This window comes from Magnolia sinica, chromosome 14 (genome assembly GCF_029962835.1).
Source record: "Magnolia sinica isolate HGM2019 chromosome 14, MsV1, whole genome shotgun sequence".
Lineage (NCBI taxonomy): Eukaryota > Viridiplantae > Streptophyta > Magnoliopsida > Magnoliales > Magnoliaceae > Magnolia > Magnolia sinica.
Genome location: NC_080586.1, coordinates 48,189,108 through 48,477,465, shown reverse-complemented (window position 1 = coordinate 48,477,465; position 288,358 = coordinate 48,189,108). Strand labels below are relative to the sequence as shown.

At 41.8% G+C, this 288,358-nt stretch overlaps 1 protein-coding gene and 1 long non-coding RNA gene across 3 annotated transcripts; one reads left to right on the top strand and one right to left on the bottom strand.

Annotated features, from left to right (window-relative positions):
• Positions 1 to 81,693: 81,693 nt before the first annotated feature.
• On the bottom strand, positions 81,694 to 83,510 carry LOC131225456 (uncharacterized). 2 transcript variants are annotated; one of them, XR_009161359.1, is made up of 5 exons: positions 82,810 to 83,510; positions 82,631 to 82,732; positions 82,437 to 82,514; positions 82,159 to 82,218; positions 81,694 to 82,091 (listed from the first exon to the last, which is right to left on the bottom strand). It is a non-coding gene; the product is annotated as an uncharacterized LOC131225456 (long non-coding RNA). The 2 variants fall into 2 exon arrangements; XR_009161358.1 differs by having other exon boundaries at positions 82,639 to 82,732.
• A 61,221-nt stretch (positions 83,511 to 144,731) lies between these two features.
• On the top strand, positions 144,732 to 146,823 carry LOC131224960 (uncharacterized). The gene is made up of 6 exons (XM_058220396.1): positions 144,732 to 144,806; positions 144,942 to 145,091; positions 145,240 to 145,512; positions 145,620 to 145,989; positions 146,089 to 146,378; positions 146,509 to 146,823. The coding sequence occupies exons 1-6, from the start codon at positions 144,732 to 144,734 to the stop codon at positions 146,821 to 146,823; spliced, it is 1,473 nt and encodes a 490-aa protein (XP_058076379.1).
• Positions 146,824 to 288,358: the final 141,535 nt, after the last annotated feature.

Genomic DNA, 288,358 nt, shown 5'->3' with positions numbered 1-288,358 from the left:
GTTCAACGGTCATTGTCACTCGATCAGGGCCATAAGTATACCAATGGGTGCAGGAAAATTTTCCTGATTCGAGGGTATAGTTTGGTCTGAATCTGACTGTCTGAAACCTTAAATTTGGCCTGCAAGCAAACGGCTCAATTCACTTAAGTTTGAGTTCATTTTCTAAAGATATTCGGGTTTCTCACACACTTCGCTCCAGGTTCAAGTTGTATGTTTTTGGATATTATTTGGACTCGATTCCCGCGTTGGTTGTCAAGCCCAGTAAGATGGTCATAACCGTATAGTTTCGCAGTTATCAGACTTTTGACGCGCGGTTCAGGTCCGATACAGAGTTTCAATGTGCTCCCGAGAGCAACTGGGTTTTGAGACTGATCCTAGGTTTCTAGGTAATGTTGGGTGAGCGATTCTAATGGTTTTAGGTCTTGCAGTTCATATAGAAAATGGTTCGAGCTAATTCTCCGATTAATTTAGTTTAGTACTTAATTAATTTTCGTCTAATTTCCATAGTATGCGGTCTTTAGTGATTTCTGCCTGAGGTGGTACTCGGGTCTTTGTACGGATTTTTTTGAGACATTACAGCAACTCATGGAGGAGTTACGTGGGTACTCTTTGAGGCAACACTATATTGAATTTTCTTAAGTCCTTAGGCCATTCCAGGTGTTTCAAAGTGATCTAGGCACTCTTTTACCATGTCAATGAGGGACGAAGTGTACGGAAAGCCTGCACAACTCATCTCCCCTAAAGACATGACTAATATGAGCCAGAATGCTGCCGAAATTTATATTTGAGCCTATTCAATACTTGTACTTTTGTATTTTCTAGAAATTCTATCTCAGATTCAAAGGATCAAAAGGATGTAATGAACTCAGAATGAATAAATTCAATGATTATTCTTTTAGTTCTTTCTTTTTGTCATTATTGAGTGAGATAATTCTCCAAATCAAACGCTTTTCGTTTCTAGTCGAAACAAAATGGCGACTCCGCTGGGGATTTTCTATCTTACTTAATATTGACTTAAGAATAACTTAGAGAATTTCATCATTGTTTGGTGTCCTATAAGGCGCCAAAATGGCGACTCTCAGCGGGAATGTCCTTCCCCTCATCTCCGGAATAAAATATATTTGTGAATAAATGCTAATTAAGTTCTATTGTTGATCTCTGATAGATACAAGAGCAACAAATTGATAATGAGTGTATAGATCATTCAAGAAAACACTGGTAAAAGAATAAAAGGATAGGAGAAATGGATGATGGCCATTCGTTGAGATGGACAGGCAAAGCCGCAGTAGTCACATTATGCTTGGGTGAAAAGATAAAAAGTCCCCAAAAACAGAACACCAAAGTAACAAGAAGAGAAACATCTGAAGAATGCTATGATATTATTAGAGAAAAAGGAAAAAATAAGGTTGAAAAAGTAACATATGATGTGGTGAGTCATCTGAAAGGCATACCAGCTCGACTGAGTGTGTACGACACGTTACGACTGTTAGAAGATTCCCGATACGGCCTAATTCAAGCTCTATTTGATAACAATGTTAGAAAGGCATTGCTCATAGAGATGAAACACGAAGAACGAAATAATTGCATGCCATTCATTTTCTTCTCCAATGATGATCTAGTTTGCGGCGAAGAACATAACAGACCGTTGATGGTTGTAGGCCATATCGGTGGTAAGCAAATAAAATGAATAATGTTGGATAATGGGTCCATGGTGAACTTGCTACCATTAAAATTGCTAAACAAATTGGGATATTGTTGTTCTCATTTGCACCCTGGTGGGATGATGATACAAGGGTTTAATCAAGATGGACAGTGGGCGCTCGGCAAAATTACATTAACATTGGAGGTTGGGGAGCTAACGATAGATGTTGTTTGTCACGTGATCAACGGGGTAACAATGTATAATCTCCTCTTGGGAAGACCTTGGATGCATCAATACGGCATTATACCATCGACCCTCCATCAAAGCTTTAAATATTGTAAGGATGGGATTCAATATAAGGTGATGGCAGACACAAAGCCGTATATGGAAGCAAAGCCTTTCTTCGCCGATGTCGACTATTATGACAGGTTCACTACAGGAAATAGAAAGGAGAACAATGAGAATAAAACAGCAAGAGGTGAAATGAGCACAATGTAAAACGGAGTCGTCAAAATAGAGTTGTCTGAGAAAGAGAATGTGAAGCAGAAACTTTATTTTGTGCCAAGACACCTGAGACGACCATGGTAGCCTCCGCAGACATTATTATCGCCTAAGCAATTCGAAATTCTGCAGTCAAATTACACGATGCCGCTACCACACGCGAAAAGGAAGAAACCATTCCCAGTTATGCCTAAGAGGTTCTATGTTAAATCTAGTCTGAAACACCCTGAACCCATTGAATTTTATGCAATCTCAGAGATAGAGATAGAAGAGAAGATAGATAATAAGATAAACATCACAAAGTTGATATCTGAAGATCTAGAAAGATACATCTCTGCTAGCAGAAAGATAATGAAGAATATGGGTTTCGATTATGAGGAGCCAACTGGGTTGAATAGTGGAAAAGGTATCTTGACCCCGATTACAGTCAATGAAGAAAAACAAGAGAAGTTCTGTGGATTGGGAGGAGAATCTTCGGTAAATATGATTACCGTAGAATCAGTAGAAGAGACGGAAGCTGAAATGATCAAGCATCCTGAGGTGGCTCTGAAGTAGATAGAAGACGGGGGCAGCCAAAGATCGATAGCTTGCGAGAAATAAATCTAGGGACAAAAGAAGAACCCTGGAATACATTTATAAGTGCCAGTCTCCCTGAACAAGAGGCTAACTGGTAATTAAACTGTTGAAAGAAAACAAAAATGTGTTTGCTTAGACATATGCAGAAATGCCAGGCCTGGAACCATCAGTGGCGATGCACCAATTAAACATTTCTAAATACAAGAGACCGATTAAACAAGCGCAGAGACGATTCCACCCAGATCTGATTCCCTTAATTGAAGAAGAAGTGAATAAGCTAATTAAAGTTGGGTTTATTAGAGAAGTCAAGTATCCTAAGTGGATATCAAACATTGTCCCAGTAAAGAAGAAAAGCAGACAAATTAGAGTATGCGTTGACTTTAGAGACTTAAATGAAGCATGTCCGAAAGATGATTTCCCACTACCAATTACTAAGCTGTTAATTGACAGTACGACTAAGTTGGCTGTTATGTCCTTTATGGATAGTTATGCCGGGTATAACCAAATAAGAATGGCCTTGGAAGATGAGGAAGCTACGACATTCAGAACGTCGCTGAAAATTTACTGTTATAAGGTTACGCCGTTTGGTCTCAAGAATGCCGGCACAATATATCAGAGGGCAATACAGAATATATAAATATTCCAAGACATGATGCACAAGCATGTTGAATGTTACGTGGATGATTTACTGGTCAGGACAAATGACCATGAGGAACATTGTGAATGTTTTAGTATTTCGTCGACTCAGAAAGAAGCAACTGAGGATGAATCCGTCTAAATGCGTGTTCGGTGTTTCATTGGGAAAGTTCCTCGGTTTTGTTGTTAGGCACAGGGAAATTGAAGTCAATCCGGGAAAGATTAAAGCTATTTAAGAAATGTCGCCTCCAAAAACACTAAAAGAGTTAAAGAGTTAGCAAGAAAAGTTGGGCATATATTCGTCACTTTATCTCTAATCTTGCAGGAAGATGTTAGCCATTTTCCCATCTAATGAAGAAAGGGGCGAAATTTGTATAGGCCCAATCGTGTCAAAACGCATTTGATTCGATCAAAGAATTGCTGAAACAACCCCCAGTACTAGCGGCACCTGTGAAAGGTAGACCCCTCATCCTTTATATTTCTACAGCAGAAAATTCATTGGGAGCCTTGTTAGCGCAAACAAATGAGCAAGGGAAGGAGATTGCGCTATATTATCTGAGCAGAACTCTGATAGGAGCTGAATGTAACTATTTGCCCATCGAGAAAGTGTGCTTAGCTCTAATCTTCGCAGTACAGAAATTAAGGCATTACTATCTCTCCCATGATATAATCTTGATCTCATGAGCAGATCCCTGAAGTTCTTGATGATAAGGCTAATGCTATCATGGAGACTGGCTAAATTGATGCTCTTATTGTTAGAATACATGATCACTTATGAACCAGCGAAAGCAGTAAAGGGACAAGCAGTGACGGATTTCTTAGTAGCTCACCCTGTTCCGGATAATGAAATGATCTGTGATGACTTTCCGGACGAGCGGGTAATGATGACAGAATTGCCTGGTTTGTGGCAAATGTACTTCGACGATGCTTCTAGAACTTTAGGAACAGGTGCTGGAGTGATATTTATCAGTCCGCAAGGCAACTTGCTACCATATTCCTTTACATTAGGCGCGACATGCACTAATAACGAAGTCGAATATCAAGCTCTCATTATAGGGATGGAAATAGCCTAGGAAATGAAGATAAAAGCGCTATGAATTTTTGGCGATTCTAAGCTAGTGATAAACTAGCTTATTATTGAATTAGAAATGAGGAAGCAAGAGCTCCTTCCGTATTATCGTTAAGCGCAACAATTGTTGGAGCAATTTCAGGATGTTGAAATCAGGCATATACCAAGATCAGAGAATGTAAGGGCAGATGCCTTAGCTAGCTTGGCTGCAGCTTTAACTTATCCTAATCGGACCCCTCTTCAAGTAACAATCGAAGAAAGAAGGTTTTTGCTGCCTGTTGAAGATGCTGAAGTTTCTGAAGCATTACTCGTGTCATGTTTGGAGATTTAAATTGATGATTGGCGTCAACCTTTTGTGGATTATCTCAAATATGATATTTTGCTGGAGGATCCGGCGCAAAAGCTGCAAATAAAGCAAAGAGCAAAGAAATTTATTATGTGTAATGAAGAGCTTTACAAAAAGTCTTATAATGAGGTGTTGTTGAGATGCTTAGATACGAAAGAGGCGAATCAGATATTACGAGAAGCACATTCAGGGGAATGCCAGGCTCATCAAGCCGGTAGAAATTTGTTCCATCGAGTACATTGAATGAGTTATTATTGGCCTACAATGTTCAAAGATGTGATTGATTACGCACGACAGTGTCATGAATGTCAGATACATGGCGATGCCATATATATACCTCCTGAAGACTTACATCAATCAGTGGCTTCTTGGCCCTTCGCAGCCTGGGGGTTGATGTCATTGGTCTTATAAATCCATCGTCATCTAGAGGAAAATAGTACATTTTAGCAGCCGCAGATTATTTTTCAAAGTGGATTGAAGCTATCGTGCTAAGAAATGTCAAAGAGAAAGATGTCGTGAGTTTCATACGGTATGCAATAATATACCGCTATGGTAATCCGAAGAAGATAATCACTGATAACGGGACTCCATTTAAGAACAGAGGAATGGAGAAATTATGCCAAAAGTTCAATATCCAGCATTCATTCTCGACACCCTACTATCCACTGACTAATGGGTTGGCTGAAGCATTCAATAAGACAATTATGAAGATATTAAAGAAAACAATTGCAAGAAATAAGCGCGATTGGGATGAGAAGTTGCAAGAACCCCTATGGGCCTATCAAACTACTTATCGTACTGCTATGAAAGCAATGCCATATTCTTTGGTTTATAAAGTTGAAGTTGTTATCCCCATTGAAACGCAAGTTGCGTCGCTCAGAATAGTAGTACATCAGTCGATTACTGATGATGAAAATGCCAAGATCAGGTTGATAGAATTGAATTTTCTAGATGAAAAGCGATTAGCAGCCCAGCAGCGATTACAATTATATCAAGCAAGAATCTTTGCTGCTTTTGACAGAAAGGTCAATCATCGCTCCTTCAAAAGAGGCGATATGGTATTGATGTTAAAAAGATCGATAGTAGTCACTCATAAGACTGGGGGCAAGTTCGACCCTAAATGGGATGCTCATACATCATATCAGAAGTATACTCCAATGGGGCCTATCGAGTGATAGATCAAGATGAGAGAGGCATAAGTACACCAGTCAATGCCCGTTTCATAAAAACATATCATCCCTAAATGTATACGTAGTTTTGATTCAAAAGATTCGCAACATAATTCTTCTCAATCAAAAGGGGGCAGATGTTGAAGGTCAAATATTGCATATTATCCCCCATTTATTACTTGGTTTTATGAACATGATAATGGTTAATGTTCTATTTTAATCATGTTTGTGTTACAAGGTGAATTTAAGAGCTTGGATTGAAAAGGGTGTTAAAAGCATGGATTTTGTAAGACCCCATCCATTCCGTACCATTTTATATGCTTATGTGCACGATGATCGACGCCCTTAGCCAGACCTGGATTGGCTGTTCATAGTACCCAATTGACTAGAACCTCAAGACCTTGAAACCTATTTCATATCGACTGCCCCATCGCCACGATCGTGGAGGTACAACCCATGCATCTTTACGACTCTCCGTTAGTGAGATATACCGTGAAGAATCGTTGGTGTATCATGTGCGCATGTCACCATATACTCTATTTCACACATGTGCACAACACATGTCATGCACACATGTACAACCACACATGGGTCGGAGAATCTCTACCCATGTGTGTGATATCACCCTCCCATGCCATCCCTCTCTCATGTGCTCCCCAAAGTCAACTTCTCTCCATACCATACCCTATGCATGACATCATCACACCATGTCATCCCATGCCCCTTTAATCCACCATTAATTCTTAATCATGCATAAATTCCCATAATCCTAGCCTAAGCTAACTTAATCACATTAGCCTAACCTAACCAAATTTTTATCCATTTCTCTACAAATACCCCTCCATCCCTTAGCATTTTCACCATTTCCTACAATAAAGAGAGAGAGAGAGAGAGAGAGAGAGAGAGAGAGGAGTGATCTTGGTGGGCCATCAATTCCATCACTCCCATCCCTTCCATCCATCTAGTCCATTAAGGTGAGTACACCCCTTCCACTCTTATGGTTTGTTTTCTTTTTTATTAATTAGATGATTAATAATGGTGATGATTTGATGATAATGATGTGATTAATGGTGTGGATGTATAGGAGAATACATATAAAAAGATGATTAATAGTTGTGATGATATGATGATAATGATGTGATTAATGGTGTGGATGCATAGGAGGATTCATAAATAATAATAATAATAATAATAATTTGTTATAGACTTTATGTGGGACCTATTGATAGTGGGCCCCACCAGAACCTTTGTATGCCATCCAAACAGTCCAGTGTGGCCCATTGGGCTGGCCACACACACACACACACCCATGCACACATGTGCACACCACACCATCAAAATAATAATAATAAAAATAAATAAATAAATAAATAAAATAAAAGAGGGAGGGATGTTGTTGCTGCCAGCGTCCAGAGGACACTGCAGTAAGCAGCGTCCTAGCTGCTTCAACCAGGTAGGGGCTGTGGGACCATAGCAAGTCCCTCCCCATGACGTATGTATTTAATCCACACCGTCCATTCAATTTTCCAGCTCATTTTAGCCCTTGAGTCGAAAAATGAAGCCAATCCAAATCTCTGGTAGGATACACCATCAAAAAGGTTATTTTAATAGTGATAAACTATTAAGGCCCGCTGTAATGTTTCTGTGGGTGAAAATATGTTGAATATTGGGCTCATTGGATCTGTCATGAGCCAGAGAATGCAACAGATGGACTGGATTATCTTAATGTGGGCCCCACCTATGAAAAACCAGATATATATATATATATATGCCTAGATGCCACTTGATGTCTACATCCAGAGGAAGCTGCAGCAAGCAGCGTCCTGCTGCTGGATGCTGGAGGGATGGTGGGTCCCACCACTGGTCCCACCTTGATGTATGTCGACCATCTACACCGTGTATTTGATGGGTCCCCTTTAGATTATGGGACATCCCAAAAATCAACCGTACATGGAACTCAGGTGGCCCACACCATCTAAAAACCTATGAAGCCGGATAAATTAGCAAGAATTGTGGCTCTGATCATGAGCTATGTCTTATATCCAAACTGTCCATCCATTTGGCGAACTCGTCTTAAGGTTTGAGAAGAAAAATAAGATCTAATTATGAAGTGGTCCACACTACAAAAAGCAGTGGGGGATTGAATGTCTGCCATTAAAACTCTTTTTAGGTTATAGAAGTTTTGGACCAATATTAAATTTGTTTTTCCTCTTAATTCAGGTCTTTGTGACCTTATGAACAGATTGGATGGAAAATAAACATTATGCTGGGCCTTGTAAATTGTTTAAAGGTGAAATCATTATCTCCACTACTATTTGTGGTGCAGTCCAGATAATCTTTGGATATGATTCTTTTTTTTAGATAATGTTATAATAAATACATCATTTTGGGACCCATGTAACTTTGATCTCCTTGAACAGTTCATACAACTCGGAGATTGAGCATATAAAAACACTTGTTGGGGTTCACTTGAAATTTTGATACATCTGAAACTTGGTTTGACCCCTTAACCAAGTAGGACACACATAATGGATGGGATGGATTTGTGAACCACGCCTCGATGACCCAACAAATGATTATGAATGTTTTAAGGGGGATAAGTAGGTGCTTCTTTTGATACCCATGTAAGGCCCACCAGACCATGGGGCCCACTATGATGTATAGGTACATCCAAACCATTTGTCTATTTTAGCGACACAAGAAACAGTGTTGTTGTAATGTCCGCCATTAAAACCTCCTAGAAATTTACCGTAATATGTGTGTTAGATCCACACCATCTATCGGCTTTTGCAGACCTTATAGATGTGGCCTTGCCACATTAGTGGGACCCACCCACTTGGACAAGCCCAAAATGCCCATAGTTGAAACCTTCAATGATCCACGATGATGTTTAGGAGATATCCAACCTGTCCATTTGTGTTGCATAGATGCTGACCCTCTACCGTTACCAACCTTCTTACGGTCACTTTAATGTTTATTTGTCACCCAAAACTGAGTGGGCCCACCATGTGGGACCCACTATAAAGTTTATTTGCCATCGAAGTTTGTTGGGGGCTATTGTGTGCCCAACTATTATGTTTATATACCATCCAAACCATACAAAAGTCATCCCTATTAGATAAACTGAAAACATGAAGATATCGCTTGAGCTGAAATTCCCTGGCCCACTTAAACCAATGAACTGGTGATTTTGTGTGGCCCACTTACCTATGTGGCCTTGTGATCTTGTATGGCCCACTCGCCTATACAAAAATGGTGATTTTTGGCTTCTAATCTTATGTTCGTAAGATGTGTGAATGATCGCTTAATCCAATGTAAGGGTGCGATATATGTGTTTGGCCCCTAAATCATGTGGGCATGTGACGTATGTATGGCCACCTAATCAAATGCAATTGTGAAGTATACGTGGTCGTCTAATCGTATGATTGTGAAATCCACACAAGGCCAACCAACTACATGAAATCAAGTGGCATTAGTGACCACCCAATGATATGACCACGTGCTTATGGGCATAGCCATAGTCACCTAAACCATGAACAATCGGGTTGTACGTGTAGATTTTCTTAGTCATGAGAATTATGAAATAGGTTGGATTATACAACTTGATAATGGAGTGGCCCTCAATTTGGTGTCATGCGACATAAATACAACCCTTACATTATGCTTATAGGAGGCAGATGCGGGGACCACTAAACTATATCTGATGTGATAGAGGCTAGTTTTTGACCTCTTGATCACGTGACATCGAATCTAAGTCATTCTCTATATGAAGTATTGGGCGGTCATAGTTTAAGAGTTAGTGTAACGTACTGTAACCGAGTATGGTGGGTATGCCTGTGATTGTGCCTTGGATGCTTTGAGATGCGGCCACTTAGACCATGATACTAATTATATGTCCACTCAACCAAGTGAAATTATGGCATCGACAACCTGACCATGCAGGAGTGTAATAAAGTGGTTGCCCATAAATGTATGAGTTGTGGTGTAGTAAAAATAAGTAACAATGTGACCTTAAATCCTTTTTTATGGCAAGTAGAGTGACATTTGTGTAGCCACTCAACCATATGGACTTCTGATAATGGATTGGCCATAAGACCATGTGGGCATATGAGAATTATGTGATTACTCAGACTCGTAGACTATGCTGATGGTGTAACCTCTTGGGTATGTGAACTTAGTACGTGTGTCAGATTGATTATGGACTCTACCTTGATGTAAGTATTGCATGTTTCACCATTTATCTATTAGGCAAGCTAATTCTAGAACATGATTCCAAAATGACCTAGATCTAATTCCTAAATAAGTCAAACAATATGAAATAATGTTAATTGAATGTATAACTTTCGAACACTTATGAACCCACTCAATGTACGTATTTTATCCGCACTATTCAATTGTTTTGCCAACCTAATAGTTCGATCATGGGGCCTGTTGACTTGTGCCTTGTGCATCTGAATTGTTCCTTCTTGTACTATCTTAATGTATGTGAGTTACCTATACTATCTACTTATTGGGACCCACCGTAATGTTTGTGTGTGGACCCATCTACTTGTAGTACTACTTGGAAGTAGGACCCACTACGTTGTATGAGACAAACTCACATCTTCCAACTGTGACTAACTATTATGTGTATATTATATACCCAAGTCATTCAACTTAAGGCTCATTGTAACATCTTGGAAAAATCTGTACAAAGACCCGAGTACCATCTCAGGCAAAAAGCACTAAGGACCGAATCCTATAGAAATTAGATGAAAATTAATTAAGTGCTAAACTGAATTAATCGCTATATTAGCTTGAACAGTTTTCTATACGATTTGTAAGGCCCAAAACCAATAGAATCACTGACGCTACATTGTCTGAAAAAACTTAAGATTAATCTCAAAAACCAGTTGCTCTCGGGAGCACCTTGAAACTCCGTATCGGACCTGGAACGCATGTTGAAAGTTTGATGACCACGAGACTATACGATTATGACTGCCTTACAGGGCTTGACAACCGTTTCGGAGATCAAAGCCTAATAGTATCCAGAAACGCACAACTTGAGACTGGAGCGAAGTGTGTGAGAAACGCGAATGTCTTTAGAAAATGAACTCAGATTTAAGTGATTTGGGTCATTCACTTCCATGCCAAGTTTAAGGTTCCAGACCATCAGAATCTGACCCAAATACACCCTTGGATCAAGGAAATTTCCCTACACAGGTCAGTGTACTTGTGGCCCTGATCGAGTGACGACGACCACTGAACTGAAATTGGTCCTCCACGGTCGATCTGTAAATCTGATCAGACCAAAAACTTAACCTGACATAGATCCATTTTCAGGGGACTTTCTCTGGACCGTATGTAGAAAAGGGGCTTTCAAATGAGCTCCATTGGCCCAAAACAACCAACATTTGGCTAAAACCTAAGTATACCATGGCCCTGGGGCCATTGAGATCAGTTCTAGGCCTATATAAGGACCTAAACCCACCCCTCTCTCATTCCATACGAATTTCAAACCCTAGGAGAGAGAAGAGAGGAAAAAGAGAAGGAAAGAGTGAGGAGAAGAGAGAGAGAGAGAGAGATTGTTGCAAGGATTCATTCCTGCCACTCCACGTGCTGAATCACCTCATCCGTATCGCTATACCGGCGATTCCGATTCCGTTCTTGGGTAAGAAACCCTAACCCTAATTTGTTTTAGGGATCCAAATAGTGTAAGTGATGAAATAGCTAACCTATTTCATGTTATAAGTTGCCATTGTGCCGTAGACAAAGACTTAGTGTACAAACTGAGTTCGATATGTGTTTACCGGTGAAAGGTGTGGACTATAAATGTTTAGGTTATGGTTTTCAAGGCCTTCAATGTCAGTTAATGATTTATGACTGACTAGATTGTTGTTACATGCACTTAGATGTGATGTTTTCCGCATATTACACATATATATGAACTATGTTGAATATAATGCATTCCATGTATTTGTTGAAATGTTTGAATGAAATTATTGTCATGATTTGTATTTTCTATGACTATAAATCTTAAAAACATGTTTGTTGTATGTATAACAACTCCTTTGTGAAAGGATTTGCTGTAATATACGCTATAACTAAATTAGGGTATCTACGTAGTAATGTATAGGCTACGTGTTTGATAAAATGCCTAAATGAGTATTTGTTTGTTGAATTACAATTATTAAGGGTGTTGAGATGGGATCCTCAATTGCCTTATCTACGTGTATGAATTCCTTCATGTAACCTATCTTACTACTACGTGCTTTATGAATGAATGCCTACATATGTCAACATGCACTCTATGTGTTCGTTAAAATGTTTATATGAGATTTACATTTAGATTGGTTGTCACATACTGTTTTTGATTATCATATGTGAATGCTATGGTTTGGAGTGTGATTGGGGCTACGATGTAGTCCAGGCAATTCGTAATGGTTTACGATTGGTGGCCGAACTATTTTAGCCACATAAGACACGTTCAATGGATCTGAGTCGTGCGCTATTTATCGACAGTAGTTAGGCCATGCGAAGTGCTTACACACTCCATGTCGATTAGTTTAACGTGCGCTCGCACTAATCGAGCTTGTCAAGTAACCCGATTAGCCTAATGTATGTTCACCATGTATGAATGCTATTGCTTGAATCTAAGGTACCAAACTTATCAGTGAAAAGCCCATTTAACCTTGGTACCTCGATCCGCTAAGACTCATGAGCCGGGCATGGTGGTATGGGACATCGTGATTGAGCTGTCGGCCTATGCTGGGGTGACGAACCTCCCCGTAGTGACCAATGAGCAACTCAAACTCGTGAGCCGAATACGGTGGTATGGGACACTGTATTCAAGCTGTCGGCATCCTTTCTCGTAGTGACCTCGAATATAACCGAAGGCCTACGCTGAGGTGATGAGCCTCTTTATAGTGACCTGAACTTGTCTGTTCACTGCTTTTAAATCAGGGGTGACATTGCCCTATAACTTGCCTAATGTATGTGATTAACTAGGATTAACGACCCTAGATGGATCATCGTTTGGGTCAATGATGCAAAGGGGAGGTACCTTAGCTTCCCAAACCTGCTGTATGAATGAGTCTAATTAAGAACTTAGCTAATCACGCCCATGCACCGCATTTGCATGTGCCTTTAGCGTTGGAGTTGAGTACAGAGGAAGGGGTGTATGCCACGATCGTGAGATGATGTCGTAGAGGGAGTGTAGGCGAGGGCATACATCATTAACTCATATCATCCTTGTATTAACCAGAGTACCTAGGAGCACTTGTTGTATTGCTTTATCATTATTGCTTGACTGAATTGATAACATGTTAACCTTTGTCTTATAGCTCCACTGAGTTGATCACTCACTCCCACTCTGGGATGGTGTTTTAAAACACCAACTAGACTCTGGTTTAGTTGCAGATGATGGCAATGCTTATGAGGTGGAGCCTGATTTTTATGATGATGAGGAGTTCTCCTACATGCAACTCTCTAGCAGGTCTATGTAGATCTAGAGTTGCGCCATTGAGGCTACAGGGATCTAGACTAGATGACATCCCACTTTATCATTGTGTAAATTTTTAGAGTTATGCATGTAATTGCTTAACCTGGTGACTTTCATACTTTGGGAACGTACAATTACTTAATGCTTTATATATCTATCACAGTCTTCCGCTTGCGAAATTTACCTGTCTCTGAAGTATGATATGCTGATTTGGTATAATCTCATTCATGTTTAATGCACTAATATAGACAATATTTAATCATCATTATCTATGTTGCATAAGTGATGCATTGGAACTCTGGAGTTGGGCTCCTGCTCGACCCCCAGTTTTCAGGGCATTACAAGTTAGTGTAAGAGCATGATTTGGATTAAACTAGACCTGGGTTATGGTCACACGACGTACACTGACGTATTCTGACTTAAGAGGGTGTGATTAAACATAGAAACAGTCATAGGATGCCCAATTTCACCAATCGAAGAAAGTGACCGAAGTTAACCGTTGAAACCGGGCCCGTAGGCCTCTGTAATCATGCAAGATGGCCTCAAATCCTTTCCCAAACCGTCAATCAACAAGTTTAGACGAGGATTTGATGCATTTTACACTCAAAGAACCTGAAAAGTGTGAATATACGCGTGGGTTATGCACACATCCGGTGTCCTCGCTGACTAGGGATGACATCCCCGAATCGGGGATGCATCCCCAATTTTGGACAGCGGGCCTGTCGGGCCGTGCCGGGCCGGTTGGGCCGACGAGTGTAAATGGTTGTGGGGCCCACGAAATCGTGTGGGACCCCTTCTATTACCCCTTTATGCTTCATTTCCCTCATTCTCACCCCTTTAAGCTTTTCAAATCTCTCAAAACCTACCATCTTCTTCATTTTCTTCACCTCCTACTCTCTTTCCATCATCCTCTTCAAAAAAAAAACCTATCTTCCACACTCCCATTTTCCCTACTCCCTACACATTTGGGCACAAGTTCATAGCTTTGTGTCTCATCATTCAAAAACCTCTAAATCCGCCTTTATCATAAGGCTATTTGGTTCCCATGGCTCTTTTGGAGCTTGTGGCTACCATTTTCTCTCTCTCCACATTTCTTTCCGTCATGGGAAAGAAGAGGGCTCCCATGGATGAAGCTGGGCCTAGCAGCCCAACCTGTCCAAGGAAGAGATCAGGCGCAGAGCCAAGTACGAGCGCCGCATAAGAGCTGAGGACGAAGCGGGAGCTCGATCCCAGGTTCCCATTGAGAGAGCTCTACAGCCTGGCATTGCACATGGTAGATTTCAGGGCCGTAGGGTTCTCTTCGAAGCGCATGTGGATGAGAAGTTGTTTGGGCTTTATCTACTGATGGACCACCTGTTAGACGCCAGATGGGGGCCCATATTTAAAGGCAAGTCACGTGCGACTGTGGACACTGTCCGAGCCTTCTACGCCAATATATGAGACCCATCGCAGGAGCCTCTGCAGTTCAAGGTTTCCGTGGCAAGGCGGGAAGCAGTAGTCGATGTCGGTTTGATAGCGCGGGTCATGGGGAAACAGCGTGGCGAGGTGTATGCTGATGAGAAGTATTTCAGGAGTGTGCGTGAAAGAGATCACCACACGCGATACCTTTGTGGCCGCTTGGTCCACTAGAACCGTGACAACTACCTCCCAGCGATCAAGATGACCCCTGATTTCTGCCTACTCCACCATATATTCACATAAAATGTGCATCTCAGGTGGAGTAACCACACTGAGTGCATGCGCTTGATGGTAAACTTCTTGTACCATGTTGGGCAGGGAGATAACTTGTGCCTGCCTACCTTCATCCTACATGAGATAGTCCTGACCGCACATTTTACTATGATGGCTACTACACTTTTCTTTGGCCGACTCATATGTAAGCTTGCTCATGAGTTCGGCTACGGACTTAGCCCTGGTGAGTTGGTGCCGATTCACTTTATAAATGACACCACACTCGCCAACATGAAGATTGGGTCACGACCGCAATGTGATGGGTCTGAGGATGAGGAAGGCAATGAAGAAGATGAGGGGAGTGAGGAAGAGGAAATTGATGGAAAAGAGGAAGAAAATGAGAAGAGCAGGAAGAGGCAGAAGAAGAGGCCCAAGACACAGATGAGGGCTCTCCTCCTACTACACAAGAGCGTGTCAGTGACCAGGCTACTATAGAAGCCTGCTTAGCTCAGATCGAGGAGGGTCAAGTCACCCTGAGACAGGAGCTCACAGAGACCCGAGCTAAGGTTGAAGAGAATCAGGCCTTCGTGAAGCGGAAGTTTAGCAAGGTGTCTCACACCTTGAAGGCTATCCTGTGCTGCATACAGGATAAGGGTGCACCACCACCATTGCCAGATTCATACGACTAGTCATACATGCAGTCGCCTTTTAGTTTGCTTGGTTGCTTGTTTCATGTTTCTATGTATAGCCTTGATAGGCTTAGTACTTTAATAGAGTGGTTAGTATGTTTTAGTGTTTGAAACCTTGATTAGATTAGTTCACATGCGTTTCCTGTCATGATTCATGTAAAGCTATATCTCATGTATTGTGACAAATTTTGTTAAATGGAATGCAAGCAGGTCCTTTTGTTATGGAATGCATAGAATACTTGAAGAATTAAGTGTTGTATGCTAAATCTCACACGGGTTGCACCCTATGTTGTATATAGGCAATGCCACCTAAGGCCACACGGAGTATGGCACGTCTTACACTGGGCGAATCATTTGACGGGGCACCTCCCCTAAGAAATAGCCACACGGACCCCAGCTTGGGCCCGACTCATGAGACTATGTTGGATTCACAACCGGCCATTGGCCCCACTAATGGGCAGGCACCTATGGCACCACCAGTTCCTGAGCAGAACTGCGCGTCTACCTCGACACTGCATGTGCCTTAGTCGACTCCTCCTCCTGATAGGTTGGAGCAAATGATGCTCGTAATGCAGCAGTACCAACAGGTTTTTACCACCATCGCAGGGGCCCTTGCCCAGAGCATGGGTGTGGTTCCACCTGCACCACTTGTGCACCCTGTTGGAAACGTGGGTGCTAGCGGCCTATTTGAGCGCTTTCAGTGCTTCCGACCTCCTACTTTTGTGGGTACTCACAGACCTGAGGAGTCCGAGTATTAGCTTGACCGCATCTCTAAGATGCTGAAGCCGCTGCACTGCATTGAGACAGAGCAAGTGGAGTTGGTCACCTATATGTATAAGAAGGAGGCTAGCCTCTGGTGAGATAGTGTCCTTCGAACTATTGCTGTTGGTTACATCTGGATGTGGGAGGCCTTTGAGACACTCTTCCATGAGAAGTATTTCCCCCTCACATACCGCCATGAGAAAGAGGGAGAGTTCCTTCACCTCCGAAAGGGAGGGATGACCGTTGCTGAATAGAGAATAGATTCACGGAGCTGGCTAGGTACACTCCATTGATATTAGCTGATGAGCCGATGCAAATGCGGTGATTTTCTAAGGGTCTGCGACCCGAGATACGCTCAAAGATGTGTTGCGCTAGCATACCCCACTATACTGAGCTAGTGAGCATGTCTCTAAGAGCAGAGCAGGATGGGGATATCCTATCCTGCACACGCGTACCTATGGTCCCTAGGCCACGACCAGATTTTTTGAGCAGGCCGTTCCTTGGCAAGAGGCCCCGTGTAAACTCGCCTCCCAGACTTACAGCTCCACCAGCCCCGACGAGGTGATCAGACTTGTGGTGCATTTACTGCAAGAGGTCGGGCCATTCAAACACGTATTGTTTCACCAAGATGAGGGACAATGGCTTCTCACCACCTCAGAGGATCGACCACCAGCTTCCTCAAGCTATTGTAGCCCCACCTCTTCGGTTAGCACCAGCACATCCGTCTTTTCAGCCGCCTGCACCTTGATTTAGGCCGCTTTAGCGACCTATGGTACCGCAGCTGAATTGTTCTCAACAGGTTCGTATGCACTTACTTCCAACTGAGGCATCCGAGACAGCAGTTACAGCACCGATGGCTTTTGAAGTCACCGCGCATGTTTAAGGTACAACAGTTTTCTTATTGATGGACACCAGGTCCACTATCTCTATAGTATCATGCGCTGTAGTTAAGCGACTAGGGTTAGAAACTAGTCCTATGGTTGGGTTGAGACTCCTTACCGCCACAAGGACTTTGTCAGACTCTACCAAGATGTGTAGGGGTTATTCAATAGACCTAGGGAGCAGAATAGTGCTTGTTGACCTGATGGTAGCTCTATTATGTCACTATGATGTCATTCTCGGTATGGATTAGCTCACGGAGATGAAGGCAAAGATCGATTGTGACACTAGGGTGGTGATAGCCTATGGACCTGAGGGCACGACCTTTACATTCCTAGTGCAGGTCAGTTGGTACTACCGCATCAGTTGCTACACTACCTTGTTAGAGCACGTTAATGGTCCGACGTTGAGGAACAAGCAAGTAGTTCAGGATTTCGCGGACGTATTCAGGAAGATACCTGGATTACCTCCTTAATGCGAGATCAATTTTACCATTGATCTAGTGCCTAGTACGACACCCATTTCACTACCGACTTATCACATGCCTCCATGTGAGATGGATGAACTGAGGAAACAGATTGATGATCTGTTGGACGCAGGCTTCATATGGCCAAGTGTATCTTCTTGGGGAGCACTTGTGTTGTTTGTTAAGAAGAAGGATGGGTCACTGTGATTGTGTATTGATTAACGCAGGCTAAACCAAGTGACAGTAAAGAACAAGTATCATTTACTCAGGATAAATGATCTGTTTGATCACTAAGATAGATTTGCAGTCAGGGTATCACCAGTTGCGCGTCAGGAATGAGGACGTGCAGAAGATAGCATTCAGTACGAGCTTTAGGTACTACGAGTTCCTTGTGATGTCATTTGGACTCACAAACGCACCGGCCGTGTTCATGGACCTGATGAACCTGGTGTTTCGTCCATATCTGTACTAATTCGTCATTGTATTCATAGATGACATCCTGATATACTCTAAGAGTCAGGAAGATCACGAGGAGCACCTGTGAGCAGTCATTGATACGCTCAAGAAGAACCAGTTGTTTGCGCAGTATAAGAAGTGTGACTTCTGGAAGGAAGAAGTGAAGTTCCTTGGACATGTGGTGTCTAAGGAAGGCATAGCTATAGACCTTGCTAAGGTGACTGCAGTTCAAGACTGGGAGAAGCCCGGTTCGGTTACTGAAGTGAGGAGTTTTCTTGGCCTGGCAGGCTACTACCATCGATTCAATAGGGACTTTTCCAAGATAGCCAGGCCATCAGCTCAGTTGACTCGGAAGGATCTTAAGTTTGCTTGGAATGAGAAGGCAGAAGCGGCTTTTCAGGAATTGAAGGACAAGCTGATGTCTGCCCCTGTGCTAGTATTACCAGATGAAGGGGTCAAGTATATGATATACACCGACGTGTCTCATGTTGGTTTGGGTTGTGCCCTTATGCAGAAGGACATGGTGATTGCTTACGCTTCGCGGCAGTTAAGGACACACGAGGAAAACTACCCTACGCACGACCTGGAGTTAGCGGCCGTCATCTTTGCATTAAAGCTCTAAAGACATTACCTCTATGGAGAGGAGTTCGAGCTCTTTTGCGACCAGAAGATCCTTAGGTACATATTCACATAAAAGGACCTAAATATGAGACAACGACTATGGATGGAAACCTTGAAGGACTTCAAGTTTGAGGTCTCCTACCATCCTGGCAAGGCCAACCTTGTGGCAGACGCGTTGAGCCGCAAGAAGACAATAGCATTCGCGGCTCTGCTGATGATAGCAGAGTAGGATATGGTATAGTTTGTGCAAGACTTTGAGCAGAAACTTACGGTAGAGGAGCCATTCGAGAGCATCACACATGTTTGTGTTTAGCCACTTATCGATGACCGGATCATTGTGGCTCAGAAGGAAGATGAAGGGTTGGCAGAGTTGAGAAAGTGAGTTAGTGACAATGGAGACTCGAATGGAGAGTTGGTATGGATGGGGGTTTATGTTATCGTGACCGCCTATACGTCCCAAGTCTTCATGACTTGAGGAGGGAAGTTCTTGAAGCTGCTCACAATTCGAGAATGGCGATGCATCCTGGTAGTACGAAGATGTATCGAGACATGAAGATGTCATACTGGTGGGACAACATGAAGGCCCACATAGCAGACTATGTATCCCGTTATCTCATGTGCCAGCAGGTCAAGGCAGAGCATCGTCGACCTCCTGGACTGCTTCAGCCCATGCCCATAGCTGAGTGGAAATGGGATTTCATCTCTATGGATTTTATCTCAGGGCTACCAAAGATGAGGAAGGGACATGACTCCATATGGTGATTGTGGAACGGTTGACCAAATTGGCTCATTTTTTCCTTATTAGAGTTTCAAACTCAGCAGATGATTTGGCTAGGCTGTACATCAAGGAGATAGTACGTCTGCATGGAGTTCATATGGAGATCGTGTCGGATCGAGACACGCGATTCACATCTATCTTCTAGACTCGTATCCATGAAGCAATGAGTGTGAAGTTGAAGTTCAGTACCGCGTTCCACCCACAGACTGACAGGCAGACGGAACGGGTAAATCAGGTGTTGGAAGATATGCTGTGAGCTTGTGTGCTTGATTTCAAGGACAGTTGGGATGACTGTCTTCCTTATGCTGAGTTCGCCTATAACAATAGCTTCCAGGCAAGTATTGGCATGGCCCCCTATGAGGCACTGTATGGGCGTCCGTGTAGAGCACCGCATTGCTGGGCAGAAGTTGGCGAGAAGAGTTTGATTGGCCCAGAGTTAGTGCAGGTGACCTCAGAGAAGATCGACATTATCAGGCATCGACTTCTTGCAGCATAGAGCAGACAGAAGAGCTACGCCGATACGAGGCGGCGACAGGTAGAGTTTGAGGTTGAAGACCATGTGTTCCTAAAAGTTTCCCCCATGAAGGGAGTCATTTGGTTTGGGAAGAAGGGGAAGCTCATGCCAAGATTCATTGGCTCATTCCAGATACTAGATCGAGTGGGTGTGGTAGTGTACCGCTTTGCTTTGCCCACACCACTCATAGGCGTGCATAACGTTTTTCACATATCGATGCTGAATAAGTACGTTCCTGATCCTTCCCACATTATCAGGTGGGAGCAGGTGTAGTTGAGTGAAGATGCTACGTATGTACTGCGACCGATGCGTGTTCTAAATAGGAAGGAGCAGGTGCTATGCAGTAAGGTGATTCCACTTGTGAAGGTGCTGTGGACACATCACATTAAGGAAGAGGCTACTTGGGAAACAGAAGCTGAGGTTCGCAAGAACTACCCTCAGATTCTCGAGGAGTACGAAAAGGTACTAATTTCGAGGATGAAATTTTTCTTTAAGGGGGGTAGATTGTAACGTCTCGGAAAAATTCGTACAAAGACCCGAGCACTACCTTAGGCAGAAAGCACTAAAGACCGAATCCTTTAGAAATTAGACGAAAATTAATTAAGTGTTAAACTGAATTAATCGCTAGATTAGCTTGAATAGCTTTCTATACGATCTGTAAGACTCAAAACCAATAGAATCATTGACGCTACATTGCCTAAAAAAACTTACGATCAATCTCAAAACCCAGTTGCTCTCGGGAGCACCTTGAAACTCCATATCGGATCTGGACTGCGCGTCGAAAGTCCGATGACTACGAGACTATACGGTTATGACCGCCTTACTAGGCTTGACAACCATCTCGGAGATCAAATCCTAATAGTATCCAGAAACGCACAACTTGAGCCCAGAGTGAAGTGTGTGAGAAATGCGAATGTCTTTAGAAAATAAACTCATATTTAAGTGATTTAGGCCATTTGCTTGCAAGCTAAGTTTAAGGTTTTAGACCGTCAGAATCTGACCTAAATACACCCTTGGATCAGGAAATTTTCCCCACACAGGTCAGTGTACTTGTGGCCCTGATCGAGTGACGACGACCGTTGAACTGAAATAGGTCCTCCATGGTCAATCCGTAAATCTGATTGGAATGAAAACTTAACCTAATATAGATCCATTGTCAGGGGACTTTCTCTGGACCATAAGTAGAAAGGGGCCTCCAAATGAGCTCCGTTGGCCTGAAACAGCCGACTTTTGGCTATAACCTAAGTATACCATGACCTTGGGGCCATTGAGATCAGTTTTGGGCCTATATCAGGACCTAAACCCACCCCTCTCTCATTCTATACAAATTTCAAACCCTAAGAGAGAGAAGAGAGGAAAAAGAGAAGGAAAGAGTGAGGAGAAGAGAGAGACAGAGAGAGATTTTTGCAGGGATTCATCCTTACCATTCCACGTGTTGAATCACCTCATCTGTGTCGCTATACCGGCGATTCTGATTCCGTTCTTGGGTAAGAAACCCTAACCATAATCTGTTTTAGGGATCCAAATAGTGTAAGTGATGAAATAGCTAACCTATTTCATGCAATAGGTTGTCACTGTGCCGTAGACAAAGACTTAGTGTACAAACTGAGTTCGATACATGTTTACCGGTGAAAGGTGCAGACTATAACCGTTTAGGTTGTGGTTTTCAAGGCCTTCAATGTCAGTTAATGATTTATGACTGACTTGATTACTGTCACATGCACTTAGATGCGATGTTTTCCACATATTACACATATATATGAACTATGTTGAATATAATGCATTCCATGTGTTTGTTGAAATGTTTGAATGAAATTATTATCATGATTTATATTTTCCATGACTATAAATCTTAAAAACATGTTTGTTGTATGTATAACAACTCCTTTGTGAAAGGATTTGCTGTAATATACGCTATAACTAAATTAGGGTATCTACGTAGTAATGTATAGGCTACGTGTTTGATAAAATGCCTAAATGAGTATTTGTTTGTTGAATTACAATTATTAAGGGTGTTGAGATGGGATCCTCAATTGCCTTATCTATGTGTATGAATTCCTTCGTGTAACCTATCTTACTACTACGTGCTTTATGAATGAATGCCTACATATGTCAACATGCACTCTATGTGTTCGTTAAAATGTTTATATGAGATTTACATTTAGATTGGTTGTCACATGCTGTCTTTGATTATCATATGTGAATGCTATGGTTTGGAGTGTGATTGGGGCTACGATGTAGTCTAGGCAATTCGTAATGGTTTACGATTGGTGGCCGAACTATTTTATCCACATAAGACACATTCGATGGATCCGAGTCATGCACTATTTATTGACAGTGGTTAGGCCACGCGAAGTGCTTACGCGCTCCATGTCGATTAGTTCAACGTGCGCTCGTACTAATCGATCTTGTCAAGTAACCCGATTGGCCTAATGTATGTTCACCATGTATAAACGCTATGGCTTGAATATAAGGTACCAAACTTACCAGTGAAAAGCCCATTTAACCTTGGTACCTCGATCCACTAAGACTCATGAGCCGGACATGGTGGTATGGGACACCGTGGTCGAGCTGTCGGCCTACGCTGGGGTGACGAGCCTCCTCGTAGTGACCAGTGAGCAACTCAAACTCGTGAGGTGAATACGGTGGTAGGAGACACTGTATTCGAGCTGTCAGCCTACGCTAAGGTGACGAGCCTTTCCCATAATGACCTCGAATATAACCGAAGGCTTACGCTGAGGTGACGAGCCTCTTCATAGTGACCTGAACTTACCTGTCCACTACTTTAAAATCAGGGGTGACATTGCCCTATAACTTGTCTATCGTATGTGATTAACTAGGATTGACCACCCTAGATGGATCATCGTTTGGGTCAATGATACAAAGGGGAGGTACCTTAGCTTCCCAAACCTGTTGTATGAATGAGTCTAATTAAGAACTTGGCTAATCACGCCCATGCACCGCATTTACATGTGCCTTTGGTGTTGGAGTTGAGCACAAAGGAAGGGGTGCATGCCGCAATCATGAGATGATGTAGCAGAGGGAGTGTAGGCGAGGGCATGCATCATTAACTCATATCATCCTTGCATTAACCAGAGTACCTAGGAGCACTTGTTGTATTTCTTTATCATTACTGCTTGACTGAATTGATAACAAGTTAACCTTTGTCTTATAGCTCCACTGAGTTGATCGCTCACTCCCACTCTGGGATAGTGTTTTAAAACACTAACCAGACTCTGGTTTAGTTGGAGATGATGGCAATGCTTATGAGGTGAGGCCTGATTTTTATGATGACGAGGAGTTCTCCTACATGCAACTCTCTAGCGGGTCTATGTAAATCTGGAGTTACGCTATCGGGGCTACAGGGATCTGGACTAGATGACATCCCACTTTATCATTTTGTAAATTTTTAGAGTTATTCATGTAATTGGTTAACCTGATGACTTTCATACTCTGGGAACGTATAATCACTATATGCTTTATATATCTATCACAGTCTTCCGCTTGTGAAATTTAACTGTCTTTGGAGTATGATATGCTGATTTGGTATAATCTCATTCATGTTTAATGTACTAATGCGGACAACATTTAATCATCATTATCTATGTTGCATAAGTGATGCATTGGAACTTGGGAGTTGGGCTCCTTCTCGACCCCCGGTTTTCAGGGCGTTACACTCACTGTATATTATGAGGTTTACCTGTTCCCTCCAAACCATTATAAAACTACTATGATAATTATTTGCAAATCCAACCTACTAATAGCCCACTTGAAGGTGAAGCCTACTACATTATATGAGTTTCACTAGCAGCATCCATCCTGTGGCTATTTCACTATATGTTATATTTATGTCTTTCATCTCCTAACCACTTGGTGCATATACTTTGCGTCACCACCACTCATTAACAATAAGGCCTAGTTAGGGTATAACCATGTGGTCCCAATAGAAGAAAATCATGTCGGGCCAAAGCCACTAATGGAATATCTATCTTGCGAAGGATATGATGTAACTCTGAATACAATTAATGCACATGATTATGATAACTATGGATGATATTAGTGATGGTAGTAATTATAGTTAATAGAAGTATGTGATGTAATATCTTGATTAATGTTGTTCCACTTCCTAGCATACTAAATTCATCTACTTAACCATGTTGATATTGATCATACTCATGTACCATGGAATGATAGTATGTGCAAGTATACTTTAATACATTTGTTCATGTGTAAGATATGTCCTCTTCAGTTTAGTCACATGACCATGGATTGATATAGTTGATAGTGGCACATGATGATTATATGTCATTTTTGGCTTAAAGGTTAAGTAGACCCTAAACTCATGGCATTATATGCATACCACATGCCCTTGAATGTATGCCTTATCATAATTGCTTGAATTCATGCATAATCATGACATACATGATGATTGAAATACCACAGTCATGCCGTATAAGATGAGTTGGATCTTGACGACGAAATGTACATCTATGATGATGACTTGGGTTATCCCTGAAAATGAACAGACACCGGAAGTGTGAAAATAGTAGGGAATGATGTGTCCCTTAGGTTGAAAGTCCCTAAACCCCAATGCTAGTTAGGGATATTTCACCATCGGGCCGAGTGGATACATGGGTCATGGATTTGACTCCCACTGACAAGGTCGGGTTGAGAAGAGGTGAGTCCAACCTGCTTAAGGGCTAAGGTGTAAACAAGGACCGGTCTAACCCGCCGGCGCGGAGAAGCGCAAACGAGGTCTGCTACTAGTATACCAAATGGAGATTGTAACCCCATTGGTGGGTAGCGAAGTCGATTGCTGGTGTTTGGTGCATGGGTGTCGACCACGGTGTTTTTCTGAGATATACAGTTATGATATGGCATAACAATATGATAATGATAATGTGAATATGGATGCTTGTAGTACGGTTATGACTGTGGTATAGGAGAAATGAAAATATTATTTGGTGATGCTGCTAGCATTGACTCGGAGTATTACTATGATGCATATGCATTGCTCTGGCATTGGCATCGGCATCATACCTTACGTACTACACACCTTTCACCATATATGATTTCTTCGTGGCATATTTATCTTGCTTGTATGTAGGACACACTGCACACACGTGTGTACTCACTAGGCTTTTTGCTTAACCTTCCTATTTCCCATTTTTTTCATAACAAGAGTAGCTTGGAAGACTTAACTTTCTCGATGCATTGTATCTATTTCCCGATTTGGCAATGTCGACGTTGTGTACCTTTTGAAAAGCATTGTACTTGTAACCATTAGGATTTATAATGGAGAGTGTTGCATAGTATTTTCATCATGAATCTTCATGCTTAGGTATTATATATATATATATATATATATATATATATATAAAAGAAAATTTTCAGTCCAAAATCTTCCTTGTGGTGCACCGAACTCGGGACTTGGTGTATGGAAGTCGAGTGCCAGATTCGGGGCATCACGGAATATGTTCGTCCCTGAATTTGGGGCGTGATAGATTTGATGCTCAAGAATCACCAAGGCAAGGGAAGGAACTTGGGAGACCAAGATTGAAAATTTTACATGCTAAAGATCCAAGAAAACCAAGTGAGGAATGAAGAGAATTAAATATTTGAAGTGAAAAAAAAGAATCCTAAAATTGTCCTGAAAATAAACATATATCCTGAGAGTGTCCTGAAGAAGTATATTTTGAAACTCTGGGGCATTCTGTGAAATTGCACAGAGTGAAGCCTATTTTGGGAAACTGTGTAAATTTGAGGCAATTTTTAGAGTTTTCCAACTGCGTGCGAAAGTTGGAGTTCCACAACTATAAATAAGACTTCCTCTGATGTTCCTAGACATCTTCTAGGGTTTGAGGAGTGGAGGAAAAGTGGGGAGAAGCCGTCGCCAAGAGTTTTTCTTCCCTTTCCTTAATTGTTTTTATGCTTTTCTTAAGAGATTCTAGTTCAATCATGTCTATGGTTGGCTAAACCTCTTAGCTAGGGCTAAGAGGTGAAGCTTGTAGCATGATAAGATGTTTTCTATTTCTTTGATTCATGTTTAAGTTGAACTATCTTTGATTCTAGTTTGACTATAAGAAAACTTTTAGTTTTTAATGGTTTGTTGTGACTTAAATTACAATAGATCTATGATAGCTTTGAGTATGTTCTTTTCATATATTGAGATTGTGAAATTAGGAAATCCCGTTGTTCACCATCATCCCATGGGCATGGTTGGGTGATGAAATCCTTCTAATCTTCATGATTCTATTATGATTGGTTGTGGAATTGGTAAATCTTGTTATTTTCCTTGTCTCATGGGCATGGTTTTGTGATGGAATCACTTCCAGTTCTCACGCCTCTCATCCATTGAGAATTAGGTCAAAGGAAGTTCATATTTGATTTTATTGAGATATCTTCTAATTGGACAAGATGAGACTCTGATTACAGTTGTGTTATTGAATCAAGCATAGATCTCCCTAATCTCTACAAGTGGATCCTTGGAAACCCTAGTTTCCCACCTTTGAATTTCTTAAGTTTTTCATTAAATCTCTCACAATTACTCTCTATACTTCCAGACTTAGGTTTTCTTCTTCTAGTTCTAGTTCTAGTTGCTTTCAGAAAACACACGAGATTAGTCCCTGTGGATTCGACCTCGGTCTCACCGAGATTATTACTACATCGCAGCCCTACACTTGGGGTTGTGAACAGCATACAAAAGCATACAAAGGAAGAACTCTCTATTTCTTTCTAATATTATATTTCTCTTTGAATACTAATGAAATGCAGGCCTTCAAAGCATATCAAATCTAAGTGAGTCAATGAAAAGTGCCAATGATTGTTGCCATATCGCCAATGATTATCGCCAAATCGCCAAACACAAATCGCCAAATGAAAATCGCCAATGCCGCAATGATTATCGCTGAATCGCCAAAGCTATTATTACTATTATTATCTTGCTAGCACAAGGCCATTTAAATTTATCGAAATCAATAGCACAACCAAGCTAATATACTATCTTAACTATAAAATAATTTTGTTTCATATCATCAGCGAATGCGGTATATTAATTTCAATTTATTATTTCAGTAAGGCTAATTCATCATTTACAGGTGGCAGAATAAGCTTATAAAGCTAAGTACGAGAATCGCGACAACAATTATGTATGAGAATCGTGACAATAATGGCGACTTATCACATATGATGGCGAGAAAGATGCTGCTATGAAGCCGAACACGTATAAGGCTTATCATTATTAGCGATGGCAATATGACAGAACTATATGGGTAACAGTGTCGCCTGTGGCCTTAAAAAGCCCAGAAAGAGCATCACGCGCACCCATGCAAGCGGTGACCTATATCATTTGTGCAGCTTCAAGCAGTGTCACGTGGGCGGCCAGAGAGCGCCCCCTCGTGAATGGGTCTAACCTTGCAGACGAAGGAAAAGTGAGTCTCTGAAGCAAGATGACTCCCTAGATCACTGGTTTAAATTTAGTAGTAACACGTGAGGACAGGTCTTTGAAGCAAGATGACCACTCATTGATGGATTGGCGGCCTTGAATTTGGTAACCCACGGTAGCCTTATGCGCCCCGCGAACTCTAGAGAGTTACTGTGGCCAACCCTGTGCATAAATCCTATTGAGTTAACTACCCTGGTAGCTTCACTGGGCCCCTCTAATGGATCGTGGTTTGTGAACTCCCCAGCCGAGATAAGCCCCGTGAACTCTAGAGAGTTAAAGTGGCCATTCGTGTAAGACCAACTCCAACTACTTATGAGTTTAAACTGTGATTGCTCCAACTACTTACGAGCTTAAACTATGTGTTCAACTAAGTGGAACCGAAGCTTAGTTTCGCCCATTTTAAAATACCACATAGGCAATGCTATGCTAACAACTATAAATAGATTATTACTTTGATTAGCATGTGTCTATTAAATATGCTTATGAGAATTGCTCAAGCTTAGAAATACTATGAATCCTGAATCAACATATAATTCTGAAGATGCGTATGTTCAGACATTTCATATAGAAATGTGTTATCAAAAATAGATGCAAGAAAGGCAAAATGTTATATTTCCTGTTCAAATACAACAATGTCAGGTTTGATCAGTACATTTGCTATTTTCTACTCTGAAGAGGATGAATTTTCAATGATGATATGTTTGTCCTTTTGAGGAAAATGATGATGTCTTTCTATCTCTTGTCTTTCTGATACTACAGAAGTACTGTCTCTTATAATTTGCAAGGGAGGAGGAGGATAAAATTACAAAGAATCATCATTCTCTTCTAGAAAATCTGAAGATTTATGAGTATTCTTCAAAGGCATACCAAAGGTTACCCATCCCTCAAGGGTATTAGCCGGTTTCGTTTCAAAGATGTTATCTGCAGAAGAAATTTTCATGCAGAGTTGACCTAGAGAGGGGACGCAATCTACCTCTTCGAAAAAGTTGATGCCCTGGTCTCTTTGGAAACTCCTTAGGCGAGGAGGGAGAATCCATACAACATGATTAACTGGATAACAATGCTTTACTAAATGATACTGATGAACCTACCACCGCATCCGGCAGTAAGAAGCACTGAAAGGGTAATCATAGCCAAGAATTATGAAATGTGATCCAGTGTGAACGATTAAGAGCTGCTTCCATACCAAAGCCCAATTACACGATCCGATGTCGTAACTTCTCATTGCTCTGGTAATGATATCGAGTCTCTGGTACCGTTTGATCGAACCCAAACTGACGAGCAAACCTGTTAGGATAGTATTGCTCACGCCAAAATATATCGCCTTCTCTCCAAGGAAGGGTGCTGGACTTAATGGAGACAAGAAATGAATGTTCACCAAATGAAATGGGATCATCATCAATGATTGCCACGTCATCAGAATAACTAGCGAAAGGGAATTGATAGAAATCAATAGGATCATTACTCTCTATTTTTCTGGTGACCCAACCATTCGATTTCTTGATCATCTCTCTCAGTTGATAATGATGGAGAGGGAGTCGATCAGGATGTAAGTACGCTCTATCGAAATCAGCAAATTTCCAAAGGAAATAAACTCCTAGCCAACCCACAAAGAAATGCCATGGAGCACAGACAGTAAAAGAGTTAGAAGAAAAAAAATTTGAACCAGAAGTGGTGTCTCCAAAATCATGGTACAAGGAACACAAGACTGGGGGACCTAGTGAGTATTTTCGGCCTTTCGCCATTGCACCTGCGACCATGAAGAAGGATGGCCTGATAATTTCTGTCTGCTCAGAATCCCAGAATATCACTACACTTAGCCAGTAGGCTAAGATGCCAGCTAGTTCGCAGGAGGAACTGTATTCAACAGTGCTCTTAGTATTCTTACAAATGGTCTTAAGTTCTTGGTGATTATGGCCTGCAAAGCTGTCGAGGTGAAGAAATAATCATTAAAATCATACCATACAAGATTGAAGTTATGAAGAAAGAAAGTAGAAAGGAGAAAATATACCACAATTTTTGAGAAAAGCAAGCTAGCCATTCGAGAGAAGTAATGCGATCAAGTTAAGGGAAGTTGGCCAGTGTACTAAAGAGTTCAAGAGTGGTTTTTGAAATTTAATATTTGTTGTCTCCTACAGAAGCTAGAGCGAGCTCTCCATTAGAGGGTACATAGGCATCGAAGATATTGCCCGTAATAGAAAGACCTGCTATGCGAAGAAGATCCCATAAGGTGATACTCATGTCGCCTAAAGGAAGATGAAATGAGTTGGTGATTAAAGAGCAATGGTTAAGGAAGCCTCTGAAGATAGCAGCATCCCCATGAAATGCTCTGACGTAAAAATCTCATTTTGTGAATCCTGCTAGCTATCTGATGGGGCTCATTCTTTTCTAGATAACTTGTCAGAATCCATAGTTCTTTCATGATCCAATTGTCCACGGAGACAAAGATATTTTGTTGATCGAATGGTTCACTATGAAGAATTGACTAGTGATGCCGCAAGTTGATGGTTTGTTGGTAAAGGGGTTCAACAGGGAGAGAGAAATTTTTTTGAAGTGATGAATGGCTAGGAGTTCTGATATTTATAGACCAGTGGGAACTGCTGTAAGTTGTGCGGGTGGGAGTTGTGTGGTCCCGCGTAACTCAAGTCCTAGAGAAGGAAATTGATCCTTCAAATTGACTTAGAGTGGTCAAATCTTGGATCAAGGGGGCATTTGTTTAAGCGTAAAATTTGGTTAAGGAAAAAGCTTCAAGAAGAAGAATTGGAGAAAGAAATAGAGCATAGAAATGAAGACAAGATGAGTTATGTGGGTCATGAGTTATGCGGGACCCAAGTTGCATGGGACCTAAGTTGCGTGAGTCATGAGTAACGTGGGACCCAAGTTGCGCGAGACCTAAGTTGTGCGGGTCCGCGCAACTCGCCAAAGTTGTGCCGTGCTGCGCTACCCTTCGCAGGATATGTTGAGTTGGTGATGCAAAGTGGGGTCCAAGGCGTAGGGTTCGAGGGCTTACACGTGCAGAAGCCTATAAATACCCCCCTAACCCCCTCATCTGCAGGATCGGATGTTCGGAAGACCAATGCCTCTGATAGGTATTGGAGATGGAGAGAAGGAGAGGGAGTGTAGAGTGAAAAAGGCCAGGCTGCGCCACTCCTTGCGAGTTGCACAGGCCCGCGCAACTCCTCAGCTCGCGCAACTCATGGAGGAGTTGCGCGAGTACTCTTTAAGTCAACACTATGTTGCCTTTTCTAAAGTCCTTAGGCTATTCTAGGTGTTTCAAAGTGATCTAGGCACTCCTTTAATGAGGGACGAAGTGCACGAAAAGCCCGCACAACTCATCTCCTCTGTAGACATGACTGATATGAGCCGGAATGCTGCCGAAATTTATATTTGAGCCTATTTAATACTTGTGCTTTTATATTTTTTAGAAATTCTATCTCGGAATCAGTGGATCAAAAGGATGTAATGAACTTAGAATGAATAAATTCGATAATTATTCTCTTAGTTCTTTCTTTTCGTCATTATTGAGTGAAATAATTCCCCAAATCAAATGCTTTTCGTTTCTAGTCGAAACACCAACCCCACTTCCTTTTGTTGTAGGTTGTTTCTACTGCCCTTATCCTGAAGTGATTCTTTACATGGAACGTAAAGCTTTGTTGCTCTACCAATGACAAGACATAGTTTGTATTAATTGGTGATGGATTGGCAATTGTATTTATCGTCTCAATCTTAAAGTTGTCGTAATAAATGTCTTTTCTTGAATACTGGATGTCGATGACTGGAACGTCTTGTTCTTATGTACTATAGTCGCTTACAATGATAAACCCGGATTAAGCTAGGACAGAGATTGCCTTGTTGTCAAGGATATATTTTACTCGTTGATGGAGAGTAGAATGGATAACCCCAATCTTATGAACGCATGAGCTTCCCAGTAGCATATTGAACGACGCGGATATATCCAAGACTTGAAAAGTGATAACCGAGATATCTGGACCAATTTGTACCTCGATGTCTATTTCTTATTCCATAGTTTGGCAAGAGTTATTGAAGGCTATGATGCTAATGTTGCTTGGCCAGAAAGATGAAGGCTCGATTCTAAGGTGGATTGCAATTTTGAGTGGGCACATTTTTAGGCTCGAGTCGTTGTCGAGGAGGACCAGTGAAACTCGTAGGTTCATATACCGTGGGGTGATATTAAGAGACCTTCCATGATTTTGGCCTTCAGGAGGATGTTTATCATATGTGAAGGTGATGGTCCTAGGACTGAGGAGTTGCCCAATCGTTAGCGCAATCATTTTTGGAGGAGTGTCTAAGGTGATATGAGCATCACTCAATGTTTTGGTAAATATATCTTGATGCATCCGTGATGTGCATAACAGTTCCCATATAGATATCTGTGCTCAGATCGTCTTGAGTTGTGTTGCTACATCGTATGTTGTCTCTTATCCTGACCTTGACAGTGTGCATTTGGAATCCCGATTGTCTTTTCGAGCATAATGTCCATTAAGGTTCAAGCTATTCACTTCGTCACACTCCGAATAGTGTTAAGGAATCGACTTGTAGCATAGAGGCTCATTTTCCTCTAGTGTCACTGGTTCTTCGGGAGCTGACAGTTATGCTAGCATTGTGGGGATGATCATTGTTTACTCTTCGTATAGAGATGTTGCGTGTAGGACCACTTTGTTGTCTACGCTAAATGGGATATGGTGAGGCTCATCCTCATATATGATATGAGGATTAGGCTTTGGCTGGATTGCACTTATGGTCGGAGGCTGCCATGGGATGAAGAAGGTTCTTATGTCCATTAGCAGCGATTGGCGGGAAGGTCTCTTACCATGAGCTAGCTAATGTGTCTAGCGAAAAGGTGACCTAAGTGATATGTTAGTGGTTTCTCGAGCTCCCCCTTTTAAGATGACTGGCTCATAATCTGAGGGCACTCCTTCCAAGACTACCGACTCCTGATATGCTCCTTTGTGAGCTACCTCTTATCCAATTGTTGGGAGTGACGATGGATGTGGGGAGAAAGCCCCCTCCAAGACTACTAGTTTGTGACTTGGGGGTGCCCCTTATAGGATGAATGGTTCAGAGTTAGAGGGTGCACCTTCCAATACCATTGGTTCCCATGGTTGATTGTTGATAGGAGATGGTGCAGGGAAATAGGGAGTGTTTCCTCCTTGAAGGATTACTGGCTAGGCTGTTGGGAGAGGGGTTTGGGGTACCCCTTGCAAGACTAATGGTGTATTTGAGTGATCCTCTGAGATGACATGGATAGACCGTAGAGGAGTGAACAAACATATTTATGCTTTCCTTTTCGATAAAGTTAATGGCTAGGCTGCTTGATAAGTTAAGGTCTAATTGATGTTGTGACAGGGGATTCTAGAGAATGTTTGTGGGAGCCACTAGAGCAATCCCAGGGGTTAAGATGGAGATCTTCTGACTGTCGATGAGATCTTGGATTGCATGTTTCAAGGGGAAGCATCTCTTCGTCAAGTGACCTCAGCCCTGGTGGAACGCACATTGTAGTTCATTGGCAGAGGATTTGGAGGTGGTCTATGTTGTAGGGGAGTGAGGAGTTGTTTCTGTACTAACGTTGTTATGATTTGGTTGTACATTTATGTGGGTGGAGTGAACCTCTTGAACTCCCTGTTTGTTTGCATGTTCTGATAGGTGTAATGGACATTTTCTCTACGTTGTTGTTATTATTTTTATTGCTATTGCTTAGGCTGTGGCTATAGGTTTTGCTGCGGCAGTGGTGACGGTTCATATGCCTATTATTGATGCTAAGGACGGTACTGCTGGTACTGTTGGAGCCCTTGTTATGGTGCATGCTAGGTGCCTTGAACTATGGCAATGATGTTGTTTGCTTCTGTTGGGCGATGGGCAGAATTGTTGCCATTTCCATTGCCATATCCCATGGGTCTTCCTTCGACTTTATTTCGTTTAACAGTAGTAGCCTGATGAGGCAATGGAGAGATTGTTCCCGTGCGTATTCCTGCTTCTACTTGCTCTCCACGGATGAGTTGAGTGAAGTTTGCATAGGGATGTGAGATCAGATATCCAGATATGCTGGATTTTTTTAATAGACAATCATGAAGATTTGCTCTGCATCGTCATTGGGGTGCGCATTCTAGAAGCCATTGCTTGCCATCATCCCACTTATGCAAATAATGTATCATTGCCTTTGTATCTCAAGGCCATGCCAAGTTCACTCTTCTATGAGCCATGTTGAGGTTGTAAGAAAAATTTTCAACAAATGCTTGTGAGATCTGCTCCCAGGTCTTGATCTGGTGACAATTCAGGGAATTGTACCAGTACAAGTCATCACCCTTTAGAGATTTTTAGAATAGGTGGTTAAGAGCTCCCTCATTCCCTGCTATTGTATTCATCTCCCCACATAATGATTTAACATGTGCTGTAGGACATCGACTCTCTTCGTATCTCTTGAATTTGGGTACCTCAAAGTTCTGAGGTACTTGCACATCTAGGAAGGGACATAAGTCTCTAATCCTAAAATTTATTGAGGGGATATCGACCCTTTGTTGTCTTTAAAGTTGATTCTGCAAAGTTTAGAGTTGCTCTTGTAACTTCTCTACTTATGTGCGGCTCATTTGAGGGATCGATGTCTCTCATGACAAGGCTTATTTCACTTTTTGGGTATAGTCATCGATTTCTTCGATCTTATGGCTCACGTGAGGGGGAGCTTATTGAAATGTAATCGTGTTCCCATTTGTGAGAAATTGAAATTGAAAAGCACTTCCAGTCAAGGGAGGCTAAGATGATGAGAAGTGATCCCCTTGTTCGGTATTTGCCACGTACCATTAGTTGAACTGGGCTTGACGCTAACCCTTATTGTGGGCATTCGTCAGTGTTGTCACTAGGCTTCAGATCAGGGAAGTTTCTACTAGAAATTAATTTGAAATCCCTATTGTGGGATGTGCTGAAAATTGACTAGAGAGCTTGTTTGTAGGATGAGTTTGAAATTAATTTGAAATCCTTGTTATGGGATCTGTTGGAAATTCACTGGAAGCCTCGACTGTGAAGCTATTTTGAAATTGACTGGAGATCCTATTTGCAAGATCAGTTTGAAATTTACTAGAAATCCCTATTGTGGGATGTGTTGGAAATTGACTAGAGACCCTATTTGCAAAATCGATTTAAAATTGACTTGAGACCCCTGTTGTGGGATGTGTTGGAAATTGACTAGAGACACTGTTTGCAGAATCAATTTGAAATTGATTTGAACTTCATGTTGTGGGATTGTTTTGAGATTGACTCCAGGCTGTGGGAGGGTATTAAAAGAAGTGCCCCGTGGTTGAGGGCTGCGCTGGATGGTGCTCGTGGTCCTGTGCAGACTCCAATGGCTATGCTTGATTTGAACTAGAGGTTGGAAAGAGCCTATGAGATTATTGTTGTTGCTGTTAAATTGGACCAACTTGGTTGTTGGCAGCGGCGGCTTGCGCCTGCATGAATTCCTAGAACATGTCATGCATTACTTATATGCCTTGTAACAATTCCTGGATGCAGGCCATTGGTGTGGCTTCTGCCTAGTGTAGATGGCAGGTTGAGCTTTTGTGAGATTGAGAATGTGGAAGGGTTGAACATCTTCCTCGTCGTTATTCCTACACACATGTAATCTAGTGCAAATTATGCTGCGATAAAGGAGATTTTTTCGAGGACGCCTGACTTATAAAGGCGTAATATTTTGTTCTTTTTAATTTTTTTTCTTCAGAATGAATGCTAATGTAGATTCAAATGTGTGAGAACCGTTATTCTTCAGGAATATGTAAGATCTTATTTTTCAAGTCAGGTTGCGACTAGTGTGACTAGTTTGTCTCTAGCAAAGTCACCATTCTTTGGACGCTGGAGGGAGGATTACTGAGAGGATGGGAGATCAACTTACTTTTCCATGGGTTGCCTCGCTCAAGGGCCTCCGTTTGGGGGAGGAGGGTGTTATATTTGACCATAGTCACCACTAACCAATTATTTTGATCCTACAGTTAGTTAGACCCTATAGAAACGCTTAGGATCGAGATTATGAATATCATTAACCATAAGATGCCTCTTGAGTTTGTGCTACAAAGATTTCAAGTAAGGGACCAGGATTACAGAGAGGAAAGGTGTTAGGAATCATCTCTGCCTATACAGATGTACGATCTTTACTTCACAAGATTTGAATTTTTTTTTGCAAATAGGATTAATTCTCTTGTGCAGAAAATGTAATGCGATGCAATGGCAATGATAGTGGTTAATCAGTCTAAATTTCTAATGGGAATGATCCGATTAAGCCGGCAAGTCATAAAGCATACGTTCGAACCGACCGAGTGCAGGGTACAAAGTACATAGAAATGTGATATATGGGATGCTTGATGTTGTATTGATGCTTATGATAAAATGATGGCTAACTAGCTAAGTTTTCTGATTGATAGGGTTCAATTATATCGGCAAGCCACAAATCATCCGCCTGCTAGTTAGGTAGAAGAAAGTGATGGAATGTGATGTAATGTTAATGTATATGACAAAATGATGGTTAACTAGCTAAGGTTTCTAGTGGGCCAATTCTGGTTATATTGGCAAGCCATAAAACATATGTCCGCCAGTTAGATACGAGAAAACAATGAAATGCAATGCAGTGATGATGTATATGAGGAGCAAGGGGGTGAAGAAGGGAATGAGTGTTGCACAATGCTAATTCTTTGATTTAATGAAACTAATTAAAGCTTGAATAGTTAGATGGATGGTAGCATCTCAAGGCTAGATCAAGTGGCTTGGATTAAAACTTAAATAGCTCAGGAGACTCAAGTTTTGGCTTGGCAAGGCTAGACCAAGGCTAAGATCTCTCTCTCTCTCTCTCTCTCTCTCTCTCTCTCTCTCTCCCTCCCTCTCCCTCTCTCTCTCTCTCTCTCCTTGGTGGAAGGATGGAGGGATGTGGTGGATGCTCCCTAAATACCTCTAGATTTTATGAATTCTTGAAATGGGAAAGGGAAGAAGCTAGTTTTAGCCTCCAAACTCAATTTTTTAGTAATTCTTGGTAATGCTAGGGGTAAGGGGTTATTAAAGGGCTGGGATTGGAGATCGCCATATGGCATCATCTCATGGATTGTATGAGGTGGTAAAAGGATAATTTCGAGTTAGGAGATGTGCATCAGAGTAAATACACCCCAACCACACACTTTTGGTATAGAAAAGGGAGACCCTTCATGCTTGAGGGACACCACCCCAAAGAGGGGGAGTGCCATGTGGCCGATGGTAAGATGGTTATCGTCGGTCCCCACCTAGACTCCTTACTTCAGTAGGCAATGTAATGCCCCGAACTGTAATGTCTCGAAAAAATCCGTACAAAGACCCAATTACCAATTCAGGCAGAAATCACTAAGGGTCAACTTACGTAAAAATTAGACAAAAATTAATTAAGTACTAAATTGAATTAATTAGCATATTAGCTTGAACCACTTTCTATATGAACTGCAAGACCCAAAACCAGTAAAATCACTAACTCTACATTACCTAAAAACCTAAGAGAAATCTCAAAATCCAGTTGCTCTCGTGAGCACATTGAAGCTCCGTATCGGACTTGGATCACGCGTCGAAAGTCCGATAATGGCGAAACTATAAGGTTATGACTACCTTACTGGGCTTGACAACCATCATGGGAATCGAGCCCGAATAGTATCTAGAAACGCACAACTAGAGCCATGAGTAAAGTGTGTGAGAAACGCGAATATCTTTGGAAAATGAACTCAGATTTAAGTGAATTGGGCTGTTCACTTGCAGGCCAAATTTAAGGGTTCAGATCCTTAGATTCTGACCCAACTACACCCTTGGATCAAGGAAATTTCCCTACACATGTCAGTATCCTTGTGGCCCTGATCGAGTAACGGTGACCGTTGAATTGAAGCGGGTCCCCCACGATCGATCCACTAATCCAATCGGACCAAAACCTTAACCCTGCATGGATCCATAGTCAGAGAAATTTCTCCAGATCGTATGCAGGTAATGGACCTCCATATGAGCTCCGTTGGCCCGAAACAGACGCCTTTTGGCTATACCCTAAGTATACCATGGCCTTGGGGTCATTTGAACCAGTTCTGGGCCTATATAAGACCCTTAACCCACCCCTCTCTCTTTCCATACGAATTTTTCTAACCCTACGAGAGAGAAGAGAGAAAAGAGGAGGAAAGAGTGAGGAGAAGAGAGAGAGATTAGGAGTTAGTTGTCGGGATTCATTCCCACCACTACACGTACCGAACCATCTCTCCAGTATCGCTACACCGTCGATTCTGACTTCATTTTTGGGTAAGAAATCCTAACCCTAATCTGTTTTAGGAATCTAAATAAAGAAATCAGTGAAATAGCTAACCTATTTCAATGATTAGGTAGTCGTTGTGCCGTAGACAAAGACGTTGTGTACGAACCGAGTTCGTGACGAGTAAATCGACGAAAGGTGCGGACTATAAACATTTAAGTTATGGTTTTCAAGGCTTTCAATGTCAGTTAATGATTTATGACTGACTTGATTGTTGTCACATGTACTTAGATACGATGTTGTCTGTGTATTACACATATATATGAACTATGTTGAATATGTTGAATATAATGCATTCCAGGTGTTTGTTGAAATGTTTGAATGAATATGGAATTATGATTTATGCTTGCCATGATTATTGATTGAGAATACATGATTGTTGTATGTGTGACAACTCCTTTATGAAAGGATTTGCTATTATATGTGTTATAACTAATTTATTACATGTATGTTAATATGTGTAGTCTAAGTGTTTGATAAAATGTCTGAATGAGAAGTTTCTTGTTGAAATGTATTTAATTAGGGCGTTGAGATAGGATTCTCAATTACCGTATAATAGTTACAGATTCCTTCATGTAACCTATCTCGCTACTATGTGATTTATGGATGAAATGCCTATGTATGATAACATGTGCATTACGTGTTTATTAAAATGCTCAAATGAGATTTATATTTGAATTGGTTGTCGCATGCTATTTTGACCATCACATATGAATGCCTAATATATTTAAGTATGATTGGGACTAATATGTAGTCCAGGCAATCGGTAACGGTCTACGATCAGTGGCTAAACTAGTTTCGCCACAACAGATACGTTCGATGAATTCAAGTCATACAGTGATTATAGACAGTGGTTAGGCCACGAGGAGTGCGTAGGCGCTCCATATTAATTTATTTAACGTGCGCTCATACCAGTCGAGCTTATCAAGTAACCTGATTGGCCTAATGTATGTTTACCATGTATGGACGTTACTACTTGAATCTAAGGTACCACTTACCAATGTAAAACTCGTTTAACCTTGGTACCACAATTCGCTAAGACTCATGAGCCGGGCATGGTGGTATGAGACACCGTGGTTGAGCTGTCAGCCTATGCTGGGGTGACGAGCCTCCTCGTAGTGTCCAGTGAGTAACATAAACTCATGAGCTGAATATAGTGGTATGGGACACTGTATTTGAGCTGTCAGCCTACGCTAAAGTGACGAGCCTTTCCGTAATCACCTCAAGTATAAACTAGGCCTACGCTGAGGTGACGAGCCTCTCCATAGCGACCTGAACTTGCCTATCCACTACTTTCCAATCAGGTGTGATGTTGCCCTATAACTTGCCTATCGTATGTGATTAACTAGGATTAACGACCCTAGATGGATCATTGTTTGGATAAATGATATAAAGGGAGGTACCTTAGCTTCCTGAGTCTGTTGTATGAATAAGCCTAATTAAATATTAGCTAACACGACCATACACCGCATTGCATGTGCTTTGGCGAGGAAGCACACGTGTCCAGAGTGGTGTATGTGTGATCGTGAGATGATGTCGCTGAGGGAGTGCAGGCGAGGGCATACATCATTATCGCATACCATTTTTGCATTAACAAGAGTACTTCGGATATGATTACTGTATTGCCTTATCATTACTGCTTGACTGAATTGATAACATGTTAACCTTTGCCTTATAGCTCCACTGAGTTGATCACTCACTCCCACTCTGGGATGGTGTTTTAAAACACCAACCAGATTTTGTTATAGCTGCAGGTGATGGCGAGGCTTACGAGATGGAGCCTGGCTTTTATGACGACGAGGAGGAGTTCTCCTACCTGCAACTCTCTGGCGGGTCTATGTAGACCTGGAGTTGCGTTGCCGGGGTTACAGGGATACGGATTAGATGCCATTACATTGTATTATTTTGTAAATTTTGGAACTATATATGTAATTATTTAACCTGGTGACATGTTCATACTCTGGGGACTTACAACCACTCATGTGCTTTATATATTTATCACAGTCTTCCGCTTGCGTAATTTAATTGTCTATGGAGTATGATATCCTGATTTAGTGTAATCTCATTCATGTTTAATGCACTAATACGGATAACATTCAATCATCATTATTTATGTTGTATAAGTGATGCGATGGATCTCGGGAGTTGAGCCTTTACTCAACCCTCGAAATTCAGGGCGTTACAAGTTAGTATCAGAGCATGATTTGGATTAAAATGGACCTGGATTATGGTAACACGACACACACTGACGTACTTTGATTTAGGAGGGGGCGATGAAATGTAGAACCAGTCATAGGATTCCAAGTTTCATTGACGGGCGAAACAAATCATCGAAACATGACCCGTATGCATCTGTGATCATGTGAGATGATCCCAATTTCTTTCTAGACCCTCAATCGATGGATTTAGACAATGATTCGACGTATTCCACACTCAAATGACCCAGAAAGCGTGAATATGCGCGAGATAGACTCCGAAAACGTCTTAAATGAGTGTAGGGGCCCAAACCACATGAAACAGTGGGACCCGAGGTGGGTCCCGTACATTTTCGACACCTCGGGAGGGGGATGTCATCGCCCCTGCAGCAAGCCATCGCCCAGAGGTCCAGCAGACCGTGATGGCATCGCCCCTACCGCGAGGCCTTGCGGTCCAGGTCCAGCGAGCCAGGCAGGCCGCAGAGGGCCGCGCGAGGCTGACGTTGTGCACTCATGTGGGGGCCATGAAATCGTGTGGGACCCCTTATTTCTTTCCTTTTTGCTTCATTTCACCCCCACCTAGTTTCTAAACCCTTCCAACCCCTCCAAAACCTTAATTTTTCACCTCAAATCCCCCCTCCATTCTCATATATTCTTCATATTCTTCACTACATACCCATCTCCACCATCTTCCTCATAAAAAACTCATCATCTATAACTACCCATCTCCATCATTCTCCTCATTTGAGCACAAGGCCTACACCTTTGTGTCTCATAACTCACAAGCCTCACAATCCACCCTATTCCCAAGCTTTTCCGACTTCCATTGCTCTCTTTGAGCTTGTGGCTCCGATCTTCTCCCTCTCCACACTTCTTTCCCTCATGGGAAAGAAGAGGGCTTCCACAGATGAAGCTGGGCCCAGTTGCCCAACCCCTCCAAGGAAGAAATCGGGCATCGAAACAAGTACGAGTGCCACACGAGAGCTGAGGACTAAGCGGGATCTCGATCCTCAAATTCCTCTCGAAACAGCCCTACTACTGGGCATCGTACATGGTAGGTTACAAGGTCGTAGAGTTCTCTGTGAAGTGCACGTGGACGAGAAGCTATTTGGGCTTTATCCGGTGATGCACCTCTTGGTGCATGCCGGGTGGGGTCCCATATTTGAAGGCAAGTCACATGCATGTGAGAGCACCGTCTGAGCCTTCTATGCTCACATACGAGACCCATTACTAGAGCCTCTACAGTTCACTATTCCTGTGGGAAGGTAGGCAGCCATAAGTGATGTTGGTGTGATAGCTCGGATTATGGGGATGGAGTGTAGTGAGGTTTATGCTTGTCACGCTCCAAACCCGAAAATCAGATTCACAGGAATCCCGATCGCCGAATCTGGTGCCGACAGCCTCCGTAGTACCCCATTCTCGGTTCCTAGCGTCCATATGCTAGATTTCGATTCTGGGATCCTACAAGGAGGATTTTTTTTATACATTTAACTCATAATAAGCATAACCACAAGATTACCCAATTCACAAAGGCAACATCATCATCACATATCTACTAATATACTCATTTCAGTACAATGCTAAAAAGGAAATACATAAATCAAAAATCAAACTCCAGAAGACCACTGTACGCTCCAAGCTCAACACTGCTGCAACTTAACATCACCCGCATGCATCTATCGTGCATAAGCTTATAGAAAGCTTAGAGGGTGGTGTAAGTGTGTGCACAAGGTAAGTGTCAAGTATTCAATACAATGCCATAGTCATACAATACCAAAAAATACTAGTAATCCATAAATCGTACAATGTCGGAATAAACAGAAATACTGACAAGATCATGATTTATCAGAGTAAACAGAAATACCGACAAGATCACAAATCATAAGATAACAGAGTAAGCGGAAATACTGACAAGTCCAAAAGTCATACAATATTAGAATACGTAATACGAATCAACTAAGCAAATGAGGAGTCATAGAGCGCCAAATATCAGATGCAAAGGATGCACTGCAATATACATTCCTGATGAGTAACACAAACAACATTAATCGTACCTAGACCATATAAATGTAGAAACACGATAACCCAAATTGCCATATGTCGCAGATATAATGCAATATGCGATGCAAATGGAGTGACCATGCTCAAGTGTGAAGTTGGGATGATAGTACGTAGTATGGCAGGCTATGGGGCCCATTATAAGGGACTTCTATCCAAACTAGTCCCATACCTAATTTTGATAGTCAGTCTCAATGTGGTAAACTCCTGATCTTAGGTTAGTCGCGCCCCCCAACCGAAATCCTAGCTATTGCGAATGTACATGTAATAAATAGTTGCACACCACCAGCCTGGGTGGATAGTGAGTGAATGAATGAATGAGTATGAAACTCCTGCTCAATAAGTCCACGTATCAGTACAGTTCATCTCTGGGATTATCACCGGGTTCTATTACACTCTAGGCCAGTTTGCCGCCCCTATCCGAGCGCACAACTGGGTAAGTGGAAGAGACCTCACTATCCACCTGCCAATATCGGGCCCGGCTCGTCGATAGCGGACTCATTCCTCAAACTGGTCAAACTCAACCTAGATATTGCCCCCTCACTCAGCCGGGTAAGGTCACACCCCTTCCCAACCAACCACAACACAGTGGGAGATGCGGCCTACTGGTATACGGCCCTCATGCGCTTATATATATCCACTCGATCTCGACGTTGGGGCTTCTCCTGGCCATGGAGGTATAGAGATTTTCACCCAGGGACATCTATAGCGCCCGTATGCTAGAACCAAACATTTTCGGTGTCCCATCTGGCCATCCACAATATGCCTGTGGAGACTATGACCCTGATATCGCTAGGGCGTACAGTAGTCACATAATGCAAGATGCATGAGTCATACAATCCAGTCATGCATCAATCCTGCGCATATCGCGCACTCATGTGAGATAACCTCCGCCTATCAGGGAGTCTCATAACAATCTGTCCAATGACATATGCAATGGTCAACCGCATCTCATAACAAACATGTAGATGATGCATATGGGCATGTATCATGATGTTATGCTGTCACATACTCATAATCGGTATCAACAATCGGCCTCGACAATGTGGACATTTAACCAACATTGCCCCCAAGGAATGGGCCACATAGAGGCTAATATGTAGTGGACTCATGGCCCGGCACAAGGGCCTAATATACGATACCATGGGCCTTACTCAAGAGCTCAATACACATCACGATGGGCCTCTCACATGGGCCTAATATACATCACAGTGGACTCCATTACCTGGCACTCAAATGCACCGTAATGGCCTCACCACATAGGCCGCATATACATCACAATGGGCCTCAAATATGGAGGCATATACGTCACATTGGGCCTTAAACACGGGCCGCATATACATCACACAAGCTGAATACACATCACTATAAGCCACATCACAATGGGCCTTGCCCATGGGCCTGAGATTCAAGCAGGTGGGCCCCATCATATGGGCCTCAGATACAAGGTAAGTGGGCCCTGCCACATGGGCCTCAAATATACAGGGCCTCGCCCATGGGCCTCAATACTAAGCCTCACATATCAAGTGGGCCACATTACATGTGTAACGACCTTGGAATTTTTGTGCTTATCTTTCCTTAAGTAGTTGTTTTGGGGTAATTAGCGCTTTACTCGATTGCTTGTGAAATTCGCATCAATCACTTTAAATTGTATCTGCAGGACTCCAAACGTGTAGATTAGTGAGCGCTACGTTACTCTGAAATCTGGGATCCATCGCTAAATCCAGTTGTTCTGGGGAATTTTTGGAAGATCTGGATCGGACCTAGACCGCGCGTCGAAAGTCCGATAGCAATGATCTTAGGCTGTTGCGGTCACCGACTTGGGCTTGATCTTCACCTCGAAAATCAAGTCGATCTGATGTTCTGGGTCGATTTGGTTGAGCTCGGAGTGAAGAGTGTGAGAACGGTTGGAATTTATTAAGCTTTTATTGAAATCTGAGTCGTGTCGCTTGCGCGACGATTTTAAGCATTCTGACCGTTGGATTTTGACCCAATTTCACCCTCTGATCAGGATGGTTGGCCCAGGCATATCCTAGTGCTTGTGGACCTGATCGAGTTTCCGTGACCGTTGAATTGAGTGTGGTCCGCCATGGCTGATCTGAAGAGCCGGTCGGTACGAAAGCTCAGCCTGACCTAGATCCATGGTCAATGAGCTTAAGTCCGACCTTTCGTGGTTATAGGCCCACCAGAAGTGCTTCGTTGGATCGAGAAAGGCGTGCTTTGGTTATAACCTAAGTATACCTTGACCCTGGGGTTATTTCCATCATTTTAAGGCCTATATATAGACCTTAAACCCTAGCTCTCATTTCCATACGAATTTTCTCTAACTCTAGCCTGGAAAGAGAGTGGAAAAGAGAGAGTTAGTGAGGGAGATTGGTTGGTGATTCATCTTGATTCTTCCTTGTTCTTCTTCACCTTTGAACCTTTACTTTGAATCGTTCCTCTGACGATTCTGAGTTCTTTTGGGGTAAGTTAACCTAACCCTAACCTGTGTTAGAGCTTAGATTAGACTTGGTGTTGTTGTATCTCATTTCTATCCTTATTTTAGGGTATTCTAGCGCCGTTGACAAAGACTACTCGTCTAAATCAGCTCGGCGGTTCTTTCTTCGCTTAAGGTGCGGACTTTAAGTGTATAGGTTATGGTTTTCAAGGCTTTCAATCCCAGTTAGTGATTTATTCTTGTTATGGATGAGATTTCACATGTCAAATGTTATGTTTACATCGCTTTCCTGATATGCATGTGCTATATTGAGATATGTGTATTCTAAGTGTATTTATAAAGTACCGTATACGTATAAAATACGCACTTGTGTTTGCCATGATTATTTGTCATGTATGTATGCTAGATGCATGTATGACAACTCCTTGGTAAAAGGAATTGTCTAAATGCATGTATTCCAACATACGCTATATATGTTGTTCCTTGTATGCTAAGTGTTTGTAGAAATGCATGAATGATCTAAGTGTAACTGATTACACTAATTGTGGGCGTTGAGAAGTGATTCTCAATACTCCTATTGATGCGCATGTTTTCCTTTATGCAGTTACATTCCAAGTTATTTAAATTCAAGCATCTCCTATGCTTACATTTATGTTAAGTTGATATTCTTCAGACGTGTATGTACCATGATTTGAGCTGTTGATCTATTACCGCTTTACATTCCATATGAATATCTGTCGTAGTGTAGGATGTTTGGGACTATGCCTTAGTCCAGGAAATCGGTAATTGACCCTATGAATCGTGGTTGAAATTACTTTCGCCACGTAGGACGTATTAGATGAACCCGAGCCGTATTAGAGTTGGCGGCAGTGGTTTGGCCACGCGGAGTGTTTGCGCACTCTATGTCGTTCAACTCAACGTGCGCTCGTGCTAGTCGAGTTCCTCAAACAACCCGATTGTCCGATGTATGTTAACCATGTATGGACGCTACTGCTTGAATCTAGGGTACCGAACTTACCAGTGAAATCCTAGTAACCATGGTACCTGATCCGCTAAGACTCATGAGCCGGACATGGTGGTATGGGACACCGTGGTCGAGCTGTCGGCCTACGCTGGGGTGACGAGCCTCCCCGTAGTGACCAATGAGCAACTAAACTCGTGAGCCGATTATGTTGGTATGGGACACTATATTCGTGCTGTCGGCCTACATTGATTGGTGACGAGCCCTTTGTAGTGACCTCGAGCATACCTGGATACCGCAAGGAGGTGACGAGCCGATCTATGGTAGTAAGGGCATGAAAGGCGTACATTGATTGGTGACGAGCCCTTTGCTACGACCTCAAATATAAAAATCGTATGAGATGTCTAGGATTGACGACCCTAGTATGGATCACTATTTGGATGGTGACATGAGGAAGGTATCTTAGTTTCCCAATCCTGTTGTGTGAAATGGACTAATAACAACTTGGTAATCATATCCATGCACCGCATTTGCATGTGCTTTGTAGATGTGGCGCACTTTGAGGCGATGTTATGCGTAACGTAAGATGAAGACGCTGAGGGTGTACGCGTGAGGGCACGCATCATACCGCATTCATACTTGCATTAACAAGAGTACTTAGGATTTATTTAAGTGTTCTGCTTTATCATTACTGTTTGATTGAACTGATAACATGTTAACCAGTGCCTTATTGTTCCACTGAGTTGATCACTCACTCCCACGTTTCTGGGGCGGTGTTACACACCCACCAGACTCTGTCTTAGGCCCTGATGTTGCAGATGTGGATGCGACGTCTGAGGCAGAGCGGGAGCTGGATGACGACGAGGCTGCCTTCTCCTATATGCAGTTTTCAGACGGGTTCTAGCGAGCCTCGGTCTGATGCGTGGGATTTCTGGGATATTTCTGGGGACTGAAATGATGTAATTCGATACTTATAATTTTGTTAAATAACACTTTTACACGATCTGGTTGTATATGTAATTCAGGGATTTACACTTGTACACATATTTTGCTATAAGTCTTCCGCTTGCTTTATTCACTTATCCCTGAATCATATCTGTGTTTTGGCTTAATCTATTCCATGTTTTATGCACTAATACAGTCAACATACATTCATCATTAAATATGTTGTATAAGTGATGTTTTGGAACTCGGGAGCTGAGTTATGCTCGACCCCCGAATTTCAGGGCGTTACAAGTTGGTATCAGAGCATGATCTGGATTAAACCGGACCTGGGTTATGGTCACACACCGCACGTTGTCGCCACTATTGTGTATTTGGGTGCGGGTCTATCATCGCTTTGTGTTTGTGCTCCGTAGTTTCTATTGGCGAAAGTTTCTTGAAAACCTTTGCCGAGATTGAGTCTGTACCCTTACCTGATCACACACAGCGACCCGAAACCTTTCCTAGACCCTCTATTAATGAGTGTAGACGGTCAATCTTCCCTTTTTTTCATCTTAAACCTTCCAGAATCAGATTTCTGTCAGAATGACCCGATAGGCCTCAAACTACGCAAGGGACCATTTGGGGCATTTCCAGTGGGGCCCAGGGGGGGAACCACATGTTTTGGACCAAGGGGGACTAGGAGGGCCTCGCCAAATCGGCGAGGCATCACCGATATGTCCAGAGACCGGCGATGCCATCGCCGGTTCGGCGAGGGATCGCCGGTCGCCGGGCCAGGCGGGTCGGGCCGACGCGGGCCGATCGTTCATGGGGCTTGTGTGGCCCACCCCTCCACGGTTTTCATTTTAAAACCTCTCCTTTTACCTATTTCCTTCACAAAACCCACCTCCAAGCTTTCCTTTTCTTCCAAAACCTCTCCAAACTCTTCAAATCTCTCCCAAATCTTCATCTTCCTCCCATTTTCGTGCAAACCCATCACCCCATTCTCAAATCTTCCATTCCATTGCTGATTTCTTCTTTTTCCCTTCTCATTTGAGCCCTTTCATTCCCTATTTGGCTAATAGTTGTGTGGAAGCTTCACCATCTTCCTATTTCTCTCTTTCTCTCATTTCTCATAGCCCTCTTTGAGATTGTGACGGCCATGTTTTCCATTTCTTCCCTTCTTTCCTTGATGGGGAAGAAGAGAGCGCCCGTGGATGAAGCCGGGCCGAGCCGCCCAACCCGTGCACGGAGGCCGAGAGGTGCCGCCGCTAGCACGTCCGCCACGCGCGAGTTCCAGACGAAGCGGGACCTCGATCCTCGAGCTCCTGTCAGTAGGACCTTGTTGGCAGAATTGTCGCATGGGGTCTATGAGGGGCGTAGAGTCCTTTTTGAGGCTCATGTTGATCCGCAGCTCTTTGGTGAGTTCTTCTTGTTGGAGCGCCTAGAAGGGGCTGGTTGGGGTCCCTTGTTCGAAGGCGAGTATCGCGCGAATGCTAGCACTGTTCGGGCCTTCTATGCCAACATTCTGGAGCCTTCGCTGGATCCTCTGCAGTTCAAGATTCCCTGTGGTAGCGGTCGAGTTGGAATTGTCAATGTTGCTTTGATATCCCGACTCTTGAAGGTGCCACTTGGGGAAGTGCATGCCAGCGAGAAGAATGTGGACAGTGTGCGTGAGAAGGATCGTCGCACCCGATCCTTGTGTGGTCGTCTGGTTGAATGGCAGCCGAATAGGAGTCTTCTGGCTTCTTTCATGACGGACGACTTCCGCTTGCTTCACCACATCTTTACGTTCAATGTATATCCAAGGTGGAGCAACCGCAGCGAGTGTACGCACCTGATGGTAGATTTTCTATATCAGGTGGGGCAGGATGCGAAGTTGTGTGTGCCGACGTACTTCCTGCGTCAGATTATTCTCATCGTTCGTTCGAGTAGACGGACCGAGTCTCTTCCCTTTGGCCGCCTTATTTGCAAGATCGCACATGAGTTCGGCTATAGGCTTGGAGCTGAGAAGCCGGTCCCTGTTCGCTATATCAACTTGAGGACCCTTAAGCTGATGGAGGTTGGTTCTGGTCGGCTTGCCTCTGAGGGTGAGGCCGGGTCTGAGAGTGGTGATGATGAGAGTTTGCTGAAGGCGGTGCGGAGTCTGAGGAAGAAGCAGAGCAAGGCGAGGAAGAGATTGAGGTACAGGATTCGAGTGATAGCTCTCCTCCTGTGGTGCCAGAGCAGGGCGCAGAGCAGGTTGCCAGAGATGCCCGTCTTACACGGCTTGAAGAAGGGCAAGCTGCTTTACGCTAGGAGATGGTTGATCTTCGAGGCTTTGTTAAGCACAAGTTTAAGAAGATGTCCCGGACTTTAAAGTCTATCCTGTGTTGCTTACAGGATAAGGGTGCTCCGCCTCCATCTCCTGATTCCGACGAGTAGCTGTCGTCGTGGCCGTCTTTGCTTTGTTGTGTTTTTCTTTCTGTGTGTAGCCGTTGTTGGCTTGTAGTTGGAGTTGTTGTTGTGTGGTAGCTGTTAGTGGTTGTTGTTGTTGTGGTTGTTTGTAGTGTTAGGTGTTGTTGCTTCATGCTTTCCTAGTCGTGATTCATGTATTGCTGCACTACTTGTATTGCGACGATTTTGGTTAATGGAACGCATGTTGTTTGTCTTTGGAGTTGTGCTGTGATTGATCATGGAAGTGGATCGATCCGTGTTGATTTGCTAGTCGCACCGCTTTATCACTACGATGTTATTATGGGTATGGATTGGCTCACGAGGATGCGAGCTGAGATTGATTGTGAAGCGAGATCAGTGACGATCCATGGACCTGAGGGCGAGATTGTTACTTTCCCAGTTCAGGTCAGTTACCCTATTCGTATTGATTTTTATTCTTCTCTGTTGGAGAGTTCGGCCGAGTCGGCGTTGGTTAGTACGCCGGTAGTTCAGGAGTTTGAAGATGTGTTTGAGTCGATTCCTGGATTACCTCCTCAGCGTGAGATTGATTTTGCTATCGATCTTATGCCTGGTGCGGCGCCCATTTCTTTACCCACCTATCGGATGCCTCCGAGTGAAATGGAGGAGTTGAGGAAGCAGAGAGATGGTTTGCTAGAATTGGGTTTTATTCGGCCCAGTGTGTCTCCTTGGGGAGCGCTTGTGCTATTTGTGAAGAAGAAGGATGGTTCCTTGCGATTGTGTATTGATTATCGCAGTTGAACTTCTGGTAATCGTGAAGAATAAGTACCCCTTGCCCGGGATTGATGATCTGTTTGATCGGTTGAAGGGGGCACGGTACTTCTCGAAGGTTGATCTGCGATCAGGGTATCATCAATTGCGCGTCAAGGATGGAGACGTGCAGAAGACCGCTTAGGACCAGCTCCGGTCATTATGAGTTCCTTGTGATGTCGTTCGGTCGTCTAACGCACCGGCCGTGTTCATGGATCGATGAACAGGGTGTTTCGGCCTTTTCTATTTCGATTTGTCATTGTATTCATCGATGACATTTTGATTTATTCGACGAGCCGGCAGAGCACAAGGAGCACTTAAGAGCGGTTTTGGGTACTCTTAGGGAGCATCAGCTTTTCGCACAATTCAAGAAGTGTGATTTCCGGAAAGAGGAAGTCAAGTTCTGGGACATGTGGTGTCCAAGGACGGGATAGCCGTCGACCTTGCCAAGGTAGGTGCAGTGCAGGACTGGAGCCCGGTTCGGTTATCGAGGTGAGGAGCTTTCTTGGCCTTGCAGCTACTATCGACGCTTTATTCAGGACTTCTCGAAGATTGCCGGACCGTTGTCGCGGTGACACGGAAGGATTTGAAGTTTGCTTGGAGTGAGCGGCGGAGTTAGCTTTTCAGAGTTGAAGGACAAGTTGACGTCCGCCCCTGTGCTAGTATTGCGAGCAAGGGGTTAAGTATATTATATATACCGACGCCTCTCGCGTTAGCCTAGGTTGTGTCCTTATGCCGAAGGACAGGGTGATTGCTTATGCTTCGCGTCGATTAAGGAAACACGAAGAGAATTACCCTACGCACGACTTGGAATAGCAACCGTCATATTCGCATTAAAGCTTTGGAGACATTACCTCTATGGTGAGGAGTTCGAGCTCTTCTGCGACTACAAGAGCCTTAAGTATATTTTCACGCAGCGTGATTTGAATATGAGGCAGCGCCGATGGATGGAAACATTGAAATATTTCAAGTTCGATGTTTCTTACCATCCGGGCAAGGCGAACCTTGTGGTAGATGTGTTGAGTCGTAAGAAGGCTATTAAGTTTGCGGCTCCGCTGATGATAGCAGGGTGGGATATGTTGGAGTTCGTGCGTGATTTTGAGCAGAAGCTTACGGTGGTTGGGCCGTATGAGGTTATCGTACACATTCGTGTACAACCCCTTATCGATGAGAGGATCGTTGCAGCTCAGGTAGATGATGAGCTTTTGGTGAAGATGAGGAAGCGGGTTGGTATAGATGAGAACTCCGACTGGAGTGTTAGTTCTGATGGGGGCCTACGTTTTCGTGGCCGGTTATGTGTTCCTGACATCCCTGACTTGAGACGTGAGGTTCTCGAGTTAGCCCATAGTTCTAAGCTTGCGATGCATCCAGGTAGCACGAAGATGTATCAGGATATGAAGAGGTCTTATTGGTGGGACAATATGAAGGTCCATATTGCTGAATTTGTTTCTCGTTGTCTCACGTGACAGCAGGTCAAGGCAGAGCATCGCCGACCTCCTGGGTTGTTGCAGCCCATGCCCATAGCTGAATGGAAGTGGGATTTCATCTCTATGGATTTTATTTCTGGGTTGCCGAGGACGAGAAAGGGATTTGACTCTATTTGGGTGATCGTCGATCGATTAACGAAGTCGGCGCATTTCTTACCGATCCGAGTCACTTACTCTGCAGACGAGTTGGCTAGGTTGTATATCAAGGAGATAGTGCGTCTGCATGGAGTTTCCCTGGAGATTGTGTCTGATAGGGACACGCGTTTTACATCTATCTTCTGGACTCGTATCCAAGAAGCAATGGGTGTGAAACTGAAGTTCAGCACCGCGTTTCATCCGCAATAAGATGGGCAGACGGAGCGCATGAATCAAGTCCTGGAGGATATGTTGCGAGCTTGTGTTTTGGATTTCAAAGACAGTTGGGATGATTGTCTTCAGTATGCAGAGTTCGCGTATAATAATAGTTTCCAGGCGAGTATTGGTATGGCTCCCTATGAGGCGTTGTATGGTCGCCCGTGCAGAGCACCACATTGTTGGGCAGAAATTGGTGAGCGTAGTTTGCTTGGCCCAGAGTTGGTGCAGGTGACTTCAGAGAAGGTTGACATCATTCGACGTCGACTTTTGACAGCGCAGAGTAGGCAGAAGAGTTATGCGGATACGAGGCGTCGACCGCTTGAGTTTGTAGTGGGAGACCATGTTTTTCTGAAGGTCTCTCCTATGAAGGGAGTTCTGCGGTTCGGTAAGAAGGGGAAGCTGACGCCGAGATTTATTGGTCCATTTCAAGTTCTGGATCGAGTGGGAGCGGTAGCATACCGCCTTGCTTTGCCCACACCTCTTGCGGGCGTGCATAACGTATTTCATGTTTCTATGCTGAAGAAGTACGTTCCTGATCCTTCGCATATTATCAGTTGGGAGCAAGTGCAGTTAAGTGAGGATGCCACTTATGTACTGCGACCGACGCGTATTCTGGATAGAAAGGAGCAGGTACTGCGTAGCAAGGTTATCCCTCTCGTGAAGGTGCTATGGACGCATCATGGCGTAGAAGAGGCTACTTGGGAATCTGAGGTCAGGAAGACCTACCCTCTGATCCTCGAGGATTATATGAAGGTATGAATTTCGAGGACGAAATTTTCTTTAAGGGGGGTAGATTGTAACGACCTTGGAATTTTTGTGCTTATCTTTCCTTAAGTAGTTGTTTTGGGGTAATTAGCGCTTTACTCGATTGCTTGTGAAATTCGCATCAATCACTTTAAATTGTATCTGCAGGGTTCCAAACGTGTAGATTAGTGAGCGCTACGTTACTCTGAAATCTGGGATCCATCGCTAAATCCAGTTGTTCTGGAAAATTTTTGGAAGATCTGGATCGGACCTAGACCGCGCGTCGAAAGTCCGATAGCGATGATCTTAGGCTGTTGCGGTCACCGAGTTGGGCTTGATCTTCACCTCGAAAATCAAGTCGATCTGATGTTCTGGGTCGATTTGGTTGAGCTCGGAGTGAAGAGTGTGAGAACGGTTGGAATTTATTAAGCTTTTATTGAAATCTGAGTCGTGTCGCTTGCGCGACGATTTTAAGCATTCTGACCGTTGGATTTTGACCCAATTTCACCCTCTGATCAGGATGGTTGGCCCAGGCATATCCTAGTGCTTGTTGAACTGATCGAGTTTCAGTGACAGTTGAATTTAGTGTGGTCCGCCACGGTTGATCCACAAATCCGGTCGGTACGAAAGCTCAGCCTGACCTAGATCCATGGTCAATGAGCTTAAGTCCGACCTTTCGTGATTATAGGCCCACCAGAAGTGCTTCGTTGGATCGAGAAAGGCGTGCTTTGGTTATAACCTAAGTATACCTTGACCCTGGGGTTATTTCCATCATTTTAAGGCCTATATATAGACCTTAAACCCTAGCTCTCATTTCCATACGAATTTTCTCTAACCCTAGCTTGGAAAGAGAGTGGAAAAGAGAGAGTTAGTGAGGGAGATTGGTTGGTGATTCATCTTGATTCTTCCTTGTTCTTCTTCACCTTTGAACCTTTACTTTGAATCGTTCCTCTGACGATTCTGAGTTCTTTTGGGATAAGTTAACCTAACCCTAACCTGTGTTAGAGCTTAGATTAGACTTGGTGTTGTTGTATCTCATTTCTATCCTTATTTTAGGGTATTCTAGCGCCGTTGACAAAGACTACTCGTCTAAATCAGCTCGGCGGTTCTTTCTTCGCTTAAGGTGCGGACTTTAAGTGTATAGGTTATGGTTTTCAAGGCTTTCAATCCCAGTTAGTGATTTATTCTTGTTATGGATGAGATTTCACATGTCAAATGTTATGTTTACATCGCTTTCCTGATATGCATGTGCTATATTGAGATTTGTGTATTCTAAGTGTATTTATAAAGTACCGTATACGTATAAAATACGCACTTGTGTTTGCCATGATTATTTGTCATGTATGTATGCTAGATGCATGTATGACAACTCCTTGGTAAAAGGAATTGTCTAAATGCATGTATTCCAACATACGCTATATATGTTGTTCCTTGTATGCTAAGTGTTTGTAGAAATGCATGAATGATCTAAGTGTAACTGATTACACTAATTGTGGGCGTTGAGAAGTGATTCTCAATACTCCTATTGATGCGCATGTTTTCCTTTATGCATTTACATTCCAAGTTATTTAAATTCAAGCATCTCCTATGCTTACATTTATGTTAAGTTGATATTCTTCAGACGTGTATGTACCATGATTTGAGCTGTTGATCTATTACCGCTTTACATTCCATATGAATATCTGTCGTAGTGTAGGATGTTTGGGACTATGCCTTAGTCCAGGAAATCGGTAATTGACCCTATGAATCGTGGTTGAAATTGCTTTCGCCACGTAGGACGTATTAGACGAACCCGAGCCGTATTAGAGTTGGCGGCAGTGGTTTGGCCACGCGGAGTGTTTGCGCACTCTATGTCGTTCAACTCAACGTGCGCTCGTGCTAGTCGAGTTCGTCAAATAACCCGATTGTCCGATGTATGTTAACCATGTATGAACGCTACTGCTTGAATCTAGGGTACCGAACTTACCAGTGAAATCCTAGTAACCATGGTACCTGATCCGCTAAGACTCATGAGCCGGACATGGTGGTATGGGACACCGTGGTCGAGCTGTAGGCCTACGCTGGAGTGACGAGCCTCCCCGTAGTGACCAATGAGCAACTAAACTCGTGAGCCGATTATGGTGGTATGGGACACTATATTCGTGCTGTCGGCCTACATTGATTGGTGACGAGCCCTTTGTAGTGACCTCGAGCATACCTGGATACCGCAAGGAGGTGACGAGCCGATCTGTGGTAGTAAGGGCATGAAAGGCGTACATTGATTGGTGACGAGCCCTTTGCTACGACCTCAAATATAAAAATCGTATGAGATGTCTAGGATTGACGACCCTAGTATGGATCACTGTTTGGATGGTGACATGAGGAAGGTATCTTAGTTTCCCAATCCTGTTGTGTGAAATGGACTAATAACAACTTGGTAATCATATCCATGCACCGCATTTGCATGTGCTTTGTAGATGTGGCGCACTTTGAGGCGATGTCATGCGTAACGTAAGATGAAGACGCTGAGGGTGTACGCGTGAGGGCACGCATCATACCGCATTCATACTTGCATTAACAAGAGTACTTAGGATTTATTTAAGTGTTCTGCTTTATCATTACTGTTTGATTGAACTGATAACATGTTAACCAGTGCCTTATTGTTCCACTGAGTTGATCACTCACTCCCACGTTTCTGGGGCGGTGTTACACACCCACCAGACTCTGTCTTAGGCCCTGATGTTGCAGATGTGGATGCGACGTCTGAGGCAGAGCGGGAGCTGGATGACGACGAGGCTGCCTTCTCCTATATGCAGTTTTCAGACGGGTTCTAGCGAGCCTCGGTCTGATGCGTGGGATTTCTGGGATATTTTTGGGGACTGAAATGATGTAATTTAATACTTATAATTTTGTTAAATAACACTTTTACACGATCTGGTTGTATATGTAATTCAGGGATTTACACTTGTACACATATTTTGCTATAAGTCTTCCGCTTGCTTTATTCACTTATCCCTAAATCATATCTGTGTTTTGGCTTAATCTATTCCATGTTTTATGCACTAATACAGTCAACATACATTCATCATTAAATATGTTGTATAAGTGATGTTTTGGAACTCGGGAGCTGAGTTATGCTCGACCCCCGAATTTCAGGGCGTTACAACATGGGCCAGAAAAGACATCAAAATGGGCCTCAAGTGGACTTGGACTACACTAAAAATTATATCAATGGTTGTAGGTGTAACACATGTATCACTGTTGCTCCACTGTCCAGCGAATTAGACGGTTGGACTAAACGCATACACCATGGTATGGCCCACACGGAAATAGATCGACCGCGTGGATACAAAATAAATACATCAAGGTGGGTCCCACCCATCCAGAGTACTGGATGGCGCGAATGAGACCCTCACAGCAGCTGGGTCCCAAGGACCTTACTAACATCAGTACACGGCTATATATAGCTGGTGCATGGAAAACCAACCAATCCATTGCCTAAATAGGTGGGTCCCACGTAGGGCCCACCATGACGTTAATTTCCCATCCAATCTATTAATGAGGTCACAGGGACATGAATAAAGAGGAAAAACAAATTTCACAGTGATCCAAAACTTCTATGACCCACCAGGGTCTCAATGGTAGACGTTCAATCATCACTGTTTCCTATGATGTGGGCCACCTGAGCCACATATATAGCTGAAATTTGGAGGGGGCCTACTTTAGGAAGGGGCCCACCGAATGCACGGAGTGGATGTTGAACACACATTATGGTGGGGCCCACGGCTAGGACCGTGGGTCCCTGCTGTCCGACCGTCAAAACGCAGCAGCGTTCTGCTGCTGCGTCAGCAGCAGTAGGCGCTGCCTGCTATTATATATATATATATTTAATGGGTTTTTCTGAGGTTTTTAATGTGTGGGGCCCGCATCAAGGGAATCCGACCCAACCATTGGTCGCTACGACTCAAGAAAAGCCAAACAAGCACAAAATTCGATATATTTTGGGGTATAGAAACATCAAAGTGTATTTTAACGGCGAAAACGACTGTTTTCAATGCTATGGCCCGCCAGAAAGTGCTTCAAAGATTTCTTCCGTAATGCTTCAAACCACCTTCCTTCTCTTTCCTCCTTAGGGCTTCAAAGCTCCAATGAGGCTCCTTCAACGGTGGAGATGGGCTTCAAATGATTGGATTGAAGGGGATCTAAGGTGAATGTGGCTAGAAATGGGAGGGCTGCCATGAACGTTTTTAGCTTCTCTCTTGTAAGGGGAGAAAATGAAGAAGAGAGAGAGAGAGAGAGTAATTAATTCATGTAAGGCCATAAATGCTAGGGTTGACTCATAGAGAAAATAAATGTCATAATTATTTGTAAGCATTTATTACTTAGCATGGGGTGATGACATCACCCCATGATAACCTAGGAAATAGTGCCATTGTGATACATGGGTCCCGTAAATGTGCGGTCCACAACTATTATAAGGCGTGAGCTACATCTCATGATCTAAGAGTCGCATTGACACAGGAGACGCGGTGTTGGAACCGCGGCGACAACAAGGTCGCAATGGCATAAGCTTTGAGTTGAGTCAGTTCAAGTTTACAGGATGCGATTCAAAAGCGCGTAAATGTTATCTACGCACCGCGGGTCGCCAGAATTTGACCGGAAGGACCGCGAGATTCGATGGAACAGTACATGCTAGAATATGGGTCTCACAGCTCTCCCTCTTAATAAAAATTTCATCCTCAAAATTTATAGAACAGACAAGGGAAGATGAAACATCATCATGTATGTTTGTTAGGGTATAATTAATCTACAAAAGGATGAAGATAGCGCTCTCCAATCTCAACCTCGCCCTCTCGGGATGCCTCATCAACGCTATGATGTCACCACTGATCCTCAGATCCCAAATCAGAAATGATCGAAAGTGGGATACTATGCAGCCTCACAATCTCAACGGTAGGGAGCTATTATTAGAAAATCTCTAAGTTACTTGAACTTGGGGATCTAGCCATTTTAAGTTCTCAACAATTATAAAGTGAAGGGTAGATATTAGTAGACATGTGATGTTATCTTCAAGTATTCTCAAGTTATGCTCTGATACCAACTTCCATCACGTCTCAAACTCAAAATCGGATTCACAGGAATGCCGATTGCCGAATCCGGTGCCAATAGCCTCCGTAGTACCCCATTCTCGGTTCCTAGCATCCATATGCTAGATTCCGATTCTGGGATCCTACAAGGAGAATTATTTTTTATACATTTAACTCATAATAAGCATAACCACAAGATTACCCAATTCACAAAGGCAACATCATCATCACATATCCAATAATATACTCATTTCAGTACAATGCTAAAAAGAAAATACATAAATCGAAAATCAAGCTCCAGAAGACCACTGTACGCTCCAAGCTCAACACTTCTACTACCTAACATCACCTGCACGCATCTATCGTGCATAAGTTTATAGAAAGCTTAGAGGGTGGTATAAGTGTGTGCACAAGGTAAGTGCCAAGTATTCAATACAATGCCATAGTCATACAATACCGAAAAATACTGGTAATCCATAAATCATACAATGTCGGAATAAACAGAAATACTCACAAGATCACAAATCATAAGATAACAGAGTAAGCAGAAATACTGACAAGTCCATAAGTCATACAATATTAGAATACGCAATACGAATCAACTATGTAAATGAGGAGTCATAGAGCGCCAAATATCAGATGCAAAGGATGCATTGCAATATACATTCCTGATGAGTAACACAAACAGCGTCAGCTATACCTAGACCATATAAATGTAGAAACAAGATAACCCAAATTATCATATGCCGCAGATATAATGCAACATGCGGTGCAAATGGAATGACCATGCTAGAGTGTCAAGTCGGGATGATAGTACGTAGTATCGCAGGCTATGGGGCCCATCACAAGGGACTTCTATCCAAACTAGTCCCATACCTAATTTGGATAGTCAGTCTCAATGTGGTAAACTCCTGATCTCAGGTTAGTCGTGTGCCCCAACCGAAATCCCGGCCATTGCAAATGTACACGTAACAAATAGTTGTGCACCACCAGCCCGAGTGGATTGTGAATGAATGAATAAATGAGTATGCAATGCCTGCTCAATAAGTCCACGCATCAATATAGTTCATCTCTGGGATTATCACCGGGGTCTATTACACTCTACGCCATCTTGCCGCCCCTATCTGAGCATACAAATGGGTAAGTGGAAGAGACCTCACTATCCGCCTGCCAATATTGGGCTCGACTCGTTGATAGCGGACCCATTCCTCAAGCTAGTCAACCTCAACCTAGATATTGCCCCCTCACTTAGGTGGGTAAAGTCACACCCCTTCCCAACCAACCACGATACAGTGGAAAACGTGGCCTACTGGTATATGACCCTCATGCGCTCATATATATATCCACTCGGTCTCGACGTTAGGGCGTCTCCTGGCCAAGGTATAAGGATTTTCACTCAGGGACATTTATGACGCCGTATGCTAGAACCAAACATTTTTGGGGTCCCATCTGGCCATCCACGATATGCCTGTAGAGGCTATGGCCCTAATATCGCTAGGGCGTACAGTAGTCACATAATGCAAAATGCATGAGTCATACAATCCAGTCATGCATCAATCCTGCGCATACCATGCGCTCATGTCAGATAACCTCCACTAATCAAGGAGTCTCATAACAACATGTCTAATGACATATACAATGGTCAACCACATCTCATAACAAACATGCAAATGATGCATATGGGCATGTATCATGATGCTATGCTGTCACATACTCATAATTGGTACCAACAATCGGCCTTGATAATGTGGACATTTAACCAACATTACCCCTAAGGAATGGCCCACATGGAGCCTAATATGTAGTGGACTCATAGCCCTGCACAAGGGCCTAATATACAATACCATGGGCCTTACTCAAGAGCTCAATACACATCACGATGGGCCTCTCACACGGGCCTAATATACATCACAGTGGGCTTCATTACCTGGCCCTCAAATGCACCATAATGGGCCTCACCACATAGGCTACATATACATCACAATAGGCCTTAAACATGGGCTGAATTCACATCACAATGGGCCTCAGATATGGACGCATATAGTCACATTGGGCCTTAAACACGGGCCGCATATACATCACACAAGCTGAATACACATCACTATGAGCCGCATCACAATGGGCCTTGCACATGGGCCTAAGATTCAAGCAGGTGGGCCCCATCATATGGGCCTCAGATATAAGGCAAGTGGGCCCTGCCACATGGGCATCAAATATACAAGGCAAGTGGGCCCTGCTACATGGGCGTCAAATATACAAGGCCTTACCTATGGGCCCGAATACTAAGCCTCACATATCAAGTGGGCCACATTACATGGGCCATAAAAGACATCAAATGGGCCTCAAGTGGACTTGGACCACACTAAAAATTATATCAATGGTTGTAGGTGTAACACATGTATCACTGCTGCTCCACCGTCTAGCCATTTGGACGGTTGGACTAAACTCATACACCATGGTATGGCCCACACAGAAATAGATGGACGGCGTGGATACATAATAAATACATTAAGGTGGGTCCCACCCGTCCAGAGTACTGGATGGTGCGGATGAGACCCTCACAGCAGTTGGGTCCCAGGGACCTTACTGACGTCAGTACACGGCTATATATAGCTGGTGCATGGAAAACCTGCCAATCCATTGCCTAGATAGGTGGGTCCCATGTAGGGCCCACCATAATGTTAATTTCCCATCCAATCTATTAATGAGGTCACAAGGACATGAATAAAGAGGAAATACAAATTTCACAATGATCCAAAACTTCTGTGACCCACTAGGGTCTCAATGGTAGACGTTCAATCATCACTGTTTTCTATGATGTGGGCCACCTGAGCCACATATATGGCTGAAATTTGGAGGGGGCCCACTTCAGGAAGGGGCCCTCTGAATGCACGGAGTGGATGTTGAACACACATCATGGTGGGGCCCACGGCTAGGACTGTGGGTCCTCGCTGTCCGACCATCAAAACGTAGTAGCGTTCTGCTACTGCGTTGGCAGTAGCAGGCGCTGCCTGCTATTATATATATATATATATATATATATATATATATATATATATATTGGAAATGGGTTTTTCTGAGGTTGGGGCCTGCATCAGGGGAATCCGACCCAACCATTGGTTGCTACGACTCAAGACAAGCCAAACAAGCCCAATATTCGATATATTTTGGGGTACAGAAACATCAGACTATATTTTAATGGTGAAAACCACCGTTTTCCATGTTATGGCCCACCAGAAAGTCAAATTAGCTCCATTTTTCAACTCCACGCTTAAAATGGGCTAGGGAACGGAATGGACGGCCTAGATTAGAAACATATATCAAGGTGGAGCCTGCATGAGCGGCCCACCCAGAACCCCTTTTTTTTTAGACGTTAGTACAACCCACTGTCAGCTCACACTTCACAGTTGCAACATCCAGCATCCCTAGACACTGGACGGTTGCCTAAAATGTACATTTAAGGTGGGCCCCACCTACGGACATGCTGTCCAGGTGGGCCACCCAAATGGTTGGATGATGTGGGTAATACACACATCAAAGTGAGGTCCATTTGATGAATGGTTTGGACATCTCACAACTCATTAAGTGGGCCACATACTCACATCTTCACACACAAAACAAATGAACAAGAGAGGAAGAGAGAGAGAGAGAGAGAAGCACCCACCTTCCTTCTCTTTCCTTCGTAGTGCTCCAAAGCTCCAATGAGGCTTCTTCAACGGTGGAGATAGGCTTCAAATGGTTGAATTGAAGAGGATCTAAGGTGAATGTGGCTAGAAATAGGAGGGCTGTCATGGACATTTTTAGCTTCTCTCTTGCTAGGGGAGAAAATAAAGAAGAAGAAGAGAGAGAGAGAGAGAGTAATTAATTCATTTAAGGCCATAAATGCTAGGGTTAACTCATGGGGAAAATAAATGCCAGAATTGCTTGTAAGCATTTATTACTTGGCATGGGGTGATGACGTGGGTCTCACAAATGTGTGGTCCATAGCTATTATAATGCACGAGCTACATCTCATGATCTAAGAGTCGCATTGATGCATGAGATGCGGCGTTGGAACCGCAGCAATGACGAGGTCGCAATGGCATAGGTTTTGAGTTGAGTCGGTTCAAGTTTATAGGATATCATTCAAAAGTAGGTGCAAATGTTATCTACGTGCCATGGGTAGCCAGAATTCGACCGGAAGGACCGCGGGATCCTATGGAACAGTACGGGATAGAATACGAGTCTCACAATGCTAGCAAGAAGAATCTCAGGAGTGTGCGTGAAAGAGATCGCCGCACGTGATTTCTTTGTGGCCGAATGATACACTGGAATCGAGGCAACTGCCTCCCAGTGTCCCTGATGACTCATGACTTCCACCTACTCCACCACATATGTGTATCCTAGGTGGAGCAATCGCTCCAAATGCACGCGTTTGATGGTGGACTTTCTATACAGAGCTGGGCAGGGAGACAAGCTGTGCCTGCCTACATTGTCCTATTATAGATAGTCCAGACCGAATGCTCTGTTAGGACAGATATTTCACTCCCATTTAGCCGACTTATATGCAAGCTTGCTCAAGAGTTCGGCTACCGACTTGACACGAAGCTTATGTCAATCCACTACATTAATGACACTACGCTCAACAACATAGGAGTTGGCCCTTGACAACGTCAAGCCCAACTCGATAAGAGTGGGGATGAGACTTGAAGTGAAGAGGAAGAAAGTGAGGAAGAAGAGGAGGGGAATGAAATAGAGGAAGAAAGTGAGGAAGAAGAGGAGGGGAATGAAATAGAGGAAGAAAGTGAGGAAGAGGGAGAGTAAGAAGAGGAAGAAGAGGAGGCCCAAGACTCTAATGAGGGCCCTTCTCCTGCTACACATGAGCATCACCATGATCGGGCTGCTTTAGAAGCCCGCTTGGCTCAGATTGAGGAGAGCCAAGTCACCCTGATACAGCAGGTCAGAGAGACCGGGTTGAAGTGAAGCAAGAGCTTAAAGAGAATAAGGCCTACATGAAACGGAAGTTCAAGAAGATGTCCCGCACTCTGAATACCCTCATGTGCTGCATGCAGGATAAGGGTGCTCCTCCACCATCACTAGAGTTAGACGACTAGTCATGTGTTGTAGTCGTCTTTAGGTCTTCTTTGTTTTCTTGCTTTCTATGTTATAGCCTTGATAGGCTTAGCAGTATGTTAAGTTGTTGATGTGTTTTGGTGTTTAAAGCTTCATTTAGATTAGCTCACATGCATCTTCTGTCATAATCCATGTAAGACTACACCTCGTGTATTGTGATAATTTTGGTTAAATGAAATGCATGAAGCTTTTTTTGTTATGGAAGGTATAGAATGCTTGAGAAATTGAGTATTGTTATGCTAAATCTTACGCATGTTGCACCCTATGTTGTATATAGGGAATGCCCCCTAAGAACACTTGGAGCACTGCACGTCTCGCACTTGGCAGATCGATTGATAGGGCACCTCCCCCAAGTGATAGCTATATGGACCCTAGTTTGGGCTCGGGTAGTGAGACTATGCCGGATTCTCAACCGGCCACTGGCCCCACAAATGGGCCGACACCTTTTGCACCACCGGTTCCAGAGCAGAACTATGTGTCTTCTTTGACACCACATATGCCTCAAGTGGCTCCTCCTCTTGATAGGTTGGAGCAAATGATGCTCCTTATGTAGAAGCAGCAGCAGATTTAGACCACCATTGCTGGGGGCCTTGCCCAGAACATGAATGTGGTTCTGCCTGCACCACCTGTGCACCCTGCTAGAAACCTGAATGCCACCATCTTATTTGAGCGATTTCAGCGCTTTCGACCTCCCACTTTTACGGGTACTCACAGACTCGAGGAGGCCGAATATTGGCTTGACCGCATCTCTAAGATGCCGAAGCCGCTGTACTGCACTGAGGTAGAGCAGGTTGGGTTGGTTACGTACATGTTCGAGAAGGAGGCTAGTCTATGGTGGGATAGCATCCTACAGACAGTGGCTACTGGGTATGTATGGACGTGGGAAGCTTTTGAGACCCGCTTCCATGAGAAGTGCTTCCCCCTCACTTACCGTAATGAAAAGGAGGGAGAGTTTCTTCGCCTTCGTCAGGGAGGAATGAATGTGGTTGAGTATGAGAACAAATTTACGGAGCTGGCCAGATACACTCCCTTGATCCTAGCAAATGAGCCGATGAAGATGCGGCATTTCTCTGATAGTCTGCGGCCCGATATCCGCATGAAGATGTGTTACGCTAGCATACCCAACTATGCTGAGCTAGTGAACATGTTTCTATGAGCTGAGCAGAACGGGGACAGACTATCCTGTACACGTGTGCCCATGGGTCCTAGGCCTCGACCAGAATTGCCGAGCAGACCATTTATCGGCAAGAGGCTACGTGCAGATTTTCCTCCGTGGTTTATGGCTCCACCGACCCAGTTGAGGCGAGCAGACTTGTGGTGCACCTACTGCAAGAGGTCGGGCCATGCAGATACTTACTGTTTCACCAAGATGAGGGATAACGGCTTCTCGCCGCCTCAAAAGATCAATCGCCAACTTCGTCAAGCTATCTCGGCTCCACCTCTATGTTCCATACCACCAGCACAGCCTTTCTATAGGTTTAATGTACCTTGTAGTAGGCCGCCTCAATGACCTGTGGCACCGCAGCCAAACTGTTCTCAGCAGGCGCGACTACACTCACTTATAACTGAGGCATCCGATATAGCAACTCTAGCACCATTGGCTTTCGAAGTCACCGCACACATCCAAGGTATACCAGTCTTCCTATTGGCGAACATTGGGTCCACTATTTAAATAAAATCATGTGCAGCAGTCAAGCGACTAGTGTTGGAAACAGTTCCTACGAAGGGGGTGAGAATCCTTACCGCCACAGGGACCTTTTCAGATGTTACCAAGATCTGTAAGGATTACTCGATAGACTTAGGAAGCAGGACAGTACTCATTGACCTGATCGTTGCCCCATTATATCATTATGACGTTATCCTTGGTATGGATTGGCTCACCGAGATGAAGGCTGAGATCGATTGCGATACCAGTGGTGATAGCCCATGCACTTGAGGGCACGAACTTTACTTTTCCAGTTCAGGTCAGTTGGCCCTGCTGCATTAGTTGTTATGCTTCCTTGTTAGAGAATGTTGATGGTCTGACACTTAGGAATACGCCAGTAGTTCAGGATTTCACGGACGTGTTCAAAAAGATACCTGGATTACCTCCTTAGTGCGAGATCGATTTTACCATCGACCTAGTGCCTTGTGCGACACCTATATCCCTACCGACGTATCTCATGCCTCTATGTGAGATGGAGGAACTGAGGAGACAGATCAATGATCTGTTGGATGCAGGCGTCATACGACCGAGTGTATCTCCTTAGGGAGCACCCGTGTTGTTTGTGAAGAAGAAGGATGGATCGCTGCGATTGTGTATTGATTATCGTAGGTTAAACCAAGTGACAGTGAAGAACAGGTATCATTTACCCAGGATAGATGATCTGCTCGATCAGTTGAAAGGGGCGCGATATTTCACTAAGATCGACTTGTAGTCAGGGTATCACCAGTTGCGTGTCAGGGATGAGGACATGCAGAAGACAGTGTTCAGGACCAGCTTTGGGCACTACGAGTTCCTTGTAATGTCATTTGGACTCACAAACGCACCCACCATGTTCATGGACCTGATGAATCGGGTATTTCGGTCGTATCTGTATCAATTCATCATTGTATTTATAGATGACATCCTGATACACTCCAAGAGTCAGACGGATCACAAGGAGCACCTGCAATCAGTCTTTGATACTCTCAGGAAGAACTAGTTGTTTGCTCAGTACAAGAAGTGTGACTTTTGGAGAGAAGAAGTCAAGTTCCTGTGACATGTGGTGTCCAAGGAAGGAATAGTTGTGAACCTTGCTAAGGTGACCGCAGTTCAGGACTGGAAGCAGCCCGATTCAGTTACTAAAGTGAGGAGTTTTTCTTGGCCTGGCAGGTTACTATCATTGATTCATTAAGGACATTTCCAAGATAGCCAGACCGTTGTCTCAGCTCACTCGAAAGGATCTTAAGTTTGCCTAGAATGAGAAGGTAGAAGCAAGCTTAAAGGAACTGAAGGACAAGTTGACATCCACACCCGTGCTAGTATTTCCAAAGCAGTGGGCCAAATATATGATATACACCAATGCGTCTCGTGTTAGTTTGGGTTGTGTTCTGATGCAGAAGGACAAAGTGATTGCTTAAGCCTCACGACAGTTGAGGAAGCACGAGGAAAACTACCCTACGCATGACCTGGAGTTAGTAGCCATCATCTTTGCATTAAAACTCTACAGACATTACCTCTACGGAGAGGAGTTCGAGCTATTTTGCGACCACAAGAGCTTCAGGTACATATTCAAGCAGAGGGACCTGAATATGAGGCAATGACGATGGATGGAAACCTTGAAAGACTTCAAGTTTGAGGTCTCCTGTCACGCCCCAAATTCAAAAACCGGGCTCATAAAATTCTCCATCACCGAATTCGGTGCCGACAGCCTCCATAGTACCCCATTCTCGGCTCTCAGCGCTCATACGCTAAATTTCGATCTTGAAATCCTATAAGGAGGATTTTCAACATGAATTTATCTCATAACAAGCATAACCACAAGTATACCCAAATCACAAAGGCAACATCATCATCACATATCCACTAATATAATAATTTGAATACAATGCTGAAAGGGAAATACATATATCAAAAATCAAAGCTCCAGAGATCCGCTACATGCTCCAAGCTCAATGCTGCTACAACCTAACGTCACCTGCATGCATCTATCGTGCATAAGCTTATAGAAAGCTTAGTGGGTGGTGAAAGTTGTGCACAAGGTAAGTGTCAAGTAAGCAATATCAGAGTAATCAGAGTAAGTGAAAATACTGACAAGCCCATAATCATACAATATCAGAATAATGAGAAAACATGTTGATAGGCCCATAAATACCATTAGCCTTATCCAGGCTATGCAATGTAAAAATATAATAAACCAATATCATATACTGAGGAAGCAATGTAGATCAGCTATACAATGCGGAGATAGTAAGTCAAATACTATGTGCTGAGGATGCAATGCAATATGTGATGCGAATGAAATGACCAAGCTGGAGTGTGAAGTCTGGATGATAGTACGTAGTATCGCAGGCTAGGGGTCCATCACAAAGGACTTCTATCCAAACCAATCCCATACCTAAATTTGGATAGTCAGACTTAATGTGGTAAACTCCTGATCTTAGGTTAGTCGTGCGCCCAACCGAAATCCTGACCATGCAAAGGTACACAACAATTAGTTACGCACCACCAGCCCAAGTGGATGGTCAATAAAATGAATGCATGAGTATGCAACTCCTACTCAATAAGTCCACATATCAATACGGTTCCTCTCTGAGAAATCACCGGGGTCTATTACACTCCAAACCAGATTGCCGCCCCATCACGCGTAACAAGGTGAGTGGAAGAGACCTCACTATCCACCTACCAATATCGGGCCCGGCTCATCATAGCGAACCCATTCCTCGAGCTAGTCAAACTCAGCCTAGCATTGCCCCCTCCTCTCGGGCAGGTAAGACCGTACCCCCTTCCAACCGACCATGACACAGTGGGAGATGCGGCCTAACGGTATGCGGCCCTCATGCGCTCGTGCATTGAAATGGCCTAGCTATACATCCTAGAGGGGGGTGAATAGGACGATGCCAAAATAAAACTTTAACAGCGGAATAAACGAATATGATAACCAAATAAAATAAATCAATTCATAATGCTGAAATAAAAGCAACCTCAATAAACAAGAATTGAGAGGTTGATACGAATTCAGTTCTAAGGACAACCTTACACCATAAAAACCAAGGGTTCATGGCAGGACAACCTTATTTCCAGAACGTCCTTTGTATTAAAAACTCAAACTGGAGAGGAATAAATAAATAGCAAGGAATTGAAATAAATTACAGAAATTTAAATCTAAATTATTACAACATTCCCACTGTGCTTGGAATGTAAATTTTATAACATTCACATCCACACATACATTCCACAAATTTGAATGAAAAAAGATATAAAACTTAAGCAAGCATTCAAACCACAAGACAAAGAATTATAGTGGTTCGCCTGTGTGTACACCAACTATTCAACAATAGCCACACAGAATGCTACTCCACTCATAATATCCTTACACAGGGGATATTAGCGTTCACTAACAAAATAGGTTTCACAGGTTCACCTAAAACCTTCACAATTGTGTTTTTTTAACGTGGGCTTACACAATCTAAAAACCCACACTTTCTGAGTTTTCTGGCACTCCTCAGATAACCAACACAATGAGATTTTTCTGGCTTAATTTTAAAAGAGACTAAAAGACTGTAAATTACATAAAAGTAAAATACCTGAATTTCTCCTTTTTGTAGTAGCCCAGTAGAACCAATCGGAGTAGATGTTCGAATCACCGTTTAATGTCCAATACTCACTTTACAATGGTTCTAAGTACTAATTGATTTTAAATTAAATCAAATGGGCTTAGCTCTATTTGATTTTGATTCCAAGAAGAAGGAATACAACAATTCCTCTTTTCATATAAGATTGGAATATAGGAATAAAATCAAATAAGAAAAGCTAACAAAAAGAATATTAAATATGCATAGCGTAGCTTAAAATGCACAAACTTATCTCAAAGTGGAGGCTTGAATTTTTTTGAAATTAATCGATGAAAAACTCTAAAATTCGTGTTCAATTTATAGATGAAAAGATTACGTCTACGATTGGTCTTAGGAACCCTTCGACTGGTCGTAGCTTCAACGACATTTTGAATTATTAAGTGCGATCTTTGAAAACCGTTCTACGACTGGTCTTAGGGAATCTACGACTAGTTTTAGACCACCTACGACCGGTCGTAGCTGACCCAGGACTGGTTCTAGACAACCAGGTTTGATTGCTGGAGTTTGAGTCATAGTTCTAGGACTGGTCGAAGGTCGAGTTGTGACCTCCCTACGACCGGTCGAACAGTCTCCAGGACTGGTCGTAGAGTAACCAAAAAATTTCAAAAATCTTTAACAACTTAGGACTGGTCATGGAATTTCTTGGACTGGTCGAACCAATGCTAGGACTAGTCGAACAAGGTCCAGGACTAGTCTTAGAACAGACCAATTCATATAAATATATTCATTTTGAATTATGTATACAAAATGACCTACCCTAAGGTCAATCTAAGGTCTATCATACCTGGGACATGAAGTATGAACATTGAACTTCATCCTTTCAGATGTAGGTTGACCTTTGAACCTTATGAAGCTTGAGATCTCAATCTTGATGTAGCTTGATCTTGAGATCGTCGAAAGCTTGAACTTAAACTTCATCTTGAGTTGTACTTGAGTCTTGAAATGTACTTGAGTCTTGAAATGTACTTAAGTCTTAAAATGTACTCTTCATATCGATGTAGCTCTGAACATTGATGCTTAAAGTACATGACTTTACATTTCTTGAAGCAGAACACCGTACATGACTTGAACCATTGTGATGCAGTGTTTTGATCATATATAAATCAACATACAAACAGAAGACACAGATAGAGGTTTTGGCACAACAAAATTTGACAATCAAAGGAGTATGAGACTATAGCACTTACATGCATCCACTTGGTCTAGACATTGGAGCAACCTCTGAAACCAAGAGGGTTTAGGGACTTTCACGTAGGGATATCTATAACACCCCATGTAGAACAGATTTTCGGTGTCTCATCTGACCATCCACGAAATACCTGTGGAGGTTACGACTCTGATGTTGTTAGGGCGTACAGTAATCACAACACACAATGCAAGATGCATGAGTCATAAAATCTAGTCATGCATCAATCCTACGCATACCATGTACTCATGTGAGATAATCTCCGCCTATCAGGGAGTCTCATAACAACATGCCCAATGTCATATGCAATGGTCAACCACACCTCAAAACAAATATGCAGATGATGCGTATGGGCATGTATCGTGATGTTATACTGTCACATACTCATAATCGGTATCAATAACTGGCACCGACAATCGGCATCGACAAACGAAATCGGCCTCAACAATTGGAATCGACACTCGGAATCAGCCTCGACACTCAGTCTCGACAATTGGAATCGACCTATACAATCGGCCTCGACAAATCAGAATTGGCAAATCGGTCATGCCAATCGGAATCGACAATCGATCACGTCAATCGGAATCAATCAATAATTAGAATCGACAAATTGGTCACATCGATCGAAATCGATAATCGGTCAAGACATTCGGAATCGATCGATAATCAGAATCAACAAATCGGTCACATCAATCAAAATCGGTAATCGGTCACAACAATCGGAATCAATCGATAATCAGAATCGGCAAATCAGTCACGTCAAATGGAATCGACAATCGGTCATGACAATCGGAATCGATTAATGATCAGAATCAGCAAATTGGTCACGTCAATCAGAATTAGCCTCGACTAACAGAATCAGCCTTGTCAATCGGACTCGGGCTCGACAATCGAAATCGAGATGGACCTAACAAGGCCTAAGGGAAGGTCACAATGTGGACATCCAACCATCATTATCCATCATTGTAGACATTCAACCAACATTGCTCCCTAGGGAGTGGTCCACATAGGGTTAAACATATAGTGGGCCCATGGCCTCATACAAAGGCCTAATACACATTGCAATGGGCCTCATACAAGGGCCACATACACATCACTATGGGGCACATCACAAGGGCCTAATACACATCCCTATGGGCCACTCACACGGGCCTAACACACATCACTAAGGGCCGTATCACATGGGCCACAAATACATCCAAGTGGATCGCATCCACGGCCCGCACCAATGGGCCTCATATATATCGAGTCGGCTATATCACATGGGCCGCTCCAGTGGGTCTCATATACATCAAGTAGACCACGTCCATGGGCCGCACCAATGGGCCTCATATACACAACAGGTGGGCCCTACTCATGGGCCTCATATGCATCAAATGGGCCATGCATCTAGGCCTCGTATACATTAAAAGGGCCACGTGTCATGGGCCTAATACATATCACAATGGGCCTAGCTCATAGGCCACGAATACATCACAATGGGCCTTGCTCATAGGCCTCGAATACATCACAATGGGCCTTGCCCATAGGCCTCGAATACATCGCAATGGTCCTTCCCCATGGGCCTCAAATTCAAGCAGGTGGGCGCCATCATATGGGCCTTAAATACAAGGTAGGTGGGCCCCATCATATGGGCCTCAAATATACATCATGATGGGCCTCACAGATGAGCCGCACTAAAAATCATTTCACTAGTTGCAGGTGTAACATGTGTATCGTCGTACACTATCATTCCATGGGGCTCATGGCCCACTAATGATGTTCAACACTGTCCAAACATTGTCCAGCACCGTCCAAACCTTATCCAACACCGTCCAGCATAATCTAAATGGTGTGGATAAACAGATGGACGGTTTGGATATAATACATACAGCTCATGATGAGGTCCACGGAACTTCTGACGTCCGTGTAGATGGACGTTTGGGATGTAATACATGCATCATATTGTGGGGCTCACACTACAGTGTCTAGCTACTGGACTGTTGGGCTGTTGGCCCAACATCCAACAAATGGACGGCTCAAATATAACAACTATATCATGATGTGCCACAGAAAGGCTGAGTACAGCAGCTATATTACTGGTGAGAGGTACACCAGCCAATCTGCATCATTAAGGTGGTCCACATGTGTGGCGCACCAGTCCATTAAAATGGACAGACGGTGTGGATGTATATAATAAGGTGGGTCCCCACCGTCGTTACAGCTGGACAATGTGGATGCACCACATGTCTCCAACAGGTGGGGCCGTGATATGAATCACGGCATATATAAAACACATACCTCATAACAAGGCCCACAGGCCCTGTTGACGTCAATACAGCTAGCTATATAGCTGCTGTGGAATACAACAGCCAATCTACTTCATTAAGGTGGGTCCCACGTGGGGCCCACCATATAACATAATATATATACTGATAAATATAATATATATACTATTATTATTATTATAATAACATGCTGAGTCCAGCGTCCACACTACAGGCAATCTAAATGTGCTCGTACATAGAGATGGGTCCACACAGTGGACGATGTGGATCAAAACCCACATCATGGTGGTCTCATACGTGGACGGTGCGGATACAAAACATACATCGTGTGTGGGTTCCACACAACATGCTGACATCCTGATAGCAGCAATGCAGCTGCTGTCAGCGCACACCAGTCGATCCGTGCACCATAGGTGGGTCCCACGTGGGGCCCACCATAACGTTGATTTTCCATCTAATAATCACAAACACTTGGATAAAGAAAAAAACAAATTTCATATCAATCCACTACTTCTGTGACCCAAAAAAAAGGTTTCAATGGTAGACATTAAATCCCCAGCCGCTTCTTGTAGTGTGGGCCACCGGAGTTCCTTGTACGACTGATTTTTTTGAGGTGACCCGCTGATTAATGGGGACCTATCAAATGCACGGTGTTGATGTTCAACACAAATCATGGTGGGGCTTGAGGTGGGGCCCACTGATATTCTTGTTCCAAGCACAGCATCCTTTGGACGCTACTTGCTGGAGCGTCCTCTGCATGCTGGCAGGAAAATCGTCTGGAGCTTCTTCATTTATTTATTTTTTTTATTTTTTTCAAAGGATTTTGATCGGTGGGGCCCACATCAGGAAAATCCACACTCCTCGGCTCGTAATAGATCTAACGAGTCCAATATGAAATATTTTTCGAGGTATAAAAACATCGCAGCAGGCCTTAACAGTTAAAATCGCTCAAAACCACTATTTCCTACATTATGGCCTGCCAGAGATTCGGATTAGGTTCATTTTTCGGCTCAACGCCTAAAATGAGATGAGAAAAAGGGTGGATGGTGTAGATTAGATACATACATCAAGGTAGGGTCCATGTGAGCGTGACCCGCCAGCTTTTGAATTAAAGCTAATACTATTTCCTTTCACGTAGTCCAGCAGCCTCAGCTGCTGAACGATCCTCTATGGATAGTGGACATAGTATGTCCATCAAGGTGAGCCTATACAACTTTGTATGGTGGAGATCAAATGGGTCACACCCATCATAAGAGAGGGATAGACAGTGAGGTAGAGGATCTCCGCTGTTATGGGCCCCTCTTTACTTACAACCACACATGAAAATAGGTCCCATCACAAATGGAATTTACATCAAATATTAAGATCTAAGGCATGAGCACCCACCTTTTCTGCTTCTTCTTAGATCAATGGCAAGCTAAGCTCCTCGGCTTCAACTTTGACGGAGAATGATGGAGATTAGACGGTTAGATTGGGTGGTAGGGAGGTGGGCCACACATGACTTCTTCCTCACCTTAGAAAACCATGGACGGTTGCTCTTGGGAGCTTGTTTGAAAAATGGAGAGAGAGAGAGAGAGAGGATGGGATGTGAAGAGAGAGAGGGATGGGTGTGAGTGATGGGTGATGTGCACTTGACATGTAAGGGATGGGTTGCTTTGACTTTGGGGTTGCTTTGGTAAGGGAGTGATGGGATATGTACTTGACATATGAAACATATGAAGTGATTGATGTGTACTTGATTGATGAGACATGTTGTAGAGATTCTCTCAGAATTCGCACGCGCGGCGTCTTCCTCGAACTGAACGTGGGTCCACATCTCCTGGCCTGGGTATCAGACCGGTGCGTGAGAAACGACATTGGAACCGCGGCGATGGAGCAGTCACTTGGGTAAAAGTCTCAGGTCGAGCCGACTCTGTATACGAGATATGACTCAGGGTTGCGCGCAACTGCCGATTACAAATCGCGAGTTGCCAGAATTCGACTGGGAGGACCGTGAAAGCCTACGGAACAGTACGAGCTAGGATACAGGCCTCACATCTCCTACCATCCTGGCAAGTCCAGCCTTGTGGCAGACGCATTGAGCCGCAAGAAGACGATAGCATTTGCAGCTCCGCTAATGATAGAGGAATGGAACATGGTCGAATTTGTACGAGATTTTGAGCAGAAGCTTACGATAGAGGAGCCATTTGAGAGCGTCACACATATTCGTGTACAGCCACTTAACGATGACCAAATCATTATGGCTCAGAAGGAAGATGAAGGGTTGACAGAGTTGAAAAGGTAAGCTAGTGACGAAGAAGACTCAGAATGGAGAGTTGGTACGGATGGGGGTTTACGTTATCATGGCCGCCTATGCATCCCAAATCTTCATGACTTAAGAAGGAAAGTTCTCGAAGCTGCTCACAACTTGAAGATGACGATGCATCCTGGTAGTACGAAGGTGTATCGAGATATGAAGCGTTCGTACTGGTGGGACAATATGAAGGCCCACATAGCAGACTATGTATCCCATTGTCTCACGTGCCAGCAGGTCAAGGCTCAACATCGCCGACCTCCTGGTTTACTTCAGCTCATGCCCATAGTTGAATGGAAATGAGATTTCATTTCTATGGATTTCATCTCAGGGTTACCGAAGACAAGGAAGGGACATGACTCTATTTGGGTGATTGTGGACCAATTGATGAAATCGGCTCATTTCCTCCCAATTAGAGTCTCAAACTCAGCACACGATTTGGCCAGGTTGTACATCAAGGAGATAGTACGTCTGCATGGAGTGCCTATGGAGATCGTGTTAGATCGAGACACGCGATTCACATCTATCTTCTGCACTCGTATCAAGGAAGCGATGGGTGTGAAACTGAAGTTCAGTACCGCGTTCCACCATAGACGGATGGGCAGATGGAACGGGTAAATCAGGTGTTGAAAGACATGTTGTGGGCATGTGTGCTTGATTTCAAAGACAGTTGGGATGACTGTCTTCCCTATGCTGAGTTCGTTTATAACAACAGCTTTCAGGCAAGCAATGGCATGACTCCCTACTCGGCATTATATGGGCGGCCATGTAGAGCACCGCATTACTGGGCAGAGGTTAGCGAGAAGAGATTGATTGGCCCAGAGTTAGTGCAGGTGACCTCAGAGAAGATCGATATTATCAGGCGTCGACTTCTTGCAGCATAGAGCAGACAGAAGAGCTACGCCAATACGAGACAACGATAGCTAGAGTTTCAGGTTGGGGACCATGTGTTTCTTAAGGTTTTCCCCATGAAGGGAGTCCTTCGATTTGGCAGGAAGGGGAAACTCACGCCTCAATTTATTGGTCTGGTCTAGATTCTAGATCAAGTGAGAGTGGTAGCGTACCGCCTTGCTTTGCCCACACCACTCGCAGGCGTGCACAACATATTTCACATATCGATGCTGAAGAAATACATTCTCGATCCTTCCCACATTATCAAATGGGAGCAGGTATAGTTGAGTGAAGATGTACTTATGTACTGCGACCAATGTGTATCCTAGACAGGAAAGAACAGGTATTACGTAGTAAAGTTATTCCGCTTGTGAAGGTACTATGGACACACCAAACTGAGGAAGAGGCTACTTGGGAAACAGAAGCCGAGGTCCTTAAGAACTACTCTCAGATTCTTGAGAAGTACGAAAAGGTACTAATTTCGAGGATGAAATTTTTCTTTGAGGAGGGTAGATTGTAACGTCTAAGAAAAATCGGTACAAAGACCCAAGTACCACTTCAGGCAGAAATCACTAAGGGTCAAATTATGTAGAAATTAGATGAAAATTAATTAAGTACTAAACTAAATTAATTAGTAGATTATCTTGAACCACTTTCTATATGAACTGCAAGACCCAAAATCAGTAGAATCACTAACTCTACATTACCTAAAAACCTAGGAGAAATCTCAAAACCCAGTTACTCTCAGGAGCACATTGAAAGTTCATATCGGACCTGGTCCGCACGTCGAAAGTCTGATAACTGCGAAACTATAAGTTATGACCACCTTACTAGGCTTGACAACCATCACGGGAATCAAGCCCGAATAGTATCAAGAAACGCACAATTAGAGCCCTGAGTAAAGTGTGTGAGAAACGCTAATATCTTTGAAAAATGAACTCAGATTTAAGTAAATTGGGCCGTTCACTTGCATGCCAAATTTAAGGGTTCGGACCATCAGATTCTAACCCAACTATACCCTTGGATCAGGGAAATTTTCCTACACATGTTAGTGTACTTGTGGCCCTGATCGAGTAAGGGTGACCGTTGAACTGAAGTGGGTCCCCCACGATCCATCCACTAATTCGATCGGACCGAAACCTTAACTTGGCATGGATTCATTATCAGGGAGATTTCTACAGACCGTATGCAGGTAATGGACCTCCAGATGAGCTCCGTTGGCCTGAAACAGATGCCTTTTGGCTATACCCTAAGTATACCATTGCCTTGGGGCCATTTGAACCAGTTCTGGGCCTATATAAGACCCTTAACCCACCCCTCTCTCATTCCATACGAATTTTTCTAACCCTAGGAGAGAGAAGAGAGAAAAGAGGAGGAAAGAGTGAGGAGAAGAGAGAGAGATCAGGAGTTAGTTGCCGGGATTCATTCCCACCACTGCACGTACCGAATCATCTCTCCCATATCGCTACACCATCGATTCTGACTTCATTTTTGGGTAAGAAATCCTAACCCTAATCTGTTTTAAGAATCCAAATAAAGAAATCGGTGAAATAACTAACCTCTTTCAAGGATTAGGTAGCTGTTGTGATGTAGACAAAGTCGTTGTGTACGAACCGAGTTCGTGATGGGTAAACTGACGAAAGGTGCGAACTATAAACATTTAGGTTATAGTTTTCAAGGCTTTCAATGTCAGTTAATGATTTATGACTGACTTGATTGCTGCCACATGTACTTAGATACGATGTTGTCTGTGTATTACACATATATATGAACTATGTTGAATATAATGCATTCTAGGTGTTTGTTGAAATGTTTGAATGAATATGGAATTATGATTTGTGCTTGCCATGATTATTGATTGAGAATACATGATTGTTGTATGTGTGACAACTCCTTTGTGAAAGGATTTACTATAATATGTGTTATAACTAATTTATTACATGTATGTTGATATTTGTGGTCTAAGTGTTTGAATGAGAAGTTGCATGTTGAAATGTATTTAATTAGGGCATTGAGATAGGATTCTCAATTACCATATCTATAGTTAAGATTCCTTCATGTAACATATCTCGCTACTACGTGATTTATGGATGAAATGCTTATGTATGATAACATGTGCACTATGTGTTTGTTAAAATGCTCAAATGAGATTTATATTTGAATTGGTTGTCGCATGCTGTTTTGACAATCACATATGAATGCCTAATGTATTTAAGTATGATTGGGATTAATACGTGGTCTAGGCAATCGGTAACGGTGTACGATCAGTGGCTAACCTAGTTTCGCCACAACGGATACGTTCGATGAATCCAAGTCATATGGTGATTATCGACAGTGGTTAGGCCACGAGGAGTGCGTATGCGCTCCATGTCGATTTATTTAACGTGTGCTCGTACTAGTCGAGCTTGTCAAGCAACCCGATTGGCCTAATGTATGTTTACCATGTATGGATGTTACTGCTTGAATCTAAGGTATCACTTACAAATGCAAAGCCCATTTAACCTTGGTACCACAATCCGCTAAGACTCATAAGCCGAGCATGGTGGTATGGGACACTGTGGTCGAGCTATCGGCCTACGCTAGGGTGACGAGCCTCCCCGTAGTGTCCAGTGAGCAATACAAACTCGTGAGCCGAATACGGTGGTATGGGACACTGTATTCGAGTTGTCGGCCTACGCTAAGGTGACGAGCCTTTCCGTAGTGACCTTGAGTATAAACTAGGCCTATGCTGAGGTGACAAGCCTCTCCATAGCGACCTGAACTTGCCTATCCACTGCTTTTCAATCAGGGGTGATGTTGCCCTATAACTTGCCTATCGTATGTGATTAACTAGGATTGACAACCCTAGATGGATCATTGTTTGGGTAAATGATATAAAGGGAGGTACCTTAGCTTCCTGAATCTGCTGTATGAATAAGCCTAATTAAATATTGGCAAACACGACCATGCACTGCATTGCATGTGCTTTGGCGAGGAAGCGTACGTGTCCGGAGTGGTGCATGCGCGATCGTGAGATGATGTTGCTGAGGGAGTGCATGCGAGGGCATGCATCATTATCGCATACCATTATTGCATTAACAAGAGTACTTAGGATATGATTACTGTATTGCCTTATCATTACTGATTGACTGAATTGATAACATGTTAACCTTTGCCTTATAGCTCCACTGAGTTCACTATAAGAAAAAAGGGCAAAGGCTACGGATAAAAACCATAGCTAAAGGCCTATTGCTACGGTTATAGTCCGTAGCACGTCCATAGCAATTGGTGGGGTAGCTAAAAGTCTGCTACGGATTAAATCCGTAGTAATAGATACCAATAGTTATGGCTATAATCTGTAGCTATACTTTCTGTAGCGAAATGTACCTACAGTTACGGATAATATTTGTAACTAAAAGTGGAATTAAATCCGTAGCAATATGCTAAGTTAGCAATTGCTACGGTTTTTAGAACAAGTGCTACAGCTAAAATCCATAGCTATTTTTTAAAAAAAATAATAAATAATATATATATATATATAACAATGGTGTCTTTTACCATTCCAACAACCTGCTATGATTGATCAACTCATCTAAGAAAATACAATTAATGCTGATAGGAATAGTACATAAAATGCAATCAGGAACAAAAAGCGATGCATTTATTACAAATAGCAATCAAATCATACAATGCATCTTACATTCACATTTCTAAATAAACAATACTTCACTTTGCTCAAGCCTCTCCTAAAACTTTCCAATCTAGCATGTTTAACTTCTTCAACAAGAAGTTTAATATCCGCTTTTGATTTCATTCCCAGCTCTTCTTGATGTTTTTGCAGGTTCTTAAGTTGTTCTTTTGCAACATCCAATTCCTACAGCAACAACTCCTCATGAATGGCAAACAATTTTTCCAACTCCAAATGAATCTTTTCATCCTAAAATAGATCATCATATTCATGGGATCATAACAAACAGAAAGGATTTAAGAGATCATTTCATGAAGGAATAGAAGGTAAAAAGGAACCTGTCCTAAGAATTACTAAAAAGGAACCTGTCCTAAGAATTACTAAAAAGGAACCTGTTCAAACTTGAGCTTTAACTTCATCTCCAAATACTTCCTATGAAGTTCTTCCATATCGCACTGCATTTGAGTAACTCTTTCCCTTTCGACTCCATCTCCAAATACATTGTATACGCAAAAAGAGTTACAAGTAGCTTCTTAAAAGATCATTCGTTATCACAATTCAACCAAGATACCTACTTGCTTTTGTAGTCAGCACATTCCTTGTTCTCTAGCAATTTAAGAAGTCCTTCCAATATCTGCAAATGATGCACCAAATGAAGGGGGGAAAAAATCAATCCCAAATTATAACAGAGAGAAACTTGTACATATCTATAAAAGTGAATAAGAAGAGGAACCCAAGTAGAAGAGGTTAAACATATTCAGTGTAAACTGCTGATAGTTTCACTTATAACATAGGACCCAAAACATAGATGGTTTCGATCATCAGACCAGCACAACATGTGGGCCCACCAATGGAAGATTTTCAAATGCAAGTAAAAGCTATTAATCAATTATAGCCTGCATTTACAGGAATTTTCAGCATCCAAACAGGCCTTGTAATCCATTTACCAACAATTGATTTAGCACTCGCAGATTTTTTCCAAACAGTGAGGAAAAGTCCAATCAACAACTAGGATCATCTACTAAAACACAATCATGCATAGGTAAGAAAACATAACCAAAGATGGAGAGACAAATTTATGTAAACACCTTCATGGGTTTCATCAAGAAATGAATCACCATCAAGGACACATGGACAAACCTTAGTGGAGAAAACCTGTTCATGCAATTCATTCGAAAAATTATTACCATCATAATTTCCAACAAGCAAATAGAAAGGACCCGTCCTCCAAGTTTTTCTCTTATTTTATTGAAAACCAATTTGTCCCACATGGATGATGGATTCCTGCTTGTTCATTCACATGTAACAACACGAACAAATACATGACAATCTATCTCATAAGAGTATGAAGAACACTGTAAGTTTTCTACTATTAAATGGATTTTGAGTCAAGTCGTTAAAACTATAAACTAACCCTGAAGAAGTCAAAGACCCAAAATTGAAACAAGTGTAGTTTGTTTCCGCGATAGTTGTAAAGTACAATGCTCCATGTTGTTATCTTCTATAAATGGTGTGCCCAACAATCCACCCTGAGACAGAGGATACTTTTGGTGCCCAGTGCAGCAATGCTCCATGCTGTTATCTTCTATAAAAGTTGGACACATCTGTAACCATTAATCAGTTGGTTCCACCATGGATATACACGGATATAGAAAACCTCGCTGATCAGACAATCCTACCTACAAATTAGAGGAGGAAGTGAACAAATGCAACAGTCAGGGTGAAGATGAAAAGCCCGGCATTCATATTTTTTTTTGCTTTTCCTTCTTTTCTTCTCTATTTAATCTGCCAAAACAAAGAAGGGATTGAGAAAATGGAAGTAATGAAGATAGAAGAAAACCCAAACAATGGACTAAAGAAAAATACAACAATGAAATTAAAATTCCAAATGAAATCAGAATTCCAATGAAAAATTCCAAAGAAAACCAATTTAGCTACAAATTATAGATTGTTGTCATTCCAAAATTACAACTGGATAATAAGTTACAAAAACAATAAGCAACACAAAAGATTAATTTATCCAGTGGCATCAAACTGATCAGATAATTGGAATAGTCCAACTATAGTCAACTACTAAACAGGGGCGGGTGAATGTCAGTTAATTATCTTATAATTGAATGATACATGTGTCAATGCTTACATGTTAAGGCAATGCAACTGTCTCCTTACACTAGTGGACGTGGCTCCTATGCAAATGGGGTGACACAAGGGTTGATGCTATGTCTGGCAAGAATGCCGAATGGTGAGATGGAATTGTTGGTGGAAGGAGGGCTCAGGTTTTAAAGCCTTCGAGATTAGAATTCAACATGCAGCTTCAACAATCTACAACATGAGAAATCAATCATTTGGGTTGATTGGTCAGAAGTACATCAAAATAGGAATAATTCATAAAGAACTCACATTCAACAAAAAAGAAAAAGAAAAAGAAAAAGAAAAGCTTATAAAATAGTGGCATGGCTCTGGATCATCTGGTTTTTATGATTTCAAACACATGAAGTATCCACAGTTAGGTATAATAGATGAACGGTTTGGATCTCATGCATATGTGCCTTATGTAACTAATATAACTAAGATATTAGCATCTAGCACTGGATACTTGAAAGGAAAACAAAATGACAAGTGCAATTCTGCATATTTACTAGTTTGCATTGGAACAAATAATCAACCAATTAAAAATCAGACACTTCCAACCAATTAAAAGAACAAAATTCTTGTCAATTGCAAGAGATGAACTGATAAATGAAGATCTATACTGCATTAATCATACAGATTGAAGGTTAGGCTCACCAACTGTTCAGATTGAATATATAGACCACATCAAGGGCCTAAATTGGTTTGATTGAAGATTTACAATAGTTCAATTGAACTACAATAGATCCAATGCACGATTTTGATTGACAGACTATTGAAGAATTGAGTTATGAAGTTGAGATAAGTTAAGCTTATATGCATCTTCATCTCATCCTTATTTTTGCCAATGGACAGTTTGTCTCATCTGCAAAAAGAGATACATCCAAGTTATTCCCAAGTGTATGAAATTCTATACTAAGCAACACAAAACTAAAATGGTTGTGACACAGCACACCTGAAATATCACATTTTCCATTAGCTTTCTTTGTATTTTCATCATTATCTTATATATATATAAAGCATGTCAAAGCCACCTGAAATATCACATTTTCCCTTAGCTTTCTTTGTATTTTCATCATTATCCTGTAAAAAGAGCATATCAAAGCCATGATGAAATTACCTCTCGATGACTAGTACATTTTGGTCCATTTGAGGATGAGACTACCTGATTTTTGAGGTAGAGATCTTAAGGATTATTATCAACCAGATGGAAACATTGGCTCTTCGGAAGGGTTTGTGTGTGGTATCTCCTTTGGATGATTGAAGACGACTCAATAATGTCATTAAGTGGGTTTCTCCTGATCCACCAAGCCCATGGAAACTAGTCTCTTCTATTTCTTATATTAGCAATCATTATACAAAGTTGTATCTTGTATTCGACAGTTAAAAAATATATGTGCCAGAGAATGTAATGGCTGGTTTAAATTCAGTATCAGATGATACCCACTAAGTATCACCCATGTCGATGTGAGTTTTACATTCACTAATTTAGAATTATACTGAGAATAAATTAAAAAAGAATCATATTCTTGGGATCAAAGAATTAAAATAAATAAATAAATAATAAATAAGTAAGAAGAAGAAGTGATACTTATCAAGCTACACGTGTTAGTTTGGACAAAATTTTAAACTGTAATGGTCTCTCTCTCTCTCTCTCTCTCTCTCTCTCTCTCAAAATGCATTATTTTAGGGTAGAACATGACAAAACAGCAGAATATGGAGTTTCTTACCATACACAGTGCACCAATGGCTAGTGTTAGTAGATAAAGGACTGGATTCCTCTGCAATTTTACACATACTCTACAAGAAAATAAATAGAATAAGTTTTGTCATATGTGCTTGCTAAGTCAAGTGTTAATATATCTACCTTGTGTTTGGATCTATATTAACCTTGTATTTTGATTTTCTCCTTGAATAAAAATTTTCACTGCTTGTAAAAAATAAAAATGGATTATCAATTCCAAAGAACCACAAAAAAAGGAAGGTGAGTAGATTTTATTACCAATCAAGAACACGTGAAGGTCCAATTACAATCAACAAGAAAAAGATGGGACTAGGCCCAATTACAATCATCATAGAAAGAAAACAGGTGAAAGTTCCCAAAGGGAGAATGAAAAGATCACTAATCACTACTTTAGATATTACCTCCCACCCATGCGTTAGTCGTAGGCATGGATAGTCTGTTATGATGTCATGGACACATTGTGCAACAGTAGTCCAGTTCTGAGAATTAGGGACAATACAAGATTTCACATTGATGACTTCAAAAATAACTAAAAGTTCGCAATTTGGAAATAATACAAAATCTTAATTCAGGTGTTTGTTGAATTAGCCCTTACATTCTCACGTGCAAGTCGTTAATGTACAGAGATGCAAAACTTATTGTTCTCAACCTTTGTGCCTTCTATTCCTTTTGTCTCTTCAATGAGGGAACAAAAAACCTGCCATTCGAAAGCATGATCGGCATATTTAACAGGAGAAAGACCCATTTCTGTGTGTATTTGTGACTGAGCCTTACCTCATTGATCATGGGTATAAATTCGCTAGTAGGTTGGAATAGATTAACCTCCTTACTCTATAAATCAATAGAGAAATTTGCACTTAGAACTCCATTAGAAATCCCTTACAATATGCAAATTTCCATTTCAACATAGCAATAAGTAACATGATTGAAGGATAAGAAGCAAAGAACAGGACATCCATAATGGCTTTCTTTGTTAGTGGGTACATGATAGGAAATCGTGTAATTGACACATTGCTAGAAATGATTCAATTTTCCATTGGCCTACCAGTGGAAGCAAGTTCTCAAGCTTCCCTGCTTGGAGAACATGCACCTATTGGTTGTAACAATCAGATATTGCTAGGGAGAATTTCCAATTTTACATACAAACAAAATGAAACACTAATCGCTCCTGAAAGATGTGGTGTGAAATAGGGATTGCATTCCCAGAATATTGTTTTAATCTCAAAATAATCATGGCTCCAGTACCTTATCACAACATCTTCTACTAATATCCCTCGGCGGAATATCCAAAGGACCAATCTTGCAACCCTTTCTTTCAGTCGAATGTGAGTCATTCGGGTATCTCCCTTTGTAGCCATCTATCTTAATGACACTAATCTAAGGGCTAAGCTTGTCCTATGAAGGATATTTTTGAGGCATAACCCATCCACCTATAAACCCATCCTAAATAGAAAAAAATCCAAAATATATGAAAAATATATATATCATATCCAGATCTACAGATGAGGAAATATAAATTAAAAAAAATGAAAAAAAAATAAAACAAAACAAAAAACAAAAACAAAAAATATGGAAATCTTTAGATTAGGGCTTGAACATTCAATGTTTGAGAGAGACATACCAACAATGGTGAGGGATTAACTTAAGGGATGCTCGCTGGAAAGATGGGTCATCGGATTTGGGGCCCTCCGGAGTGGCAGCAAGATTGAGAGAGAAGGAGAGAGAGAGAGAGAGAGAGAGAGAGAGAGAGAGAGAGAGAGGACGAGGGAGCAAGAGATGGAGGAAGAGGGAAAGTGACGTGCCAGAGGGATTTCGAGATTTTTACCCCAAAATAACCCACCCCGCTGGTATGTTGAGTACCGTCAATGTATTGACGGTCCTATCATGGGCCCGTGGGGGCCCACCGTGATGTATGTGGTTTATCTAATCTGTCCATTAATTTTAAAATATAATTATAGGTCATTAAATGAAAAACGAGGCAAATCGAAGGCCCAAGTAGACCACACCAAACATAAATGCTAGGGACTTGATATCCACTATTTCCTCTGGTGTGGTCTACTTGAGCCTTCGATCTGCCTCATTTTTTGGTTCAGCACAAAAATTATCTTTCAAAATGGATGGACAGTTTAGATAAAATAAATAAACATCAGTGGCCCCCATGGAGGCTCTTAGGAGACCATCCAACTCTAGGTGGGATACTTTTCTTTTGCTACGGATTAAATCTATAGCAATTTAGCTACGGTTTATATCCTTAGCAAAATGCTTCTATAATCTGTATCCTTTGCTCATTTTTTTGGTAGTGGTTGATCACTCACTCCCACTTTGGGATGGTGTTTTAAAACACCAACCAGATTTTGTTATAGTTGTAGGTGATGGCGAGGCTTACGAGATGGAGCCTAACTTTTATGACGACGAGGAGGAGTTCTCCTACCTGCAACTCTCTGGCGGGTCTATGTAGATCTAGAGTTGCATCGCCGGGGTTACAGGGATACGAATTAGATGCCATTACATTGTATCATTTTGTAAATTTTGAAACTATAAATGTAATTATTTAACCTGGTGACATGTTCATACTCTGGGGACTTACAATCACTCATATGCTTTATATATTTATCACAGTCTTCCACTTGCGTGATCTAATTGTCTATGGAGTATGATATCCTGATTTAGTGTAATCTCATTCATGTTTAATGCACTAATATGGACAACATTCAATCATCATTATTTATGTTGCATAAGTGATGCGACGGATCTCGGGAGTTGAGCCTTTGCTTGACCCTCGAAATTCGAGGTGTTACACGAACATTTCAATACCCGAGTATTGAAAGTTCTCGAGCGTTACCAAGAAATTTACTTAATATGTACACATGTAGGATACAAATCTAACTACTTTAACCTTACATCTATACTCTAACGTAAATTTGACAATTGAAAATGATCCCCATTCAATAGATTAAGCCATTTGACCGTTAATTTCAAGACAAGACCACCCATCATGTGATTTGACGTAAGCACTTTTCCTTAAATGAAATTACAAATAACCATTCATCCATAATGATTTAATATAAGTTCTTTTATAAGAATTACTTAGAAACATGCCTACTACCATGTAGACCCATTAGATTTCACAAAACTCTCAAATCAACAATAATTATGAAAATGTCATTAACCTATACTCCAGAATTCCAAATCACATGGTTCTCATGATTCAATTCATGTGAAATTTTATACTATGCCTAATTATCATAAATTAACCATACACGTCAAATTTCAGCCCTTAGATTATAGTAAACTAGATACTTAACTTCTACATTCGTCCGTACACTTATCATATCAAGATTTTGATCTGTTCATCTTGTTCACCCCATATGAATCTACTTGATCCACCCTTAGAACTGCAATCTGAGGAATTTATACATGTGAACAAGTCACTTAAATCTAACAATGTACTTGTTCTACCCCTAATTACTCCAGAAACATGCTTTATGTCCATCTATTTACGAAACTGACCGTACATCCACTTACATATATGATCAGAGTGCTAACCATCAAGTCCCCTTATTTTTAGCAAGTCATATGACCATCTGTCATGTTTAGATCCGCCAGATGGGCCACGCGAACATCATGGTAAACTGATCATCATGAAGATCTTAGGGTCTAGGTCCAAACCACCCGGTAACTTATCAATCAAAGGTATACACATGTTATTTTGAATTACGAAGTGTGTTAGCACTAAAGGAGCACCTTGGTCATCCTTGATGGATTAGGGCCCAAATTTAACCTGTCGAGAGAGCGTGAAAAATAATGATCACCTGTCAAATTTCACCTTGTTTGGACAATAAAGTTGCGAGTTACAGATGATAGAAGCTAATTTAGACAAAATAAAGGGCAAATTTGTAAATAGATGTGCCATGCATGGCACCAAGCACACGTGGGAAGTGGGTTTTCTTCGATGGTGAGTGTCGTCCGCACATTGGTTGAGCGTGTGGCCCACTTACAGATCAGATCCACTTCATACTCGACGCCATGGGCCAACACGACATGCAGGAGCTGATGGAGGGAATGGATTTCTCAAACGGACATCGCAAGGGACCCCACCTGTTTTGAACAAAAAAATGGAAAGGACATTCGTCCTCATGCCGTAACAGCGGACGACGCAACTGGACCTGACAATGGCTTTCACTCCCACGTTGCTACAACATGTGGCCCACCTAGGACTTAGATCCATCCCAAATCTTGGCTCACAACCTAACACCATCGCACGAGGTAAATGAACGGTGTAGATCTGACCAAAGATCCCCATAAGTGGGTCCCACCAACCCCACAACAACTCGAGGCCAATTCCTTACGTAGAAACACTACCAAATGATAAAATCGGACACACCCTAAGCCACCACGTCATAGGACGACCGGACTTGGGAACCTACCTCAAATCCAAGCCATCCAAAATAAGGAGAAGGGAATTTTGATTCCTCCCAAGGTGTCCGAAAAGAAAGGAGAGGAAGAGGATCACATTGCTCTGTTGTTCTTCATGGAGACAAACCACAACATATGGAACCAGCGTCCCGTAAACCACTCCACAGCGTCCGGGCCATGAATTTTGTAGGCCAAGGAGCATCAGACGAAAATCCTGGACCTCCAGAAGAACCACTCCAAAGGAAGATAGCCAAGGGAAAGGCCCACCGTTAAACCAGGGTGATTATCCTCACAAGAAGATCTAGCGACCAATGCCCACGGACCATCTGATCAGTCATCCAAAGAATGAATCGGACGCCAGTAGGAACCACATAGACCGGGACACCTCGAACTGAAAGAAGTTTCCAGGAGGACGGATCCACGCCGAAACACGAGCAGCTCTTGCACCTCCTTCCTTTTGCACACTCGTCCAGCGTACAAGTCACGCAAGAAATCTCTAGAACGTTGTCTAGGCACTATAAAACCAGGCGCTCGACTGAGGGAAACACACATCACAGGAAAGAGAGAGGAAGAAAGGAAAAGGAGAAAGGAAGAAAGGAAGAAACGAGAGAAAGAAAGCAGAAACAAAGAGAGAGAAGCGAAGAAGAAACCGGCAATTGACAACAACTCGTTGAGTTGCCTAGACCGGGATGGATCCCTCTGACATCCCAGGTAAGCTCTTACGTCCACCTTCATGCTAAGATTCAGGTTTTCAACAATCATGGGCATGTTATTGAGTCTAACCAAGCCAACTCGGTGAGAAAATTCTAAAGATTAGGGATAAATCAAGCTAAGGCAAATTGTTAACCATGGTAATCCTTCCATCTACTAAAATCATACCCATGGGTTGCCATGGTGAGCTAAGTCCTAAGCCTAGATCTTATACCAAATCCTAGTCATTGGTATTAACCATGTGAGACTGACCACTCTAATTGCCTAAATTCATGATAGAACTCAATCCCACGAAGTGTACACAAACCTCTACCAACCCTCGGGGAAGATACGACGTTAGAGGTGAGGATTTTATCCTTTAAGCTTACATTAATTTAAGTTGTTATATTTATCCCACCTTTTATATGTCTTCATGTTATTTTATCTTGCCTTTTACATGCCTTCATATTACTTTGGATTTTTCCTGCAATTATATGTTTTACCATCAATTATTTACCTTTGACTTACAATATAATGTTGATTACAAGTGATCCTCATGAATTTATGTGGGGTCATGGATACAAGCCTAGCCCTTGCCTTATCAAATTTATTGAGTTAGCCCTGTCATCATCTCTTTATTTGTATTGGCCCCGCCACTCGTCTCTTCTTATTATTGAATTGGTCCTTGCCACTCTTCTATTTGTTGAGTTAGTCATTGCTACTCTCCTTTTATTGAGTTGACCTTTATCACTCTCCTCTTTATTATATTGGCCATAGCCACTTCTATCTCTGTTGAGTTGACCATTATCACTCTTCTCTTTATTATATTGGTCTTGTGCTGTTTATCTTTAAGGCTTGGGCGTGTGTCTTGATATTTCAGAACCTCTATGATTCAGATTATGTTTTCTATCAATTCAAGTGATGTGTTAAAGGTATAACAACCAGTGACTCAATATTTATCATGGACGTAAAGCGTTACAGGTAGCGGTCTTCTTGGTCGGTACGTAATTCCATGGGTTAGTTAGCGTGGTGCACGATCGATGTAGGTAAATCGCCATGCATGCTACATCACCTTTTCGGGATTGAATGTCACAAATACTCACTCCATGAACACATCATGTTACGTAAATCCCCCAACCGCATGTTGTATTGCCTTAAGATGTTCATGTAAATTCACATTAGCGTTGGCCATACCGACAAATATTTGTAGTTATGGGATGCGGGTCGAGTCAGATTTTCTATAAATTATATTTCACACTATGATGATCACTACGTATGATGAGCCGCACACACTATGCTAAGCATGCATCTCATGTAGGTTGTTTGCGCATACTGATATCTCATGTATTAGTGGAGTACGAGACGTATCAGAACCCTTACATTACTTTAATGAATCTCTTGAATTTTTATTAATCTTAAAAGATAACCATCACTATGAGTAGGGCATTGACCCTCTCCCAACCGTATAAATTATGCAAGTGATATACAGATTGAAGACCTAGAGAACAATCTCCTTATAGAATATTATACTAAAAGAATAAGAAGATAACTTTATGATTTAGCTTTATACTTCCGCTGTGAACTCTGACATTGTAATACACTCCCATTCAGAGGACACTTGATGTTTTATTAAATTCTTTTAATAATAATGACGGTTGATTTTATTCTCACGAATGGTTGCCTTCATGAATGTATCTGGATATGATCCAAATGAAAAAAAATAAGGTGTTATTTTTAAAGCATCCAAGTTTATACATTATTAATACCCAATTTTCTCGGGCATGAGTATAAACTCTGGCCATGAAAATTCGGGATGTTACAGGCAGCCTCCTTTAAGCATGTGGAGGCTCTTCTATGAAGGATATTGTGATGAGGTTTTGCAAGGTACTCCGATTGGGCTTGCTTTTGGGCTTTGGTTTGGGCTTGGTTATAGGCTTAACTAGGTGAGTTGATTGGGTTGTTGTATTGGGTAAGCTGACTGAGTGAATTGACTCAGCAAGTTGAGTAGGTGAGTTGACTCGTTGAGCTAACTCAAGGCTCTAGGGTTTTAGGTTCCTAGGTTAAGGATTAAGTTGACTGGGTTGACTAAGTTTAGTTTAGGGTTTAGGATTGAGGTTCCTAGGGTTTAGGCCTCTAGGAATAGGTTGACCATCCATTGGTTCAAACTTAATTAGCTTATAAGCCTGGGATGGGGTGTCTACACCTCATGGGCTCCACATAATCATTTGTAAATCTCACCCATTGCTAACATGGCTTCCCATTTGGCTAAGCACCTTATTAATACATCATCAGTCCATTTTCAGTATAATTCGTTATCGATCATGACATAATTAACAGCCGATCTCTTCAAATCTCTATTGGATTTGGTCCATTGACTTTGAAGATAACCCATGAGAGGAGCTCTCCAGTTATTTTCATCTATTTTAACTTCACATACTTTCATAGTTGTTTCTCTTTCGAAGACTGAAGACAAAGACCTCCTTTGCACAGTTGTGCCATTTCATTGAGATCCATATTGTAATCCTGAGTAACATGCATCAATTCCACCTAATCAAAACCATCTAGCATTTGGGAAGCCAAGACGTAATATGGCAGTAGTGTTGGGCTAATGCACTTGAACAATCTTGCTATTTTCGATATAATTCGTTATCGATCATGACATAATTAACAGCCGATCTCTTCAAATCTCTATTGGATTTGGTCCATTGACTTTGAAGATAACCCATGAGAGGAGCTCTCCAGTTATTTTCATCTATTTTAACTTCACATACTTTCATAGTTGTTTCTCTTTCGAAGACTGAAGACAAAGACCTCCTTTGCACAGTTGTGCCATTTCATTGAGATCCATATTGTAATCCTGAGTAACATGCATCAATTCCACCTAATCAAAACCATCCAGCATTTGGGAAGCCAAGACGTAATATGGCAGTAGTGTTGGGCTAATGCACTTGAACAATCTTGCCATTTGATTTATTACCAGCTACAAATTGCCCACGATCGTTACATTTCGTGCACCCAACTCCATTAGTAATTCTAGGCCGATTAACATAGCCTCATATTCTGCCTGATTATTCATACACTCGAATTCCAATTGAAATGCAAATTTTAGCCTATTTATATTCGGTGCGATCAAGATAACCCCAGCTCTTGAGGATTTATGGTTCATTGAACCATAAAAAACCAGCTTCCACGGAGTTAAATGTGTACAATACATATCTAAAACCTCTAAAAAAAAGTGGCCTTTTAGGTTAAATGGATGGTTGGCTATAACCTAACTTTTTACTGCCTTTAGGGAAAATAACAAGGATCGAATTTAGATAAATCTAGAACCCATTTGCCAATTCAGTCATTCAGAATTGGTTTATTTAACATATATTTCATCAGATCGTTCAACGCTATTACATTAACTCTTTCGGCCAACAAATAATTCCTCGTTTGATTCCACAAAGTATAGAGATAAACACAACTTTTCTATTGCAAAATAAAATTTTTCGGTATCGAGGATTGTCTGACTTAGAAAGTATATTGCAAGCTCTTTTTTATCGTTGTCATCTTAGGTTAGAAAGGCTACAACCGACTCTGTCGATGTCGCGAGTTGTGGCACTAACACTGGTGGCTTCATCAGATATTCTTTAATCTTTTCAAAAGCCTATGATGTTTTGCCTCCTACTTGAAATCAATTCCCTACTTTATTTTTAACAATGGAGAAAATATATTAGTTTTTCCTATACAATTAGATATAAAATTCCACATAAAATTGACTTGGCCAAGAAAACATTGCAATTCCGATTTGTTCCTCAGCCATAAGGTTCATCTCCCTCTGATATGTGGCCCCTACATTCTTGAGCCCGAATGACATCACCCCAAAATAATAGGTTCCCAAATGTGCATGACATATGAATGCCATTTTCGTCACATCATCTAGAGCGATATAAATCTGATTATACCCAAAATGGTCATCCATGAAGGACACCATTCGATGTCCGACTGCTCTGTCAATCAGTTGATTGGCCGTAGGCATCGGATATTCATCCTTTGGTGTTGCGAAATTTAAATTTCTAAAATCAATGCAAACCCGCAACTTATCATTTATTTAATTGGAGCCACATTCGAGATCCATTTGGCATACTTAATAGGCTTAATGAAACCAACCTTTAATAATCGTTTGATCTCTTCCTTTATTTTATAAGTTACTTTATTGTCATTCGCCTTAGCAGTTTCTTGTTCCATCGATATCCTTCTTTTATTGGTAATCTATACTCGACTAGACTTCGATCTAGCCCGGGCATCTCTTGCTAGTCCCATGCAAAGCAGTTAGCGAACTTCCTGAGCAAACTAGTAAGCTCAAATTTGTCTTACGGCCTCAGCAGCCCACTGATAAAAGTTATCTTAGGATTTTTTTCTGGTTCCTAAACTCACCTCAACCAAGGGATCTTGAACCTGAGCTTGAGAGTCTTTTAGCCTATCATGTGCTTCCTTCAATTCTAAGTCCATCTTTTCTTCGTTGATCAGAACATCTGTGTCGGCCAAATTCCCATCGTCGATATCCTTCAGGCCTTCCTCAAGTGTTTTTATACTAGTCGTGAAGTCAGTCATTCATTACTTATATTTTGACGTACTAATCATGAGATTTCTTTGATGGTGCAGTGTGGTACAGGTAAAAAATGAATAATATCCCTTAGCAGGTTATCGACCAGATGAATTGTTTTTGTGATGTCCTGCACAATTCTATCTAGATTCTTCTTGATCGATGTCCCGATCAGACGGCCTTGCTTGTTCCTTCTAGTAAATGAAATCGCCCCTACTTCGTCCCCATAGTAGTAGGCCTCATTTGTGTTTGAAATGGCCAAAAAGGGTTTATTATCTACCAGGACCAGCTCGACTTTATCTTGGTTGAAAAAGCTTATGAACTGATGTAGGGATGATGGAGTGCACGTTGCAAGCAAAGCATTATAACTGGATGAGGTGTCGACCATGGAGAACGGAGCTAACGCCCTTTTTGTTCCCACGATCAAGTCAACTAGTAAGACACTGTGCGTATTTCTGACATGCCCAACAAAGTTACTGATTATCACCTCAAATGGAATTACTCAAATAGAATTAAGTCGGGCAGGGTCTTTCCCAATTTTGACATTATTCTTAGTGGGAGAAATTTGACAGTAGCCCCATTGTCGAATAGAATCCTGTTGATTAAGCAGCCTTTAAGATGAGCTGATATACAACGGTTTGAGCTGTCGTGTCATGCCATGGGTGGGCCTTTCTATGACCACCCTTTTAGACGTTGCTCCTGATTCCACTATGATGATGTTTACCTGCAGTACTTCATTTACTCCTAGTGCTCCTTCACTTGCATTTTCAGAAAGGGAAGCATGTTAAATTACCACAGGAGGATCGAGTTCCTCTACATCACTTACCATCTCACTCGGTTGGGCTAGCTTGGCTTGAAAACTAGATGGTAAAGTATGTACCATATTGCAATGAAATACTACAGGTGGCAATGTCCCAAACACAATCTCCAAACTCAAACATTGCCCCCCTAGTGTTTCTGAACTGACTTGTGCATTAGAATTCATATCGGTGTGTGCAACATTTTCGTCGGCAGTTCATCTAGCGGTTTGGAGGTAGGTGAAGATACATGAAATGCTTCATGATATTAGTGCTTTTATTATCCAATCATCACCTGAGAAGCATTCGCCACTGAGATAATCAAACAAATTATCGCAATCATCGGTATTCCCTAGTGCTGTTAACCCATTAGGCTGGGGAGCATCCTCCATGTCCTGATCATACAAAAACAACCTGTAAAATTGCCTCGACTGTGTTCATGGTCAACTATTCCTCTCACTGAAGAATTCTCTATAATGATGTAGCTACATGGTTTTTAACTGAAGTGCATCCTCAACCTCTGTCAATTCCTTCTTCATGGATGCTTTACGCCATTGCTAATGGCATTTCTGAGTTCGGGTCATTGCTTTAGGAATGGCTAGGAACTTGGGATGATGACCCACTTCCAAACTCGTTTCTAAGTTGATGGGGGTTTTACCATCCTTTGACTTAGAACTCTTAACTGTGGCTGGCAATCAAGTGGTGAAAATATTCCCTGCAATCGATGGAGACCTCCTTTTTTAGCCATTCTTGAAGTTACGTGTCGAACTTGCCTCACTGTTCGAGGCAGTACCCCCAACCTTAAATGATCATTCTAGCACATCGGCTGCATAATTGTGAGCTTCAAGTGTCCTGTCATGTCGTGTTCGGCCACCTAGCGGTCAAAATGGAAGGTTGATATTGCCTTAATCTTAGATGTCACGATGCAACATCATGGTTATTTGGACCAAGATTGACCCTCTATCACGGTTGATCAGCCTTCCATAGATTTATTGTGGCCATATTAACGTCAAGGTTAGGCGAGAATGGATCAGTATCGATTAGCATTACTTTTTCATCCTTTTCAGAGAACTTCAATAATCCCCGATCGATATTATCCTGAACGGTGTTAAAATACATTTGTTAGTTGAATGTGAATGAGTCCCATGCCATTTACAACATTCGATCTTTTTCAATTCATCAACCGAGGTATCTTGTGGTTGACATGAACTTTGATAAACTCTCCGGCTAACAGAATTTTAAATATTTCATTGACCTAAGTAATATCAAAAGTATATACTTTTTGGGCCTTTTGTGTGGCCGATGTAGTCAATCCTGCCTTGACTAACACTGAACATATGAGTCGCTTCTTTGCCACTACTTCAACAATCATGACCTCGTAATTAGGGTAATGATAATATATCTTAATTGATGAATTCTTTTGCCTACCCCCTTCCTGCTAAATTTTTTCATATCTAGAGACCTTCCTAGTCAGGTCATACAGGTCCATGAATTCCGTTCTGATAAATTTCTTATGAAATTTGTATTCCAGGCCATCTTATGCGAGTTACACAAATTTAACCTCAATTATAACAACCTTATACCGAATCTTCGCTCTCTTGAACTGGGTAATGTACTCTCATAAGATTCCCTGGTAACTGTAAAAAAACATGCAAGATCGGCCATAGTAATTTCTCTATCCTTATAAAGGAACTGAGCATGGAATTTTTCTTCCATCTTTTACTAGGTATGGATTGCGTTTGATAATAAATTGGAATACCACGTAAAGGCCGTTGTCATGAGTGAATGACCGAATAATTGTAGTTTATGATAGCCGTTATTAGCTAATTCACCACACTGCATAGTGAATCGACCAACGTGATCGATGGTCCATTGACTAGGTCACCTAAAAATATGGCAAATTCTGATCGATAGTTCCTTGGTAACGGGTGTTGTCAATCAATCCACTTGGGATATGGCTTATGATAAATCGGGATAGTATTGTGACACTATAAGAAATATGGTTTTTACCGATGAAACTTTTACCGACGAAATTTTTTTCCTTTTACCGATGAAAATTATTTTCGTCGGTAAAAGTTTACTTTTACCAATGATATTGTAATTTCGTAGGTAAAAGTCCTTTTTACTAACGAAATTTTTCGTCAGCAATGGCTGTTTTGAATTTTTGAAAAAAAAATGAAAATTTACTTTTACCAACGAAATTATAATTTCATAGGTAAAAGTCCTTTTTACCGACAAAAATTTTCGTCGGTAATGGCTGTTTTGAATTTTTGAAAAAAAAAATTTGAAAAATTTACTTATACCGATGAAATTACAATTTCATAGGTAAAAGTCCTTTTTACTGATGAAAGCTTTCATCGGCAATGGCTATTTTAAATTTTTGAAAAAAAAATTGGAAAATTTACTTTTACCGACGAAATTATAATTTCGTAGGTAAAAGTCCTTTTTTCCGATGAAAATTTTCGTCGGTAATGACTGTTTTGAATTTTTGAAAAAAAAAATTGAAAAATTTACTTTTACTGACGAAATTATAATTTCGTAGGTAAAGGTCCTTTTTGTCGTCGAAAATTTTCGTCAGTAATGGCTATTTTGAATTTTTGAAAAAAAAATCAAAAATTTTACTTTTACCGATGAAATTATAATTTCATAGGTAAAAGTCCTTTTTACCGACGAAAATTTTCGTCCGTAATGGCTATTTTGAATTTTTGAAAAAAAATTGAAAAATTTACTTTTACCAACGAAATTACAATTTCGTTGGTAAAAGTCCTTATTACTGACGAAATTTTTCGTCGGTAATGGCTATTTTGAATTTTTGAAAAAAAAATTAAAAAATTTACTTTTACCGACGAAATTATAATTTCATAGGTAAAAGTCCTTTTTACCAATGAAAATTTTCGTCGGTAATGGTTGTTTTGATTTTTTTTAAAAAAAATCAAAAATCAAAATTATATATATATATAGTTTTTATATTATATGGGTGGAATTTTTTATATATAATTAAAAAGTAATATTTAAATGATTTGGAATATCACATGAAAAAGAATATTGAGAAGTTCAAAATTTTTAACAATGTTTGAGAAAATTTTTGAAAACAAAATGATGCTTTTGGAAAAAAAAAATCGGCATTTTGAAATTTTTAAGAAAGAAATTAAAGTATGAGAAAAATTTTGAGATTTTGAAAATAAAAATACAGAATTTGTATTTAAATTTTTTTTGAAATATTTTATAGTAAAACATCAAGGCAATCCCTGGGAAGATTTCAATGGTTAATGTTTCCGTTCTCACCATGCGTATGGATAATTTGTGGCCCAACTTAATTTATGTATTTAACTGATGTCGTTCATTTATTTTTTCAGCTCATTTTAGGTTAAAAGAAAAAAGTAATGTATATCCAAGCTTGTAATAGACGACGCAACAGAAACCTGTGGGAATAATAATGTTCATAGTTGAAACCTTACTAGGGCCTGCAGTGATGTTTGTTTTTCTTCCAACCCATTGATAAGGTCAGAAAGATGTCGATGAAGGAAAAACGAAGATATCAGCTTGATTCAAATTCCCACTTTTCCTGTGGTGTGGTCCACTTGAGATTTGGATATGCTTTAGTTTTGGGATCTAACTCTAGAATTAATGAGTTGAAAATACAGATGGATGGTGTGGATACAAAATACATTTATCAATATGGGCCCCACAGTCAGGATGGCACCATGTTGGATGAGACTGAGGCGACATCTAATCTGCTCGCTTAAAAAGCCTGCATTCGCTGATGATGGATCAATCAATAGTAATTAAATATATAAAAAATTTCGGCGTTACTTTGGTATGGATGAACGCGTTAATTTGCTGGTTTGTTTAGGATGGATTCATATGGATAAGATCTAACCCGTCTATAAGGTGTCCCACCATGTATTTATATCGGGAATTAAAAATCAGAGGGATTCAACGTTCCGATTCTCTACACAATGGGAAAAATGAGATTAGAAATCTGTTAAAATCTTCTTAATTGTGTAGGATCACCTTACTATATACACACAATCCAATCTATTCATCCGATCCTAGACAAAACAAAGATTGAGTTTCTTGAAATCAATTGTATTCAAATGTTCATGTGTGCAAAAATGTGAATTTAGATGTTTTATACGTGATTTCACACTTTTCACTGTGATGTGATCTACATAACTATTATATTTGAATGAAATTTAAGATACATGGTGAAAATATAATTTATTGTCTGATGGATCGAATGGATCATGGGTTGCGGACACTTTCAAAGCCAAGATGGATAAAAAAAAAGTCCCGACAGAGTGGGTATTGAACGTCCACCATTAAAAATAACATTCATAGAAGTTTTGTATCAAGTTGATGTTTGTGTTTTCTCTTCATTCATATCTTTTTTATATTCTAAACATGTTGGATGTCAAATAAACATTACCATGGGCCCAAGGAAGGTATATATCAATGGTGGAAATCATTATTCCACATTGTTTCACGTGGCATGGTACACTTGAGTTTTGGATTTACCTATAAATTTGGGATCAACCCACACCGTTCATCCATTCTTCGAGATCATTTTAGAGAATTATCCAAAAAATGAATCATATCCAAAGATTAAATGGACCACACCACAAATAAGGGGAACAGATTGGCTACTCCCCCTGACACCATCCAATGGTTGGTGGTTGGTGCTCTGTGGCCGGGCCACACCATGATGTATGTGTTTAATCCATGTCGTCCATCTATTTTTAAAGATCATCTTATGGCATGAGACCAAAAATGAGGCATATCCCAATCTGAAATGGACCACATTACAGGTAACAGTGTTGAATGAGCGCAACCATTTAAAACATTTTGGGGGCCATAAAAGTTTTGGATCGAGATGATTTTTGTTTCTCCCCTTCATGTAGGCTTGTATGACCTAATAAACAGATTGGATGCCAAATAAATGGTACAGTGGGCCTTACGAGATTTAAATGATGGATATCCAATCATTATTGTTTTCATGTGGTGTGGTCCACCTAATATTTATATACCTCTCATTTTTGGGCCCCACCATGATGTATGTTTTACATCCACACCTTCCATCCATTTGGAGAGATCGTTTTAGGGCAATATCTAAAGAACGAGTTAAATCCAAAGCTTCAGTGGACCCCAGCACAAAAAACAGTGGGACAGTGATGCCCACCATTAAAAACTTCTAAAGGCAACAAAAGTTTTATATTAAGATGATAAAAGTTATCCCACCATTAATAATTAACGGTGGTGTAAGGGGCTCTATAGGGACTACAAAAATATATGTATTCTATCTAAGCCGTCCATCTATTTTGAAATATTATTTTAGGCCATGAGACCAAAAATCAGCTACATTGAAGGCTCTAGTGGACCACACAATAGGAAACATGGAGATTAAATCACATGTGCTTCCTATGGTGTGGTCCACTTGGGCCTTCAATCTACTTTAATTTTTGTATCATTAACTAAAAATATTTATGAAAATTAATGGATGGAATGGATAAACCAAATACATCATGGTGGGCCCCACGGAGCCGACCGTCCTTGGGTCTGTATTACCCAATCAACGCCCAAAAATGGGCACGACTCTCTCTACCCGTTCCCTAACCCTAACCCTATCTCTCTCCCTATCTCTGCTCCATCTCTCTCATCTTCCTCCCTCTCTCTCCATTCCCTAATCCTCTCTCTCTCCATTCCTCAATCCTCTCTCTCATTCTCCTCCCTCTCTCTCCAATGCATCTGTGCCATCTCTTCTATCTCCCTCACATCATCGTTTTGCTTGGACCTCCATTGCAGGAGCCATGAAGCTCCTACCCGAAGAAACACAGCAATTCGAAACCCTTTTCATATTTTTGAGGCATCTCTTAAAACTGAAGGAATCTAGGCTCCTCTCCATAGGTTTGATATCTTCCTCTCTTTGTGTCTCTTTTTCTCTCTTTCAGATTTCATGCATGCTAACTGTTTGATGAAATGGCTCAAAATCCTTTTTATATTCTAGATCTCTTCCTCATATGTATTGAAACAAATAGATGAGATTTTGATTTCCTATCAGCTTGCACATGTAAATAGACAGATGAGATTTTGATTTCCTATCAGATTTTTCCCTAGGTGGATGGGGGTTGGGTCTTGAGGGGAGGGTTTGGGTGTTTCATTTCGGTGGATGGGAGGTGGTTATTGAGTGGTGTGCTGAGTGGATTTGGGGATTTTGGAGGGAATTGAGATTGGTGATGGATTGGTTTTGGGATTTGAATTGAGATTTGTTAATGGGTTTGGGGGTTATTAGAGGGGAATGAGAGATGGTTTTGGATGGCAACTTTAGAGTTGATGATTTGGGGTTTGTTCTTTCAGATTTGATGAATTTGGGGGGGTTTTGCGTGTGAGCTGTGGATGCACTTCCATAAAAAATGATAAATAAATAAATAAATAAAAAGGTCTGTTTCACATGTCTTGAAACAATAGAGAAATGCTTATTCCAGTGAATTAGAAAATGTGTCTACATCTATGATTTGTACATGACCTTGTGCTTATTAAGTGAATAAAAAATGCATCTACAAGTATGATTTTCACATGATCTTGTGCTTATTTTAGTTTTATTATTACTATTTGGTTATTAGCATTGGAATATTGGTATCAATTGATCTATCATTACCTCTTTGGGATAGCTATGTTGTGCATGTATCTAGTTGTGATGCTAGTTGATGGGAGTTGCATATAATTTTTCTTTTTCTTTTTATTATTGAACTTCTACTCTGATGTTTCTTCTTTTATGTATTTGTTTAAAACATTTTTTGAGGTGTAGAGAGATGTGGCTTGCGGGCATTCTTGATGACTTGGACCAAAGAAATGTTTATGAGTACTTAAAAGGAATGGTGAATTGTCATAGGATGCATCTTTTTGATGTTGTTAATCAATATAGAGCCATATTCTTTGATGATACATCTAGAAGTGAAGAGAACTATGATGGTGGCCTTCTTTTTAGTTAGGTTATGCATCAAATTACTTCTCACCTGAACACTTTGAAGACCATGCTTCCCAAGATTACTAAAGGTGGATCACTTTCAAATATCCTTGATCAGTGCATGGTGAGAAGTTCTCCTTGTTGTTTTTAGTCTACATGGTTTTTATGTTTCCATGCACCTTGAAGTACTCTTTATCAGTTATATGGATACAGCGGCTGCATGAATTGTTGTGGGATTAGGGGATAGACAGGATTCTGCTTCAAAGTTGGGCATTTGTTCATAGATTTATTTTCATCCCAAGCTTTTAATCTCTAATGCTACAAATGATGTTGGCATTTTTGAAAATCTGATTTTTCATAGGAGGGATAGCTTCCAATGATGTGTGTAAAGATCAAATTCAGACCCAGACTTGTACAAGTCAGCTAATGCACTTGCCCTAGCATGTGCCAACATGGCAAACATGTGAAATATCCAATCCATCAATTAGGTGGACCTCACTGTGACGTTACTGCTCAAAGATAAAGGTGATCTATTCAGTAGGTGTGCCCTGATATTAGAAATAGTTGACAGGTTAGAAAACATCAATTGTAGGTTGAGCAACAAAAGCAACAAATCTACATAGTTTAATTTCATGTCTTCAGTGCTAATAAATGTATGTTTTCATCATGTGCTCTTACATTGTCTTGCTTGAACATGTGTCTCCGCTCCTCAAGCTTCATTTTGAATTCCTTCACATCGCTAGAATTTGGCTGCTTAAAAAAAGTCAGTCATTATAATGCACACATCATTTTAGCCAGATTTTTTGGATTTTACTGAATAATAATAAGATTCTTTGAAAGATATTGAGAAGAGAGTCAAGAGCATAAAAAAAATAAAAAATAATCATATAATATCATAGTTTTCTTTTCTTCTGATTTGTAATTTCAAATTGTGTGTCAAATATCTGGAATTGTGAGTTTATTGAATTCAATGAATTAGAATATTTACAGAAAGGTTTTGTTCTGTTATCATTTCTTACTCAATAATTTTAGATTTCATAGTAATAGGTTGCATCTGTCCTGACCTGCTAGTTTAATTGAAATTCTGAATTTTCTGCCTCTTTATATTTAATGATTCATTGTGAATTTTGTTTGAAAATTTATTTCCTTAGTCTACTATATGATTTTTCAATTTTTCTCACTACATCGGATCTTCACTTATACGAGAAGAATTCAATTTTCTTATACATGGATTTTAAAGGATTTTAGATGTGGACTGGTGCTGCAATTGGATTTCTTTGCATTGCTCAAATGTTGTTAGGTTACCTTAGCTTTTTGAATACTTGCTCAAATGCTTTAATTTTCATGTTGCACACAGGTTCAAGTGGAATGCTCAGATCTTGATACTTTGTCTGAGATAGATGGACCCCACATTCAATGGTTAAGAAAGGTATTGGTCTGTTCATTTCAAAACATTTATGTGAGATACAAAATACAAAAGTGATTTGTATATGTGGGTTCTAGTTGCATGCAGTGGGCAGTTGTATAAATACTGGTTGGTTGTTCCTGGAATTACATTACATGTTTGCTATAGGATTAGATCACACACATGCCACTTTAACAGGTGTATGATGTGTGAATGGGCTTTCTTACAGGGTCCAAAAGATGGGACCCGACCCATTAAAATTGAGTCAGGTCTATCAGGTACCTGCAGGTCTGAGTAACCATTGACAACCCTACACATACGGGTTTAGTCTTTGAGAATTTATCCATTCCAATTTCTATTATGGTTAAAAAATTTGTCTTGAATGCCTAACCTTTTTTTCCCCTCATTATTTCAGACCCTCAATGCTACCAAACTCTGAGATGACTTTTCTGGCTTATGTAACACATGCAGCTGATCAGATGGCTGGTCTAGCTGAAATTTGGTATGTTTATTTAACTGCAAATCCAAGTAAATGGATCTTTATGAATTGACCTGGTCAAGTAACACTAGTTGTAGCTGCGACTCCAGCTCAAACTATCACTGAGTAGTTACAATCTAGGTTTTACTTGGGTTGTGTGTCGTTGTGAATTTTCTTGGCAGATGAATGTATGAGGCCTACATTTTCACCCTCATAACATTATTTCTTTTACAGTGAAGGAAGCTCATGAGAGGCTAAAAGTAAGTATCTTAGAGTGGGATTCTTTTATTTGTACTTTCAGGATGTTATCTTCAATAGTTTTTTTTATTCTTTATCTTATAAATAGATACGGTGTGTTTCTAGTGGCATAGAAATTGCTCAAATTGTCCCATTTTGGACAGTTCATGGTTAAATGGATAGTATGCTTTCATATAATCTATTTAAATGTTCATGCTTGATCCGCGGTCCATCTCCTCGTTTCTCTTTGGATATGTTTCTTTTGTTCCGTATCCAATGCCAAATATCTCTACATTGCTTTAGATATTTGGCATCGGAATGTAACGTAAGATCAACTTATCTGGAGAGGCATGGGGAGATGTTGTCGGATTTTTAGTGTGTACATTTAAATGGGAATATGAAGGTATTACAATCTATCCAACCTTGGATGGGTAGCTAATTTAAGATTTAATTGAGCGGTAGTCCTTGAAAGGTGGGAATCACGGTTAAAACCATGACAAAACTGTCCATTTCCTATGGATAGCAATATGGGTGGCCTGGCCATTTGGACAGGCTCGTGTTTATGTATTAAACATTGATGGAGCAAACCCGGATGTGCGTCGAAGCTATCCGGATGTTGAGCGAGGGTCCCTGGAAGGTGGGAACCACTATTATGACCATGATGAAGCTGTCCATTTCCTATGGACAGCATTGGAGTGGCCTAGCCATTTGGACAGGCCGTGTTTATGTATTAGCTTGAATTTGTAGGAGCAAGCCCGTATTTATGAAAATCTTCATTTATACTAGAGTTAATTTTGTGTAATTTGAAATGAGCTTAACCTTAACCTATAACCTAAACCTTAACCTAAACCTATAACCTATAACCTATAACCTATAACCTAAAACCTAAACCTAAACCTAAAACCTAAACGTATTCTCAAATCCCTAAACCTAAACCTACACCTAATCCTAATCTCAACTCCCTAACCTAAACCTAAACCTAAACTTGAAAATCCAAACCTAAACCCGATCCTAAACCCAAATCCGAATCCCTAAACCCTTAGCCTAAACCTAAACCTATAACTTAAAATATTAACCTAAACTTAATTCACTTAACTTAAACCTACACTTAAACCCAAACATATAACCCGAACCCAAACCCAAACCCAAACCCAAATTCCTAAACCTAAACCTATAACCTAAACCTAAACCCAAACCTATAACGTTAACCTTAACTTATAACCTTAACCTAAACCTATAACTTATAACCTAACCTAAACCTAAACCTAAACCGATAACCTAAACCTATTATCAAATCCCTAAACCTATAACCTAAACCTATAACCTTTAACCTATAACCTATAATCTAAACCAAGACCTAAACCTATAACCTTAACCTAAACCTATAACCTAAATGTAACACCTTGAAAATCGGGGGTCAAGCAGGAGTCCAACCCCCGAGTTCCAACGCATCACTTATGCAACATAGATGATGATCATTAAATGTTGTCCGTATTAGTAAATTAAACATGAATGGGATTATACCAAAACAGCATATCATCCTCCAGAGACAGTAAAATTACACAAGCGGAAGAATGTGATACATATATAAAGCATATAAATGGTTGTAAGTCCCCAAAGTATGAACAGGTTACCAGGTTAAATAATTACATGTTTGGTTCCAAAATATACAAAATGATGAAGTGTAATGTCATCTATTCATATCCCTGTAGCCCCGGTGATGCAACTCCAGGTCTACATAAACCCGCCAGAGAGTTGCAAATAGAAGAACTCCTCCTCGTCATCATATAAATCCGGCTCCGCCTCATAAGTATCGCCATCATCTGCAACTAAACCAAAGTCTAGTTGGTGTTTTAAAACACCGACCCAGAGTGGGAGTGAGTGATCAACTAAGTGGAGCTATAAAGCAAAGGTTAACATGTTATCAATTCAATCAAGCAGTAATGATAAAGCAGTATAACAATCACATCCTAAGTACTCTTGTTAATGCAAGGATGGTATATGGTGATGATGCATACCCTCGCCTGCACTTCCTCATCGACATCATCTCACGATCGCGCCTGACAACCTCCCTAAACGTGCGCTTCCTCGCCAAAGCACATGCAATGCGATGCACGATCGTGTTAGCCAAGTTCTTGTTTAGGTTTATTCAAACAGCGTGTTCAGGAAGCTAAGGCACCTCCCTTTATATCACTTACCCAAACAATGATCCATCTAGGGTCGTCAATCCTAGCTAGTCACATATGATAGATACTTTTAGGTCGCTATGGAGAGGCTCGTCACCTCAGCGCAAGCCTGGGTTATACTTGAGGTTACTACGGAAAGGCTCGTCACCTCATCATAGACCAAGTATACGCTCGAGGTCACTACGAATGGCTCGTCACCTAATCATAGGTCGACAGCTCGAATACAGCGTCCCATACCACCGTATTCGGCTCACAAGACTGGGTTACTCACTGGACACTACGGGGAGGCTCGTCATACCAGCGTAGGCCAACAGCTCGACCACGGTGTCCCATACCACCATGTCTGGCTCATGAGTCTTAGCTGATCGAGGTACCAAGGTTAAACGGGCTTTTCACTGGTAAGTTGGTACCTTAGATTCAAGCAGTAGCGTCCATACATGGTGAACATACATTAGGCCAATCAGGTTGCTTAACAAGCTCGACTGGTACGAGCGTATGCTGAATTAATCGACATGGAGCGCATAAGCACTCCTCGTGGCCTAACCACTGTCGACAATCATCGTATGACTCCGATTCATCGAACGTATCTGTTGTGGTGAAACTACTCAGCCACTCGGTCATAAACCATTACCGACTGCCTGGACTACAGCATAGTCCAATCACACTGCAAACAACAGCATTCACATGTGATAATTAAAGACAGCATGTGACAATCAAATCTAAATATGAATCATATCTAAGCATTTCAACAAACACATAGAGTCCATGTTATCATACATAGGCATTTCATTCATAAATCACGTAGTAATAGGATAGGTTACCTAAAGGAAATTGTAACTATAGATAAGGACATCGAGAATCACATCTCAACACCCTCTATACATACATTTCAATGAGCATTTTCTCATTCAGGCATTTTATCAAACACTTAGACTACACATATTAACATACGTATAAAAAATAGTTATAATAGGTGTTGTACCAAATCCTTTCACAAAGGACTCGCCACACATCCACACGTACAACAATCATGTATTCCCAAGGAATAATCATGACAAGCACAAATCGTAAATCCATATTCATTCAGACATTTCAACAAACACATGGAATGCATAATATTTAACATAGATCATATATATGTGTAATATACAGGAAACATCGCATCTAAGTACATGTGATAGCAATCAAGTCAGTCATAAATCATTAACCGACATTGAGAGCCTTGAAAACCATAACCTAAACGTTTACAGTCCGCACCTTTCATCGGTAGACTAGGATCGAACTTAGTTTGAACACTAAGTCTTCGTCTACGACACAACGACAACCTATAGCATGAAATAGGTTAGCTATTTCACCACTTACACTATTTGGATCCCTAAAATAGATTAGGGTTAGGGTTTCTTACCCAATAACAGAGTCGAAATCATCGGTGTAGCGATATAGGTAAGGTGATTTGGCACGTGGAGCGACAGGAATGAATCCTTGTAACAATCTCCCACTCTCTCTCTCTCTCTCCTCTCTTCTCTTCTCTTTCTTCTCTCTTCTCTCTCCTAGGGTTGAAATTCGTATGGAATGAGAGAGGGGTGGGTTTAGGTCTTTATATAGGCCCAAAACTGATCTCAATGGCCCCAGGGCCATGGTATACTTAGGTTATAGCCAAAAGTCAGCTGTTTCGGGCCAACGGAACTCATCTGGAGACCCATTTTCTGCATATGGTCCAGAGAAAGTTTCCTGACATTGGATCTTGGTCAGGTTAAGTTTTCAATCCGATCGGATTTACAGATCGACTGCGGAGGATCAGTTTCAGTTCAACGGCTATCGTCACTCTATAAGGGCCACAAGTCCATTGACCTGTGTTGGGAAATTTTCCAGATCCGAGGGTGTATTTAGGTCAGATTCTGATGGTCTGAAGCCTTAAATTTGGCCTGCAAGCAACAATCCAATTCACTTAAATCTGAGTTCATTTTCTAAAAATATTCATGTTTCTCACACACTTCGCTCCGGGCTCAAGTTGTGCGTTTCTGGATACTATTAAGACTTGATTTCCGAGATGGTTATCAAGTCCAGCAAGGTGGTCATAATCATATAGTTTCATGGTCATCGGACTTTCGGTGTGTGGTCCAGGTCTGATACGGAGTTTCAAGGTACTCCCGAGAGCAACTAGGTTTAGAGATTGATTCTAGGTTTTCAGGTAATATAGCGTCAGCGATTCTACCTGTTTTGGGTCTTACAAATCGTATAAAAAGTTATTCAAGCTAATCTGGCGATTAATTTAGTTTAACACTTAATTAATTTTCGTCTAATTTCTAAAGGATTCGGTCCTTAGTGATTTCTGCCTGAGGCAGCTAATCTAAGGTAATATAGCGTCAGCTAATCTAGCGACGTTACAATCTACCCCCCTTAAAGAAAAATTTCATCCTCGAAATTAGTACCTTTTCGTACTCCTCGAGAATCTAAGGGTAGTTCTTGCGAACCTCAGCTTCTGTTTCCCAAGTAACTTCTTCCTCAGTGTGGTGTGTCCATAGTACCTTCACAAGCAGGATAACTTTATTGCGCAACACCTGTTCTTTCCTATCTAGGATACACGTCAGTCACAGTACATAATAGCATCCTCACTCAATTGCACCTGCTCCTACTTGATAATGTGGGAAGGATCAGGAATGTATTTCTTCAGCATAGATACATGAAATACATTGTGCACGCCTACGAGTGGTGTGGGCAAAGCAAGGTGGTACGCTACCACCCCCACTCAATCTGGTATCAGGAATGGGCCAATGAATCTCGGTGTGAGCTTCCCTTTCTTTCTAAACCAATGGACTCCCTTCATGGGAAAAACTTTTAGGAACACATGTCCCCAACCTCGACCTCTAACTGTCGCCGCCTCGTATTGGCATAGCTCTTCTGTCTGCTCTGCGATGCCAGAAGTCGATGCCTAATAATGTCGATCTTCTCAGAGGTCGCCTGTACGAAATTTGGGCCAATCAAACTCTTCTCGCCAACCTCTGCCCAGCAATGCGGTGCTCGACAGGGGCGCCCATACAAGGCCTCATAGAGAGTCATGCCAATACTCACCTGAAAGCTGTTGTTATAAGTGAACTCTGCATAAGGAAGACAGTCATCCCAACTATCCTTGAAATCAAGCACATAAGCTCGCAGCATATCTTCCAACACCTGATTTACTTGTTCCGTCTGCCCGTCAGTCTGTGGGTGGAACGCGGTACTGAACTTCAGCTTCACACCCATTACTTCCTGGATACGAGTCCAGAAGATAGATGTGAATCATGTGTCTCGGTCCGACACGATCTTCATGGGAACTCCATGTAGACGCATTATCTCCTTGATGTACAACCTGGCCAAATCGCCTGCCGAGTTTGAAACTCTAATAGGGAGAAAGTGAGCTGATTTCATCAACCGGTCCACAATCACCCAAATGGAATCATGTCCCTTCCTCATTTTCGATAACCCTGAAATGAAGTCCATAGAGATGAAATCTCATTTCCATTCTGCTATGGGCATAGGCTGAATCAGTCCAGGAGGTTGGCGATGCTCTGCCTTGATCTGCTAGCACGTGGGACAACGGGACACATAATCCGCGATGTGGGCCTTCATGTTGTCCCACCAGTACGACCTCTTCATGTCTTGATACATCTTCGTACTAACCAGGATGCATTGCCATCCTCAAATTGTGAGCAACTTTGAGAACTTCCCTTCTCAAGTCATGAAGATTCAGGACACATAGGTGGCCACGATATCATAAACCTCCATCTGTACCAACTCTCCATTTTGAGTCTTCATCATCACTAACTCGCTTTCTCAGCTCTGCCAACCCTTCATCTTCCTTCTGAGCCGTAATGATACGGTCATCGATAAGTGACTGAACACGAATATGTGCGATGCTCTCGAATGGCTCTTCTACCGTAAGTTTCTGCTCAAAGTCTCGCACAAACTTTGTCATATCCCACTCTGTTATCATCAGCGGAGCCGCAAATGCTATATTCTTTTTGCAGCTCAACGCATCTGCCACAAGGTTGGCCTTGCCAGGATGGTAGGAGACCTCGAACTTGAAGTCTTTCAAGGTTTCCATCCATCGCCGCTGCCTCATATTCAGGTCCCTCTGCATGAATATGTACCTGAGGCTCTTGTGGTCGCAAAAGAGCTCAAATTCCTCTCCATAGAGGTAATGTCTTCAGAGGTTCAATGCAAAGATGACGGCCGCTAACTCCAGGTCATGTGTAGGGTAGTTCTCCTCGTGTTTCCTCAACTGTCGCGATGCATAGGCAATCACCCTGTCCTTCTGCATCAAAACACAACCCAAACCAATGTGGGACGCGTCAGTGTATATCATATACTTGACCCCTTGTTCTGCAATACTAGCACAAGGGCGGCCACCAACTTGTCCTTCAGTTCCTGAAAAGCTGCCTCTGCCTTTTCATTACAAGCAAACTTGAGATCCTTCCGAGTTAACTGAGACAGTGGTCTGGCTATGTTGGAAAAATTCCTGATGAATCGACGATAGTAACCTGCCAGACTAAGAAAACTCCTTACTTCAGTAACAGAACCGAGTTGCTCCCAGTCCTGAACTGTGGCTACCTTAGTACGGTCCACAATTATCTCTTCCTTAGACACCTCATGTCCCAGGAACTTGACTTCTTCTTTCCAGAAGTCTCACTTCTTGTACTGCACAAACAACTGGTTCTTCCTGAGAGTATCAAAGACTGCTCGCAGGTGCTCCTCGTGATATTCCCGACTCTTGGAGTATATCAGGATGTCATCTATAAACATGATAACAAATCGGAATAGATACGGCCGAAACACCCGGTTCATCAAGTCCATGAACACGGCTAGTGTGTTTGTGAGTCCAAATGATATCACAAGGAACTCATAGTGCCCAAAACTGGTCCTGAAAGCTATCTTCTGCACGTCCTCATCTCTGACGTGCAACTGGTGATACCCTGACTGTAAGTCAATCTTTGAGAAATATTGTGCCCCCTTCGACTGATCGAATAGATCATCTATCCTGGGCAAGGGATACTTGTTCTTCACCGTCACTTGGTTTAACCTGGGATAATCAATACACAATCGCAGTGATCTATCCTTCTTCTTCACGAACAACACAGGCACTCCCTAAGGAGATACACTCGGTCGTATAAAGCCTGCATCTAACAAATCATCGATCTGTTTTCTCAGTTCCTCCATCTCACATGGAGACATGCAATATGTCGGTAATGAAATGGGTGTTGCACCAGGCACTCAATCAATGGTAAAATTGATCTCGCGCTGAGGTGGTAATCCAGGAATCATCCTGAACATGTCCGAGAAATCCTGAACTACTGGCGTGTTCCCCAACGTCGGACTATTGACATGCTCTAATAAGGTAGCGTAGCAACTGATGCGGTAGTACCAACTGACCTGCACTCGTGCCCTCTGGTCCATGGGCTGTCACCACCCTAGTGTCGCAATTGATTTTTGCCTTCATCTCCGTGAGCCAATCCATACCGAGAATGACATCATAGTGACATAATGGAGCGACCATCAGGTCAACAAGCACTATTCTGCTCCCTAGGTCTATCAAATAACCCCTACACATCCTGGTAGAATCTAAGAAAGTCCCTATGGTGGTAAGGAGTCTCAACCCAACCATAGGACTAGTTTCCAACCCTAGTCGGTTGACTGCAGCACATGATACTATAGAGATAGTGGACCCGATGTCCACCAATAAGAAGACTGGTGTACCTTGAACATGTGCGGTGACTTCGAAAGCCATAGGTGCTGTAACTGCTGTCTCGGATGCCTCAGCTGCAAGTAAGTGCACATGAGCCTACTGAGAACAGTTCAGCTATGGTACCATACGTTGCTAAGGCGGCCTAAATCGAGGTGCAGGTGGTCGAAAAGATGGATGTGCTGGCACTAACCGTAGAGGTGGGGCTGAGATGGCTGGTAGCATCTGACGGTTGATCCTCTAAGGCAGCGAAAAGTCGTTGTCATTCATCCAGGTGAAGCAGCATATGTTAGAATGGCCCGACCTTTTGTAATAAGTGCACCACAAGTCTGGTCACCTCGTCAGGGCTGGTGAAGCTGTAAGTCTCAGAGGTGAGTCTGCACGAAGCCTCTTGCCGAGGAATGGCCTATTGGGAAAATCTGGTCGCGGCCTAAGAGCCATAGGCACACGTGTACAGGACAGCCTGTCCCCGTCCTGCTTAGCACGCAAAGACATGTTCACTAGCTCAGCATAGCTGAGTATGCTAGTGCAACACATCTTTGAGCGTATCTCGGGTCGCAGACCCTCGAAAAACTGCCGCATTCGCATCGAGTGGTCGGCTAATATTAGGGGAGCATATCTAGCCAGCTCCATGAACTTGTTTTTATACTCTACCACTGTCATCCCTCCCTGATGGAGGCGAAGAAAATCTCCCTCCTTCTCATGGCAGTACGTGAGAGGGAAATACTTCTCCTGGAAGCGCGTCTCAAAGGCCTCCCACGTCCACACTTAACCAACAGCAATGGTCCGCAAGACGCTGTCCCACCAAAGGCTAGCCTCCTTTTCAAACATATAGGTGACCAACTCCACCTACTCTGCCTCAGTGCAGTGCAGTGGCTTTAACATCTTAGAGATGCGGTCAAACTAATACTCTGCCTCCTCAGGTCTGTGGGTACCCGCAAAAGTAGGAGGTCAGAAGCGCTAGAAACAGTTAAATAGGCCGCTAGCACCCACATTTCTAGCAGGGTGCACAAGTGATGCAAGTGGAACCACACCCATACTCTGGGCAAAGATCCCTGCGATGGTGGCAAAAAACTGTTGCTACTGCTGCATCAAGAGCATCATTTGCTCCAGCCTATCAAGAGGAGGAGCGGCCTGAGGCATATGAGGCATCGAGGTAGATGCACGGTTCTGCTCAAGAACTGATGGTGTAACAGGTGGTACAACAGGTGGTACCACAGGTGTCGGCCCAGTGGTGGGGCCAATGCCTGGCTGAAAATTCGATATGGTCTCGTGAGTCAGGCCCAAACTGGGGTCCATATGACTATCACTTAGGGGAGGTGTCCCGTCAAATGATTCACCAAGTGAAAGACTGGCCATGCTCCGAGTGATCTTAGGTGGCATCCCCTACATTCAACATAGGGTGTGCCACGTGTAAGACTTAGCATAAGATTATACACTCATACAAACATCATTCACATTTCAAATCTAAAGAAGCTTCATGCATTTTATTTACCAAAATGGTCACAATACATGAGATGGAGTATTACATGGATCATGCCAGAAGATGCATGTGAGCTAATCTAAGCAAGGTTCCACACACTAAAACCTACAAACCACTCTGCCACATTACTAAGCCTATCAAGGCTATACATAGAAACAAGAAAACAAGCAACAAAGCAAACCAAAAGACGACTAGTTGTCCGAATCTGGCGATGGTGGAGGTGCACCCTTATCCTGTAGACAACACAGGAGAGCCCTCAAGGTACGAGATACTTTACTGAATTTCCACTTCATGAAGGCTTAATTCTCTTCGAGCTTGGCTTGGGTCGCTGTGACCTCCTGTGGTAGGGAAACCTGGCCCTCCTCAAGTTGACCAAGCAGGCTTTTATAGCAGCCCGATCACCATCACGTCCCTGTGTAGCGGGAGGAGAGCCTTCATCAGTGCCTTGGGCCTCTTCTTCTTCCTCACTCTCTCCTTCTTCACCCCCTTCCTCTGACTCATTTTCTTCTTCTCTCTCGTCACTTTCTTCTTCTTCACTCTATGTTTCATCCCCATAATCGTCAAGTCAGGCTTGACATTGTCAAGGGCCAATCCCCATGTTGTTGAGCGTAGTGTCATTAATGAAGTGGATTGGTGTAATGTCATCCATGTTAAGTCTGTAGGCGAACTCTCAAGCAATCTTGCATACAAGTCAGCCAAATGGAAGTGAGACATTGTTTCTAACAGAGTGCGCAGTCTGGACTATCTGTAGCAGGGCAAACATAGGAAGACACAGCTTGTCTCCCTGCCCAGCTCTATATAGGAAATCCACCATTAAGTGAGTACACTCGGTATGGTTGCCCCAACTTGGATACACATTATACGTGAATATGTGGTAAAGCAGGCGGAAATCGTCTGTCAACTCTATCAACGGGAGGTAATTGCCTCTCTTCCAGTGAGCTAATCAGCCACAAAGGTAATGCGCATGGCAATCTCTTTCTCGCGCATTCTTGAGATTTCCCTCGCTAGCGTGTACCTCACCACGTGGGATTCCCATGATCTGCGTCACCAAATCTACATTGACTGTTGCTTCCTCCTCCCTACGGGAATCTTAAACTGCAGAGGCTCCAACGATGGGTCCCGCATATGGGCGTAGAAGGCTTGAACAGTGTTCTCACATGTGTGAGACTTGCCCTCGAATATGGGACCCCACCCGGTGTCTGCCAGATGGTCCATCATCAGATACAGCCCAAATAGCCTTTCGTCTACATGAGCTTCAAGCACCACCCTACGGCCACCAAACCAACCATGTTCGAAGCTCGCCGGTAGAACTCTCTTGAGTGGGATTTGGGGATCACGATCCCACTTCAACCTTCGGTCTTGGGCGGCGCTCGTGTTAGCTTCGGCGCCCTACTTCTTCCTTAGACAGGTGGGGCGGCTAGGCCTGGCTTCATTTGTGGAGGCCCTCTTCTTCCTCATGAGAGAAAGAAGTGTGGAAATGGAGAAAATAGCTAATATGAGCTCGAAAAGAGCCATTTGTGTGAAATAAGATGGGAGGATTGAAGGGGTTGTTGAACTTTAAGATTTTTGAGACACAAGGGGGGGATTGTGCACTTAAATGAGAGGGATTAGGAGAAATAGGTGGTTGTAGAAGATGGGTTTGAGGGTGTAGTGTAGGTGGTGTAAGAAAAAGGAAGAAAATGAGATTGGAGGGGTGATTTGAGAGGAGAAAATGGAACTTTTTGAGAGATAGGAAAGCTTGGAGGTGTGTAGGGGAGGAAAGGGGAGCAAAAGGGAAAGAAATAGGGGTCCCCACACATTTTGGTGGGCCCCACAGCTGTCCACAAGTGTCGGCTCGTGCCGGCCTGGGAAATCCGGACCGGGGTGCGCCCCGGGAGGAGCGGCGCTACGGCAGTCCTCTGGACCCGGCGCAGTGCCGCCATGGTAGGGTGGTGACCACCCCCCTCCTGGGGTGCCAAATGTGTACCCTTGGTCATTTGAGTTGATTTGGGCCCCATTTTCATGTGTTTTCGCGCTTTATGGTTTGTTTAAGGGTGGAATAGGCTGAATCATGATCTAAGCCCATTGATCGATGGCTTAGAGAAGGTTTGGGATCATTTCGCATGAACACTGATGCATACGGATCAGATTTCAACAGTCAATTTTGCCGAATGGCGAAACTGCGAATCCTACAACTGTTTCTACATTTCATTGCACCCTCCTAAGTCAAAGTATGTCAGTGTGTGTCGTGTGACCATAACCCAGGTCCAGTTTAATCCAAATCAAGCTCTGATACCAACTTGTAATGCCCTAAAAATTGAGGGTCGAGCAGGAGCCCAACTCCCGAGTTCCAATGCATCACTTATGCAACATAGATGATGATGATTAAATGTTGTCCGTATTAGTGCATTAAACATGAATGGGATTATACCAAAACAACATATCATACTCCAGAGACAGTAAAATTACGCAAGCGAAAGACTGTGATACATATATAAAGTATATAAATGGTTGTAAGTCCCTAGAGTATGAACAGGTTACCAGGTTAAATAATTACATGTTTGGTTCCAAATATACAAAATGATGAAGTGTAATGTCATCTATCCATATCCCTGTAGCCACGGTGACGTAACTTCAGGTCTACATTGACCTGCTAGAGAGTTGTAAATAGGAGAACTCCTCATCATCATAGAAATTCGACTCCACCTCGCAAGCATTACCATCATCTGCAACTAAACTAGAGTCTGATTGGTATTTTAAAACACCACCCAAAGTGGGAGTGAGTGATCAACTTGATGGAGCTATAAGGCAAAGGTTAACATGTTATAAATCAATCAAGCAGTAATGATAAAGCAGTACAACAATCATATCCTAAGTACTCTTGTTAATGCAAGGATGGTATGCAATGATGATGCATGCCCTCGCCTGCACTCCCTCAGCGACATCATCTCACGATCACGCCTGGCAACCTCCCTAAACATGCGCTTCCTCGCCAAAGCACATGCAATGCGGTGCATGATCGTATTAGCCAAGTTCTTGTTTAGGTTTATTCAAACAGCGTGTTTGGAAAGCTAAGGCACCTCCCTTTATATCACTTACCCAAATAATGATCCATCTAGGGTTGTCAATCCTAGCTAGTCACATACGATAGATAGTTCTAGGTCGCTACGGAGAGGCTCGTCACCTCAGTGCAGGCCTGGGTTATACTTGAGATTACTACAGAAAGGCTCATCACCTCATCGTAGACTAAGTATACGCTCGAGGTCACTATGAATGGCACATCACCTAATCGTAGGCCGACAGCTCAAATACAGTGTCCTATACTACCGTATTCGGTTCACGAGACTAGGTTGCTCACTGGACACTACGGGGAGGTTCCTCACCCTAGCGTAGGCCAACAGCTCGACCACGGTATCCCATACCACCATGTCTGGCTCATGAGTCTTAGCGGATTAAGGTACCAAGGTTAAACGGGCTTTTCACTGGTAAGTTGGTACCTTAGATTCAAGCAGTAACGTTCATACATGGTGAACATACATTAGGCTAATTGGGTTACTTAATAAGCTCGACTGGTATGAGCATACGCTGAATTGATCGACATGGAGTGTATAAGCACTCCTCATGGTCTAACCACTGTCGACAATCATCGTAGGACTTGGATTCATCGAACGTATCTGTTGTGGCGAAACTACTCAGCCACTCAGTCATAAACCATTACCGACTGCCTGGACTACATCGTAGTCCAATCACACTCCAAACAACAGCATTCACATGTGATAAACAAAGATAGCATGTGACAACCAAATCTAAATATGAATCGTATTTGAGCATTTCAACGAACACATAGAGTACATGTTATCATACATAGGCATTTCATTCATAAATCACGTACTAATAGGATAGGTTACCTAAAGGAAATTGTAACTATAGATAAGGACATCGAGAATCACATCTCAACACCCTCTATACATACATTTCAATGAGCATTTTCTCATTCAGGCATTTTATCAAACACTTAGACTACACATATTAACATACATATAAAAAATAGTTATAACAGGTGTTGTAGCAAATCCTTTCACAAAGGACTCGCCACACGTCCACACGTACAACAATCATGTATTCCCAAGGAATAATCATGACAAGCACAAATCATAAATCCATATTCATTCAGAAGTTTCAACAAACACATGGAATGCATAATATTCAACATAGATCATATATATATAATATGCGGGAAACATCGCATCTAAGTACATGTGATAGCAATCAAGTCAGTCATAAATCATTAACCGACATTAAGAGCCTTTAAAACTATAACCTAAATGTTCATAGTCCGCACCTTTCGTTGGTAGACTAGAATCGAACTCAGTTTGAACACTAAGCCTTCGTTTACGACACAACGTCAACCTATACCATGAAATAGGTTAGTTATTTCACCACTTACACTATTTGGATCCCTAAAATAAATTAGGGTTAGGGTTTCTTACTCAATAATAGAGTCAAAATCACCGGTGAAGCGATACGGGTAGGGTGATTCGGCACGTGGAGCGGCAAGAATGAATCCCTGCAACTATCTCCCACTCTCTCTCTCCTCTCTCTTCTCTTCTCTTTCTTATCTCTTCTCTCTCCTAGGGTTGAAATTCGTATGGAATGAGAGAGGGGTGGGTTTAGGTCTTTATATAGGCCCAGAACTGATCTCAATGGCCCCATGGCCATGGTATACTTAGGTTATAGCCAAAAGTCGGCTATTTCAAGCCAATGAAGCTCATCTGGAGGCCCCTTTTCTGCATACGGTCCAGAGAAAGTTTCCTGATAATGGATCTTGGTCAGGTTAAGTTTTCAATCCGATCGGATTTATAGATCGACTGTGGAGGACCAGTTTCAATTCAACAACTATCGTCACTCGATCAGGGCTACAAGTCCACTACCCTGTGTTAGGAAATTTTCCTAATCCGAGGGTGTGTTTGGGTCAGATTCTGATGGTCTGAAGCCTTAAATTTGTCCTATAAGCAAACGGTCCAATTCACTTAAATCTGAGTTCATTTTCTAAAAATATTTACGTTTCTCACACACTCTGCTCCGGGCTCAAGTTGTGCATTTCTGGATACTATTAGGACTTGATTTCTGAGATGGTTATCAAGTCCAGCAAGGCGGTCATAATCATATAGTTTCATGGTCATCAGACTTTCGACGTGCGGTCCAAGTCCAATACGGAGTTTCAAGGTGCTCCCAAGAGCAACTGGGTTTAGAAATTGATTATAGGTTTTTAGGTAATGTAGCGTCAGCGATTCTACTGGTTTTGGGTCTTACAGATCGTATAGAAAGTTGTTCAAGCTAATCTAGTGATTAATTCAGTTTTGCACTTAATTAATTTTCATCTAATTTCTAAAGGATTTGATCCTTAGTGATTTCTGCCTGAGGCAGTACTCGGGTCTTTGTACGAATTTTTCTGAGACGTTACACTAAACCAAAATCTAAACCTTAACCTATAACCTAAATTTAAACCTAAAACCTAAATGTATTCTCAAATCCCTAAACCAAAACCTACACCTAATCCTAATTTCAAATCCCTAAACCTAAACTTACACCTAATCCTAATATCAACTCCCTAACCTAAACCTAAACCTAAACTTGAAAACCCAAACCTAAACTCGATCCCAAACCCGAATCTAAATCCATAAACCCTTAGCCTAAACCTAAACCTATAACCTAAACTTAATTCACTTAATTTAAACCTACACCTAAACCCAAACATATAACCCGAACCCGAACCCGAATTCCTAAACCTAAACTTAAACCTAAACCTATAACCTAAACCTAAACCTAAACCTAAACATATAACCTTAACCTTAACCTAAACCTAAACATATAACCTTAACCTTAACCTATAACCTTAACCTAAACCTATAACCTATAACCTAACCTAAACCTAAACCTAAATCGATAACCTAAACCTATAACCTAAACCTATTCTCAAATCCATAAACCTATAACCTAAACCTAAACCTACAACCTTTATCCTATAACCTATAATCTAAACTCAAACCTAAACCTATAACCTTAACCTATAACCTCAACCTAAACCTAAACTTAAACCTAAACCTTAACCTATAAACTAAACCTATAACCTAAACCTAAACCTAAAACCTAAACATATTCTCAAATCCCTAACCCTAAACCTACACCTAATCCTAATTTCAAATCCCTAAACCTAAACCTACACCTAATCCTAATCTCAACTCCCTAACCTAAACCTAAACCTAAACTTGAAAACCCTAACCTAAACCCGATCCCGAACCCGAATCTGAATCCCTAAACCCTTAGCCTAAACCTAAACCTATAACCTAAACTTAATTCACTTAACTTAAACCTACACCTAAACCCAAACATATAACCCAAACCCGAATTCCTAAACCTAAACCTAAACCTTTAACCTATAACCTAAACCTAAACCTAAACCTAAACCTATAACCTTAACCTTAACCTATAACCTTAACCTAAACCTATAACCTATAACCTAACCTAAACCTATTCTCAAATCCCTAAACCTATAACCTAAACCTAAACCTAAACCTAAACCTATAACCTATAACCTAAACCCAAACCTAAACCTATAACCTAAACCTAAACTAAACCTTAACCTATAACCTAAACCTAAACCTATAACCTATAACCTAAAACCTAAACCTAAACCTAAAACCTAAACGTATTCTCAAATCCCTAAACCTAAACCTACATCTAATCCTAATCTCAACTCCTTAACCTAGACCTAAACCTAAACTTGAAAACCCAAACCTAAACCCGATCCCGAACCCTAACCCGAATCTGAATCCCTAAACCCTTAGCCTACCTAAACCTATAACCTAAACCCAAACCTAAACCTATAACCTAAATTTAATTCACTTAACTTAAACCTACACCTAAACCCAAACATAAACCTATAACCTAATTTAATTCATTTAACTTAAACCTACACCTAAACCTAAACATATAACCCGAACCCAAACTCGAACCTGAATTCCTAAACCTAAACCTAAACCTAAACCTATAACATATAAACTATAACCTAAAACCTAAACCTAAACCTAAAACCTAAATGTATTCTCAAATCCCCAAACCTAAACCTACACCTAATCCTAATCTCAACTCTCTAACCTAAACCTAAACCTAAACTTGAAAACCCAAACCTAAACCCAATCCCGAACCCGAATCTAAATCCCTAAACCCTTAGCCTAAACCTAAACCTATAACCTAAACCTAAACCTAAACCTATAACCTAAACTTAAAAACCCAAACCTAAACCCGATCCCGAACCCGAATCTAAATCCCTAAACCCTTAGCCTAAACCTAAAGTTATAACCTAAACCTAAACCTATAACCTAAACTTAATTCACTTAACTTAAACCTACACCTAAACCCAAACATATAACCCGAACCCGAACCTAAACCCGAATTCCTAAACCTAAACCTAAACCTAAACCTAAACCTATAACCTAAACCTAAACCTATAACCTTAACCTAAACCTATAACCTATAACCTAACCTAAACCTAAACCTAAACCTATAACCTAAACCTATTCTCAAATCCCTAAACCTATAACCTAAACCTATTCTCAAATCCCTAAACCTATAACTTAAACCTAAACCTATAACCTAAACCCAAACTAAACCTATAACCTTAACCTAAACCTATAACCTAAACCTTAACTATAACCTATAACCTAAAACCTAAACCTAAATGTATTCTCAAATCCCTAAACCTAAGCCTACACCTAATCCTAATCTCAACTCCCTAAACCTAAACCTAAACCTAATCCTAATCTCAACTCTCTAACCTAAACCTAAACCTAAACTTGAAAACCCAAACCTAAACCCGATCTCGAACCCAAATATGAATCCCTAAACCCTTAGCCTAAACCTAGACCTGGAATAGTTATAAGAACATGGAATTCTTTCAAAAGTGACTTGTGTTCAGGCTACATCAAATAAGATCTCTTTTGTTTTGGTCGAGAGGAGTTGGTTTGAAGGTGTAAAGACCAGGTTTGTGGTGTGCTTGTAAATTACTATGAGTTTCTGCCTAAAGAAGGTGGCATTGGCCTAGGATGGACAATTTGTGTTTCAATCAGTTATTTGAGGACGAAGTTTTGACCTTGGAGGTGTCAATCTGAGGGGAGGAGGTGAGGAAAGCGGTGGACTCTTTGGGAATAGACAAGGTGCCACGGCCAGATGGCTTTCCTCTGGCCTTCTTTCAAGTCTTATGAGAGAGCAAAATGGGATTTGGTTAGCTTCATTGCCAAATTCTTTGATTGCGGCCATTTAGCGTTTAAGATGGGGGCATTGTTTATTGTCATCACCCCGAAGACTTGACTCCCATCATATGCAAAAGAAGCATTCACAAGTCTTTAAATACTTTTAGATTCCCATCTTTGCCCCTTTAGAAAGTTAAAATTTATTTCAACTCTAAAGCTCAAAATCTCACTTAGGAAAAAAAAATATCAATGGTGCAAGCAAGAGGCTGCCGCTTACACTCCTGGAGTCACCCTCCATAACCAGGCACCGATAAAAGATTATGAACCAGCTTGAGGCCCCATAATATAGGTCTAATTATATTTGTTGCTGATAAAAAAAAGCTTCTAATTCACGATGGTTTGAGGCTACCAATTGTACTAGAAAGCACTAGCCTGATCGTTCCTTTATCACCATGGATGGCACCTCCAATGTCGTGTGCATGGATTTTTAGAAGAGCTGCCATCAACATTCAATTTTCAACCATCCAAGCGGAGTTGTCAAACAACTAGGCTTGTGATCCCTTTTCCACTTATCCATAGCATTAGTTCAAGCAAAGTTGTACCTCACCTAATGCCTTACTACCTTGAGGGCTTGCTTGAAGTGTGGGAAAAGAAAAGTATAATGATTATTCAATGATGGATTCCCAGGGTTTTCATCTGCACTACTAAAACATGGATTCTTATGGATTCCATTATTGGGGGCTTTTATTTGGATTGCAAGTGGAAATCCCATATTCCTCTCCACAAATTTCCCTCGGTATCTTTTGTGTGAGATTTTTTTAGAATGTGACGTGGATATATAAGATTGTTTGTGTTTGGATGTACATAGTTTCTGTTTGTATGGATGTATGTAGTTTGTGTTTAGATGGATGTGAATGTGAATATGATGAAATATATTATAATAGGTGTATATCAGGAAGAATATGATGAAATATATTGTAACAGGTGTATATCAGCAATTTTTGCCCAAAAATTGAAAAAGAGAGAGAGAGAGAGAGAGAGAGAGAGAGAGACTTTTACCTACGCAATATTTCGTAGGTAAAAGTTTTCCCCACGTTTTTTACCTACGAAACATTTCGTAGATAAAAGTTGCATCCACATTTTTACCTACAAAAAATTCAGTAGGCAAAAAGCTTTCCCCAAATTTTAACCTACGAAAAATTTCATAGGTAAAAGTTCCCACCACATTTGTACCTACAAAATTTTTACCTACTAAACGTTTCGTAGGGAAAAGTTCGGACAATATTTTTTTACCTACGAATAATTTCATAGGTATACAGTTTTTACTAGTTAAAAGTTTTGTAAATATTTATTACCTATACGAATAATTTCGTACGTAAAAGTTTAGAATATAGTACACAATTTTTACCTACAAAAAAATTCATTGGTAAAAGTTATTTATTTATTTTTTACCTACGAAAAAATTCATCGATAAAAGTCTTGCAATTGCCAATGATACCCATTTTCATTGGTAAAAGCCTTTACCCTCGGTCTTTTACCAACGAATTTACAAACGAAAAAATTTGTCGGTAAAACTTTTTACCTACGAAAAACTGTCATTTAGAGACAAATTTTTTCATCGATAAAAGTCGATTTTCTTGTAGTGTGGCCGAGGACTTGGCTTGTTATCTTTTGGACCATCTACATGATATGGTCGCAATCCACTCACTGAGGTTCAACCATTAGTGGTGGGTCAAGAACTACTCGATTTTGTCCCTTATGAAACAACGAGTTCCTAAGGAATTACTAGAAAGGTTGTCCTCCGAACATACACTAATTCAGAATCTCATGAACAAAATTCCTAGCCTCCCGCTTTGGTCACCTCAACTTGGCAAGTAGCAAAATATTATGTACTTCCTGAATTGGAATCAGAAGTGGATTCCATTGTAAGGGAAGCATAGATGGCAGCTCAATCGAGTTACCGATAGAAATTCCTTTTGCGTTATATTGTGTCACCGTAAGTGTTTTTTCAGTAATAATGGCCATCAACCAATGCATATGTAAGTGCTTATAATTAAAGCACATATTAGTTTATCAAATTTTGTAGTCCGGTTACGATCGCAAGCTCGACTGACGACAAGCTATCAAATCGATCAAGTACCTGGAAAGAAGATTCAACATCTCAATGCAAGGTCAAAGCAATGATTTGAAGTTCAGAACACTTCGTATGAGCCAACCTACAAGTGGTATAAATCTAGTTGGACCATAGGTTAGGTGTATTTTACTCATGCATTTCTTGAACCACATTTTATGTTAAATACATACTAGTTAGGCCAGCCTAGGGTCTGCTTCGGCCAGCCTAACTACTTGGACCAACCATATAACATTCGGATAAAAATCAGATATCATAAGATCAAAATTTGCGATAGGTTTAGCCAGCCCAAGATGGGTCTCAGCCAGCCGAACCTGACTTCAACCAGGCCAAAGAAGTTCGGTCAAGTTTCCAACAATGGAATGATTTCGGAATCTAGTCTACTTAGGCCAACCAAACTTGAGCTTAGGTCAGCCGAACCTAGGCTTAAGCTAGCTAAAGTTTGAAAGATTTTATCCCGTGATTTTCATATTCTGATTGGAATGTGATCTTTGGAGTTAGGCCAGCCTAACTGAATCTTAGGCCAGTCGAACTACACAGATCCTTGGTTATAAATAGATGTTTTCTCATACATTCTAAATCACAAAAATTCATATACTTTTACTGTGTTGTAAAGAAATATCTCTCAAGCCTCTTTAAGCTATTTGTGTTGTAATTCATATTTTATTATTAGCTTATTCTATTCTCCTTTTCAAAGTTAGTCTTAATTGTTTTGATAAGAATAATCTATACTCTACTTTGAGAAGAAGGAGAATTGAAACTATAGCAATAGGGTTTCATTCATTTAATCGAAAAACTATTAAATCCCTTTGTATCTCTTTGGGTTGAACTCATACATCGGCTTCATCAATATCCCAAGAAGGAGATTGCCGCACTCAAAGCTACAGCTACAACTTCGACTCGCCAAATCGAAGATAAGTACTATTTGTTTTAATTACTTCAACTTTGGGTTTTTCTGAGATAGCCCAAAAATCTCAGCAGGGTTTGTTTGTGGTGATCCCATAAAATCACAAAGCAAGTTTGTTTGTGGTAACCCCGTAAAATCACAAAGTGGGTTTGATTGTGATAGCCCGTGAAAATCGTAATAACTGTATAAGGTTGTTAAGGTGAACCTGAAAAACCTTAAAATAGTGGATAGCTAAAATTACGAGGGTAGTAATTTTGGGAGTGGAGAGGCACCAAACCACTATAACTCTTTTGTGCATTGTGGTGAGTGGATATTATTATTTGAGTTATCGTGCTTTATTTATTCATTACAATTAGTTTGAGTTTTTTATTTCAAAGACGTTGCGACATAATGTTGTCCTACCTAAATCTTTTAGGTGAAAGGTTGTACTATGAACTATTTAGTATCAAGAATTCAATACTTTGCAATTTTATATTTAATTGATTCATTATTCCGCATTGTATCAAATTATTTGGCATTGTCCTATTCACCCCCCTCTAGGACATCTATAGCTTATCCTTTCAGCATGGCCTCGGTCTGGTTAGCCATATATCTGTTAACGTTCTCAGTTTGAATATGGAACTGCTCAGTTTGGGTGTGCACCAACTTTGCCAGAGCTCTCCCATTTTCCTGAACATGTTAGATACTCAGTTGCACGTCTCAAAATATGACTGTTATCTCTTAAAGAGAAACGATCCGAGAGGTCGAGGCCTATTCTTGATTTCTAGTATTGAGTATCGGACTACTATTTAAATTTAATGACTTGGAGGCTACTTAAATCGGTACATCCTGGGTCGGAGGTATTACGGTCGATGTGGAGAGCTCAACCGCACCAATTCGATTGCTCCTTCTATTCATATTTTTAATTGGTAATGTCGCATCGATAAACTAGAGACAGGATTCCACTTAGCTTGCCAAAAACAGTTTTCGTGCGTTTTCAATTTCAAATTTGGTCATGTGATAAATGTGAGCATGCCAAAATTAAATGCGCGGCTCAATTCAAACCGAAGAACTATAACCCCAACCACCAAGATAGGAAAATATGTAGTATGTGACCAAGACCAAATAAGATCAGTTGCGTATTCAGCTATTCGCATAGTGTTTTAAATGATGATTAAACGATAGTTAGGGGTATGGTTTGTCCTCTAAAAATGGGTTACACCTTTACCTTCCATATAAAAAGACTTTTCAATACAGATAAAAGAACAAAAAAAAAAAAATTCTTACAGTCAGTCACGGAGAACAGTTGCAAAACACTTTTTTATATAGAGAACTCTACTTAATACTTGAACTGAATCCAGTGTATGAGCATAGACTTGAATTACAGCTAAACTTTAACAATTACTTGGTTACTACTACAAATTACACTAAGGAATGTGAAAAGCTGATTACACTATGGAATGCAATTTAGTGGTAATGATAATGATAATGCTAAAGAGCATATGATAATTGAAAGATAAGTTTGATTTAGTTTGTTTGGTTGGTATGAGACAATTTCTTCTGTTGAATTCTTTTGCTATTTATAGCCTTAAGATGACTCTCTAGATGCCTCTCACGTTCTGACAATTGCTATAACAGTTTTGAACTACTTACTTTTTTTCGTTTATAAACCTATCATATGTCCTGTAACCACTTCAGCACGATCGCTCTTCGCTCGACCGTTTAATGGATGATGTGACATTTCCCAATAAACATCAGTTGTATCACTATTCACAACCCCAAGTGTAGGGTCACGATGTAGTATAATCTCGATGAGACCGAGGTTGAATCCACAGGGACTGAACCCTGTACATATTCTGAAAGTAACCATAACTAAAACTAGAAGAAGATGTAATCTAAATCAGGAGAATGTAGGAGAATAATGGTGAATTATTTAACTATAACTTGTAAAATTCAAAGGTGGGAAACTAGGGTTTCCAAGGATCCACTTATACAGATCAGGGAGATCTATGCTTGATTCAAGAGCACAACTGGAATCAGAGTCCCATCTTCATCCAATTGGAAGATATATCATTAAAAATTAATTATAAACTTCCTTTAACCTAGTCCTCAATAGATGAGAGGTATGAGAACTAACATTGATTCCATCACAAAACCATGCCCATGAGACAAAGCAAACAACAGAATGTAACCAATCCATAACCAATCTAGGAGAATTATGAACGTTAGGAAGAATTTCATCATCCAACCATGTCCATGAGACAATGGTGAACAATAGGGTTCCTAATTTCACAATCACAATAATGAAAAGAACATACCCAAAGCTATCGCAGATCCATTGTAATTTAAGTCACAACCAACTAGTAAAAACTAAGAGTATTCCTTATAATCAAACTAAAATCAAAGATAGTTCAATAAACATGAATCAAAACCATAAAAAAGATCTCATCATGCTACAAGCTTCACCTCTTAGCCGTAGCTAAGAGGTTTAGCCTATCATAAACATGATTAAACTAAAAATCTCTTAAAAGCATGAAGAAAAACAACTAAGGAAGGAAAGAAGGAACTCTTTAGACCGGCCGATTGCTCTCTCTCTCTTCCACACGTCCATGCCTCCCCTAGCGGTGCTCTTCTTTTCTTCTTTTCTTCCCTTTTTTGCGAAGCAGCGGGACCTTTTTATAGCCGTTCCGAGGCCTAAAAACTTCTCTACATTAGTTTGTTTACGTAGCACGAACAACTACATAAGACCTACGCAACTTGTTTTCGTAGCTGAGAAAACGGACGCACCGAACTCCCCACTTTCTTACGGAACAGTGTTGTGAAGGAATGGAAGAATACTTCGATCTTCAGTCTGATTTTGAGATTGAACGGAAGTTGTGGGGTCCATCGTGAGGTTCGATTAGAGCTCCTTGTAAGATAGATGTTACAGATCATCTCTGTGGTTATTGGAGATGGGTTTCGTGATTCAGCGAAACTGTTCGGTATCACAGGCAAAGTCGAACTCGGACGTCTTGGTGGAAGGATCCAGCTTTTCTTAGACTCTATTACAACACGTATAAGGCTCTTACTTCACACTCGTAGGTGGGGTCCACCTTGATGTTGGTAGAGAAATCCACTCCCTTCATCATTTTTCTCACCTTGTGCTGGCCCAAAAGCTAAAATATGAGGCCGATCCGAGTTCTAGCTGGGCCACACTGTCGAAGGGTGGAGTGAAGTTTACGTTAGAAACTCCTTTCAGTAACACGTCTTCTTCGTCCAATATTACAATGTGCAGAACTCCCTTTTGTTTTCTCCAAATTCTAGTGATGGTGGGCCCGATGTGGTTATTTTCTAGTAGATCCACATCCTTCACCACCTTTGTCATAATGTGTTGGCTCATGGGCCAAATTGTGAAGTAGATCTGAGCTCTAGGTGGGCCACACCATCCACCGGTAATGAGACAATGCCCACCGTGGAAGAAAACCTCTATTCCACTTACGTGCATGCATATGGAGTTTGTTTATTTACAAATTTGTCGTTCTCCGTTATAGTAACTTCTATCGTTCGTTCCTCCCTATCGCACCATCCAAAAGAAGTGAAATTTTGCCCCCAATACTCAATTTTCAAGATCTCTCAACTGGTTAAATTTAGGCCTCGATCTGCCAAGGATGGCCGAGATGCTCCTTTAGTGGCTAACACACTCCGTACTTTGAAACAATGTTTGTACATCTCTGATTGACGAGTTACCGGGTAGTTTAGACCTATTCCCTAAGATCTCCATGATGGTCAGTTTACCATAATATCCGTGTGGCCCGTTTGGTACCCAAAGATCAGGTGGGCCCCAAATCAGTGATTATCGGCTGATTAGACGATCTATCCACTGGCTTTGGTGATTCTTGAGCGTTAAATCTATGCTTTTAGCATCCTTTTTAGTCCAAGCTCTTAAATTCACCCTTGCAACAAAAACATGATTGAAATATAACGTTAAGCATCTTCATGTTTATAAAATCAGGTAATAATTGGGGTCTAATATGTAATATTTGACCCTCAACAATCACCGTGGGATTTTCTCCGTATATCCCGAAGATATTCAAACACACCATGAAAATTCCTCCTGATTACACAGGCAATCTTTTTTAAAAGTTTTTTAGATGTCCAACAGCTTTTAGAAAAAGCTACGGATGAAAATGTCCCTGCTTCTTATTCTCATTCTTCTTTTTTTCTTCTTCCTCTTTTTTTTTCTGAAAAAAAATAAATAAATTAGAAAAAGTACTTATAATTATCTTTAATATCTTCTTTTTTTATTTTTAGAAAATAAAACAACTTAAATTCTTCTTTTCATTCTTCTTCTTTTTCTTCTTCCTCCTTTCACTGAAAAAATGATAAATAAATTAAAAAAAATTAACGAATAAATAAACAAAAGTATTTTTAATCTTCTTAACTAAAAAAAAAATGAGAAAATAAAAAGAGAACGAAAATAATGATATTTCGATGCACAAAAATAAATAAGATAAATTAAAGATGTATGAATCTAATACCAGGTTATAAGATCTGAATTCACAAAATAAAAACGGAAGGAAAGCACCTGAATCAATGAATGAAGGAAAGACTTAAATGATAGCAGCATCAGCAAATTCAGTAGAGGCGTGGATCCATGTCGTTTTCCTGAAGACTATTCACACCATTTTGATGGCCTGGATGAACGATCCATATCTCCTATAATGAAAAGTCTTTAAGATACAAGCATTAATCGGTCTGGAACGACCGATTCAAACATTAAGTAGTTGATGCTCACAATACCTCCTCTAGATAAAATTAATGGAGTTTTTTCAATAAAAAAGGAAGAGAGAAAAAAAAAAATTTTTGAAAAGAAGACTACGTGTCTGCTTAATCCTTTAGGTTTTTCCAAAATTACTGTATAGTAATTGAAGGGCTGACGTGGCGGACACCTGTTGCTTAGGTGTCAGCTAACATAAATATCCGTTTTACAAACGTTCATGAACGTTGTGATGAAATGCCCCAAATAACTATAAAAGACTCAGTCAAAGGAAATCAAAACAACAGAAAAATAAAAGGGATCATGTAGACAAGCCCAAGCCCAAGCCCGGCTCCAAACTTCCTCTCTCTACCTTTTGTTATTTAAAAAACATACCAACGAACCAACAAACAAGCAAAATAACTTACTTTTTTCTTTTCTTTTTCTTCTTCCTCGTTTTTTCAGGAAAAATAAATATAAATAAATTAGAAGATTAACTAATAAATAGAAAAACTATTCTTAATCTTCTTAAATTATTTTTTTAAAAAAAGAATGAAAATAAAAATATCAAATAAATAAAACAATGTACTTTCGTCTTTTCATTCATCTTCTTTTTTTCTAAAAACTAAGCCTCTGACAATCAATAGAGAACTGAGACTTTGTCCTTATAAGGGTAACTACAAAATGCGATCCTAAGTCAACAAAGAAATGAGACATTGTCATTGGGACAATAACCACCTTCAAAGTGAGAATCAAGATTTTTTCCAGCAAGGTCTCAATTCTCTATTATCCAAATGGATGGGGTCTTGGTTCTCACTTTGAATGTGGTTGTTATCCTAGGGATAGAATCTCAATTCTTTATTGTCAGATAGGGTCTTAGTTTTCTATCATCCCAATGGTTAGTGTCACGATTCGCACTTACCCCTTATTGGGGTCATAGTTTAAAAAAACAAAAGGGTCTCGGTTCTCTGTTGGCTATTATGGTTGCAGTTCTCAGTTGCCCTTGTCTGGATAGGGTCTCACTTCTCTATTGATTGTTAGCGTTGTAGTTTGCATTTGTCCTTATAAGTACAAGGTCATAGTTCTCTGTTGACTATTAACGTCGTAGTTCATAGTTGCCCTTGCAAGGACGGGATCTCAATTCTCTATCACCTATTAGGGTTGCAGTTCACAGTTTCCCTTCTAGGGATAGGGTCTCAGTTTTCAATTGACTATTAGGGTCTTAATTCTCTGTGGATTGTTAGGGTCTCAGCTCTTTTTTGAGTGCTAGGGTTTTGATTCTCTATTGATTATTAGTGTCTCAATTCTCTGTTAACTGTTAGGGTCACAGTTCTCTATTGATTGTTAGGATTTCAGGTCTCTCTTGATGTTAGGGTGTCAATTCTCTGTTGATTATTAAGGTCTCAGTTTTTTGAAGAAAAAAAAAAAAAAAAAGAATGAGAAGATGAAGGTACATTTTTTTTTTTTGTTTGATATTCTTATTTTTATTGTATTTTTTCCTTCTTTTTTATTTAAAAAGATTAAGAATATTTTTTTCTATTCATTAATTAATTTTCTAATTTATTTGTCCTTTTTTTAAAAAAGAAATGGGAAGAAGAACAAAAAGAACAAGGTAAGTTGTTTAATTTATTTAATATTTTTAATTTCATTCTTTTTTTATTTTCTAAAGAAGAAGAAAAAGATATTGAAAGTATTTTTTTAATTTGTTTTTTCAGGAAAAAAAAAAGACTAAAAAGAATAAGAATGAAAGAAGAAGGTATGTTGTTTTATTTGTTTGATATTTTTATCTTCAGTCTTTTTTTATTTTCTAGAGAAAAAGAAAATATTGAAGGTAATTAGCAATATATTTTCTGATTCATTTATTTTTTTTTAGGAAAAAAAAAAAGGAAGAAGAAAAATATGAACGAGGAGCATATAGACATTTTCGCTTGAAAAAAAGATCTTATGCTGTCAGTGGTCTTAAAAAAAAGTTTTCAAAACTGTATAATTACTTAATTAAAATAGATCAGATTCCTAATTTGTTAATTAACCCAAAAAAAAAAAAAAAATGATGAATACACTTACACCTCACACATGCAAATTAAGAATGTCGTGCACTGGACGGTGGGTTTCAAAGCTGAGGTCTTGAGTTCTCGCGGGGGTGTCTAAATTATAATAATAATAAATAAATAAAACAACAAATAAGGCGTGTGCTCTAAGGTAACCTTTGATCAATTTCTATTGGTTGGTCGCTTATCTTTCAAAGTTATGGCCCATCTAATGATTATATCAGCCTATCCGGAGGGTGTTGGTCTCTAACGACGAACGGGTCTGATCTAGTACACGTGCTTCTATAGTGCACTGGTTGGTTTTGCCGGCATTTATTGGTTTTTATCACAACACAAGAGAGTACTGGGACGGCTGTATGAATGATTGGCTGAGGCCTCAATGCGCTCCTCTTGAATTGGCCGAAGGATTCTCCCCACACGTGCAATTTGGTAGTGTGCGAGGTGCCCCAAGACTTGCTGTGAGCAATCCACCTCACACGTGGAATTTGGAATACGTGTGAGATCCGGTCTCTTTTAGATGCCCCAAAGCACATGCAGTTTGGGCTGATCAGCAAGTCAAACTTGTATCTGAAAGATGGACGATTAGAATCCAACAGTCCTTGACGTATTTCTGTTGCGGGAGTGGATTAACTGTTACCGGGGTAACTCCGAAGTGGGTGTTACCCTGACAGTGTGGAACCTACCTTTTATGTATTTTTTGTATATCCACGACGCCCATATGTTTTTCCATCTCCTTTTCTCCTTTTAGAGGAGATCCCAAACCTTAACAAAATCAAAATTTCAGATGGACCACACCGCTAGAAACAGTGACGAATGACCATTAAAAACATTCTATAGGCCACAAAGCTGATCTTTGTATTTTACCTTCATCCAGGTATTCAACAGGTTGGATGGCAAATAAACACCGATGAAACCTTAAAATGGGCCCTTTGGAATTTTTAATGGTGAAGCACTCAAAACACCACTGTTTCCATTTGTGGGGTCCACCTGAAATTTGGATCTTCTTAATCTTTAGGACCACTTTCTAAAATGGGCTGGAGAAACGGATGGACAAAGTGGATATACAACACATCATTAAGGTGAGCTTCATGGTAAGGATATCACCCACTTATGTTTTACCCGGGTAAAAGGTAATACACTCGCTCCCTTGATTGATGCACCATTAGCGTGTTCCGAGTGCACACTAACTGATGAATGGCTAGGGTTGGTGTTTGGGGAGGGCCCGGCCACACCAAATAGTCAACTCGGCCGCGCTACACTTCCGCAAACGGATGTTGATCCCCCCTTTTATATATATATATATATATATATATAGGGAAGATCCGAGCCCCTTCAATTCTGAGGACCGACATCACCTTAATCCGATCGGACACATAAGAGTTAATCTGAAATGATAAATGCTATTGAAGGGACGAAAGATTCCCGGCTCAGTCACAGTCGCACTCCTGCTCCGACGCAGGTAGTCGGTTCGGAGTAATCTAAGGCCAGGACAGTTAGTTTGAAGCTCAGACCAAAGACTTCAAGCCGTCCCACTATTACTCGACCTAAGACGAAGCGTTTGACCACTCACACCTGTGTCACCTGTTACGGGAAAACTCAACTCGACAGGACAAGTCCGCCGCCCGCCTTGGATCTCGGAGGGGAGACCTTGTAAGTGCTATAGTTTATATCCCTGTCTGTTGTCAAATTTGTGGTGACAAAATCACTGTTATGTTATATATTAATTTGTGGTGACAAAATCTCTGTTATGTTATATATAATTTGCTTAAGTGAAGCTCTTTCAAGGATCAACATTCATGAACAAGCTAAGCTCACAACAAGCAAAGCTCACAAGTACAAGGATCAATCTTGAATGAAAGAACTGCTCACAAGACAAGACTCAAGCTGCAAGACTTCAAGAAGAGTTCAAGGCAGTTTGTACACTTTTAAGATTGAGCTACTTCAAGGTTTAATCTACATCAAGATTACAAGGCTCATACTTCAAAGTCACAAGTTTCGAATGTTTCAATGTCCATACTTCATGGTTGAGGTTTGATTGACCATAGGTTGACCTTAGAAGTAGGTCATTTCGGATACATAAACCGAATGTTTATTTTACATGTGATTGGTCTGTTCTTCAACTAGTCCTAGGCCTTCTTCGACTAGTCCTAGACTTGCTTCGACTAGTCCTAGACTTGCTTCAACCAGTCTAAGAAAATCCTCGATAAAATCTGTTAGCCTTCGACTAGTTCAGGAATCTGTTCGACCAGTCGTAGGAACAGTGTCGACTGATCTTCGACCAGTCGTACAATCTTCGACTCGAAGTCCAGCGAAGATTTTCAGGACCTACGACCAGTCGTAGGAGAGCTTCGACCAGTCGTAGAACGGTAAGAGCATATCCCGCCGGATTTTTCAAATATCTGTTAGTGCTTCGACTAGTCGAAGATCACTCTAGACCAGTCGAAGACACGATCTTCTCACCTATAAATAGTGCACAAATCTCAGAAGAAATCATCAATTTAATTAAAGTATTCAAGCCAATCTTCGTCGAACTTCTGAGAGATAATTCTGTGCTCCATCTAAGCTAAGTGTGCTTATTTAATATTCTTCTTTCCTTAGCTTTATTTTAATTGATTTTGTTTCTACTATTCCAATTTGATTTGAAAAGAGGAATTATTATTCCCTTTCTTTAGAATCAAAATCAATTAAGGCAAGCCCTGTTTGGTTTAATTTAAAATCAATTAGAATTAGAACCATTGTAATCGAATACTGGACATTGAACTTGGACATTCAATCATCTACTTTGATTTGGTTCTACCGGGCTGCTACAACAAAGAAGATATTCAGGTATTTTACATATTGTAAATTTCTTTCTATTATTTTGGTTTCTTTCAAGATTTGCCAGAAAAATCTTGTTATATTGGTTATCTGAGGAAAGCCAGGAAAACTCAGAAGTGGGGTTTTTTTTTAATTGTGTGAGCCCACGTACAAAGACACAATTGTAAGGGTTTTGGGTGAACCTGGGAAAACCTATTTTTAGTGAACGCTAATATCCCCTGTGTGAGGATATTAGGAGTGGAGTAGCTTTTTGTGTGGCTGTTGTTTAACAGTTGGTGAACACACAGGAGAACCACTATAAACCCTTGTGTTGTGGTTGATTGTTTTATTCTTCTAATTTTTTATTCTTTTTGTGGGATGTATGTATGGTGGTGAATGTTGTAATTATTTTCAAGCTTTGTGAGAATGTTGTAATAGCTTAGAATTTATTTTCTGCTATTCCTTTATAAGCTTGATTTTCAATTTCATTTGAAAGTTGTTCCAGCAAGGTTGCCCTGCCATTTTTATGGTGTATGGCTGTCCCTTGAACAATACATTTTTAATTACAAGTCATTTCAGTTCAGTTAATATTTATTTTTGTGTTCCTCTTCGATTTGAGACTTGATACAAAGACCTTCTAGAAATAAGGTTGTCCTACCATAAACTCTGGTTTTTGGTGTAAGGTTGTCCTTAGAACAACGTTTGTATCAACCTCTCAAGATCTGAATTTTGAGGTCATTTTAATTTACTGCATTGTGATTTACTTTGGCTATCATTTGCTTTTTATTTCCGCTGTTATTAGTTTTAATTTGGCATTGTCCTATTCACCCCCCCTCTAGGACATATAGCTTGGCCTTTTCAAGTGGTATCAGAGCCTAATAGCTCTTTTTTTTTTTATTTAATTCCTGAGCTAACGATTTAAGCTATTTAAGATGTCAAATTTTGATAGCCTTTCAGTCACTAGGCCTCCACCCTTTGATGGCTCCAACTATGCCTATTGGAAAGCCAGAATGAGGATCTTCCTCAAATCAATGGATGAAAATGTGTAGCAAGCCACAGTGACTGAATGGAATCCTCCTATCATGGAAGTTACTGGGGTTGATGGTTCAAAATCAATGAAAGTCACACCATATTACCAATGGACCACTCTTCAGAAAAGTGAGAGTAGTGCAAATGCTAAAGCACTAAATGCAATTACTTGCGCACTATCACCGGATGAGTTCAAAAGAATCATTTCCTGTGATACTGCAAAGCAAGCTTGGGATATATTAGAAATGACACACGAGGGTACTACAATTGTCAAAAAATCTAAAGTCCAACTCCTCACAACCAGATTTGAAGAAATTCATATGGAGGAAAATGAAATGTTTATGGACTTTTACACTAGATTGAATGACATTGTAAACTCAATGTGGGGTCTTGGCGATAAAATCCCAGAAAGTAAAGTATGTGCAAAAATACTACGCTCACTTCCTGAACGGTTCAATTCTAAAGTAACCGCGATCCAGGAACTTCGTGATACGGATAATATGAGGGTAAAAGAACTAGTTGGTTCACTACAAACCTACGAGTTAAACTTTAAAGCTCCTAAAGGAAAATCTATCGCACTAAAATCTTCTAAATGTAATTCAGAAGAAAATTCTGATTCAGAAGATGATATGGCTCTTTTAGCTAAAAAATTTTACAAGATTTTCAAAAGCAAGAAAAGGGTTAATTTTCAAAAATCAAATGATAAAAAGAAGTTTAGACCCAAATTTCGAAAATCTTTGAAAGATAGTCAATGTTACAACTGTCAAGATTATGGGCACTTAGCAAATAAATGTCCTAAAAGGGACAAACCCAAGAAGAAGGGTATGTTGGCTACATGGGATGAATCATCTAATTCTGAAGGTTCTTCTGAATCAGAAGATTCTGAAACTGAGTCGGGCAATGAGGTTAAAGCTCTTATGACTCTAGCCAAATTCACATTTTCAGATAATGACTCTATAAGTGAAGAAAATCTGAATAGTGAATGTGAAAATGAAGATGATCTTCAAGACGCTTACAATGCCCTATATAAGGAAAGTTGTAAAATTGCTGTCAAACTTAAACTTCAAAAAGAAAAGTTTTCTAAACTCAAAAATTGTTTTCATTCACTTGTCTTAGAAAAATCACAAATTTCAGATTGTTTTGAAAAATCAAAATGTGATTTGGAATTCAAAAACTCACTAATTATTGATTTAAAATCTGAAATTAAGAATCTTAAAACTGAAGTATCTTCTCTTCTGAGTTTAAAGGACACATGGAAATATGCCCAAGGTGATCCAAAGTTAGAGAAACTTTTTCCGGATCAAGAAAAAGTGGCGATCGATCCGGGTTGGGCTATGATAAAAATCTACCTCCTAAACAAAAGTATACTCCTCCTATGTTTGTTAAAGAAGAGTCCTCAAACTCAAAAGGGAAAAGTACTTATCAAGATTTTTCTAAAAATTTAAAAACTTTTCAAAAACCTAAAAGCAGCCATGTCAACTTTAATCAGAAACGAAATCCACTAGCTGAAAAGATAGTTAATTTACTCAAGGAGCTCTTAAAATCTAACTCTACAGGTCATTCCTACAAATATACACAAAAGAAGACCAACTATGTTCCTAAACCCAAAACAGTTATGAAATGGGTTCCTAAAGTCACCTGCTTGGTTGCTCACACTACTTTCAAAGCAACAAGTCATTCAAAGTGGTACCTAGACAGTGGATGCTCCAGGCATATGACAGGTGACAAAGCTTTATTCACCGATCTGAAAGATATGACTGATGGTTCAGTCACATTTGGTGATGGTAGCAATTGCAAGATTATAGGCCAAGGTACGGTTCAACTTTTTAATCTTCCGGTGTTTAAAAATGTTTTATACGTTGAAGGCCTAAAGCACAACTTGCTTAGTATATCACAAATATGTGATAATAACCATAATGTTCGGTTTTCTAATCAAAGCTGTGAGATAATAAATAATAAGGGTTCTGTAATATTAACTGGACGTAGAACGTCTGAAAATTGCTATATTATTAGTGAATCCAGCTCATCTAATCAAACATGTTACATGGTCCATACAGATGAGACTGATTTATGGTACAAACGTCTTGGACATGTACATTATCGAAATTTATATCGATTGAGCAAACGAGAACTTGTAAGAGGTTTACCCAAACTTCAAAAATTAGATAAAATATGTGGTGAGTGCCAGATAGGCAAACAAAAAAGGAATTCACACAAAAAGGTGAATTCAAATACCACATCAAGACCACTCGAACTTCTCCACATGGATCTGATAGGACCTACCAGAATGGAAAGTCGTGGTGGTAAAAAGTACATCTTGGTAATAGTTGATGACTTTACCAGATTCACTTGGGTAGTCTTCTTAAGGGATAAATCTGAAACCCTTGAAGAAGTAAGAAAAGTTCTCAAAAGGATTCAAACTGAAAAATCTTCTCAAATCAGTAAAATTCACAGTGATCATGGATCTGAATTTGAGAATAGCAATTTTGAGAAGTTCTGTACCGACCAAGGAATATTACATGAATTCTCTGCTCCCAAAACTCCACAACAAAATGGAATTGTAGAAAGAAAGAATAGGGTGCTTCAAGAAATGGCTAACGTCATGTTGAATAGCATGAAGCTCTCTAAAAATCTTTGGGCTGAAGCAGTCAACACAGTTTGCTATATTATTAACCGAGTCTACACTAGAAAAGATAATAATAAAACGGCTTACGAATTGTGGTTCAATAAAAAGCCTACTGTTAAATACTTTCGAATTTTTGGCAGCAAGTGCTATATTTTACGTGATCGTGAAAATTTAGGAAAATTTGATACAAAGAGTGATGAAGGGATCTTTCTAGGATATTCCTTAAACAGTCGAGCTTATAGGGTCCTAAACAAAAGGACTGGTGTGATTCAAGAATCCATTAATGTTGTCATTGATGATCATTTAAACACACCAATTTCTAATTCAGATAATGATGAAGTACTAATCATTGATAAACCCGATACTTTATCGAATCAGACTGATTCTGAGTTGAGGACTGTTAAAGATCATCCAACCACTCAAATTCTTGGAAACCCTCTCACCGGTGTTCGCACCCGTAGACAACTTGAGGATATATGTAATTATGTATGTTTTACATCCTAAATTGAACCATCTAACGTAAAAGAAGCTCTGGCTAATGAGAACTGGATTGTTGCGATGCAAGATGAACTCAACCAATTCGTAAGAAATGATGTTTGGTATCTCGTACCAAGACCTAAAGATAAACACATCATTGGAACAAAATAGATTTTCAAAAATAAGTCTGACGAATGTGGAAATATAATTAGAAACAAGGCTAGACTGGTGGTACAAGGTTATACTCAAATTGAAGGGATTGATTTCGATGAAACCTTTGCACCAGTAGCACGTCTTGAATCTATCAGATTATTTATATCCATTGCATGTTTTAGAAAGATAAAGATCTATCAGATGGATGTGAAAAGTGCTTTTCTAAATGGCGATTTACATGAAGAAGTCTATGTTGAACAGCCAATGGGTTTTGAAGATTTCAAAAATACTGATCATGTATATCGGCTTAAAAAGGCACTTTATGGATTAAAACAAGCACCTAGGGCATGGTATGAGAAACTAACGAAATTTCTTTTAACTCATAATTTTCAAATGGGATCTGTTGATAAAACTGTTTGTTAAGAAACATAATGATCATATCTTAATGGTGCAAATTTATGTTGATGATATTATTTATGGATAAACTTGTACTGACTTGACTACTAAGTTTGCAGATTTGATGAAATCACAGTTTGAAATGAGCATGGTTGGGGAATTGACTTATTTCCTTGGATTGCAAGTAAAGCAACAACCTGAAGGAATATTCATTTCTCAATCTAAGTATGCCTTGAATCTAATCAAGAGATTTGGATTTGAGAATGGCAAGAATTTCGATACTCCTATGAGTACTACCCTGTAACTATCAAAAGACTCTAATGGTAAAAATGTTGACTCAAAACTTTATCGGAGTATGATTGGTAGTTTGTTATATTTAACTGCTAGTAGACCTGATATTTCTTTAAGTGTTGGTATTTGCGCAAGATATCAATCTGATCCAAAAGAATCTCACTTGATTACTGTCAAGCGAATTATTAGATATGTCGCAAGTACTGTAAATCTTGGTCTCTGGTATCCTCATGAAACCAATGTCCAATTAGCTGGGTACTCGGATGCTGACTGGGCTGGTAATCTAGATGATAGAAAATCAACCAGTGGTGGTTGTTTTTTTATTGGAAATTGTCTAGTTTCCTGGTTTAGTAAGAAACAAAATTCTATATCACTTTCAACAACCGAATATCGCAGCCGGTAATGCATGTACACAGCTTTTTTGGATGCAACGAATGCTAAGTGATTATGGAATTAAACAGATTCTATGTTATTACATTGTGATAATTCCAGTGCGATAAATATTTCAAATAAAACTTATAACAGCATTCTCGTACTAAGCATATTGACATTAGATTTCATTATATAAGGGAATTAGTAGAAGAAAAAGTTATATCTCTAGAATATATTCCTACTGAAGATCAACGTGCTGATATTTTCACAAAACCTCTTGATAAAAGCAAGTTCAAAAAGATGAAATTTGATCTTGGCATGTGCATTTTAAATTGATAATTTATGCCTTCTTGTATAATATTGTATATATTTGCTAGATTGAATTCCTATTTTTGTTTAAATTGCAAGAAAATTGAATTTTTTGGGGTTTACTCGACCAGTCATGAGTATACACGACCAGTCGTACTACGACCTGTCGTAGATACCCACGACCAGTCGTGGAACACGGGTTTCACTTCAAATTGGGGATTTTTCTCTTTCTTCCTCATTTCTTCTTTCTTCTCCTTGGAGTCGAACTTCGACTCGTCGAACCCATCCTTCAAGTCCTTCAAGGTTAGTGTTCCAAATCCCATTTTTTTTGCATATTTGTGTCAAGATTGCTTCCTTTTCTCTCTTGAAGCTTTCTATTTTGAAAATCATTGAGATTTGGGGTTTGGGTTGTGAAAAATCTGTTTTGATTAAACCCACTTCTCAATCCTTTGCAACTTCTTTATTCCTTTAAATCCTTGTTGTAAATGGCTTCTAGAGTTAGAAAAACTACTTCATGTGGTCCTTCTTCTTCCTCCAGATCGACCCCTATATCTAAACGTCATCTTCTTGTTCCCAATGATGATCCATCATTTATTAGGGACATTAGATCTCGTAAGGTTATCGTTGAACATCCTGTTGATGTCAATCACATTGCTCCATTTGACATCCTTCCTATGCTTGAAGCTGTAGGTTGGGTTAACTTATTGCATTGGGGTGGGCCTGCATACCGGTCCATTGCCCAATCCATGTTTTCATGTATTAGTGCATTTTCACAGGATAATTTAACTTTTCAAATTTCTACTAGAGAAGGGCCATTTGACGTTGATCGTCATTTAATTTCAGCCCTTATGGAAATTCCTACGAATGATGAGGGTATTCCTATCCATAATTTAACCGATAAACCCTCAATGGCTGAAAAACGCATGCTCACTAGAGACTTGTGCAATATGGATGTTCAATGGACTCAAAAAGGGAATGCGCTCCCCGCAAGGTATTTGTTACCCAAATACAGAATTCTCCACAGAATCTTTGTGTCTAATCTGTATCCTCGTTCGGGTAATAAATTTGACCTGACTTCATTTATGGTTCGTGTTATCCATGCTATCTCAAATGGTACTCAAATTTGTTTGCCATCCTTAATCTGTCATTTCATTATTCAGTTTTGACTCTATCCTGGTCATAGTGACATTCCTTTTACATATTTTATGACTGTATTGGCTACTCATATGTTAGTCGATATGCCTGTTGATGAAGCACCTATCCATCATCTGATCTTCAACAATACAAATATTAATAAGATGAAGTTGGATCTGCTTCCTGAACAAGGTGGTGGTGGTGGTGGTCCTGAAGAAGCTGGTGTTGACATTAATATGGATGACATTTTTGAGGAACTGGATTCAGACTCTGCTAATGATCCAGATTTTGTACCATCTGATGTTGATGCACGTCTGAGTGCATTAGAGGGTAAAGTTAAGGATATAAATGTGAAGTTGGAAAACATGTCTGCTGCTCATGATTTGCAATTCAAGTACATGCGCAAATATCTTAGGTGCTTGAACAAAGGCATGCACCAACTTGACCCTTCTATTCCTGCTCCTTCATCAAGTTCTAGTTCTGACTAGTTTTTATGAGACTTTTGGTCTATAATAACTTTATTACTTAGCACTTGTTTGCTTGAGTTTGAGTTGGATTTTAAGCTGAATATTTGTTCTTGATGTAATATTTATGCTAGATATATGTGATGCTATCTTGAGTATCTCTATAACTCTTTTGCTATACTCTCTTACTTCCTCATGTTTCCTCTCATGATTTCTTTATTTAGTTCTCCTTTGTCATATTGTGACAAAAAGGGGGAGAATGGTTTGTTCTTATTCTTAATGTGATTATGGGAGGAGTAGCATTGGTTATGTTACTCAGGGGGAGTGGAGAGTCAAGGGGAGGGGAGTATATGTTTGATCTTGTTGAATGAAACTGGTTAAGTTGAATGAAACTGGTTGAATGTAAGTATTAACTAGTTGTTTTACTCTTGTTTATCTTGATTATGTGTTTTGTCACTAATTAGAGTCAAGGGGAGGGGAGTATATGTTTGATCTTGTTGAATGAAACTGGTTAAGTTGAATGAAACTGGTTGAATGTAAGTATTAACCAGTTGTTTTACTCCTGTTTATCTTGATTATGTGTTTTGTCACTAATTTGATAAAGGGGGAGATTGTAAGTGCTATAGTTTATATCCCTGTCTGTTGTCAAATTTGTGGTGACAAAATCACTGTTATATTATATATTAATTTGTGGTGACAAAATCTCTATTATGTTATATATAATTTGCTTAAGTGAAGCTCTTTCAAGGATCAACATTCATGAACAAGCTAAGCTCACAACAAGCAAAGCTCATAAGTACAAGGATCAATCTTGAATGAAAGAACTGCTCACAAGACAAGACTCAAGCTGCAAGACTTCAAGAAGAGTTCAAGGCAGTTTGTACACTTTTAAGATTGAGCTACTTCAAGGTTTAATCTACATCAAGATTACAAGGCTCATACTTCAAGGTCACAAGTTTCGAATGTTTCAATGTCCATACTTCATGGTTGAGGTTTGATTGACCATAGGTTGACCTTAGAAGTAGGTCATTTCGGATACATAAACCGAATGTTTATTTTACATGTGATTGGTCTGTTCTTCGACTAGTCCTAGGCCTTCGTCGACTAGTCCTAGACTTGCTTCGACCAGTCTAAGAAAATCCTTGACCAGTCGTGAGTTTGTTACAAATTCCGGATAAAATCTGTTAGCCTTCGACTAATCCAGGAATCTGTTCGACCAGTCGTAGGAACAGTGTCGACTGATCTTCGACTAGTCATACAATCTTCGACTTGAAGTCCAGTGAAGATTTTCAGGACCTACGACCAGTCGTAGGAGAGCTTCGACCAGTGGTAGAACGGTCAGAGCATATCCCGCCGAATTTTTTAAATATCTGTTAGTGCTTCGACTAGTCGAAGATCACTCTAGACCAGTCGAAGACACGATCTTCTCACCTATAAATAGTGCACGAATCTCAGAAGAAATCATCGATTTAATTAAAGTATTCAAGCCAATCTTCGTCGAACTTCTGAGAGATAATTCTGTGCTCCATCTAAGCTAAGTGTGCTTATTTAATATTCTTCTTTCCTTAGCTTTATTTTAATTGATTTTATTTCTACTATTCCAATTTGATTTGAAAAGAGGAATTATTATTCCCTTTCTTTGGAATCAAAATCAATTAAGGCAAGCCCTGTTTGGTTTAATTTAAAATCAATTAGAATTAGAACCATTGTAATCGAGTACTGGACATTGAACTTGGACATTCAATCATCTACTTTGATTTGGTTCTACCGGGCTGCTACAACAAAGAAGATATTCAGGTATTTTACATATTGTAAATTCCTTTCTATTATTTTGGTTTCTTTCAAGATTTGCCAGAAAAATCTTGTTATATTGGTTATCTGAGGAAAGCCAGGAAAACTCAGAAGTGGGGTTTTTTTTTAATTGTGTGAGCCCACGTACAAAGACACAATTGTAAGGGTTTTGGGTGAACCTGGGAAAACCTATTTTTAGTGAACGCTAATATCCCCTGTGTGAGGATATTAGGAGTGGAGTAGCTTTTTGTGTGGCTGTTGTTTAACAGTTGGTGAACACACAGGCGAACCACTATAAACCCTTGTGTTGTGGTTGATTATTTTATTCTTCTAATTTTTTATTCTTTTTGTGGGATGTATGTATGGTGGTGAATGTTGTAATTATTTTCAAGCTTTGTGAGAATGTTGTAATAGCTTAGAATTTATTTTCTGCTATTCCTTTATAAGCTTGATTTTCAATTTCATTTGAAAGTTGTTCCAGCAAGGTTGCCCTGCCATTTTTATGGTGTATGGCTGTCCCTAGAACAATACATTTTTAATTACAAGTCATTTCAGTTCAGTTAATATTTATTTTTGTGTTCCTCTTCGATTTGAGACTTGATACAAAGACCATCTAGAAATAAGGTTGTCCTACCATAAACTTTGGTTTTTGGTGTAAGGTTGTCCTTAGAACAACGTTTGTATCAACCTCTCAAGATCTGAATTTTGAGGTCATTTTAATTTACTGCATTGTGATTTACTTTGGCTATCATTTGCTTTTTATTTCTGCTGTTATTAGTTTTAATTTGGCATTGTCCTATTCACCTCCCCCCCCTCTAGGACATATAGCTTGGCCTTTTCAGACCTCCAGAACATTCGACAGACAAGTAGGGCCGAGTCCACCATGAGTCCAAACCGGAGATCGGCTCGGACTCGGGACACAGTCCTCACTTAACAACTCAATGATAAAGGCTCATGTGTATGCTAGTCTAGGTCCGAGGTTTAAAGTCAGGGTTTCTTTAGCCTAGGATCTCTAGCCGAGGCCGAGGCAGGATGGGGACACTCCATGCGCTAAACTAAGAAACTACCTTAAGCAAACACGATCGATTGTGTCGCTCGTAGATACGCACAATACGCCACACGATCCCTGGATTACAGACAAGATCTCCACGATCATAGAATCCCACTAATTGAGCAAATCGTGCCGACATTAACGGACCCAAGCCGTCCGATAGTCAGGTATAAATACAATAAGACTCCATTGCTACAGGTACACAATATCTTGCACTCTCTCTACTCCAAAACTTAAACCCAGAATCCCTTAACCTGACTTAGGCATCGGAGGGTCCCCTGCTTAGACCAGGGTCTCCTTTGCTCGTTGCATGTGTGCAGGTTCGAGACGTGGACGTGGTTCGAAATCCTAGGATTGGAGTGAAGAGCAGTCCATATTTACTCATCAACATTTTTGGCGCGGTCTGTGGGAATCTGATACCAAAAGTCAGGTTCCTACTCTTAAGCATTATGGCAAGAGGAAAGAAGAAAGTGGTAGCTGGGGAACTGGAACAAAATGATCAGACTCGTTCCTCTTCACCACTTCACGCCGAATCAGCTCCAGGGCCTAGTCAGCATTCTCGTAATCGGGCAAGCAAGTATCGAGCTTTGCAAAACGAGATACAAGCCCTACGTGATGAAATTAACCAGATGAAGCAGCGACAAGAGTTGCAGCCACATCCTGCTCAGGAAAACCATGTACCTGAACCGACTGGCCCGGTTGTAGAAGCCCATTCCGCGCCGAGGAGTATGAGACCCGAGGGGCTCCAACATCAATCTGCTCGGGCTCCTGCTTTGGTTCAGAATCCTCCCCCGACCCAAATCCAAGTTTCGGCTCAAAACACAGCGACTCGAGCTCCGACAAATGCATTGGTCACCTCAGTCCTGGCACCAACAGATCTTCGCCACGAGTTGGAAAAGAGGAGGGGAAGGAGAACTCCCGAAATAGAAGACACCCAAGAAATAGTGGCTGAAAATAAAGATCCTTGGGAAACACAGTTCACGGAGCCCAACAACAAAATTCTGACACTGGAAAACAAGCAAGAGCCGTCATCAGTTCCCGCCACTATTCAGGCAATGACAGAAGAGACCGAGCCTCCCTTCACCTCGGCAATCATGAGCGAGGTGATGTCGCAGAGGTTCCGGATACCTCCCATCATCCAGTACTCAAGATCTAGTGATCCATCTGAACACGTGGTATCTTGTCGCTCGTGGAAGCAGATCCTGACAGTTACGGATGCGATGATGTGCAGAGGGTTCTCAATTACACTCACGGGATCCGCTCGGAGTTGGTACCACCAGCTCAAACCCAACTCCATTGGTTCCTTCGTGGAGCTTAGCCGATTATTCCTTACCCAATTCATAAGCGGTAAGAAGAGTCGGAAACCAAATACCCACCTGTTCACCATCCAACAAGAGCCAAAGGAATCATTGAAAGATTACATCGCTCGTTTCAATGAAGAAGCATTACAGGTGGAGGACAATGACGACAAGATGGCACTGTTTGTAGTGTTCAGCTGTCTAAAAGAGGGAAAGTTCGCCTTCTCCATTAGGAAGAATCCTCCGAAGATGTTAGCCGAGATCATCACCAGAGCTCAAAAGTACGCTAACGCTGAGGAATTCTCCAACGCCCGCAAGAATGTTCAAATAACAAAGCCAGCTGGCAAGGGGAAGAGGCCAAGGAACGAAGAACCTCAGCAAATGGCCAGATGACCATGCTCCATGCGATCGTCGTTCGAGCAAAAAACTAGAGGGTAAATTCCATTCCTACACCCCCCCCCTCAATACATCTACGAGCAGATTCTACTGGACATCCGAGGGCAGAAGCTTCTGAACTGGCCCGTTTGTATGAAAGTTGATCCGGATCATCGAGACAAATGCAAGTATTGTCGTTTCCACCGAGATCACGGCCACAACACCGCCGATTGCGTGGACCTCAAGGATGAGATTGAGACCCTCATTCGCAAGGGTCATCTACTCCAATATACCAAGGAAGAAAGAATGGCTTGAAAAGAAGAGCGAGAGCAGCCGAATAACACCCCAGATGAGCCAGCCGAAATCTGAACCATCTTCGGTGCCTCGTCCAATGGAGGAGATTCAAACAAGGCTCAAAAAGCCCACTCTCGGAAGTCTGATCCTGAGCACTACATTCATAAGACTGAGCGGCCAACCAAGGAACTTCGAATCAGTCTATGCAGTTTGACCTTCACGAAAGATGATGCGCATGGGATCCAACATCTGCACGACGACGCTCTAGTGGTTACTATGATCATAGCCAACCACAAGATGTACCACATCCTAGTCGACACCGGAAGCTCGACCGATGTGATCTACTCTGAGGCTTTCGAGAGAATGGGGATTCCAAGGTCACACCTCTAACCTGTGAAGACCCCCCTGCACGGCTTTGCCGGAGAAAGGGTAATCTCCAAAGGAGCAATCTCCCTCCCCGTAACCGCGGGAGAAGGACAACATCAAGCTACCCTCATGGTGGACTTCCTCATTGTCAATCTGCCATCAGTGTACAACGTCATTCTTGGCAAACCTTCTCTCAATGCAATGAGGGCAGTTGTCTCCACCTATCATCTGATGATGAAGTTTCCCACTAAGGGCGGAACAAGTTACCTCCGAAGCGATCAACGCGAAGCTCGGAGATGTTATACCATAGCAGTAAAGAAAGGGTCCGTGAAGCAAGCACTCACTGTCAACGTCCTAGATCCCAGAGGACCTACAGAGGACTCATCTATGGAAGACCTGGAGGAAGTACCATTCGATGAAGCAGACCCATGCAAGATAGTTCAGCTCAGAACGTTATTGAATCCTGAGTAGCGGTCTGAAATGTTGACTTTCCTATGGCGACATAGGGATGTCTTCGAATGGTCGCATGGGGACATGCCCGGGATCTCCCCAGATGTCAGGGTCCACAGGCTGAATGTGGACCCAGATCATAAACCCATGAAATAAAAGAGGAGACCATTTAATGCCAAGCGGTACGAAGTTATAGCCGATGAAGTCTCTATTCTGCTCAACGCTGGCTTTATAAAGGAGGTACATTATCCTGATTGGATCACAAACGTGGTCCTCGTCAAGAAAGCCAACGGGAAATGGCGGTTCTATGTAGATTACTCAGATTCGAACAAGGCGTGTCTGAAGGATAGCTTCCCGTTGCCTCGGATTGATCAGCCGGTGGACAGCACAGTGGGGCACTAACTACTCTCCTTTCTGGACGCTTACTCCTGGTACAACCAGATCGCAATGCATCCCTAGATAGGCAGAAGACTACCTTCGTCACTGACAAGGGACTCTATTGTTACCGGGTCATGCCGTTTGGCCTGAAAAATGCTAGGGCTACATATCAAAGGCTGGTGAACCAGATGTTCGCCAAACAGATCGTGCATACTATGAAGTGTACGTCGACGACATGCTTGTGAAGAGCATCAAGGAGTCCGATCACTTGGCAGATCTCGGAGAAACTTTCACCATCCTCCGAGAATACCAGATGAAACTGAATCCCGCGAAGTGCGCCTTTGGAGTTGGCTCCGGTAAATTACTCGGGTTTCAGGTCAGCCAGAGGGGCATTAAAGCGAACTCTGACAAAATCAAGGCACTCCTCGATATGGTTCGCCTCAGACTGTCAAGGAGATACAATGCCTCACTGGACGAGCAGCAGCGCTCAGACGGTTCATATCTAGAGCCATGGATAAATGTCTCCCCTTCTTTCAACAGTTGAAGGGTCTTAAGAAGGCAGAATGGATGTCGGAGTACGAACAGGCCTTTCAGCAGCTAAAACAGTATTTAGGTTTGCCACCTTTACTGTCTAAGCCCGAAGAAGGTGAACCCCTGTTCTTATATCCAACGGTCTCTACCTCGGCTGTCAGCTCGGCTCTGATTAGAGAGGTAGGAGGCGAGCAGCATCCCATTTATTATGTGAGTAAAGCCATGGTGCCCGTCGAGACGAGATATCCAGCTCTGGAGAAGTTAGCACTCAGTCTCATTATCTCAGCTCGGAGGTTACGTCCGTACTTCCAGGCGCATTTCGTCGTCGTATTAACCAATTCTCCGCTTAAACTAGTCCTCCAGAGGCCCGAAGTGTCGGGTCGGCTAACCAAGTGGGCTATCGAACTTGGGGAGTTCGACATCCAGTTCTGACCAAGGACAGTAATTAAGGGCCAAGCCGTGGCCGACTTCATCACAGAATTCACCACCCCAGAGGAAGAAGAGATCGGTGTAGAAGTCGAGGCAACTCCTTCGCCTAATCCCCAACAAAGATCAGAGACAGTACAGGAACCAGGATGGGTCCTCTATGTAGACGGGTCATCCAATACCAAGTGTGTCAGAGCAGTAATTGTCCTGATTGCGTCTGATTCTACACCCATCCAGTATGCGATCAGACTGTGTTTCAAGGCCTCTAACAATAAGGCAGAATATGAGGCTCTACTGGATGGACTCAAACTGGCAGCGAGTCTGTGGGTCCAGTCCCTTCAGGTATGATGTGATTCTCAGCTAGTAGTAAACCATCTCCTCCGAATACGAGGCCAATGAGACTAGGATGATTGCTTACCTAGATGAGGTAAGGAAATTAATTGAAAGATTTTGGAGCTGCACTATCCATCAGATCCCCAGAGCAGAAAATTCATGGGCTGACGCCCTAGCAAAGTTAGCCTCAGCCACGGAAGGGAAGATCCCGCGAATCATTCCCGTGGAGTTCATAGAACATCCAAGCATCAACCAGACGGAGAAGAAAACAGTCAATCCAGTAGATGATACTCCGAGCTGGATGGATCTGATTTATGACTACCTCACATCTGGCAAGGTCCCCTTGGATAAGTTAGAAGCCAGACACCTAAGAGTCAGAGCGGCATGGTATGTAGTCCTGGATGGGGTCCTGTATAAGAAAGGATATTCACAGTCCTATCTCAGATGTCTCTGACCTGATGAGGCAGATTATGTGATTCGGGAGATTCACAAAGGAATTTGCGGAAACCATTCTGGCAGCCGAGCCCTAGCCCTGAATATACTCCGACAAGGATATTTTTGCCGACCATCAGAGAGGACTTAAGGAACTATGTTCAAAGGTGCGATAAATACCAATGATATGCGGCTGTGCCGAGGTAACCTGCAGAGGAAATGACTCCTATGAGTGGTCCGAGGCCATTCATTCAGTGAGGGATCGACATCATCGGCCCCCCTGCCCACAGGAAAAGGACAAGTCAAGTTCACCATTGTTGCAGTCGACTACTTCACCAAGTGGGTCGAGGCCGAACCCATTACAAAGATCACAGAACAAAAGGTAATCAATTTTGTCTAGAAAAATATCATCTGTCGATTTAGGATTCCACGCACCATCGTGTCTGATAATGGCAAGCAGTTTGATAACGACAAGTTCCGAGGAATGTGTCAAGGGCTTGGCATCACAAACATCTACTCTTCGCCTTAGCACATGCAATCCAATGGATAGGTGGAAGCAGTTAACAAGGTCATCAAGCACCATCTCAAAATAAAATTAGAGAAAGGAAAGGGTAACTGGGCCGAGGAGCTCCCATTCGTCCTCTAGGTTTACAGGACTACAGCTTAGTCATTCACTAGGGAGACCCCCTTTTCGCTTTCCTACGGCTCTGAGGTAATGGAGCTAGTTGAAATTGGCCTCCCTACAGCTCGGGTCAGAAACTATCAAGAAAACCAAAACGCCGAGCAGATGGCAGCCAACCTAGATCTACTTGAAGAAGCCAAAGAAATCTCTAGACTTTGGGTCGCTGCTCGACATCAACAAGTGGCACGATTCTACAATTCTAAGGTCAAGACCAGATGATTCCATCTAGGGGACTTAGTCCTCTGCCAGGTCTTCCAGAACACTGCAGAGCCGAGGGCTGGGGCGCTCGGGCCTAACTAGGAAGGGCCTTACCGTATGGTCCGATCGACCAAACCCCGCTCCTACCACTTAAAAGATCTCGAGGGCCGTCAGCTCCCCCACCCCTGGAATGCCGAGCACCTGAAAGTCTACTACCCTTAATGTAATGGTCGTCATGAGCCCCCAATAAACGTACGCCTCTGAGCGACTAGCCTTTAAGGCTTTCAATAAAATTTGCATCTCTTCCTATCTACACGAACGGATTATCTACTAAGAAAAAAGTTATCTCTCATAAACAGGGGAGGACTTAATGAACTGATCCCTTAAAGAAGGGATTAGAACGTTATCACACGAAAATTCTACAAGGCATCCCCTCATAATCAAGGAAAAAAGCCAATAGACGACCCGACTACCTGACAGAGGAGTCGGTTCGTTGCCTGACTGACGGATAAATTAAAAGTTGCTCACCAATCGTGGGATGAGCCAATCCCCTAGGGGTCCGAACTTAACAATGGCAATACTACAAAGATTCGAAGTCCTGCGAGATGGCATTGAAACGAGTCGACCTGTCAAGGAGTCAACTCAACAATGCCCCAAAATGAACCGACCTATCAACAAATCAGTTCGGCAACCAACAATCATCATCCAAGAACCAATTACGGATTAACATATACAAAATATATATATATATCATTATCATCCACATGACCTCTCCAGAGGGTCAAAAAATATCATCCATCAAACCATTCATCAAAAAGACTAAGTTCAAAGTCATAAAAAGAGAGATGTTAAAAGCTAGTCAGTTGGGGCAGGAGGAGGAGGAGCTTGAGAGTCAGGAGCATGATCCGGGTGAGCCTCTTTGGAGGGTTTCTCCCCAGCATCTTCAAGCAACAAAGGCTTAAGGTTGAAGTCTGGATACATGTAAGCCCCGTATCCTAGACCATACCGTTCCATAGGCTTTCGCGGTCTTTCCGGTCAAATTCTGGCAACCTTCGACCCTTAACCGGTATTTGCGCGCGACCCTGATTCTCCTACCATCGACCCGAGTCGACTCAACCCAGGACTTATACCTTAGTGACCGCGTCGTCGCCGCGGTTCCGATGCCGCGACTTGCGCGCCGAGGCGATACCCTGGTTGGGAGATGTGGGCCAGTGTTCGGTGCGAGGAAAACACCGCGCGTGCGAATTCTGAGGGAATCTCTACAAGGTGTCACATCAATCAATCAATCACATCAATCCCATCATGTCAAGTACACATCACCTTTCACCCATTCCCAAGCAAACCCCTAAAGTCAAAAAGTTCTTACACAAGCCTTACCTCTCTTACAACTTTTGCCAAAAAAGTCAAAAAGAGCCTCTTACACCCATCCCTCTCTCTCCCATCCATCACTCCGTCACCATCACTCCCTCTCTCTCTCTCTCCCTTACAAGTCTCTCTCTCATTTTCAACTTCCCAAGCAACAAAAATCCCATACGTATGAGCCTCTCCCCATATCTCCCAAGCTACATGTGTGGCCCACCTTTCCATCCTTAGATCTCTCATCTCAACCATCCATTTCTCATCTTCCTCCATCAAAGAGAAGCACAAGGAGCTAAGGAAGCCAAGGGAGCAAGAAGATCAAGCGGTGGGTGCTTTGATAGGGTAGTTTTTGATATTTTTAAGATGGGCCAAGTGAGGCCAACCGATCAATGGTTTGGATCTCACTTTGGACCCTAAGATGTGGCCAATGGCCCACTTAGATCATCATGATCATTCCATGATGGGGCCATTCTCCATGGACCCCATCATGATGTTTATTTCCTTGCATGCTTAGGGTCATCTAGACCGTCTATTTTAAGTGGAAAAGGGATCTCCACCATTGGATTTCGATTTCATGGGCCCACATGTAATGGGACCCACTTGATGTATGATTTAGTGCAAGGGAGGGCCCATAGTGCTGGGGTCCCTCCATCACGCGTGTCCCACTCTCTATCTCTCTCTCCCTATCTTTTTCTTTTCCTTATTTTCTTTATCTTGATATGATTGTGTGGCCCACTTGAATGGACCCCACCATGAAGTATGTATTTTGTTTAAGTCATCTATAAGTGGGGCCCACCTTATATGTGTAGTACCCACACCATCCATCAGTGGTGGCCCACATGAGCAGGCCCACCTTGCACGGCCAACAGTCCAGCATCCAGGGACGCTGGACGTTTTACTGGAAAACACACATGTCAGCTTGGTTCCAAGCCAATGGAGGAGGCCGCTTATTTTAGCCCCACCTTGATGTATGTCTTCAATCCACGCCGTCCATTCCGTCCCAAACCTCAGGTTAGGCGTTGAACCAAAGTATGGTGTCAACCCGAGGTCCTGGCGGGCCATACTATAGCAAATGGTGGTTTGCACCATTGAAACCTTCCCTAACCCTTTTATACACCAAAATATGTCCAATATTGGACTTGTTTTGCTCATGTTGAGCCATGGAAGGCCATTGGACGGACTGGATCGTCAAAATATGGACCCCCCTGCGAAAACCACAGAACATCAGAAATCAAAAAAAATAAAAAACAAGCTACATAGCAGCTGCTACTGCTGTGTCAGAAATGCAGCAGCGCTGCCTGCGCACGCCAGCGGGCGGACGGATTGGCAGACCTACAGCCAAGCACGGCTGTAGCTATGGGCCCCACCTTGATGTTTATTTGTCATCTAATCCATTCATACGGTGGGCCCTAAGGTCAGTGGAACACCCTCCAAAAATCAGCCTGATCCAAGACTCAGGTGGCCCACACCGTAGGAAACAGTGGGATTAAACCTCTACCTTTGAAACCCTTTTTGGGCCCACAGAAGTTTTAGATCAGGGTGAAATTTGTTTTCACCCTTCATCTAGGCCCACGTGGCCTTATCAATGGGTTGGATGGCATAGCAACATTATGGTGGGCCCCACATGGAGCCCACAAGGATGTATGTGTTTCATTTCCACCGTCCAGGCGGACGGTGGAGCCCACTGTGATGTTGTAATTTATCCCCACCGTCCAGGGACGGTGGGTGGGTTCTCATGCGTGCGTGTGTGGTGTGTACGTGTGTGTATGTAGATATATATAATATTATATATTATATTATATATAATATTGTATGTAGTATATATGTAAAATTATATATTATATTATATATAATTTTCTACTGGTGGGAGGCCCATCTCAGCTTACTTGTGGTCCATGATTGAGGTCCACTTTGATTTATATGTAAGGCCCATGGGTCGAGGCCATTTGATGTAATAGGGGCCCATGGGTTAAGGCTCATTAAGATGTATTAGGACCTATGGGTTGAGGCCCATTTGATGTACATATGGGGCCCAATTGGCGAGACCAATTTGATACACATACGGCCCATAAGATTAGGCCCATTTGATGCATTCTAAGGCTCACGGGTCATGGTCCATTGCAATGCACATAAGGCCCATTGGTGCGGCCCAATGATGTGGCCCACTTGATGAATATAAGGCCCATAAGATATGGCCCATTTGACGTATTTAAGGCCCAATGGGATGTGCCTAAGGTCCATTGCAATGTACGATCCCAACATGGGTTATGATGTTTACGTCGGGCTATACCTTGGGAGCAATGGCGGTTTGACGTCCCCATTGCAAGTATAGTGTTAGTTAAATGTCCGCATTATGACTTTCCCTAAGGCCCATGCGTGTTATGTGTAGGCCGTCTAGGCCCATCTTCGTTATGAACATCATCCATCCCATATAACATGTTTAATTCCATGATTCATAATCATATGCATCATACGTATGCTTGATATGAGAAATGACTGATCATAGCATATGCCTTCGGGCAGATGGTTTAGGGGCTCCCGTACAAGGGGTGTTGCCCTACATGAGCGCACGATACGCGCAGGATTGCTGCATGACTGGATAGTGTGATTCATGCATTCGCATTGTGTGATATGGTTACTGTACGCCCTAGCGACATCAGGGCCGTAGCCTCCACAGACGTATCGTGGTTGGCAGGATTGGATACCGAAAATACTGTTCTACATGGGGTGCGATAGATATCCCTAGGTGAAAGTCCATAAACCCTTATGGTACCAGGAGGTTGCTCCAACGTCTAGACCGAGTGGGTGCATGAGCGCTGAGTGCCGATTACCAGACGGTTGCGCTTTCCACTGTGTCGTGGTCGGTTGGAAGGGGGTGCAGCCTTACCCGCCCGAGAGTAGGGGGCAATGCTAGGCTGAGTCTGACCAGCTCGAGGAATGGGTCCGCTATTGACGAGCCGAGCCCGATATTGGCAGGCAGATAGTGAGGTCTTTTCCACTCACCTTATTGCTCGCGATGGGGCGGCAATCTGGCTTGGAGTGTACTAGACCCCAGTGATATTTCAGATTTTGAGCTGTATTGATATGTGGACTTAGATGAGGATTTGTATGCTTGAGTTGCATTTCGCATTGCATGGCCTTGGTATGGCCGACATCATTCTTTGCACCACATGGCCTTGGTACTGCTAATGGTATTCTTAGCATTCATCAGCATGTTCCGCATTACTCTGATACTGCATAACTGCATTACCACCTTGAGCATACACTTTCACCACCCTCTAAGCTTTCTATAAGCTTATGCACGACCGTTGCGTGCAGGTGACATTGGATCGCAGCAGCGCTGAGGCTTAGACGCGTGGCAGATCATTTTGGAGTTTTTGTTCATCATCCTTGTATTTCCCTTTATGCTCATTGTACTTGTAAAGTTTTTTATCAGAATGGAAATGTGATGGTGGGTTGTTGTTTGTGGGTTATGCCTTTGGTTATGCTTATTACGAATCAAACTGATGTTGGAAATCCTCCTTATAGCATCCCAGGATCGGAATCTGGCGAATGGGCGCTGGGAGCCGAGAATGGGGTTCTACGGAGGCTGTCGGCGTCGGATTCGGCGATCGGGAATTTTCTGAGCCCGGTTCTCGAGTTCGGGGCGTGACAATACAAGTCGTGGACCGCATCAATACAAGTATCGAAGCCACAGTTGTAAAACTTAGTGGCTTCGGCAGCCCTCTCCTCTGAAGCCTTAAAAGCATCGATTGTGGCAGCAACGGCCAAGGCCAGGGAGGCCTCATCTTCAGCTCGTTGAGTCCCCTTCACCTGGGAGACTACTCTGCGCAGCTCTTCTGCCGCCTCGGCTCTCGTTTGTTCCAACACTTCCCTCAATCGGGCGTTCTTTTTGGCAAGCGAGTCTGCATGAGCCCTGGCTCGGGACAGCTCAGCTGCAGCAACAACGCATCGGGCTTCAAGATCATTCATGACCCCCTACAACTGGAGCTCTTGAACCTTCCCAACATCAAGATGACGATGCAGTTCTGCCTACTCCATCAGGAGGAAGGCGGCCTTGTCTCGTAGGATCCCGACCTCACCCCTGAGGGCTTCCACCTCAACATCTTTCCTCGCAAGCTCCCCTAATCTCTCCCGGGTCAGGAGGAGCCTTGGAACAGACTGAACAAAAATAAAAGAATGAGCATTCGAATGCGACAGAAACTGAAGGTAAGAAAAGTTAATAAGAGTACCTGGTAGAAGACGGAAGCAATGTCGTTGACAAAAGACTCATCCGACTTGTCAAGAAGGCTGGCAATCTCTTCCCCTGGGGCGTGCTTGGCAGCCCAGCAGACCAAACAGGACATATGATAGCCCGGCTGGAACCTCTCTCCGCTCATCCCCACCTGAACCGACCCTGCCGCTTCCCCAGCCCCAGTCCTACTGCCTACTGAGGCCTAGGCCCCAGCCCTGAGGTCATTCCCTACTTCGGGAGGGGAGAGTATGGCGTCAGCCATCCAAACGGCCTCCTCCTGCTCGAATGAAGAGGGGATGGCTATGCAAGGCTCAGGGGCTACTAGAGGAGCTTCGGCAGTGAGAGGGGCAGCGGGAGGAGGCGGGGATGAAGCCTGAGCATCGACAGCAGCGGCCTCAGCCACAACAGGTGCTGGAGCTAGAGCTGCAGTAACAGAAATTGAAGCTGAAGCTGGTGTTGCAGCAAAAGAAATTGGGGCCGAGGGGCCCTCGCCGCGAGGAGCCGCCTGCCTCCTCCGAACAGTTGTCTTTGTTCGGGTGTCAGCCATCAACATCTCGTCGACTGTGGGGGTAGCTTTCCTCCTTTGGGACCCTACTACCTCGACCATGCCTGCGTGTAAAGTAACGAATCAGCAACCAAGTTAAAATGCTCAATCCTTTCAAGGTAAGGAGCGCATGATAAACTTACTGAAGGAAGTGGGGAGAGGCTTGGACTTGCAAAGTCCAGACCAATGAAGATTAGTAGCCTTGATCAAATCTGACCAAGAGCGGAGGTCTCCCGAGCGCGCCCTGGCCTTAGCAACCTGATTCTTCAGGCCCGAGGTGAGGAGAGGTGAACCCCTCGGGAAGTATACAGAAATAAAGGGAAAGCTTCAGTCAGATCACAACATAAGGAAAAGGGATACAAAAAAAAGGGATGCAAGGTCCGACCTAAGGTGGAAAATTGGGTGGGGACCTAAGTCATCAAGTTTCCAAGCTCCGCTGCTGCCGCCTCCCATTCGCCCGAAACCCAGAACCATTTATTCTTTCAATCCTTGTTAGGGGACGGAAGATTCATAACCAACACAGACCCCTTGCTGCCTCGAGTAGCGAAGTAGTACCACAGCTCTTGGCTGTCATGCTTGACTAGATACAAGCTTATCAACTCCTCTGGTGTCAGCTCCAGGTTCCCGACTTGACGCCAGATGATGAAGGAAGAAATTAAAACCCTCCAAGCATTGGGGGTGAATTGGTCGGGAGCTAGTCCCAAGTAGGCCATCAAGGCTTGGACGAAAGGGTGAAGAGGAAGTCAGAGCCTGCATTGCAGAGAGTAAAGAAAAATGGCGACTTCCCCTTCAATAGGGGCACCAGTGATGTCAAGGGGCTCTGACGCCCTTATATGCACCTCATTTGGGAATCCGTCAGCACGAAGCCCCCCAGGACAACCTCAGAGGCCCGCCCGCTCGCAGGCATCTCGACGACGCCTGTAGTCAAGTCTCGGGGGGCTCGGGTGGCTTTCTTCTTGCCAACTCGACAAGTCCGACCCCCTGCCTCTTTGTTTCTTCCGGGCTGAGGGAAGAGAGGCATTGCTTCCAAGGGGCCTTAAGACACCCCTCTCCTGTCATCCGAGCTCGTTGGCTCGGAATCATCTCAGTCTTCTCGAACCATATCCATATCGAACGACATCTCACAGAAAAGTGATAGAAAAATGCTAGAAGAAGGGAAGACTCACCAGACGGTCACTGGGAATCGCCTTTACCGAAAACCTTTGATCGGTTGGAATCACCTCCCCAGAAGTTTCAAGTCAGTCGAAATCACCCTCGCCGGAAATTGCCTCCTCAGATAGCCAGCAACCACACGAATTTGAAAATATAGAAATGAGGGGCGTTTCTGGAGAGCTAAGGTTTATATAGCTGGTAAAGAATCATCGCATTAATGGCGAGGCATGATGGCTATAGCCGAATCTTCGCGAGCCGACTCCGTAACACACGTGGCTACATGTCACTGGCTCAAGCTCTGCAAAGCCGCATGCATCTAGCATTGGGTTGTGAGCTCAGGATAGTGGAAGAGGCACTCGAGCATGAGAAGCATCACTCAAAACATCTCCCAAGGCATATGTGGTAGTCGGTCATAGGCTTAACAATGATTCAAAATCTTAACCGTCGCCACGCGTCCGCTGAAGGCTAACTCACAGACGAAAGAGACCCGAGGATGCGACTCTCCAAATGAAGAAATCATAATTGCAACCGCACATGTGGAAGATATGACAGAGGAAGCAGTTGATCTTCCATATATGTTTACTCTCCGAGTCCGTCTCTAAACTCGAAGAGTAAAGGGCTTCTGTTATGAGAAGATCCGAACCCCTTCAATTCCGAGGACCGACATCACCTTAATTCGATCGGTCACAGTCGTGCTCCTGCTCTAACTCAGGTAGTCGATTCAGAGTAATCAAAGGTCGAGACAGTCGGTTTGAAGCTCAGACCAAAGACTTCAGGCCGTCCCACTATTAGTCGACCTGAGACGAAGCGTACGACCACTCAAACCTGTGTCACCCATTACAGGAAATCTCAACTCGACAGGACAAGTCCGCCGCCCGCCTCGGAGCTCGGAGGGGAGACCTCCAGAACATTCGACAGACAAGTAGGGCCGAGTCCACCATGAGCCCAGACCAAAGCTCGGCTCGGACTCGGGACACGGTCCTCACTTAACAACTTAATAATAAAGGCTCATGTGTATGCTGGTCTAGGTCCGAGGTTCAAAGTCAGGGCTTCTTTGGCCTGGGATCTCGAGCCGAGGCCAAGGCAGGATGGGGACGCTCCATGCGCTAAACTAAGAAACTGCCTTAAATAGACATGACTGATTGTCTCGCTCACAGGTACGCACGATACGCCACACGATCCCTGGATTACGGTTAATATCTCCCCGATCATAGAATCCCACTGATTGAGGGAATCGTGCCGAGATTAATGGACCCAGTCCATTCGATAGTCAGGTATAAATACAATGAGACTCCATTATTACAGGTACGCAATACCTTGCACTCTCTCTCTACTCCCAAACTTAGACCCAGATTCCCTTGACCTGACTTAGGCATCGGAGGGTCCCCTGCTTAGACCAGGGTCTCCTTTGCTTGTTGCACGTGTGCAGGTTCGAGACATGGACATGGTTCGGAGTCCGAGGATTGGAGTGAAGAGTCGTCCAGATTTAGTCATCAACAATATATATATATAGAGAGAGAGGGAGAGTTTGGGGGGGCATGCACCTTTGCACACCTGTCATGAGTATATAGTCCGAACAGTCTATGTGATGCGAAATCCCATGAAACCCCAAGGGACAAATTTTCATCCTGATCTAAAATTTTGGTGGGCCATAGCAAAGAGAACTGCAAATCAAGGGAGAAAAATGTTTTCATTTTTCATGGCCCACCAAAGTTTTCGATCAAAGTAAAAATTGGGCCTGAGGGGTTTCATGAGGTGCTACTTCACGTAGAACGTTCAGATTTTGGAGTCACATCACATTGACGAGTTCTCAAAAAAGTTCGCAGGAGTTCCCGCGAACTGGTGCATAGCTGAGCATTCAGTGTGTATCTATGTGTGTGTGTGTGTGTAGGGAAAAGGTTCTATACGGTCAAGTGCATGGGAACTCCCCATTAGGTCGAGCTGTGTGGGCCCCACCATGATGTATGTGGAACATCTACCCCATCAGTCAGATGCACCATTCCATAGTGGGCCTAGGGCTTAAAAATCAAGTCAATCCATGACTTGTGTGGGTCACACCACATACAAAAGTTGAGAGGAGTTACCCTCCATTAAAATATTCATAATCATTTTTTGGGCCCACCGAGATGTGGTTCACAAATCTAGCCCATCCATTATGTGTGTCCCACTTGGATGAGGGGTAAGACCAAGTTTCAGATGCATCCAAATTTCAAGTGGGCCCCACCAAGTGCTTTTATATATTTTAGGCATGACTTCACATGATTTTAGATGGTATGGCCCACCTGAATTCCCTATACTGCTGATTTTTGGGATATCCCATAATTCACAGGGGACCCATCAAATGCACGGTGTTGATGTTTGACATATATCATGGTGGGGCATACATAGCTCGACCTCATGGGGAGTTCCCATGAGCTCGACTGTATTGAACCATTTCCCATATATATATATATATATATATATATATATATATATATATATATAGGCTTACATTTGGTTAAACATGTGTATACTATGTTAGGTGTGCCAGAGCTAATTTTGGCTTGATTGAAACTGAACTCCTTTGACCATAGGTGTGGAAATAGACTCTTAAAAGATCGTCTATTCAATCATCAATCATGTGAGATCAAGAAATTTGTAAAAGGGAAGGTTCATCTTTTTATGAGTTCATTTTGTCTTTCGTTCGAAAAGACTTTTCAACAACCACAATAGCAACAGTCATTCTACAATAATACAATAAGCATAAAAGGTGCAACAAGTAAGAAACTCGAAATTACATTGATGATGATAATTTCAATGAACATATTTACAAATAACTTGAGAATAATCACCTAGCAATAATGGGGTCAAGTAGTACTACAACTGCTTCCATAGACAAAGAAATGCAATGGAACCTACAATCCATGCTGAGAGTAGCAATGCGATAATAAATGATCAAAATACTAAGCTAAACATAAAACTAAACCAATCCTCCTTACACTGCCCAACACCAACCCCCCCCCCCCCCCAAAAAAAAAGACCTAAGCTAATCATAAAACTACAACTGCTTCTATATTTGCTTCCGAATTAGTTTTAGGCCAGACTTTTATTCCTTCCATTTCTCCTAATATTTTTTCTCTTTATCCTTTCTTTCCAACCTATAAAGGAGAAACTTTTCTTTTAGGATCAAACTAGCTCAACTAGTCATTGCGGACACCTAGTAAACATCTTAAAATATAGCCCATGCATTATAAGAATTAGTTGAATTGGTTTAATTATGTAGAAGCTCAATATGTGGGTCTTTGAAAAGATGTAGGGATTTATGAATTCCTTCGACTTTCCTAATACAACCTTTAATTCCATGAGCATCCCGTTTCTTAGATTAGTCGTTTACTTCTAGAGTCAATCATGTTTGTACACTTATTTGTGCACTTTTTTTTTGTCAATCACATGAGTTTATTTGTCATGGAGTTGGTTAAGCCCTTGGAAGCTGAAGACCGAAGATACAAGTGGAGATGGACCATCAAGGAGTGAAGACATGTAAATGAGGTAACATGGTGACCCTAACCCTTAAACCCATAACAACTTCAACCTTTAGATGATACTAACATTAATAAGTAAACTTTGATTAATCATCCCTTAGCTGTAGGAGCCAAATCAAAGCTTGATAAGTGAGGCTAAAAGAGGTGCATATCTGCTATAAACATACTTGCCCAAAACAACAGTTTTTGAGTGGTACACGATCCCATCGACAGCTTGTCAATGGGTCTTAATGACATTGAAGGACGCACTTGATGCAATCGAAGAAATAATCCAAGAATCTAAAAGAAAAATCCTTGAGTTTCTTAATGGGATTGATAGTGTGATTGATCCTATCGAAGGACCTTCGATCCAATTGAAGGGCCTTTCGATCCTATTGACAAAGAACATGCTTTCTAAAAAATGAGCATTTGGTTCTTGGACGTTTGTATGGGTTTTTTATGCAAATAGAAATTAGGTGATTCCTCACTTATATCCAACATCCTAAGCCTCTAAACCTATGAGATTTATTTCATCTTCTTGAGTTTTATCACTCTAATGAGGATTCCAATCTCCACAGTGAAGATGAACTCAATCTCTACCTTATTCCAGAGATTAGATGAAAGCTTATTGGTAAAATCCTTGTCTAAACCCTCTAGAATACCCATCTAGGTGAACCCCCTAGGTTTACAACATTCTCATAGGCTGTAGGAGATTGCACCGCCTCCCTTGCCTTGGTCACATCATTTGCATACCACATGCAAGGTAAATGTTCATAGGAGCTGAAGCATCGGCATCAACGATCGAGGGATCAATTCAGGAGCAGATTCAAACATGGGAGAGCTTTGAACAAGCAACTCAAGGAAGGCAGTACAACGGGGTTCAATCTAACAAGTAAGTTGTCAAGTGTGAGTTCATACACTCTTTTCTTGTGTAGGATTGAGTATAAGATTTTGTGACCCAAACTCAATAGGTTCTTATGTAAGACCTAGGCTCTTGTGTAGGGTTGAATTCACCAGATATGGGTGTGTACGTGTTAATTTCCATTAAGAGCCTCCATCAGGAGTGTATATAGGTCCTTGGATTAGGACCGCTTGTGGTTGTTGGTTAGCCAATAGAAAACCAACTTAGTCACCACAAGAACCACCAACACAGGTGAATACGTGGGTAAGTTCTTGTATAGGCCTTCGACAGGTATGTACACTTGTAAAGGTTAGAGGTGAACCTAATTTAAAACATCCGATAGTGAATACCAGTACACTCGAGGAGAGTGTCTCCGCCAAGAGTAGAGTATGGAAACCGAACAACTATACATGCTTGTGTTTGTGATTGATAGTTGTGCATAATTATATTCATGCTTATTTGTTGTATTAGTTAAAATATATGAATGCTTGAATTAGATTGTATGTTATGCACTTGTAAACATACACAAGTTCATTATCTCGTATAAACCAGTTGCTTAATTAGCATATCACTTGTAATATATATGATTAGACCTACTTTGTCTTGGAAGCCTTAGTGTTATATTTTCCTTCTTAGTTTATAATTCTGCCCTCTAAGACTTAGCCCTAATTTTATACTTCTGCCAAGCTTCCGCATGCACCATTGTAGACCATCCCACCATGTAATTTCAATTGATGTCAGAGCAGGTATATAAGACCCGTGTCCTAGTCCGTACTGTTCCGTTAGCTTCCGCGGTCCTTCCGGTCAAATTCCGGCAACCTTCGCACCGTATTCGACGTTTGCGCATAATCCTAAGCCAGGTCCCGCATACCGAAGTCAGCTTGAACCGAAAATTATATCTAGCGACCGCGCCATTGCCGCGGTTCCAATGCCGTAACTTGCGCACTGAACCAATACTCAGACCAGGAGATGTGGACCTGCGTTCATTCCGAAGAAACGCCGCGCGTTGCGAATTACGAGGGAATCTCTACGATATGTCCAATCAATCAATCAATGTCAAGTACAAGTCAAGTCACACATTACCCAAGTACAACAACCCATCCCTCTTTCACCACAAAGTCAACTCTCTCTCTCTCTCTTCACCCATTCCTCTTTTCCCAAAATTTCAACCCAACCCATACCTTTCCTTACATCACCCATCACCCATCACACCTCACCCATCCATATCACTCCCATCCTCTCACTCTCTCTCTCATTTCTCAAATCTCCCAAGCAACATCCCACGTCCAAGCTTCCTCTCTCACAAACCACAAGTGTGGCCCACCCTCTCATCTTTCATCCACACCATCAATCTTCCATCAACCTCCATCAAAAGGCAAGCTAAGGAGCATTGGAGTCTAAGGGACCAAGAAGAAGGAAGATAAGGTGGGTGATCTACCGTTGTTTCCAATTTTAAGGGCCACTTGTTGTGGGACCCACTTGATGTATGTGTTGTATCAATGGAGGGCCCATAGTGGCGGGGTCCCTCCTCTCTATCACCGTATATCTCTCTTTCTCTCTCTTTCTTTCCTCTCCCTATAATGAAGTGGGCCCCACCAAATCATGTTAAATCCACTTCATTCATCAATGGTGTGGCCCACCACATCTTAGGCGAAATCCATCGTCCATTTTGGGATGGTAGAAAGTTCCACATGTTATATAGTATATTATATTTATTTTTATATTAATATATATATATATATGTATACATGGTGGTGGGCCATGTACATCTGGGACCCACCATGGTGCATGTGTTGTAGCAACACTGTCCAGCGTCCAGGGACGTTGGACGTGTAACCGTGGACGGGAGAGGCTAACATGGAGCGTGTACACTGACGTAGGTGTGTACCAAAAAAAAGAAGAAAAGGGAAGGAAGGTTGCTTTTGGGATGGGCCACGCATGCAGGCCCCACCTTGATGTATGGGACTGATCCACACCGTCTATCCCATTACCCAGATCATTTTAATCGTTGAGCCAAAATTTGAGACCAATATGATAATCATGCGGGCCATACCATAGGAAATAGTAATTGTTACCGTTAAAAAACCCACCCGATGATTTTACCCCCGAAACATACCCAATATTGGGCTTATTTCGTCAATATTGTGCCATGGGATGCAATGGCCAGGACAGATTTTCCTGATGCGGGCCTCACATGGGAAAAACCGCGGAATTCCTTTTTTTTAAAAAAAAAAAAATTAAGACAGCAGCATCTGCTGCTACCGCTGTCAGAGCGCACGCACGCAGCGTGCTAGCGGGCAGACGACCGGCTGGGCCTCACGACTCCAGCTATGGGCCCCCACCGTGATGCGTTTCGAACATCCACTCCATGCATTTGATGGGTCCCCACAGACCAGACGTCCACCTCAAAAATCAGCCTTATATAGAACTCAGGTGGGCCACACCATCTAAAATCATGTGAAGACCTGCCTAAACATATAAAAATACTTGGTGGGGCCTACCTGAAATTTAGATGCCGCTGAAACTTGGTCTGAACCTTCAGCCAAGTGGGACACACATAATGGGTGGGCTGGATTTGGGAACCACATTTGGTGGGCCTATTTTTCCCAGGTCCACGTGACCTTTTAAATAGGTTGGATGCAAATAAACATCACCGTGCTCCACCCCCCCCCCCCCCCGGCCGTGTGACCTTATAAACAGCTTGGGTGGAAAGTAAACATTCCAGTGGGCCCCAGTCTAGTGGGCCCTAACCCAGGTCCACGTGACCCTTTAAACGGGTGTTGTGGCAAATAAATATTACAGTGGGCCCAAGTCACGTGTGACCTTATCAAAAGGTTGGGTAGAAAATAAATATTACAGTGGGCCCTACCTAGTCCAAGTGACCTTATGAATGGTTGGATGGCAATTAAATATTACATTGGGCTCAGGTTGGGTGGAAAATAAATATTACTGTGGGCCCTAGGTCTGAGTGACCTTGTCAATGGAATGGATGGAAAATAAACATTATGGTAGGCCCTACTTGGGACCTACTTAAGTATGTATTGTAGTCCACACCCTCTATTAGTGTGGGCCCCACCATGATGCATGTGTTTCATCCAAACCGTCCAATCATTTTGGAAAAATAGTTTGAGGCCATGTGATAAGGCCCATCTTGGTGTGTTTGTGGGCCGTCCGTTGAGGCCCACCTTGAAACATACAAGGCCCACCTTAAATTGTATAAGGCCCATATTATGAGGCCCATTGAGGCCCACCTTGAATAGATATGGGGCTTATGCTATGTAGCCCATTTGATGTATTTGGGTCCTTGGGTTGAGGCCCAATAGGATGTACAAAAGGCCCATTGCAATATGTGATTCATGGAAGGTCGTCCCTTGGGAGAAATGTTGGTTTGATGTCCACATTGTGAGGATAATGTTGGTTAAATGTTCGCATTACGACTCTCTCTAAGGCCCATTAATAGGCCCATACCTGTAGTATATAGGCCGTCTAGACCCATCTTCATTTTGATTAGAGCCCATCACCACATAACATGTATAGCATAGATCCATGATTTATGATCATACGCATCATATGTATGCCTGATATGAGAAGTGACTGATCATAGCATATGCCTTCGGGCAGATCGTTATGGGCTCCATGATAGGCGGAGTCGCCCCACATGAGCGCTAGGTACGCGCAGGATTGTTGCTTGTTTGGTGGGGTGATTCATGCACTTGCATTTGTGTGATCATGATTATTGTATGCCCTAGCAACATCAGGGTCATAGCCTCCACAGACACATCGTGGGTGGCTGGATTGGATACCGAAAATGTTTGGTTCTAGCATACGGGCGCCATAGATGTCCCTGGGTAAAAATTCCTAAACCCGATGGTACCAGAGGATGACTCCAATGTTGAGACCGAGTGGATATATGAGCGCACGAGGGCCGAATACCAGGAGGCCGCGTCTCCCACTATGTCGTGGTCGGTTGGAAAGGGGTGTGGCCTTACTCGCCCGAGGGTAGGGGGCAATACTAGGCTGAGTTTGACCAGCTTGTGAATGGGTCCGCTATCGACGTGTCGGATAGGTATTGGCAGACTATTGGCCAGGCGGATAGTGAGGTTTCTTACGCTCATTTGGATTGTGCGGCTTAGAGAGTGGCAGTGCCTCTTGGAGTGAACTAAAAGATTATCCAGAATGAGAACTGTATTGATACATGATGAGGATTTGCATGCTTGAGTTGCATCTCGCATCACATGGTCGTGTTATGGCCGATAGCATTCATATCTTGCACCGCGTAGCCTTGGTACGGCTGATTGCATTCATGTACTCATCACCATGATTTCGCATTACTCTGACCTTGCATTCTGAGCACGCTTATATTGCGCACACACTTACACCACCCTCTAAGCTTCCTATAAGCTTATGCACGATTGATGCGTGCAGGTGACGCCAGGACGCAGCCATAGCATAGTAGCAGCAGGAGCGTGCAGACGATCTTTGGAGTTTCTATCTTTAGAATTATCTTGTATTTTCCCCTTTCAGATGCATTGTACAAAGTTTTTTATCATAGTGGATTTTGTGATGGTGTTCTTGTGTTTATTGTTCATGAGTTATGCTTTTGTTATTCTCATTATAATTGAACTAATGATTTGAAATCCTCCTTGTAGCATCCCAGGATCGGAACCTGGTGTATAGGTGCCGGGAGCCGAGAATGGGGTACTACGGAGGTTGTTGGTGCCAGATTCGGCGATCGGGAATTTTATGAGCCCGGTCTCCGAGTTTGGGGCGTGACAAGGTAGCTCTTGAAGGACGTATTGCCTAGAGTTCATCCAAATGAGTTTTTGAAATATGTCTACTTATTCAAGGAAAGCTAAGGTTACCCATGGAAATGAACTAATTTGTAAATCTCTTGGTATAGATAAGCTTTTTGGAGAGAATAGAGGAATTAAACTTAACAGGAACACTTTTGCCTCTACCCTTCTGGTAATCTAAAAGGGCTCGTCTTCTTTAGAAAGTAGATTGAGATCATTTCCTATGTGTTATGCTTGTGGAGATGTTGGACACCTCAAATTTAAATGTTTAATCTTAAAAATTGCCCAATCCACCTTAGTCTCAAATTGAACTATTAAATCTTTCATGACTGAAAAATTGGCACACCAATAGAGATGCATCCCAGGAGGATTGTCAGAGAGAGAGAGAGAGAGAGAGAGAGAGAGAGAGAGAATTTTTAACCCCTCCTAAAATGACCGACCGTATGAATGTGTTGCTGAAACTAATTATTCAGCTTAATGAAAAGGCAAAGTCAATGATAATCAGGGTAGGACTCACATAGTTAAACCACCTACCGAACATAAATCTCCAAGTAGGAATTCACTTAAGGGATATATATCTAGGAAAATCATTCTCCTCCTAAACATAATCCAAGTGTTAGGAAATTCACAACCAAGTGGGTTGTGCAAAGGGATAAATGACCTTAGAAGGTCTGTGTGAACTTAATAGATAAATCTTAGGATTTTAACCTCATTGGTGAGCCCAATAGGAATATCAGCGGATTTCAACCTCAATCTTGAGCATATAAGTAAACCTAGGAATTGAAATCTCATTTTATGTTTAATAGGTATATTTGAGGATTTTAATCTCATTATCTTTTTGATAGTTTAGCCTTAAAGTTGCTTGATTTTAATATCACATGTTTTTTGCTAAACTATCATTGGTCATTGTTATTTCAATTTATATATCTTTTTAAATGGCCATATATGCATGCTCCATATTATTTATGTAATATACACCCTATACATTTGTTAGTTTGTGTTTATTGGTATATCCATGATTTATAGAGCTTTCCACTTTTATGCTTAATTGGTATATCTATAAAATTATTTATTTGTCAAATACTAAAAAAATGGAGAGAAAGATCAAGTGTTAACAAAACAAGTTAAATTTTATTTTGAAGGATTTGTTTGTTGTTGCAAGGAATTGATGAAGATAGGGAGCAACAATAAGGGAGTAATGCAAGTTTACATGTCTTTGTATTCGAGTTGTAAGTTATTTGTAATTGACATGTAATATTTTTAAGTTGTTTTGATTTGTCATTGGCATGGACCATAACAAAGTCTAAGTTAGGTTTTTGCCACGTAATTGACAAAGGAGGAGATTGTTAGTGCACCTTTTTTTTCAATCACGTGAGTCCATGTGTTAGGGAGTCGATTGAGCCCTTAGAAATTAAGGACCAAAGATACAAGTGGACATGGAGCAACAAGGAGTGAAGAACATGTAAATGAGGTGCCTTGGTGACCCTAATCCTTAAACCCAAAACAACATTAACCTCTAAATGATCCTAACCTTAATAGGTAAACCTTAATTAATCATCCCTTAGCCTTAGGAGCCAAATTAAAACATGATTAGTAAGGGTGAAAGAGGTACATGGCCACTATAAACATACTTGCCCAAAATAGTAGTTTTCAAGTGGTCCTCAATCCCATCAACAGTCTGTCAATGGGTCTCGAAGGCATCAAAGGACCCACTCTTTACAATCGAATAAACAATCCAACAACTTAAATAGAAAAATTCTAGAGTTTCTCGATGGGATTGATAGTGTGCTCGATCCTATCGAATGACCTTCGATCCCATTGAAGGGCCTTTCGATCATATCAACAAAGCCATTATCTAAACATTTTATAGTCTTTGGAATATGATTTCTATAAAATGGGCATTTGCTTCTTGAACATTTGGAAGGATTTTTTGTACAAAAAAAATTATATTATTTCTTACTCATATCTCACATCCTAAGCCTCTAAACTTATGAGATTTGATTCATCTTCTTGAGCTTTACTACTTCAATAGGATTCAACATCCACAATAAAGATGAACTCAATCTCTACCTTGTTCTAGATAGTAGACCAAATCTTATTGGTAAAACCATTATCTAAACCCTCTAAAACAATCATCTATGTGAATACCCTAAGTTTAGAACATTCTCATAAGTTGTACAAGATTCCACCACCTCCCTTACCTTAGTCACCTCATCGGCACATCACATGGAAGGTGAATATTCATAGGAGCTGAAGCATCAGCATCAACAATTAAGGGAGAAATTGAGGAGTGGATTCAAGCATAGGAGAGTTTTGAAGAAGCAACTCATGGAAGGTGTTAAAATGGGGCTCAATCCGACAAGTTACCAAGTATGAGTCCATAAAGTCTTTCCTTATGTAAGATTAAGTGTAAAAGTTTGTGACCCAAAAGTAATAGGTTCTTGTATAGGCCTCTGATGGGAGTGTATGCTTGTAAAGGTTAGTGGTAAACCTAATTTAAAACTTCCAATAATGAATATCGATACACTCAAGGAGAGTATGTCCACCAGGAGTGGAGTAGGGATATTGAACCAATATACATGCTTGTGTTTGGGATTGATAGTTGTGCATAATTCTCTTTATGTTGATGTGTTTGATTAGTTAAACTTATGAATGCTTGAATTGGATTGTATATTACACAGTTAACTTGTAAGCACACAAAAGCTCATTATCTCGTATAGACTGAAATTGTGGTTTTATGGCTATAAGCGAAGCTTGAAGATATGCCTTATATCCTAGAGGGGGTGAATATTACTTTTTAAATTTTAACTAAATAATTAGTATGCACTTACTTTTAAATACTTATGTAAAAGAATACAAACAAGAAGAAGTGCAAACATAAAGTCTACATAGTGAAAGTATCATTCAGGCATTCTGTCAACACATGTTTGCTATAGTAAATAAATCAAGTATGTTATTTAGTCAAACATAACAGATGGAGATTTAAATCATTTAGCCCATTGCACAAGGTGTATAGTGGTTTGGCTACCTACTCTACTCCCAGCCTACGTACTATCTCCTAGACTGTGCTAGATTTCACTATTCAGATGGTTTTAAATCAGGTACACCATAAACCTTTACAACCTACACAAGGTTAACATTTTTTATCCATCAATGGCCTACACGAGGTCTTATGAAGTCCTACATAAGGACAACAAAAACGTACTCTCCCATCAGAGGCCTACACAAGGTCTTGTCGATTTTGGTGGTTCAAACTCTGAAATCCAATCCTACATAAGGAATGGTTTCCAGATACAATGGACTCAAAAATACTTTCTTACATAAAGTGGATGAGCCCCATTAAGAACCTTGATGAAGATCTTTAGGTACCTTGTACCATAACCGTATAATGATATGTCATTAAAGATACCGAGGTTTTGGGTCAAGGGTTTAGTGAATCGTAACTTGATATTGATGAGTCTTTATGAACTAGTTAAGGATTCACATGGCTGAGCATTCAATGCAAGCTAGCATAAAGATTTGCCAATAAGTGTGGTTGCTAGAGCATTAATGAATGTTGGAGTTCATTCTTCAATCTAAGCTTTGAACGCTTCATTGAATGTCTTTAAGACATAAATTGAATGATGAACTCCATGATGAAAGAGAGCTTTACGAAAAAGGGTATTAACTATGGTTACTCACACATACAACTCTCTCTAGTTCTCACCAAATTGCTAAGTAACCCCTCTTTTGTATATGTAGGGAAGATTTGCAACAATAAAAAAAGGGCAGAAAACTGTCAGTTTCTATATCACCAATTGGTCTTCAATGGCTTCAAAGTGTCCCTTCGATATCACGAAGGACCTTCGATGTCACCGAGAAAAACTAGACATTTCTTCAATATATTGTGTAACAACCTCAGTTTTGGGCGCCTAGTGGCATACATTTGTACATATAGGAAAATAATGAATATTATCATCGTCCCTAATCATAATAGAAGCACTAGATTTCGGGGACAAAATTCTCTTTAAGAAGGGTAGATTGTAACACCCCGTACTTTCCAGTACTCGGGTGTTACCGTATAACCAAACTTAGCATAAATACAAGTTAGGCTTAAGTAAACATTCACGTTCATCCTAGTTTAAATATGACCGTTGAAAGCAGTCCGCACCTATGTATCAAGCTATCCATCCGTTAATCTTCGAGACGAACCACCATGTCATCAGCGCAACCCATTATTAAGACTTTGGTCACCTCAATAGATGGACTAAACCATCCAGTAATATTTAATAAGTATATTTTCTTTATTTATTATATTATGAACGTTACACAAACATAAATGTATTTTGATAATTTGCTTATCATATAGGAATGTATGAAAATATATCGATATGTATATATTTAATGAATATAAAATATTACGAAAATAAAATTACATTAAACAAACATAATGAATAATAGTTTTACAATGTATAATGGAATTTTAAATATTAATGTAGTATTAAATATTTTTATAAATATGTATATAAAAAATTTTAGACATTGTAATAGGATAGTATATTACTTAGCAACGTGATTTTAAATATGACATTGTACAATTTTCAATTCATATATATGTTTAATATGATATCGTATATTATGAATTATATATTAATAAATATGTGACCAATAGCATGTATATAGCAGTATGTTAATACTAAAAATTATATGTATATATGTGTATGAGATTTTAATTATTTTAATTATAAGTAACATACAAAAGTAATGAAATCTATATTAATATTAGTATTAGTTAGTAATATATGATGAAAGCTTTACAAGTGGACCATTAGGACTTTTTAACCGTTGGCGTTCAGCTTCAGAATCATCCGACCATTAGGTTAACGGGAAACCACCATTAGGACTACAGATCAAGTTGTGGGCCCCACCTGGACCTTGGATCTGCCCCATCCTTGGTAAAAAGGGCTATGACAGGGCTGCCAAGTGAAGTGGATGGAGCGAATTTATCACAAACATCCTGTGGACCCCACATTATGCAGCATGTGTACCACAGCGGGCATGCACCCGTAGTGCACCACAATGCAGAGCTGGTCAAACAACGCTTGACCCGCGCCTTACTGCAAATGGGAAGGAATCCCTCTCTCCTTTGTTTTTACCAGCAGACGTACGTTTCGGTGGTCCACCAAATGAAGTCGGATCGCCAATCCAAACCATCCATCGTGTTGGGAAGCTCTGCCTGACCAAAACCCAATGGTCACAATAGATTTTCTTGTACATGTGGATACACGATCCTCGCTCCAAACTAGCCCTACAAACACACCATTTCCAAAAGAGGAAACTGCTCTCCCAGCCAGCTCGGTAATCCACGTGAGCTTCTCCTACGCCATCTCGACCTCCATCCTAGAGAGATCCCAGCCGTCCCAACTAGGTTCTTATAAAAGAAAAAAAATGGGAGAGAATCGGCCGTTTTCCCTCCTTCATGAGAACCCACCACTCAAATTCTCTCCAAGCTCCAATGAAGCTTATCTACAAGCTTCCCGAAGTCCGTATGGACCGTTTGGGAGAAACGGATCGAAGGGAGGAGCTCCATTTTCAAAGACGCCATTAATGGTCATCTCCTCCTTCTCCGTTCGAGCCGTCGAGTCGCACTAGCTTGGGGCAATTTCTGGTCAGGTTTGGAGCTCTCCCTGGCCGGAGATGGGAGGAGGAAAAGAAAGGAAGAAAATGAAAGAAAGAAGAATGAGGGAGAGAAGTGGTGCACGGCTACACCCGCTCAAATCGAGTCGGCCCGACCCACTGGCAATTCCAACTCGCTGGACCGAGCTAGGCATGGGTTTGGTCCAGAAAGCCCACTGGTGCATAGTCTTGAGTGAGGAGGAAAGAAGAAGAAAAGGAGAAAGAAGGAAAGAGTTGTTTGCGGCATTGTTTTGGGCCAACCGAGCTAGGCCAACTCGTGGGTCGTTGTCGAGCCGACTAGACTCGACTCACTGAGTCTAAGTCAGGCTGAGCATGGCACCCATTGTTGGATGTCTCTAGTAAGAATGAAAGGAAGTGAGAAGAGGAGAGTAGGAGAAGGTTATCTGACTCGCCGAGTCAACTCGGCTGGTACAAAGTCAACTCAGTTGGGCTTGGGTCTAGCCTAGGTGTGGCTAGACATTCCAGCAAAAAGAGAAGAGAAAGAAAGGAAGTAGAGAGAGAGAGAGAGAGAAGGAGAGAAAGAGTTGCCAAGTTGACTCACCTGAGTCGTGATTAGGTGTTGTTGGAAACAAGTCGGGTTTGGAAGCTGACACGCTATGGAGTCAATTAATGTGGGTAAGCTCTCTCCTAGAATAAATTATTTGATTAGTATTATGATTGGTGTTACCACGATAATCATAATTATTGAATATGATTAGCCATTTGTAGATTATGCATGTTAGTATTAGTTATCATAAGCAAAACCACAACTATTAAACATAACAATTTATTTACTATTTTTAAATGTCATCATTGGCAATGGGTTTCACTAATTAGTACCATCATAACAATTATTAAAACCATGTTAGCTAATGTTAATTATATCATTAATAATAATGATTATGTTTGTGTAATTATTTGTATACCAACTAAAATTCAAACCTTAAAATTTGTCCTTGACCTAAACTTAAGAACGAAACCCTAAAACCTAGGTAATCTAAATCCTAGGTTAAGACCTTAACCCTAAATAGTGTGTTAGGATTGGATCTAACTATAGAATTTCATAATTCATGGTACGTCATAGTATCCATTATCATGACTGGGATTGATAGTAATGATTTAAAATCATTAGAAAACATTATCATTTCCCTTATGGGATTAGTCAAATACTTGTTAATATAATTATTACTGTTAGTCCTTATTGTATTAGCATTAGAAAATATCCTATCATTATTACTTATATTATCTAAGAGATTATTAATCATTATGAGTATATTAGATAATATCGGTACGTTTAAATATAAACTTATGAACCATTATTACTAATATTGATGGATTGATAGTCCTACTACGAATATTATTTGACCCATTGTACAGTAATAATAATAATGATAATAACATTAATAATAATATGTTAGGATTCAAATCCTAAAATCTAAGTATGGGGCTAGACTCTAGGATAAAACCCTAATTCTACCCTAAATCCCTAAAGATAAGTAATTAAAACCCTGGGCTATGATCTTAAACCCTAGGTAGTGTGTAGATCTTGAATCTAATTATACAAGTTCCTAATTTATGGTAGGATTTGATTTTAAGGGAAAGCGCATCCCCTAGCGATGCTGGTAGGCAATGCAAACATAAGGTGATGATTTCTTCCCCTTGAGCTTTCTATTTCCCATTAGCTTAAGTAATAGTTTTTATTTACATTTCAGTTAATAATTGATATCTTTATCTTATAGTCACATCTGCTAAGTGTTGAAACTGAACTGCTAGACTTTATGCCTGATATCTATCTTGTACATTTTCTCATGCTTATGAATTACTTGTGGATTGTTTATGGAACTTAAACTGGTATATCAGTAGGAAACCCCCACTTATAATTGCACACCCATACTTGGGATGTAACCCAACTGGTTGTGATTGAAATGGACCTTCAATCTAGTGGTCTAGATGGATCATCAATGTGGGCCTACCATCCAGGGTTGTTGTGTCTAAGTGGTTTTCAAGGATGGTCTTTTATCGCATGGTTTTGATACTCGCACTATGTGGCTTATTTTGGATATTGCCCTATGTGGCTTTGATTTGGGCATTTTTCCTATATGGGTTCGATCTTTTATACCATGCAACCACACGATGGTAAGCCCCATATACTGTAATATGATTCGCCACTAGTCGACGGGTTTCCATTAAACATCCTAAGGTGGTACTCTCATGAGCCGAGGATGGTGGTATGAGACCTATGCCTGAGCTGTCTGCCTACGCTGGTGACGAGCCCCCGTAGTGACCTTAAGCTTATTTAAATTGGCCAATTGTAACTGTATTAATAATGGTTTAGCTAATCATGCATCCATGGCATATTGGCGATGACGGGTGGCTAATTCTTGATGTTATAGCATGTGCCCTTAGGATCATCAGGGTATCATTTTGCTAGCTCCCAAACCACTGACTATCAATTTATTGTTCTGACTAAATGATTTTTTTAGGTCAATGATTGCATGGGTGATGAGCCCACAGTCCACACGGATGAGCATCCCCGGGGTGATGATTGCATTCACGCATCCATGCATTTAATAAGACCTGCATCATGTATTGTTTTGTATGTTTTGTTTTATAACTATGCTTACCTAATGCGACATTGTGTAATCTTAAGGGGAATTCACACTGAGTTGGCCACTCATCCATCAAATATACAAACGTACATGTAGTACAGGTGGCTTGAGTGATATGTAGGTTCAGACTGATGAGGAGCCGTTATGATGGTCAAGGATACGTGGTTGTACTTGTCAAGGAAGCTGCGTGATCTTGCGGCTTTCGCTTATATATTTTCTTTTATATTTCTCATGTATGTAAATCTTATAATTGTTAACGTTGAGACATTGGTTTATATAGGTCATTATGGGCAACTCTTATATATTCTAAATGTAATTGAAAATTTTCCTTTATGCCTACTTGTCTATTCTATGCTCATCTGCTTACTCTGATAGTTGAAAATATATATATACATGAATTTGACCATCCTTTAAGGTTAACACTCGGGTTTTTGGGAAACGGGTCATATACTCGGGTCTTGAAAAGTTAGGGCGTTACAATTGGTATCAGAGCATAGTTTGGACAAACTAGGCCTTGGGAAATGATCTTATACAAGCCTTAAATGTCTCAAGTTAGGATATTTGAATTTAGAAATTTAAACTTAAGTAGATCTTCATTTAGACTTAGGGGAATGAATGAGAATGTAAAAACCCAAATTTACGTTTCCCATAAATAATTAAGATAGTCATTTCAACTGATGTGGAATCCCTTAGGAGTAGGATACATTGAGAATATAGGGACCCAAAATCTTAGGTCCCCTTAGAATTTTTCAAACAACTATTTGAACTTATGTGAATTTCCTCTATAGCTAGGAGAAACTGAGGAGATAGAAAATGAAAATGTTAGGCTCCTTGGACAGTTGTTTGGATAACCATGGGACTTAGAAATGGACTTAGGTTCCCTTTGAAATTGTTGGAGTAACATTCAGACTTATATAAGAATCCCTTGAGTTAAGGAAGGTTGGGGACTTAGAAATGAATTTAGGCCCCTTTTGAACATTTAGTCATTTGGATTTAGAAACCAAAAAAAAAAAAACTTTGGTTCCCCCATAAACCACTAGAACGGCTGTTTGAAACTTGAAACGAAAATTTTAATTCCCTTATAAACTATCAGGACAATTGCCTAAACTTAGAAACTAAGCTTGAACATCATGGGAGAACAAGCGCCACTATGATGTGATTGAAATTATTAAGAACGTCCCTTATACTTGACTTCTAAGTAGACAATTTTGTCTCTCTTGAGAAATGTAGGATCTAATTTTCTAAAAAAAATTCCTAGTTAAGAATGACACTATCGCACTAATCAGCAAATGGATTGGACTTAGGCATTGTAGAAAATTCCTTACCCACCATATTGTATCTTAGAACAAATTTAAACACTTCCTAAACTTGAGAATTATACATAGGAATTGTAACTTAAATTCCTTAGTACGTCTCTATAGCTAGAGGCGATGTCTCTCGTGATTTCCAGTACTTAGAAATGGCTAGAGGCGAAGTTATAAAAAATAAAATTTTAAAAAAAAAAATTGGGGAGGATTGCAACCCTAGCATAGGAATATTGGAACTAGATTTGAAGTCCTAGATAAATTTAACAAAAACTCAGGTTTCATGCAGAAGACCCTGGTCCTGAAAATTTTTGCATTAAGCTTAGATAATCAGAGTGCGTTGTGGAAGCGTAATGGGCCACATAGACTTGTCCTTTATGAGGATATAAGATTACATGATATTTCCCACGAGTCCAGAATAATTGGGATTACGAGTCGATGGAACTATATTTATACAAAGTTTACATGGTTTGGCTCAAGTTCTAAGTCCTAGTAAATCTCAACGATCTCAATGATCTGATCAAGCGAAAGATCGAGATTCACCAAGATTAGGGATTGATACCAAGATCCTCTGTCCTACGCAAACAGAAGATTAATGTATCAGGCTCAACCCTACTACGACCATCTAATCATGTTAGCTTGAACACTAAAAAATAGAAATTGTATTGTACTCTGGACGACAGGGAACTATCATTAGGAGCAAAAGAAAATAAAGACAAGAAATGATTATTAGCCACCCAAATAAACTTAGTAAATACTACAAGAAATTCTATTGTGGGCAAGCAATAGGATGATCCCCTAGTTCTCGTTAGTGTTGGGATGATTTCTAACTGTTAGTAGGACCTAAACACACCAGTCGATCTGCTAGACCAGAGACTTAAAGGTTGAAGACACCATAAAATTAGTTACCATTCACAGTTGAAGTGTTGAATCTTGGGGATGAGATTCTTCTTTAAGGGGGGTAGAATGTAACGACCTCAGTTTTGGGCTCCTAGTGGCATACATTTGTACGTGTAGGAAAATAATGAATATTATCATCATCCCTAATCATAAAAGAAGCACTGAATTTCAGGGACAAAATTCTCTTTAAGGAGGGTAGATATTAACACCCTGTACTTTCCAGTACTCGGGTGTTACCGTATAACCAAACTTAACATACATAGAAGTTAAGCTTAAGTAAACATTCACGTTCATCCTAGATTAAATCTGACCATTGAAAGCAATCTGCACCTATGTATCAAGCTATCCATCCATTAATCTTCGAGATGAACCACCATGTCATCAGCACAACCCATTGTTAGGACTTTGGTCACCTCGATAGATGGATTAAACCATCCAGTAATATTTAATAAGTATATTTTATTTATTTATTATATTAAGAACATTACACAAACATAAATGTGTTTTGATAATTTGCTTATCATATAGGAATGTATGAAAATATATCGACATGTATATATTTAATGTATATAAAATATTATGAAAATAATATTACACTAAACAAACATAATGAATAATAGTTTTACAATGTACAATGGAATTTTAAATATTAATGTAGTATTAAATACCTTTATAAATATGTATACAAAAAATTTTAGACATTGTAATAGGATAGTATATTACTTAGCAACGTGATTTTAAATATGACATTGTACAATTTTCAATTCATATATATGTGTAATATGATATTGTATATTATGAATTATATATTAATAAATATGTGACCAATGGCATGTATATAGCAGTATGTTAATACTAAAAATTATATGTATATATGTGTATGAGATTTTAATTATTTTAATTATAAGTAATATACAAAAGTAATGAAATCTATATTAATATTAGTATTAGTTAGTAATATGTGATGAAAGCTTTACAAATGGACCATTAGGACTTTTTAAACATTAGCGTTCAGCTTCGGAATCATCCGACCATTAGGTTAACGGGAAACCACCATTAAGATACAGATCAAGTTGTGGGCCCCACCTCGACCTTGGATCTGCCCCATCCTTGGTAAAAAGGACTATGACAGGGCCGCCAAGTGAAGTGGATGGAGCGGATTTATCACAAACATCCTGTGGACCCCACATTATGCGGCATGTGTACCACAGCGGGCATGCACCCACAGTGCACCACAATGTAAAGCTGGTCAAACAGTGCTTGACCTGCGCCTTACTGCAAATGGGAAGGAATCCCTCTCCCCTTCGTTTTCACAAGCAGACGTACGTTTCCATGGTTTTGATCAGTGGCCCACCAAATGAAGTCGAATCGCCAATCCAAACCGTCGATGGAAGCTCCGCCTGACCAAAACCCAACGGTCACAACAGATTTTCTTGTAAATGTGTATACACAATCCTCGCTGTAAACCAGTCCTACAAACACACCCTTTCCAAAAGAAAAAACTGCTCTCCCAGCCAGCTCAGCAATCCGTATGAGCTGCTCCTACGCCATCTCAACCCTCCATCCTAGAGAGATCCCAGCCGTCCCAACTAGGTTCTTATAAAAGAAAAAAAATGGGAGAGAACCGACCGTTTTCCCTCCTTCATGAGAACCCACCACTCAAATTCTCTCCAAGCTCTGATGAAGCTTATCTACAAGCTTCCTGAAGTCCGTATGGACCGTTTGGGAGAAACGGATCGAAGGGAGGAGCTCCATTTTCAAAGACGCCATTAATGGTCGTCTCCTCCTTCTCCGTTCGAGCCTTCGAGTCACACTGGTTCGGGGCGATTTCTGGTCAGGTTTGGAGCTCTCCCTGGCTGGAGATGGGAGGAGGAAAAGAAAGGAAGAAAATGAAAGAAAGAAGAATGAGGGAGAGAAGTGGTGCACGGCTACACCCGCTCAAATCGATTCGGCCCGACCCGCTAGTGAGTCCAACTCGCTGGACCGAGCTGGGCATGGGTTTGGTCTAGAAAGCCCGCTGGTGCATGTTCTTAAGTGAGGAGGAAAGACGAAGAAAAGGAGGAAGAAGGAAAGAGTGGTTTGCGGCATTGTTTTGGGCTAACCGAGCTAGGCCAACTCGTGGGCCATTCCCGAGCCGACTAGACTCGACTCACTGAGTCTGAGTCAGGCCGAGCATGGAACCCATTGCTGGATGTCTCCAGTAAGAATGAAAGGAAGTGAGAAGAGGAGAGTAGGAGAAGGTTATCTGACTCGCCGAGTCAACTCAGCTGCGCTTGGGTCTAGCCTAGGTGTGGCTGGACATTCCAGCAAAAAGAGGAGAGAAAGAAAGGAAGGAGGAGTGAGAGAGAGAGAGGATGAGAGCATGAGTTGCCAAGTCGACTCACCTGAGTCACGATTAGGGGTTGTTGGAAACGAGTCGGGTTTAGAAGTCGACACACTATGGAGTCGATTAATGTGGGTAAGCTCTCTCCTAGAACAAATTATTTGATTAGTATTATGATTGGTGTTACCACGATAATTGTAATTATTGAATATGATTAGCCATTTGTAGATTATGCATGTTAGTATTAGTTATCATAAGCAAAACCACAACTATTAAGCATAATAATTTATTTACCGTTTTTAAATATCATCATTGGCAATGGGTTTCACTAATTAGTACCATCATAACGATTACTATAACCATGTTACCTAATGCTAATTATATCATTAATAATAATGATTATGTTGTTGTAATTATTTGTACTCCAACTAAAATTCAAACCTTAAAATTTATCCTAGACCTAAACTTAAGAATGAAACCCTAAAACCTAAGTAATCCAAATCCTAGGTTAAGACTTTAACCCTAAATAGTGTGTTAGGATTGGATCTAACACATGGTAGGTCATAGTATCCATTATCATGATTGGGATTGATAGTTATGATTTAAAAATCATTAGAAAATATTATCATTTCCCTTATGAGATTAGTCAAATACTAGTTAATATAATTATTACTATTTGTCCTTATTGTATTATCATTAGAGAATATCCTATTATCTAAGAGATTATTAGTCATTATGAGTATATTAGATAATATCGGTACGTTTAAATATAAACTTATAAACCATCGTTACTAATATTGATGGATTGATAGTCCTACTACGAATATTATTTGACCCATTGTACAATAATAATAATAATGATAATAACATTAATAATAATATGTTATGATTCAAATCCTAAAATCTAAGTATGGGGCTAGACTCTAGGATAAAACCCTTATTCTACCCTAAATCCCTAAAGATAAGTAATTAAAACCCTAGGCTATGATCTTAAACCCTAGGTAGTGTGTAGATCTTGAATCTAATTATACAAGTTCCTGATTTATGGTAGGATTTGATTTTAGGGGAAAGTGCATCCCCTAGCGATGCTGGTAGGCGATGCAAACATAAGGTGATGATTTCTTCCCCTTGAGCTTTCCATTTCTCATTAGCTTAGGTAATAGTTTTTATTTACATTTCAATTAATAATTGATATCTTTATCTTATAGTCACATATGTTAAGGGTTGGAATTGAACTGCTAGACTTTATGCCTGATATCTATTCTGCACATTTTCTCATGCTTATGAATTACTTGTGGGTTGTTTATGGAACTTATACTGGTACATCAGTAGGAAACCTCCACTTATAAATGTACACTCATACTTGGGATGTAACCCAACTGGTTGTGATTGAAATGGACCTTTGATCTAGTGGTTATTGAGTGGTGGTCTAGATGGATCATTAATGTGGGCCTACCATCTTGGGTTGTTGTGTCTAAGTGATTTTCAAGGATAGTCTTTTATCGCATGGTTTTGATACCCGCCCTATATGGCTTATTTTGGATATCGCCTTATGCAACTTTTGTCACCCCCCAAACTCAGAAATCGGATTCACAAGAATCTCAATCACTAAATCCGGTGCCGAAAGCCTCCGTAGTACCCCATTCTCGGCTCCCAGCGCCCATATGCCAGGTTCCAATCCTGGGATCCTAGAAGGAGAATTTTCCAACGTTAATTTATCTCGTAACAAGCATAACCACAAGTTTACCCAAATCACAAAAGCAACATCATCATCACATATCCACTAATATAAACATTTAAATACAATGCTGAAAGAAAAATACATATGTCAAAATCAAAGCTCCAGAAGTTAGCTACATGCTCCAAGCTCCACACCATAGCAACCTAACATCACCTGCACGCATCTATCATGCATAAGCTTATAGAAAGCTTAGAGGGTGGTGTAAGTGTGTGCACAAGGTAAGTGTCAAGTATTCGATAAAATGCCATAATCATACAATATCAGAAATACTGGTAAGATCATAAATCATACGATATCAGAGTAAGCGGAAATACTGACAAGTCCATGAGTCAATCAATATCAGGATACGCAATACAGATCAGCTATGCAAATGAGGAGTCATAAAGAGCCAAATATCAGATGTCAAAGATGTAATGCAATATACATTTCTTGATGAGTTCACGTATAACGTCAGCCATACTTAGACCACATAAATGCAGAAACACAGTAATCCAAAATGCCATATGCCACGGATGTAATGCAATATGCGGTGGGAATGGAATGACCATGCTGGAGTGTGAAGTTGGGATAATAGTACGTAGTATTGCAGGCTATGGGGTCCATCACAAGGGACTTCTATACAAACCAGTCCCATACTGATGTAGAGCAGGTCGTGGACAGTTACATGGCCAAGATGGATCAGAAAAGGCCCGGTCGACAACAGAAGTGATCCAGACCATCGAACCTTAAATCGGGCGTATCTTGCAATCTGGAAAGAGTTACCTGACGTAAAATATATGATTTTGGGGTAGAATGAGCTACTGAAGCCAACTAACCCTGTTACGTCGAGTTACGTAGCTCAAAATTGTGAAAAAACCCTAGATTGACGGTCGTTTCCCTATTTTAATTTCATTTTTACTATAAATAGTAAGTTTTAGTTTGATTATAACTCTTCATCCGTCGGGCTTTAGGAGTTGCGCCCAATGTGAAAAGAGCTTAGAATAATTAGGAGAACGGTTTGGTGAAGCCAAATAGGACACTTACTATTTTTGGCCGAAAACCTTGCGCACTAGTAGACATCACGACCGTCTATAAATAGTAAGTTTACTATTTATAGTAAGTCACGGATTCTAGGAGTTTGAGTTGTAGTTTGATTCTGATTTCTTTCCCATTGCATACCCTTATTTAAAGGGTTGTGAACTCATTTTTATTCATCAATTAATCAATTTTGAATTTCTTAGAATTTATTTCTATTTTCTACGTTCTTTCCTCGTGGATTCGAGAAGTCTCTGTGAGGAGTCCAGAGAAGTTCCGTGGATTCGGAGTAGTTATCCTCATCACGTTCATCCCTGCGTCACATACCTAATTGGATAGTTAGACTCAATGTGGTAAACTCCTGATCTCAGGTTAGTCGCGCACCCTAACCGAAATCCTGGCCATTGCGAAGGTACACGTAACAAATAGTTACACACCACCAGCCCAAGTGGATAGTGAATGAATGAATGAATATGCAACACCTACTCAATAAGTCCACATATCAGTACTGTTCATCTCTGTGATCATCACCGAGGTCTAGTACACTCTACACCAGCTTGCCGCCCCATCAAGCGCACAACTGGGTAAGTGGAAGAGACCTCACTATCCACCTGGCCAGTAGTCAGCCAATATCTACCCGGCACATCGATAGCAGACCCATTCACAAGCTAGTCAAACTCAGCCTAGCTATGCCTACTCCTTTAGGCAGGTAAGGCCACACCCCCTCCTAACCGACCACGACGCAGTGGGAGACGCGGCCTACTGGTATACAGCCCTCATGTGCTCATATATATCCACTGTCTCGACGTGGGAGCATCCTCTAATATTAAGAGGGTTTAGGGATTTTCACCCAGAGCCATCTATGGCAGCCCGATGCTAATAACAGATTTTCGATGTCCCATCTGGCCATCCATGATATGCCTGTGGAGGCTACGGCCCTGATGTCGCTAGGGCGTACAGTAATCACAACACACAATGCAAGATGCATGATGAAAAGGCCTAGTTATATGTCCTAGAGGGGGGGTGTATAGGACAATGCCAAATAAAACTTATAACAGCGAAATTAAAAAGAATATGATAGCCAAAATAAATCATAATGCAAGTAAGTAAAATAACCTCAAAATTCAGATCTTGAGAGGTTGATACAAATGTTGTTCTAAGGACAACCTTACACCAAAAACCAGAGTTTATGGTAGGACAACCTTATTTCTAGAAAGATCTTTGTATCAAATCTCAAACCGAAGAGGAATACAGAAATAAATACAAACTGAATTGAAATAAATTGTAATCATAAATGTATTGTTTTAGGGACAGCCATATTCCATAAAAATGGCAGGGCAACCTTGCTGGAACAACTTTTAAAGAAAATTGAATATCAAGCTGATAAAGGAATAGCAGAAAATAAATTCTAAACTATTACAAAATTCTCACAATGCTTGAATTAAATGATTACAACATTCACCACCATACATACATCCCACAAAAGAATAATTAAAGATCAGAAGTATAAATCATTCAACCACAACACAAGGGATTATAGTGGTTCGCCTGTGTGTTCACCAATTATTAAATAACAACCACACAGAATGCTACTCCACTCCTAATATCCTCACACAGGGATATTAGCGTTCACTAACAAAATAGGTTTTCCCATTCACCCAAAACCTTTACAATTGTGTCTTTGTCGTGGGCTTACACAATTAAAAACCCCACTTCGAGTTTTCTGGCTCTCCTCGGATAACCAATACAACAAGATTTTTCCGCAAATCTTGAAAGAAACCAAAACAGAAAGGAATTTACAATTAAATGTAAAATACCGATTATCTCCTTCGTTGTAGCGGCCCGGTAGAACTAAGTCGAGTAGATGATTGAATGTCCAAGTTCAATGTCCAGTACTCGATTACAATGGTTCTAATTCTAATAGATTTTAAATTAAACCAAATAGGGCTTGCCTTAATTGATTTTGATTCCAAAGAAAGGGAATAACAATTCCTCTTATCAAATTAGATTGGAATAGCAGAAACAAAATCAATTAAATAAAGCTAAGGAAAGAGAATATTAAATAAGCACACTTAGCTTAGATGGAGCACAGAATTATCTCTCAGAAGTTCGACGAAGATTGGCTTGAATGGATTAATTAATTCGATCATTTCTTCTGAGATTCGTGCACTATTTATAGGTGAGCAGATCGCGTCTTCGACTGGTCTAGAGAGCTCTTCGACTAGTCGAAGCAATAACAGATATTTAAAAATTCAGGCGCGATAAGCTTTGACCGTTCTACAACTGGTCGAAGGTCTCCTTTAACTGGTCGTAGGTCACCTACGACTAGTCGAAGGTTTCCTTCGACTGGTCGAAGAACCTGAAAAACATCGCTGGATTTTGAGTCAAAGATTTTCAACTGGTCGAAGATGCAGTCAACACTGTTCCTTCGACTGGTCAAACAGATTCCTGGACTAGTCGAAGCCTAACAGATTTTATCCGAAATTTGTAACAAACTCACGACTGATCGAGGAATTTCTTAGACTGGTCGAAGCAACTCTAGGACTAGTCGAAGAAGGCCTAGGACTAGTCGAAGAACAGACCAAACTCATGTAAAATAAACATTCGATTTATGTATCGGAAATGACCTACTTCTAAGGTCAACCTATGGTCAGTCAAACCTCAACCATGAAGTAAGGACATTGAAACATTAGGAACTAGTGACCTTGAAGTATGAGCCTTGAAGTCTTGATGTAGCTCAATCTTGAAAGTGTCTTGAGTTCTTTACAAACTGCCTTGTACTCTTCTTGAAGTCTTGCAGCTTGAGTCTTGTCTTGTGAGCAGTTCTTGCATTCAAGATTGATCCTTGTACTTGTGAGCTTTGCTTGTTTATGAATGTTGATCCTTGAGAGAGCTTCACATATGCAAGTAATATATAACAGTGATTTTGGCACCACAAATTTGACAACAGACAGGGATATAAACTATAGCACTTACACATGAGTCATCCAATCCAGTCATGCATCAATCCTGAGTATACCGTGCGGTCATGTGAGATAACCTCCGCCTATCAGGGAGTCTCATAACAACCTACCCAATGACATATGTAATGGTCAACCACATCTCATAACAAACATGCAAATGATGCGTATGGGCATGTATCATGATGTTATGTTGTCACATACTCATAATCAGTATCAATAACTGGCATCGACAATCGACCTCGACAATGTGGACATTTAACCAACATTGCCCTCAAGGAATGGCCCACATAGAGCCTAAAATATAGTGGACCCGTGGCCTCACACAAGGGCAAAATATACAACACCATGGGTCTCACTCAAGAGCTTAATACACATTACGATGGGCCTCTCACATGGGCCTAATATACATCACAATGGGCCTTAAACACAGGCTAAATACACATCATAATGGGCCTCAAATATGGGCCACATATACATCACATTAAGCCTCGACAATCGGCCTCGATAATCAAAATCAGCCTTGACAATCGGAATCGCCCTCGATAATCTGAATTGGCCTCAATAATCGCCCTCAACAATCGGAATCAGCCTCGACAATCAGAATCGGCTTCGACAATCAGAATTGACCTCGATAATCAGCCTTGGCAATCGGAATCAGCCTTGACAATCAAAATCGGCCTCAACAATCAGCCTTGACAATCAGAATCAGCCTCGATAATCAGAATCGGTATCGACAATCGGAACCAGCCTCGATAATCAGCCTCGACAATCAAAATTGACCTCGGCAATCAGAATCGGCCTCGATAATCGGAATCGGTAATCGATCTCGACGCAAGGCGGGATTCATAGATGGACGGCCGATGATGGAACAAGCAATATCAATGGGGCCCAATAATTTGGGTTAACCCACTAGAAAATGATGAGAATGGGCCAACCAGGCTTAAGGAAATATCATAATGTGGACCTTTAACCATCATTACCCATCAATGTGGATATTAACCAACATTACTCCCAAGAAGGGGTCCACATAGGGCCGAACATATAGTGGGCCCATGGCCTCACATAAAGGCCTTATACACAATACAATGGGCTGCATATAATTTCAATGGGCCTTATACAATCATAATGGGCCCTACACAAGGGTATCATACATCACAATGGGCCTCATATCTGGGCCTCAAATACATCATAATGTGCCTTACATACAACACATAGAGGCGGGCCCTGCACATATCAAATGGGCCCTAACAGATGGACAGTGTACCTGTTGTACACACATCAAGGTGGGCCACATAAGTGGATGGCATAGATGAAACACGTACAATATGGTAGGCCCGGTGATTACACAGTAAATGGGCCCACCGTCCAGCAAGCTAGATGGTGCAGAATTATACAACACATACATAACGGTGGCCCCACGTCTCTCGTGATCGGACGGAATAGATACAACACGTATATCACGTCGGGCCCACGTCCCATGGATGGTGCAGATAAAACATGTACATCATAGTGGGCCCATATGTACATCACATTGGGCCATATTTCATGGGCCCCAAACACATCAAGTGGGCTGCATCACATGGGCCATACATACATCACATGGGCCTCATATATATCAAATGAGCCATGTATAGCTAGCAGGTGGGCCCTACATACATAACAGGTGGGCCTTATGAATCACAGAATGGGCCCCATCAGCTGGATATACAATGCATACATTACGATGGTCTTATGGATGGACTCTGTGTATATAACACATACATCACTATGGTCCCCACCGTCCAGATGGACGGCGGGAATACAATACATAAATCACAGTGGGTTTCCACCGTCCAAATAACTAGACGGTGTGGATATAAAACATATACATCACGACGAGGTCCACCTATATAGCAGGTACATTAAGGTGGGTCCCATTGATCTGAACAGATGGATGGCTTGGAGAAATATATGCATTACAGGGACCCTCGAGATGGACATTATGGAATGAAGCACATGCATCAAGGTGGGGTCCACGTCCCCTTACTAGACTGACGGAGTGGATATAAAACACTCACATTAAGGTGGGTCCCACCAAACTTGCTGACGTTAACACATCAGCTACAAGGCTGGTGTGGGACCCACAGAACTTGTTGTTGACAATACAGCAGCTATATAGTTGTGAGGAGTACTGGCCAATCCATCCACAGAAGTGGGTCCAATGTGGGGCCCACCATAATGTTTATTTTCCATCCAATCTGATCACAAGGTCACAAAGACCTGAATTAATAGGAAAAACAAATTTCATATAGATCCAAAACTTCTGTGACCCAAAAAGGGTTTCAATGGTAGACGTTCAACTCACCACTATTTTCTGTAGTGTGGACTACCTGAGCTCCGTGTACGGCTGATTTTTGGGGTGCCCCATTATTTAAAGGGGACCTATCAAATACACGGTGTTGATGTTCAATGTACATCACGTTGGGGCCTGTGGCTGGGACCCACATCCCTACCCCTTTTCATCAAAGTAGTAGGATGCAGCAGCAGCATCTACTGTATGTTTTTTTAAATTATTTTTTTGGTGGATTTTCATAGGTAGGGTCCACATCAAGAGGATCCACTCCGTTTGCTGGGTTCTATGGCCCAGGACACATCTATCAAGCCCAATATTCAGCATGTTTTGACTCAAAGAAACATCACAACGGGCCTTAACAAATTAAATCGCCCAAAACCACTATTTCTATAATAAGGCCCGCCAGAGATTCAGTTAAGCTTCATTTTTCGGTTCAATGCCTAACATGAGCTGGGAAGTAAGGTGGACAGTGTGGATCGGATACATACATTAAGGTAGGGTCCACATGAGTGGGCCACTAAAATTTATGCATCAAGCTGATATCTCTGATATTCCCTCCAGCAGCGCCTGCTGCTGGCGGTGAATATACAACGCATATATCAAGTGGGCTCCACTGTCCCTTACTGGACAGTGGAAAGCATGGATGAAACACATATATCAGGTGGGGTCCACGTCAGTGTGGCCCACCTATTTTGGATCAAGGCTGATATTAATGTTTTCCCTCTATCCATGCCTGTCCCAAAATGGATAGAAAGGTGGGCTCCATAGATAGACAGACAGCTTGGAGAAAATGCATCATGGTGGTCCTGCTGGCCTGGATGGTCTGGATGTGCTATGCACATCAAGTGGGCCACATATCATCAAAAAAATAAAGAGAGGGAAAGAGGGAAAAACGGTTGTGGGAGGGGCCCGCCACTATGGGTCCCCATCTATTACAATACATATATGTGATCATGGTGGGACCAAGATGAGATCCTCACCATTGATTGGTGGGTCCCACTTGCCCATCATAAAGGAAACACAACATATCATACAAATCACCCACCTTTGCTTCTTCTTGGACTTCTTCTTTCATCAACACATTCTAGAGCTCCAATGGATGAGGTTCAATGGTCGAGATTGGTTTTGGAGGGTGGGGATGGGAGATAGGAAGTGGGCCACACAAAGCTCTCTCATGGAGCTTACTTGGACATGGGTTGCTTGGAGAATGAGAGAGAGCATGAGAGAGAGAGAGGTGATGGGAGAAAAGTGATGGGAGAGAGGGATAGTGAGGTATGGGTTTGTTTAAATTTTGGGTAAAAGAGGGATGGGTGGGGAGAGAGAGAGTTGAGTTGTGAGGGGTGAGGTGGCATGGGACATGGGTGGTGTACTTGACTTGTGAAATGATGGATTGATGTGATGTGTCATAGAGTTTCCTTTTTATTTGCAACACGCGGCATTTTTCTCGAACTGAATGCGGGTCCACATCTCTTGGCCCAGGAATTGCCTCAGCGCGTAATATGCGGCGACGGTGCGGTCACAAGAGTACAAGTCTCGGGTTGAGCCGACTCTGGAATACGGGACACGACTCAGGATCGTGCACAAACGTCGATAACAGATCGCGGGTCACCAGAATTCGATCGGGAGGACCACGGAGGCATACAAAACGGTACGGACTAGGATACAGGTCTCACAACTTTGTTTTAGGTATTTTCTATATATGCGTTCGATGTTTTATAATGTTCAACCACATGATGGTAAGCCCCATATATTGTAATATGATTGGCCACTAGTTGATGGATTTCCATTAAACATCCTAAGGTGGTAGTCTCATGATCCGGGGATGGTGGTATGGGACCTATGCCCGAGCTGTCAGCCTACGCTGGTGACGAGCCCCATAGTGACCTTGAGCTTATTTAAATTGGCTGATTGTAACTGGACAAATAATGGTTTGGCTAATCATGCATCCATGGCATATTGGCGATGATGGGTGGATAATTCTGGATGTTGTAGCATATGCCCTTAGGATCATCGGGGTATCGTTTCGCTAGCTCCCAGACCACCGACTATCGATTTATTGTTCCAACTAGATGATTTTCCTAGGTCGATGATTGCATGGGTGACGAGTCCACTGTCCACACAGATGAGCATCCCCAAGGCGATGATTGCATTCACGCATCCATACATCTAATAAGACCTACATCCTGGATTGTTTTGTATGCTTTGCTTTATAACTATGCTTACCTAATACAGCGGTGTGTAATCTTGAGGGGAATTCACACTGAGTTGGCCGCTCATCCATCAAATATGCAAATGTACTGGTAGTACAGGTGGCTTGAGTGATATGTAGGTTCAGACTGATGAGGAGCCGTTATGATGGTCAAGGATGCATGGTTGTACTTGTCAAGGAAACTGCGCGATCTTGCTGCTTTCGTTTATATATTTTCTTTTATATTTCTCATGTATGTAAATCTTATAATTGTTAACGTTGAGACATTGGTTTGTATAGGTCATTATGGGCAACCTCTTATATATTCTAAATATAATTAAAAATTTTCCTTCATGCCTACTTGTCTATTCTATGCTCATCTGCTTACTCTGATAGTTAAAAAATATATATATACTTAAATTTGACCATCCTTTAAAGTTAACACTCGGGTTTTTGGGAAACGGGTCATATACTCGGGTCCTGAAAAGTCGGGGCGTTACTTGTTGCTAGGCATTTCTGTTCAATGTCATCGAGTGACCTTCAATCTCATCAAAGGGATCCTTTAATGTCATCGAAGGATTTCTCAATGTCATTGAGAAAATCTTCATTTTTTATAAGAGGTTGCTAGAGATTTTGGTGACTGAATTCGATGCCATCGTGTGACCTTCGATGTCATTGAAGACATCATTCAATGCCATCAAAGGGTTTCTCGATGCCATCGATAAAATCAGTATTTTTGACCTTAGGTTGCTGCATATTTTGGAAGATAGTTTGATGCCAACGAAGACACCCTTCGATGTCATTGAAGAGCCTTCGATTTCATCAAGAAAATCCCAATTTCTGAGGTTATATTTCTAGAGAGTTTAGCCTGTAAGCTCAATCGATGCCATTGAGTTGTCTTCAATGACATTGAAGGCAGTTCAATGGGACTTCGATGCCATAAAACCTTATCTGTTTTTTGTGATTTTCTTCTCAACAGACTTCCTCCTCCGCTACTAACTAGCACTCTTTAAGTTAGTTTTCCTAATGAGGTTTGTGCTAGATGGAGGGTTTTGTTTAGAGGGATTAGTATAGGTTTTTTGACGAGGTCTTTGCTATTTCCCTACCATGTCGTGCTTTAGATGCCTTCAATCCTTGAGTCTTCTTTGAGGCTCTCCGGAATCTAAGACTCATAACTCATGCTAATTGAGAAACTAAGGCACTTACAATCTCCTTCTTTGCCAATTACATGACAAAATCTACAAAACATCTATATAACTCAATACGCATGTGACATTACATGACTTGTTGTAATATTTACAAAATTTACAAATATGACTCAAGACACATTCACAATGTATTCTTCAATGCTCCCCCTAAGTTCTTGCAACACAAATCTTACCAAAAAGATAGACCATAACATTTGGTGGAAGTATGTTTCTCTCCCTTTTCGTTAGTGATTGGCAAAGGTTAGCTATAGAAACATAATTTATCAATTGAAGCATGAAAATACGAACAATAATGCACCATACAAGGGAAAGAAACAATAGGTGTGTGAACACGGATGGTATGAAGCATAGAGAGAATATATATAATATATCCAAAAAGATTTATACAGCCACGAGAGTATAAATTCCAAAATATTCAGTACATCGATTAGCTAATATCGATTCAATCAAAAAGTAATATTTTACAGAAATGGTTAGACTACCAAATAAAAAATTAAAACACACACATATCATATCCCTAATTATCAGTGCTGAACCCTAGTAGAGCAACATCATCCTTATGACAGGTCGGGATGGCGATAATCTCCTATGTTGTGTGCTAAAGAGATTGAACCATCTGCTCGATGCATGAGAGATGCTCCTCCTATCGCATGAGACACTCCCCCCTGTCACGTTTGCTCCACAAGTAACTAGTCCAAGAGGTCGTGTTACCACATGTATCATCAAGTGGTTGTGGAGTCAGGAGTAGCTTGTACGGAGAGCTCTAGAACTTATGTCGCCTTAGTTCTCGTTTGTCCAATTTCTGTGGCGGTGGCCGTGGGGTAGGTGTCTTGGTGTTGGCAAGTGCTGCTTGAGGAGGTGGTAGCTGCATCTTATCTATGTTATCTTGCATATAATGTCGGTGAGAACCCACACTCTCGAACAAACAGGCATATAAGATGACAGAGTGGGAGGTAGGTCCTCAAGCTGGTGAAGAATAATGGTGGGAAGGCATAACCGGATACCATACTGACATTGTAGACAATGTCTACCATAAAAGGGGCCAACTCAACTCTGTTTATGCCCCGAGGGTAAACGTTTGTCAAGAAGATGGAGTGAAGGACTCCGAACTGACTTGACATGTTCGAGGATTGCAAAGCATTGTTGTGAACCCACAGCTCTTCCTTTCCGCTACATAAATATTTTGTCATCACGGACCGGACTATAGGAGAAGTGAGGTCATGGTCAGGCTAAGGTACGAGGGACAAAGAGACACCAATCAGTGTAGCAAAGCGGCCTAGTATAAAAAGGCTCTGGTATAGAAGAATACCGCAAACCTAGAGGCTTTGGAGGAGACACCTATGGTGATGACCTCAATCATGGTGAATGCTTGATCAATGTAGAAATCTTGACATATACTGATTCTTTCATTGCTAGAGTGGCCTTAGGGGAAAATGGATGACCTTGGTTTTAGGACTAGTCTCACGTTGATTGTCGTAGCAATTTTATTATTACACCAACTCTAATAAGGAGTGAGGGAGAAGCTAGTATTACTGCCTCAAGAATATCAACAATGGTGAAGTCTCCTATTAGTAGGAAACAACGAACTTGCAAAGGTGTTGTAAGATCTTTATAGTTAGGTAGGTTTGGCACAACAAGTGAGCACCTACAAAAACAACACAATAGTTTCCCCTGAAAGGGTAAAGTGAACAGTAGTTTTGTATGCTTATGTGTCCATGTCTATAGATTAGCTCTCTTAGATTTGTCTTAGAGATGAAGGGATGAAAGTTTCCATTGGAAATTGCCTCTTTAGCGTTGCATATGATGTTGAATGGCCTTTTAACATAGTATGCTTTAATCACATTGGCATTGTCTATAGACATCTATGAAAAGAGGATAATTGGATGCCCACACATTACATGGAGTAGCAAAACTATTGATTTTAAGACAATATTGACAAGACAATAATTTATTAAAATTATAAAGAAAAATTAATGAATGCAAACGCATGATGAATTTGATGTAAGGGAGAGCATAGCTCCTTAAACCAGGGCATAGCTCTAAATAAGTGGATTCGGGCTTGACACCCCTTCACTTAGTTTAAAGGGTTTCTCACCTCTAGATACCCCACCCGAAATTAGAGCAAACTACTCTTCAACTACAACAAAACTTTGGTAAAAGCATCTTCGTACAAACTTGATACCTGTCAAACAACCATATGAGTTGAGCAAGATACATTTCAAGTAGGTCCCAAGAATAACTAATGTCTTTCATCTGATCTTAACCAAACTGCCCGGACCTTTGAAGACCTAGAAAAGCACTACACTAAGAAAATCATCTTTGGCTAATCCAAAATACCTTAAAAATTCAAATAGATCTAACAAAAATGGTCATTGTCGTGACCTAAAAGTGATGAATGGGTTGGATTGTTAAGCCCACCACCTGCTTAAATTAAATATTAATTGAATGTTCAAGTTATCTGAAAAATTTTAGTCTTACAAGACTCCAATCAAACAACATTTGGCAAACTCCAAAGGTACTGAAAATTGATGCAAGTCAATCGAAAGGTTCCCTAGCAGCTCACAAAGACAATCATTGAACTTGATCAAACTACACCTAAGTTTGGTGAAAGATAGGCCTCTAGAAACCCTGAAACTTCTTGTACACAGATGTTGCAATGCAAAAAAGACAAACTGCATAGAATGTTCCTAAGAAACCAATTGAGCAAAGAACCATTCACCGCCAATGGGATGATTACCTTACCCAAAAGAGATTGTGTTGCAAACAAGATTGCCTATAAGTCTACTACCAGTACTTAGGGTAATGATTGAAGGTTTATTTAAACTACACAACAATGAACCATCGGGAGGCAATAAGTTGATCAACGAAGGAGTGGAGTAATTAGAGAGAAACTATGAAGGGTCAGAGGGGAGACTTTGGTACTCTTTGGGCAAGTTGCATGTTCCGAATTCATCCAAATCTCTAAATATCCTAGAAAAAGTCTGTCACCAAATTCAACCATCATTTTTTCCAAGAAAATAATGTTAACTTCCTCCTTTCCTTCTCACATCTCAAAATCAACTTATGTTCAGCTCCACACATCCTAAGAATGTCCGCAACATTCATGCAAACACACACTACTTCTACACTCGTCTCCTCTATATTATTCTTTTTTTATTTTTCATTTTGCCTACACAGAATTATAAAACTCTATGAAGTACGGCCTAATGTAGTAATCTTGAAGTCTCTTTGAATCCTCTAAAAACTATAAAATCCCATAAAGTAGAAACTGCACATTGTATGGTTGTAAAAGAGTACTTAACCCCATACTTTTCCTTGACTGGGGCCTTTACTCAGAATTCATGGTCATAGCAAAATTCCAAAATATGACAGTACATATTATCTTATAAAATACATATAATATCAATATTACACTCCTCTCTATTTGTCACACCCCAAACTCAAAAACCGAGCTCACAAAATTCCCGATTGCCAAATCCGGTGCCGACAGCCTCCGTAGTACCCTATTCTTAGTTCCCAGTACCCATATACCAGGTTCCGATCCTGAGACCCTACAAGGAGGATTTTGAACATGAATCTAATTCGTAATAAGCATAACCACAAGCATAACCTACAATAACAACCACAAGAAATATCACCACATATCCACTATGATCAAAGACTTTAAGGTACAATGTGTATAAAGGGAAATACAATGATAATAAAGCCAAAACTCTAGAAGCTCTGCAGCACGCTCCTGCACCTGAACAACTACTGCCTAACGTCACCTGCACGCAACAGTCATGCACAAGCTTATAGAAAGCTTAGAGGGTGGTGAAAGTGTGTGCATATGGTAGAAATGCAAGTTTGCAATATCAGAGTAATGTGAAAATACCGGTAAGTCCATGAATGTCATTAATCGTACCAAGGTTATGCGATGCAAGACATGAATGTTATCAGCCATACCAAGGCCATGCGGTGCAAGGCATGAATGTTATCGGCCATACCAAGGCCATATGATGCAAGGCCTACATACCCAATATCATGAATAAAATACAACTCAAGCATACCAATCTGCACCATATATCAGTATGGTTCCTATGCATAATCACTGAGGTCTAGTACACTCTACATCATATCACCGCCCACTGGATGCACAACCGTGCAAGTGAAAGAGACCTCACTATCTGCCTACCAATATCGGCCTAGCCTATCGATAGCGGACCCATTTATGAGCTGGTCAGACTCAGCCTAGTATTGCCCCCTACCCTCAAGCGGATAAGGCCATACCCCTTTCCAACCGACCATGATATAGTGGGAGACGCGGTCTAATGGTAAACGACTCTCATGCAGTCATGTATCCACTCAGTCTGGACGTTGGAGTCATCCTCTAGTACCATTGGGTTTAAGAATTTTCACCCAGGGACATCTATGGCGCCCCAATTCTAGAACAGTATTTTCAGTGTCCAATCCTACCATCCATGATATGCTTGTGGAGGTTACAGCCCTGATGTCGCTAAGGCATACAGCAATCACATCACACAATGCAAGATGCATGAGTCACACGGTCTAATCATGCATCAATCAAGCACATATCGTGCGCTCATGTGGGACAACTTTGCCTATCAAAGAGTGCCATGAACAACCTGCCTAATGGCATATGCAATGATCAAACCACATCTCATCACAAGCATACAGATGATGCGTATGGGCATGTATCATGATACTATGCTATCGCATTCTCACAATCATTATCGATAATTGGCATCGATAATTAGCAAGGCGAGGTCCATAGATGGACTCCAAGATTAGAACAATCCTACTAACGACCGATGGGGGCCCAACATTAAGGGTTATCCCAATATGAATAGATGGGTCATGCACATATCAATGGGGCCCAATAATTAGGGTCAACTCATTTAGAGAAGGATGAGAATGGGCCTAATAAGGGCCAAAAGGAAGGTCACAATGTGGACATTTAACCACTATTGCCCATCAATGTGGACATATGACCAACAACACTCCCAAGGAGTGGTCCACATAGAACCTAACATATAGTGGGCCCATGGCCTCACACAAGGGCCCAACATGCATCACGATGGGCCTCACTCAAAGGTCACAAACACATCGCAATGGGCCTCACCAAATGAGCCCATATATATATCATTCTAGGCCTCACACATGGGTCACATACACATCACATCGGGCCTCAAACATGGGCCACAATTACATCACAATGGGCCTCCTCACATGGGCCTCAAAACACATCATAGTGGGCCTCAAACATGGGCCTCAAAACATGCCACGATGGACCTCATATCTAGGCCTCAATTACATCATAAAGGGCCTCTCATATGGGCCCAACATGCATCACATCAAGGTGGGACCTACACATCAATTAGAGGTCATTTTAGAGCATTTCTCAAAAATAAATCCCTTCGAAAGATCATCTGGACCATACCACAAATAACAGTGGAGATAATGATTTTCACCGTTTAAATTCGCGGGGCCCACCATTTTATTTTCCATCCAACCTGATCATAAGGTCACAAAGACCTGGATTAAGAGGAAAAATAAATTTCATATTGATCCAAACTTCCATGACCCCAAAAAGGGTTTCAATGGTGGATGTTCACTCTACACTGTTTTCAGCGGTGTGGTCCACCTGATCATCAGATCTGCTTCATTTTTCTATCTAAGCCTTAAGATGAGCTTGCCAAATGGATGGACAGTTTGGATGGAACACATCCATCATGGTGGGGCTGTTGGCCGTCCAGCAAATGGATGGCCCTGATATAACACATGCCATAGTGAGGCCCAGAGAATTTGCTGACGTCTTTGCACCAGACATATCTGGTAAGACCCACAGGACCTATGATGTCACTGCAAGTGGCTGGATGGTATGGATATACCTCACATACATCACGGTGGGGTCCTCACAGCCGGTCCAGATGGACTACTGAATACAAATACATCAAGGTGGACTCCCACCGTCCAACAATCTAGACGGTGAGGATAATGCCCATACATCATAGCACGTCCCACAGCAGGGACAAAATCCATACATGACAGGCGGGGTGTAAGACCCTAACCCAAGTATGCACGCCATTTCTTTAGGTCCCATGGTCCTACCAGTCGAATCCAAGCGACCTGGGACCTACAAATGGTGTTTACAGTCATCCTCAAGTTCGGTCACATTGACCTGACTCGGATTGACTCGAAACCTATGCCATTTCGTCCGTATCGACACCGCGGCTCCAATGTCGTGTCCCATGCGTGAATTCGACGTGTACATCTCAAGTTATGGGCAACGTTCGATATGGACCATTGATGTGTGATTGGTGGACCCCACCATGGCCTTACACATTTTTTCATGTGATGATATAATGCCTATACTTAGATTTTTTAGAAAGCCTGCAACCGTATGAGCATTGGTTGTATCTCCCTAGCTCTCATGATTGTTTTCTCTACCCTAGGTGAGAGAAACAATCATTACTCCACTTAAAATCCCTCTCTCTCTCTCTCTCTCTCTCTCTCTCTCTCTCTCTCTCTCTTTCCCTCTCATTTCTCTCTCTTCTCTTCTCTTGCTAGCAACCCCAAACCGTCCCACCCTCTCCATTTTCTCCAGCCCCTTCTCCCTCTAATCCCCTCCAATCCAACCTTCTCTAACCTATCCCCACCTTAGAATCCTCTTCATTAGAGCTCCTAGATCATGGTAGTGTAGATTGAAAGCTTAATCCTTAAGTGAGTGTACATGCATTGAAAATTTCAGATTTCTTTAGTTTCTTTCTTATTCTTCATCTTTCTTCTCATGTTGGAGCTTGTGGGGCCCATCAAGTGATGGTAGTGGCCCCAAGTCTCCATGGATGTGGCTTGTATCCCATCCTACATTGCATGCATGTTGCATGCAAGGGACCATTCTCCATGGATCCCTTCATGCCTTTTTCTTCCTAAGATCAGGTATCTTTGGGTTATCTAGACCCTTGATCCTTGGTGGAGATTGCATCTCCACCATAGATCTCAAGTAGAAAGTCCTTGATCATGTAGATCTTTGTAATCTTGTTATAGCAGAATGTGTATGCTTGTGTGATGAAGGGAAGGGTTTTAATGTGACGGAGCCCCTTCCCTTATGGCAGAATCCTCCTTCTTTTCTTGTTTAATACCTCTGATCATGAGTGTGTGGCCCACCTTGTGGACCAACAAAATCCAGACCGTCAAAGTGGGAGGACGCCCATGGCAGTCCACCCTTGGACGTGTGGCCCCAAAATACACCAAAAGGGGTGCATGCAAAGGTGTTTTGATGGTGGAGATGGTCTGAATGTTTGTGGGGCCCACTAGGGTGGTCCATACCATGATTTTCTGGGATAAAATCCCCTTTTAAATAGTGTCTATATTTTATTATTTTCAGTTATATGTTGCTGTCCAAAACTGTCTGGACAGATTTTTGGGTCTTCTTAAGGCCTGATTTTTGGACATTTAGTGGGGAGATTGGTACCATGTAATATATAATTCTTGAAAGTGTATATCCCACCTATACGCATACCAAATTTCAGCCCCAACTGACCCCATTTGAGCCTCCAAAAGGGTGGGCCAATATGATGGACTGCCAGATTTTTCTGCTGTGCAGTCCAGCAACATTACCTCAAGAAAACCTTAATTCATAAATTATTTTGATGAAGGTGGACCATCTTTCTAGGTTCCATCTTGTTATAGACATTATGAGGGACCTTGGCCCTCAATTCTAAGAATTTTAGAGGCCCTGGACCCACTCTATTGGAGTGCCCAAATTCAGGACAGCAACATGCATTGCTGAATTTTCTTCCAACCTTGCTGTCCTCTTTGTGTTTGGAGCAGTTTTGGGCCCAGCCCATTGGGGCTTTGTGCATGATTTTTGGGGCCTACTTTATGATGTTCTAGGGCCCATTGGGGCCATGATGGTGAGGCCCATTGAGCTGGACCAGCGGCCCATGTAAGACGTCCAACTAGGGACGTCCAGCATGGGGCTGGCCGTCCCAGCGTGCAGGCCCACCATGATGTATGTTTCATCCATGCCGTTCTCCCATTCGGATTGGCCCACGTGGGAGGGTCCACCCTTGGTGGACGTCCCCTATTGGGCCCACCTTAATATATGTGGAGCCCACTTTGATGCATGTATGGCCTAGGCCGTCCAGGCCTTTAACCACCCACCATAAGGACACCCACTGTTTTGGGTTGTTTCTAGACCTATAGTCCAGCAGTAGGCCCACTTGATTTTTTATAATGTACACCATTCTCCATCTGGTGGAGGCCCCTGTGAGTGTTGTTGGCCATCATGAGATTATTTTCCAAATAGTTTAACCCATTCTGGACTTCGACAGGCCTAGGAAGTTGGGCTGGCTAAAATTCCAGCAATAGGTCTCAAATGTACATTGCTTGAGGCTAAAAATTTTAATTGTATGTGGGGCCCACCACATGGAGAACTTGTGTGGATGTTACATGTATATATTGTTAGGATTTTTGGGCTTAATTAGTGCACTTTTGGGCTACCTTTTGTGAGCATATGTGGACCCCAACTAGATCAGATTTTTTTAGGACATCCAGTGGGCCTAGAGTAGGCTGGAACGTCCCAGCTTGGCCCAGCCATATGTTGGGCTAAATTCCACTATTTTGATGGACTTGTGGGCTAAGATAAGGATAGTATTGGGCCCTTGGTTGCCCACTTAAATTACTAGTTATTGGGCTGATGTGGTGGGGCCCATTTGACCCAACTTAGACTTATTTTTAGGCCATGTTTTTGTGCTCATGGGCTGCCCATTCAGTCCAACTAAATGCATGGATTTAATGGATATTAGAACTTGGGCTTTAGGCCTTGATTCCCTTCCTTTGGCCCATGTTGTTATCGATGGATTGAACCCATAGTTCTTAATGCATTCATGGTGGGCCTTGGGCCTTGTAGCTTATGGTTTGTGGTTGGATTCCGTGGGGCAATGGTGGTTGAATGTCCCCATTTGGACCCTCTAGGCCCGTTTGTATCTAAGTGTGGTTGAATGCCCACCTTACTCTCTTGCTAGGCCCATCTCTATATTATTTAAGCCCGTAACTTGTATGCTTAGTCTCATGGGCTACTCCAAGTAAATGGGCCCCCACTAGAGGTTGTATTCCTTATGAGGAATTGGTTAAGTACCTAAACCCTTCATGGTTAGGTAGAGAGTTCATTTTCACCTCATTGGCACCTTTATTCATCTTCATGGCCCACTCCCATACGCATCATATGCTTGCTTGGTTGAGGTATGATTGGCTATGGTTATGTCATTATGTAGGACATGTTGGTATCTACCTAAGGAATGGAGTTTACCCTCTTGAGCACGATGGATACTTGCGATTGATGCATGAATGATTGTGTGATTCATGCATCTGGTATTGCATAGCATGTAGATATTCTCCCTTACTTCATCGGGGCCATAGCCTCCACAAATATATCGTGGATGGCCATGTGCGAACACCAAAAATGATTCTTGAGCATTTGGGGCGCATAGAATATCCCTGGGTGAAAGCCCCTAAACTTTCATTGTACCGAGGAGACGCCTCAACGTCAAGACCGAGTGAAAATCATGAGCGCCCGAGTGCCTTATAACATTAGGCCGCGACTCTCATTGTTGCGAGGTCGGTTAGGAGGGAGTGTGGCCTTACCCGCCTGAGTGAGAGGGCAATAGTTGGGCTGAGTTTGATCAACTCGTGAAATGGGTTCACTACTGTCGAGCCTCACTGGTGATTGGTTGTCCACAGGCAAGTAGTGAGGTCTCCTACGCTCGTTTGACTATACGGGTCTTGAAAAGCGGCAGTCATCCTGCAGTGTACTTGACCCTAGTGGATTCCTTATGATGAAACTATACTTGATATGTGGATTGGATATGAGGACTGGCATTACTTCACATTGTATTTGCACCGGCTGTATAAGCCTTATGTTACATCGCCTTGGTATGGCATCCAGTACTCATGTATTGCATTGCATAGCCTTGGTACGGCTTACTGCATTCATAGCTTAGCCTCGGTTCGGCTAGTGGCATTGGTATCATTCATGTTTCCTTCTGCATTCCCCCTATCTTCTTCTGAGCATCATTGTCATACACCTTACACCGCCCTCTAAGCTTTCTATAAGCTTCTGCACGATTGATGCGTGCAGTGATCCTAGTCGGCGCAGTAGCGATGGAGCATTGAATTAGAGCGTGCTGAGGACCCTTTGCAGACTTTTCTCTTCCTTTCTTACCTTATGTATTTTCTTTTGAGCCTTTTGTACCTATAAAGTTTAAATTCTTAGTGAATTTTGCAATGTGTTCCTATGGTTACTTTCTGAGATTATTGTGTTATGATCTTGGGTATGCTCTATCGGATTAGATTTATGCTATGAAAATCCTCCTTGTGGGATCCTAGGATCGGAACCTGAGCCAAGAACCAAGAATGGGGTACTACGGAGGCTGTTGCGGTCGGAACCGACTATCGAGTTCCTTGTGAGTCCGGTCACCGAGTCTGGGGCGTGACATGGGGCCCACGTCCCAGCTAGAATGGATGGACAGTGAAACACATATATCACAGTGGGTCACCCAGATGAACAGTGGATATATAACATATTCATCAGGGTGGGGGCCACGTGGTGTGGCCCACCATGAAATATATTTTATATATATATATATACACATACGTCTGGTGGGTCCCACGTGGGTGTGGCTCACCAAGATATTATATATAAATATTTTTTTTATTTTTTTAAAGGTTGTCAGCGTCTAGGCCTTGGATGGACGGCCTGGATGCAAGATACATGCATTATGTGGATCACACCGTCTAGGAGGCTAGACGATGTGGATAAATCAAATGCATCATGGTGGTCCCATGTCCAGTGGGCCACACGTTTAGATCAAGCTGATTCTTATGTTTCCCTTCATTTAGGGCCTACAAAAAGGCAACAGCAAGTTGGCATCACGATCGGACGGTCAGGATCATCTTGCATCGTGGTGGGCCACAAGGCATCACAAAGAGAGAGAGAGAGAGAGAGAGAGAAACATGAAGGGGAGGGACCCTGCCACTATTGGGCCCTCCCTTATAAAATGCATACATCAAGTGGGTCCCACAACAAGTGGGCCCTTAAAACAAAAATCAACGGTGGATCACCTACTAATGGCACTCCTTCTTTAGCTCCTTGGATTCCTAAGCTCCTTAGCTTGCTCTTTGATGGAGGATGATGAAGATTGGATGACTAAGATGGGAGATTGGGTGGTAGGGAGTGGGCCACACAAGACTTCTTTCTCTATGGAATTTACTTGGACGGTTGCTCTCCTTGGGAATTTGAGAGTGAAGAGAGAAAATGAGAGAGAGAGAGAGAAGTGATGGGATGAAAAGGCATGAAGTGATGGAGTTGTAAGCAAGGTGTGGGTGGAGAGAGAGAGAGAGAGAGAGTTGACTTTGGGAATGGGAGAGGGATGGGCTAGGTAAGGTTGTGTACTTGACATTGATTGATGGATTGATGTGATGTGTTGTAGAGATTCTCTCGGTATTCGCAACGCGCGGCATTTTCCTCAAAATAAACGCGGGCCCACAACTCCTGGCCTGGGCATCGTATCGGCACTCGAGACGCGATATTGGAACCGCGGCGACGGCGCGATTGCTAGGATAAAATTTTCGGGTCAAGCCGACATAGATATACAAGATGCGACTTAGGATCGCGTGCAAATGTCGATTACAAGTCGCGGATTGCCCGAATTCGACCGGGAGGACAGCGGAAGCCTATGGAATGGTACGGTCTATGATACGGGCCTTATACTATTTTTTACAATTTTGGATCTTTAAAAAAAGAAAACTAAATAATTATATAGGATGAAACTCCCATCCTCCAAAGACCTATTGCGGTCCGTTAGAGTTTCGTGAAATATTTAAAAATAAAAGCATGAGCTCAAAAGAGCCTAGTAGGATCACCTCTCTGTACTATCTATATACAAATAGTAAATAAAGAAATAAATAATGAATGTAAGAGGTGTCATCACTGTCACGCCCCAAATTCAGTTTTCGACGCCTATTCACCGTAACCTGAATCTGGAGGTGACGGCCTTCGTACTACCCCAATTTCGGTTCCTAACTCCCACATGGCAAGTTCCGAAAATAGAATCCCATAAGAAGGATTTAGAAAAAAATAAAGAAATAGAGCATAACCCAAAGAACTCGACAAGCAACATACATCTCCACTAAACAAAGGTCTTAAGGTATAATGATGATAAATTAAATACATGATATAACAAAAATTCAAAGAATCGGGCTCATGCTCTAGACTAAGGGTGCACACAGTTCGGTTCGATCCGGTTCTCGGGTGAAACTGGAACCGAACCGTTCCTTACGGCTCTAAGATTTTCGAAACTGAAAATGGACCGTTAGCACCCTAGAACTGAACCGGAACTGGATCGTGAAAACCAGTTCGGTTTCGGATCGGTTCCATAGTGTCACGCCCCAAACTCGGAAACTGGGCTTACAAAATTCCCGATTACCGAATCCGGTGCCGACAGCCTCCGTAGTACCCCATTCTCGGCTCCCAGTGCGCATGCACCAGGTTCCGATCCTGGGATCCTACAAGTAGAATTTTCAACATCAATTTGTCTCATAAGAAGCATAACCACAAGTATACCCAAATCACAAAGGCAACATCATCATCACATATCCACTAATATAGACATTTGAATACAGTACTGAAAGGGAAATACATATATCGAAAATCAAAGCTCCACAAGACCACTGCATACTCCAAGCTCAACGCCGCTGCGACCAATGCTACCTACACGCATCTATCGTGCATAAGCTTATAAAAAGCTTAGAGGGTGGTGAAAGTGTGTGCGCAAGATAAGTGCCAAGCACACAAATACAATGTCATAATCATACAATGTCGGAAATACTAGCGAGATCATGAATCATACGATATCAGAGTAAGCAGAAATACTAACAGGTCCATGAGTCATACAATATCAGAGTACACAATATAAATCAGTTATGCAAATGAGTAGTCATAAAGAGTCAAGTATCAGATATCGAGGATGCAACGTAATATGCAGTGCGAACGACCATACAGGAGTATGAAGTCGAGATGATAGTACGTAGTATCGCAGGCTATAGGGCCCATCACAAGGAACTTCTATCCAAACCAGTCCCATACCTAATTTGGATAGTCAAACTCAATGTGGTAAACTCCTGATCTCAGGTTAGTCGCGCGCCCCAACCGAAATCCTGGCCATTACGAAGGTAGATGTAACAAATAGTTGCTCACCACCAGCCCGAGTGGATAGTGAATGAATGAATAAGCATGCAACTCCTGCTCCACAAATCAGTACTGTACATCTCTGGGATCATCACCGGGCTCTAGTACACTCTACGCCAGCTGCAGCCCCATCAAACACACAACTGGGTAAGTGGAAGAGACCTCACTATCCACCTGCCAATATCGGGCCCGGCTCGTCGATAGCGGATCCATTCCTCAAGCTGGTTAGACTCAGCCTAGCTATGCCTACTCCCTCAGGCGGGTAAGGCCACACCTCCTCCTAACCGACCATGACACAGTGGGAGACACAGCCTACTGGTATACAGCCCTCATGTGCTGATATATATCCACTCGGTCTCGACGTTGAGGCATCCTCTGGTACCAAGAGGGTTTAGAGATTTTCACCCAGGGCCATCTATGGCGGCCCGATGCTAGTAATAAATTTTTGGTGTCCCATCTGGTCGTCCATGACATGACTATGGAGGCTACGACTATCATGCCCCAAACTCGGAAACCAGGCTCACAAAATTTTCGATCGCCAAATCCGGTGCCGACATCATCCGTAGTACCCCATTCTCGGCCTCTAGCGCCCATTTGCCCGGTTCCAATCCTGGGATGCTATGAGGAGGATTTTCAACATCAGTTTGATTCGTAATAAGTATAACCCACAAACAACAACCAAAAACTCCATCACATTTTCACTATGATCAAAAACTTTATAAGTACAATGAGCATAAAGGGAAATACAATGATAATGATCAAAAAGCTCCAAGATTATCGGCTATACACTCCTGCCTTAGCGCTGCTGCGGTCCAACGTCACCTGCACGCAACGGTCGTACATAAACTTATGGAAAGCTTAGAGGGTGGTGAAAGTATGTGTACAAGGTAGTAATATAGTTATGTAGTATCATAGTAATGCGAAACATGCTGATGAACCCATGAATACCATTAGCCGTACTAAGGCTATGCGATGCAAGGTATAAATGATGTCGGCCATACCAAGGTCATGCGATGCGAGATGCAACTCAAGCATACAAATCCTCATCTAAGTCCACATACCGATACAGCTCAACTCTGAAATATCACCGGGGTCTAGTACACTCCAACCAGATTGCCGCCCCATCGCGTGCAAAAAGGTGAGTGGAAAAGACCTCACTATCCGCCTACCAGTATCGGACTCGGCTTGTCGATAGCGGACTCATTCCTCGAGTTGGTCAAACTCAACCTAGCTTTGCTCCCTCCTCTTGGACGGGTAAGGCCGCACCCCCTTCTAACCGACCACGACACAGTGGAAAGCGCAACCTTCTGGTAATTGGCACTCGGCGCTTATGCACCCACTCAGTTTAGACGTTGGAGCAACCTCCTGGTACCATAAGGGTTTAGGAACTTTCACCCAGGAATATCTATAGCACCCCATGTAGAATAAGATTTTCGGTATCCAATCCTGCCAACCATGATACTTTTGTGGAGGTTACGACCCTGATGTCACTAGGTTGTACAGTAATCATGTCATACAATGCAAGATGCATGAATCACACAATCCAGTTATACAGCAAACATGTGCATACTGCATGCTCGTGTGGGTAACTTCCCTTACTAGGGAGTCTATAACAATCTGTCCAATGGCATGTGCTATGATCAATCACTCATCTCATCACAAGCATGCAGATGATGCGTATGGACATGTATCATTTGTTATATACTCATAATCAGAATTAAAAATTGGAACCGATAATTGGAATCGATCAATCACACACGGCGAATGGGGCCCACTTATTTGGGTTAACCCACGCAGAGAATGGGCTTAATAAGGCCTAAGGGAAGGTCACAATGAGGACATGTAACCATCATTGCCCATTAATGTGGACATCTAACCAACATTGCTCCCAAGGAGTGGCCTACATAAGAAATTTATACACAATGCAACGGCCACACATACATCACATTGGGCCTCACATACATCGCATCGGGCCGATTGAATGGGCCGATCAAATGGGCCAATTGAATGGGTAGACCAAATGGGCCGATTCAAATGGGCCGAATCAATGGGCCTCATGAATATCAAATCGAGCCCACCCTTATGTATTTTGAGATCCAACCTATTCATGATTTGCATAGAGATAGATGAAGTGAAAACCAATTATTAGCTTGGGTGGGAACTACTGTGGCTTCTAAGAAGTTTTAAACGATGGATGTCACTGTACCCCATTATTATTGCAAATGGTGGGGTCCACTTGAACTTTAGATCTCACTCATTTACCCCATGCCGTAAAATGATCTCACAAATGGTTAGACGGTTTGGATACAACACATGTATCATGGTGGGTCTTATGAATAAACGCGTGGATGGAACAGGTGAGACCCACGGAACTTGCCGCGGTGAACAACAGCTGGTGGTGGGATCCACTTGCTGCTGTGCATAGCAGCAGTATGGCTGCTGTATAGCTGTCGTGTACATGCAGTTGCTGCTGTTTAAAAGAAGCAGAGGTGGGTCCCACATAGGGCCCACCCTTATATATTCATAAAGTATATATAATATATCTATATAGCTGCTGTTATTGCAGCTTACTGCATTAAAAGGGAGTAGAGGTGGGTCCCACGTAGGGCCCACCCTCATATATATCTATAATATATATACATAATATTATATTATAATGTAATATATAATATATTATATTATATATTAATATAATATAATATATTAATATTATATATAATATACATAACGTCCAGGTCTTGGACGGCCTAGACATACACATATATCATGGTGTCCCCACACGTGGGGTGGGTCCCACCATCCAGGGACTGTGGACAGTTTGGATAAAACACATACCCTATGGTGTGGCCCATGGATGGACAACGTGGGTGGGTCCCATGGACCCCACCGTCAATCCACACTACACTATTAGCCACCGTACAAGGGCATCAATGCTAAGACCTCAGCGTTGAAAGGAGGTATCTTTCACTCAAGCTACCACTAGAGCTATGGATCTGGCGTGGATAACATATCAAGGAGGGCGTGGATGGGTCCCATGGACCCCACTGTCCGTACGCACTTCACTGTTAGCTACTCCCACTGTCAGCCACACTTCACTGAGGTGCACGTCCAGCGTCCCTGGATGTTGGACTGTGGATACAACACAGGCATCATGGTGGGTCCCACTTGGACGTGGCCCACCAGATTTGGATCAATCTGATATTTGTGTCTCCTACATCCAGGCCCACTCATAGACGGTCAGCAAGGTGGGCCCTATGGATGGGATGGCGTGGATCATACATCATAGTGGGGTCAATAATACATGAGAGAGAGAGACAGACATCGACGAGGATGGAGGGGCCCCGCCACTATGGGCCCCTCTTTGACACAAAGCCTATATCAAGGTGGGTCCCACCATAAGTGGGCCCTTACATCACAAAAAAATTAAAAAAAAATGGAGATCCAAGATCACCCACCCTCTCCTTCTTGCTTCCTAGGCTTTCCTTTCTCCTTGGCTTCGATCCCAACAGAAGAGATGGAGTTTGGATGGTTGAGATGGGAGATGAGAGGGTAGGAAGTGGGCCACACACACAAAGCTCGCTTGGAGGCTAGAAATGCTTGGAAGTGTGATATTTTTCTTGCTTGGGAATGAGCTTGAGAAATGAGAGAGAGAGGGTTGTAAAGAGAGAGAGAGAGATGGATGATGGATGTGGTGAGTGATGGGTGTGTAAGAGATTGTTGACTTTAGGGGTAGATTGTATAACAAAGGTATGGGTGGGGTAACAACTTTTTGACTTATGGGGTTGCTTAGGGATGGGTGTGAGGTGATGGTGTACTTGACATGTACTTGACCCTTGATGAGATTGATTGATTGATGAATGTGACATTCGGTAGAGATTCTCTTGGGTTTTACGATGCGATGCGTTTTCCTCAAACTGAACACGGGCCCACATCTCCTAGCCTGGGTATCGTCTCGGCACGCGAGACGCGGCATCGGAACCGCGATGACGGTGCGGTCGCTAGAGTAGAAGTCTTGGGTTGAGTCGACTCGGGTTGACAGGACTCAGCTTAGGATCATGCGCAAACATCGAATAAAGGTCGAAGGTTACTAGAATTCGACAGGGATGATCGCGGGAACCTACGGAATGGTACAGACTAAGATACGGGTCTTACAATGGCCCTGATGTCACTGGGGCGTACAGTAATCATAGCACACAATGCAAGATCATGAGTCAACAATCCAATCATGCATCAATCTTGCGCATACTGTGCACTCATGTGAAATAACCTCCGCCTATCAGGGACTCTCATAACAACCTACCCAATGATATATGTAATGGTCAACCAAATCTCATAACAAACATGCAGATGATACGTATGGGCATGTATCATGATGCTATGCTGTCACATACTCATAATCGGTATCAATAACTGGCATCGACAATTGACCTCGACAATGTGGACATTTAACCAACATTGCCCCCAAGAAATGGCCCACATAGAGCCTAACATATAGTGGACCCATGGCCTCACACAAGGACCAAATATACAACACCATGGGCCTCGCTCAAGAGCTTAATACACATCACGATGGGCCTTTCAATGGGCTTAACATATATCACAATGGGCTCCATCGCCTGGCCCTCAAATGCATCACAATGGGCCTCATCACATAGGCCTCATATACATCACATTGGGCCTTAAACATGGGCTGAATACACATCATAACGAGCCTCAAATATGGGCCGTATATACATCACATTGGGCCTCGACAATCGAAATCGGCCTCCATAATCGGAATCGGTCTCGACAATCGGAATCGCTCTCGACAATCGGAATCTGCCTCGACAATCGGAATCGGTATCGACAATCGAAATCAATAAGAATGGGCCTAACAAGGCCTAAGGGAAGGTCACAATGTGGACATCCAACCATCATTGCCCATTAATGTGGACATTAAACCAACATCGCTCCCAAGCAGTGGCCCACATAGAGCCAAACATAAGGTGGGCCCATGGCCTCACACAAAGGCCTAATATACATCACAATGGGCCTCATACAAGGGCTACATACACAATAGGTGGGCCCTGCACATGGGCCTCAGATACATCGCATGAGCTACAACCCATGGGCCTAATGCACATCATAATGGGCCTCATTAAATGGGCTACAAAAACATCACAATGGCCACGCCATATGGGCTGGAAATACATCTCATTAGGCCTTACCAAATGGGCCGAAAATACATCACAATGGGCCACGTCATATGGGCCAAAAATTTATCTCAATGGGTCACGACCCATGGGCCTCAGTACATCATAATGGGTTGCAACCCATTGGCCTCAAATACATAACACGTGGGCCCTACACATGGGTCTCATATGCATTAAATGGGCTACGTATCAGGGCCTCGAATACATCAAAAGGGTCACGCATCATGAGCCTAATACATATCACAATGGGCCTTGCTCATAGGCCATGAATACATCACAATGGGCCTCATACACATCAAGTGGGCTGCATCAATGGGCCGCACTAATGGGCCTTATGTAAGATGGACGACGTTGATGAAACACATATATCACGGTGGGGTGCATGGCCGAACGGCCTAGATGAACACATACCTCACGGTGGTTCTCACAAAACTGGGCGAATGGCGTGAGTATACAACACATGTATCTGGTGGTCCCCACGGAACTTGCTGACGTCAACTACAATAGTAATATAGCCGGTGGGGCCCTCAGATGGACAGTTTAGATGTGACACATAACTCATGTGGGCCCCACAGTTTACTGACGTTGATACAGCAACCATATAGCTGGTGTGGCCTACTGGCCCACCATCTAGATGGACGGTTTAGATATGCACAAACAGTGGCCGTCCAGATAGACGGTTCAGATATACACAAACCTCATGAACAAGACCACTGATCTGCTGACCTTAATACAGCAGCTAAGTAGGTGGTGGGGCCCACAGATAGACGGTTTGGATATACATTACATGGGCCCCATGTCCACGTGGATGGCAGGGATGAGACATGTACATCATGGTGGCTCCCATGTGCTGGGCTGCAGCACATCAGCAAGAGGGTCCCTCAGCAGGGACGAAACACATACATGACAGGTGGGTCCCATCATCAATGGATGGTGTGGATATACACATACAGCAAAGGTGGGTCCCACAAAACTTGCCGATATCAATACAACAACTATATAGCCGTGTAAGGTACATCGGCCAATCAGCTTCCTCAGAGGTGGGTCTCATGTGGGGCCCACCATATAATATTATATATACTATATTATGTATTATTATTTTTTATTATTATTATTTTAAACTGCACCAGCATCCAGGCCTACTGGACAGCCTAGACACAAAATGTCCTCAAGGTGGGGTCCACGTGCTGGATGCACATGTCTTCAAGGTGGCCCCACATCCAGTGGGCCACACGTTTTGTTGTGCAAGACGAATGAAATACATATATATTATGGTGAGGCCCGTCAAGCGGACGGCTCAAATGAAACATATATATCATGGTGTGGATCTCACGCTGTCAAAATAGATGGACGGCTTGCATACAACACATGCATCTGATGGCCACAGAACTTGCTGACGAGATGCAACAGGCCTGCTGGGACCCACAGAACTTGGGACGTCACACGGCAGTGGGCCCCACCTGGAAAAATAGACGAACGGTCTGGGTATAGAATAAATACATCAAGGTGAGTACCACCGTCCAACAGCTGGACGGTGGATACAACACATACCTGAAAGTGGGCCCCACAGCTTGACAGTGTGGGATAACGCATACATCATAGTGTGGTGCCACGTGGGTGGCCCACCAGCGTCCAACCTACGTCCAGCAGATGATGGACGGTTGGATATAAAACATACTTCACGGTGGGACCAAAGAACTTGCTGACATCAATCACAGCAACTGTTGTGCAGCCCCGGTAGTTGAACGGTTAGGATATAATACATACCTTATGCAGGGACCCACAGCTGCTGACATGATACAGCTGAGAGTTGCGCGGGCCCCACAAAATTGCTGACGACCAGGGCAGGCAGCAGCAACTGCCTGCCGCAAGGGACCCACCGTCCAGATGGGTGTGGGTGTAAGAATACATACATCACGATGAGGGCCCACCTGTCCTGCTAATGTCCGACAGCAGCCATATAGCTGGTGTGGTCCACATAGATGGACAGTCCAGATGAATGGACTGGTAGGATAAAGCACATATAATCATGGTAGGGCCCACCATCCAGTTGGGCTGGACGGCTTGGACTTCAAAACATCCATCAAGTTGAGGCCCCACGTCCAGTGCAAGGGACGATGTGAATAATCACACGTACAGGTGGGCTGCACCATCCAGATTGCTGGACGGTGTGCATAAAGCATACACATCAAGGTGGCCCCACGACTAGTGCACTGCACACGTGCAGACACATTAGGTAGGTGGGTCTCCACCGTCCAGTTCTGCTGGATGGTGCAGGTATAATGAATACATCATGATGGGTCCACATCAGCGTGGACGGTGTGGATCAACTTTAAGGTGGGCCACAAAAAGGGAAGAGAGAGAGAGGGAGAGAGATAGAAATGGAGATCGAATTAGCGGAGGGACCCCGCCACTATGGGTCCCTCTATACAATGCATACATCAAGATGGGTCCCACCATAAGTGGCCCATCAAATTTAAAAATCGACAGATGAACACCCACCTTTGATCTCTTCTTCTTCCTTCCACCAACGCGATCTAAAGCTCCAAGGGGTGGATTTTAACGGTTGAGATCGGCTTTGAAGGGTTGGATTGAGTGGTAGGGAGTGGGCCACACAAAGCTTCTCTCATGGAGGTGGGGACATTGGAGTTGCTTGGGAGAATGGGAGAGATGAGAGAAATAAGAGAGATGAGAAAGATGGGAGATGTGAGTGATGGGAGTACTTGTGTAAGAGAGAGAATTGACTTTGGGGATGGGTGGTTGTACTTGGGGATGGGTGTGAGTGATGGGAGTGATGTGTACTTGATTGATGTGATTGATGGGACATTCTCTTGGAATTGCAATGCATGGTGTTTTCCTTGAACTGAACGCGGGCCCACATCTCCTGGCCCGGGTATTGCCTCGGCGCGCGAGACGCAGCGACGGCGCAGTCGCAAGGGTATAAGTCTTGGGTCGAGCCAACTCTAGAATATGGGACACGACTTAGGGTCGTGCGCAAATGCCGATAACAGATCGCGAGTCGCCGGAATTCGACCAGGAAGACCACGGAGGCCTACGAAATGGTACGGACTAGGATACGGATCTTACACACAATTCTAAGCTTTTTATAATCTATTCCAATTGCATGTTTTATTTTATAATTTAGCCCATGTCCATTCGTGTGATAGACTGAGTGAAAGATACCTCATTTCAACATTGAGGTCTTGGTATCGATCCCTAGTGGGGGTGGCTAATAGTGAAGTGTGAACTGACAGTGGGGTGTACTAAGAAGCTAACAAAAAAAAGCCCATGTCCATTCGTGTTGTGATCCATTTGATGAATAGTTTAGATATTGTATATGGTGTGAAAAAATACATTTATGAAAACAATCAAAGGGTGCATTGTAAACATTAAATTATGAGTCAAATATACAACTAAAATATATTGTAAACTCACGGTTCCAAGTTCAGTTCTACGGTTCGATTCTAAGTTCGGTTCCACGGTTCGGATTTACAGTTTGGATCACAGTTCGATTCAGTTCTACATACCCCCAAACTGGAATGGAACTGAACTAAATGGTTCTTTAATTTTTGGAACTGAAACCGGAACCAATGCACTCTAGAACCGGACCAAACCGGACCGTTTGGTCGGTTCTAGTCTGGTTCCATGGTTCTACTAGTTCGATGTGCACCCCTACTCTAGACTTAAAGTTACTATTATGCCCGACTATCACTTGCAGGGTAAATAAACACACAAAAGCTTCCTATGAAGCTCAATAGTGTGTGTGTGTGTGTGTGTGCGCGCGCGCGCATACGCACATGCACGTGCGTAATGCATATGTCAAATATATTACATTAATATTCAAATCAATATCATATTAATCGAAAAGTAATGGAGGGATAAGTTAAGTTCATGAATGTTATCAGCCATATCAAAGTTATACATACATGCTATGAGATAATCAAAGCATTGATATATCTAATCAACCAACTAAACATGTAACCACGAAGTCATGTTGTGATATAAGGATAAAAGAGCGTATGATGAATGATCGAGTTGTAGTGCACAGTATTGTGCACTAGTAGGGGCCTCGCACCTAGGATTACAACACATGTTATTCCCATACCTAATATGTGAAGCAATTCTAAGATAATAAATTCTTTATCCCGAATAGTCTCATAAATATTGGAGACCGTGGCCTATGATTGTATGTCACTTAGATTATATTTACACATCCACAATTCTGAATGCATTAATGTCATATGCGATGCAACATGCCAATCCTGATTTCTAATCCACATTTCAATACGGTTCCCATATGTAATCATTGGGTTCTAGTACACTCTGTCACTGGCTTTTGCCCGCGCGCACATGACCAAGCGAGTAAAAGAGACCTCACTATCCACTTTGTCAGTAGTATGTCAATGCCCACCCAGCTCACCGATAACAAACCCATTTCACGAGTTGGTCAGACTCAACCTAGCATATAGATCCCTTCACTTGGGTGGATAACGTCACACACTCCTCCAATCGACCCTGACACAGTGAGAGATGTGACTTAGTAGTATTTGGCACTCACACTCACCCGCTCATGAATCCAATAGGTCTAGAGATTAGAGCATCCTATGGTCACAAGGTTTAACGACTTTTACCCAAAGGCATTCATAGCACCCAAGTGATAGAACATATTTTCAGTGTCTATACCTGCCACCCACGATATGTCTGTAGTGGACACAACCCTGATATTGATAAGGTGTAAAAGTAAGTATATCACACAAATGTGTGAATGCAGGAATCCATCATTTGAACCATGCAACCATGTCATGCAAATCATGCATACATGTGGGGCAGCCCTATCTCATACGGGTCCCCAAAAATGCCCCAAGTCATAGGGACATCAAACAGCTTTGTCGTACATAGGCAAGCCAAAACCATGAATGAACTATTATCCAAATCACACACATGCGATGCAGATGAGATATGACAACATACAACCATAAGCACTATGCATGAGGTGTGTAACACCGCATCAAGTATAAGAATAGTATTACACCAAATGTAAGAGCAATGTTAAATCAAGAGTAAGATTAATGCTACATCAAGTATAAGGTAAGGCTATATCAACATAAGAGTAATGCTTCTCTAATCATAAGAGCAATGTTATAACAAGTATAAGAGTCATATTACATCTAGCATAGAGTAAGCGTCACAGGAAATAAGCGTAATGTGACATTAAGCATAAACATGTTATATTTTGTTTTAAAATAATATTAAAAAATTTGAATTTGCAAATTTTCGGTGATTTCCCTCCACATTTGAAAAGTTTTGGTACTTTTGTGTTGTGGATTTTGTCCCACATCGGATTTGAAAAAGTAAACTATCTTATATATAAGATAGTCTTTTTGCCTAGGGCTTAAGCCCCTTTCAGGGAACATGTGAATTAGGTCCTGTGGGGGAGCTATGCCAATAGCTCTAATCTATGTCATTGACCACACACGCGCGTGCATGCCGAGCCGAGCCGTGTCGTGCCGAGCCGAGTCCGAGTCTGTGTCCGTGTGCGCGTGCACGTACACGACGCGACACGACAGGCTAGGCTGGGCTGGGCTGGGCATGGGCACGGGGCGGGTGCAGGTACGGTGTGGGTGTACTCACGTGGGTGTGTGTGTATGGGTATTTGCGGGACTTTATTAGTGAGAGTGTACTCGCACTTGCGCCTTTTTGTTTTAAACTAGAGAGATGCATCCCTTCCGGTTAGTCGCACCTGTTGGGTTTAAACCCAACAGACTTAACCTTTTGTAAAGGGTGTTTATACACCACTTCAGAGTCTATATAAAGACCACCGATTCAGTTTTAAAATATACGAAATTATTATCTCTCTTATAAAACTCTCTGATACGATTTTAAGAATTTTACTGAGTTCATCGCTGAGTCAACTCAGCACTTTCGGATTAAACTGCAAGTGGTTCGAGCCCGTGTACAGTAAGTGCACACTGGGAGTGGGTCATAGTCATTGTATCCTGGAGGTCGATTGCTCTGGAAACCTGTTGCACTTGGGATGCTGTCCAAAGGGAGCAAATTCGATTTTAAGCCGAGTGACTCAGTCACGCCTCAACTCAATTCAATAAGTTCTTCTTTCTCAAAATTTTATTTTCCTTTTTTGGTTTTCAATTTTTAATAGTCTATTTAATTCAACCAAATATTTCAACAATCTTGAAATCGAATTTGTTGAATTACATAGACTATGGCTACAGTAACAGTAAATGCTTCTGCTGAGTTAGCCAAAATCGAACCGTTCGCTAGACAATACTTTAAACAGTGGAAACAGAAACTGATGTTCACACTGACCACCCTTAAAGTTTCATACATTTTATCTGAATCATTTACTATAGATCCAGCAAATCAAATTGAAGTAACAGATGAAAATAATTGTAAAAATTATATTCTAAACTCTTTATCCAACGAACTATATGACGTGTATGCTTCTTACGTGTCTGCTAAAGACATATGGACTACTTTGGAAAAGAAATACAGATTAGAAGATGCAGGCGCTAAGAAACATGCAATTGCTAATTTTCTTCATTATGAAATGACAGATGATAAACCTGTCACAAATTAGATTCACGATTTTCAAAGTCTAGTTCACGAACTATCGACAGAAGGAATTAAGTTGAATGAAGTGTTTCTGTCAGGAGCACTAATAGAAAAGTTATCGCCCTCCTGAAAAGAATATAAGAATAGAATGAAACATAAAAAGAACGGTGTTTCTTTGAAAACCACTATCATATACATATGAATAGAGGAGGCCAATAGAATCAGGGACCAAAAAGAAAATAAAAATGAGATAGATTCAAAAGCGAATCTTGTGGAATCAAATCGGGCAAATAATAAGAAAAAGGGCAACTATCATAACTGTGGCAAACCTTGACATTACGCAAATGAATGCAAACTCAAAAAGAAAAATGCAAACAATCAATTCAAGAAAAAGAGAAACTGCTACAACTGTGGAAAGCCTAGGCATTATTTTAAAACCTACAAGCTTAAGAAAAACAAAGATAAGCTGCAGGCTAATCTTACAAAAACAGGCAATGAGTCTGACATGGTAGTAATTGTGGTGTCAAAAGTCTTCCTTATAAACAACTTGGAGTAGGTACTAGACACTATTGCAACTAGGCAAGTGTGCAAGGATCGTAGCATATTTACCTCCTACCAAGTATCAAGAGATGATGAACAGGTGTTCATGGGTAATGCTAGAACATCTCCAGTTGTAGGGAAAGGGAAAGTACTTCTGAAACTCACTTCTGAAAAGACTCTGATGTTGAATGATGTCCTACATGTGCCCGACATTAGACGAAACTTGGTCTCTGGTTCGCTCCTCAATAAGGCTAGTGTCAAGTTAGTATTTGATTCAGATAAGCTTGTAATGACTAAGAATGGAACTTTTATTGGTAAGGGATACTATAGCAATGGTTTATTCAATGTAAATGTATCCAATGATAGTAATAAAAAGAAATCCAGTTCTGTTTATATCGTTGAAACTTTTTATCTATGGCATAGTAGATTAGGTCATGTGAATGTAGTGTCTTTAATGAAAATGAAAAGATTAGGTTTATTACCTATTATATCTAATGAAGGATTCGATAAATGTGAAACATGTGCAGAATTAAAATTCATTAGAAAACCCTTTAAACAAATAGAAAGATCATCTGTCCTATTAAAGTTGATACATAGTGACTTAGGTGATTTTAGAAATCATATGTCTAGAGGTGGAAAAAGATATTACATAACTTTTGTACATGATTACTCTAGGTTCACTAGAGTCTATTTATTAAGAAATAAAGATGAAGCTTTAGATGCTTTTTTTAAATACAAAATTGAAGTTGAAAATCAGTTAAATATAAAAATTAAAAGACTTAAAACAGATAGAGGAGGTGAATATAAATCTTCTCAATTTAGAGAATTATGTAAAAAGAATGGAATAATTCACGAAACTACAGCTCCTTATACACCAGAATAGAATGGAATAGCAAAACATAAGAATAGAACTCTAAAAGAGATGATGAATGCTATGTTAAATAGTTCAGGCTTACCCTCAAATATGTGAGGAGAAGCAATTATATCTGCTTGTTATATTCTAAATAGGATTCATTTTAAATCTTCTAAACAAACACCATATGAACTTTGGAAGGATCATGTTCCTAGTTATAAATATATTAAAGTGTAGGGGTGTCTTCCTAAAGCGACCGACTGTGTATTTATAGGTTACACATAAAACAGTGCGGCCTACAGGTTTCTAGTTTTAAAAACTAATGATAATATTCTATATCCTAATACAATTATAGAAGCTAGGGATACAGAAATCTTTGAGAACGTATTCCCTATGAAATCTAAATCTATAGAAATAGAGGAAGTAAATGAATCAGATATTGCATCTACTAGTAAAAATGCTTACGATAAAGTAGTAGAAGAGATACAACCAAAAAGAAGTATTAGGGTTAGAAAAGAAACTAACCTAGGAGATAGTTTTTTCACCTTCTTAGTAGAAGATGATTATACAACTTATACAGAAGCAATTAACTCTCCAGATGTAACTTTTTAGAAGGAAGCACTAAATGATGAATTAGAATCTATTATATCTAATAACACTTGGAAACTTCTAGACCTACCACCTGGAAACAAATCAATAGACTGTAAATGGGTGTTTAGAAAGAAATTAAAACCAGATGTAACTATTGATAAGTTTAAGGTTAGGTTGGTAGCGAAAGGGTTTAAACAAAAGGAAGGAATAGATTACTTTGATACATATTCCCCTATAACTAGAATTACTACTATCAGGGTCTTAATAGCGATAGCCTCCATATAAAAACCGGCGGTACACTAGATGGACGTTAAGACGGCTTTCCTAAATAGAGACTTAGAAGAAGAAATATATATGGAACAACCTGAGGGTTATAAGATATCAGGTAAAGAAAATAAAGTATGTAAACTAATTAAATCACTATATGGTTTAAAACAGGCTCCTAAACAATGGCATGAAAATTTTGATAGTGTTTTAAAATCAAATGGTTATCATATAAATGATGTAGATAAATGTGTATATAGTAAAATTTATAGAAATGATTATGTTATTATATGCCTTTATGTTGATGACATGCTTATTTTTGGAACTAATATTAAATTAGTTAATGCAACTAAGAAACTCTTGTCATCTAAGTTTGACATGAAAGACTTAGGAGAGACTAATGTAATCTTGGGTATTGAAGTAACTAGGAAAAATGGTGTTATTATATTATCACAATCTCATTACATTGAGAAGATATTGAGAAAGTTTAACCATTTTGACTGTTTACCTGTCAGTACTCCTTATGATTGTAGTGTGACTCTCATGAAGAATACAGAAAATAGTGTCTCAATTTGAGTATTCCAGAATAATTGGTAGCCTTATGTATCTAATTTTTGCAGTAGGAAAGCTAAGTAGATATACACATAACCCTGGAAAAGAGCGTTGGAATACTTTGTCTAGGATTTTGAGATACCTAAAGGGCAGTATAGCCTATGGTTTACATTATAATAGTTTTTCTGCTGTATTAGAAGGATACAGTGATGCTAACTAAATTAATGATTCAGATGAGACAAAATGCACGAGTGGATATGTCTTCACTTTGGGTGGAGGAGCAGTCTCTTAGAAGTTTACCAAGCGGACATGTATCGCTCGGTCTAATATGGAATCCGAGTTTATTGCCTTAGAAAAGACTAGATCAGAAGCCGAGTGGCTTAGAAATCTCTTAGCTGATATACCATTGTGGCCAAAGCCTGTATCGGCCGTGTCTATTCATTGTGACTATCAAGCAGTTATAGTGAAAGCAAAGAGTAAAATATATAATGAAAAGAGCAGGTATATTAGACTCAGACACAACATAGTGAAACACATGTTGCGTGATGGAGTCATATCTATTGATTTTGTGATGTCAGAAAAGAATCTAGCAGATCCTCTAACCAAAGGACTATCTAAAAGGTTAGTCAATGATACATCGAAGGGAATGGGGCTGAGCCTAATATATGAGCTGCCAGTGTTGGCAACCCAACCTATACAAGTGGAGATCCCATGAGATAGGTTCAATGGGTAAACAACAAGACATAAGGTAGACGATTGCACTGAGTTGTATGAGCCCCTTCTATGGTGTACAGTGCGAGCAGCAACGCAGAAGGATGAGTTGTTAGAACTCTTAATGAATCCATAGCCATATATTTGGTGGTGTATACAGTTGCTACATATACTTGATGGAATTCACCTATATGAGTGTGGAGGTGGATGTCACTTCCTATGAGAATCTAGGCAAATTCTCTAGAGCACTCATGAAATTCAAGTAATGGTGTATGGCCGAAACGCACCGAACCGCAGAATCACTTGCAGAGGAAGAGTTGTGTGAGTGACATGTACTTGCAATCTACATTAAAAGGATTCAGGTTCAAGACTATGGTATCACCTGATTCCTGTAGACCTGTCTTGCTTACTCTAATGTCAGTTAAAGTCTATGGTGACACCGGCACCATTACACAACTATTACTCTTTAATCCGAAAGAGTTTTATTTTAAAACATGTGGGGGATTGTTATATTTTATTTTAAAATAATATTAAAAATTTTAAATTTTCAAATTTTCGGTGATTTCCCTCCACATTTGAAAAGTTTTGGTACTTTTGTGTTGTGGGTTTTGTCCCACATCGGATTTGAAAAAGTAAACTATCTTATATATAAGATAGTCTTTTTGCCTAGGGCTTGAGCCCCTTTCATGAGGCATATGAATTAGGTCCTATGGGGGGGCTATGCCAATAGCTCTAATCTATGTCATTGACCACGCGCGCGCGCGCCGAGCCGAGCCGAGCCGTGCCGAGCCAAGTCTGAGTCTGTGTCCGTGTGCGCGTGCGCCACGCGACGCGACGGGACGGGATGGGCTGGGTTGGGCTGGGCGTGGGCGCGGGTGCGGGTGTGGGTACGTTGTGGGTGTGGGTGTACTCGCTGGACTTTATTTGCGAGAGTGTATTCACACTTGCGCCTTTTCGTTTTAAACCAAAGAGATGCATCCCTTCCGCTTGGTCGCACCTATTGGGTTTAAACCCAACGGACCTAACCTTTTGTAAAGGGTGTTTATACACCACTTCAAAGTCTATATAAAGACTACCGATTCAGTTTTAAAATATACAAAATTATTATCTCTCTTATAAAACTCTCTCTGGTATGATTTTAAGAATTTTACTGAGTTCATCGCTAAGTCAACTCAGCACTTTCGGATTAAACTGCAAGTGGTTCGAGCCCGTGTACAGTGAGTGCACCGCTGAGACCGGGTCATAGTCGTTGTATCCTGGAGGTCGAGTGCTCTGAAAACCTATTGCATTTGGGACGCTATCCAAGGGAAGCAAATTCGATTTCAAGCCGAGTGACTCAGTCACGCCTCGACTCAATTCAATAAGTTATTCTTTCTCAAAATTTTATTTTCCTTTTTTGGTTCTCGATTTTTAATAGTCTATTTAATTCAACCAAATATTCCAATAAAACATGCACCACGTTAAGCTAAGGATAATCCCATATCAACGTTATAAAGGAACCACACTTACTCAATCGAGAGGTAAGGCCGGCCCACTTGGAATCCAAGTCTAACAAAGCCTCGTTAGGCTACACTTGAGTTGACTTTCAAACGGGCCTAATTGCACCAACATTAACAAAGGAGTGACAATTGTAGGGTTCACAGGCAATCATAATAGGCCCGAGACGAACATCAAAGTGGGCCCTACAAGTGTCCCCAAGTGAAGGCCCAACAGGTCAGTACACAATCCACATAAATAAATTTTATTTTATTTTTAAAAAAAAAAAAGGCCTACATAGGCCTAGGCTTAAGCATGGTTATGGAACCCGAACGGCGGGCCTCCACAGCTCCAAAAATAGATCTCAAAGTGGACCATGGCACGAATAGAACGCATACACTATGATAGGGTCCACGGCACACATACAACTCATACATCAAGATAGGTCCACGGTAAGACAAATGTATAATACTAGGCAGGCCTATGGTGTGGGTATTACATATAGAATACACACACAAAAGAGGCCCACGGCTGAGTCACAAAACATACACCAAGGACGGCGCACGGCCAAGTAGTTTCTCAATAAGCATCTCAATGGTCCCCACGATTTGGAGTGCGGGTAACACTATAGTATGCTACTAAAGAAAGATTTCAACGGTGGGCATCATCATGTCCCATGACCTTAGTGGTGTGGCCCATTAAAGCTTCAGCCCCGCTTCATCTTTGGGACCAAGCTCCAAAATGAGCTAAATAAAATAGATAGGCCGCGTGGATATACAATACATCCATCAAGGTAGGGTACGTGTGGTGACAATACACACAAGGGAGGCCACAGTGCGCCGTAATACATACATCACTGTAGGCTCCCAATCAACACATACGATGCATACATCGAGGTAGGCCACGGCTATAACGGGAGCGGATCAGATACTGAACGCTTCGGTAGCCAAAAGGCTAATGAAGTTACGTGGTAAAGTAGGTTGAATACCAAGAGCATATTCCCTTACAATTAATGCTCTTTATCCCGGAGTTATGTTGGACGTCTCTCTCCGTTTTTGCCGGTGCACGCCCTCGACCACGGAAGGGTAAAACCGTAAAAGTTATTTTAGTCATTTCTATTCTACGCTCCCCTGCTGAACTGTCGCCACCACTTTCTATGGAAAATCATGATGCATGTATTATATCCACACCGTTCATCCATTTCGTGATATCATTTTAGGACATAATCCAAAGAGTGAGAAAGATCTAAATTTCAAGTGCACCCCACCGCAGAAAACAATGAAGATTGAATGCCTACCATTAAAGCCTCTCTGGGCTACAGAAACTTTCTATCAAGCTAATATTTATGCTTTACCTTATTTCGTGACTTTTTTAACTTATAAAAAGGTTGGATCTCAAACAAACATCATGGTCGGCCCTAGGAAGGTTTCAATGGTGTCCGTCACCTCCCACTGTTTTCTATGGTGGGGTCCACTTGAACTGTGGATCTACCTAATTCTTTTGTTCACTCCCTAAAATGATCTCTCCAAATGGATGGATGGTGTGGATACAACATATACATCATGGTGGGGCCCAAAGAACGTGGTGACGTAACATGGGCAACAAAACTCGCCATAGACTGGTTCAATAGCCAACCGGCGTCCTAACTCCATTTAATTTAAAGAATAAAAAGTCCCATCCGCTACAAATTACTATAATAAAATGCGTTCACATGAGTACTAAAAGTAGTAACATGTCTAAGTGGCACCTACCATAATGTTTCTGATAAATCTATCCCAGCCATCAGTTTTTCTAAATTATGTTATAACTTGGACCTAACAATGATATTGATCCGAACTTCCAGTGGGCCACACAATAGGAAAAGGTGAGGATTGACCTTCTGCCATTGAAATATTCAAGCGGCCACAAAAGTTTTGGATTATATTAATGTTTTTATAATTTCAGTTCATCCCAATAGGAATGACCTTATGAACTATATGGATGGCATATATACATTATGGGGAACCTAGGAAACTTTCAACCACAGGAATTCCCCTACTTACTGTTTCCAGCCGCATGACCTACATGAGTTTTAGATCTGCCTCAATTTTGGGCCTACATTATCAGAGTTTACGAAAAAAATGATAGACAGAATAGATTTCTCACAAATATCATGGTGTGCACCCACCTTGCTTGCCATCGAACGAAGTTCATGCGGATGGCTTTGGCCGCAATCGAGACGGAAGCAGGTTGGCTTCTAAACCACGCGATGTTAAGTCACCACGTTCTTTGGGGCCCATCATGATGTATGTGTTGTATCCACCCTATCCATCCATTTGGAGATATCATTTTAGTGAGTGAGCAAAAGAATTAGGTAGATCCAAAGTTCAAATGGACCCCACCACAAAAAAACAGTGGGAGGTGATGGCCACCGTTGAAACCTTCTTGGGGCCGACCATGATATTTATTTAAGATCCTACCTTTTTATAAGTTAAAAAAGACATGGAATAAGGTAAAGCATAAATATTAGCTTGATCGAAAGCTTCTGTGGCCCAAAGAGGTTTTAATGGTTGGCGTTCAATATCCATTGTTTTGCACGTGCGGTACACTTGAAATTTGAATGTTTCTCACTCTTTGGGTTAAGCCCTAAAGTGATATAACGAAATGGATGGATGGTGTGGATACAATAAATACATCATAGTTTTGTCCATGAAAAGTGGTGACATCACTTCGGCAGGGGAGCCAAGAAAAGTAATGACTTGAAAATAACGATTACCCATAGGTGGTCGAGTGCGTGCACTGGCAAGAGAGAGAGAGACGCCTGACAGCAATTCAAGGAAAATGGCACTAACAGGGAACATGGTCTTGGTATTCAACCAGTTGTATTTTACCGCGTCACTTCGGTAGCCTTTTGGCTATTGAAGCGTTGAGTACTTAATCTGCTCCGGGCTATAACACGTACAAGAAAGCGGCCAACGGTGTGATATAACCCTTACATCATGGTGGTCCCCACGGTCCGGCTATAACACGTACAAGAAAGCGGCCAACGGTGCAGATATAACCCATATATCATGGCAGCCCCACGATGCATCGAAATGGGCCTCACAGTCCAGTGGGCCCATATTGGTTTGGAGGGTAAACAAACATTACGGTAGGCCCAGAAAATGATTAGTAAGGTGGGCATCAAAACAGACCTTTGTTTTTGGGTGGGGCCATCCACTAAAGGGTCGGATCTGATTTATTTTGGCTCCATGCTCTATTTTGATATGTTAAAACAGATGGAAAGCATGTATATAAGACACATCATCAAGGCAGGCCTCCATAGGGCACCCCCACCTCCCGACATCACAGCAGGCCCGGGATGGTTTAAATGGTAGGCGTCCAATCAAAACTGTTGCCTGCTGGAAGTTGTGGTCCAGCTGAGATTTGAATCTGCTTTATTTTGGGACTCACATCCTTAAAACGGGCTGGAGAACGGCAGTCTAGACGACATGTAAACATCTCAGTGGGCCCACAGCAGACCACGCTATGGGCCCCACAGATGGACGGTTCGGATATAGAGAAAATGACCACTGTAGACAAAACCTTTTACCCAGCGGTTTTTATGAAGGAATACAAACTTAAGTTACCAACTTAGACTAGCACGTGCGGACAGCGACGTTGAGGACGAAACTACCCCTCCTTTCACGGAAACGGATTGGGTACTCCCCCTGCCACCAGCCAATGGCAAATGGTCTGTGGTCTGTGGGCCCCACCATGATGTATACTATTCATCCGTGCCGTCCATATATTTTTCCATATCATTTTATGGTATGCGACCAAAAATTAGGTATATCCAAATCTCAAGTGTACCACATTACAGGAAACAGTGTTGAATGAGCGTCAACCATTAAAAACTTTTTGAGGGCCCACTGTGATGTTTGTGAGAAATCCTCCCCATCTAAGTTCATTCATAGGGACACAAAGACCTGGATGAAGAAGAAAAACAAATTTCATAATGATCCAAAACTTCTATAACCCCTAAAATGGTTTCAATGGTAGACGTTCAATCCCCCATTGCCTTTTATAGTGTGGTCTACTTGATAGTTATATCTATCTTATTTTTGGTCTCAAGCCCGAATATGAGCTCGCCAAATAGATGGATGGTTTGGATATAACACAAACCTTATGATGGGACCCACAAAAGCCGGTGGGGATTACAACAGAAAAAAAAAAAAAAAAAACAATTTAAAAAAAAACCAGGAAGCTATTGCTACAGTTTTCTATTGCAACAGTTTTCCATAGCTACGGATTATAACCGTAGCCATAGCGATAGCTCGGCGATCAATCGCACCTCCCGCGATTCCACCGCAAGTCACTGCCCCGATCGGCGATCAATCGCGGATCCCGCGATTCCACCCCCGATCTTTGGCTACGGATTATAACCGTAGCTATAACCGTATCCGTATACATTTTTATTTTTATTTTTACATGGAGAATTTTATTTTACCTACATTTTTCTCTAACACATATTTATATAAATATGTATATATAAGCATATAAAAAAAAATTTATCTCTTTTTTTCATTTATTTCTTTATTCATATAACAAGAATATCTTCCAAATCAAAATTAGTTACTTGACGTACCATATATGATTTTAGGGCTAAAAGTTGGGTGGGCTCAACCCGACCAACTTGTGACCGACCCGACATTGGGTTGGGCTTGGGCAGGGTGCATCGAGTTTGGTCTTGGGGTTGGGCCATACAAACACCAACCTGATAAAACTTGGGTTGGGCTCGGGTTGAGGTCTCAGGTTGCCTGACCCAACACGAACCCGGTTAATATACAAGTTCCTTATAAATTAATTATAATTGAGTGCAGATCATTTGTGTTGAAGGCAAAAGAAATTCCAATGCCTCCCCTCAAGCTAACAAGATATGCCGAATTTCCCTCTCCCAAATAAATTGCTTGATACAAAATACGACTTGTAATGGAGTAGTTGTCATATACTTTAGCTTGTTTGTTTAGAAAAAAATGCATGGAAATGATCGTGAAGTGATGGGAATTGACCGTGAAACGAAACGGAATCTTCGGAATTGAACGTGAAGTGAAGGGAATTGACCGTGAAATGCATGGAAATGACCGTATATCAACACAGAATCACCGGGATTAACCGTGAAGTGGAGCAAATTGACCGTGAAATGCTTTTATTGGTCCACATCATTTTCGGTGACTCATCTCACATGTAGACTCCTACATGTCAATATCACATCTGAGGACAATATATACATTGACTTCCCATTCCAGAGTGAAATGAGAAACAGAATCACCAGGATTGATCGTGAAATGCATAGAAATGACCTTGAAAATCTTTGAACTGGGGGTTATTTTAAAAATCCAAACATGATGGGACCTTGAAAATCTTGAAATTTTGGATAAGAAACAAAAAAATTAGAACATGATGGGACTCACGACAAGAACACATTATTATGGGCTATTGTGCTAAGCTCATAATGAGCGGGCCAAACTAGAAATTGAGCGGGCAAACATGGAAATGAGCGGAAAAAACTAGAATTTCAGAGGGCCAAATTGGAAATTGAGTGGGGCAAACTGGAAATTGAGCGGGCCAAACTGAAAATTGAGCAAGACAAACTGGAAATTGAGCGGGCCAAGCTAGAAATTGAGCGGGACAAACTGGAAATTGAGCGGGCAAACATGGAAATGAGCGGGACAAACTAGAATTTCAGCGGGCCAAATTGAAAATTGAGTGGAACAAACTGGAAATTGAGAGGGCTAAACTGAAAATTAAGCGAGCAAACATGGAAATGAGCGGGACAAACTAGAATTTCAGCGGGCCAAATTGGAAATTGAGCGGGCCAAACTGAAAATTGAGCGGGCAAATATGGAAATGAGCGGGACAAACTAGAATTTCAACGGGCCAAATTGAAAATTAAGCGGAACAGACTGAAAATTGGAGAGGGCCAAACTGAAAATTGAGCGGGCAAACATGGAAATGAGCGGGACAAACTAGAATTTCAGTGGGCCAAATTGGAAATTGAGCGGGACAAATTGGAAATTGAACGAGCCAAATTAGAAATTGAGCAGGACAAACTGGAAATTGAGCAGGCCAAATTGGAAATTGAGTGGGATAAACTGGAAATTGAGCGGGCAAACATGGAAATGAGCGGGACAAACTAGAATTTCAGCGGGCCAAATTGGAAATTGAGAGGAACAAACTGGAAATTGGAGAGGGCCAAACTGAAAATTGAGCAGGCAAATATGGAAATGAGCGGGACAAACAAGAATTTCAACAGGCCAAATTGGAAATTGAGCAGAACAAACTGAAAAATGGAGAGGGGCCAAACTGAAAATTGAGCAGGCAAACATGGAAATGAGCGGGACAAACTAGAATTTCAGTGGGCCAAATTGGAAATTAAGTGGGACAAATTGGAAATTGAACGAGCCAAACTAGAAATTGAGTGGGACAAACTGAAAATTGAGCAGGCCAAATTGGAAATTGAGTGGGATAAACTGAAAATTGAGCGGGCAAAATTGAAAATTGAGCGGGCAAACATGGAAATGATTGGGACGAACTAGAAATTGAGCAGGCCAAAATGGAAATTAAGTGGGACAAACTAGAAATTGAGTGGGCCGAACTGGAAATTGAGCGGGCCATACTGGAAATTGAGCGGGATAAACTGGAAATGGAGCGGACCTCGCTCAATTCTTCGGTTCCCTCGCTCAACTCCCAAGTTCCCTCGCTAAATTTCTAGGTTCCCTCGCTGAATTCCTAGGTTTCCTCGCTCATTTTCTAGGTTCCCTCATTCAATTCCTCAGTTCCCTTACTCAATTTATAGGTTGGCTCGCTCAATTACTACGTTCCCTCGCTCTATTCCGAGGTTTCCTCGCTGAATTTTTAGGTTTCTCTCGCTGAATTTTTAGGCATGAAAATTTGAGATATAAATGGCCTATACAGCAGCTACTTTCTTTGGTAGAAACTGTACCTATATAAGAAAAAAGAAAAGTGTAACAAAAAAAGGATGAATCGGTGGATATGGGAAGCATACTAGAACAATCACATTACTGCACTTCCTATTACTCATTGACTACAACTCAGCACTGTAACCTAGTTGTTGTTAATACCTCACTGGTTTCAAATGGTTGATTTGAATTTAGAAGTATACCCAGGGCAATTTGACAATGAGCAAGTTGCAACTTCCACAATCACAACATAGCAGGAATTCTGGTCAGGTTAGGTGAGGTTGGTACAATGGCTTCACTTTGGGCTATTTGGGGGGAAAGGAACAATTGTTGCTTTTGTAACCTCCATAGTTCAGTTAGTATAGTTGTAAGTAGAATCAAGATTGATTTAGCAGGTTGGACTTCCAGCTCTAAGTCGGTCGACGCTTGTAAAGTTTTTGCTTTGTTAAAATTAAAATTCTTTGTGCCTTCCTCACGTAGGCCATTTATAAAAACATGAATCCTTCTTAGTACGACACTAATTACACGTTGAATGGCTAAAAGTCCCTCTCTGAAAACTTCCAAGAAAAAGCACCAAACCAATACCAACTTCCAGCAATTCAACTAACAACTTTCTTACACTTCTCGGAAAGTTCAAGTTTAGTACTTAACCACTAACAACTTCAAGTTCCATTCTCAAACCCAAGACTCATTGCTGACTAATTATAGACCATAATCTATCCCCCAAATCTTCTAAAAGACACCAACATGCAAGTTTCAACCACATTCTTCCAGTCGTTCCAATTCACACCGATGATTGAGCAAGATAAACAATTACCACTAACAATCCCCATGGTCAACATTAAATCACCAACAACTTCAAATCCCATTCCTTAAATCCAAGACTCACTCCCAAACAAATTAAACAACGAATGTTAAAATCTCATCTCTCAGAAAATTTTAAAAAAAAAACGTCCAAGAAAATGCTGATTTCCAATTTCTAAAAGAAATCATTCAAAAACAAAATAACTACCAACTCAAAAGTCTCAAACAATTCTTGCGTTCATTATTAAACTACAAAACAACATTGATTCCATTTTTGTTTAATCCGATACTCTCACCACCACACAAATGACACAACAATGCCAACAAGAACCATCTCCCAAAACTTACAAACAGTTACAAGTTCAAATCTTTGAAAGTACAATGGCCTCAAAAACCCCCATGACCACTACTAGCAACAACTTTTCCACTCCCAAATTCAATACTCTCACAACCAAAACAATTACAAACCAACCACCCAAAGATTTGAATGCGGGGTTCGGGGTCGATCGGGTTGGTTGGACAGTGGTTCGAGGTCGACTGGGTGGAAATGGCATTCACACCTCAACTATAATGTGTTTTCTTTTATGTTTGTATTCTTTTGGCTTCGGCCTTTCTTTCAATACAACATTCCACAAAATTATCCTTTTCATCTCATGCCTACGACAAGTATCATTTACAGGTTACAAACAAACAATCATACGCTATCAACTTCCTCCAATGTATAGTGAATTTTTACAGGCAACCTATCAATTGAGCGAGAAAACCTAGGAATTGAGCGAGGGAAGCTAGAAATTGAATGAGGGAACCTAGGAATTAAGCGAGGCTATGTAGGAATTCAGCGAAGTAACCTAGGAATTGAGCGAGGTAACCTAGAAATTGAGTGAGGGAACCTGGGAATTGAGCGAGGCAACCTGGGAATTAAGCGAGGTAACCTAAGAATTGAGCGAGGTAACCTAGAAATTGAGCGAGAGAAGCTAGAAATTGAGCAAGGCAACCTAGGAATTGAGTGAGGCATTGTAAGAATTGAGCGAGGGAACCTAGAAATTCAGCGAGGTAACCTAAGATTTGAGCGAGGGAAGCTACAAATTGAGCGAGGGAACCTAGAAATTGAGTGAGGCAACCTAGGATTTGAGCGAGGCAACCTAGGAATTGAGCGAGGCAATGTAGAAATTTAGCAAGGAATCCTAGGAATTGAGCGAGGGAAACTAAGATTTGAGCGAGGCAACCTAGGAATTGAGCGAGGCAACGTAGGGATTGAGCGAGGCAACATAGAAATTTAGCGAGGAATCCTAGGAATTGAGCGAGGGAACCTAGAAATTCAACGAGGGAAAGCGAGACAACCTAGGAATTGAGCAAGGCAGCTTAGGGATTGAGCGAGGCAACGTAGAAATTCAGCGAGGAATCCTAGGAATTGAGCGAGGGAAGCTAGAAATTAAGTAAGGGAACCTAAAAATTCAGCGAGGCAACCTAGGATTTGAGCGAGGCGAGGGAAGCTATAAATTGTGTGTGGGAACCTAGAAATTAAGCGAGGCAACCTAGGATTTGAGCGAGATAACCTAGGAATTGAATGGGGAAAGCTAGAAATTAAGCGAGGCAACCTAGGATTTGAGCGAGGCAACCTAGGAATTGAACGAGGGAAGCTAGAAATTGAATAAGGCGACCTAGGATTTGAGTGAGGGAACCTAGAAATTGAGCGAGGGAACCTAGAAATTGAGCGAAACAACCTAGGAATTGAGCAAGGCAAGGTAGGAATTCAGCGAGGCAACCTAGGAATTGAGCGAGGCAACCTAGGAATTGAGCGAGGGAAGGTAGGAACTCAGCGAGGCAACCTAGGAATTGAGAGAGGGAAGGTAGGAATTGAGCTAGGCAAGGTAGGAATTAAGCGAGGCAACCTAGGAATTGAGCGAGGAAAGCTAGAAATCGAGCAAGGCAACCTATAAATTGAGTGAGGGAACCTCGAAAGTGAGTGAGGCAACCTCTGATTTGAGCGAGGCAACGTAGGAATTCAGCGAGGCAATGTAGGATTTGAGCAAGGCAATTGAGGGAACCTAGGAATTGACGAAGAAAGTTACAAATTGAGTGAGGGAACCTAGAAATTGAGCGAGGGAACCTAGAAATTCAGCAAGGCAACGTAGAAATTGGAGCGAGGCAACCTGGGAATTGAGCGAGAGAACCTAGAAATTCAGCAAGGAAACCTAGGATTTGAGCAAGGCAACCTAGGAATTGAGCGAGGGAAGTTAGAAATTGAGCGAGGGAAGCTAGAATTTGAGCGAGGGAACCTAGAAATTCAGCGAGGCAACCTATAAATTGAGCGAGGCAACCTAGGAATTGAGTTAGACAACGTGAAAATTCAGCAAGGAAACCTAAGAATTGAGCTAGGGAAGATAGAGGAAGCTAGAAATTAAGCGAGGGAGGCTAGAAATTGAGAGAAGGAACCTAGAAATTGAGCGAGGTAACCTATAAATTGAACGAGGCAATCTAGGAACTGAGCGAGGAAAGCTAGAAATTGAGCAGGCAACCTAGAAATTGAGCGAGGGAACCTAGGAATTGAGCGAGACAACGTAGAAATTTAGCGAGGCAACTTAAGAATTGAGCGAGGGAAGAAAAAATTGAGCAAGGGAACCTAGAAATTCAGAAAGGCAACGTACAAATTCAGCAAGGCAACCAACAGATTAAGCGTTAGTTAAATCATCAACAAAGACGAGAATGACTTTTTTGAGAGATTATCAATTCCCTTCACTTCACGGTCATTTCCATGCATTTCACGTTCAAATCTGGTGATTCTGTTTCATTTCACGATCAATTCCCTTCACTTCACGATCATTTCCATGCATTTTTTTCTAAACAAACAAGCTAAAATATAGGACAACTACTCCATTACAAGTCGTATTTTGTATCAAGCATTTTATTTGGGAGAGGGAAATCCAGCATATCTTGTTAGCTTAAGGGGAGGCATTGGAATTTCCTTTGTCTTCAACACAAATGATCTGCACTCAATTATAATTAATTTATAAGGAACTTATATATTAATCGGGTTCGTGTTGGGTCAGGCAACCCGAGACCTCAACCCGAGCCCAACCCAAGTTTTATTGGGTTGGTGTTTATATGGCCCAACCCTAAGACCAAACTCGATACATCCTGCTCAAGCCCAACCCAATGTCAAGTCGGTCACAGGTTGCTCGGGTTGAGCCTGCTCAACTTTTAGCCCTAAAATCATATACGGTACGTCAACTAACTAATTTTGGTTTAGAAGATATTCTTATTATATGAATAAAGAAAGAAATGAAAAAAAGAGATAAATTTTTTTATATGCTTATATATACATATTTATATAAATATGTGTTAGAGAAAAATGTAAGTAGAATAAAATTCTCCATGTAAAAAAAAAAAGGATACGGATACGGTTATAGCTATGATTATAATCCATAGCCATAGATCGGGGGTCGAATCGCCGAATCCGCGATTAATCGCCGATTGGGACAGCGACTAGCGGTGGAATCGCGGGAGCTGCAATGGATTGCCGATCTATGGGTATGGCTACAGTTATAATCCGTAGCCATAGGTTCTTTCCTCTTTTTTTTTTCTTTTTTTTTTTGCTGTTGTAATCCCTACCGCCTTTTGTGGGTCCTATCATGAGGTTTGTGTTATATCCAAACCATCCATCTATTTGATGAGCTCATATTAAGGCTTGAGACGAAAAATAAGATAGATCTAACTATCAAGTAGACCACACTGTAAAAGGCAATGGGGAATCAAACGTCTATCATTAAAACCTTTTTAGGGGTTATAGAAGATTTGGATCATTATGAAATTTATTTTTCTTCTTCATCTAGGTCTTTGTGACCCTATGAATGAACTTAGACGGGGAGGATTTCTCACAAACATCACAGTGGGCCCCCAAAAAGTTTTTAATGGTCGACGCTCATTCAACACGCTCAGTTTCCAGTTTGTCCCGCTCAATTTCCAGTTTTTTCCACTCAATTTCCAGTTTGCAAAGCTCAATTTCCAGTTTGTCCCGCTCAATTTTCAGTTCATGTCCCCCTCAATTTCTACTTTCCGAAATTCCTCCATTCTAAAAATTCTCTAGATGCAAATAACTGAAAAATTATGAAAACATGTCATTTGACATAAATCACTATGCATGCTTCAAAAAATCAGTACAGTGCAAGGCTTGTCGATGGGATTAAAGGGCAGAAAATGTACTATTGTGAGATTTGCTAGTCCCTGTAGGAAAAACAGTTGCTTATAGTTTTTCTATAAGTTATTGAATGAATGATTGTAATAAGATTAGTAGTGAAGTTAAAGTCTTATTTAGGTACATTTTCCATGCATTTCTCGGTCATTTACCTTCCCTTCATGGTCAATCCCAGCGATTCCATGCATTTCTAGTGACCTTACTGACCAAAAATGACCCATATAGGGTTAGTATGGGAGTATAAGTGCCCATTTACATCAAAACTGGAGTTATATATAACCCCATTTTCTCACACCTCTCTACCTTGCACGAATTTTCTATGTTTTCCTAGGGCATTTTAAAAGGAAAAATAAGGAGAAGAGAAGAGGAAGCTCGAAGAAGTGGGATCCAACCAAGGAACATTGATCTCATTTTCCTTGGGAAGACTTCGTGCTGCGACTGGGACCACAAACAGGTGAGATCCAACCCTCGACCCAAAAACCTAGACTATTGAAGCCCTTTTTTCACAATTGCTAATAGAATACGTCTATTGTAGAGATCCTTACGCCCTACGTCGAACTCCTACTTCAAAACCGCCGACAAGTTTGAACCCTATGTTACCATTTTATCGGCCCCGGAGGGCCCAGATAATGATCACGGGTTGCGATCTATGCTTAAGAACTTGTTGTGCTGTTTATTTGAAATGATTTGCAAATGCTATGTTTTATGAAATGTATTGTAGTCCATGTGTTCGATGAAATGCCTGATTCATTCTTGCTCATTTCAGCTCATTTCTGCTCACTAATGCCTACAGTTCCTATTTCCCATGCTATGTGTTCACTCAATCATTTATGCAATCCAAGTTGCTCAATCTAGAAGCTGGTATTTGGAATTGCAAAACTATTGTCATAGTGTACTTGAAAACAAATTTGCAGATATTTGTTCCTCTTAGTGATTTTATTCCACTCTATAAACCACACTACCTCTTCCAATGGTTCTGGGTCCCTACTCATGGCTTAGTGGTAGACTCACAGGAGTTTCAACACTAAGGTCATGGGTTCGAGTACCCGTTGTGGTGTAGGAGATTGCACCGATCAAAGGATGTCTGGTCGACAGCGACGAGGAGGAGGTGACCAAGCAAGAACTCGGTATTTTCGCCTAACAACCAAATGGTAATTTTCTCAGTCTGCTTTTGGGTACCCATGTGACTTGAATTGCAAATGCTCTGTCTAAATCATGAGAAAATGGAAAAAGTTAGTAATGTTTGCTAGTATTCATGAGAAAGTAGTCTGCTGGCAATTCAGTTATATGCCTTTCAAAATTCAGTTATTTGCATTTCATATGTTGCTTGCTGAAGTTATATCATCTTTTCTGAAATCTCCCAGGTTGGTTTGCTGTCGTAGCCTGAAAATATCTTTGGAGGCTTCCTATCTCTTCATGGCACCCAACAATGGAATAATGACATTAAGTAAACATGGCAATTAGAAAACACTGGTTTGATGAGAGTAATTCAGCCTCTAGACGAATTGAATATTTTTTTTTAAAAGACAAATTCATTACTAAAATGTTCCTAGATCTTTATTTTTATTGAACAATCGCTGCCCCTTTCTTGATGTATTTCGATTATTATGAATAAACGTGCCATTAAATGAAGGGAAAGTTTTTCCAAAGAATTGGACTGAAGTTGGTGGTGAGATCTTATTAATTTGTATTATCATTATGTAGGGAGAAGTTTGCTTTAGTGCCTAATGGTTCAGTGGTGGTGGCTTTGTTGTGGCTGCAAGTGCCGGTGGTGGAACTGCTGAGGCCAAGAAAGAAGAGAAAGTGGAGGAGATGGAGAGATGCTCCATTGCTTTTAGAGTAATGTTAGTTATAGTGCACGTAGTTGCTTTGGGATACCTAGTCCAATCCATTGATGTAGACTGTTCATCTTTAACCCCTACATATGATTCCAACGGATCACTCTTATTAGGCATTCATGACCATGCCATCCATCTTTAACAAATGCCAACTAAAGATGCCACTTTTGACTCCTGGGACAGTTTCCCCTTTTGTACGTAATATGTTGATTTCTCTGTTTCTCCTGTGATTATGTGAATAGAGCTATTGTTACCAAACGGAAATAGTGTTGTGGCTCTATGGTAAAGTATTATCTCTACTCCATGAAACTAGAAAGTAGCTGGCTGATCTGCTTTGCAACTTAAGAAAATGGTAAGATGCTCTTTAGCTTTTGCTGGTTAGTGATGCTTTATTTATTTCAAACAAGCAAATTAATGCATACCTCCTACTGTTGTAAATTTCCACAGGTCAAAGAGCTTTAGAAGGCAACAAGAACCATACAAACCCTCTATTCTGAGGCCAAGGTGTTGAGGGTCAAATATTGCATATCAGACCCAGTTGTTACCTAGATTTACAAACATAGTATTGTTTAACGGCCTGATTTAATCATGTTTGTGATGCAGGGTGTATTCACGAGCTTGGACTGGAAAAGGGTACTAAAAGCATGGATTTAACGCTCTGATGACACTCAAGGCAAGGGACGGACTCCAGGAGACGAAGATCGATGGAATTATGCATCAAGGATCCGAGGAAAGCAGGCCATTCACGTTAAAGAGGCCCGAAATTGGTGAAAAATACAAGATCACATAGTTCTTGCCATCTGATTGGCTCAAAACTTCATACATGGCCTGAGGGCTATAAATTAACCGTACATATCAAATTTCAGCCCTCGGATCACTATGGAAGTGCCCCAACTGACAGATCAGCCCATAAACCGTTGATTCTGGGCCCATCTGATATCTGGAACTATCCAACTTTGGTCTCGACGGTTTAAATAAGATGAAAAAATGAATGGATGGATCAGATTGTTGAAACACATCACAGTGGGGCCCGTATGTGATGTGCGTGTGCACAGCACACGTAGACCCGAGCCGCACCGAGCCAACAAACGCGGGTCAGCGCTGCTGACCCGCTTCTTCTTCCTAAAACGGCAACTGCCGTATTGGCGCAGGAAACGGATGGACGCTGTCCGTTTTGCGGACGCTTCTGGGCCCCACACATTATCCCAGTGGACAATCCAAACCGTCCATCTTGTAGAGGGCCATGAAATCTTTAAACCCATGCTGAAATTTTGGACCCATGCAATCACACGTGCGCGATACAGAGGCCACAAACAGGCGGTCCTGCGACGTTCAAAACGATTTGTGAGGTGATTTCTTCTCTGGGCCGCGTTAATGGACATTCAAAACCACCAATTCTTGACCGAAATTTCGTTCTGAATCCAATGGACGGGGTGAATTTTCCAGAAAATATCTCTGTGGGGCCCACCGATCACGTCAGCGCCGGACGTGCGAAAGGCTACGCACGTCCGCGAAATTGGACTTTCCAGGCAGTTGTGGCCCACCATCTTTGATCATATGGCAGATCTGAACCATCCATCTTGTAGGCCAGCCAAAACACTTCCAAGAGACACTGATTTTACAGAAATAATGAAAGGAACGCGAGAATTAAGAAGCCCCGAACTTGGCTGCGAAAAGGCTTTCGCTGCGCGTGCGATAGCTTCCCAAATCCGATTTCCACCACTCCAAAAGCTATAAAAAGAGTTCCAAACATGGAGAAGAGGGCATGCTTGAATAGGGGACGTCAGATAGAGAGAGAGAGGCAACAGGAGGGCTCGTTTTGGAAGGCTTCAACGTGGGATGTTCGACAGGGAGCTAGGAAAGTAATTTTTTTTTCTTTTTTCTATTCTTTTCTTTCTATTGTATTTGTTTTGAATCCAGCCCATTCATGTTGGGCTGAACCTCTTAGCTAGGGCTAAGAGGTGAAGCTTGCAGCATGATGGGGGACCTTTTTGCTTGTGCCTTTTGTTTAGACTGAACTGATGTTGATTTTAGTTGATTATTAAAGGAATATTTTTCTTAGTCTTTAATGGTCTATTGTGACTGAAATTACAATGGGTCTGCAATGGCTTTGAATATTTCTTTTTCCCTTTTAATGTTTATGACGTCAGGAAGCCCTGTTGTTCACCATCGTCTCATGGGCATGGTCGGATGGCGATACCCTTCCTAATCTTCATACATTATTGATTGGTTGGTAATTAGTTTAATCCTGTTGTTTGCTTTGTCTCCTGGGCATGGTTAGATGATGGAATCCATTCTAATTCATATACCTTTCATCTTGTGAAGACTAGATCAAGTAGGTTCAGTTTGATTTCCATAATCCTTGATGCAGGCATAAGATCTCCCTAATCTCTACAAGTGGATCCTCTGAATCCCTAGTTTCCTTTCTCTGAATTCCTTAAAGTTTTAGATAATTATTCCATAATTATTTCCTAAATTCTATTTGGTTTAGATCACATCTTAGTTTAGTTCTATTTCTACCTAGTTTCAAGAAACGTACAAGTTTCAGTCCCTGTGGATTCGACCTCGGTCTTACCGAGTTTATTACTACATCACAACCCCGGCTAAGATTCTGCAGTGTGGCTTTTACTGGCCACACTATGTTTAGGGATACTCATGAGTTTTGCAAAGCTTGTGAGCGTTGTCAGAAATTGGGAGCATTGTCCCGTCGAAATATGATGCCTTTGAATCCCATTCTTATCATTGAAGCATTTGATTGCTGGGGCATCGATTTCATGGGACCATTCCCCCAATCGTTTGGGAATCTTACATTTTGCTCGCCGTGGATTATGTCACTAAATGGGTCGAAGCGATTCCGTGTCGAAAGAATGACCATCGCACGGTCATTAAATTCCTAAAAGAAAACATCCTTTCTCGATTCGGAACGCCTCAAGCCATCATTAGTGATGGGGGCTCACACTTCTGTAATAAACTATTTGAGAGCTTAATGAAGAAATACGGTATCTCTCATAAGGTGAGCACCCCATACCATCCTCAGACAAGTGGACAAGCTGAGATTTCCAATAGGGAGATCAAACACATTTTGGAGAAAACGGTTAACCCAGATCGTAAGGATTGGTCAATCCGATTGACCGATGCCTTATGGGCATACCGTACTGCATTTAAAACTCCTATTGGAATGTCTCCCTTTAGACTTGTCTATGGGAAGGCTTGTCACTTGCCTGTGGAGCTGGAACATAAAGCGTACTGGGCGATCAAAAATTTAATTCCATCTGGACAACGCTGGCTCGCTACGCAAACTTCAATTGAATGAACTTGAAGAAATCCGGAATGATGCGTACGATAATTCGAGAATTTACAAGGACAAGATGAAAGCATTTCATGACCAACACATTTTGCGAAAATTATTCACGCCTGGTCAGAAGGTCCTTTTGTACAATTCTCGATTACATCTCTTCCCGGGTAAGCTTCGATCTCGTTGGACCGGCCCTTACATTGTTGTTACTGTTTTTCCTCATGGGGCCGTTGAGATAAGAGATCCCGACAATGGCAAGGAGTTTAAAGTCAATGGACATCGATTGAAACCATTTGTCGAGAAATTTGATTCAGAGGACATGTCCATGCCTCTGACTGATCCTGTTTACCAGGATTAATCTCCTAGTCTGATGGAGGTATAGGTAAGTTTCCTGTTTTCTTAGGACTAGGGTAGTTGCTTTATTTGTCTGGCTGAAGACGGTAAACTTAGCGCTCCTGGGAGGCAACCCAGTTCTTCATTTCATGTCATTTGTTTCATTCATTAGTTCAATGTTTGTGGGTAACATTACTGCAAACCCTCACGAGACTACAACTCGTCCACTAGGGGTAACCTAGGGGTTTAAAGGCTTGTTGCATACGCTAAATGCAATCGAGAGCACCTACGAAAGTGGTATAGGTAGGATTTTATTTTTATTTTATTTTTATTTTATTTTACTTCTGTTGATTTTTCTTTTGTGCTGACCCGCTCTTACGTAGATATCTTTGGAAAGCCTCTTGATTCTTTTCGTCTAGGTACTATCTTTCCATCACTCCTCCTATATTTCCGTTGTCTCATATGCATTGCATGTTTATTTCTTTTAGATTGAGGACAATGTAGATTTTTGGTTGGGGGTGGGAGATTAGGTTTCCTAATCAGTGTTTTCTTGGTCTTGAGCAAAAGTTGTGAAAATTTTTAATTTTTCAGGATTTCTAATGAAGTCGAAGTGATTTTGACAGGCCATCTAGGGCACTTAGAATTTCAAGATGCGTGATGTTGGTACTTCATGACTCTTGGATTCAGTTATCTATTAAATTTCACAGCTAAGTTTGAATTGTTAATCCATTATTAGAATTGTGAACATTGGTTGAGTCATGAATTCGCAGGACACATCTCGCTTGCATATGAATGTTTCAGTTCGATATTAAAGGATTAACTTGGTAATCACTAAACATGAAAGGAACCAACTTGAGAAATTGAATGGATTGGGTGAACAGTCTTTACCATAGGTTTGCTCCCTATAGATGAGGATTCGTTTCCCCATGAATGATATGTGAAAAAGTTGGGTGTACAGTCTTTACCTTAGGTTTGCTCCCTGTAGGTGAGGATTTGATCCCTCTTCTTGACGTTACTCCTAATGAGAAAAAAAAATCAAAAATTAAAAGAATAAAAAGATAAGGTGTAAGCCAAGTTGGGTTATCGTGATTTCTCTTATCTGTTACCAATGATATCCTTAAATATCAAGGTGAATCTTAATGTTGACAAGTCGAGATTGGACTATACATCCATGGAATTCAATATTTAGAATTATACTAATTGATGGACTAATATTTTGAACTTGATTATGAAGTCTACCATGAGCTTGATTTCAGGAAAAAGTAATGCCAACATTCATGAATCTTAGAATTCGAGTATCTGAATTATTTTTCATAAATCCCTTGAGTTGTAGAAATTATCCTGTAATTCTCAATTTATTTTTCGCATACTTTGCTCGGGACTAGCAAAATGCTGGTTGGGGGTTGTGTTGAGGGTCAAATATTGCATATCAGACCCAGTTGTTACCTGGATTTACAAACATAGTATTGTTTAACTACCGATTTAATCATGTTTGTGATGCAGGGTGTATTCACGAGCTTGGACTGGAAAAGGGTACTAAAAGCATGGATTTAACGCTCTGATGACACTCAAGGCAAGGGACGGACTCCAGGAGACGAAGATCGATGGAATTATGCATCAAGGATCCGAGGAAAGCAGGTCATTCACGTTAAAGAGGCCCGAAATTGGTGAAAAATGCAAGATCACATAGTTCTTGCCATCTGATTGGCTCAAAACTTCATACATGGCCTGAGGGCTATAAATTAACCGTACATATCAAATTTCAGCCCTCGGATCACTATGGAAGTGCCCCAACTGACAGATCAGCCCATAAACCGTTGATTCTGGGCCCATCTGATATCTGGAACTATCTAACTTTGGTCTCGACGGTTTAAATAAGATGAAAAAATGAATGGATGGATCAGATTGTTGAAACACATCACAGTGGGGCCCGTATGTGATGTGCGTGTGCACAGCACACGTAGACCCGAGCCGCACCGAGCCAACAAACGCGGGTCAGCGCTGCTGACCCGCTTCTTCTTCCTAAAACGGCAACTGCCGTATTGGCGCAGGAAACGGATGGACGCTGTCCGTTTTGCGGACGCTTCTGGGCCCCACACATTATCCCAGTGGACAATCCAAACCGTCCATCTTGTAGAGGGCCATGAAATCTTTAAACCCATGCTGAAATTTTGGACCCATGCAATCACACGTGCGCGATACAGAGGCCACAAACAGGCGGTCCTGCGACGTTCAAAACGATTTGTGAGGTGATTTCTTCTCTGGGCCGCGTTAATGGACATTCAAAACCACCAATTCTTGACCGAAATTTCGTTCTGAATCCAATGGACGGGGTGGATTTTCCAGAAAATATCTCTGTGGGGCCCACCGATCACGTCAGCGCCGGACGTGCGAAAGGCTACGCACGTCCGCGAAATCGGACTTTCCAGGCAGTTGTGGCCCACCATCTTTGATCATATGGTAGATCTGAACCGTCCATCGTGTAGGCCAGCCAAAACACTTCCAAGAGACGCTGATTTTACAGAAATAATGCATGGAACGCGAGAGTTATGAAGCCCCGAACTTGGCTGCGAAAAGGCTTTCGCTGCGCGTGCGATAGCTTCCCAAATCCGATTTCCACCACTCCAAAAGCTATAAAAAGAGTTCCAAACATGGAGAAGAGGGCATGCTTGAATAGGGGACGTCAGATAGAGAGAGAGAGGCAACAGGAGGGCTCGTTTTGGAAGGCTTCAACGTGGGATGTTCGACAGGGAGCTAGGAAAGTAATTTTTGTTTTTTTTCTTTTTTCTATTCTTTTCTTTCTATTGTATTTGTTTTGGATCCGGCCCATTCATGTTGGGCTGAACCTCTTAGCTAGGGCTAAGAGGTGAAGCTTGCAGTGTGATGGGGGACCTTTTTGCTTGTGCCTTTTGTTTAGACTGAACTGATGTTGATTTTAGTTGATTATTAAAGGAATATTTTTCTTAGTCTTTAATGGTCTATTGTGACTGAAATTACAATGGGTCTGCAATGGCTTTGAATATTTCTTTTTCCCTTTTAATGTTTATGACGTCAGGAAGCCCTGTTGTTCACCATCGTCTCATGGGCATGGTCGGATGGCGATACCCTTCCTAATCTTCATACATTATTGATTGGTTGGTAATTAGTTTAATCCTGTTGTTTGCTTTGTCTCCTGGGCATGGTTAGATGATGGAATCCATTCTAATTCATATACCTTTCATCTTGTGAAGACTAGATCAAGTAGGTTCAGTTTGATTTCCATAATCCTTGATGCAGGCATAAGATCTCCCTAATCTCTACAAGTGGATCCTCTGAATCCCTAGTTTCCTTTCTCTGAATTCCTTAAAGTTTTAGATAATTATTCCATAATTATTTCCTAAATTCTATTTGGTTTAGATCACATCTTAGTTTAGTTCTATTTCTACCTAGTTTCAAGAAACGTACAAGTTTCAGTCCCTGTGGATTCGACCTCGGTCTTACCGAGTTTATTACTACATCACAACCCTGCACTTGGGGAGTGAAAATCAACCTCCACAAGAGGTTCTCAAGGTCATTTCGGACCTCCAGCGGCATGGAGAGGCATACTCAAATTGAGTGGGATAAACTAGAAATTGAGCGGGACAAACTGGAAATTGAGCGAGGAAACATGAAAATGAGCGGGACAAACTAGAATTTCAGCGGGCCAAACTGGAAATTGAGAGGGCAAACATGGAAATGAGCGAAACAAACTAAAATTGAGCGGGACAAACTGGAAATTGAGAGGGCCAAACTGAAAATTGAGCGGGACAAACTAGAAATTGAGCCGGCCAAATTAAAAATTGAGCGGGACAAACTAGAAAATGAGTGGGCCAAACTGGAAAATGAGGAGGCCAAATGGGAAATTGAGCGGGACAAACTGAAAATTGAGCGGGCAAACATGGAAATGACCAGGACAAACTAGAATTTCTGCAGGCCAAACTGGAAATTGAGTGGACAAACATGGAAATGAGCCAGACAAACTAAAAATTGAGCGAGACAAACTGAAAAATGCCACCTCCAGAGCCATGAATAGACCTGAACATGGAGAGAAGGGCTAGCTTTGCCAACTTCAACTGCTCTTGGGAGTAGTTAATAAACTCTAAAAGATTGAAAATCCATTGTCCTTACATAAATGTGAAGTCCTGAAACATGACAAATATCAAACTGGTCATAGCATTTTTTTAAGTACGTTAGAACGGTGCTTTGACATAATGAATACCCTGGGAAATAAGCCACTTTCAAAATACCCACTAATATAGCTTCTCCAATTTTACCAATTATAAATGGTAAGTCTTTAGAATTTTAAGAAACAAAACTATATGAGATTACTTCAGGATCACTTGAATTGGGGGCATCTAGATGCATTGGATATTTCAATTACCAGGCATTGCAATGCCTGGATGGTGTAACTACTGGCAATTGAACATAAAACAATGAAAAGCTAAAAAGCTGCAAACATAACAAAAAACAATGGCTCTTCGATATAAACACATAAAACTTGTAGTAGAAGACATAGAACATTGTGGGGATGTTCTATGCACAATGAAGCCAAAATGTAAACTATTTAGACCACCTAAGGTGGATCCCACATTTATAGGGCCAGGGTATATCCAAGATTCTTCATCAGTTATAGGGGATGCACCTAATATAAGTTTCCAACAACCCAGGGTATATCTACCATATTACTCAATTTTTATGAAAATGTTCATAAAGCGAACATCCTAGCTTATCCTCTTGGGGCTGCATGCCTCCAGAATGCCAAAAATATCTCCTGATTGCTGAGAAACCAGTTCTGAATGGTCTCTTAGTTTGGTGCTGGATGTCTTGGAGGGACCAAACATCCAACCTTTTCTGATTCAAATCCTTTCAGATGGAAAATCAGAATAATATTGGGATACTCCATTATGAACCAACCCTATTGGTTCATCGATAAATCCGTGATCGCTTCTTTGTTAATTGTGTAGTAAATTGGTTGTAGCATCACCCGTGGAGGATTATTTTATATACATTGACGATCTCTCATGTCCTAATAAGACTCCTCAGCTCATTTGCTAGTGTTGTTTCCGACCTTTTCTTAGGATTATACATCATATGTTGTAGGAAGAATTTCAATCCTTCTATGAATAAATTTCATCCTTGTTGGGAGTATTTGAAATTTTATTAGGGTGAGAAGTTGGGGTTTCCCATCTTCGAATTGGTTGAGTGAATAATAGTACAATACCTTGTTTGCTTTTAGTGCTCGTATGTAACGGTTATGGGTTATCTACAAATGTGATGTGAAGAGTTGATCCAAATTACTTGTCTTCCTTTTTTAGCAACAGCCAAGGAAAACGTACCTAAATAAGACTTTAATTTCACTACTAAACTATGGAGGTATCCTAAAAGAATATTTTATGGATCTTTTGAGGAATGCTTTGAATGATGCTCAATTTTCAGTTTGTCCCGCTCAATTTCCCAATTTTCAGTTTAACCTACTCAATTTCCAGTTTGTCCCGCTCAATTTCCAGTTTGGCCCGCTCAATTTCCAGTTAGGCCCGCTCAATTTCTAGTTAGACCCGCTCAATTTCCAGTTTGGCCCGCTCAATTTCCAGTTTGGCCAGTTGAAATTCTAGTTTGGCCAGCTCAATTTCCAGTTTGGCCCGCTCAATTTTCAGTTTGGCCCGCTCAATTTCCAGTTTGTCTCGCTCATTTTCCAATTTGGCCCGCTCAATTCCTACTTTCCGAAATTCCTCCATGCTACAAGTTCTCCAGATGCAAATAACTAAAAAATCATGAAAACATGTCCCTCATAATGTTGTTCTGTTTTCTCTGCCGCCCCACCCAACACTTACACGTCTGTCATAGAAGCCCTGCCAACCGTGAATGTGGGAGTGCACTCAAGAACACCCAAAATAACCTTTTGATTCTGTGTATGGTATATACGATGATCAATGTTCAATAATTTGATTGTGTTGCGGTTTTTTAGGTCATATTGTTCGAAGGTTGGATGCTTGGTTTCAAACCTCTACCAAACGAAATCGTCAAAGCAGTTGACCCATAAGTTAGCCCTTGAAAAAGGGATCCAACGCTCACATCTGTTTAATATTGCATGTGCTGGTCCATGAATACTTTTGTGTTGTGCTGGTCCATGAATACTAAAATGAAGAAAAGGAAGGCTGTAAATTAGTGGAAATGTACTACACCAACCGAAAGAACTCATCCTGAAGAGGTGGTTTGATTTTGTTCTCTGATAATCCAAGCAAGACTAAGAATGATTATAATTTTTACTATTGATTAGTTTTTGGTTTTTGTAGTTATTAAAAGACTAGAAATTTGTAGTTTTCTCAGTCTTCCATCAGACTCTTCTTAGAAAATTGTAAAAAGTTAGCTTTTATGATAAATACTAGCAATTAATGCTATTTAGAAGATTATTTCCATGCATTTTACGGTCATTTCCCTTCACTTCATGGTCATTTCCATGTATTTTACGTTCAATCCCGGCGATTCCATTTCATTTCACGGTCATTTCCATGCATTTCACGGTCATTTTTATACATTTTATGGTCATTTCCATGCATTTTACGGTCATTTCCCTTCATTTCATGGTTATTTCCCTTCATTTCACGGTCATTTCCATGCATTTCCTAGCAATTCCCGAGACCTCAACCCAAGCCCAACCCAAGTTTTATCGAGTTGCTGTTTGTATGGCCCAACCCCAAGACCAAACCCGATACATCCTGACCAAGCCCAACCCAATGTCGGGTTGGTCATAGGTTAGTCGGGTTGAGCCCGCCCAACTTTTAGCCCTAAAATTATATATGGTACGTCAAGTAACTAATTTTGGTTTAGAAAATATTCTTGTTATATGAATAAAGAAAGAAATGAAAAAAAGAGAAATTTTTTTATATGCTTATATTTACATATTTATATAAATATGTGTTAGAAAAAAATGTAGGTAGAATAAAATTCTCCACGTAAAAAATAAAAAAATAAAAATAAATAAATAAGAAAAAAGAAAGTGCATAAGGATACGGTTATAATCCGTAGCCATAAATCGGGGGGTGGAATCGCGAAATCCGCGATTAATCGCCAATAGGGAGAGCGACTTGCGGTGGAATCGTGGGATTTAGGATTGATCGCCAAGCTACTGCTATGGCTACGGATATATCCATATCCCTGTTCATTACCATTCTGCTTGAACTTCTACTGTTGAAACGCTTTTAGGGGCCACACTAGTTTTGGTTCATTATGAAATTTGTTTTTGCTCTTCATCCAGGTCTTTGTGACCTTATGAATAGATTGGATGGAAAATAAATGTTATGGTGGGCCCTACAAAAGTTGCAACGATGAAAATCAATTTTCCGGTGCTCTGTGGTGTGGCCCAGTTGATCTTTGGATATGATTTTCTTTTTTTTGATAATGCTCCGAAATGATCTAGAAATATGGATGAACGTTGTGGATATAATAAATACATAGATGTGGGGCCATGTAACTTTGATCTCTTTTTAGCCGCTCGTACAACTCTCAGTTGGAGGAGCGTCAGCGCTTGTCTTCGCAGTGAAAGTGAAAGGAGGGGTAGTTTCGTCCTCAACGTCGCTGTCCGCACGTGCTAGTCTAAGTTGGTAACTTAAGTTTGTATTCCTTCAGAAAAACCGCTGGGTAAAAGGTTTTGTCTACAGTGGTCATTTTCTCTCGGATATATCACATACAACAAGTGGGGTCCTTGCACGTTGCATGTGCTGGTGGGACCCCAGAGTAAATATAATTAACATATTTTATTTCAGGAGGATGATAAATCAGTAACAGGGAGACCTAGGAAGGTTTTCAATCACCGTTGCTCCCACTAGTGTGGCCCACCGAGATTCAGATCTACCTCAAATTTCAGCCCATGGCCTAGAATGATGTGGAAAATCGGATGGAGAGAGAGGATCTTCCATGAGCATCACATGGGCCCCACTGCAAAATGAGTTGGAAGAACGGGTGAACTGAGTTTATTTGTCCCATACGTCTCTGTAGTCCCCAGGAAGCCTTCAACGCTGGACGTTCTTGTGGGGCCCACAAGGTTTTGGAGCAAGCTGGGATTTGTGGTTTCCCTGTCTCTTACCCACGTGGCATGATCCACTGGATGGATGGCAAATAAAACCCCACGGTAGGCCCTAGGAACCTTGCAACGGTAGGCATTCAATCATCACTGTTTCTAACATGCGGCCCATCTAAGATTTAGATCCGCTTCGTTTGGAATCACGCATCTTGAATGGGCTAGTGCAAATGGCTGGACGGTGTGGATTTCATGCACATGTCATGTGGCCCCACTGTTCAGTGGACCCGCTAACAAAGGCTGACCAAAACAGATGGGCGGTGTGGTTAAAATATAGCCCGTACACTAGCCTAGGGGGGTTTGGATGGTGGTAATCTCCCCACTGTATCATGAATGGTGGGTCCACTAGACCTTTGGACCAGAATGATATTTGTGTTTTCACTTCACAAGAGTCTACATGACCTTATTAATAGGTTTGATGGAGGAAAAAAACAAACGTCAGGGGTAGGCCCTAGGAAGGTTTCAACAGTGGACGTCATCGTCCTTATTGCTTTGTGTGGTGTGGTCCACCTGAGATCTAGATTTGTCTCATTCTTCAGCATAAGGCCTAAAATGACCTGGATAAATGGGTATATGGTGTAGATAAAACGCGTGAACCATGGTGGCCCCACGAGTAGGCCACCTGCTTGCAGCGTGCCAAAGTACGCTGCCTTGCAGCGTGGTCCACCGTGGACCCCACAGTTTTGAAATCGAGCTGATATTTGTATTTTCTCTTCGTCAAGCTCTGTAGGATCTCACATGTGTGGCTAGAGTAAGAAGGCACAATAATTATTGTGGTGCCTTCAAAAGGCTTCAACGGTGGAAGTCATTGTCTCCACTACTTCCTGAGGTGTGGTCCACCTGAGATCTGGATCTTCTTCAATTTTTATTTGAGCCATAAAATGATCTGGAAAAATAGATGGCCGGTGTGGATTAAACACATAGATCATGGTGGGTTCCACTAGTGGGGGCCACCTCCCAATGCACCAAAAAGGCTAGCATCTCTGCTCTTTGGAGCCACCAGCATGTTGGACGCATCCAGCGTCCCTGGAACGTTATTTCTTTCCTTCTCCTTTTTAATTTTGGTTTACTTCTAGATTTAACAGCAAGGTGGGTCTACACGAGAGATCCACTCCGTCCATCAGATTGGTCAGCTCATGGTGGGCCAAAAGCTTGATCGAACTGATTTTTTGTATTTTCCTTCATTCAGATCTATGTAATTTAATCAATAGGTTAGAAGGAAAGTAAACTTCACGGTGGGCCACACAAGGTGGTCCATGCTGTGACAACGTGCGAGGCACGCTGTTTCACAGCGTCGCCCACTTGTGGGCCCCACCACAGTCAGAAGGAGAAAGGGAAAAGAAGAGGAAAATGCAAGGGGAGGAAGGATCTGACCATTTGGCTGGCCCCCTGCCATCACGGAGTCCACCATTCATAACATACATACAAAAGGTGGGTCCCACCCTTGTGCGCCCACCACAAATGAAAGAAAATAATCAAAAGGGGGATTTCATCCTCCCCTGCACTCACATCAAAGATGAACGGTTGGATTGGGCTTTATCGTTGATCAGACAGCTTGAATCATCCTCCAAGCACGCCTCCACCCTATACTCTCTCACAATTCTCTTCAAACTCTCTTAATCTCTTCTCTCTTCTAATCTCTTTCCCTAATCTCTTCTCTTTTCTCTTTAATCTTTTTCTAATTTCTCTTTTCTTTTCTTTCTTTTCTTTCATCATCTTCTACTTCTTCTTCCTCTCTCTCTGTCTCTCCCTCTCTCTCTCTCTCTAACAAATGAGAATGGGCAAGGCCCATATCTAGCAAAGCTTTTGTGCTACAGAATTTGAGATAGGAAAGGAATTTTAAAAAGGAAGAGAGGGTAAAAAGAGAAAAAGAAAAAAATGATGAGAAAATTGATGAATTGTTTGACTGATAGATTGATTTGACAAGATTTCCTTAGAATTTGTGCAAGTGAGGCTGCGCCCACTCATGTGTTGAGTGGCTTACCTCGGATTGTGTAAATGATTGTATCTCCCAGATTGGATATTGCATAGGGGCGTGCTGTGCGGCGTTTGATTCACAATACTCACACGGTCGCCAACATATAGGTCTCAGGTAGTTACAGTAATAAAATAGGTCATCCAATCGGTGCTCACTAATATGGTCCATTCCAAGTATGTTAGAACCGGAAACGAAGCGTGCGAAGGGTCCTAAGAAGATATGGGCCTCACAATCTCCACATGCCCTAGCCCCACAACATCTAATACCAAATCGCTTCCTAGTAGACACCGGGTGGACATGAGTTCGACCTTACTATTCCCTATGTTCTTCTTCACAACCAATGACAAACGAACATGGGTTTGACCCTACCATTCCCCATGTCTTTCTTCACAACTAATAATAGGTGGACATGGGTTTGACTCTATTATTCCCTATGTTCTTCTTTATAGCCAACAATAAGCGAACATGAGTTCGACCATACTATTCCATATGTCCTTCTTCATAACCAACAACATCCAACACAATACCAATCATCATCCATTCTCCCACCATCACCGTATGCGATGCAATGATATGAACGGAGCATGATTCATATAAAACATAATAGCAAATATCATAATTTCAAAATTCTATCAATCAACCTTCTTCCAATCATAACTTGCGGTAGATTTACCATCTTCATAGAACAATCAGTCATATCTGAGTGGACTCTGTCCACCATCACCACCAATTTCATTCCAAGCACAAGATAGCAAACACATTCCACATAATGTTGATTGCACATAAGTCCGGGTATCAACCCATAATATCAAGAGAGGTCAGAAATGCATAATAGGGATGTGGATATATGCAAATGGGTGAGGTCCAGTCATTCAGTTGGGCCCCACGAGCTAAAAATCAATGGTAGGATCGAGTCATCTGAATGCAAAGTCATCTGCCTATTCTAAAATAGGTCCCATTTAATCAAGGTGGGCCACACTTGTGACTCATGTTTGCAGGTAGTCACTAACATTTGTGTAATTATGCTATTCTCTATTCTCAGGGACTACACAGCTCTTAGCGAACTTCCATTCTTCTGCAGCAGATAGTAAGTTGAAGGCGGTCCACCGGAAGTACTCTAATCCTCTACATGGAGCTGTCGCTTTACTCCCTCCGTCATCGAAATTCTTAAAGGAGTCGAAGGACGCTGCCTCCACTTGACTGCTGACTGGTTTGGGTAGTGTTTCCCCCTAAACATGTACAGCCACTGACCACTGGGTGCGGGTCTGTTTATGTTTTTTCCATTTGATTTATCATCTCTGGTTGAAGTAGTTTTGTTTTTTGGAGTGAAGATTCATCTTTGATGATACCTCTCTATCAGAAACTCTTTCCTCAAGAGTGGTGTGTTTATGACATGTTTAAGAATGTACAGAAACAGCTTCAAATTTTAGTTGAGAATAAATGGTCTATTTAAGCGTGTTCTGTTTTTTTTTTTTTTTTGAAAGGCTTTGTAAGAAATTATTCTTTCTTTGCTCATGAAATTCTTTCTTTACTCATAATGATTGGCTTGTTCCGATAATGGGGGTGGTCCATTCATCAGGTGGGCCCCCAGCATGTTCTGTTTGATGATGTTGCTCCCTGATGCATGGACAGGGCACTCCTGTTTCAAAGAATGTGGAAACAACTTCAAAATTTAGATGAGATTCTGAAGTGGTTCTGTAATCTTTCTTTGTTCATAAAATTCAATCAGAAATTACTTGGTTGTATGCCTAGATCCAATAACGGGGCTGCTCCATTCATCAGGTGGACCACACTAATGTTTTTGCCACCTGATGAGCGGAGCTGGTTATTTCTCAATGGTGGAAAAAAGCTTCAGTTTTTGTTTGTATTAGTAATGGGGCTGAGCCTATGGAGCTGGTACTGTTTCAATGAAGGTGGAAACAGCTTCAGTTTCTATTTGTATTAGTAAAGGGTTTAAAATCATTGGCAACATTAATCACGGTTTAAAACCATTTCTAAAATTTTGTTCCTAAAATATGACCGTTGTCACTAGAACGGTTTAAAACCGTTCCTAAAATTCCATTTCTAAAATTTGAAACGGTACTCAAAACGGTTCTGAACTGTTCCTTTTTTTTTGCGACACCTCATTTAGGAACAGTTTAAAACTGTTCCTGAAGCATTTAGGAACGGTTTAAAACTGTTCCTAAATGATGATTTTGGTGTAGTAACATTCAAGGTCACATTCACAATTAGCCTGCCACACTAACTACTTTAGCGCAATGGTTAGTTTACTGGCTAATATACTAGAATGCCCGATTACGGCCTCACGTATATTAATTTAAATATATGGCTTATAAGATAAATGTGGTATAGGGACACACCCGAACATTGGTTTGTGAGTGTTTAAGCATTTGAGCAATCCCATTGTGTGATTTCTTGAAAGAGTAATTGGACACTAGTTTTAAATACATTATCGTGCTTTTTCTATCAGCATCTTATTGCCCCTCGTGTCCAAATTCTATTCCAAGTGTAGTAAACCGTGCTCGGGAAGTCCACCAAACCTTCAGTGGGCATGCCTTCGAGTATGCTAGTAGGCATTGCATTGTCAAAGGTTCACCAAGTGTAATGGGCCACATATTATCGCAAATCCACATGGTTCAATAGCCGCACAATATCACAGGTTTGCCTAGCTAGTTGGGACATATGATATCACAAATTCACATGGTTTGGTGGCCCACACAAATACCACAAATTCACATAGCTAATGGATCTCACAAATATCATAAGTTCACCTAATTTAGTGGTTGTATAAATACCCCAAACTCCGTTAGCTAACTGGCATCGCAAGTAACACAAATTTATACGGACAAATATTAAAAGATCATATGTTCTCATATGGCTCATTAATCAAAGATAATCAAGATGAAAGCTCAATAATTAAAAAGAATCGAGTTGAATGTACAACTTATTCAAAATACATGATTTCTACTAAAGCATTTACAATATTAATTTAATGGAAACAAATTCACAATATTATTAATCAAAAGATTATGAAATATGTGTATATGTATATTCGATTATCTATAATATACTAATGTCTCGTGTAGAGTTGGGCATCGAGTCGAGTCGGACCGAGTTAGGGCGGACCCAACTCGATCTGATTTTGAAATAGGCCTGACCCGAACTCGACTCGACTACCGAGTCCAGCATGCTTGAATTGATCCAAGTCCGAGTTTGGCCTAGACTAATCCGGACCGAGTCCGACCCGGTCAAAAGTACCGAGTCGGTTCAAGTCAACACCAATTCGGATCGAGAGATGAGGGAGGGAGAGAGAGGAGGATGGTGGTGATGGTGGTGGGTGGCTGCCGGGTTTGGAAGAGGGAGGGAGGGAGTGGAGATGAGAGGAGGGTGGTGATGGTGATAAGTGGTTAAGGAGGGAGAGAGAGTTTGGGATCAAGGTCGGGGCCGGGTGTGGCGTATAGGTTTAGAGATACTTAGAAATTAGGGTTTTGTATTTATATATATATCCAAATCCGAGTCGAGTCGGCTTTGGATCGAGTCAAGAATGACCAAATTGAGTTTCAGGTCAGGTCGGGTCGAGTTAATGGGTAACTCGAATTCAACTCTGTTTGAGTTCAGATTGAGCAAAGCCTACTCGGTTCGGACCGACTCACCCATTTGGTTTCAGTCGAGTCAGGTCTAAACGAGTCGAACGAGTCAAGTCTGGCGAGTCGAGTCATCCCGTGCTCAGCTCTAGTCTAATGTTAGACCATTTTGACACAATGGTCTGTTGGCAATTTATGAGGGATATTTGCTAGAATACTAGAGCGCGCGATGCCACGTATACGTCATGTTAAAATGCATCGCTTAAGTCAAATGCGCTACCCAAACAATAGTTTGTTTGCACGTACTATTGAGCATATTCATCTGACTAATGTTTCCTCGGGAGCGCACTTGAGCATGGGTCATATTAGGCACTAACTAATGACTTAGCGTGCTCTTCAGTAAACTTAGTTTTAATGGTTACAAGGTTTACGTGTCATTTTCGTGATTTAAATGGCAAATCCCAATAACGATTCTACACATGTTTTAGGCTCGCTGGTCCCCCCATAGTAAGCCTCATATAAATGTAAGATGGGCCCAAAACTAAACAAAACGACATCACGGATATGACATATCCCTCGAGTGGGTTCTAATGAACGGCAATATGTATAAGCACATGCGACAGGTGGGTCCCATTGCGGGACAATGTGTGTATATAGCACGTATACTAAGTTATGGCCCTACGTTGGATGTCGTGGGTACAATAAACACATCACAAGTTCATAAAATTAAGTGGCCACCAAGACTTCACAATTTCACAGCGTTGAGTGGTCACACATACATCATATCATTACATGGTTAAGTGGCCCACTGAAATTTAGATCTGCCTCATCTAATGGCACGTCAGATGGATGGACAGCGTCGAGATGACACAACATGAGACAGTGGCCCCGAGAAGGTTTTAGCACCGGGTGTCCAGACAGTGTGGGCCCAAGGGAAAATTGGATGAACGGTGTGGAACCAAGAAAGGTTTCAACGGTTTGCATCATACCCACTGTTCCCTACTGTGGGGTCCACGTGCTAGACCTAGGGAGGTTTCAACAGTAGGGTGGGCCACAGTGGAAGTTCAACCCACGGTTCCCTGAGTTGGCCCACTGAGATTTGAATCTGCTTCATTACTGGGCACATGCCCAGGAACGAGCTAGCAAAACGGGTAGCCAGACGGGCCCCTGGACACTTTCAACGGTTGGTGACTGTCTTCACTGATTCCAGTAGTGGGGCCCACTAAATGAGCGGCATGGATGTACGTCACATCCATACATGGTGGGCCCATCTGATGCTTAGGTCTGCCCCGTTTTCTGGCTGGAAAACGGATGGACGGTGCAGGTATAACACGTACTTCAGGCTGTTGCACAGTGAGCCAGGAGAGGTTTCAATGGTATGGCCTTCCATCTCCACGGGTTGCCGGTGGGGCCCGCTTGAGTTTAAGTTCTGCCTCACGTGTGGGCCCCCCACCCACGCGTAGGCTTGGGGTAAAATCCCCACATTGCAGTGGCCCTGGACAGCTTTCAACGGTGGAAGGATACGCTGCCTGGACGGCATGTAACGCACCCTGTGGGCCCGGGAAGTTTGATTCAAGTGATCGATTGATCGATAGTCTGGGTTTTCTTTAAGTGAGGTAGAATCCTCTCAAAGAGAGACTCCTTTCTAGATAAGTTAGGATGAGCACATCCATTGACTTCACCCACAACCAATGGTAACATTAGCATGAGTTGATCCTCTAATCTCTCTCAACTAAGTGTATTTCTACCAACGGTAAAAGTGACTTGTTTTGTTATCATTCTGAAAATTAAATTTGTAACTATTAATTATGACAATCGGGTGCACCAAAATTTAGTGTTGTTACACTTCATGCCTACGACTTCTTGATGAATGCGTGGATAGTTTCCTTTCGTAGTAGATATTTTGTGATGTACAGAAAGCATGCCATACCTTGAATAACTATTTTAATTGTTAAAATATTAATTGAAATCATCTCATTGGTTACTTGGTTAAGGGCTTGAGTAATGTGTTGAAGGTCATGCCTTGAAGTCTTAGTTATGGCATTTTTCTTTTAATCTTCTTATATAATGTCTTAAATTATGAGAATTAACTTAATTGTTTTTAACTCTCTTTTAAAAATATATATTAGCTCATGTGGTTAGTGAGTTAAGTAGGGATAGAAAGCCAAGGCGTAACACCCCAAAATCGGCACTCGAGTATATAGACCCCGATCCCGAGTTTCCTGGTGTTAACCAAACAAAATGCACGTATGACCTCGTTCATATTTATACTTATTTTTCACACGAGCAATCAGAGTAGCGCTATTCAAATTAGCGGATCCAAAGCGAGATAAAATAATAAAGATAAATAAATATGAGGCTAACAGTAACAATACAATTAAAATATGATGTCCGCCCAAATAAAGATTATACAAGACACAATATACATACCAAAAATTATTAAAGTACAAGTTTTTGGTTTGATCTAATCCTCTAAAACACAACGTCGGTGGTGTAAGCCACTCTAAGCCTATCCGTCTATAATCTTGATAGTACCTGTATCGATAATATCACCTGATAGGTGTTTTAAAACACTGTCTCAGATTAGGAGTGAGTGATCAACTCAATGGTTCCATTAACATTAAGTTAGATAAGCTATCAAATCCACAAGCACAATTAACGAAAAGTAATTTATGCGTACAATCCCTAGATACTTTTGTTAATGCACATGCATTGCTATTATGATATGACGCATGTCATCACCATCTAACACTCTCTCAAGCGACACCATCTATACGTTCGTATATGACCAACACTCCCTCAATGCGAGCTCGACTGCCGAATTGTCAACTTATGCTAGTGCAATGCTATGAATGTTCAAGTTAGTCGAGTATTTAATTAAGTCCATTCATCCAGTAATATTGGGAAGATGAAACACCTCCGTTTAATCAATGGCCTTATCCAGATCACTTGGCACAAGGCGACTATAGTGGCTCTAAACCTGCGATCCATGATCCAAATTTAGGTATCACCCATTTGTCTCACAGATCAATAATTCCAAAGGTAAGGCATGATACCCAAAGGTATGAGGATCAACTCAGTATGGGTCGTCACCTAAACACTGAGTATGAATATTCAGTTTCGATGTGCGGGCTTGTCATATAACCAAATCACTATAAGGAAAAAAGTTCGCGCCCAATTTCATCCATGCCTGGTCGTTCGAACGGTACTCTGGCACAGAACTATCGGCTAGATAATTTGACTGGGGCCATTCGAACAAGGACCTATCACCTCATTGTGCTCGCTGGTCACTACGGGGAGGCTCGTCACCCCAGTGTAGGCCGACAACACGAACACAGTGCCCCATACCACCATGTCCAGCTCCCGAAACTTGGGGATTGTATCACTAACAGTTAATAGTAGGCCTCTCAAAGGTATGGGGTGCTTCAAATTCGAGCAGGCATGATCATACATAGTGAACACACACGGTTGGTCGGATGCTAGGCTAATTCGGTTGACTCAGACAAACTGTAAGACCCGTATTCTAGACCGTATCGTTTCGTAGGCCTCCGCGGTCCTCTCGATTGAATTTCGGCAACCCTCGACTTGTATCCAATATTTGCACGCGATCCTAAGCTGAGTCCTACATACCAGAGTCTGTTCGACCCGAAACTTGTACCCTAGCGAACGCACCGTCACCGCGGTTCTAACGCCGCGACTTGCGCACCGATTCGATACCCAGGCCAGGAGATGTGGGCCTGCATTCATTTCGAAGAAACGTCACGCGTTGTGAATTTCAAAAGGAATCTCTACAACATGTCCCATTAATCAATCAAAGTACACATTATATCATAAGTACAAGTCAAGTACAAGCAACCCATCTCTCTCCCTTTCCCTAAAGTCAACTCTCCCTCTCTCCACCCATCCCTTCCTTATTACACCATACCTCACACCCCATCCCTCTCTCTCTATATCACCCTCTCTCATCTCTCTCTCATTCATTCATTTCAAGCTAACCCCATGAAAATCCAACGTCCAAGGGAGAGGAGAGAACTAGGTGTGGCCCACCTCCCTACCACCTAATCCCACCATCCAAAGATCATCTCCACCGTTGAAATGCATCCCCTGGAGCTCTAGGATGCGTTGATGGAAGAAGAAGTTCAAGAAGATCAAAGGTGGGTGTTTCTATAGGCCTAGATTTCATTGTTTTGATGATGGGCCAAGTGGGGCCTACCGATTGATGGTATGAATCTCACTTTAGACCCTAGATATGGCTGATGGCCCACTAAGATTCTCATGATCATTCCATGATGGGGCCAATCTCTATGGTCCCCATCATGATGTTTACTTTCTAGATTTAAAGAGGTCATCTAGACCTTTCATTTTTGTGGAGAAGGTATCTCCACCGTTGATTTTTGATTTGGTGGGCCCACATGTATTGGGACCCACTTGATGTATGTTGTGATGCATGGAAAGGGAGGGCCCATAGTGCCCGGGTCCCTCCATCACTCGCCTCTTTCGTTCTCTGTCTCTGTCTCTTTCATTTTTCTATTGTGTGTGATGACGTGGCTGCGTGGCCCACTTAGATGGACCCCACCTTGGTGTACGTCTTATCCACACCATCTAGCCGTTTGGTGGCCCACCTGGACAGCACGTCTGCAGATGGGGCCCACCTTAATTTGTGTTATATCCAAAACTGTCCAGCGTCCCTGGACGCTGGATGTCAATGAGGTGTGAACTGGCGGTCTGTTGTACCGTCCAGTGAAAATAAAAATATTAGTTTGATTCCAAGACTTGTGTGGACTGCTCATGCAGGCCCCACCTTGATGTGTGGTTCTAATCCATGCCGTCCATTCTATTCTCCAGCTCATTTTAGGTGTTGAGCCGAAAAATGAAGCCAATCCGATAATCAAACGGGCCATACCATAGAAAACTGTGATTTCTACCGTTTAAATCAGTTAGGACCCACCTTGATTTTTCAATCCACCAAAACATGTTAAATATTGGGCTCGTTTAGACTATCTTGAGCCATGGAATACAATGGGTGGAGTGGATCCACTTGATGCGGGCCCTACCATGGAAAAACCAAAGAAAAACAAAAAAATAAAATAAATAAGCATGCAGTAGGGCTGCTGCGGCTGACGTTCAGAGGACGCTGCAGCAGTGTCCTCTGCTGCTGCGGCGGACTGTAGGCAGGGACGTGGTCCCAGCTATGGGCCCCACGTGATGTGTGTTGAACATCACACCGTGCATTTGGTGGGCCCCTTCTAGTTGTGGGCCCCCCTCCAAAAATCAGCCGTACCTGGAGTTCAGGTGGCCCACATCACAAGGAACGGTGAGGATTGAACGTCTGCCATTGAAACCCTTTCGGGTTGACAGAAGTTTTGGATCACTATGAAATTTATTTTTCCTCTTCAATCCGGGTCTGTGTAACCTTACCAACTGATTGGGTGGAAAATAAACATTATGGTGGGCCCCACGTGGGACCCACTGATGTATGTTCCTACACTGATGTATGTGCTTTATCTACGTTGTCCATCCCTATGGGACCCACCATGATGCATGTGTTGCATCCAAACCGCCCAACCCTTTGGCAAGCTCATTTTAAGGCTTGAGATAAAAAATAAGACAGATCTAGGATCAGGTGGACCGCATTATAGAAAACAGTGGGTTTGAACGTCCACCATTAAACCCTTGGGCTTCAAAGCTTGGACCATTATGATATTTATTTTTTTCTCTAAATCCAGGTCTTTGTGACCTTATAAACAGACTGGATGAGAAATAAACTCTATGATGGGGCCCATTGGAATTTAACCGCAGAAAACATTATCACTACGGTTAGATATGGTATGGTCCAGTTAATCTTTTGATATGATTCATTTTTATATAATACTCTACATTGATTTCTAAAAAAATAGATGAGTTGAGCTCGGCCCATTCAACTCGGCCCATTCGACTCAGCCCATTCGACTTGGCCCATTTGATTTGGCCTATTGTTTCAACCCATTTGATTAGGCCCGATTTGATATACATGAGGCCCATCGGTGCGACCTATTTGATATACATGAAGCCCAATGGTGCGGCCCATCATGATGTATTTTGGCCGGTGGGCAGGGCCCACCCGTTTGTATTGTTAGGCCAATCTAATTAGGCCCACTTGATAAATGAGGCATAGTATTTGAGGCCCGTGTGATGAGGCCCATGTGATGTATTTAAGTTCCAGGTGGAGGGCCCACCTGTTGTGTACTTGAGGCCTGTCTGATGAGGCCCATGTGGTGTATTTGAGGCCTAGGTGTGGGGCCCACCTGTTGTGTATTCAAGGCCCGATGTGATGTGTGATTTTGCCATAATGTATGTAATAATGTCTATATGGGCCACTCCTTGGGAGCAATGTTGGTTAAATGTCCACATTAATAGACATTAATGGTTGAATGTCCACATTGTGACCTTCCTTGGGCCTTATTAGGCTCATTCTCGTCGCTATCGATTGTCGAGGCTAATTATTGTGATCGATTGCCAATTCTGAATCAACGTGACCGATTGCTGATTCCGATTATTGATCAATTCCGATTATTGTAGCAGATTGCCGATTCCGATCATCAAGGCCGATTCTGATTGTTGAGGCCGATTGTATAGGCCGATGCCTATTGTCGAGGCCGAGTGTCAAGGCCGATTCCGAGTGTCAATTCTGATTGTTGAGGCCGATTTCAATTGCCGAGGCCGATTTCGATTGCCAAGGCCAATTGTCAAGACCTATAAGATGTATATGTGACCCATAGTTGAGGCCCATTGTGGTGTGTATTCAGGCTGTGTGATGTATATGCAGCCCCTGTTTAAGACCTAACATGATGAATACAAGGTCTGTGATGCATTTGAGGGTCAGGCGATAAAGTCCATTGTGATGTATATGAAGCCCATGTGAGAGGCCCATCGTGATGTATATTAAACTCTTAAGTGAGGCCCATGGTATTGTATATTAGGCCCTTGTGTGAGGCCATGGGTCCACTATATGTTAGGTTCTATGCCGGTCATTCCTTGGAGGCAATGTTGGTTAAAGGTCTACATTGTCGAGGCCGATTGTCGATGTCGGTTATTGATATCGATTATGAGTATGCGACAACATAGCATCATGATACATGCCCATACGCATCATCTGCATGTTTGTTATGAGATGTGGTTGACCATTGCATATGTCATTGGGTAAGTTGTTATGAGATTCCCTAATAGGCGGAGATTGTCTCACATGAGCGCACAGTATGCGCAGGATGGATGCATGACTGGATTATATGACTCATGCATCTAGCATTGTGTGTTGTGATTACTGTACGTCCTAGCGACATCAGGGTCGTAACCTCCACAGGCATATCGTGGATGGCCAGATGGGACACCGAAAATATGTTATTAGCATCGGGCTGTCATAAATGACCCTAGGTGAAAATTTCTAAACCCTCTTGGTACCAGAGGACGCCCCAACGTCAAGATCGAGTGGATATATATGAGCACATGAGGGCCGTATACCAGTAGGTCAGTCTCCCACTGTGTCGTGGTCAGTTGGGAGGGGGTGTGGCCTTACCCGCCTGAGGGAGTAGGCATAGCTAGGCTGAGTTTGACCAGCATGTAAATGGGTCCGCTATCGACGTGCCGGGTAGATATTGGCTGACTACTGGCCAGGTGGATAGTGAGGTCCTTTCCACTTACCCAGTTATGCGCTTGATGGGGCGGCAAGCTAGTGTAGAGTGTACTAGACCCCAGTGATGATCCCAGAGATGAACAGTACTGATATGTAGACTTATTAGGAAGGAGTTGCATATTCATTCATTCATTCATTCACTATCCACTCGGGTTGGTGGTGTGCAACTATTTATTACGCGTGCCTTCGCAATGGCCAGGATTTCGGTTGGGACGCGCGACTAACCTGAGATCAAGAGTTTACCAAATTGAGTCTGATTATCCAAATTTAGGTATGGGACTGGTTTGGATAGAAGTCCCTTGTGATGAACCCCATAGCCTGTGATACTACGTACTATCATACCGACTTCACACTTCAGTATGGTCATTCCATTCACACCGCATATTGCATTGCATTCACGGCATATGATATTTTGGGTTACTGTGTTTGTGCATTTATATGGTCTAGATACGGCATCTGATATTTGGTTCCTTATGACTCCTCATTTACATAGCTGATCTGCATTGCGTACTCTGATATTGTTTGACTCATGGACTTGTCAGTATTTCCGTTTACTCTGATATCGTATGATTCATGATCTTACCTGAATTTCTGACATTGTATGATTGTGACGTTGTATTTGTGTGATTGGCATTTATCTTGCGCACACACTTTCACCACCCTCTAAGCTTTCTATAAGCTTATGCACGATAGATGCGTGCAGGTGACGATAAGTTGCAGCAGCGTGGAGCTTGGAGCATATAGCTGACTTCTGGAGTTTTGATTTTAACATATGTATTTTCCTTTCAGCATTGTATTCAAATGTTTATATTAGTGGATATGTGATGATGATATTGCCTTTGTGATTTAGGTAAACTTGTGGTTATGCCTCTTACGAGATAAATGCACGTTGAAAAATCCTCCTTGTAGGATCCCAGGATCGGAACCTAGCATATGGGCACTGAGAGCCGAGAATGGGGTACTACGGAGGCTGTCGGCACCGGATTCGGCAATCGGGATTCCTGTGAATCCGATTTTCGGGTTTGGGGCGTGACACAAACTCTGGCATAACCAACATTGGGTGTAAGCATCCCTTATAGTCTGACTACTATGGTTATTCGTATTCAGCCCAGATCAATCGTGTTAGTCTGGGGCGGCCAACCTAATCGAGGCCGCCCTGGTGGTTGTGCGGTTTGTCAACCAACACGACAATCCAGGTAGTCTTAGTTGACTAATAAATTGACTAACGTGACTACATGGAGGGATGTAAATGGTAATTCAGAGAATTCCACTCTATCATTCATTTTATCAAATATGTATGTGGCATTACACTATGCTAACAATTTATGGTAAGTGAGTGGGCATACAAGTGCACTTGTTAGCAAGCATTCATCTGCGTTGTATCTCAATCATCAATCAGCACTGATTAGCACACGTACATCCACGCGCAACCAATAATAACTAGCACTGGTTAGCATGCATCCGTCTACGCACTACACGATCATAAATCGATACTAATTATCATGCATTGGCCCATACATTACCCAAATCAATAATCAACACTGATTAGCATGCATCTGTCTACACACTACTCATTCACAAATCAACACTAACTATCATGCATTCATCTATTCACTATATAAACCATTAATTGCAGCATGAGTTTAATAATTGACAACCTAAGGGTAATGGTCCGCACCTAGAAGTGGTTCGTCAAATTTTAGTGTCGCTCCTAGGGTTAGGGTCTGTTGATTAGCGTGTCGGTGCCCTCTCTCTTGTTGCTGGGTTATTTCCTTTCGGGGGCCCACTTTCGAAGGAGAAAAATATCCATACGATAGTTCTATGTATAGGCATCAAAAACCAAAATTCAGTTCTCATTAATCATGCATGCACAAGTATTTGTGAAAGCCCAAACATGGGTGCTTGGGAGAGATGTGCAGAAAAACTGTACAGAAATGACCCTTCGTCATTTTTGGACGTGTCTCATGATCAGGTGGGATCACCTTTTGGCATGCCATTAGGTTTATTTGGTAGCTCTATGTGTGGCCTTCAAAATACAAATAATGCGGTTCATTGGATTTGCGCATATGAGTTTTGGCATAAGGTCAAACATAGGCATTTCAATTTTTCTGCACAGGATTTTTTTCACAACTACACCCGGTCCTATTTGAGATCCACTCCCCAATTATATGGGGTCCACTAATTTCGAAGGAAAAAGGGAATTTAGTAGAGTTATATATGTACTTCAAAACCCATAAGGTAACTCTACTTAATCATACATATACAATTTTTGGTGAAGACTCAAACTTTGGTGCTTGGAAGAAATGTGCATGAAATACAGTGCATAATTAGTTTTGGCCCGATTTTAAGTATGTCCCATAATCACAAGGGACCACCTTTCAATGTGTCGTGAGGTGACCTTGGTATTACTATATATGTACTTTAAAAAGTATAAGCGAGGACCAACTAGTTGTACACACATAATATTCGATATAGGGCCAAACATGGGTATTTTAATTTTCTGCATAGAATTTTCTGCACAACTGTGCCTTGCCCCATTTTGAGATCTACCCCCTGGTCATGTGGGATCTTATTTGGCCCAAGTAAAATATAATTTTTCTATTCATTAGTATAGCTTAAAGGTTCTAAGTGGTGGCCTACTCATATCTTGTGCGTGAGGCCCACTACAGAGGCCCAAAGTTAGTACAACACACAAAAATAATCAGACAGTTTTTAGCAATGGAGTTTGTCACAACTTAGGGCTTAATTTCCAAACATTTAAAGATTATTCTAGACAAAAAGGTGGGACATATCATCTCACTGATATAAGAATTAAACATCCCCCATAGTGGTACCTAGGGCTGTACATCGAGCCGAGTCGAGTCGAGTCGAGCTGGGCCAAGCTCGGCTTGACTTGTCCATGCTATACTCGAGTTTGAGCTTGAGCTCGAGCTCGCCCTCAAGCTCAACATTGAAGCTTGGCTTGTTTGCCAAAGCTTTCGAGTCAATCTTGAGTCGAGCTAGTAGTTCGATTCGAGTCGAGCTTACCTCGAGTTGAGTCAAGCTTGTTCATATGCCAACCCAGCAGCCAGCCCGACCCAAACCCACACCCAACTCAACCTGGTACCCAACCCGACCTAACCCAGCCCCCACCCCGACCCAAACCCTAACCCAACTCAATCCAGCGCGGTCGGGTAGGATTTTTTAGCAAAAGCTTTTAAGTTTTAACCTTTTTTTAAAAGTTAAACATATTATATATATTTAATATTAACATAATATATATATGATATTAAAATATATTACTCAAGCCGAGTCGAGCTCGAGCTTCAAGTCAAGTCGAGTCGAGTTGAAATGCACCATGGTCAAACTCGGCTTGAACTCAACTCGAGCTTTAGAAAACAAGTTTGACTCACCCCGAGTCGGCCTTTCAAGCCGAGTCAATCCGAGCTGACTCAAGTCGAGTTGAGCGAGCTTTTCGAGCTAGCTTGACTCGTGTAGAGCCCTAGTGGTACCCTTAACTAGAGAGCATGGGGCCCACTAATAGGTATCAAAGAGGCCTACATACAATACAGTTAAGTACTTTGAAAATTTTTAACAAACAAGTGCAAAGGAAATGAAATAGATCCAATAGCAAGTGGGGCCCACATACTAGCAAACTATAGATAAGAGACACAAAACAATGTACATGGGTCTCCAGATTGGATGAACTAATAAAATGTATAAATCACAAGTGGTCCCACACCCAAGTGGGTCAATAAGAGGATGAATGTTATGTACAACATAGATCCAACATACACATCAAGTAGCACATGAAATGTATTGATCAAATCTCTATGATCGGATCCTTTGTTGGAAAATCTCATCCAATAGATGGTTTTAAAATAAGTCATTTATACTTTATATAGGTTTCCAACCATACAGAGCCTTAGATTCATCTGGACCATACAAAACAATTCAAGGTTTATCCTTACGGAAGTATCTATCGGTCCAGAATTTCTTAAATTTTATCATGAAAGAATCTGATCATAGGGACCATACATATGATTATTAACTATCTCAAGTAAGTTACGAATAAATATCAAATATAGTCGACCGTTAAAATCACGGATATGGCTCACACAAGAATGGTCATAACAAGCCCCCAAATACATTTTCGTATAAGGCTAAGATCTCAGTCGTCCAAACTCCAATCGAGGCTTATTATATACCGTTGGAAATCTGCTTCTATTTTCTATGAATCCAACAGAACATATATTTTTATTATATTCAATAAAGGAAGTAAAAATAGTTCGATTTTTGGCAAATCGGAATCCTACATGTGCTGCTGGACAGCATCTAAGTAAAGTTGATTCCACTGATGATTGAACCATTGGATGGCTATAAAATTTGGTCCAGATTTAGCTCATATTGTGTTTCATATTACTCCTAAGTTTCAACTCTGATAGTAGCATGGTTGATTTTATATGATTTTTAGAAGTTGTTGTCCATATACAAAAAGGGGATTACAAGTGAAGAATGTTGTTACAATGTTCATCATGGTTAACCATACTGACGTGGGGCACCATGTTGACCGCCATAGCCATTAATACATGCACCCATGAGGCTCTATATTAGTGGGCCTCACATGCATCAAGAAAATATAAAAGGTGGAAAGAGAAGGATGAGGAGGATGGAAGGTGGGGTGTAGACTCACCTCAAATGGATGGATGGCTTGATTATGATGTGTGGTCCACTCCCTCTAGATTGATGATGGGCCACACCTTGGCCCCACCATCTCTCACTCTCTCTTCAAATCTTAAAATTTTTCTAAATATAGCAAAAGGATGAGTGTAAGAGAGCTCCTACCCTTAAATAGGGAATTGGGGGTTGAGGTGGCGAGATGATGTGACAAGTTTATAGGGTTTTATTAGTGCTAAAAGTGAGGTGGAAGGTGGTGTATGGTATGGGTAGTGGATGGATGAAGTGGATGGTGTTAATCATACATTGGCCAAGGTGGAAGAAATCTAGGCGGGCATACATTGGCTAATGTATGTATAAGGGTTGTGAGTTGTAGGTGATGTATGGTGGATGATGAAGTAAAGTGTTACAATTGGTTGTTTGAAGTGATATGGCACAAAACAAGGCATGCATTGGATGCATGTATACGATGAGGTGGGCATAGGTCAAGATTAGTTTCTAAGGCATGGGGAGAGGACTAATGATGGATTTTGGGGTAGAACCCATTTTTATCTCATGTGCATTGTCTTATATATGCTAGCTCATTTTTTTGTCATGTAGTAATTGTCCTATTTTGTGATAATTTCTATGTTCTAGAAATTGGGCTTTAAGCCCACATGGACCCAAGTCCAATGAGCCTAGCACAATAAATGTTGCTCATGTCACAAGATACGTAATTTTGGTCGTGGATTCGATGGGTCGTATCTTACTAATGGAGCATCAAATTGACGCACAGTTTTCACCGTGGCGACCGCAACGACGACGCGATCCACATGATAGAGGTTTCGAAGGCATCTAGAACAAATCACTCGGTCGGGTGGCTTGGTGGATCCAAGGTCACTCCTTTTGGTCCCAAACACGTGTGAATACACACACGGATATACACTCAAGTCAAAAAATCAAAGGTAATGGCCAAGGACGTCCAATTTTCAGTTGGCAAAAATTTGATATGTTATACAAGGGTTTAAGGTCCCTTAACACCAAAAAGATATTTTTTTATCAAACCACATTCTCTTTCTAAAATTAGGAAAAAAAATCTAGAGTCTCTCTAAATTTGGACATAAATAACTCATTATTAAGAGCTTATCCTTTTTGTTTTTGTCCTTGTAAGTAATGGCTAGAAAAAAAAATCTATGAATTTCTATTTTTACTCAACAAATTGATTCATGGGTTGATAATTGAGAATCATTGTTTTGAGCTATCCAAGGCTTGACATATGCCTTTAAACATGTTTGGATGAGGATTTTTGGCCCAAGAAATCAACGGTTGGGGGAATCCTGTCATTATGGATTATTTTGTGCAAAAATGCTTAATCGTAGTCTTGGAAGTAGTAGACCGCGCGAGGGTTGGAGTAGGACCCACCTTCATCTACAAAATGTTCAAGGACCACGGTCCTAAGGTGGACCGTGAGTGGGGCCCACATTGTCCATAGAGGATAGCATGTAGTGCCTAAAAAAGGTCTCACGTGGGACCGGTTTATGTACTAATTTGGACCAGTTTAGGGTCCTTGTACGTGGGGAGTCAAAGGCCCTTGTGGCCATAGAGCATGTGGAATGTGGGGCCCACCAAGGACCCCTTGTGATCGCTAAAAATCAAGCGATACAACTCTCTCTATATTGACATTTTGATTAGTCTTGTTGATGTAATGAGAGATCCGACCCTAGTTTACATGTGTGCATGCGTGTGTGTGAGTATGCATTCCATCCATTTTGGTCCCGCAGTCCTACCGGTCAAATTCCGGTGACCCGCGACCCTCGGATTGTGTTTGCGGTCATCCGTTAGTCCGGTCATGTAGACCCTACTCAGATCGACCCTAAACCTATGCCATCTCGATCGTATCGTCGTTGCAGTTCCAACAACGTGTCTTGTGCGTCCATCCGACCTACGGATCAAAAGTTATGAACATTTCATCATATGGCCCACTTTTTGTACATGGGCTATCTCCATGGCACAATTTCCCATGCACACCACACACACACACTACACAATTGCATGGATTAAATACTACCCATCTCAACAAACACTACCCAAGCCTAGCCTAAAAGCCTAAGCATTGTAATCTCCTCCCTATGTTATGATGACTTATCTTACAAAATAATGATGGCAATTCTCTCTCTTTATTCTCTCCCTCCCTCTCATTTCCCTCCATTGCTAGCAACACCCCACTCCAATGTCTCCTTATCCCTCTCTTCTCCAGTCCCCTAATCCTCAAAATACTCCTAATCCCTCCATTAAAAGTAGATCTCCACCATTAAAACTTCTTCTTAGGCTCAAGACCTTAATGGCGTAGGAGTTTGGAGGCTTGATTTGCAAGTGGGTGATTATAATTTTTAATTTTCTTTTCTACCCTTTGATCTTCTTTTTCTTCATAGTTAGATCATATGAGACCCACCAATTCATGGTGGGGACCCCATTTGACCCCATGGATGTGGCCTTTTGGCCCATCCTACATGCATATCATGAAACATGATGGGGCCATTCTCCATGGACCCCATCATGATGTATTGTATCATCCACTTTATTTCAAGGGCATCTAGACCCTAGAAGTCATATTGGGATGGCATCCTAACCACCCATTATAGTCATAGATCATGCATGCATTAGTTTAATGTTGCATGTTCAAGTAACATTGTTATATGGTTGAGATTGACCCTTGGGAGGGCCCATTAGTGGCGGGGCCCTACCCCCCATGGCCGAATTATTTTCTTCTTCTTCTCTTTTCTCTGATGTATGGATGATGATGTGTGTGTGGCCCACTTGGTGGGCCTAGGATGTCCCAAAAAAAATCCAGCAAGGTGGGACGCCCTTACCACCCAACTCCATGATCCTTGGACACCTTAATCAATGCATGCAAGAGTCCTAGTCTTAGTCTGTGATCTGTACATATGTGGGGCCCAATAAGGAAGGTCACACACCCTTTTTATGGCTGAGATTATTGAGATATAGGCTGATGTGTCCAGCCATGTATTGTTGTCCAAAAATCTTGACTGTTGCATGGACTGTCATGTTCAATGTTTGGCATGGATTTTTGGATCATGATTTTCATTATTTTCTTTATAATTATGGGGTGTAATGAGAAGGTGTGGTGGGTCAAACCTCAGATGGCCTATGAAATGGTACCCAAAAAGGGAGGCCCATAGCGGTGGGCGGTCCACCTTGTTGGGCTGTCCAGCCCACATTGATGGAGGGAAAACACACACTTCATCTTGGTTTCTCTGAGGGGTGGGCCACTTTTTTGGACCCCACCTTACTATATTTTATGAAAAAAATACTAAACTTCCATTTTCCCCCTCCTAGATGAAGTTTGGTCCCACCTTATTGGGTAAACAATGCATGGACAACAACATTTCTTCCGGAACAGATTGTAATTCTGAATTTAATTAAAATACTTCTGAGTATTCAAAAATCATAAAAATTTACAGGGAGGTGTTCCACCCATGTTAGGACTCACCTACCAAATTTTAAGGTCAACGGACCCCCTGTGCACACCGTGGCAAGGGCTGGACTGGCCCACCACGTTCGGACGTCCAGATTAACCAAATTTTCTAGATAGTCTGTTTTATTTAAATTAATTAAAATACTTCTGACCGTCCAAAAATTACAAAATTTTGTAAAGGTGTGGCCCACCCATGGAAGTACTAACTTACAAAATTTCAAGGCCAATGGGCCTCTGTACCATCTGTGGTGCGGCCTGGAGTGGCCCACCAGTTTGGGACGCCCAGGCTGGGGTGTCCAGCCTTGGCTAGCCGTTCAGGCCTCTTTGTGGGCCCACCTTAATGCATTTTATATCCTACCATTCATCCATGTGGGGTCCGTAGGGGACTTGAACATTCTCCCCTTCAGTAGCATTCAATTGGGGCCCTTTGGATGAGTTTTTGGGCCATATACCGAAGCCCATAGAGCTATCTATGCATGGGATATCCCTGCCTGGGCTGCTGCTGGGCCTGCATTCCAGCAGCATGGCCTACTTGAAATATGTGTTGTACATCCCCCTCTCATCTAGTGGGACCCACAGTGATATGTGTGGGTCATCAGAAAATAAATATACTATAAATTAAATTTATTTGATGGACTCCAACAAGCTCAGAAAGCGGGTGGGCTAGAATTTCGGCAATGGGCCCAATGTTGCTGCCCATAAATGTTTGTTTTGGGGCAGCATGGCCCACCAGATTTAAGGGTGATTTAATCAGTTATCTTGCCATTTTCCTTCAATATTTTTGGGTTTAATTAGTGCTCATTTGAGGCCCACCCAAGTTGGGTTTTATGTGGATCATTGTATGTGGTTAATTGCTTGTTCCTTATGCCTATTGGACTGAAACTTTCTAGATAGGCCCATTTACTTTTGGGCTTATATTCTTCTACCTATTGTGATGGGTTTATGGACTATAATATGTACGTAGTTGGGCCCTTGACTACCCACCAAAATTAACCCTGTACTTGGGCTAATGAGTGAGGCCCAACTCACTAGTATTAAATGTGAAATTACCCACATGGTTGAACTACTGGGCTGCCCATGAGGCCCACCATAATATGTGGGTTTATGACCTTTATGGTTGGGCCCAAACCTTGCTTGAGGGCCCACCATATTACCTATGAGTTGGGCTTTGTGTATAACCCATTGGGCTATGGATTGCTTGGGCCTTGGACCTTACTTTATGCGTAGCGGGATACCTTTAGGACCCAGTTGAGGTTGGATGTCCTCCTTGGTGGCCCTAAGGGTAGGCCCATAGGGCTCCTTTGGGTGGTTGAAGGTCCACCTTGGGCCCTTGATTATGATCGTTTCTTCCTTATGACTCTCTTAACTTGTGGGTCATCCCAAAGTACTGGGCCCCCACTGAAAGACTTTCCTTCTCCTTAAAGTTTTGTTTATGTACCTAGACCCTATCTCTCCTTGGGAAGGAGGAATGTATTCTACAGGTAACGTACTTCCATCATTATGACCCATATGCATCATCTGTATGAATTGATTGCATTGTATGGTGGTCTTGAGGGATGGAGTTTCTCCCCTCGTGCACATTGAGTGCCTAAAGCTTGTGCATGATCTATATGTGTGACTCATGCATTGGCATCGCATTTTCATGATGACACCGCCCTTGCTTTATCAGGGCTTCGCCTTCACAGGGATATGCATGGATGGATGGATGTGTGGACACAGAAAATGATACTTAATCATACCGGGTGTATAGGATGCCCATGGGTGAAATTCTCAAAACTTCCATAGTACCAAGGATCTGCTCTAACGTCGTGAACGGGTGGAAACATGAGCACACAAGAGCCTTACACCTGTAGGCCACGACTCCCACTGTCGTGTGGTCGGTTGGATGGGGATGTGGCCTTTTCCGCCTGTGAGGGAGGACATTACTAGGTTGAGTCTGACCAGCTTGCGAAATGGGTCCACTACTGTCAGGCCTTGTTGGTGTTGGCTGTCCACAGGCCAGTAGTGAGGTCTCTTACGCTCGTTTGATTATGTGGGTCTGTAAAGCGGCAGTCATTCAGTAGTGTAATGGACCCTAGTGACTTCCTTATTATTGAAAATGTAGTTGATGTGTGGTTTGAATATGAGCACTGGCATTACTTGCATCACAATAGCATTGGCTGTGTAAGCCCCTTCATGCATTGCCTTGGTATGGCGTCTAGTAATCATGATAATCCTTGGTAAGGCTAATGATATTCTCATTGAGCATGTTTCTTTTCCTGTATCTTCTACTATTCTTCTATGCACCATTGTCACACACTTTCACCACCATCTAAGCTTCTATAAGCTTATGCACGATTGATGCATGCAGGAGACTCTAGGTAGGCGTCGTAGCAGCAAAGCGTGGAGTAGAGTTGAGCTTGAGGACTTCAGTGTTGCTAATTTCTCTCTCTTTTCCTATTACCTTATGTATGTCCTTTTGAACCTGATGTAAACTTGTAAAAGTTCTAATTCATAGTGGATTTTGTAATGTGTGCCTTGTTATTCTCAGATATACTTGTTGTGATCTTGGGAATGCTCATATTGGAAATGATTACACTGTTATGGAAATCCTCCTTGTTCCCAGGATCGGAACCTGCCTCAAGAGCCGAGAATGGGATACTACGGATGTTGTTGCAGCCAGAACCAGCCATCGGGTTCCTAAAGACCGTTGAAATTGTTACCTTTGCAAAATTGAGTTTTTGGGTGTATATGAGACTAATGTGAGCCCCACTTATCGATGTGGATCCCACCATAATGACCATGAGTATAGGTCAACAAGTGGACCATGGGATCATGATTTTGGCCATATGAGTGGAATCCCACCATAATAACCATGAGTATTAGCCAGTAAGTGGACTATGGGATCATGATTTTGGCCATATGAATGGAATCCATTTGCCATCACCATTGAAAAGATCCTTAAAAGGTTTCTAACACCATCAAGGTGATTTTGGGCTTAATTAAGAGAATCAGTGATGGCCCAATGTGAGGCCCGCCTATAAACCTAAAAAACCCCCATGAACTCAATTGTGGGCCAAGCTTTTGATTTGTCATCTTCTTGGGCTCTATGGGAAGTTTAACCCATTAACGACTAATTAAAGAGAACTTTTCACTCACTATATTTGTTGATTAATTGGGCACAACAGTAGGCCACATCTAGAAGGACATATCTGGTAATATAGGACCCTTTGTGGATAAGCAAGTGGGGGCCTAGCTGCCATTTAATTAGCTAAACATGGAGCCCACTAAATATCTTCTAAAAAGACCAATTTAGGTCACCTTGGGCTAACTAGAAAACGGGCCTTAAAATTTGTATGGATTGGAGCAGGACCCAGTCACTGATGTCCCAATAATAATGAGTTTTGCTACATATTAGGGTTGAAGGTCGGACGGGTCAGGTCGGGTTGGTGCTCAACCCAAACCCAACCCAACCTAGGGTTGGCAATTCTCAACCCAAGCAGGCTCGGTCGGGTTGGTTGGGTTGGTTGGGTGGATACATGCTAATATTTTCGTTATTACATTAGTCTATTATATTTCAATACATATCTTATTTTTGGTACATATGATTTTATTAATTATATATGTAGTTATTTATCATTAAAAACTTCATTTTTTCTAAACAAACAAGCTAAAATATAGGATAATTACTACTTTAAAAGTCATGTTGTGTAGCACGCAATCTATTTGGGAGAGAGAAATCCAGTGTATCTTGTTAGATTGAGTCATCGAAAATGACGTGGACCAATGAGACTTGATGGCACTCAAATTTCATGTGCCTTTAACATAGATGATTCGCACTCAGTTATAATTTATAAGTAACTTATATATCGATCAGGTTCGGGTTCGAATTGGGCTGGGCCACCCGAGCCTAACCCAAGTTTTATCGGGTTAGTGTTTGTATAGCTTAAGCCCGAGATTGAACCCGATACATCCTGCCCGAGCCCAACCCAATGTTGGATCGGTCGGGTTGAACCCACCCGACTTTTTACCCTACTACATATATAAATCAATAGCCCAATGAAAAATTGTAACACCCTGAATTTCGAGGGTCGAGCAAAGGCTCAACTCCCGAGATCCATCACATCACTTATGCAATATAGATAATGATAATTAAATATTGTCCATATTAGTGCATTAAGCATTAAACATGAATGGGATTGCACTAAATCAGCATACCATACTCCAGAGAGAGAATATTAAGTAAGCGAAAGATTGTGATAGATATGTAAAGTATATGCGTGTTTCACAACCTCAAGAGTATGATGTGTTACTGGCTGAATATATATACATGTTTTGTTCCAAAATATACAAAATGACAAAATGTGAAAGTCCAACAAAATTATATAATCCCTGTAATCTCGTCGATTAATACATGGTCTACATAGACCCGCCTGATAGCTGTACATAGGAGAACTCCTCATCGTCATAAAAGTCTGGCTTCGCCTCCCAAGCTTCGCCATCATCTGCAGCTAAAACAGAGTCTGGTTGGTGTTTTAAAACACCGTCCCAGAGTGGGAGTGAGTGATCAACTCAGTGGAGCTATAAGGTAAAGGTTAACATGTTATCAATTCTGTCAAGCAGTAATGATAAAGCAATACAAAAATCATGTCCTAAGTACTCTTGTTAATGCAGGAATGATATACTATAATAATGCATGCCCTCGCTTGCACTCCCTCAGCGACATCATCTCACGATCACGCATACAACTCCCACTATGCACTTCCTCGCCAAAGCACATGCAGTGCGGTACATGGTCGTGTTAACCAAGTACTTAATTAGGCTTATTCATACAGCAGATTCGGGAGGCTAAGGGACCTCCCTTTATATCATTTACCCAAACAAGGATCCATCTAGGGTCATCAATCCTAGTTAATTACATACGATAGGCAAGTTATAGGGCAACATTACCCCTGATTTGAAAAGTAATGGATAGGCAAGTTCGCGAGTTTACACTCGAGGTCACTACGAGAGGCTCGTCACCATCCGCGTAGGCTTATTTTATACTCGAGGTCACTACGAAAGGCTCGTCACCTGATCGTAGGCCGACAGCTCGAATACACTATCCCATACCATTGTATTCGGCTCACAAGTTTGGGTTACTCACTGGTCACTACAGGGAGGCTCGTACCCCAGCGTAGGCTGATAGCTCGACCACGATGTCCCATACCACCATGTCTAGATCATGAGTCTTAGCAGATCGTGGTACCAAGGTTGAAATGGGTTTTACATTGGTAAGTGGTACCTTATATTCAAGCAGTAGCGTCCATACATGGTAAACACACATTAGGCCAAACCGGTTACTTGACAAGTTCGATTGGCACGAGCGCATGCTAAATTAATCGACATGGAGCGCATACACACTCCTCTTGGCCTAACCACTGTCGATAATCACCGTACGACTCAGATTCACCAAACGTATCCGTTGTGGCGAGACTAGTTCGGCCACTCGATCAGAAACGGTTACCGATTGCCTAGACTACGTATTAGTCCCAATCATACTCAAATACAATAGGCATTCATATGTGATAGTCAAAACAGCATTTAACAACCAATTCAAATACAATTCTCATTCGGGCATTTTAACAACCATATTACACATGTTATCATACATAGGCATTTCATCCATAAATCACATAGTAGCAAGATAGGTTGCATGAAGGAAACTGTAACTATAGGTAAGGTAATTGAGAATCCTATCTCAATACCCTCATTAAATACATTTCAACAAGCAATTTTTCATTCAGACATTTTATCAAACACATAGACTACACATTTCAACATACATGTAATAAATTAGTTATAACATATATTATGGCAAATCCCTTCACAAAAGAGTCGTCATACGTACAACAACCATGAATTCTAGATTAATAGTCATGGCAAGCATAAATCATAATTTCCTATTCATTCAAACATTTCAACAAACACATGGAATGCATTTAGTATACAACGTAGTTTACACATACAGATATATTGAAAACGTTGTAACTAAGATCATATGACAGCAATCAAGTTAGACATAAATCATTGCTGACATTAAAAGCCTTGAAAACCATAACCTAAATGTTTATAGTCTGCACCTTTCGTCGGTGCACTCGTTACGAACTCGGTTCGTACACCATGTCTTTGTCTACGGTACAACAGCTACCTAAACATTGAAATAGGTTAGCTATTTCACTGGTTTCTCTATTTGGATTCCTAAAACATATTAGGGTTGGGATTTATTATCCAAAATGAAGTTGGAATTGATGGTGTAGCGATATGGGAGAGATGATTTGGTACGTGGAGTGGTGGGAGTGAATCTCAGCAACGATCTCCTGGTCTCTCACTCTTTTCCTCACTCTTTTCTCCTCTTTTCTCTCTTCTCTCTCCTAGGGTTAGAGAAATTCGTATGGAATAAGAGAGGGGTGGGTTAAGGGCATTATATAGGCCCAGAAGTGATGTCAATGGCCCTAGGGCCATGGTACACTTAGGGTATAGCCAAAGGGCATCTGTTTCGGGCCAACGGAGCTCATCTGGAGTCCATTGCTTGCATACGGTCTGAAGAAAGTTCGCTGATAATGGATCTATGTCAGGTTAAGGTTTCGGTCCGATTGGATTAGTAGATCGATCGTGGACGACCCGTTTCAGTTCAACGGTCCTTGTCACTTGATCAGGGCCACAGGTATACCAATGGGTGCAGGAAAATTTTTCTGATCCAAGGGTGTAGTTGGGTTAGAATCTAACGGTCTGAAACTTTAAATTTGGCCTGCAAGCGAACGGCCCAATTCACTTAAGTTTGAGTTCATTTTCTAAAGATATTCGCGGTTCTCACACACTTCGCTCCAGGCTCAAGTTGTGCGTTTCTGGATACTATTTGGACTCGATTCCCCCGATGGTTGTCCAGCCTAGTAACGTGGTCATAACTTTATAGTTTCGCAATCATCGGACTTTCGACGCGCGGTTTAGGCTCGATACGGAGTTTCAATGTGCTCCCGAGAGCAACTAGGTTTTGAGATTGATCCTAGGTTTCTAGGTAACGTTGGGTTAGCGATTCTAATGGTTTTGGGTCTTGCAGTTCGTATAGAAAGTGGTTCGAGCTAATTCTCCAATTTATTTAGTTTAGTACTTCATTAATTTTTGCCTAATTTTTACAGAATTCGATCCTTAGTGATTTATGCCTGAGGTGATACTCGAGTCTTTATATGGATTTTTCCGAGACTTTACAATTTACCCCCCTTAAAGAAAAATTTCATCCTCGAAATTAGTACATTTTCGTACTCCTCGAGAATCTAAGGGTAGTTCTTATGGACCTCGGCTTCTTTTTCCCAAGTAGCCTCTTCCTCAGTGTGGTGAGTCCACAATACCTTCGCAAGTGGAATTACTTTATTGCACAGCACCTGTTCCTTCCTGTCTAGGATACTCATCGGTCGCAACACATAAGTAGTATCTTCACTCAACTGCACCTGCTCCCATTTGATAATGTGGGATGAATCAGGAACGTATTTCTTCAGCATCGATACATGAAATACGTTGTGCATGCCTGTGAGTGGTGTGGGCAAAGCAAGGCGGTACGCTAACACCCACTCGGTCTAGAATCTAGAACGGACCAATAAATCATAGCATAAGCTTCCCTTTCTTACCAAAGTGAAAGACTCCCTTCATTGGGAAAACTTTCAGAAACACGTGTTCCCTAACCTCAAACTCTAGCTATCGCCGTCATGTATCGGCGTAACTCTTCTATCAACTCTGTGCTGCAAGAAGTCGACGCTTGATAATGTCAATCTTCTCAGAGGTCGCCTGTACTAAATCTGGGTCAATTAGGCTTCTCTCGTCAACTTCTGCCCAACAATGCGGTGTTCGACACAAACGCCCATATAGTGCTTCATAGGGAGTCATGCCAATGCTCGCTTGAAAGTTGTTATTATAAGCGAACTCTGCATAGGGAAGACAGTCATCCCAACTGTCTTTGAAGTCAAGCACACATGCCCGCAACATATCTTCTAACATCTGATTTACTCGTTCTGTCTGCCCATCAGTCTGTGGGTGGAATGCAATACTGAACTTCAGTTTCACCCCCATTGCTTCCTGGATTCGAGTCCAGAATATAGACGTGAATCGCATGTCTCGATCTGACACAATCTCCATAGGCACTCTATGCAGACGTACTATCTCCTTGATGTACAGCTTGGCCAAATCATCTACTAAGTTTGAAACTCTAATAGGGAGAAAATGAGCCGATTTTGTTAATCGGTCCACAATCACCCAAATGGAGTTGTGTCCCTTCCTCGTCTTCGGTAACCCGGTAATGAAATCCATAGATATGAAATATCACTTCCATTCAGCTATGGGCATAGGCTGAAGCAATCCATGAGGACGGCGATGCTCGGCCTTGACCTGCTGGCACGTGAGACAACGGGATATAAAATCTACTATGTGGGCCTTCATGTTGTCCCACCAGTACGAACGCTTCATATCTCGATACATCTTTGTACTACCAGGATGCATCGCCATCTTCAAATTTTGAGCAGCTTCGAGAACTTCCCTTCTCAAGTCATGAAGATTTGGAATGCATAGGTGGCCACGATAACGTAAACTCTCATCCGAACCAACTCTCCATTCAGAGTCTTCATCGTCACTAGCTCATTTTCTCAACTCCAGTAACCATTCATCTTCCCTCTGAGTCACAATGATTCGGTCATCGATAAGTGGCTGCACACGAATATATGCGACGCTCTCGAACGGCTCCTCTACTGTAAGCCTCTGCTCGAAGTCTCGTACAAATTCTACCATATTTCATTCCTCTATCATCAGCGAAGCTGCAAATGTTATCGTCTTCTTATAGCTCAATGCGTTTTTCACAAGGTTGGCCTTGCCAGGATAGTAGGAGACCTCAAACTTGAAGTCCTTCAAGGTTTCCATCCATCGTCGTTGCCTCATATTTAGGCCTCTCTGCGTGAATGTGTACCTGAGGCTCTTGTGGTAGCAAAAGAGCTCAAACTCCTCCCCGTAGAGGTAATGTCTCCAGAGTTTTAATGCAAAGATGACGGCCACCAACTCCAGGTCGTGCGTTGGGTAGTTCTCCTCGTGTTTCCTCAACTGTCACGATGCATAGGCAATCACTCTGTCCTTCTGCATAAGAACACAACCTAAACCAACACGAGAGGCGTCAGTGTATATAGTATATCTGACCCCCTGCTCTGGTAATATTAGCACGGTTGCGGATGTCAACTTGTCCTTCAGTTCCTGAAAGGCTGCTTCTGCCTTCTCATTCCAGGCAAACTTGAGATCTTTCCGAGTGAGCTGAGACAACGGCCTGGCTATCTTGGAAAAATCCCTAATGAATCGACAATAGTAACCTGTCGGGCCGAGGAAACTCCTCACTTCAGTAACCGAACTGGGCTGCTCCCAGTCCTGAACTACAATCACTTTAGCAAGGTCCATAGCTATTCCTTCTTTGGACACCACATGTCCCAGGAACTTGACTTATTCTTTCCAGAAGTCGCATTTCTAATACTGAGCAAACAACTAGTTCTTCCTAAGAGTATCAAAGACTGCTCGCAGGCGCTCCTTATGATCTTTCTGACTCTTGGAGTATATCAGGATGTCATCTATAAATACGATGATGAATCGGTACAGATACTACCGAAACACCTGGTTCATAAGGTCCATGAATACGGCTGGTGTGTTTGTGAGTCCAAACGACATCACAAGGAACTCGTAGTGCCCAAAGCTGGTTCTGAATGCTATTTTCTACATGTCCTCATCCCTGACGCGCAACTGGTGATACCCTGACTGTAAGTCGATCTTAATGAAGTACTGTGCCCCTTTCAACTGGTCGAACAGATCATCTATCATGTGCAAGGGATACTTGTTATTCACTGTCACTTGGTTCAACCTGCGATAATCAATACACAATCGCAGCAATCCGTCCTTCTTCTTTACAAACAACACGGGTGCTCCCCAAGGAGATACACTCGGTCATATGAAGGCTGCATCCAACAAATCATCGATCTGTCTCCTCAGTTCCTCCATCTCATATGGAGGTATGTGATACGTCGGTAGAGATATAAGTGTCGCACCTGGCACTAGGTTAATGGTAAAATCGATCTCGCGCTGAGGAGGTAATTCATGTATCTTTCTGAACACGTCCATAAAATCTTAAACTACTGGCGTGTTCCCAAGATGGTTAGGAAAGCATAACAAAGGACACGGAAATGGCAACTGACCTGAACTGGGAAGGTGAAGGCTGTGCCCTCTGGCCCATGAGCTGTCACCAATCTGATTTCACAATCGATATCTGCCTTTATGTCAGTGAGCCAATCCATGCCGAGTATGACGTCGTAATGGTATATCGTGGTGACAATCAGGTTAATGCGTATCGTCCTGCTCCCTAAATCTATCAAGCAACCCTCACACAACTTAGTGGCATCTGTAAAAGTTCCTACTGCTGTGATAACTCTCACCCCAACCATAGGGGTCATATTCAGCCCTAAGCGCTTGACCGTAGAACATGATATTATCGAAATAGTGGACCAACAAAAATACGGGTGTACCTCAGATGTGGGCAGTGACCTCGAAGGCTAAAGGCACTGTAGCTGCCGACTCAGACGCTTTAGCTACAAGCGCATGTACTCGCGCTTGTTGAGAACGATTCGGTTGCGGTGTCATAGGTTGTTGAGGCAGCCTAAATCGAGGTGTGGGTGGTCGGTAAGATGGATGTGCAGGTGGTGCTGATCGTAGAGGTGGAGCTGAGATAGGTTGCGACATCTGATGGTTGATCTTCTGAGGAAGCGTGAAGTCGTTGTCCCTCATCTTGGTAAAGCAGTACATGTCAGTATGGCCCGACCTCTTACAATAGGTGCACCACACGTCTAATTGCCTCAGCTGGGTCGGTGGATCCATAAGCCTAGGAGGCGAATCTGCACATGGCCTCTTGCAGAGGAACGACCTATTCGGCAAATCAGGTTAAGGCCTTGGACCCATGGGTACACGTGTACAGGACAGTCTTTCCCCATCATTCTCAGCTTTCAGGGACATGTTCACTAACTCAGCATAGTTGAGAATGCTAGCACAACACATCTTCGTACGTATTTCAGGCCGTAAACCCTCAGAAAATCATTGCATCCGCATCGGCTTGTCTACTAGTATCAAAGGAGCGTATCTGGCCAGCTCCGTGAACCTGTTCTCATATTCCGACACGGTCATCCCTCCCTGTCGGAGGCGAAGAAACTCTCTGTCCTTTTCATTGCAGTAAGTGAGGGGAAGTACTCCCATGGAAGCGGGTCTTAAAAGCTTCCCACGTCCATACATACCCATCAGCCACTGTCCGTAGGATGCTGTCCCACCATAGACTAGCCTCCTTCTCGAACATGTATGTAACTAGCTCAACCTGCTCTGCCTCAGTGCAGTGAGCAATTTCAGCATCTTAGACATGCAGTCAAGCTAGTATTCGGCCTCCTCGGGTCTATGAGTACCCATAAAGGTGGGGGGTCGGAAGCGCTGGATCGCTCAAATAAACTGTTGGCATTCATGTTTCCAACAGGGTGCATGGGTGGTGCAGGTGGGACCACGTTCATGTTCTGGGTAAGAGGCCCCACAATGGTGGTCCAAATCTGCTATTACTGCTACATAAGGAGCATCATCTGCTCCAACCTATCAGGAGGAGAAGCCACCTGAGGCATGGGTGGCATCGAGGTGGACGCACGGTTCTGTTCTGAAACCGGTGGTGCAAAAGGTGTTGGCCCATTGGTGGGGCCAGTGGCTAGCTATGAATCCGGCATAGTGTCATTGTCAGGGCCCAAACTGGAGTTTGTGTGGCTATCGCTTAGGGGAGGTGCCCCGTCAAACGATCCGCCAAGTGCAAGACGTGTTGTATTCCGAGTGACTTTTGGAGGCATTCCCTATACACAACATAAGGTGCAACACGTGTAAGATTTAACATAACAACACTCAATTTCTCAAACATTTTACACATTTCATAACAAAAGGAGTTTCATGCATTTCATTTAACCAAAATTGTCATAATACATGAGATATAGTCTTACATGGATCATGACAGATGATGCATGTGAGCTAATCTAACAAACTTTAAACACTAAAACAGACCAACAACTTTATCATACTACTAAGCTTATCAAGGCTGTCACATAGAAAGTAAGAAAAACAAGGAAAATCCAAAGACAACTACAACATATGACTAGTCTCTGGTGATGGTGGAGGAGCACCCTTGTCCTACATACAACACAGAAGGGTCTTTAGAGTGCGGGAGATCTTCTTGAACTTCTATTTCATATAGGCCTTATTCTCCTCAAGATCTTGCTTCACTTCAGCCCGGGTCTCTCTAACCTCCTATCTCATGGTGGCCTGGCTCTCCTCAATCTGAGCCAAGCGGGCTTCTAAGGCAGCCCGATCACGGTGGTACTCATGTGTAACAGGAGGAGAGCCCCCATTAGAGTCTTGGGCCTCCTCTTCTTCCTCTTCCTGCTCTTCCTCATCACTTCCCTCACCATCACTTCTTTCCTCGCCTTTACTGCCTTTCTCAAATTCTTCTTCCTCCTCCTCCTCACTACTTTCTTCCTCTTCCTCTATCTCGTCACCATACTCATCAAGATGGGCTTGGCACCATACTCATCAAGACGGGCTTGGCACCATACTCATCAAGACGGGCTTGGCGTTGTCGTGGCCCAATACCCATGTTGTTAAGTGTAGTGTCATTGATGAAATGGATCGGCGCAAGCTCATCCGCGTTAAGTCTGTAGCTGAAATCACGAGCAAGCTTACATATAAGTCGGCCAAATGGGAGTGAAATATCTCCCCTAACAACGCGTGTGGTCTATACTATCTGTAGCAGGACGAACGTTGGCAGGCATAGCTTGTCTCCCTGCCCAGCTCTATATAGGAAGTCCACCATCAAACGTGTGCATTCCGTGCGATTACTCCACCTTGGATACACATTGTATGTGAATATATGGTAGAGTAAGCAGAAGTCATGAGTCATCTTGGTCGCTGGGAGGCAATTGCTTGGCTTCCATTGGACCAGTCGACCACAAAGAAATCGCATGCGGTGATCTCTTTCACGCATACTCTTGAGATTCTTCTCGCTAGCATGTACCTCTCCACATTAAATCCCCATAATTCGAGCTATCACGTCTACATCGATAATGGCTTTCTACCTTCCCTCGGGGAGAGTGAACTGTAGAGGCTCCAGCAGCGGATCTCGTATGTGGGTGTAGAAGGCTCAGACAGTGCTCTCCCATGTATGTGACTTGCCTTCAAATATGGGACCCCACCCGGCGTCCAATAGGAGGTCTATTACCAGATAAAGCCCAAATAGTCTTTCGTCCACGTGTGCTTCAAAGATAACTCTACGACCTTAAAACTTACCATGTCCGACGCCCGCCGGTAGAGCTCGTTCGAGAGGAATTTGGGGATTGAGATCCCGCTTCGTCCTTCGTTCCTACTCAATGCTAGTGCTAGCCTTGGGGCCTTTCTGCTTCCTTGGATGGGTAGGGCGGCTAGGCCTGGCTTCATCCGCGGGTGCCCTCTTCTTTCCAATAAGGGAAAGGAGTGTGAAAAGGGAAAAGATGGCGGCCACTAGCTCAAAAAGAGCCATGAGAGTGAAGCAAGATGAAGGATAAGATGGGTTTGTGGATTTTGAGGTTTATGAGACATAAAGGTGGGTTTGTGCACTCAAATGAGAAGAAATAAAGGGGATTGAAGGTAGTAGGAGATGAGTTTGAGAGAATGGTGGAGGTGGGTGTAACAAAAGGAAGAAGATGAAATTTGTGGTGTATGGAAGAGACATTTGAAAGAGAAATTATAAGTTTGGAGGGGTTTAAGAGCTAGGGGAGGGGTGAAATGAGCAAAGGAGAGTAAAGGGACCCTAAATAGAGTGGACCCACATGCAAACGGGCCCCTCATGAGTGTCGGAGGGGTGGTGGGTCGCCGGATCCGCAAGCCCGCCGCGGCCCACTGGACCCGACCGTGATGCATCGTGGTTGGTGCGATGGCGCCGCTGTCCACTAGACCGTGGGCAGCGCCGCCGCTTGGGGGCGGTTGCCCCCCTCCCCCCCTCCCCCTGTATTTTGCGGTTTAGGCCCCTATGGCCGTGAAGTGTGTTTTCTCGCCCCATCTCACACATATTCACGCCTTTTGGCATGTTTCAAGTTAGGAATTTACTGGGTAATAGTCTAAACCCATCGTTTGATGACCTAAGGAGGAATTGAGATCATTTTATATGGTCTCGATCACGTATGGGCTATATGCAACGGTCACTTTTTGCCCATTAGTGAAACTTGGGATCCTACGACTGTTTCTACATTTCATCACCCCCTCCTAAGTCAAAGTACATCAGTGTGCATCGTGTTACTATAACCCAGGTCCAGTTTAATCTAAATCATGCTTTGATACCAACTTATAACACCCCCAATTTGGAGGGTCGAGCAAAGGCTCAACTCCCGAGATCTGTCGCATCACTTATGTAACATACATAATGATGATTAAATGTTGTCCATATTAGTGCATTAAACATGATTGGGATTACACTAAATCAGCATATCATTCGCTAGAGAGAGAATATTAAGCAAGCGGAAGACTGTGATAGATATGTAAAGTATATGCGTGTTTCACAACCTCCAGAGTATGAGTGTGTTACTGGCTAAATATATATACATGTTTTTTTCCAAAATATACAAAATGACAATATGTGAAAGTCTGACTAAATTATATAATCCCTGTAATCTCGTCGATCAGTACATGATCTACATAGACCTGCCTGATAGTTGTACATAGGAGAACTCTTCCTCATTGTCATAAAAGTCTGGCTCCGCCTCCCAAGCCTCGCCATCATCTGCAGCTAAAATAGAGTCTGATTGGTGTTTTAAAACACTGTCCCAGAGTGGGAGTGAGTGATCAACTCAGTGGAGCCATAAGGCAAAGGTTAACATGTTATCAATTCAATCAAGCAGTAATGATAAAGCAGTACAACAATCATCTCCTAAGTACTCTTGTTAATGCAAGAATGATATACTATAATGATGCATGCCCTCACCTATACTCCCTTAGCAACATCATCTCACGATCGCACATGTAACTCCCACTGTGCACTTCCTCGCCAAAGCACATGCAGTGCGGTGCATGGTCGTGTTAACCAAGTACTTAATTAGGCTTATTCATACAGCAGATTCGGGAAGCTAAGGTACCTCCCTTTATATCATTTACCCAAACAAGGATCCATCTAGGGTCGTCAATCCTAGTTAATCACATACGATAGGTAAGTTATAGGGCAACATCACCCCTGATTTAAAAAGCAGCGGATAGGCAAGTTTGTGAGTTTACACTCGAGGTCACTACGGGAGGCTCGTCACCATCCGCGTAGGCTTATTTTATACTCGAGGTCACTACGAGAAGCTCGTCACCTAATCATAGGCCGACAGCTCGAATACAGTGTCCCATACCACCGTATTCAGCTCATGAGTTTGGGTTGCTCACTGGTCACTACGGGGAGGCTTGTTACCCCAGCGTAGGCCCACAGCTCACCCACGGTGTCCCATACCACCATGCCCGGCTCATGACTCTTAGTGGATCGTGGTACCAAGGTTGAAACGGGCTTTACATTAGTAAGTGGTACCTTAGATTTAAGCAGTAGCGTCCATACATGGTAAACACACATTAGGCCAATCGGGTTACTTGACAAGTTCGATTAGTATAAGCGCATGCTAAATTAATCAACATGGAGCGCATACACACTCCTCGTGGCCTAACCACTGTCGATAATCACCATACGACTCAGATTCATCGAACGTATCAGTTGTGGCGAAACTAGTTCGGCCACTTAATCAGAAACGGTTACCGATTGCCTGGACTACGTATTAGTCCCAATCATACTTAAATACAATAGGCATTCATATGTGATAGTCAAAACAGCATTTAACAACTAATTCAAATACAATTCTCATTCGGGCATTTTAACAACCATATTGCACATGTTATCATACATAGGCATTTCTTCCATAAATCACGTAGTAGCAAGATAGGTTACATGAAGGAAACTGTAACCATAGATAAGGTAATTAAGAATCCTATCTCAACACCCTCATTAAATACATTTCAATAAGCAATTTCTCATTCAGACATTTTATCAAACACTAAGACTACACATTTCAACATTCATGTAATAAATTAGTTATAACATATGTTATGGCAAATCCTTTCACAAAGGAGTCGGCATACGTGCAACAACCATGAATTCTAAATTAATAGTCATGGCAAGCATAAATCATAATTTTCTATTCATTCAAATATTTCAACAAACACATGGAATGCATTTAGTATATAACCTAGTTTACACATATATGATATATCGAAAATGTTGTAACTAAGATCATATGGCAGCAATTAAGTCAGACATAAATCATTACTAACATTAAAAGCCTTGAAAACCATAACTTAAACGTTTATAGTCTGCATCTTTCATCGGTATGCTCGTTACGAACTCGGTTCGTACACCACATCTTTGTCTACGGCATAACGGCTACCTAAACATTGAAATAGGTTAGCTATTTCACCGGTTTCTCTATTTGGATTCCTAAAACATATTAGGGTTAGGATTTCTTATCTAAAATGAAGTTAGAATCGACAGTGTAGTGATACAGGAGAGATGATTCGATACGTGGAGTGGTGGGAGTGAATCTCAGCAACAATCTCCTGGTCTCTCACTCTTCTCCTCACTCTTTTCTCCTCTTTTCTCTCTTCTCTCTCCTAGGGTTAGAGAAATTTGTATAGAATGAGAGAGGGGTGGGTTAAGGGCATTATATAGGCCCAGAAGTGATGTCAATGGCCCCAGGGCTATGGTATACATAGGGTAAAGCAAAAGGGCATCTAGTTCAGGCCAACGGAACTCATCTAGAGGTTCATTGCTTACATACGATTTGGAGAAAGTTCCTTGACAATGGACCTATGTCAAGTTAAGGTTTCGGTCTGATTGGATTAGTAGATTGATCGTGGAAGACTCGTTTTAGTTCAACGGTCATCGTCACTCGATTAGGGTCACGAGTATACCAATGGGTGCAGAGAAATTTCTCTAATCTAAGGGTGTAGTTGGGTCAGAATCTGACGGTCTGAAATCTCAAATTTGGCCTGCAAGCGAACGGCCCAATTCACTTAAGTTTGAGTTCATTTTCTAAAGATATTCGCGTTTCTCACACACTTCACTCCAGGCTCAAGTTATGCATTTCTAGATATTATTTGGACTCTATTCGCATGATGGTTGTCAAGCCCAGTAAGGTGGTCATAACCTTATAGTTTCGCAGTATCGCACTTTCGACTCCTGGTTTAAGCCTGATATGGAGTTTCAATGTGCTCCCGAGAGCAACTGGGTTTTAAGATTGATCCTAGGTTTCTAAGTAATGTTGGGTTGGTGATTCTAATTGTTTTGGGTCTGGCAGTTCGTATAAAAAGTGGTTCGAGCTAATTCTCCGATTTATTTAGTTTAGTACTTAATTAATTTTCGCCTAATTTCTACAAAATTTGATCCTCAGTGATTTATGCCTAAGGTGATACTCGAGTCTTTATACGGATTTTTCCGAGACGTTACAAAAACCCTTAACTCTGCTATATTTTAGACCTTAGTCTATAACTGTTGGAAAATTGCTGACCTTTTGTGCTTGGTGTGAAAGTGTTGGGCTTTTAGTAGATTCATGAGGAATTCCCCACCTAGGTGGAGTATTTGGCAACGGGACATTAATCACCTAATGCAACATATATGCAGCCCACTTGAAACTCCGAATAGGAAGAAAACTCGAATAAACGGGCTAAATGTACACTTGGGTTACTTTTCTAATGAAAGCTCACCAATGGCCCAACGAACCAACCTAAGACTAGTACATGTGTTAATCCCTCATATAAATTATAATTGTCATGTGAAGTGGACTACTTGTGTAAGTGAACACTCTAGATTTATGGACTAATATAAACCACCTTATGAACCCAACACAATAACTTAAACTAGGCTTACTTAGTGTAGCAACAATTCATATAAGTGATGAATCTAAATGAATCAACTAAGTTAATATAAGACATATTAAGGATTATACACTAATGGACCGTTATTACACTCATGCAAGTCTAAGGTTAGTAAAAGATGTTATAAGTAAAATCAGACTGACCAAACGCCTTGAGTGGAATGGGGAAACACCCTGATCATGAATTATGAAGGGTTGGATCACAACTCAACCTCGGGTGCTGCCCATTACCTCGGCATAGATGGGAGAATCCTCTTCATATACGCGTGGATTGCCTTCCAATATCTCTGCCAAGGATCACGCCAAGAAGGTTTGGTATACTCATAAACAAACTTACCTTCGGAAACGCACCTATTTAGCAGATTCACTGCCATATACGTAAGTGGTCTGAAGGGTTATAAATGGGGACCCTACTTTAAAAGAAGGGTCCGCTCAATCGCCTTAACCCTACTACTCCCATTGTGTGCCTAGCCTTAGGCATCGGAGGGCCCCCAGCTACAACAAGCACCCCAAGTGTCTCTCTATTTTGCAGGTGCTCGAGGAGCTAACAGGACGACCAAATTGCTACATCAACAATCTAGCAAGGACAACTAGATTACTGCATCAACAATTTGGCATCATCTGTGGGAACGATGGTGAAGTGATTAAAGATCACCTATCGTGTCTTCGTCTGCCCTACTATGGCTAAAGGAAGGAGGAGGGCATTGGCCGCAATCATTGCACCAATTCCTACACCAAAAGAACAATGTGAAAATCTCCAGAATTTGCCTTCGGAACATCATACTGACACTCCTGCAGTGGCTGCATAAAGGTCCCGGAATAGGGGAGGTTGGCTCATCTCCTTAAAAAATCAAGTCGAAGCCCTAGCCAGCAACGTCGACCGGATAATGCAGATACTGGAGAGACAACAACCACTTCTTAATCATCGTGCGGAAGCGAGTGCATCGACCGAATTGTCCCGACCTCCTCAGGTACCCCATGACTCTCATATTGTAAAGCAGCGACCAAGGTAACATAGTCAAGCTCCCACACATATTGCGGGAACCATTGTGCTCGTTGACTCCGACCTACGTCACACTCTAGAGAAAAGAAGGCTTGGGAAGGCCACCGAGGTTGTCACAAAAAGTGAGGTCCCATGGGAGGCCAAGGTCAAAGAAATCCGAGGACAGGTCAGCGACATTCAACAAGTTTGCCACGCCCGGGCCCCGACCTCAGTTGAAGTCATGTTGGAGGAAGCGAAACCACCGTTTACCAAAGACATCATGAAGTCTCAACTCCCGTCAAGGTTTCGAATGCCTCAAATCACCCCTTACTCTGGATCTGGAGACCCAGCCAAGCATCATGAGTCTTTTAGAGCCTGGATGGAACTTCACGAAGCTTCAAGCTCGGTGATGTGCCGAGCATTCTCTCTGATTGTCAAAAGCGATGCAAAAATGGTACACACACTTGAAATCGAAGTCTATCAGTTCCTTCGCCCAGCTAAGAAAGGTCTTTATCACACAATTCATCGGTGGGAAGGCAACACACCACCTCACTATCACCCAAAGGGAAGACGAGCTGCTAAAGTACTACATCTGCTTTAATGAGGAGGCGGTACAAGTGGATGACTACTCCGACCAGATAACTCTGGCCACCATGATATTCGGTTTAAGAGAATGGAAGTTCCTCTTCTTGATTGGCAAGAATTCCTGACTACCCTTGCTAATCTACTTAACCTAACCCAGAAGTACTCAAACACAGAAGAGCTCTTCAGCTCACGAAAGACTACTCGAATATCAGGTAGCTCAGCCAAGCAGAGAAAGCACAAAGATGAAAGGGAGCCGCCCACAATCAATAATAAGAAGAGAAAGGAGGACGATCAAAGCAGAGGCCAGTGCCTAAGCCGACATCCGGAGAGTCATTTCCATTCATATACCCCACTGAACGTGACTCCCGAGCAGGTGCTCATGGAGATGCATGACAAAAGGATCCTAAAGTGGCCAAGCAGGATGAAGGCCAATGGCGACAAGAGGGACAAGAGCAAGTACTGTCATTTCCACCATGACCATGGCCACACCACCACTGAATGTTTTGACCTTAAGGAGGAGATCGAATCCCTCATTCGAGGCAGGCATCTGTGGGAGTATGTCCACATAAGGAGGGATGACCAAAAAGATAAATGGGATGAACAATAATGCGATAGAAACAACAACGAAGCGACTAGAGAGATATGTACCATATTCGAAAGAACGGCTGGAAGTGGAAATTCGAACATAACATGCAGGGCTCATGCCGAAAACATCAGCAGCAGTAACAAGGATCACCATGTATGCCTTGCTAGCAAGGCTACGAAAGAGTAGAATGTAGACCCCTACAGCCTAAACTTCAATGGGGAAGATGTTCAAGGAATTCACCACCCACAAGATGATGTCATGGTGGTCACCATGACTATGGGCAACCACAAGGTGCATCGTATACTGGTGGACACCGGCAACTCGACCAACATCCTCTTTGTCGATGCCTTTGATAAGATGGGGATCGGGAGATCTAGACTACAACACATCCGCACCCTATGCTCGGGTTTGTAGGAGAAAGGGTCACCCTTAAGAGGAGTATATTGTTGCCCGTGACCGCGAGAGAAGGTCGTAACCAGACGATTGCCATGATCGACTTTCTCGTGGTTGACTGCCCCTTTGTCTACAACATAATATTGGGATAACCATCCCTCAATGCCATGAGGGCAGCAGTGTCTACATACCACATCCCGATGAAGTTCCCGACTAAGCACAACGTCGATCAAGTCAGAGGTGATCAACACGAGGCCAGAAAATACTATTCAACATTGCTTAGGACAAAAGTGTTGTAGCAGACAATGACCATCACATCTTTAGACGCTCGAGAAGAATCCGTTGAAAGAGGGTCTCTTGTGAAAGACCTGGTGGTTGTCCCCCTCTTCAAGACTGACCCAGCCTACACAGTTCAGGTCGGCTCGTTGCTAGCCCCAGACCAAAGAGACAATGTTATCAGCTTACTGAAGCAGCACTCTGACGTCTTCGCATGGTCTCACCAAGAAATGCCCGGCGTTGACCTAGAGGTAATGATTCACAGATTGAACATTGACCCTGACCACCGCCCCTACTTGTGAGACACTAAATTCAAACACACGTCATTTTTGTCTCATACACCATCTTCCACCTCACTTTTAGCACCAATAAGACCCCATAAACTTACCAAATCACCTCAACCCCTAATTCCCTATATAAGAGTAGGAGCTCTCTTACACTCATACTTTTGCTATACTTAGAAAATTCTAAGATTTTAAAAGAGAGTGAGAGAGAGTGGGGCCAAGGTATGGCCCATCATCAAACCTAGAGGGAGTGTACCACACATCATCTTCAAGTCGTCCGTCCATTTGAGGTGAGTCTAGACCCCTCCTTCCATCCTCCTCATCCTCCTCTTTCTTCCTTTTTTCTTTTCTTGATATGTGTGGGACCCACTGGTGTGGAGCCCCATGGGTGCATATATTACTGGCCATGGTGGTCAATAAAGTGGCCCACGTCAGTATGGGCCACCATGATGAACATTATATCCACACCATTCACATGTAATCCCATTTTTTATCTGAACAATAACTTGTAAAAATTGCATAAAATCAATCATACTACGATTTGAGTTGAAACTTAGGAATAATATGAACCACAATATGAGCTAACTCTAAGAGAATTTTCGTAGCCATCCAACGGTCCAATCATCCGTGCCATTAACTTTACTTGGTTGATGTCCAACAGCACACAGAGGGTTCCGATTTGCCAAAAAATGACTCATTTTTTTGTCTCTTTATTAAACCTAATAGAAAGATATATTCCATTAGCTTTATTAAAAAATGAAGTAGCTTTCCAATGGTATATAACACGCCTTCATTAGAATTTGGATGACTGAGATCTTAGCCGTGTATAAAAATGTATCTGAGAGTTTGTTATGACTATATATTGTGTGGGACAAATCCGTGATTCCAACAGTCATATATATTTGATATTTTTTTAATATACTTAAGATATTAATAATCATATGTATAGTCCATATGGTCAGATTCTTTCATGATGGAATTTTAGAAATTCTGGACCAACAGATACCTTCTTAAGGATAAACCTTGAATTATTATGTGTGGTCCAGATGGATCCAAGGCTCTGTATGGTTGGGAACTTATATACAACCTAAATAATGTATTCGCAAACCATTCATTGGCTCAAAATTTCCAATAAAGAATCAGATTATAGTGAAATTGCGGTAGAACCGTTATAATTGAAGTATGGAAGTATGTCTAAGTGTCCTAGAGGGGGGTAAATAGGACTTTTTCAAAAATTATTTTCCTATAACAACAAACAATGCCTAACTTTAATCAAAATGAGTAAGGCAAAGTAACTCTACATCCAAGCCAATAAAGGGTCCAAACATATAGGCTACACAAGATTTACATGGAAAGAGACAAGCCTATAAGGATAGTGTATGTGATAGTGTGTGGGATGTGATTTCTATCAATATTTATGCATTCACTAAATCATGTATCATAATAATCATTTCATAGACATAAGCATAATTAGATTAATGCACAAAAAGTAATTCAAATACAATTATGTATAGTGGTTCGGCTACTTGCCTACTCGACTCCTGGTGGACGCACTCTCTTAGAGTGTACCGTATTTCATTATCCAATGGTTTTAAATTAGATTAAGCATGAACCTTCATAGCCTACACAAGATTAACTAAGGGACCTACACAAGGCAACCTATGCCTACACAAGGCAACACGTCCTTCACAAAAACAACACGTCCTACACAAGGATAATGTATTCTCCTGTCGAAGGCCTACAAAGAGTTTTTAGTGAGCTTGTCACTCAAACTCTTAATCCCAATCCTACACAAGGAAAGGGCTTCAGACTCAATGGACTCCTTATACCTACACATAAGTGAGTGAGTCCCATTCTCGCATAATCTGAAGATGATATCCAACGTTGATGAAGAGTCTTCAACTCCCTCGAACCGCAACCACTTCTGATGCTTCGATCAATACTCCGAGGTTGTAAGGTTTAGGGTT

What these genes read in the sequence shown, in the direction of transcription:
- LOC131224960 (XM_058220396.1), top strand. Translation starts at nt 144,732, where the DNA reads ATGTTGACTTTCCTATGGCGACATAGGGATGTCTTCGAATGGTCGCAT. An exon ending in ATCAGCCGGTGGACAGCACA is followed by an intron (nt 145,092 to 145,239) that starts GTGGGGCACTAA and finishes GAAAAATGCTAG; the next exon opens with GGCTACATATCAAAGGCTGG. An exon ending in TCAAGGCACTCCTCGATATG is followed by an intron (nt 145,513 to 145,619) that starts GTTCGCCTCAGA and finishes TTCTTTCAACAG; the next exon opens with TTGAAGGGTCTTAAGAAGGC.